This window comes from Uloborus diversus, chromosome 7 (assembly GCF_026930045.1).
Source record: "Uloborus diversus isolate 005 chromosome 7, Udiv.v.3.1, whole genome shotgun sequence".
NCBI classification, from domain to species: domain Eukaryota; kingdom Metazoa; phylum Arthropoda; class Arachnida; order Araneae; family Uloboridae; genus Uloborus; species Uloborus diversus.
The window spans coordinates 29219706-29508063 of NC_072737.1; the positions used below are offsets into that span (position 1 = coordinate 29219706).

General features: G+C 31.6%; 1 protein-coding gene across 2 annotated transcripts; it reads left to right on the forward strand.

Moving 5' to 3' along the window:
- The first annotated feature begins 85159 nt into the window (after positions 1-85159).
- LOC129226058 (toxin Tbo-IT2-like) lies at positions 85160-198166 on the forward strand. 2 transcript variants are annotated; one of them, XM_054860638.1, is made up of 4 exons: positions 85160-85262; positions 156650-156779; positions 163986-164061; positions 197883-198166. In XM_054860638.1, exons 2-4 carry the CDS (start codon positions 156698-156700, stop codon positions 198019-198021), a joined length of 297 nt encoding a protein of 98 aa, XP_054716613.1. In that variant the 5' UTR covers positions 85160-85262; positions 156650-156697; the 3' UTR covers positions 198022-198166. The 2 variants fall into 2 exon arrangements, with proteins under 2 accessions (XP_054716613.1, XP_054716614.1); XM_054860639.1 differs by having other exon boundaries at positions 163989-164061.
- Positions 198167-288358: the final 90192 nt, after the last annotated feature.

Sequence of the window (288358 nt, forward strand, 5' to 3'; positions counted from 1 at the left end):
GTTATTTTTATCATTTACTAATTGTATACTTAAATTAAAAATAAATGGTGTAAAAAAAAGAATCGTTTGGCGCAATATAACCCTCAAGGGCTCTTACGCCATTAAAACCAACTTAACCAACCAACCAACCTATCAATTTCGAAACCTTTTGTTTTCTTTCTTTTTTTTTCATTCTTACATGAAAGTGTTACCTACTGGAAGTAACCATAAAAAATGGCCCAGCTAAGTTCCAATTATTTTACTCATAAATAATAAAAAATAAAAAATGCCTTGTTCATGGAAATAAAAAGAGAAAAAACTTTTAACATTTAAAAATCGAGGCCAATTTAATATTAAATGAGTCATTTTGTTGATTGTGCAAACAATTAGCTATTTTAATGATTAGTGGGAATATAATAACAAGCTCTCTTAATTAAAATACGACTTAATTAGTAGTTTCAAATGTATGTTAAAAATAGTATTTAGTAAATTTGATGATATTCTGGCAATTTATAATTTTGTTAGAATGCCTATTATTGATGTATTTCTCATCCATCATTTATTTTCACCTGAGAAATAATGACATTGATAGGGTCTGCCTCGGAGGTGAGGAATTTTCTATTAATATAGGCCTAATAGATACATTTTTTTCGGGATTTTTGTTTTCTCGTTACTTTAATCTGCACATGTTAAGCAAATGAAAACATGTTCACTTCTTTTTTTTACATTAATTTACATCCCCGAAATTCAAGTTCACGGAGGTGAGAAGTCAGAATAACCACACTTAAGTTTTTAATGCAAAATCTATCTTCTTGTTCTTCGACATATATATATATATATATATATATATATATATATATGCCATTACTGCCACATGTTCATGCGGAATGACATGTTGTATTTAGATAACGGAGGTGAGAATTGTGTGACTTGACTTCTTGTCCTACTAAAACAGTTTATAACATAATATTAGGCAATTATATATGCTTAAACAATTAGTATTTGAGGCACTTGTGAAAGGACTAATAAATAAATAGGCATATACTTTTACTTAAACAAGTTATTAAACAACATTAACAGTCACACGAGGTGTGTGACATGGCACGAAGGAGATAATTCACATGTTGTGAACCAAAAATATACCAAAATGAAAATTATTATTAAAAAGACGCTGGCAGGTTTAAATACATATATTTTTGATGAAATTAAAAATCATTGTTAAGTGAATTGTTCCTTAACGTTTTTAGAGTAAAAGGCGTGTGACAGAAAAGTTACACTTTTTGCAGAATGACCCTTAAATGTTCCACTTGTACCTTAAAATTTGCGAAGAATTGGCACAATTGAATAAGGTCAAAAGCTCCATAATATGGGGGAAAATTATTAGTAGTCTGTACTGTGTAAACATTAACATTATGTAAAAAAAAAATATTCTCATAAATATAACGCATAGAATGAAACAAACGTTGTCCCAATTTAAACAGTCACAGATCTATGTCTGTAAAAAAATATTGCTCTTGGGGTTGTTATTAAAAAACTTTAGCATTTCTACTATTTTGAAAAGCTATAGTAGCTGAATTCTTCACTTCATAAAGAGGGCACATGTGCAAAAACAAATAAATAAATAAAAGCAACAAAAGTGGGATGTATTAATACTCCAAAACAGCATTCTCAGTGCCAATTGAAAGGTCAAAACACTATTAAAAAACTAACTGATTTCCAAACGAAACTAATTGGATTATTTGAGAGCCAAAACTTCTAAAACGTAAAAAATAATAATACTCAAAAAAAAAAAAAAAAAAAAAAACTTCAATAAATGTAACAATTAGGATATTTTTTACAGTAGGTAGCATTAAAAGTCGATACTAGAAGATCCTGTTGGTGGAATCAAAGATTTACCGAAATATACAGATATTTTTAAGCGAAGGATTTGTCAGTTCCAAAAAATCTGCCTGGGGACATTTCAACAAGATTTTACACCCTGCTACAATGTTAAATTTATCAAAGTTTATCTAGTATACCTGAAATTAAAAGGATTACCCCAGGGAACTCTTGAGATTTAAATTCAATCAAAAACATGAGCCATTTTAAGACACTGTTTAGTAAAATGAACTGCACGATAAAAAAAAAAAAAAAAAAAAAAAAAAAAAAAAAAAAAAACGCAATAGAAAAGTGATCAGTTAAGAAAATACGTAATAGTTGTAGTAGATCATTTTAACAAAAAAATTACGAATTTAGATGAATACTTTTGAGCTTTAAAAGTAAAATTATTTATACGAGTAACAAAATAGAAAATTTTTAGATCGCTGCAAATCATTCCTGGCTCTTTGGGTTTTTTGAAAATCAAGTTTAATTACCCCCGCCGCCTAGTCGTTTCTTTTATTGATCCGCTGTTAAATTTTGTTTCATTAAGTATCAATGAAGTGTACATAAGTATTTTATATAGGTTTCAAAAATATGTTGCTTTGGGAAAGGTGAATATTAAGATTCTTTTCTTTAAATCGTTAGTAGTTGAAATGTGAATTGAAATCGCTTTGCAATGAACATGAAGATATAATGTTATTTAATTTATCTCCTACATTACAATACATTTAACAGTACAGCATGGGAGAAAAAAAAATTAAAGTTGATTTTCAAAGAAGTTTACATGGTATATATTTCGTCTACTCTATTACAGTTATTTCAAAAATAACTTAAAAATTGCATTGAAACGGGTAGTATTTTGAGAAAGTCTAAGTTTTAATTAAATCATTAGCAACAAGAGTGTTATTTTGACTTTCTTTTTAATAGTTAATTTTAATTATTGCATATCTACTATGCTGTGTTTGTACATGATAGTTTTTTTTCTTGAAATTCAAACATAAAATATTTTTGAATGATTAAGTATTTTTATGCTTATTCAGACCCCCACTAATAACTTCTCTTCACGATTATAACAATTTTTGTAATATTTTTTTTTCTCAACGTTATTCGTCTTCTATATCCGTGTTCAACAGAGGGACCGAAATATTTTAAAATTCTTCATAAATATCTCATTTACAGAATATTAGTACGGGAATGTGAGACAAAGTGAAACGGTAAAGATAACTTACTTTTTTTTAAATGAGCCAGTGGAAAATTTGTTCTGAAAATTACGATACATAAAGAAAGAACAATATATTTTACAATATAACTTGCATTGAAACATTATTTTTCATTTCTGGCAGCAAGTTTGCACCGCAAAACAAAATTGGAAATTTTTCACTTCTTTTTTTTCATGGGGGGAAGGAAAATATAAAATAATTTATTATTGAAATTTTTTCTACTCGATCATTAAAGATATTTTTGATCAAATAAATGAATAAAAACAAGAATGAATGAATGTAAAAGGAAAGAAAACCATGAACGAATAAATAATTAAATAAATGAGAAAAATAAATCAGTTAAACAAATAGTGAAGGAAAAAGAAAATAAGCAGATAAATGAATAAATAAATGAAATATTAAATAAAGGAATGTAAATGAAGTAGTTAATAAATGATAACGTAAGTGATAAAAGATTGTAGAAGCAAATGAAATGAACTATTTAACTTTGTTCCATCCACTTTGCCCCGCATGCACTTGACTAACTAATACAAATAAGCTTAATATTTAAAACAAATAAATAGTCCACTGACTATTAGTAGATATCAATTAATATTTAAAATGTTAAGAACAATATTTTTATCATTTAATAATAACAAAAATAATTTTTGACTAATTACAAAATATTACAATATGAATATCTGTTTTTGAAAATTTCTTGTTTACCATATTCTTTGATTTTCAGAGGTAATTTATTCTTGTCTGGAATGGACTACATATGTTACTACATAGCTAAAATATTACTTGATTGGTGGTACTAAAAGCAGAGTAAATATTTCACCATTTCACTATGCCACGCTATTTAACTTTGCCCCATCTTCTCCTACTTTATTATTCATAAATGAATGGAGAATCAAAGAGTTATTGGTGGTAACTATCAAAACTACTAGTAAAAATTGAAAAAAACATCGAACACATTAAATATTTGATAAAGATCCTTATTAGTTTCAGCTAATTAGCACATTATAATACAAACACCTTAACGTTTTTTTAGTAATTAAGATTGAGCCCAAAGTTGTTTTTTTATGATCAAATAACTAAAATATTCAAAATAAATTTTGATAGACTCAAAACCCTTCCCAAAAAATCATTCTTGCTATTTTAAAGCAAATAACATTATGATCTTTCGTTTTTCTTTCCTTTGACATCATTGGTACTTTACCGAATTTTATGACTCAAATCACTTTATACTCAAAATCCAAAATTATAAAATTCTCGAAAAAGGAGTACTATAAAATATGGATACCAATCCCACTCGCTTCCGAAGTGCAATGAAAAGCAACACAAGCGCAGATCTCGTTGCACTGCGCTGAACATTATTTGTTTTTCGGATGATTTTGCTTTGATTTATTGCTCCAGAATCTAGAGAGTAATGCAAACCTTTCCTCAGCTCGAGCATAAAAAGAATTCATCCGATTATTTCCATCTACGCATAGAATGTTTTAAGAATAATGCGAGAGCGTCTCCGGAGTGTAGTTGCCCCATTCCTGCAACAGGTATTACTTTTGATGTACACAAAAGCAAATGGGATCCTGGCATACATGAGTCTCTATCGATCTGTTTACTTATAACCCCGACCTAAGCCATTTCCATCCAGCGAGAGTTACCAGAATTACAGCAATGAAAACAAAAGGGAAAGCTTAAGCATATATGACCAGAGACATCCAGCACCAATTTCTGTTAGTAAAAGAGAGACAAATCCTGCAGATTTCTTATGCATTATGCAATATGTTTAACATTAGATTGAATCAAAAATAAAAGAGCCGATATCTCTCTTTTTTTTGGCTTGCTTGTTAAGTAAACCGATAAAATTTGTAATAAATTTGAGTAGTTGATGGCCAGTTTTTTGATTATACAGGGGGAATAGAAAGTCTTGCACTCATAAGGTAAAAGACAACTTAAGACACTAAAGCAAAGCGCGGGAAGAATTTAACTTTAAAAGGGGAGGAGGGAGGGGAGTCATTAGTTTTTATATGGATATAAACTATCTTATTACAATTGTTATCTGGCATATGCTTAAAAAACAAAGCTTTTGAGGGGGGGGGGATCTCGAAAACCGCCCGCGGCACCTATGGAAGTTTTTTCTTTCATAAACGACATTTTCAGCTTTCGATGTTAGCGCCAACTTTGTAAAACATTGGATAATATTGCTCCAATGGAGAAAACTTGATGATATACGCATCAAAATAAACAATATTGTTCCCGGAATTGTTTTCTTTTCATTAACGACCTTTTCAGTTTCCGATGTTAGTACCACCTACATGTTTTAGATGATATTGTCCCATGAGACAAGGATCAAGATAAACAAAACTGGTCTTTGTAGTGTTTTTTATAATTGACAACACTTTCAGTTTTCAAAGATAGCGCCGCCTACATGATATTAGATAATATTTTTTTAATGAGGAAAAAAATGATGAGATAAGAATCAAAATAAGCAGAACAAAATAAAATAATTATGACTGAATTTTAAATAGGTATTTTTTTGGATTTTCTTTATCAGTCCACATCAGCCTCAGATGCTATCCTCAATGAATCCCTGTATGCTGACAAAAACAAGGTTTACGGATTGTAGAATACAGAACTTTAGTGTTCACTAGTGCTCCATCATCTACTTCACGAATAAATTGCAAAATTATACAGTGCTATACATTTACTTGAATGTTCAAGCAGGTTTGCAATTACTAAATTTAGTAGAATAGTTAGCTTAAAATGTGTTTTTATTTTAAAAAGACCGATAACACCTGCTAAAACAAATTAAATGTCATAACATAATTCCTCATTGCTCTCACAAATTTCAAGCTCACGATTTTTTTACTTAGTATATTTTATTGCTTATTTAATATGTCTTGATAAAGTTTAAGTAAAATTGACTGTTTAAGTTAAATTGATTTCTTCTAGTTTATCTAACCTATTTTACATTATAGAAAAATCGTATAGACTTTGTTGTAAAGGCAAGGGTTCCTTTTTTTTGAGCTTTCGATTTTAGTACAGTTTGATTTCAGAAAGAAATAATGATGAAATTTTCTAATACGCAGTAAGTTCATAATATAAAGTTATCTTTATTTTTCTCAAACCGACTAATATGTTGAATAGGAAATCAACTTATGTAGACGGAAGGGTCGAAGGCAGATTCTATATTATTGCGTTAACACAAATTTCTCTGAAATACAGACATTTTAAATCAACGTTTTCCGGCTAAGCACGATGACCTGAGAAATGCAAATATCACTTCCTCAAAATACCCCTCTGTTCCAATATTTTCGCTTGTTGTAATTTAGAACTTAAATCAGGGCAAAAGTAAAAGGGTCAATCCATGTCAAATCATCCAGGCCACGACACCTATCTTCTTTGATTTTATTCAAATTTGATGTACTTGTAGACCTTTTGATGCTGATTACGAACATATAGATTATATTGAGAGCGATGAAAGGATTAAAAACTTCTGAGCCTTCAAGTATATGCCAAAATGATTTATCTGCCGACATTTTAAATGACACAAAGAAGGGAATACCGTAATTGGGGATTGCTGTAGCTCCCTAAAAAATTCTCACAAAGCTTTACCTTTTGTTTTTTGAAATGTTTTGAGCTTCAATATATACTACGTTAATGTAGAATAAATTCCTTTCATTTTCTCCTGCGAGGGTTTACTTCTAATTTTTAGACTCAAAAATGGAGTAACTTCCACAGAAGTTTACTCACAATTTGCCCTCTTTAAATAATTTAACCAAACTTTATGCACATGTACGTTTGAGCGGGTTGAAACACATGGTATAAAAGTTTTGGTGGTCTTATCACGGGGAATCACTAACCCCCCCTTTTTTTTTATTTTCATCAAAAAAAAAATGAAGCTGCTTTCAAAAATAATGTTTATGGTAACCAGTTTCTGTAAAAAAAAAAACACGTGTTTCCATGTTACAAGGAAATCCTTTCTCATTGCAAAGAGGTGTGACCTTTTGGATAAAAAAAGCTCACACTTCTTTGCATGTTGAATAAACATGATACATATGATTTTACAATTGATACATATGATTATTGATGCATACGAATTTGGTAAATTAGCCAAAATTATAAGTTGAAAACGAATTTGGAAACACTAAACGGAAGCGTACCTTTCAAGTTGACTAAGGGAGAACAATTATCATTTCATCCTCAGTAATATTTTCAACATCATTTGCATCAGGCTAATAAAAAAGCTCGTAATTTCTATTCTTTCTTACAAATTCAGCAGTATTTTTACTTTGCATCATCAACTTTCAGCATTCGAGCTACATAACACTTAATGGCTCTCTTTGATGCAAGTTTCATAAATACATATCCACCAGCTTTAGCAGTTTTTGTAGCTAAACTATTAGTTCTTACTAGGTTTTCATAGTTATCTTGTGTTTCATTAATAGGATTTCTTCATCAGAGTTGCTTTGAGTTATGGAGGGACCCACTTACCCCTTACAGCAAAAATGTATGGGTGAGGAAGACCCCCGCCCTCTTTAAACACTTAATAAATATTCTTTATGCAAAAATTCCTGCTGCAGGATGAATGTTACGATTTTTGACTTAAATTGACCTATCAAAAAATTCCATGAAACTAAAATATGTGCAAAACCAATCGCTGAGAAAAAAATGTGACATGATCAGTGTAAAAAAGTAGAAAGCGTTCTGCATGTTTCAGTTTAAGAGGGGTAAAACACTTACCCCAGTGACTCGCTTCCCCCAACCAACCCTTTGTAAAAAGCATAGATGTTAGCATAAATGCAGTTTCAAACTCATTACCTCATACTGTTAGGCTTAATAAATTAGTATAGAAAATGGCAATGATTTTTTAATTTAGCATTTCATATCGAATACCTTTTTACTTATTTATATAAACATCCAAATAAAAGAAAAACAAGTAGTAACACCAAAAGCCAAATCATTTATTTCGCCAAATCATTTGATTTCAACTGGAAAATACGAATTAAAATTTTAGATTTTTTCCTAGTAAAAGTTAGGGTGATCGAACTCGTAACAACAACAAAAATAAATGTATAAATAAATAAGGAAAATTAAAATAAAAAAAGGAAATTAATGCTAAATCTTAACGAGTAAAGAAGAAAAACATTCTTAGCAATAACCATTTATGTCAAAAATAAAACCATTTGCAGCTATTTCTATTGCATGAAACAGAAAAACAGTTTGAATTCCATTTACTTGTACCCATTCAATCAATCTCTTAGTTTAATCAATGTTACGACTACATAAAAGTGCATTTCAGTTCTTCTTCACATTTTTTAAAACAGAAGACTAAAATTATACCCTGAATCTTTGTATTTTCCACTGTTTTCAGTGCTAAAAATAACTTTTAGTATTGCTCGTTTTATAGATTTTATTTATAGAATTGCTCTCCTACCTTGACCATAGGTTTTTTTTCTTAAATATTTCCCCGATAATGACGAAATGGAAAAAAAAAAAACTTTTGGGAGCATGTTCACACCTAAGGCATTTTCAAATGAGTTTTATGTGAAACAAACATGTTTTTTTTTTTGTATGAATCAAATCTAAAATCGTTAAAATAAAAAACATTTGGTTCAACTTTGATAGTGACTCTAAATTCATATTAAAATAAACAAGCATAAAGTATGCACAACAATTTCCTTATTTAATAACACAATTTCAATTAATGTAATATTTCATATGCCCATAAGTAGAAACCCTTCCTGAATTTTCTTTTTTTCTCTGTCTTTCTGTTTTTCTTTTTTCTCCGATGCCATCAGTAGTTCTAGATTCAAATTGGATTTCGTGTAAATACCGGCATTTAAAAAGTAAAATTTCAGCTTTTTTTTTTTTTTTTCCAACACGTTAGTTTTTTTTCCCAAGGAATCTCAATGGTGTTTGAACAGTAAATGCTCAACTTCTACTCATTATGCAACTAATGTAAAAAACTGACAATCCTAAGACTGTAAAAATAATACAAACAAGAAAGTTACCTTGAGTGGTATTAATTTTAAAAAAATTTAGGGGAACCCGAGAAATGAGGATGACTTTCATATTTAAATTTTTACACAATAGATTATAACTCTTTTCATGAACAGGTAAGAACATAAGAGCAAGAGGTACTACTGACTAAATAAAAACGTTAGTAGAGAGGTTTATCTTCTGCTGATCAAATATTTACCGTTTGACTGACACAGTGACTCTAATTTTTGTTCACGTATAATATGATCCCATTTGTTCAAATTGAAACGCATTTATTTTCATTATTATTATGTTTTAAACAATGTTTAATATAACTTATTTATACAGTTTACCGTATTGATGACTGAAGTCAATCTAATTAGAGACAATGATAATTTGTAAATCTCTGCCACATAGGACAAGGTGATGACATCGACATCAATTGCAGAGAAAATAATACTGCATCAGTAATATTTCCAGAGCACACCACTCATCAATTGCAAGTATTGGATTTTGCATTTTTCAGAACACTAATTTTTTTTCCCGTGGTGCACCTCGAATATGAACTAGTTATTAAAAAACATATTTCACCGCTACTTATCTTAGATTACTGTTACACTTTTTATAAGGTTTATACAAAAAAATTATTTAAGAATGCAAGACGCTTCATCACATTTCCCGTCGTGCATTTTGATAATGATTCAGTTATGACAAAACATATTTCTACGCTCCTTTGGTTGCTGCTCCTTTTTTTTATTAGGTACTAAGCAAAAATTGCAGTTATGCATGCAAAATGCTCCATCATTACATTAATTTGTTAAGCACTACTTTCTTCATTAAATCTATCAATAAAAAGTGAAGGAATAGTCCTAGTTTTCTTTTTGACACCATTGGAAAAAGCGACATTTTTTACTTCAGATCTCTCTCGACCTATGGTCGAAAAAATTAGCTTCTATCTTCAAAGGAAAAAAAGTTACAAGCGTTTTTAAATCAATTTCGAAATTTGTCATTTTGATTCAGGTTGTCAACCATTTTATTTTTGCTCTTCAATGGTTACGCTTTTTGAATCTGTCGATTATTTCCTTATTTTGCATTTAATTTCTCAAACTTATTTTCTTTCACGTTTCCATGGCTACACTTTTAAAATCCATCTTTCGCATTTTAATTTTTTGAAAGTATTTTAATATCTGTCGTCATTGTTTGGACAGGTGATTTTGTATGCTGTTTTTTTTTCTTTTATTTAACCCTGATTTTTGAATATATGTCACTTGTCACAATTTTTATTCTCAAGGTAGACCGGGCAAAGCCGGGCAACGCAGCTCTTAATATATAAAGATTTGAAAGCTGCTGTTAATGTGATTTTGTACCTTTTTGTTTGTTTGGCGAAACATTTATTATTGCCAAATAAAAAAACATCCGCTTCACTCGCAAAAGGGCTGTTTCCCGGTTACAATTAAAACGTCTCCTTACTTTTTCGTCGTCTACTTGGCAACGTGGATGCACTTCACATTGTACTTGTTAGTTTTGGCCATGTATTTCAATATATAAAGTAAACAATTATCGGATTCCTGCTGTTAAATGTTCATTTCATGAGTTTTGCAGAATTTCACATACATTTATCGTTAATCGGTCGACCAAAACTTCTCACACATCCCATTGTTATGAAAATGCGAGGGTAATGCTTTTTTTTTGCCAGCACTGTGTATAGCGGATCTAAGAAATTTAATGCACACACAATTTTCAAATGTGTTTCAAAAGTAACTTAACAAAAACAATGTGCGCAATAGATCGTCCTAAATCCCAAAATTAGAAGGGAAAAAAAAGAAAAACTGATAAAACTTCGTTTTTGTATTGCATACCTTTTTAAACGCGGTTTCAGAGCAATATAAGAACGAGCACGGTATGCACAGAATATTTTATGTAACAAATACAATTTTTCGTAGTACGTACCTTATTGTACATGACCTTTTTATAACTAACTTCCGTGTGCAAGTTCTATCAGTAATTATCATTTTATCGCAAGCAAATCTTATTCCTGGGATTTGATTTACCTTAAGCGTGCTCAATAAAACCATTGCGTGGGACCATTGTAAGACATGAAGAATTAATCAAAGTTTCTGGGTAATTCGCCGTAATAATCCTTCGTGCTACTTAGAAGTATTGGCTGCTGAGAAAGGCGTGGGTTCAGAGGAAGATGCGTTCATTCACTTACGTGTTTTTCACTCTTTTGGGAAGAAATACTCTGCGTTAAGGCCTGCTTGAAATTAGTCGCAGGCAATTATATCTTACGCGGAAAGTTAATTGATGAGAAAAATAATTGCATTTGAGATTGTTCTTTATTTGGAAGAAATAGCTTTATGTATTTTCACCGCTTAAGAAAAATGAAGAAATTCAAAAAACCAGACTTCATTGAATAACCTCATTTTTTTATATCGCGCACTGAAATGTACACATATATAGATATATCTGAAGCTTTATATTTGTATATAGGTATATCTATACATAAATCTAATGGTTTTAACAAAACTAAAATCTTTGTCATATTAAGACATTAAAAAGTTAAGCAGAAACAAAAGTTCTTACATTTAATTGTTCAAAAGAGACATTTCTTCTAAAACTTAAATTATTGTTAAAACCGTAATCCAAAACGTCAAAGAAATTTTCCTATTCAGTTTAGATTTCTGTAAAATATAGACTACTGCCACTGTATGCACTGTAAAATATCATTCTGTTCTGTTTTTAACGTAAATTGAAATCTTTCTATACTAAATATATAGTGACTAAATAAATAAATCTTACAAACATAAATTAAATTTCAAACTAACAATTTAGTATTTAATTTTTTATCAGTTTACGCATATATTGCCGCTAAAAAACACGTTGCGTCAACGATTTTTTTTCACTTGGAAACTATTACCTTTCTTGAAAATATTAGGACAGGTGATACTTCGCTAGAATAAAACGTATACAGTAGAACTCGGTTAATATGAAATGTCAAAAGTCCACGAATTTGTTCGTATTAGCCGTTATTCGTAACAACCGTGAATATGAAAAATGGAGAAGAGAAAATGCATATGTATAATTTACTATGTATGTATTTGTAATGTAACGTAATGCATTGCCAGTCATTTTGTATGTCTAACGTTTCACGAGCTGATGCTTTTCTTTTTCTACCCACCATTGGTTTGAAAAGGATTTCCAGAAAAAGCAATATTTAATTTATAAGAAACATGGACTGCTAGGATAATTGCTAGGGACTTTTTTCATTCATGAACCAGAAAAGATAAGCTAAGTTGCAACATGAAATAACCTGCCTTATTGATTAATGTGGGACAGGCATTTTTATTGTGTTAAGATGTATTATCGATAACTGAAGAACCTATTCGAAAAATGGTGATAATGGAGCGGGGGAAAGGGACAGGTGACAGTACCCAAATGAAAACATAGACTGTTTATTCCTAAGTAGACCTACTTGTTCAAAGGTAAACAGCAACATTATGAATTTTCCTGGTGGATTTCAACGTTTTCATTCCCAGAATATCAAGAGTAGGGGAAATGTCTTGGCTCTAACAATAGCCCAGCCTAATGCCGTCCAGAGCACCTACCACCCCCTTGAGAGCTGACAAGCTTGTTTCGGGGATAATGAGAAAGTAATACGTAGGGTGTTGCATTGACCGCAGTCATTATTAGTTTATTTTTTCAGTGCCATGGTGGTAGAAAAGGTAGAATAGCTATCACCACTTGATATGGGTAGGTCGTTACTCAAAGGATTAGGAATGCATGGTGAGCTGTCTGCAGTGACACAAAGTATCAGAAAAGAAAAAAAAAACTAATTTGAATTCTGAAATTTTGAATTCAAATTATGTTTTTCGCTACCTCGAGTTTCGGCAGGATCCTTCTCATTGGAGTTATTGTTTCTAGAAACGGCTTCTGTCCCCTCAAACTTATCTCTCCTCAAGCGCGGTTACGTGGGTATAGTTGTGTGCGTGTGTGAGTGCAGGCGTGCGTGCGTGCATGTGTAGGCTATAGGCTTCTGTGTGCGCGTAGATCTGCGTGTATGCACAAAGGCGTGAGTGTAGGTATGTAAATGCGGATGTATGTGTGTGTCAGCGTGTATGTGTGTCAGTGTGTATGTCTGTCAGTGTGAATGTGTGTAAAGGCGCGCGCGTGTTTGCGAGAGTGTGTATGAGCGCGTGTGTGTAGGACATGGATATCGGGAGACAGCGGTCAGGAACAGAGGAGGCGCCTCTGCAGAGGCCCCGGTCTAATCTGAAAAAAGAACCAGAACGTCAAGTATGGTCAAGTGAAAACAATAAGCAATCGTGATACTGAAAAAAAAAATCAAATCAATCGGGATATTTTTTCCGTGTAGAGGTCAAAAGTTTTGCTCGTTTTAACCGAAACTTTCTTTTTATTCTTCGTAATATCCGTGAAATTTTTAATGTAGTTAAATAGTTAAATAAACCTATTTAACAAAATGTTCGTTTTAGCCGTGATTTCGTATAAACCGTATTCGTATTAACAGAGCTCGACTGTATTTGTTTTGGATTTTTTTTCTCTTTCGTTCTAAAAGAACTAAATAAAAAATTTATTGCTATTGTATGTTTCAAAAATTGTAACGAAGTCAGATTTCGAAAAATATTTCCGAACTTCCTAGTTGCACACGCGCTTCAAAAAATGTTGCTTCGTCTTCAGGGGGGGGGGATCGCTTTAAATTATCTTAAGTGTTACAGAATTTTTAAAACATTACTAACATTTACTTTAATTTGATAAAATAATGTTTTTTACTTGTAAGGGACGCAGAAAATTAATGAAACCAAAAGTAAAGCATTAACTTTAATGATGTAAATAAGTAATGTCACAAACCATCTCATGTGTAAGTAAGATACTTGTGGATAACAATCTGTACTGGGAAGAAAATACTACTTCATTTGTTCGTTTACTTATTTTTATGTATGTATTTCATCAGATAAGCGAAACATATTATGGTTCTAGAAATCAGCTTAAATTCTTAAAAAACTACGTTTGACATAATTTTCAGCCTTAGCCAATTAAGAGAATATTGACCAGTATGAGTTTGGCGTACGGGAATAGGCTCGTTTAATTCTGGTCAGAATTTCTTGTTTGAATCTCAATTGCTTATCCACTGATTTTTATAGCCTGATATCCTTATATATATTCTCCTATACATAATAGCGAATGATCGAGTAGCGCTTCTGACGTCACCAACATTGAAACTCGTGCCACGGCACAATAATTTGATAACACTGTTTTGTTAATGTTTGACATGCAGGGAAATGCTTTATTTTTATAAGGCTGAACTGGATCCGGTAAATTAACTGTTTTACTGGTAAGACCGAGTGACTTTAGGGGAATGAAGAAACGAAAAACTGCTTGACAATAAACGCCATCTACTGGAGTTAGGGTTAATTCACTGCAGTACGAGTTACAATTGCAACTATCAAAGTATCACCAAACAGGCCATTGTTTCGTTCAAGAAGTAAATGCAATTTTCTCCCGTCATATCTTGACGGGCAATTTTCTTATCTAGATTCTACTATACTATTCTTCAATAGGTTACACAGCTACGTCATTACTTATTTTTTGACATAAAAATGAAATCTTCCTTACAAAGCTAAAATAATAACTTTGCAAGCATCAAAAGTGATCACGCAAATTTCCCCTACCCTATTTTTTTCCATATTAGTATAATTGTTTTCAGAAAAAAAGTTAGTTTTTTGCTTAAGTCACTCTTACAAAAATAACGAATCGATCTTGCAGATTGTTTGAAATTAATTAGGATATCTTGATGATTGGGTTTTCCCCATTTTTTTAATAGTTTCTTTGGAATGCAATTAAATTTTTGATGATCTTGAAGCAAATTTTAAAAAGAGAAAAAAAATCAATTTACCTATTCTTGTAATCCGAAAGTAACTAGAACGTTTTTTTTTAAACATGCTTTACATTTTTCCAGTGTTTTGAATTTAAGATAATGTTGTAAAAAAATATTAATAGCCAATCGAAAAAAAAACAATAAAATAATGAAAACATAGTCATTGAATTCAACTTTCTATTTCAAAATAAATAATTACCGTGAATAAGAGATTGAAAACCAGTTCTTAAGGTAGGATTTTAAAAAAATTTCATTTCCTTATATTACCAATGCCAAAAACTAGTTTGATTTTCTTTTATGTATGCGGCCATAAAAACCTAAACATAATTGCAATTAGCAACTAAAAATGTATAGCATAAAAAGATGTTGAAAATATGCATTGGAATGTCATACCAAAATGTAAACTACGTGAAAAGTATGTAATTTCTTTGGCCCACAGCGTGTTATCTATTTTCATGGGTAAAAAGTAAAAATATAGAGTTACCAAATAAGTCAGGAAAAAATAAACATTTTTTTCTTTTCTAGATGTACGACCAGACTTTTCTCGTAAGAGTAGTGGGGGGGGGGGGGTAGTAGTAACATACCTTACAACAAGCAAGGGTTAATGAGCTCAAAACTCCGCAGTGATTCTTATTTGGGTTAGTATTTGAAGATTATGTAATATTCATGATAGAGATGCAAAAGGAGATTGTAATGCAAATTTCTTAACGTCGTATGTTGTAGAAAATGAACAAATGCTTTACAAATCTGAATATTATTAAAAACACTACAATGTGACAGGGATTATTGAAAAAAAAATTATTCATTACAGATACTTTGAAGCTTGTGTTCTATTTAATGTAAAATGCTAGCAGTCTGATTTTAAAGAAAAGGTCAACGCTTCATTGCTTTTAAATAAATTTCAAAGAAAGAGAAAATACAAAACAAAAGTATTCCTAGGCTTTTTTAAAAATCATCTTGAAATAACCAGCGTTACGACTTAAAAAAAGCTACACCACAAAATCTTAGTGCCAGGCAATAGGAGTTAAAAAGACATTTTCTTCATTTAATTTAGTTTTTATCGTAGTTTTTTCGTTCAGTTTTTGTATCACTCTGCATTTTTGCTTTTTTTGGTTTAAGTTAAAAAAGTATAGCTCTTTTTTTCACCCACTAAAAATAAAAACAGCAGAAAAAAAATAAAATACTTTTGGTGGATATTATTTGTATCATAGAAGATTAAGGTATTTTTCAGTCAAGTAATGAGTTTGATTTTTCAAATTAATTTCTAATCTAGCACGTTAGTTCGAAGCAAAAATTGTTAATGAAAAACCTTTGCACTTTCTTACGTGCTTGGTGAACTTAGCTTTGTGTTTGAGCATTTGAGCCTAGGCGTATTTGATATGTTGGTGATGACAATCAGGCAAGTCAGTGTGGCTGTCAGATTGTTAATGAAAAGTTAAAACGAAACAAAATTGTACCAACTATTGCGAAATCACCAGAAACCCAAACGAAGCATTTTTTGACCTTCCACCTAAAAAAAATCTCCCTGCGAACAACGACCTTGAGATTAGAGAAAAACGTATTGGGAATTCTAAACGATATTACGTTAAAATGTCAGTAATCCAACGTTATTAAGCACAAAACTTGCAAATGATTGCAGACACGTGTTTCGGTGTTACAAGGAACACCTTTTTCAGTGCAAAGAAGTGTGAGCTTTTGGATGAAAAGTCATCCGAGAAAAGCTTTTCTCGGATGACTTTTCATCCAAAAGCTCACACTTCTTTACACTGAAAAAGGTGTTCCTTGTAACACCGAAACACGTGTCTGCAATCATTTGCAAGTTTTGTGCTTAATAACGTTGGATTACTGACATTTTAATTTTTCAGCACAAAGGTATTTATTCTTTATATGATATTACGTTAGTTTATTTTAATCTCAAAGGAAATGGTTTTAGTTGTATTCTCATTATTGTTTTCAACTATTTCGGTATAACGTTTGAAGTATAGGGTCTGGTGGGGGAAAGTGGTCAATGGGGTAAAGTGGTCATACGTCAAATAAATGACTATAGCTTGGAAATAAATGTTTGAATGAATGTGAAAATTTTATTTTAGGTTCAGGGAGTTAGAAACTACATTTTGAATACAAAATTTCAAAACTCGCAAAAATTTATTTGGCAAAAATTTTTTTTTTCTCTAAATATGAAAATACTAAAAATCTAAACACCTCTTTTAACTTCTTTGGGAAATTTTGTTTGTTAGAATTATGAACAGATTGACGGTACAGGAAGCTTCCTACATGTCTTAAGATCGCTTACTCATTAGCAGTTAGCTGAATATATTTTAGATACTTTTTTAGAACAATTACAGTAAGATGGGGTAAAGTGGTCATAATATTAGGCTTAACGAATATTGTTCTTCTAATGTTACTTAATAGTGAGGTATAAAGCAGACATAAATTAAATATTAATTTCACTTAATATGTATTGTTTTTACAGTAAATGGGGTTAAATATACGAGTATATACGTATGCATACGCATATACTCGTGTAGGCGCGTATATAAACGTATTCACATACATGCACCAATAAATATGTATATGGGTATCTGCGATATGGGTATTTTTAATCTATGAAGATATACATTCGACTATACACGTATATACTTGCTTTTACTCGAATGTATAAGAACACTTATATACTCAGGTAGACACGTATATACACGTGCATACTCGTGTAGACACTTACATACAAGCATATGATATACAAGTATAGAGGGTGAGTTTAAACTCTTGGGAAATTTTTTAAAAGGTGTTAGAGGGGAAGATAAGAAACTAGAATTATAAGGAACATATGTTTACAGACACAATGCTGACGCACTACATGCACGCAAAGCCAAAAAGACTAATGGATATAAAACAGGTCACAAATTTGTTACACTCAGACAATTTTACACAACATTTTAGATCGTAAGAAAGTTTTACAGCGATTGAAGAAAGTTGCGGCCTACAGCTGTAATACATGCGTCGCAATCACAAAGCACTCTCTGTTTTAATAACGGGACTTTTGAAAAACTTTCATCCGTCGCTGCGCCTTTGTTGCGATGCGTGTAACTACTACGGGTCGTAACTTTTAACAAGTATTCTAAATATTTCCTAAAAACTAAAATTTTGAGTAAAATCATCTTTGTGTAAAAAATTTGTGACCTGTTTTGCATCCATCAGTTTCTGGCTTTGTGTGCATGTAGCGCGTCAGCGACCATAAGCTCCTTATTATTCTTTGCTTCTTATCCTCCCCTCTCACAACCCTTAGATTTTTGCTCAAGAGCTTGGATTCACTCTGTAGGCATACATGTATATAAGCGTATATACTCGTGTATACATATATGTACTGGTGTATACACGTCAATGTACGTATATACGTCTTTTCAGGTATAGAATTGTGTTTACACGTATACATACGTATATACTCGTGCTTCCATACATACATGTATATGTGTGAGTAAACACGTACAAAAACGCACTGGATGCAGCCACGAATTGATTCGTGTATACCCGTATATACATTTAGGTACACTTATGTATGTGCCCACATGTACACTTGTACATGTATGCGTATATACGTCTACTATTCACGTATATACTCAGGTATGCACGTGTATACTCGAGATGCAAGTGCATACATGCATATGACGTTCGTTTATACAGTATATATACGTGACACGTATATAAACATGACACATATATATTTGTGTAGATACGTCAACACTCCTTTAGGTAATCACGTATACATGCTTATATACTCGTGTATACACGTATATACTTAAGTAGGCATGTGCATGCTTGTATCTGATGTATACATGTATCTACTCATATATGAACGTATTTATTCATATTTACACGACACGTATATACTCGTATATACCCACATATATTAGTGCATATACTTGTAACCATAAACATAACTAAAGTATACAAATATTAGGGTTATTCAATATGATTTTGCATTTATTTTTAACTATGACCACTTTACCCCATGCTATGACCACTTTCCCCCATCCCATGGGGTAAAGTGGTCATAAACACAAAGGGAAAAGAAAGTGTTATAAAACTAATTAAATCAATATTTTTTTTCTAAACTTCAATGTACTGTGTTCTTTAATAATGCAATGTAAAATAACAACAAAAAAAGTTGAAGTGTTTAAATAATTTGTTGTATTTATTATCCACCAAAGTTGAAAACCTACGATTTTATGACCACTTTACCCCACCAGACCCTACTAATTATCGGTTTAGTATTATGAACAGAAAGAACATCGGGGCAAACACATCATAGTACTTGAAAATGTATATAAGGAATTAATAATTAAAAAAATAAAAAATAGAAAACCAATCAATTCCTTTTTTGTTTCGACCTCAGTAATAAATACGTTTTTTAACTTAAGGGTAAACATAAAACTCTGAAAAAAAAAAACATAAATTATTAAACTCGCTACGGATGAAGATATTCTAGCTTTTGCCCATAAAAATTGAAAAATCAAACACATATAACAGCAGTTATCCCAACAAATAAGCATGTAGGTTATAAGGAAGAGCTCCATTTGGCTCTTCCGGTCATGACACGGTATTTATGAGGAAAAATCTTCCAAAAAGATATGGCTACATATCAAAACAGAAAAGAATAACGGAAGAAAAGAATAAAGTTGTTTTAGTAAGCTGTTACTATATTTTTAAAAGTTAGCTACTTCGTACGCATTAAATATTTACACTAGTTAAAATTACGATACAACTATCTTCTTCCGTTACTATGTCGGGCTTAAGAAACACAAACATCAATAAAATTTATGTTTTTTAAGCACTTGTATTATACTTGGCATGTTTATCACGGAAAAATCCGATGCCTGCTTTTTTTTATATCTCAGCAATTAGACCACTTAGAAGCTTCGGGATAACACTGAATAATTTGCCTCATCTTAAACTTTAACATGATGCTGAAAAATTGAAGTTATAAAATAAAATGATTAATTCGGTTAGGATAGAGAACAGCAAATTTCATGTAATTTTCCCATTAAATGATTAATAATAAAGCGTATTGTTAAGAATATTCGTTGCCTTACAACAGTAATATTAATAGTAATCATAATAAAGATTTTAAATGATGACTTCTCTGGAGCAAGCATGAAATGTGTGTAATCCTCATCATTACTCCCAACAATGCCAATAATCGATAACGGGGCTCAGTAGAGTCATATTAGGATCTTTATCAGGAGTAACTTATATGTTTTAAAACATAAAGTAGTTAGGGAAATTTTTAATATTAAAATGGTTTGAATTAAATTAGCAAACAAATAAATCCTAAAGAGGAAAAAGGATTAATTTTTAGTGCCAACTGATTAAAGTTTTAGACACATATCTAGGTTTTTTTCCCTTTTAATATGGAACATTTTTATTAAAAAATATGGTGATGTTTCATGAAGGTAACATTATTCTGTTTATGAAATACATTTACAATAAAAGAATAATACAACGTATTTGTTTTAAAAATAATAATCGCTTTTCATAAAGCTCTCAAAACGACAAAATAACTTTTCTGGGTCAGAAAGGACAATTTTAGGATTCCTGTAATTTTCAAAAACTCATAGAAAATGACACTTCAAATCAGGAAAATTGCGGTTCTTGTCATTTAAACCAAACTTTCCCAATAAGAAAAATATGCGTGTTTCAACACTCCAAGTTATGTTCAGTAAGTTATAACTGAACATACCTGACTTGCCTTCAATATTCGAGTTGAACCGAACCATTGCTTCGGTCACTCGTCTGGTCAGGGCTAATTCTGTATTAGCTACCAGTTTGTTTGGCTCTCTTGGCTTCCTTAAGAGGTTTTCCACCTCCAGCTCAGTCACTCCTAAGCCGGGCTGATGAGTGCTAATAAGCTCGAAACTGCAGTCCTCGGCTGGAATTGACTTAGCTGGCGGTGTATTTCATGTTCTCTAAGTTATGATTTAAAGCTACATAATGATAAGAAATTCTCTTCATGACTAGAGCCACACTTTTCTTCGTTTGTGGTGTCATTTTCATGTAATTTTTGAAAACTACAGAAACACTTAAATTGTCCTTTCTGACCGACAAAAGTTAGTTTGTCCTTTTTAGGGCATTGTGAAAAGTGCTTAGCATATTTTTAAAAATTCTGTTATTCTAATGTCAAAGCAAATATTTATTTTTTATTTATTGCTAATAATCCAAAGTGAGTTTCCACGTACGGCAAGTCAAACTTCTCAAGAAATTACGATGTGGAAAATAAGTGTGTAAGTAAAGTGTCTCCTCTGTCAATATAACGTCTCCCACAAGAAAGATCTTAGAGGCTTTTATTTACTTCCAGACTTCAAAACCTCTCGTCAAACAATGCCCTAGTACAAATTTAGCAGGCATGATTCTGCTGAAGTTATTTTCCTTAACGTGTTTTAGTTTACTTTCCTTTTTTCAAAAGTTTTTTAGTTTTGTCTATAATACTTACCGTAGTAAGAAACGAATATAAAAATGTCTTTTTTGTTGGATAAATTTACATCAAGAAGCTCACACTTTTCTTCATTGAAACCCTGAAACACATGTTTGTAATTTATTGCAATTTGGTGCATTTATAACTTTCTATCCTTACTGTTACTATTTTTATGGTTTTTGTTATTTTTGAGATTTTTTGAAAAATATTGAAAGATAACATTAGAAATAAAGAGAATAAATATATTGGCAGCTTTTTTTACATGTTTTAAAGCATAGAAAAGATGCAAGATAAACTGTAATTAGAAAAAAAAAAGTTATTTTTTGTCACAGGAAAAGAAGAAAAATGATAAAGATGTGTTCTTTGATTAATTTTTTTTCTATATGCTTCAAAAATGTATACTACTTTAGTTTGTGTATTGATACAAAACTGGTAGACCGAAGGAGCAGTTATGAAACTGTACAACAATATGCTAACCAATGTTTCAAGTACAATTAAAATTCTTAAAATGTTGAAAGGAATACTTTTGAATTTTATAAGCAGTTTTGTTTATGTTTGTAAGAACTTCTTTGCAAAAAATGGATATTGTACGGAATTTCGATAAATTATTGAAGTTAAATGTTACCTTATTTTGCTTTTTTGCATCGTCTGTATCTTAATTTATGGAGATAAATCTTTGGAGAAAAAACACAGAACTTAATGAAAACATATTACTATTAATTTTTTTTCAATGGAAATACCTATTTACAGTTCAAACCGCTTATGACTTCGACAAGCTCTGCTCTAAATCATTTTACTTTCTGTTTATCCATTCACTTTATTTCAACTCCCAAAGGCTAAACTCATTCCATGGACCAGAGCTCAGTTGCAACAGAGATGTTTAAGAAAGTGTGTCTTCATTTGTCAAAATATCCCATATATGTATAACAAACATTTTAGGTAACTTATCTGTTATAGCGGAAGTAACGTATGCTATATGTCATTCTAGTTTTATGGCATTGTTATTTTTCTGAAAATTGATATTTTCAGTTATTTTCAGCACTTAACAGTTAGTTACTTGAGGCGTGAGCAAAAAAGCTCAACAAAGAACTGATTTTCAAAGCTTCAATGAAAATAATGAATATTTAATTTGCAAGGATATCTAAGGGTGTTGCGGTCACCAGAAATATATTGAAATATTTGAATTTTTTCCATTGCGTTTTTACCCGATAGATGAGAATCTATGAAAATGGTAAAGTAAAATTAAATATTTATAATAATTCTTTTAACATCACCAAACACATTTTTTAAAATATAGTTTTCCTCTAATACTTTTTCGGGGCATTATTTCAAAATCGCAGAAATTTGTAATTCGCCTTGAAGTACTATATGTTACAAAGAAGTTTTATGACAACAAACTTATTTTAGCATTATAAACAGTGGGAGATAGTCCTTTGCACTTTTCATAAACAAAAGCACTCTCTATAAAAAAAAAAAATATTTAGCAAACAAGCAGTGAATCAATATATTTTTCTTATCTCTTAATTCGAAAATGCTCACGCGTGTGTTGTGGCTAATGAGAAATGCAGTATCTGAAAAAAAAAAAAAAAAAAAACAGCTTTTGTGCATTAGGGAAATTAAAGATGAAATATTTTAGATTAATTTTTTCGTGTTAAAAGTAAGCTTTTTTTTTCCTACTATCATTTAATCTGCTGTTTTGCAGTTAAGTAAAAATTTTGGTTTGGGATAGTTTTAGAGAAGTTACAAGTTTTCTTTTATTTTGAAATTCTAGAATTATATAGTCCCAGTAGAAATGAAAAAACTGTTCGTTCGAAAATCATTGTTCTTTACTTACCGTAAGCCATTAGGCTAGGGATTAGATATTTTCCTATGTTTTTTTTTCATTTGATTCATTATCTCAAATAATTGTTTAATGCAAAAGTTGAACTTCAAAAAGAAGTTGTTGTTTTTTTTAATTAAAGTGCTGCAGCAAACCAAACTTTAAGCTGCTGCAATTGACCTAAATTTTTGAATATATATATACACTTTTATTATGGAATATATTTTTTAATTATTAATTTTGTCATAGATCCGTATGTATGGGACCCGTTTTTTTTTTTTTTTTTTTTTTCCTTTTTTTCCAAAAAAGCTAAGCAATAGTCAAAGAAATTGTGTCCAACGAAATTATTTCACTTAAACTTTGAAAAACGATATTTCTTTCTCCATTTTAAAATAGGTTCATTGTAACTTAGAAATAATTCCTTACATTTTTATTTTTAGATTAGACTTTAGCATCGTTGCTTTTAGGAATGGGTTTCCCAAACGAAAAGTGGACGCATGCAGTTGCGTCCAGTTGACTAGTTATAACGGTGCCATCAAACAGGGATAATAACAGAATTAGAAAGTAGTAGTGTTCCAACACCGATGTCGATGTTTTAGAAACATCGATATTAAAAAAAAAACATTAATCTTTTTACCGTCGATGGTTTTTTTTTAATTAGTAATTATAAAACATCAATATTTTTACCATCGATGTTTAAGGGGCAATTTTTTTTCTAATATCGATTATTTGCCTTCCTTGACCAGGGATCCTTGACCAACAGCCTTTTTAGTCTGTTTGGTAGCTCTGATTTATTTGTATCATACAATAGGAATAAAAATTCCATGCTCCGTTTTTTATTTGATTTATGGGTGTAACTTAAACACACACACATATGTCACACATATTTCAAGCTCAATACCTTGGAAATTTGAGCTCCTGTGCAAAAACTGATGTGATATTTGAACTCAGTGTGCCAAATAGCCAAATTCGTACTAAATCAGCTCCAAATACCCGTGCACCAAAATGATTGTTGCCCTGTGTTATTAATTAATCCTCTCGAGATCATTTACATCGGATGTTTTTTCCTATTTTCAGTTGTCTATGAAAACACTTATATTAGGGTTGGATGGGGAAAGGGGGTCATTGGGGTGAGTGGGTCACTCCCCTAAAACTGAAATATGCATGCGGTTTTTATACTGTTTAAAATTAGTCATGTCATAGTTCTTCACAGTGATTGGTTTTGCATATTTTTGGGCTTCGTGGAATTTTTTTCTAGGTCAGAGAACTTACTGGAAAAAAAATCTGAAAAATATATCTTTTTTTCTTTTTGTGAGTTCAATCAACATTTTTTAAAGAAATGTTTTCCGGTTAGTTTTTATTTATTTTTTTATGATCATTAAACGCTCATGTACAGATTAGAGGAAAGGTCCCACTTACCTCATTTTCAAGGTTGGTCTGAAAAACAAGATAAATAAATAATTAAATAAAATGAAAATAACAAATCTGTTGCTGCAAGTTTTTATCGTTTGCCAAGTTTAGCTTAAGTTTTATCATCAATTCTAAATAATAACGTTGCGTAAAAATGGGCACACAAAAAAAGTATTGTCATTTATGTCCATAACTCAAATTCTTCCATTTACTGGACAAGTTATGGGCACTAGTTGGAAATTATAGTAAATATCTTAGTTAACGGCAAAAATGTGCCCATGCGATAAAAAAAAAGCTATGGAACGAGGAAGTACCAATATAACTGCGATATGATAAAAAAATAAAAAAGTCAAGTCCTTGTCCTTACACTTCACAAACATAAAAGCAAAGAAAATTTATTACGGGTAACTCAGAAGAAGAAAAATAATGAATTATAGTGAAGATTATGCTTGGAAAGAATGCGGTGGGCGATGTTACTTTGAGAATCCGTCAATGATATTCCTGAAATATGTATGTTACAAACTTGATACTGACAATGCAATACGAAAATGACGTCCAATACGTAAATAGGATAAACTAGACGTGCCCTCAAATTCCGTATAAAAGAACATGAAAATTATGTCAAAAAAAAAAAAAGATTTTAAACGTTAATTTATCGCTCATCATTCTTGGTCCTATGACCATTACTTCGATTTTTCCTTTGCCAAAATTAACCATGGTTGTTCTTTCACTTACGATTAAGATTTTTGAGAATCTTATTGCATCTGGAACAATTCCACTTTATTAGTGAATGATTTGTCGAGCCTGCCAGCTTTCCCTACCCTGTGGAAATCTTTCCTTTAATAAAATATTTTCAGTGTATGACGTTTTTCCTAGATATAGACATCCTTGCTGTTTTCTACTGGCTTCACGTTTTCGATTCAAACCACTTTCATTTTTATTAGCCTACTTTCCCAGTAAAAGTCAGAGAAAGAAGAAAAAAGCATGAAAGAAGGCTTAATGCACCTTAAAAATACCCCGAAAAACAAAACAAAAAAAGTCAAAAGTAAATAAAATTGTTAAATAAATATTAAAAAATTAAAAATTGGAAAGTAGGGTATTGAGATGGGGGAAAATGTCTGTCGGTCGGTCTGTCTGTCTGTCCCCCCCCCCCTAATAACTTTTGAATGAATAGTCCGATTCGAAAAAACTTTTTTTTGTTCGAAAGATCTCGGCAAGGACACCTCATTCCCATATTTCACTTTCTGATTTGAACTATTTTTGTTCAATTTTGAACAGTTCAAAAAAACAGCATTAGCGCCTACGGGGAAATTCAAGGCAATTCCGAACTGTGAGGCGAATTTGCTTCAAACAAGCTTTGTAGGAAAAAGATTTTGATGAAAAACTTGTATATAAAATATCTTTTCGATTTGAACAATTTTCCGTTCAATTTTGAACAGTTGAAATCCCTTAACAATAGCGCCTACGGGGAAACTGAAAGTCAATGTAGATTCCGTACTTGAAGGCGGATTTACTTCAAACAAATTTTGTTGGAAATAACGCTTGACGCCAGACTTCCACTCCGAGAATTTAGGGGCACTTGACTCCGACTCCGACTCCTGTGTCCAACAAATTATCGGGCTCCCACCCCCCGACTTCGACTCTGACTTCGTAATTTTGGCAAAAATTTATACACGGAGGACAAATGACTGACTCCGATTCTTAAATATAAGACTCCGACTCCTTTATCCCAAAATGAGATTGACTCTGACTCCGACTCGCAGCTATGGTTTTAACTGTGAAATAATTATTGTTAATATGACTTGTTTTTATTTTCACGCTAAAGTTTTAATTTGGGTATTCAGTTTTCGGCGGATAAACTCGAAGTCAATTATGTTTATACATAAAGATATGCGCAGACGATTTTTTTTTTTTTTTTGACAAAGAAAATTATTTCTTTAAGTTGACATTTTATTGTTTTTTTAGTAAATGCATTAATTCGTTTAAAAAATGTTTTTGGCAACAGGGGAAAAAGAAACGATTTTTTTATATGATGTATTGATTTTAATGAGCTTATTAATTTTAATTATTATTTTTTCGTTTTGAAAGCTGTTAAAGATTTTTTAATGGGAAAAAAGTGTATTAGCTGATTTGTTTAAAAGTTGCTGCTATTTTTATTTGTTCGTTTTTTTTTTACGCATCTAATTTTTTTTAGATGAGTGAGGAATATTTATTCCTAGAAATCAGCTTAAAGTATTTTAAAAATATGTTTGAAAAAAAATTGCGATTTTAGCTATTTTTGAAAATATTGATCAGGTACTAGAAAGTAGTATGGGTATACGGGAAAGTAGGCTCGTCTAGTTCTGGACAGAACTTCATGTTTATACTCACCCATGTCTTTTTTTTCTCGTTCACTTGACCGTCGTCGGACTTGGTTGTTCCATCGCTCTTTTCATGAACTGAAGAAGGGGTTTTATTTTAAGACCCCGAAACAGCTGTTTGTAGACTTTTTAAAATCTTTTTAAAAGCTTTTATTTGTACATATATACACGTTGTCATATTTTTACTCATTCATTGTACGAAGTTTTCAACTGCTTCTTTTACAAATACAATACGAATTTGCCCATTACTGGTTAGTCGACCATAACTAGTCAATTACAGTATGTTGTACAAACATCTTTACTTTCTAATTTCTTAAATAAAAAGTAGGCATTTTTATGGCCATTATTCAATTCTTTGTAAAAGATCGCAAAGGAATTAAGTGACACCCCTTATGAATTTCCAGTACCTACAGAAAGAAGTAAACACTTATGAGTTTAAAATATCAACCGCTCACTACGACTAAAATAAATCTGCGTTTACTACGAACATTTTTACTTCCTTTTACAAAAAAAGGAAGTATTGTATTCGCGAAAAAATTTTCACCTAAAATATCGGCCTTAATTTCCATTTTGCTCACCCCCAAATGAATGTTGAGTTTTTTTTTTTCAACCCGATCACACGTGGATATGTGCCTAGGAACGTACATACACCAAAAATATCCATTTTGATAATCCCCGAGTAAATTACAGCGAGTTTTCTCGTGACGTCTGTATGTACGTATGTATGTGCGTATGTGTGTACGTATGTCGCATAACTCAAGAACGGAGTGTCCTAGAAAGTTGAAATTTGATACGTAGACTCTAAGTGCGGTCTAGTTGTGCACCTTCCTTTTTGGTGGCATTCGTATGCTCCAAAGGGGGTCTTTTGCCCCTTTTTGAGGGGAAATCATTGTTAATTTCGATGTAAACTCAAGTGGTGTTATAATTTGGCGGACACTTGGCGATGTATCGTCAGTCTTTTGGTCGCCAGGTTTTGTCGCCAACTTGGCGACAAATTTGGCGATTTATTTATTATTATTTTTTTAAATCTGGCTTTAATTTGGCCACTGTTGGTGATAGTTAGAGAGTAAACTATTGAATCATATAAAAACTGCTAATAATGAGAAAAGTCATGTGAGGCACACATGAGCTCGTTTTTAATGTAAGAGTTAAAATTCACTTATTGTTACATTTCAGTTTTTAGAGTAAGCATATTTTGATTTTGGTGAAAGCGAGTACAATTTTATCCATTTTTTCTGTATCATATTATTTGCTGAAATATGTTTTAACTAAACATAAAATATGTGTCACATATCGTATACATTTAGATAAAAGGATAACATAGTACGTGCAATTGTAATTTTCATGCCAGCTGAATGGACATCAAGTTAAAAATTTTAAATCACTTGACTATTTTGTAGTAAGTTACCGCCTTTAAGCCAGGGCTAAAGCAGAAATACTAAAATACACCGCCAGCTCACTTCTTGCTAAACTGTTAAAAACTTTGACATTTTGAAATCTAAAATGTCACAAATGTAAAAGATAAACTATTTTTTTATGTATTTTTATAAAGGATACTTCATGTTTTTTTTTTTTTTTTTTTTTTTTTGAGCAATCACGATTGCTTATTGTTCTCACTTGATTGTTTTTGGCGTTCCTATGATTTTATTTTCCCACTAGCACCCTCCGCAGCATCACCGTCGACCGGCCCGGCCCACAGTGGGGCGAAAACGCCAAAAAGCGCTTAAAAGTGTTTTTGAACCTCTCTCGCTTGTTTGCTTACACAGGGATGTTATAATGGAGTTTTCTCGATTTGTTTGGGTTCAGGGTCCAAAGATCGCAGGTTTACGCAGCTAATTCCTTTTCAGGGTCTTCCTACAGGCCATTAATGACTAATTAATATTAATTTCTAAGAGGACATTTTTTGTAGAGTGTTTTGAAAAAAATAACCTTGAATTCCCAAGTTTTCGGTGCTTATCAAAACCGATTTTCGGTTTGAGAATGTGATTACTCTTTTTTTTTCGTTCTATTACTATCGTTGAACACGAAAGAAATTAAATATACACGTCTTTAATAAGAAAAAAAAATATACACTGCTTAAAAGTAATTTTTGTAAATGCCACCACTCATGGTTCTTCAACTTTCTAAAGGTTCCCTTAAGATTTGTAGTGGACGAAAGGCTCTAAAACTCTAGTTCTGATTGCCTAAGAGGTAGGCCTGTGCAAATTTATTAACCCTCAATCGGCTGGTTATAGGAAAAAAATGACACTTATAAGCGCTTTTGGCGTTTTCGCCCCACTGTGCGGCCTCACGATGCTGCTCCTCTAGCGAAAGCCGTCTCCAGGTTTCGTCAATATCCTACACTTACACGCATACATACACGCACCTACACACATATACATATATACACCTACACACACATACATACCCCTACACACATACACAAACACATACACACACAAACACACACACACCTACACACTCACATACACACAACTACCCGCACACTCATGTCTGCACACAGACAAAAACACATATGCCTACATACGCATACACATACTCCCCCCCACACACAAAACACATGCCTACATATACACCACACTCGTGATTGCGAAAAACAAAATTTAAATTCAAGAAGACAAAATTCAAATTATTTTTTTTTAAATTTTATTTTTTTTAAAGATAATCCCAAAAACTATTAAAAATACAATAATCAAGAGTTTGAAATTAAACAAACAATGCAAATAGACATTAAATGCGCCATAAATTTTACATGGCTTTGTTTTCGTGTTTCAAAGAGTCACGAAACGTATAATATCATTCAAGTTTAATGTCTGCTCTGAAGAGTATTTCTCACACAATGTATAATTAATTCAGTAGAACATAATGCGCATATCATTTTGTTTAATTAGGCTGTAGTTACCGATTGGAAAAAGCCTCTATTTGCACTGTTGATGTTATGTAAGATTTAACGTTACAAACTAATATTATGCTAACAGCAATAAATAATAAAGTATTGGATTTACTCAACTAGATTATACTGCTGTGTTTCATTGACGATGGTAATTAATTATTTAAATGAAGGTTTAGACATTTAATGAGTAAACCACAAAACATAAAATATTTTGTTTTCAAAATATTACTAATTCATAACCCGACACTAATGAAATGTTAATATATAAGAACTCAAATGAATACATAAAATATTATTCTATACACTTAATGATTCAACTATGGATTTGAAAAAATGGCATTTTATTTTGTAAATAAAGAAACTATCGTAACTAAGCATTGTAAAATACTTTTTTGGTAACAATAATTTAAAATAAATCTTTGAGTTTTATACATTTAATTTAAAAACTAAACTCCCCCGAAAAGTGTTGCTTTAGATACGATTTTAGTTTTAGTAAAACGGTTCAAAAAGTCAAGTAAAAAAATGTATACTTAGTTTTGGACGCACCTCCACACCAATAGAGTAGAATCAGTGACCTAACTTAATTTAACACAGCTCAAGTCAGTTTTTCGTGCTTTAGTTTTGAAATGTCCAATACTTTTATTATTAAACAAAATGGTAATATTAACTCCTACCATTTGCTTTCCCACAATGATGCGCACTCAGCTTGTTGTGATACCAAGTAAGGGGAGGGGGAAAATTCTTTAAATTTTCTTTATTAGTTTCTTCAAGCTGCATATTTTTCCAAGTATTTAAATCCAGCCAACCATTTTTTTCCTGTACAGTCGAACCACTATGCAACTTTAATTTGGAACCTTTCATTTTTGAGCTCTTTTTTTTTAATCTAAGAGAAACAAAATGTATAAAACAAATTTTCGCCTTTTAGTTACATATCTGAGAGACATTTGGAACACTAAGTGGGGCTCACATTGAGAATTGAGACATTTCCTAAAAAAGCTGCTTAACAGCAAGCAGACGAATACAGCTTTCGGTCCTACTGTGGAGTCTTCTTTTTGTTCTTATTGTTTGTTTTCTCCTTTTTTAGTAATATTTGAATGATATATGCTTTCTTTTTGCTTTTACTTTACGATGAAACGGCTGAAACTGACAAATTAATTGCTGGCATCTTAAAATCTTTTAAAACGGTTAATGCATCAGTTTCAGGTGAACGCAATACAATAAAAACTTTCATACAAAAAAGCGTCAAGTGTCAACAATGAATGATAGATTTTTAACATTATTCTGTTTAAGTTTAAGCTGCTATAAAGCAGATTTCCAAAAATTTCTTAAAAATCTGAGGTGATCAAGTTGAGAGTTGTTTTTTTCACCTTTGGCTGACTTTACATGGAATGAAACCTTTCATATATATATCCTCTTAAGGCAATATGACTGTCAAGTTTCGTTACTTTGATTTTATACACTCTAATCTAAGACTTGTTTTTATACAAGTTATATATGTAGGCGCTATTAGGGCCGAATCTAAATACTTTCCTTCAATTTACAACAAAACAAACAAAATTCAATCATTGTTGCCATCTTACCCTTTCACCTCTTCATAATCTGCAAATCGTTACTATTAAGATAGCAAATCAAATGCGGGGTAAGCAACCCATTGATTCGCAGGAGATTTGGCAATTCACCCAAAACAATTTCCTTCGCAGCATCGTTAAACAGCTGGGTCAGTTGTTCCTTTGTAACAACACAGTTTCAGTTATTTCTAAGGATTTGTTGTTAGATCAATACAAACATTTCCCGTTGTAGATTAACCGTTTCATTCTGCTACGATTTTCACGGCGTGGGATGGACATGGGATTAAAGCCGTACTGGGAAATCTTGATAATGCCATAAGCAGAATGACGCGTCTTAATTAAGTTGCATTTGCTTTCGGATTTGACAAATTTAAAAGACGCTTTAATCCCCAAATTGAAACAATTATAATGCATCACGTCTCACATTTTGGAAAAAGTTGGTTTCATTTTAAAAAAACTGGTAGATAACAGAGTAGCAAAGCAAGAGACATTAAGTTAAAAAACCATTTATTGGTTTATGTTACATTCAAAAATAAGAATATGCTCACTGAGCTGATAAATAAATCAAACTTATACATTTTGACCCTGCGTCAAATTTGACCAACAAACCATTAAATCAATTGAGCACCTTTCCAACTCTAGAGTTCGTGCTTATATACGTAGAAAAACAACTACGCCACCTAGGTAATTTACATATTGTCGCACTTTCAGTTCGAATACTGTCATTCGGCCCCATCGGACTGAAAACTAAAAAAATAAATAACAGAACATAACACAAATTATAACTGTTCACCATACAACATGGTCAAGAATTTTTTACGCCTTTGATTTGTAAACGGCTTCGTAAAATAATCTGCACAATTTTTATCTGTTGATACAAATTTCAACTGAAAATATTTTTCCTTTAATAAATCTCTAAAGAAATGATACTTAATGTCAATATGACGAGTTCGTTTGTTTTCGATTGGAGAGTTTGCAAAATCAATCGCAGCAGTATTATCACAAAATAAAAGCGATTCATCAAATTGAATGTCCAAATTCGAAAGTTCCCTGCAAATTCTCGTAAACCACAATATTTCTTTAGCTGCTTCTACTAGAGCAATGTATTCCGACTCCATCGAGCTAGTAGCCACACATTTTTGTTTAGCAGTTCGCCAATTAACTGGTACATTGTTCAAAAATATTATGTTACCACTGATTGATTTTCTATCATTTAAACATTGTGCATGTGCTGCGTCAGAATAACAACTTAAACGAAATTTTCTAGCTCTAGCCAAATCTAATCCTAACGATTCTGTGTCTAAGACATAATTAAATAACTTAACTAAACTTTTCCAATGATCCATTAAAGGATTCTGTTGATATTGAGAAAGTACATTCACAGCATACATTATGTCCGGCCTTGTGCGAGTCGCTAAAAAAGCCAAACACCCTAACAAATTACGATAAGGCAAATTTAATGCAACTTGTTCATCCAAATTCTGATGATCCTTCGACAAAAATTCCTTTACCATAGGTAAACTTACAAAACTTCTATTAATCCAACTAAATCGTTCTTTTAAAATTTTAATATAACTTCTTTGATGTAAGATTAACTTATCATTCCGCTCGAATTCAATTCCTAACAATTTAGAAGTTTTACCTAAGTAATTTAAATCAAATTTTTGTTTCAATACATTTACAACATTGATAATATTTGATTTGCATTCACCAAATATAATTATATCGTCTACATAAACAAGTAACAATATATTTTTACTCTTCAGCATGTAAACACAATTACACCAACTTAATTTAACAAATCCAAAAGAAAGTATAACTGCATCAAATGTTTGAAACCATGCCCTTCCAGATTGATGTAACCCATAAATAGCTTTATTAAGTTTGCAAACCCAATCTGGTCGTTTTGAATTTACAAAGCCTGGGGGCTGTTTCATATAAATTTCATGCTTTAAGTCCGCATATAAGTACGCACTTTTGACATCTAGCTGGACATCTTTCCATTTTAAAATTACTACAAATATTGTGAAAAATAAACGTATAAGGGATATGTCCAGTACTGGGGAGAATACTTCTTCGTACGTTTCAGACCCCTGTGAGTACCCAAGTGCGACCAACCTACTTTTGAAAGACTTTGTTTCACCTTTACAATTAAACTTTTTAGTGTACACCCACCTACAACCAATTATTTTTACATTTTTATCTGGTGGTGGTACTAAGTCGTAAACTTTACGTTTTTCCATAATTTCAAGTTCATGCTGCATTGAACGTTCCCAATCTGCAGATTCTAGACAGTTTCTCGCTTCAATTACATTTTTAGGAATAAAAACTAAATTGACCTCTACTTCGTCTAAATTTCCAGTTATCTTAAAATTAAAAAATTCTTTATCAAATAATACGTTATTTGTTTTACAAAATTTCCTCACATTTTTGATACAATTGAACTTATGATTATCATTTTCAAGTTTGTAAAACACATCTATTCGCGAATTATCTTTTCTAGGCTGTTCGAAACGGATCCATTTCCCCTTTACTGGATTTTTCAATTTCGATCTTTTTCGATTTTCTGAATCACCTGTACTTTCACTTTCCGATTCTTCAGAAGTTTGTTCCCGACTAGATAAATCTTCTGACTTAAATTTTGATTGTGAATGTTTTAATTCAATTTTTTCACTCTCACTATCACTTGAACAATCCGATTCATAATCGTTAAGTTTTATTTTTACATTAGTAACATTCTTTAAAGGTACAGAGTTTTTTATGCCCAGTATCGCGTCCATTGCTATTTTAGTCTCATCAAAGTTAACATGAATTGTCTCGATAACTTTACCATTAGAAGGAAAATAAATTCGATACCCCCTTGTGTTTACGGCATAACCAACCATAACACCCGGTTTTCCCTTAGGTGATAATTTATCCCTTTTTTGCTTAGGAATGTGAGCGTAAGCCAAACTACCAAATACTCTAAAATGTTTGACTGAAGGTACATTTCCATACCATAATTCAATAGGACTTTTGACTCTTTTTCCTACAGGAATTCGATTTCTTACATGAACGTAATGAAAAAGCGCTTCAAGCCAAAATTTCTTTGGTAACTTAGATTCGATTAACATTGCCCGAACGGCATCCATTGCGTAACCATTAAAGCTTTCGGCAAATGGATTCATTTCTGGCGTCATGATAACAGTTCTTTCATGTCTAATCCCTCTTTCTTCAAGAAATTTCCCAAATTCAATATGACAGAATTCAAGTCCGTTATCACTACGAACGCATTTTAATTTACAGTCAGATTGTTTTTCCGCTAATGAAATAAATAACTTAAACTTAGAAAACACCTCCGATTTTGCTTTTAAAGGATAGATCCACACACGACCTGAATATTCATCAATTATCGAAAGATAGTACACATACCCATTTTCTGTTTTAACAGGCGACTTTCCCCATACATCAGTGTGAACTCTTTCTAACACCTTTTGAGCCTTCACTGTGTTTGATTTTTTAAAAGATGAACGTTTAGATTTTGCTTCCTGACATACATCACATATACTCTTATAAATTGGTATCTCTGGTAAATCCCTCACGGCCCCACTCTTTGAGATCTGGTTCAGTTTATGATAATTACAGTGTGCAAAACGTCTGTGCCAAAGTTCAATTTTCTCACTAGAAGTTACGTTTGCTGTAGGGTTTCTCAGACTATTTTCTTGCCAAATTGGTTCAATTTCATAGAATTGATCCCCTAATTTAAATTCAAACCACTTGCTACGATCCGCAGAATAAACGGTAGCTTTACCATTTCCACAAACAGTTTTATAACCATACTTATCTAGCATAAGTCCTGAAAATAAATTTCGCCTCAGATCTGGAGCATATAACACGTCTCTCAAATTAACTTCTACAAATTCCCCATCACATTTCACATGAAATTTTAACGTACCAACGCCTTTAATCGGCGCATGAGAATTTCTAGTTGCAACAGACATATTTTGTTCTTTAATTTCACGAAAGTCATTTAAATGAGTTTTATCGTTTACGAAGTGATTTGTGGCTCCAGAATCCAGGACAAAACCTGTTTTCAAGTCTTTTACAAATCCTACATTACAATCAGAATCTGAACATTTGTTATCATTTGATATTACACTCAGATTTACGTTAGATTCAGTAATGCAACCTTTAAAATTCGGTTTCAGACTTTTGTTCGATTTGTTTTTAGATTTAAATTTAAAACAATTTCGCTTTAAATGTCCATAAAGACCACATTCATGACATGGGCCTATTTTTAAAACATTATCTCGTTTTAAATTATTTTTCTCAAAAGTTAACTTTTGTGCGCTATTTTTACGGTTCTCATATTTTGTTACAAAAACAGAATTTTCATTTTTACCCTTGTCATAATCGATTAAATTTAACCTACTATTTTCTAGCAGCAAAGCTTCGGAGATTTTTTCAACAGTAAAATCTTTATCATCTACAGTATACAATTTCTGAACAATTCCATTAAATTCATCAGGCAAGTCTCTTATTAATTGAAAGCATATGTATAAATCATCTATTTTATGATTACTTTCATTACAACGAGTAGCAGATTGTTTAACCCTCCTAATAAACATTCCAATATTTTCATTTTCGGAATTAAACTTAATACGAAAAAATTCGTCTAAATTTCTCACCAATCTTGCTCGGGACTGCATGTCGAAATTGTCCTTCAGAACTTTCCACGCTTCGTGTGAGCTTTCTGTGTCATCAATAAGTTCTTGGTATCTTTCTTCCAAACAACTGTAGATCAGAGAATACGCTTTCTCGTCTAGTCGCTGAAACTTGGCCATTTCCTTCGGATCCTTTCCATCAGGTTTCACTGAATCTCCTGTAACAATTTGCCAGCTTCCAACTCCCATAAGCGCCGCCCTCATTTTAGCTGCCCAACGTCTGTATTCACATCCGTTGAATTTCTCAACCTTTATCCGGATGTCTTCCGTGTCTCCAGCGAAGTCAGCCATTTTCCTTTTTTGACAAAACGGCAATAAAAAGTTCCAAGTAGATGTTTTTACTCTCGTCAATCTACTACTTTTGTCTCTGCTTGAAGATAACTATTATTGCGTTGCAATGGCCCCATAACCATTGGTAGATAACAGAGTAGCAAAGCAAGAGACATTAAGTTAAAAAACCATTTATTGGTTTATGTTACATTCAAAAATAAGAATATGCTCACTGAGCTGATAAATAAATCAAACTTATACATTTTGACCCTACGTCAAATTTGACCAACAAACCATTAAATCAATTGAGCACCTTTCCAACTCTAGAGTTCGTGCTTATATACGTATAAAAACAACTACGCCACCTAGGTAATTTACATATTGTCGCACTTTCAGTTCGAATACTGTCAAAAACCTCCACAAAAACTTTTGCTATGAGAAAAAAGAATCTTTACGAATAATAAAGCTGAAAAAGTCTCTCTATCTGAATATCTGGATCTCTGTCTTTCTGTCTGTCTGGATCTCTATGACGCGCATAGCGCCTAGACCGTTGGGCCGATTTTCATGAAATTTGGCAAAAAGTTAACTTGTAGCATGGGGGTGTGCACCTCGAAACAATCTTTCCAAAATTCAATGTGATTCCAATTTTAAGAAACTTTTACCGATTAAATTATCACAACGTGGACGAATGGACTTATCATAATGTGGAACCGCAACATGGGCAAGAATGAATATAGCAAATTGGCGAGAAATTCATCCTCCATTGTTTGTAAATATACAGGTGAACTAAAAAACATTTAAATTTTCTTCTACGGGCAAAGCCGTGCGGGTACCACTAGTAATAGATAAAACATCATATGAGGCAGTGAGAAGTAAAAGGATGTAAGTGCCATAATTAAAAATGAGAAGATAGTTCAAGTGGTAGGAGAACGTCTTCTCTGTCTTCGGACAAGCGATAGCACAATCTGGTAGTTGCTGCTGTCCCCAGCATGATCTAGAAAAACTGTTCAATGAAGACCTACCCAGCACTGAAACTTAAAATAAAGTTTAATCAAAACGTTAAAATGTCCACTTATATCTCTTTGCTTCTCACTGAATCATTGTTTTTATTTTACACTAGTAGTACCCCCACAGATTTGTCCGTAGTAGAAATTTAAAAGGTCAGTTGGTTTGCCTGTATATTTATAATAATGCATGATGAATTTCTCGCCAATTTGCTATGCTTGCCCATGTTACGGTTCCACGTTATGATAATTTGGTAATTTACTCGCCCACGTTGCTCGGTTAAAAGTTCTTAAAATTGGAATAACAAGAGAACAAAATCGATTTTTCAAAAAATCGCTTCAAGGTGCACACTCCCATGCTATAAACTAATTCTGTGCCAACTTTCATGAAAATCTTCCGAACGGTCTAGGCGCTACGCGCGTCACAGAGATCCTGACAGAGATCCAGGAATCCAGACATCTTTGCCTTTCACTCTTACCTTGATATGCTATATATGATTTGCATTTTAAAACGCTGATGAATATACAAATACAGGATTGAGGAAATCGACCTCTTGTATTTGGAGAAGGCGAGGGTAATGAGTTGTGGAGGAAACAGAGGATGGAAAAGACTGTGCCAATAACGGTATACGTACCATTTACAGTTATAACTATACGGTGGCACGGGGAGGACTATGAATTTGTTCTGCTGGAGTATATTCGTAATGGTAGTATTGTAGCTGCTCATATAGAAAGGATAAAAGGTCAAAAGAGTACATATTTTAAATCTCGAAGCAAGAATCGGAAGTATTGAAAAAATCTGGTACCTTTCTCTTGTTTTTCACGTAAAACTTTCCTTCCATTCGTCGTAGTTGAACCACGTGACTTGGGATCTTTGCCTTACTAATTCCTGTTTGCAGTTATTACTATTTAACGAGCATTTCGCATTCAACATCAAAATGTTCGATATGATCCATGCTCTAGGCATACAAAAACTACTCACGCTTGGTACTTAACTTTGGAGCCAAGAGTCCTAAACTGGTAAAAAATCGCATGCCCCTCTTCTTAAAGTAAAAACGCAGGAAATTGTTTAACGTATGAATGCGTCCATTCAGCAATGGCCAATGCGTTCAATAAGCAGTTGTCCTGAGATTTTCTAAAGGACTAAAAAAAAAAAAAAAAAAAACCCTGCTCAAAGATGCGCATAACGTGATTTGGTTTTAAATCTGGAACAGAATTAAGTCGGCCAATTTTGTGGGGGATGCACTATGCTCCTGAGTATTTTAACCACGCTACCAACTTAACGAATATATTCCTTCACAACGCACATACGATTCTGATCGCGCCACAACATTGCGACTGCTAGTAAACTAGTTAGAATGGTCAAATTTTGAATTTAATATAAGCATCATTTGGAAAAAAAACAGAGCATTTTTATCCCATATTTAAAAAAAAAAACTATCAAGAAGAAAATGAAGGCATGACTTTAATTACATATTTACTTTGAAAAGAGGAATAGGTGCGGCTGGTAGGTTAAAAACTGTAGGGCATGACCGGAACAAAAACTATTGTTACAAATTCTGTAAATATTAATTATTTTTGTGATTAATTTGTTGTAATCTAGCTAAATTTGGCGTTTATTTCATTATCTTTCATCTAAAATAATCTTAGTAACGTAACCTGTAAATAGTTTCTTGTAATGTACATACACCCCCCAACATTCAATTGAAGTATACGGGCCCCCCCCCCCATTTCTGAACAATAAGATTTGTGAATGGAATAAAAAGAAAATACGAGAAATTTGTAGAACTTAGTAGGATTTTCTAGATATTTCTTCTCTCGGTATAAAACGACGGGCGTCTTGTGACTGGGTTAGTCAGTTTGTTTTCCAACTGAGGAGTCTCGTTTTCAGCGTTCCGCTGGAAGTGTGTATTAGCCTTTGCACTCTGTTTTTGCGTATATTGATATGAATACGTGTGCGACCGTTTAGTTTACGGTGTTAATTGATATCTGCGTAATTGCTGTGGTTGGTATAGCAGTTGCTAAGGATATTTCTTGTACATAGTTGTAATTAAATCTCTTGTGTTTTCTCAAGAACTGTGACGGCTTTTAAAGAATTTCTTCATGTGGTTGAACTTGTAACACTATCATGAAACATCCATGTCTTAGCTAAGATTCTAAAGCGGGCTTTTAGTATTAGAGCGTGTTTTAAAAGCCATCTTCTTGAAATTATAACTGATTTAACATAATTTTGTGCGTGTAATAAATAGCTTAATTATTGATTTAGAACTTGATTTTTAATGATTTTTTGGTGTCTTTCTTTGCAATAAAACACTTAAACATTTGTGAAAAGTACTTACTTTGATCTGAGAATATCTTTTTAACTTCTTCTTTTTACCTCTCAAAATTCATATCCAAATTTAAACTCGACACTGTTACTATTTTAGTGATATATATATATATATATATATATATATATATATATATATATATATATATTTATTTATTTATTTATATATATATATATATATATATATATATATATATATATATATATACATATTAACAAAATTTCAATAAGACTCCACCTGAGGACATTCATGAAAAAATTCAAATCGAGTAAACAATATGTTTTAAGTGAATGTACATGGAATTTATGTTAGAGACACTTGGTTTAATGTAATATCACATGACAGTTTTATTTTTCCTAAAGGAAGACCATCTTTTGTAAGACTTCTATTCAAATTTCAAAATGTCTGCAATCTATTTGATTTATTTTAAGAAATGCACGTGTAGACATTTCAGACAAGGTATCTCAAAGGAAGTGAACATGAAAATGAGAAAGTTTATTTAGAAACTAGACATACCGTTGCCATTGTCCGTCTACACCTGGAAAGAAACTTTGTCGTTCTCTTTTGAATAAAGTAGAAGCATCTAGGCAATGATGTAGTTGCAATAAAGTACATAATGTTATCCCTTTTTAAAATAGATATTTGTACGAAAATAGTAGAGATTAAATGTTAATATACTAACGATGCTTATAATAACAGTAACAAATTGTAACGACAGCTTCATTTATCCAGAAAAAAAATAGATTTGTATGTACTATGTCTTTTTACATTTTTCTTCGAGTGTTTTTTTTTTCCCTTAAGAAACAAAAAAGTTTTTAGTTAATAAAAAGATAGTTTGAAATTTATTGCATCAAACTATTTCATTTCAGTTTGGTTCATCTGCTTCATTAATTAAAAAAGTAAAGTACGCGTGTATTTCAATTTTTTATTTCTTAAAATTCAAGAATGTTCTACACATCAATTCCATACCCCTATTCTGGAATACTACTGAAATCTGTTTGTGTCAGCGCTTGTGTAAACATATTTCATCTGTCTGGCAATGTCTCCAAGGCCAAAATGGAGATCGTTAGATAATTTTTCCATAGCAAGTTTACCATACCATCCTGTCTTATCTTTCAAAACCTTTACGTGTCTAGGATGCAAATTGAAATATCTAACATTAAAACTCAATTGTTACCACGATAGCGCCTACTTTTGTGACATATATCTGATTTGAAAGCCAAATTTGGTTAAAAATTTCCACTCTTGATGCAAAATGTGGTGCCATTTCTCCAAGTTTTATCCGCCCCGAGCAAAGCAAACAGAGGGTGGAGCCCCTTGCTCGAGAATGCGTTTGTTACTATAAAAAGGCGCAGTATTTTTTATTGACTTTTGGGGAACTAGACACAAAATACGCAAAGTTAAAGTTAACATCAATAATGAAAAGATAACTTAGGTCCTCAAAAAAGTAACTCCTCTCAGATACAATGGGGAAATATAGTTGAAATGAGCCGATTGCTTTCTCAAAGCTCTGTTACAAAAATTTAAGCAATTCCAAGAAAAGTCCAAGAAATCCCAAAAAGTCCAAGGTAGCACCGATTGCTAATATTTTGTAAAAAATGCGACTTTAAATGACGATGTCAGTCATAAATAATAAGTTGTTATTGTTAAAGAGTGTATTTGGCAGCTTCATCACGATAGATTTATTTCCTCTCATGTCAATTGATGAGATTTTTTTTTATGAGAAGGGTCTTGCATTTAATTATTTCAGATTAATTAGTGCAGCTAATAAATATTTTCTTTTTACTTGCATTTTTATCTCAGTATATACTATATTGTAACATTTACAATTCTTTAACAAAGTATTTGATAAGGGAAATAGTTTTATACTGGCATGCAGAGTTTTATAAAGGTCCTTTTTCATCGTCACAGCTTTCAAACACACTCTTGAGTGGCAGATAAGTACCTTTTCCCTACATTTCTATGTTTTTACTACTTATTTTTTTCCTTCCCTTTTTTTGTAAATCTTTTAAAGGGATGAAATTTGAATATAACATTTACTGAACTTCATACTTGTTTAATTTTTTGCTTTTAAAAATACACATCAATAAAAAAATTTCTGTACTGCTTCTACAAGCCATGTTTTAAACAAACTAATATGCATAAAAATAGTGGAAGTAAATTATTCCAAGTAATTTCAGCAAATATCAATATTTCCCTACAAAAAGCGCTTTTAAGTAATGCTCTCACTTTTCACCTAATTAACGTTATAAACATGTTTTCTTTCTCAACCAAAAATTCCTTTTATACTGCTACGTCTGCAAATTATTTTTCAAAACAAATATTTATTTTTAGTCAATGAAACGAAATATAATACATTTTATGATTTATTTAAAAAGATACATATTATATTTTTGCGTCTTTAAACATTTTTCTTATATATTTTAACCACTATATTAACTACTAAATACTTCTAAAAATTCTAAGCAACTTTTAACTAAAGTGCGTTTACTTTATTCAGTATACTTTCATTAACTAATTGTTTTTCTATGCATATGAATATTTCATTACAATAGCACGCAACTAATGATAGATAATTACACATATATGCAGATTATACCTTTGAACTTAAAATACGTTCAAAAAGATTATATTCTTTCGAATAAATTTTCTGGTGAATTCACTGCTTGAAGCAGAAAAAGTAACATGAAACTAGTGCTTAAAAATGTAAGCATTAGAAGAAAACATTTTTCTAAGAAGTTTTTTTTTTTTTTTTAATGAATTAAAAAGATAAAACTTGCATCTTGAGGCAATGCTCGCTTATTTTTACCTTCAGAATTTTATTCTTAAGCAAATGAAATTTGCATATATGGAAATTAGTAATAGACTATTTACATTTTTTTGTAAATATGTTTTTATCCATTGCCTAAACTAAAAACGTTAAACATTACTCCAACCGGACAAATGGCAGACTGATACTGTGCTGTAAAGCTATATGAAATACTTAGAAGCAAAAAAGTGTAAGTGACAAAATTAAACTACTATGTTGCGGCCATGACGAAACTTTCTTCTATATCTTTCGTATAATTATGATCCCTCCCCATGCTTGATGAGGTAGCAATATTCCCAACAAAAACAAAATTACACACGCCAAAACTTAACTACCATCCCAATTCCCGATTTATCTCAAAAGCAAAGCAAAGAATGAAAATTGAAAATCATTTTAAAAGCCTTGTTTAAAATAATTACAAGTATTTATTTGTTAACAAACACAAAATGGCAACAGTTAAAAAGTTTAAATCATCAAGATTTTCTTGTCATTTTCCAACGATTAAAATCACGCAAATTACGCAGACGACAGTTTATAATGATTTATCTTTCTTATTTTTGCAATTATAAAGCTATTTTTATTCACTCCACAAAAATCAGCCCCCCCCCCCCTTGGAGCGACTGGCGCCGATATTGAACCAACCTTACTTTTGAAGTTGTATTTTGACTCCTTTTGTCTTCAAAATAAGTTTTGAACTTAGTGGCAGTTTATAAAATGACAATTTTCCACTTAAAATAGGCATAAAAATTTAATTGAGGAAAACCTTCGACAACTTTCAAATTTTGCAGGAACATAGAACAGTATTTCTACTATTTGCTTGAAGAAATTCAAAATTGGTTTCTGATTTCCAAGCTTAAAAAAAATTCAGAACATTAGCATTTTCTTTGTGTTTTATGTATAACTAGCTGCGTTGGCCGGCTTTGCCTGGTCTACCTTGAAAATAAAAATTGTGTCAAGTGACGTATATTCAACAATCAAGCGTACAAAATAAATAAAAAAAAACATCATGATTTCCCTTCCAAACAATGACGACAGATATTAAAATACTTTTAAGAAATTAAATCCAGAAAAGCGGATTCAAAATGCATAACCATGGAAACACAAAATAAAATAAGTTTAAGGAATTAAAATGCGAAAGAAAATGTTCACATTTCTTAAACTTAATTTTAAAGGGCTTGTAACTTTTTTTCCTTTCGAGATAAAAGCTTATTTTTTCGACCAAAGGTCGAGTTAGATCTGGAGTAAAAAATGTCGCTTTTTCCAATGGCGTCAAAAAGAAAACTGTGGGACCATTCTTTTACTTTTTAGTGATTTATTTACTGAAGAAAGTAGTGCCTAAATTTCAGCTAAGCCTAAAAAAATTCCAGCTAAAAACGAAAATAACTCCCGCCGTAATAAAGTTAGAGCATTGAAACAAATTGCGTAGAACTCGGAAAATTCTACCCTTTCTAACGATATGTAATATTAATATGTGCAAGTAATTTTTCACCCCCATATTTGAGAATTTATGTGAAAATTGGACGTGAATTGGAATAAAAAAAGAACCTTTCATCGAATTTTATTCGAACTGGTCTGCAAACCTTTTCAGAAGTTAAAGGAACAAACTGAAATTTTCAGCGCAATCGACCGGCTGGGTAGTTCTCGAGTTTTGCGCGTTCAAACAAACAGACGCTTTTTGGGGACTTCATTTTATACTATGTAGAGATAACGAAAATTCAAAGAACTAGATAAATAAATAAATGATGCAAAAGCTAGTATATCTAACATTCATTTCAATTTTTTGAAACAATGTACTAGCATAGTGTGAAATTTATAAAATAAATTATTGGATAAAATTTATATCTTATGCAATAATAAAACTTTAACAAATGCATCAAAAAAATTTTTTTTTTTGCTCTCTACAAAAGTTCTTTCGAACTGGCTAAAAATTTGTGGCGCAACTTTTGTAGAAAAATCCAGTTGAAGACATTAAAAGTACTTTCATTAATATATTTCAAGAAATTCCAGACATCATCTTTACTATGTCATGTGTACTATAGTAACGAACCGTGTGGGTTCAATAACTTAATAAATGTTCCATTTTTCGTAAACTGCCCCGAAAAAAAAACTTTTGCTATGAAAAATGTTCCTTTACTACTAATAAAGCTGAAAGGCAGTGTCTCTAAATGTCTGGATATCTGGGTGTTTGTTAAGCGCATAGCGCCTATACCATTTGGCCGATTTTCATGAAATTTGGCACAAAATTAGTTCGTAGCATAGGGGGGAGCACCTCGAAGTGATTTTTTGAAAATTCAAATTATTTCTTAATTTATGCAAATTTAAAGTCGCCATTGGTGCAATTAATTTCTCTGCAGCAATACTGAGCGAATAACCATAACATGGACGAATAAATTACCATAACATGACGAGCAAATTATCATAACATCTACGAACAAATTAACGTAGCATATTGGAGAGAAATTCATCATCCATTATTTGTAAATATACAGGCAAACCAAGTGACCTTTTAATTTTTTCACTACGGGCAAAACCGTGCAGGTACCGCTAGTTTTAAATAAATTTAATCTTACCAAGTTTTCAAGTAAACTAGAAGAAAACAAAACACTTAATCCAGCAATACCTCAAAATTTATTTCCAAGTTAGCTTCAGAATATGAAAATCAAGTATGAATACATTTACCAGCTTTTGCCTCTTTCAGCTCCTATCGATCGAAGTATTTCTGATTCACTTTCCGTGTTTCCCGCCTTAGTTTATTACCGAAAAGAACGATTTTATCTTTCCAAGAAGTAAACAAAGTCGATTCTGATAGCTATGAATTATTCTTAGAAAGGAATGAATATATCTTTCCTGCCGGAACTTTCAACAAACACAAGAGTAATATTTAAAGCGACTCCCACTCAACAATTAAGAGTTTCAATATTAATGTTGTTTCGCTGGAAGTCGAAAGGTGCTTCTGTGTACCTAATGTTTATAGTTTCTGAGCGAAAGTCTCACGCATGGCGAAAAATAATGAAAGTTCTTGAAATAGTTTACTTAAAAGAATTTATTATGCATAGTGAACGTGTTCTATGTCTTCTCTTACAGGAAAAGTTTCACAACTGATGTCATGAAAGAGCTTCTACTATTGTCTTTTGTTTGAAAATAAAACCTTCTTGAGCACTTTAGTGAACAATAGTATATATTGGCTGAATTATATGAGTTTAAGCATTAACTTTAATACATAACTTTTGTTAGCATCCTCACATATATATATATAGCGAATAATCGAGCAACGCTCCTGGCGTCATCAAAAATGAAACTCGCTTCAGGGCATGATAATTTGATTTTTTTTTTTGGTAATATTTGACATGCAGAGAAAAGCTTTACTGTGACGAGGCTGAACTGGATCCGGCAACTTAACTATTTTACTGCTAAAACATTTTAGCAGAATTTAGGAGAATGAAGAAACGAAAAACTGGTCAACAATGAACGCTATCTAAGTTTAAGGTTAATCCGCTGGGGTTAGAGTTTAAATTTAAACCATCAAAGTATCACTAAACAGGCAGTGACTTCGTTTAAATGTAGAATAGTTCTACAAGTCTTTTACACATATGCTCTGAGAAGAAAAATGGTTAAAATGACACCTTCCGACAAAGACGTATTTTATCCAAAGTCTGTTGCACTAATATTAACTGAAAATAGTCAGGAGAATTTTCGCTAAAATGTGAGAAAACGAGCTGATGTGTGCATCACATGACTTCCTTTTACTCCAATTTAATGTCATTTTCCCATTACTGGTAATTTTAATGTGATTCAATAGTTTACTCTCTAAATATTACCAACGGTGGTCAAATTGAAAAAAGAGGCTGCAATTGAGTTCTTTATCGCTGCAAGAAGTGCCCTACGCACAATCATTGGGGTCGTGAGGTAAAACTTTAGTTATGCACCTACAATTTTCGTAAAAACAAATCAATTTTTTCTCTATTGCAGCCTTAAACTAGTAATGTAATCTATAATTATAGCCTTTACCATTAAATGGTGCCATAGTAATAATTAGCATCAAAAAAGTTAAACTGATGATTTTGTGAGAGAAAGAAAATTTCATGACTCCAAAGTAAATATTTTCTTTCATTTTTATTTCATATTTTCTGTATTTGTAAAAATATTTAACTGAATTTTATTTTGCAGTAAAATATAAGTACTATAAACATTTTTATTATGAGAAAACAATAGTAGTGCATCCAGATTAACCACCATTTCTGTTTTTCTTATACCACATGGGTATTGTATCTCGTGACAGCCAAACATATTGTACCTTGGGACGCGTCCCAAGGTGCAACATATACATGGTTCTTAATAATTAAGATTTGTTTAGGAACATGGACAAATTTTATATTCTGATGTAGTCTTTGAAACATATTATATGTAGGTAATAATTCATTAATTCATTATTTATGATTCATTATTCGTTAGTCATAATTTAATTCATTACCATTAAAACCTTTTTTTTTTGGGTGCAAAGTTAGTTCATGTATATGGCTGTTTCCTAAATCACGAAGAGATTCCCATGGTGCAACAGGATGTGTCCCTAGGTACAATAGGATGTCAAACCTTGGGATAATTAGAAATTCTTACTTTAAATGACTGGCAGTACTTTTTTATTTTAATTGGCTGAATTTTAAAATACGTATTGCAGAGAAATGTGTTGGGGTATTTGAATGTGACTTCTACATTTTAAATTTGATTTAAATAACTGACGCATAAAACTAAAATACCAAAAGTGTCCCAAAGTACAACACCCTCCCCTATATGACAGTTTACATTAGCATTGTATCAGTACATTTTACAGAAAAAAACGGCCTCTTAAAGCAAAAAAATTGAAACACAAGCATTTCGCACGTAAATGTTTAAAACCTGCCATTCTAGCAATCGCACCTTAAGGGAAAATTCGAGCAGAACTAAAAGAGAAAGAAAGCAAGAAACACATTAAAGAAGAAAAAACACAATGGAAACTGTACGGAAATGCCAAAAATTGCACAAAAAACAACAGCAACGTTATTGAAAAAAATGAACATACAAGATTCGGATAGCTCTAAGGAAGATAAAAATTTGATTATGTCTAGTTTGCTTGAAGCAATACAAAGTTTCTATACCCGAAGAAGACTGGGTGCAATGCATGTCATGTAAAAGATGCTTTCATGTCAAATGTACTAAAAAAAGAAACTTTATTTTATTTCTATTGACAGCACAAGCGATGACAATGATTGATTATAAAAATAGGTAGGCCTGTAGTATATTGGCCAACTTGTTGTACTGAGTAAAGGTTAATATGGCCAAACTTAGTGTTTTCCCGGAGTTTTTTACCTGACTAACGCAGTGTTGTAATACGTCTCAAAAATAGGGTTCACAAGTATCAATAATTTAACTATTTTATTTTCATTTCGTTTACAGTGTCAGTGAAAACATAAAAGCGTTTTGATTTGTGTTCAGAAAGCTATAAATTAACATTTTTTTTTCATTATTAACGTAAAATATGTACCCATTTAATTGCTATTATTACATAGTTCGTAAATATTAACACGTTTCTGTACTCGTTTTTATGTGTCACAATGTGCCTCAATCATGTCACTACTAGCCTAATGATACGATGCACTAAATGTTTCATCACTGTGAAACCTGTAAGCAATAAAAAAATTGACCAAGTACATAGATATAAAAGTGGGCTGTTTGTATAAAACGGTTGATTTACGTATTTTAACGGTCGACGAATATTTTAGTCTCAAGTTGCAAATGTAACGCTGTTTTAGCTGTTATGTAATTCACAGTCAGTTAATAACTTCCTTTACAACAGCACACTCCGCCAAAAAAAAAAAAAAAAAAACCCTAAGTGAGAGAAACTTTATATTCTTATTAAGAGAGAAAGAGATTTGAAAGCAGGAGACTACCTGCACTCCAAAAATAGAAGACTTTTGTTTCGCACAGTTCTTTTCTTAAGCCCGGAAGCGTTAGTATTTTATTCTTTTTTTTTTTCATTTTCTTTTGTGTGAAGCAGCAGGACACAGTATCATCCAAAACATAATTTGCTTTTTACTCTAATTTTCCGATTCTTTCTTCAACAGCATGAAGAAGCTACGCCAAACAAGACCGCACGTTATGTAAAACATAATTTTCCAAGATTCATAATAAGCATCTTCCAATAAAAACTGTTCTGTTGATTTCTAAACTAATTTGCTGAGGGGCTGTTGATAAGTGATTTCACAATTTAAAAAGAATTGTGTTTAAAGTTGAACAGATAATTGCTCACATCATAAAAATAAACCAATATGTTAATAAACCTAAACAACATCCGTACATGTTTTCTTCAAAAGAAATTTTTTCATGCAAATATTTTAAGAAATTCTAGATAAGCAGAGATGGAGAAACAATTATACCATTTTATAATGTTTCTAAATTTTATTTTCAAACAGATTAACTGAATTAACTATATCTTCTTTTATTTACTTTTTTTTACCTATTTTTCGAAAAAATACTTTTCAGCTATTTTATTTTTTTGAATTTTTTTCATTGCTGGAAAATAAGCCAGAAAAATGTTGTATAGAAGATTATTAAAGGCAAACCATACGTTTTTGTAAAAAGAAAGCGATAATAAATTTATCATATATTTTTTTCTAATTTTGAATAGCCCTGAACCTTACTTTTAAGTATAAACTATCTTTAAAAATTGAGTAAAACAAAATCATTTCATATTCTTCGTAACCTTAAAATACAGTTTAAAACAATCAAGAGATTAAGCATCAGAGTTTTTTATGAGCGAAACTCTTTTTTTTTTAAACGAAAATCCGTTTCTCTAATTACTACAAATCCCAAGAGAATGTCGCTTACCCCCTACTCAAATTAGGGTATGGTTGGATTTAAAATTCTTGTTTGCACTCCAAGAAAAACATTCTCTCCTAAAAAACATAAGAACTGATTCCATAAATACCCTCTTTTAATTAATAAGCACACTAGTGTCACGCTGTTTGTTTAAACCGCAAAGCTTTTTTTTTTCTTCTTTGTCTTTACAGTGAGCTCGTTTCACTTCCGAGTGGGAACAATTCTTAAAAGCGTTGGCTAAAAAAATTCCTGTGGTTAAATTAAAAGTAAAAAAAATCGCGAATCTTCACGTACCTTTTTATTCACTAATCTTATCACTGAATATTTTAATCTTAAAATATTTCAGTTTTATTGGGCTCCATTGAATGATGTAGTAGGAGAATGTGGGGCAAAGTGAAATAGTGGAGCAAAGCAAAATGATGAAATATATACTATATTTTGAGCGCCACCTATCTGGTAATGTTTTTACTATGTCGTAACACTTGTAGTCAATGCTAGTCAAGAAAAAGTTACCTCTGAAAAACAAAGAATATGTTTATGCAAGCAATTTTCAAAAAATGATACTTATATTGTAAATATTTATTGTAAGTCAAAAACTAATTTTTGTTATTATTTAATAATAAATTTCTTGTTATTAACATTTTAAATATGAATTGAGATCTACTAATATACGGTTTTCTATTTATTTGTAGACTATTAAGCTAATTTGCATTTAAATACTTTGTACAATCAATCAAGTACATGCAGGGCAAAGTGAATAGGACAAAGTGGAATAGCATATTTCATTTATTTATTCAATCCTTCATCAAATCACCTACATATTCATTTATTATATTTTTCATTTATATTCCTTTATTAAATATTCCTCGTTTTTACTCATTCATTCACTTATTTTTTTTTTCATTCACCTATTATACTTTTCTAATACTCTAATCAATAACCTCATTCAGTTATACATCTGTTGTTTCATTTTCTTTTCATTCATTGATATTTTTTTTTTTTTGATCAAAAACGTCCTTAAAAAAATATTACTTTTTAAACATATTTTACTTTTCGCTTTGCCTCATGGAAAAAGTGAGTATTTCCCAACTTTTTTTGGATGTCTAAATTTATTCTAAAAACTAAAAAATAATGTTTCAGTGCAAACTTTATAAAAAAAATATATTGTTCTTTCTTTATGTACAATAATTTTCAGAAAGAAATCCACTTTGTTTAGTTTTGAAAAAAAGTAAGCTGTCTTAACTATTTCAATTTGCCCCACATTCCCTTACTATACATGAAATAAGGCTTCTTTTATGATAATATTACTTTGGTTCATCTTTAACGAATGAGGCAAAATTGGTTCCGTTACACCTGGTTTGGTGGTTAGTTACCAAATCCAGTGTCATCTTACTGATATTTCGGGAGTTTCTCATAGAAACTAATGTGAAATCAATGGCGAGATATATACCAATCATTACTTGCAAGCAACATACTAGGAATTCTTCAAAGTTCAAATTTTTTTTTTTTCTCGTTCTAAAATACTTTTCTATTATATTTTTGTTCTGTTTACTTGTTATTTTTAGTTATTAGTATTTATTAAAGAAATGCGAATGAATACATACATACATACATACATACATACATACATAAATTGACCGTAAAAGATAAAGCACGGGTTGATTTTTAATATTTTTTCATAGTTTTAAAACCTTGAAAGAACAGAAAGGGAAGTAAGTATTACGCACTTACGTAAGGCCATTACTAACGTAATACGTAATAAGTATTACCATAAGGCCTTACGTAATAAGTATTACGTAAGGCCATTCGTTCAGAACTCAATACATATAATATATTGTGTTTAAGGTTAAAAAATGCAAAGTTGCTCGAAGAATTTGCATACATGTATTTAAGGACACAAAAAACCTCTTTAATAACACAAAACTTGTGAGAGAGAAACAGTAAAACATAATTACACTTATATACAACTGATGAAGCAAAAGTTCAAAAAATTGTTGCCATTACATCATTGAAGTGAATAACTGTAACCTTGAAGTCTGTATCTTATATCGTCGCTTTAGAGCAACAGTAGAATCTCTTACTTTTATTCCTGGGAGTAGATGTCTTACTGTTGCTCTGAGGCGACGATATATATATATATATATATATATATATATATATATATATATATATATATATATATATATATATATATATATATATATATATATATATATATATATGTACATATATATATATATATATATATACATATATATAAATATATATGTACATATATATATATATATATATATATATATGTATATATGTATATATATGTACATATATATATATATATATATATATATATATATATATATTTTTTTTTTTTAAATCTATTGCCCCACTTGATTCTTATAGGCCGTGACAATCGCTGAAACTCATGGCAAAAAAGATGGCGCTACAGGCAATCCCTGTTTTCCATTCTTACAATCAAAATTTGATTGATGGATTCACATAATTGGGTTCAGCGCCTCTTACTGTTAAAATTGGTGACATATGAAGTTTCGCTTTTTTCGAGAATTTAAATATTGCATCGGCTCAACACAGAAAATTCATAAATAGTTGTCAAGGCCAGTAAGAATCAAGTGGGGATATGCTTTATCATTTAGACATAATATGAATACAGTGACAATCAAGTGTTAATAAACTTTAATAAAAGTAGTTACTTCTACCAAGTAGCTTGCACAACGTGCAAGTATGCAAATACATTTATTCTAACCAACCGAACAATTAGAGACTTTCCAATCTACTGCCGATTACTGAAATCAATTTATTAGCATGTCTTTACACCTTTTCTGCATTTTAAATTAAAACGTTGCGCGTGTTTAATCCAATAATTCAACTAAGGGAAGATATGCTAATCATCTGAAAATTTGCACCGATTAATGGTAATATTTAGATAATTTAATACCTATTGTGCTTCATCGGAGAAAATTAAACACTTAATTCCAATTGAAATTAAACTCAAGGCGAGAGGTGAAATAATTATCGCTCCTCCCACTAGTCTCTTCACCGTAAATTGTCTCCGTACTATTACCATGGATGTTAATCTACTGAATTATGCGCATATAACTTAAATGAGCTTCACTTTACACTTATTAATTATTTTTATTAGTATTGTTCATTCGGGTTAACGCAGTCTACTTCTACCTAACCGCAGAGAGTTCACAAGTGCTTGAAAGTTAAGTTTTCTGTATTCAGATTATCTTTAATTTAAAACAAAATGCATGAAATTAAAATAATAAATTCAAATTTTATAATTTTATAATATTTTAAGAGACATGGTTTTTAAATGCATTCTTTAAATCTACGTAGATGTCATTGAAAATGCAGCTTGAATAATACGTTTTTGAAATCAATGTGCATTAATTGTTAAATTTTAAATTCTGATGTTCTAAAACATCGTTTCCCAACCGGTGGTTCGTGAACCCCTAGGAGTTCGCGATATGTGCAAAAGGGGTTCGCTAAAATAATTTTGTAATAGCGGAAGTTTAATATGTTTGCCTGAGGAGATAAAGTCTCAAGCTAAAGCGTTTTTAGTTCATCATTTATATTTGTCTCTGGAACATTCGATTCTTTTTGGATACAAATGTTAGCACACTTGCTGACATTATATTTTGGAAATTTAAAGAATTACGTCTGCTTTACAAGGCACAAATTTTCACCGTTTTCGTTGAGCATCATATAACTAACCCGTGTTGAAAATGTTCAATTTTTGAACGCAATGTATTTAGATGACAGCATATGAATACTTCACTTTTTTCCGTTTGATTGGAAAATTTGATTAAACTTGATGGAAACGTTATATGGGGCATATGTGAGCGTTTGAAATATCTTTAGTTAATTATCTATGTTACGTTTATTTACCACTAGTGGCACAAACACGGCTTTGCCTGTAGTAGAAAATTAAAAGGTCTTTTGGTTCGCCTGTATATCTACAAGTAATGTATGATGAATTTCTTGCCAATTGGCTTGCTCATGTTACGGTTCCACGTTATGATAACTTGGTAATTTACTCCTCCATCTTATGATAATTTTTCTCGGGAAAATGTTTTTAAAATTGGAATAGAAAAAGAACAAAATCGAATTTTTGAAAAATCGCTTCGAGGTGAACACCTCATTGTACAAACAAATTCTGTGTTAAATTTCATAAAAATCAGCACAATGGTCTAGGCGCTATACTCATCACAGAGATCCGGGCAGAAATCCAGACAGAGAGACTTTCAGCTTTATAATTAGTTAAGATTTGAGTGCGAGGAAGAGCTATTGCGCTTCTCTTGTACTTCACCGAAAATGAGAGTGAACACAATAAATGCAATGACGCTGCTGTTTGTTGCTTAATTTTCTCATTACCTAAGACTACAATGTTCACGAGAGCAAAACGAGAGCAATGTACTTTGAGAATTATTTATGAAAATTTGAAGGTTCACAACCCAAAAAAATACCATTGGAAAAGTGAAAAAGAAAAAATGTTCCTGGGTGAAACTTGCGACAGTGTGGGGTACGTCGTAAAATACTTTACGAAATTAAAAATTGAACTTAATATTCGCTGTATGTAAGAAAAGGACTCATGAAATTTGCGCAGAAAACTCTTGTAATAAGTGAGCGTAAAAATATTTTTGTTGGTAAAATTGACTGTTTTGTAATAATTAGAGTTAATTGCAGACGCTTTTATTATTATTCATAAACAAAATGAGATTTAAAAAACTACTCATTTTATTCCGTACTTTTTTTGCATAAGGACAAGAAAATTCTTAAGCACTCAAGTAATTAATGTACACAGTATATCCTTATCAAACAACTAGATTCGCAGCCCATTCCGAGAAGATGTAAGTTTAGAAAATTTTCTAATTTTACTGGTAGAAAATAATTTATTTAGTTTATCTGAGACATTTTCTGTAAAAGGTATTTTTACAGATTATTTTTGAATTGATTGATTTATCGTCCCAAAAAAATGTACTGCTGGTATCAGAAAAATGCATTTTAAGTTTTATTACCCATACTGGACAAAGTTTCTATAGGAAAAATGAATTTTAACACATAAGAGATAAATACAGAAAGAAATTAAACGCTGAATCTAAAGTAAAACTGAAACTGTTAGACAAGACATTTGAGACAAACTTTGAAATTCTTTGCTACGCAACCATCCAATTAGTGGGCTGAATCTCAAAGAATTATTACTGGGTTTGTTTCGTTGAATTTGTTTTGTAATATTTTTTAGCTATAATTTTAGCTTGTAGCAATGATTGTACTTCTATATTTTGCAATTGTTATTTTTTTTCACCCCCCCCCCAAAAAAAATTATTGCGTGTGTGGGGGGGGGGGGCTTGTCACTTATTACTTAGTGCAAAAGGGGTTCGCCAAACTCGTACAGATTTGGAAGGGGTTCGCAAGGCAAAAAAGGTTTGGAACCCCTGTTCTAAAATATATTACATTGCATTAACTTACAAATGCGTTTAATTTGTAGTAGGCTATGTTGATAAAGTTACAGAATTTCAGCAATGTCTTATTCTACCCATACACACACTGTACCCTCTACACTGTATTTATGGAAAAAAAAACAAAAAACAGAAGCATTTCTCCATATAGTGGGTCAACTAACGGACCTAACTATGTCAGCAAAACAGCTGAGAAGAAACGAGAATGTTTCCTTGCTATAAGCCAGGAGGAGACCTTTCAGGAATAACCCTTGAATTGTTCTGATGAATTCAGAAATCTTCCTAATAAAAGGAAGTCGTACTTTTAGAATAAATCAGGAAAATGTATGTATGTTTATCACCATACTGATTATTCAGTATGCATCTAAACCATTTTACCAAATATGGAAAACACTTTATGCAGAATTACAAACAAAAACATATTACGTTATTTGTCTACGATTCGTTGAAAGCTACTATACAAGGATCAGCATTTTGCCCTCATTTGCAGCTCAGTCAACATGGAGAATCTGTAATCGAGCTGAATCCGAAAAACTTAATAAAAAGGCTGTGTATATTTTGACAGTGGTACCGATACAGCCCGGAAATGGTTTGCGATGTTTTGGAAATTTCTTGTTAGGCTTTCAAATCAAGTCAAAAGTTGCATAAAATTTGATAATTAGAGCATAAAATCCATGCAGTTAAGAAGTTTCAGCTTTAATTTTATTTAATGATATTAGTAATTAAAATGTTTGCTCGAAATTCAAAAAAGTGTAACGCACATGATTTTTTCAGCAGTGATAGTGTAAAATGAAAGAACTACAGATTCCTCTCACAATGAAATAAGGCAGTTGCTCGTCTCCACACTATTGCCATGGGGGTTAACTAAACTATGGACGCTTTATTTATGAATTTATTTTTTGTTTTAGAATTATCGTACTATTCACTCAGCAGTTATTGGGGGGGGAGGACACAGACAGATAGACATTCATATCTACCCATCTCAATACCTTATTTTCCATTTTTGTTTAAATTTTTTTTGATATTTAATTACTTTATTTTTTTCCCTTTTTTTGTTTTTTAAGATGCATTAAGCCCTCTTTCATGCTATTTCTTCTTTCTTCGACTTCTACTGGGAAAGTAGGCTAATAAGAAAAAAGAAACACTTTTATGAACAAAACTAAACGTTACAGAAATTTCATCTACATGTTGCATCCAATTTCCCTTGATACTTGCCTTACATTTGTCTTAAATTTTGCATAATAATGCACGACTTTATGTCAAATGTCTTAAGATCTCGCAAAATGTATTTACTGCCTTATTTCTTTTAAGAATGATTCCGGGACCTTCCTTTCTTGTGAATAATTTATCTCTTCAACACTGTTGCGTTTGTTTACGGACTTAGAAGCTCGTTCGTATCAATAATAAAAGAAGGCAGAAAACATGAAAAGTTAATCAGGGAGCTTCGCTTCAGATCGATAAAAGCAAGTCGGAACGCATAAGAGCAATAAATAATTCTTAACATTAAAACTTTGAGTTCAAGTGATTTTAAACACTATTACTACAGTTAGTTTTGAAAGTAATGTTAAAGCAAAAGTTTTGTTTTATTTATTACTAGTGGCACCCGCATGGCTTTGCCCGTAGTAGAAAAATCAAAAGGTCTTTTGGTTCGCCTGTATATTTACAAATAATGTATGATGAATTTCTCACCAATTGGCTTGCCCATGTTACGGTTCCACGTTATGATAACTTGGTAATTTATTCGTCCATCTTATGATAATTTTGCTCGAGAAAATGTTCCTAAAATTGGAATAGAAAAAGAACAAAATCGAATTTTGGAAAAATCGCTTCGAGGTGGACTCTTCCCTTCTACAAACTAATTCTGTGCCAAATTTCATGAAACTCGACCGAACGGTCTAGGCGCTATGCGCGTCACAGAGGTCCGGACAGAGAGACTTTCAGCTTTATTATTCATAAAGATTATGTTTTATATTTTACATTTATTTAAAGTGCTCGGAGATACCTGCAAGAAATCTCGTTCGCGTATATTTTTATGCAAATATATTATTTTGAAATGCATCACTTTATTTTTTTAATTCCTTACACATTTAAAGATGAAAATATTTATTTTACTCGTGAAAAACGCATATTTTGGCAGATTTTTCAATCTTTATTACTAATAATAAAGCTGAAAGTCTGTCTGGATATCCGGACTTCTGTCTGTCTGGATCTCTGTGACGTGCATCAGCCTAGACCGTTCGGCCAATTTTCATGAAATTTGGCACAAAGTTAGTTTGTAGCATGGTGGTGTGCACCTCGAAGCAATTTTCCAAAAATTCGAGTTTGTTCATTTTCTATTCCAATTTTAAGAAAATTTCACCCAGCAAATTTTCTTAACGTGGAAGAGAAAATTACGAAATTATCATAACGTGGAACCGTAACATTGGCGAGCTAATGAATATAGCAAATTGACGAGAAATTCATCATCCACTGTTTGTAAATATTAAGGCGAACCGAATGATCTTTTAATTTTACACTACGGGCAAAGCCATGCAAGTTCCACTAGATATATAATAAATCATAATGATACTATGAAATAAAAACGAGCAGTTGTTAAACGACTAGAAAATTATATTTCTCTGTTGAAAGTTGAACTATTTTTAAAGCACACGCACACACACAGATAGAAATATATGATATTTCTAAAACAGATTAAAGTTATCTTTAAAAGCATGAAAGGTTTGAACGTGTGCTAACCATTAATTTTTCAATGATTCTGTCTTCATATTTAATTCTATTTTTCGATAAAATATAAGTACACAATATTTTCGGTGCTTTTCTATAGGTTGATGCCATTAAAAATTATTACTATCTTTACGTGTGAGATGGGCCAGTAAAAAACAGAGAAAAACTAATTAAAATTGCCCTGTTTTATTGTATTTTACTTTCAACATGCCTTTAATTTTTTTGGAATAGAGACGTGTGTTATGAAATCATAAGATCGTAACTAAATTTCAGCGATACTTGCTTTAGCATATTTCATTTACAATCTATAATTTTCTTACTTTTATGTTACTGTTTATGAACATCTTCGGTTAACAAAAAAATTACCGACAACACGCAACAAAATTCTTTACTGAATCTGTCATAAAAACATGAAGAATTTTTAAATCCTAGTAGAAACTACTGTACCCAGATTATTTTTCTTCAGTATCAAGAACAATTGGAATTTGAGCGAAGAGTACAAAAGTTAGAGTTCTTTTCTTGTTTAAATCACAAAGAGAACATTTCATTTCAAAACACAATAGTATGTTTCCAAAGATAGTCTATAAATTAATTCCAAGATACCTGAAAATGCCAGTGTGTTGTACTGGTATTGCCAGTGTATGTGTCTTATCCCTTTCTTAATTAGTGCCTGAAATGCAGTCCTCCATCATGTGTTTAAAAGAGGTCCCCTCGTAACGACTTGAAAATGTGTGCATCTCACAGAAAGTGCTGAACTTTTCCTTGGAATAGGCACCCATGTTCTCTTTGGAACGTTCAAGGTTGTCACCAAAATGTAAGTAATTTGAAAGATAACCTACTGCATTTTTTATCGGAAAAGCAAATTCAACAAAACTCTCAGGTTTAGGATTTCTAAGGAAAAATTTAATTGAAAACAATTAAAATATGATTTAATGAAAAACATTTTGCATTTCTTACTATCTTTTGCTTGGAGAGATTTATTGAACTCTTGACCATCAATAATTTTCTTTTAATGCAAAACAGTACACTGTAAAAAAAAAACGGTAAAATTACTGGTATCAATGTTGCCAGTAACTTTTGCCCGTAAAATCCTATTTTACTATAAAATTTTACGGTAGAATTAATAAGAGTTCAAAAATGCGAAATGCGAGTAGCAGGTTCGATCTCGGGACCTTCGCATTGGCAGGCGGCTTTGCTGCCCACCATGCGAGTTAGGACATGCCGAGTGAGTGGAAATACGCTGTTACCTGCTTCGCACTGAAAGTCACGTGGTGCATAAAAAAATTGGCAGTGCAATCATTCATTTCCTTCGGTACAGTTTACTATCCTTTTTTCTACAATGTAAACACTCCATTTATCAGTAATATTTATCATTAAAGTTTCCTGAATTTTAAACAATATAGCTTTAACTTGTGTTTTGATTATATGCATTAATGCAAGAGATTTTTTTTGTCCTTCATTTCCACAAAACTGCTTCACAAGTCCTAATTTTACATACACTGGTAATAGTATCTTTTGAGGATGTACAAAAGTCATATATTTAATGTTTAGACTCCCTAAAGTGAACATAATACTTTTTAGCGAATATCGTTTATAGTAGTGTTATGTATTCCCCTACTATAACACGCACACTTAATTGTGGTGAAAACATTTTTAACGATTATATACCATATCATACAAGAAGAGTTTCGGTAAGAAACGTAGCAGCAAATGAATTTAAAAAAAAAAAAAAAAAAAAAAAAACAAAGTATGAGCTGATATCTATCTAATTACCATTGTCACCAGTATAGAAAGCAAAATTTCAGCGATATAACAGTAAATTTTTATGTAATTGCAGCTAAATTAAACCAAAAATAATACTACCAAACCAGAATCATATTTTTTCCGAAAACTAAATATAAATTTTAATTAAAACAACTAGTCAATGAAAAAAGTTTTCAAAACTTAAAAAAAACAAAAGAAAACACACAAAAAAAGCAAGAAGTAAATAACCTTTAAAAAAAAAACTGTAAATGTCAAATAAATTGTCAGAACCAAACAGTTTTTGTGCGAGACAAGATTTCATTAAATGTTAGGTCATGCACCTAACTAAAGTGTTTCGTATGGCAAACCTTCTAATATTTACAAGAAAGAAGTCTGATGTGAATAAGAAGGCGAATCGATTTGTATCATAAATGATACTATCATGTTTTATGTCAAAGGATAGCAGTTCTTACGAAACAATACTTTTTATGTATTCTTATGATCCAATAATGCCGTGGGCGAAAAGTAATTAAATAACTTATGTTACTTCTATTCAGAAAAATATGAATACTCCTGTACATACGGCACTTGAGAAAAGAACATCAATAGTTCGTTCAACAAAAAAGAAATGATGTTCTGAACCTTCTAGATTCTTTTTTTTTTTTTTTTTTTGCTTATTTCTGTTTTGGTTTTTTGTGTTTTTTTGATTCAATTCATTTTCTAATTAACAAAGTAATTACTAAGCAGTACACTGAAATTAAAGTTTTTGCAGTTTTTTTTTTATTTATCTCATATAACTGACATTAAAAATATAATTTGAATTCTACAAATGCAGTACTTCGTACTTGGCGGACTAGGTTTAGAAAGCAAAAATTAATTTTAAAAATGCATTTTCCAAAAATATCTAATTTCTTAGAAAATGCTAAGTAATGTTTTCGTAAAGAAACTTAGGAATTAAATGCTAAAACAAATCGGGGGAACAGATTAACTAAAACAGATCAAGCTAGGCTTACAGAAAAAACGTGTTTGGGAAGGGAGGGGACTTTTTTCTAACAAAACTGGTCTGTTAACGTTTATTCGCGTGCAAGTAGTGTAGATCTAAAAATCAGTAAGTAGTGTGGATCTAAAAATCAGTAAGTAGTGTAGATCTAAAAATCAGTAAGTAGTGTAGATCTAAAAATCAGTAAGTAGTGTAGATCTAAAAATCAGTAAGTAACATATATCTAAAAAACAGTAAGTAGCGTAGATCTAAAAATCAGTAAGTAGTGTAGATCTAAAAATCAGTTAGTAGTGTAGATCTAAATCAGCAAATAGTGTAGATATAAAAATAAGACTTGAATACAGTCGAGCCCGCTTAGTGGAATAACGCTTTTATCATGAAAAACTTTAACAATAAACGCGTTATTTCATTTTCCGGGATCAAAATGACAAATTAGAACGGTTTGGCACTTTGAAAATGTATTACATTAAGCCGAATATTCTTTTATACGGTATTCTAATAAACGGGTTCACCAGGTTTCATTGACTTTGGATGGTTTTACACCATTGGATGGGAGAGGGAAGTACAACAACTGGTCTCGAACCGTGCTATATTTCGGTGTACATGCCTTACATTTCCTTTTAGTGGGATACAGCTATTATTACAATTGAATTTTATTAACCATGTCTTATTTTACTATACTAGTGACTTTAATATTACTAGCTGTAAACTTTCTGAATATACCTGCTTTGCCTTTAATCTTTGAGTTGAACCGAACCATTGCTTCGGTCACTCGTTTGGTCAGTGCTAATTCTGTATTAACTACCAGTTTGTTTGGCACTCTTAGCTTCCTTCAGAGGTTTTCTACCTCCAGCTCAGTCATTTTCCTATGCTGTGCTGATGAGTGCTAATAAGCAAGAAACTGCAGTCCTCGGCAGGAATTGACTGAGCTGGCGGTGTATTTTATGTATTTTTGTCTTAGTCTTGACTTTAGGGCGGTAACTTACTGAATAAACATTATCAAGTTCACTCACAAAAATCGTAGAGTTTCTTTTTGTAACTTTGTAAATAGTACTTCAGATATTTAGTGTATCAGATATATCCAGGCGACATACTGTCTGCTCGTCCGTCAAGCATATCATAATTCCCGTACAAGTGCGGCGTCTTATCCTGAACACATGGGGGTCATTCCATACGAAATGAGCAAATCAGCTGTGGCTGACATATCACAGATTTCAATGAAAATTTTTATTTAGGTAAACCATACATATCTATGAGGGAATGCAAAGTATGGAAGTTTAAAAACGGTTTGTTGCTTTGTTATTGAAATTAGAAGTTGATGCTGACGCTAAGCCTAAATTTTCAGAGTCCATTGCTACCAGTTTGTGACTCAATAACTCCATAAGTTATAAACGTACACTTAAAAAATAAATATTTCCGCATTCTATAAACAATTCTCTATTAAGAAAGAGCAAAGTAAAATTTATTCGGATCTTTTTTTGAATCTGAGATATTAACAAAGATTGAAATTTTGCCAATTTACTTCAGATTTTAAATCACTCTTCTAGCTCTTTTAATGAAAAAATAACAGTAAAAATGATTCAGATTGAAAAACTATCTATAACTAACTATCTGCTCTAATTTAGTAACTGTTTATGAAGTTCTTGAGGACGAAATTGTACTTTAAAAAATCGAAAATTTCCAAAAATTTCATTTTTTCCTCTGTTTCAGGTGTTTTTTTGAAAATGAGGGAATGCTCTAAATTTACTCATTTTTTTTTACGTAACATATTGAAGTGTCTTTTAGATGCTACTAAATTTTAATCATTGGTATCAGCGTATTTTTGGTACTAGAGTAACCATTTCTTTCGTGTTTCATTTTCTCAAAAGCATGTTTATGAAGTACAGTCTGAAATGTACATTTTTTTAATTGAAATAAATGTTAGTTTTACTTGATTTTGCATCATTTAGTCGTTTATCTAATTCTTTGAATTCTCGTAATTTCACATAAGGGTCAATCCATACAGGTTCCACACAGTATAAACTACTCATTCATGTTCAAGTATTTCTAAGTTATCAAATTAAAATTATTATTTTGAAAATTACAATATGTTTTTTCAGTATAATGTATTATATAGGGCACAATATACATAATTTAAGAAGCTGCCATGACGTTTTCACACTTTTTATTTCTGTTTTAGTGTGTAAATTGACTAGCAAAATTGCTTAATTTCAAAGACCTGTATATTTTTTACAAACCAAATACTATAAGCAATATGTATAACGTGTATAGTACTTGAACGGCATATTCAATTGGCCAAGAAATTTTATTTTCAATTCCATCCCCTTTTGGTTTATAGGGGTCTAAAAATGTCATTTTCGTCATTTTTTCGATTTTTGTCGTCATTTTTCCGATTTTTGAGGGGCTGTAATCTATAAAGGGTGCACAAACACACAGCAACAGTGACATATTCTTTTTAGCATGGTGCCAGTGATTAGTTTTTGTCGTATTTCATTTTGTGTTTTCGTCCCCTACGTGAGCTATCCCCTTTGAAATGAGTAAAATTTTTACATTTGGTCTTGAACTTTAACCTGCTGCCATTATTTTAATTATTAACTTACAGCTACGTTATTCAGAATGTAAGACTATAAACTTATGCACTTTAATATCAAAGCGTTAAATTAACTGTCATAAATGTAATTCAAATAAATTTCGGCCAAAATGCAAAGGTCTAAAAGTCCCATTTTTTACTTCGAAAATCACTTTTGATGACCTCTAAAAAATCAAAGGTCAGTTGAGAGAGAAAAATAAAAGTGGTTTTAAACATCTTTCATATGCAGCTTTTAGGAATATGAATTTCAAAAAAAAAAAAAAAATTAAAAATGGTCAAGACCCATCCGTCGAACCTGTATGGATTGAATCACAAAACAAAAAAAAGCTATTTTTCTGAATTTTATCTTACGTTTGGAAATCAAAAACCAATTTCGATTTTCTTCAAGCAAATAGTAGAAACTCATCTCTATATTCTTGTAAAATTTTAAAGTTGTCTGAATTTTCCCTCATTTGAATCTTTGTGTGTATGTGAAAGGGAAAATCATCATTTTACAAAATGTCAGTAAGTTTAAAACTGATTTTGAAGACAAAGGAGTTAAAATACAACTTCAAAAGTAATGTATTTCTTTTATGATACTTAGCACATTATTGGGTATTAATTTCATCAAAGCTAATGCATTCCTTAAAGATTGAGATTAAAAAATAAAATGCTTAATTATGAGAAAATTGAAATATTTTCAGTTTTTGAAACTCGGTTAATAGTTAACTATAATAATTTTGAAAATTTTACTGACATCAGATTAAAAACCCTACTTCATAGATTGCAACAACATATAACTTTTATGTTTTCATTAAATAGTTAATAAGATACAAGCCTTCAAAAGTGCAACATTTAGCATTTATGAGAATGCTGTTCAGTTTGACCAATTTTCAATCGCATGTAACTATTCAAATAAAAAATTTTACGCAAAAATATTTTAGATATTTTCATATAGGCATAAAAGGAACCTGTATATCAAATTTCATAAAAATCTGTTACCGTGTGGCCACCATTTTTTTGCGAATTTTGCTCATTTCGTATGGAATGACCCATGGGTGACGCGCTGCAGTGTAGATTTTTTTTTTTTAAATTAAGAATCTTATTATTTTTCTTTTTGTTGTTGCTGCACACATGATAAATGAAAGTCAACCAACGATACAGCATTATTTATTTTAATTTATGTCCACCATAGAGTAGACCGGGGCACGTTTATTGGGATTTTTTTCTATGACTTTTCTAAATATTATGTTTTAACTGAGGAAATTTTAGACACTGCGGGTTCATGAAGCAGTTTATGGAGTGAAAATTTGTACGTTCAGTTGTAGCTCAGTTTGTTTTTAACTGTTAAAAGACATTATTTTTGAGTCCAAGTCGGTTGCGTAAACTTACTCCGGACAAGGGACACGCTAACGCATATTTTTTTCTGACACCTAACGTAGTTCTGATAGTGTTTTGAACATAATGTCTAAAGTTCGTTAAAATAAAGCAAATTTATTACAGACTGAATAGTGTATAAAGTAGAAGCTGAACGAGCATGAAGACAGCACTACATGATTGTAAGCTATAAGATACGAATTTATAACTCAATCAAAAATTAAATGGTGATTTTCAAAAGTAAATAGCCTGAAAATAGTGAAACATTTTGAGACAATTCAGAGCAAAAAAAGCGTCAGGGCACTTTTAGAAGTAAGATCCAGTAAAAACGTGCGTAATAGTGCTCAGACGTCAACGCGTAAACTTGCCCCACCGCCAAGTTTAGATTTAGTTTTAACGTGAAAAAAAAAATAATAAACTTTTAATTCATACAAATATAATTTCCAAAAAATGATAAAATTCTGCGATTTTTTATATATTTGTTCTTTTTTAACCTAGCATTATCTATTCACAATAAGCTTCAAAAAGTTCAACTCAAAATTTACTCCACTTGGTAGAAAACATGTTAATCTTTCTGCATGCTAGACCAAAGCTCGACAGATGCTCAAAAACTTGTGAGGATATTTGCTATGGATCGGCATTAATCTATTATGACTGTTGGCTCTGCAGTTATAATTCGTTTTGAAAAAAGGGCACTGCGTAAACGTGCCCCGGTACCCTATAAATTTTTACCTAGCAGAAAAATCAGTGCCAAAGTATACATTAGACAAATATTAAGGGAGGAAACCAGTTAGCTAGGCCGAAGCATGTATTTTGTGATTTATTTTAGGAAAGAAGGCATAATCAGAATTTTTTCAAACTTAGAGACTATTTTATTTATGCTTTAAAATACACTTTGTAATGTTTCCAAGTTATTTGCACCAGAAATAGTGGAGTTAGAAGCTGTTGTCCATGGACGGTCACTATCAGAGCTTGTTGATGGTGGGTATTAACCAAGACAATTTTTATATGTATTCATTACTTTTTTTTTCTCATTAACAACATATTTTCTAAGAATATGAGCCTAATTATGATTTAAGAGTTCAAAATTGCATGTTTTTTAGGCGTTTGATTGCAGTGTCATATTTTTCCTTTTTTTTCCACTATTTTGCATTGAAAAAAAAATGATGATAAAATCATCCCAGAGCTAGATTTATATAGATTATAACTAAACTAAGAAAACTCACACAAATTTTCAGAACGATTGGTCAAAAACTTTTTGAGCTAGGATGCCCTACATTCGGAAAAAAAATTAGTATAGAGAAAAACGCGATTGAAAAAAAAAAAAAAAAACTGCTGTAAACGTTTTAAAATTTCCCGTCACTTAAGTACTCATAGCACCGGAAGTAATCGGAATTCTGCATTAAAATGTTGGCAACATGTTCTTGAATAATTTTACTAACGTTTTTATCACATAAATAAAAGTGGATTTTTTGACCCATATAAACTGGTTTCCTCCCTTGATTAAAAAAAGGTGGTTCTTAGACTAGAAACTTAAAAATCCTTGTGACCGACATTATATACAGTTAACTCTCAATAATTTGAAAACCCTAGGGTCCGGCTAAAATTTTGAGTTATCGATAGTTTGAGTAATGGGAAGTTCGCACAATCTTTCCTAGAGTTTGGGATCACATCAAAACTTCGAGATAAAAATATATTTCAGTTATGAGGCATCGAGTTATCCAGAGTTGATACAGCACCGCACTGCGATGCAGTATGAGGACTTATTTTTAAAGATCCTCGCTGCTTTTAAAGTTTAAACAGTATCTACTATTTTAGAAACGTATACTTAATTCAGGCAAAAAAATCTTCAGACTGTTTTAAGTTTAATATCCCCTCCCCCCAAATATTAGTCGTTTCTAAAACCAAAATAATTAGGAAATTCCTTGCTAAAAATGTTATTTATATTTACTAAAAAGTGCAATATTAGAAAACACCAATCAAGAATAAAACTATTCATGTATATTTCTTTGTGAAAATAGAACGAAAATAAAATAAATAAACCTTATTTCAGTGTCATATGTTGTTGTAAAGTCGTTTTGAAGTCCTTTAGAAAAAAATGTTTCAACAAAAGTTTTATTTAGAAGTAAACTTTAAAAAATTATTTTATTGACTCGCCTATGATGTTAAGGGATTATCAACCTTTTGATGCTCAAAGAAAATCTTTGTACGCAGCAAAAAAAGAATAAACCCGATCTTTTTCTACCCCTAAACTTCTAAAACCTTCTCAAATTCTTAATCTTTAAAAGAGTTACTTTCTTTTTTTAAATAAGGAGAAAAAAATCAGGTGACATGATTTAAAGCATATCGAATTGATTTTAAATCGTGCTACCGTTCATTCTTTAGATAAATTGGTACAGTTTAATGTCGGTATGTAAATGACGCACAACTTTTCTTTTTACGCGTTCCAAAGTTTCAAGAAAAAAGGAAGTTTCTAGTCAAAAGAAAATTTTTCTAGTGAATCGAATGCAACGTTCCATTTGCAACGTTACACCTAAATTTGAATAGTTATTACACATTTAAAAAAAAACACATATGTCTTTACACGTACTAAATGTATTAATATATTGCAGAGTTTATAATTTATTTCTACAATGAATAATAGTTACTACAATACATATAGTAATATAATATTTTAATGCTGAGCCCAGCTTACATACATCCAGTACATACATTATATGTGTTTGACGAATGGAGGCACTGATAATTTAGTATTCATTTTTTTTCAAACATGCATATACACACAGTGTCTGAACAAGTTTTTTACAGTGTTGACTAGGTTGCATGTTTCTTACACTGTTAAAACAGATTTCTTAAAATTGAGACAAAATCGCTTATTTTTGAAAACATCACACACTCAAAATGACTCCGAGACAATTTTGCTTACAATTGAAAAGCAAGAGTTCTTACTTTTTCTCAAAAACGATTCACCATGTGTTCATTTTTGAAATACCGCCATACTCAGAAATAAGCACAGACGAGCATCATTTCTGAGAATAGGGCTGTTTCGAAATTGAGAACATGTCGAATTGGTTTGAGAATACGAATGTCTCAAAAATAAGCACAGGTTGCACCATTCGTGAGTATGGTATTTTGCTCGCCTGTAATGGGGTCGTTTCCAAAATTTTAAAAGTTTTTTTTTCTAAAAGAGCATGCTTAAAAACATAGGATCTGACCATTTTTAAATAATTTGTTCAAGTTTAATATTTAAAAAAAAATACTGAAATCGGAGCGCTTTCATTGTTTACGGCTTCTGCCGATGACATCATTAATGATGAAATGCCATTCAGTGTTGCCCGTCACAGTGCAAAATATTTAATTCGCATCTTTGCTCACGTGTATTGGCAACGATATGGTTGATAGCGAGCGTAGAGCGCAATATTTAATTCCCTTCTTTATTATCATAACGTGGAAACGTAGTAGAAAGATGCGGCAAAGTGCATCATTTGTCATCAAGACCACGCCTTGTTTGAAAAATCGGACATTTTAAAAAATTAATTTAAAAAAAAAAACTGTTCGGAACATGAAAGTATTTTCTGGTGAGTAAAGTATTATTGGTAGGAAAGTAAAGTATTTTCTGGGTCCATGTTTTTTTTTTTTTTTGCTCATTCTATCCATTTCAGTGACTAAATGTAGTACTTTTGACTGAAGGAAACTACCCCATTCTTGCCAAGCTAATTAGTCCATGGACTTATTCGCTCCCTTTGGAAGCATGAACAGTCTGCACGGGGAGTAATCGAACTGAAGACGATACATTTTATAATTATGACCAGTTAATCTTTAAACTGGGAACAAAAAGTATTTTTCACAACATTGTGAAGTCTGCAGTGAGAAACAGTGATAAATTCAACTCCCGCTTTCCTTTCTGCGCATGTGTTATTTTTGAGAGGGTCTGCTTACTTGAATTTAAGTTTGACATTTACTTATTTCTAAATCAAAACTGTTTGGAAAAAATGAGAACATAAATGTTTTTTTTCTAAGCAGATGATTTTTAACAGTGTATACGTTGAAATATATATCTCCATAGGGTAGTTATAACTCAAAAAAAGAAAAAGGAAACTCAGCAAGAATCACAAGGTTTTTCAAAGCAAGTTTCCTTTTTCTTCAGAAATGGCAGAATGGAGAAGTAAGAGTAAAGATAAAAATTTCAGGCGAGGCCATTGTACAGGGCAATTTACAAATGACTAGGGAGGGGGGAAGGATTCGGCGTCCAAAATCTCTTAATAATAATCTCAAGATGACTGTTTTTGATTAAAAAAGAATAACTTATAATCATTTATTTGAAGTGCAAATAAATTCGTTTGGAATTTCATATACCTTATTTTTAGCGTCATTTTTTTGTGTCACTCTATGATAGAAGTCATTCTTGTGAGCAAAATGTTTCATGGTCTTTGTAAAAAATAAAATGAAGATCTGAAATTATTTAATTGAGCTACTTAACCCGAAGATTCGAATTCAATAACCCAAAATTTTCTTTTAACTATCAATACTATATTTTAATCTAAATTACATAAGTTTTAAGTTTAAAAAACAAAAACGTAGCATACACCCTTGTGCAAATTAATTGAAACAAAGTAATTTTTTGATTAATTATTTGATTAGAAATTTTTTGATTTAATTCCACGTATTCTTCACTAGTCAACTTAAAATTTGTAAAAATAAGAATGGAATGAATAAATCCTTTACGTATCATCACTTTCCACCAATCAGAGGGTTCTGAAAGCACATGTACGGATCCTTCTATAGATTAAAGCTGCAGCTATGATCACGTCAATTGAGATTTCACTGTCGCACCGCGACAGTAAAACCGATGTGACACCGCGAAAGCATACAAAGATTGTTACTGTGTTTTCGAATACACGCTAAAGACTCTTAAGAGAGGCTTCAAAGATAGTTGGTGTTAGTATTGCAACACCTTATTACAGCTGGTAGGCTAGCCTATCGGCCAATGAAGAAACAGCTTCTGACTCAACGAATGATGTAAAAACGTTACTTGATAGCATTAAAATACGAGCTGATGTATGCATCACATGACTTCCTTTTACTCCAATTTAATGTCATTTCACCATTATTGGTAATTTTAATGTGATTCAATTGTTTACTCTCTAAATATCACCAACAATGGCCCAATTAAAACCAGATTAAGAAAAAACCCGTCAAATTTGTCGCCAAGTTGGTGACAAAACTTCGCGACCAAAATACTTGCAATGTATCGCCAAGTGTCCGCCAAATTATAACAACATTGAGTTTACATCAAAATTAACAATGATTTCCCTCCAAAAAAGGACAAAAGACCCCTTTAGAAACACCCGAATGCAGCCAAAAGGAGAGGTGCACAACTAGACCCCACTAGGAAACTACGTACCAAAATTCAACTTTTAAGGACATACCGTTCTAGAGTTATGCGACATACATACGCACATACGTACATACAAACGTCACGAGAAAACTCGTTGTAATTAACTCGGGAATCGTCAAAATGGATAGTTCGAGTCGTGTGGTCGAGTCAGAAAAAAAAAAAAAAACTCAACATTCATTTGGGGCCGAGTTAAATGGAAATTAAGGTCGATTTTTGAGTGAATTTTTTTTGTGAATACAATATTCCTCTTTTGTAAAAGAAAGTAATAAGAATTGGACTGTTGAAAATTGGAAGAAAGTACTAGTTAGCGACGAAAGTCATTTCATTGTCCAAGACCAAAGAACTTATTTCGGTAACAATGGGTCGGTTTTTTTTTTCTTTTTTTGCAGTCTGTTGATAGTATGACGCGTTCTGATCAATATATATATTCCAGATAAAACGGTTTTACCAGCGTTGAAAAAACGATACCCAGATGGAACGGGCATTTTCCAGCAGGATTTAGACCATTTCCATACGTCCTAATTGGTCAAGAAATGCATGTCTGAGGGCCAAATTGTAACATTGGAGCGGCCTGGGAACGTTCCTGATATCAATCCAATCGAGAACCTTTGAGGTATATGCAAGAATCGCTTATTGCATACGGACTGTTCAACTATGAAGAAGCTAATTACTGCTCTAATTCATGTCTGGTATAAGAACACAAATTAATAAAAAAAATATAGTAAAAAGATAGCGGATTCCATGCCGATTTGTGTCCAAATGTTAATAAAGAGTCCTAAACATTATATTATTTACTAAAAACTTTTGCTTTTATAAAAATTAATATAAAATACCATTTTTTCTTTGTTTTCTGAATTTTTCGAGTTTTTTTCAATTAATTTGCACAAAGGTGTATATTCCGTGGTTTAACCCTATTGATCTATAATTACAAAAATATATTCGATCTGTTTTGATATCTAAAGTATTTTAGTTTGAAGGAAAGCAGTTAAAATATTTCAAAAAAAATGAGCAAAGTTGTACAATTATATTTTTAATAAAAAAATTAGAAACCATCAACAACTAAAGGGGATATCTATTGTGGAAGCAACTTTTTTGACAGTGATGAATGCTGTAATTTCATCTGTAGCAGAAAAAAAATGCTGTAATCTAATCCGTAGCAAAGGGCAAAATACAAAAAAGAAATAACTAAAGCAGCAACTTCGGTCAACAGCTATTTTGAGTTTCCCCGAACCCTCTTGCGGTAAAAAAAAAATGATAACCTCTTTCCATGCCTTAGATACATTTTCTCTGAATTTATTTCACTTTTAAGAGTAAAAGATTCTGAAAAGCAAGTTTAAAAATGTTTCAGTTGTTGTGTGTAAGTATTTCGCGGAGATGATTATTCTGCTTAAACCTTTTTGCAAAGGAAAAAAAATTATGTATGCTTTGCTAATTCCCTTTGAAGATATTTACTGAGAAAAAATGCTCTTTGATCTTTTTGTAGAGCTCTTTCCGTGTTTATTCTTTAAATGGTTATCCCAGCAAGGCATATTTTCTCTAAAATAAACAAACGAAATTGAAAGAAAAGCACACACTTATACTTCAACTTTTATTTACAAAAATGATGGCACTCCTAACCTTCGTTTTGAATCTGCCTTTTCAAGCATTAAATGCAAAGCATAAAATTGGTGCGATTTTCACATACTTTTTTATTGTCTTTTAACAACTTCAAAGTTAAAAATAGGTAAATGTACTAAAGAAATTGTAACAAATAAACAATAGTTTATTATTATTATTATTATTTTATCGTCTGAGAAGATGTTTTAATTTTGGAAAATTTATATTTCTCGCAACATTGCAAAACATTACAAATTAGTTGAAAATACGAAATTTTATTGTTCTTTTGAAACGAGAAGAGTAAGTTGATGTAAAAGCTTTGAAACAGATAATACGTAATTAAAATATTCACCATTGATATGAAAACTGGCTGATTACCAATTAATCGGCGGCCGATTAACTATGATAATGCTTTTTAATGCTAAATATCTCCATCGCGGTTTTTTAACCATTAAGTTCTACTTTTCCAGATTAATAAAAACCTTGTTCATTTCTGTCACTGATGATTTTTCTCTCCATTTTCATGCTTTTAAAAAACCATTTTTTGCGGACACGATAAACAAAGATTCTAATTATTCTTCATAAAATTAAATTCCTTTGACAAGACGTGAAAACTGAATTATCAATCTATTTGCACATAATCAGTAGACAATTTTAATTTTGCATATATTTTCCCAATTGTAGCAACTTAATATGGAATTTCTTTATAACGATTACAAAAATATCTTAAGTTAAATTTTTCCAGGGGGGGGGGCGGGGATGGCAAATAATATAAATTTAATTCATATTATGGGAAAAAAAATCAAAATCCTATATACAGGTAAATAAATTCATTACCCCCGATTCCTCGGGGGGAGAGGGGGAGTCGGATGAGCAAGGATGGATCCAGAAATTTTTATAACTTAGTTTTTACTTTTTTTTTATTGATTTAAAAATATTGATCACAAAGGTTTTGGACTTGAATTCCGAAACGGTTCCGAGATAGGGTTATAAACCAAAACCTCCCTTCTCCCATTAACGATGAAACTCGTTTTTATTTGCGTTTTTTGAACTTCATTTTCGAAAAAATACCGGTGAAGAGCCCCCTCAAGGAAGGGGCGATCACCTCCACTTCCCTTGTATTCGTCCCCGCAGATGAGCAGTGTCTCTTCCTGAACTCTTAAAACGACTGATCTGTCCAAAGCACTATGCTAAACATATAGTATTAGGAGAAAGTACTGGCACATGAGCTAGGCTGTAACTGCGTATACCTGTGCGCATATAAAGTTGTAAAATTAAAATTAAAAATTAATTATTGCATAAATTACCATTTTTTGCAAACATAAAATAATTTAAAGTACACTTAGAAAAAATAAAAACATACTAAACAAAAATTTAAAATTTTTAAATAGGAAAGTTTCCACAAAACTTTGAGGGAAGGCTAAGAAACAGACAGACAGACAAACAAAATATGCAAAAAATCAGAGGGAAAACCATCTACCTTTAATTTTATTTAAAAAAACGCTTATTGTTAGTTAATTCATTAGGCTAAGTTTCTTGTTCGATGCATGCTTTAAGTAATTTTAATAAAAAATAATCTCTCCCCCCCCCTCAAATAATCGGAAAAACCGGTCGGTTTTAAAGATTTGGCAATATGGCTGATTACCGATTACTGCCGACTTATCGGTGCATTTCTACAGCAATCTTCAAAAAATTGACAGCATTATAACAAGCTCATAACAAAACTGATTCTTTAAAAATGTTTACAGAAAATCAGCTTTATCAAATACTTGGAAAATGGTTTTGAATCTGCTTTATAAAAGTCGAGCCTGGAAGCCTGTTTAAGTATTACTTTCATTCGACATTTTAATAATTCTTACTCATTATGTTTTAGTAGATGTACTTATTTTATCATTATTTTTTAGCATTTTTAATACATATGTTTAATTATAACCAGAAAGTTTTCAATTATCAAGTAAAAACTTCTGGAACTTGAAATATTAGTTTTCATAATTATCTTAGAAAATAATAAATGCATCAGCAATAGTAATATATAGTAAGAAAGTTTTTCTCCTTGTATATATAAACATTTCATCTCAATCCTTTTCATCTGCCTAACAGAAGTTATCAACGTCAATTTTCCTCTAAGGAACCGTCAACTGGGGTAACTTCGGTCTTTGTATGTATCATCTACCCAAAAAGCGAAAACGTATTTTGTGAATTGTATTTGCCATAAGAGAGTGTTAATCACTCATTCGTTTCAAAAGTTTAATATGTGAGATCTAAGGACCTTTAACCTTCAAAATTTTCGACTTTCTGAAAAAAATATATGTTACGCATAATTTAATTCTGAACTTTTTGATACCTTATTTATTACCATAAACAAACAAACTTTTCAAGTTATCGTAAAAATGGGTAAACTTTCCCCATAGAGATTTATGTTAACAGCAGCTGTTTAAGCCTCTTTTCCTAAGGTACCGGTTCCTTGTTTTTCTAGTTTCGCGTGCTTGATATCTCAGAAAGTTTCTTATATATTTCCGTAAAACTTTTCACGCATGTTTGTCTGGTTTATTTTTATGATCTAAACCTAAATTTTAACTAAAAATGAAAGTTAATATTAAAAAAAAATACTTTCGCCCAAAATTTTGAAAATTTTTTATATTAACATATAAAGTTTCAAAAAAATACATAAATAGTTTTTTTTTAATAAGTAAATTTAGGTTCAGATCATAAAATAAAACCGGAAAAACATGCATGAAAAGTTTTACGGAAATATATAACAAACTTTCTGAGATATCACGCACGTAAAACGAGAAACCCGCGAAACGGGCACCTGAGAAAAAGAGGTTTAAACAGATGCTGTTAAAATAAATCTCTGTGGAAAAGATTACGCATTTTTACCACAACTTGAAAAGTTTCTTGCGTATGGGGTAAAAATAAGGTGAGGGGTAAATAAGGTATCAAATATTTCAGAACTACATTATGCATAACATATATTTTTACCAGAAAGTAGAAAATTTTGAAAGTTAAAGGTCCTTAGACCCCTTAATATGCGGCAGCGACTTCATCATTACTACTAGTATATACTGGCTTTTCGTTTCCATGACTGATTTTACCAGCAAAGGCCAAAGTTGTCAAAGATGGATCCACAATGGTTTATGTTTCTAAACTGTTGAAAACTTATATATTTAAAATACTAATACTATTAATAATAAATCCAGGAATGTTTTCTGATGAAGATAGGAAATCGAGACGAATAATTTTGAAGCAACGTCAGTTTTATTTCAAATCAAAATTCTATGCCAAAGAAGACTATACTGATGGATTGATGATGCGATAATACAGTTGGTTTTCTATTTAACGACTGTCATAGGATCACAAAAAATCGTCCTTAAATAGAATACTGCCGTGTGCAGATAAAGGACAGTAACTGCAAATTTTTCATTTTTAATTTTTTTTTCCATTTTTGTCATCTATTGCACATTATCTTTACTGTACAAGCTCGCTTATTAGATTTCCACTGAAAAAAAAAAGTGCGAAAAAGACGTCAAATTCCGACATTTCCCCATTGTTAGTATGGAATCCGAAACGCGTTTCTTTAAATATCTCGAAAACTCATTTCTGCTGATACTGCCGTTTACCTGCACACGGCAGAATACGTCTCTAAACAGAATGATTCTAAAACTACAGTGGATAATCTGGGACCGTGAAAAGTCGTCATTAAATAGAGAAAGTCGTTAAATATTGTGTCGTTAAACATAGAACCAACTGTATGGACTAATTTTTTCTTCAGTTCAACAGTTTTTACTATTATTAGTCTTAAATTGTATTGGACGTACTGTTTTTCATTTTGGTTTACTTTTCACATTTAGTTATGTTTGTTTGGTATTATAATCAACCCAACCTTATTTTTTTTATCCATTATTTGAACTGTAGTGTATTTCATAATTAATGTCCCTAATTATTTCAAACCATAGAAATGTATTTTACTTAGATTGTTGCCAAATCAAGAACATGTGCAACAATAGTGTATACGTTGGCACCATGTTCCTAAACTACTCTTCAAAAGTAGCAACAACGCAGATAAAACTGGAAATAAGAAATATTATTTTAATGGGGCAATGTAATTAACTAACGAGCGAAGCTTGCAAAAGTTTTTTTTTCTCTACTTCTAATTCAATAACCCCGGCTAAGCCAAGATGTGTGAAAAGCTGAAACTGTTTGAATAGAAGCATAAGCCTTTCTGTAATCGTCACTGTTTGCAAAATGTTATTCTGACTTAGCCAGAATTAAACCAAAAATGAAAAAAATGTTTCTCTTTCCTTATCCTCCATCTTTTTTTTTCTCACAGATGATTTAACGTAAAAAAAGAAAATCCTGTGATATTTCGTACTTACAAGTTAAATTAGGTGAAATTCATACGAGCCGTTTAATTTTTTCATTTAGGTGTGTGTTAAAAACATAGGTAACAAAATATTCACAATTGATTTAACATAAGAATGTTTAATTTTGAAAACTATGCCCCGAAATAAATGTGTACAATCAAATAATCCCTCTCTCTCCCTTTTTTAGCCTACAAAATCATGGGACATTCAAAATCATATAGTTTTTTTTCAAAAAAAAAAAAAAAATATATATATATATATATATATATATATATATATATATATATATATATATATATATATATATATACATGTAATGTATTTTAAATACATAAGGGTTGTTCATTGTTTAATTGCAATATAATAATTCAGACAAAATGTTTCGTTCACGTATTTAGAATAAGATACTTCTTTCAAAATTAGTTAATTAAGAATTTTTTTTGTTTGATTGGGAGATTCAATTACGGAAAAAAAAACAGAAAACATTATAAAACTAGTTTTAAAAACAATAAATGCTATTTTCGTTCAGTGATTTATTACAGTAAATTGTTTTACTCGTAATTTCCTAAAGCCTATTTATAACTAGAATTGAGTCAGATTAATGCTTCAAATAGTTTACTAGAGATCGCATGTCGCTAACAAATTAACCATTATTTCACTCAATGATTAAGCACCGAGTCTATCAAACTACAATTATCGAGTAACTGCAGATATAACTACAGTTAACAGCATCTTATTTGGCTTAACAATAATTGCTGCTGCCCCTCTCATTTTCTCATGTTATACGAATTAACAAAGTTCTAGAAGTTTTTCGAAGGAGAAAATAATTTTAATTTAAAACTAAGTTATAACCGCTAAAAATGTACCCAGTTTTATATAGTTAACTAGCTGCGTCGCCCGGATTTGCAAGCTCTATCTCGAAAATAAGAGTTATGTCAAGTGACGTGGGTTCAACAATCAGGCTATAACAAAAAAAAAAAAAAAATCTGTAAAATGTCCCGTCAGAATAATAACAACAATCTTTAAAGTTTCCGATTAAAATTTTGACAATGGTGACACAAAAATAACCATTCGAATAAGAAATCTTTGAAAATAAATTTATTGCTTCTGTAAAAATTACTGTTCCCGAATAAATACGAAGATGATGACTGATAAAAGAGTCATTAAAGAATAAAGGCAACAGTACCAATATAGCACTAAAAGATTCTATAAATCATTAGAATTAAAATAATGCTCCCAGTATACTCTTGACGCCCCCCCCCCCCCGTCCCCTACTTTATTGAGGACACCATTTCTTAAAAATCCCCATCAGAGTAGAGGCACCAGTCCTCAAAAATTCGCATTAGATTGAGCACAATAATTCCCCAAACTCTCCATTCGAGAAATAAAAACACTCCCTAAAATTCATATTATGAGTGTAAAAGGACAGTTCCAAAAAACTCTTTCGGAATTAAAATAATTATTGCTTCTTTTAGTTATGAAATGTTTATCTAATTGTAGTCATACAGAAGTAGATGAAATCGCTAGAATAGAGACTACAACCTCGAACACAACTTAAACGTGGTGGTGCGAACTAAGATTACTTCATATTACCACGTTAAACTAATATTCGGGGATTCCTTCTGTCTTTGCTAGTTTAATATTTTCGTATATACAAGGCACGGTAGTTTTTTGCTATTGTGAATTCATATTGCAGCTGCCATCAAAATTTCAACTTCATTATTTGTTAAGTCTTTGCACACATATGTCATTATACTTTTACTCTTACTATCATTTTTAATTTTTAATAATTTTATTTAATAATTTAAAATTATTCCTTAAACTGAGGGAGGTAAAGGAGTACTGCACCTTACTACTGCACCTTTAGTTTTTTGCAAAAATCCGTCGACTATCTAAAATTTTCTAAACTACACAGTAAACTTTTGAATTTTTTCCCTATATCAAGGATCTACAAATTGTCTTCAGCTACAAATTCAATCCTCCTTTCTCGAAAAAAATTCTTAACTATCAAGAAGTTGGAAAAAATTTTTAAAAAATATTTGAATTTTGATTGTAATTGTGCTAATTTCTCTAATTCCATCTTCTTCAACTCTGATTTTGGTCATATTCTGACCGGTGATTTGAATTTTTTACAAAACAAAACACTCATTAAACTTTTTAGTTTGGGTACTAAATATCGGCCTAATTTTCGTATTAATTTCCTAAAAGCTTTTAATAAGCTTACATTTGAACTTGAATATTTTTTAAGAAAAATCTCCTATTGTTTTAATGTTCCACTTAATGCATTTCTTGAATATAGACACCACTTTTTAATTGAACTGAAATCACGTTTACGTGATATTGTTAACACTGATCCTTCATACTTCCATCTTTCTGCTGATGAAAATAATGATATCAATGATTTTAAAAAAGCTTTTGTCTTTACAGTTGTTGATAAAGCCAGTTCTAATTACTCTATCTGCTGCAAAAAATTAAATGCTAATATTTTGAAAAATGAACTAGAAAAAACCACCACTTATGTTTCCTCCAAACTTAATGAATCCTCCATCATCAAAAAATTTGCTGCTGCTTACAAACTTTTTAAATTGCCACGTCCCGATTCTGTTAACTTACCTTACTTATATGCAATTCCAAAATTTCATAAAACACCTGTTGGATTTCGCTTTATTTGCTCTGCCACCAACACCATTGGAAAAAATCTGAGTGTAAAGCTTGAACAGTTTCTCAAAAAAATTCTTGAACAACTTAAACTTCAACAAATGAATTGGTTCTGGATTGTTAATAATAGTGTTGAAGTCATCAATTTACTTAATATGCTTGATATAAATCACTTAGAACTTTTTGATTTTGAAAACCTCTTCACCAATATCCCACTCATTGAACTTTTTTCCTCTGTTTCAGAACTTTTTAATTCCGTCAAGGATTCCCTTAATTTTAATGAATTGTTTTTTCTTGGTCTTTTTAAATTTTGTATTTTCAAAAAATTTTTCAAAAATGGTAATTCATGTTTTCTACAAATTAATGGCATAGCAATGGGAGGTAATTTTAGCTCTACATTAGCCAACCTTTTTCTTTTATATTATGAACGAAAATATTTAATTGAAAATCCTTCCTCTACACCTCTTTGTTGCAGATACATTGATGACCTTTTGTGTATAAATTTTCCTAATTTTTCTGAACTCAGCAAAACTATTTATCATAGTTCATTAACGCTCAAAAAGACCAGTTCTAATCAAAATAGCTTTAATTTCTTGGATACCAACATACAAATTGACTCAAATTGTTCCACTACAATCTATGATAAAAGACGTGAATTCAATTTCACAGTTAACAGTTTACAAGATTTTTCCTCCTGCCTAAGTAAAAAGATTTTTATTGGCATTATTGTTTCGCAAGCTATCAGAATTAAAAGAATTTGCAATACCATTTCTGCATTTAAGCAAGAAATTTCAGTACTCAAAAACTTACTTTTTAATAATAACTTCCCTAAAAATCTAGTTGAAAACATCTGCTTAAGTATAGCCTTCGATGAACATTTCGCTTCCTTTGAAACTGTTTAACTGTGTAAATGTATGATACAACCGTGACAAACCATTTTTTTATGAATCACCGTGGTGGATGAATTTTACACGTGCGAAACAGGCGACTCGGTATGTCTATGGACCGATTTCGGGATATGTTTTTATGTTTTTAATGTTTTGTTGACAAATGGATTGGTTTTTTTATCAGGCTGAACAATGGATTGGATTTGTTTACGCGGATTTCAAGGTAAGACAATTTTGTTATTGGCAGGTACTGTCCCGTGGAAGGCTAATTATCGGAACTTGTTTTCCTAATTAGTCGAGGCGAAACCCCCTGCTTTTAGTTTTAGGTTTGAGCTCTAGTTTATTGTTTTTAGCTTAGCAAGTGGTGCGTTTGCCCATTGTTACTCTATATTACATGTACTGGAGCTTAAACATTCTCTTCTAGTTTATAGTTAAAATTTTGGTCTTTTGACCATAATTAATGAATCCTCCACGGCTGATGAGCTCTGGATTCACTCTTTATCTATTCCTACTTAATAGCTGTTTGCATTTTTCCTTTTTATCATCATTTGTTATTTATAATTTGTTTAATATTTGTAATTCTGTTTGCTTTATTTTTATATTATATATATATATATATATATATATATATATATATATATATATATATATATATATATATATATATATATATATATATATATATCTGCGTGTGTGTGTGTGTTTGTATTAAAAGATAACTTAGATCGAAAAAAATCTAAAGATTCAAGATTTCCATCACGTTTTCAATTAAGGAATGAAAAAAAAACCTAAATTGTTGAAAATGGGCTGAGAGTTTTTGATTCTTTTCCATTGCCGGAAGCATTAAGAATTCACTTTGCTGATTTTGAAATGGAAAAGAAGGTAAATATATTCAAGTCACAGAGAGAAAACTCGAACAGGTTTCCTCTATAGTGCTATACTCAGGAGGGATAAAACTTTCAGGGCATATAAAATGGAAGGTCATGTACCTGAAGTATCGATTTTGTGATCTGTTATCGATATGTTATCCTATATAAAACCAGCAAATGCACTTACGGATTCATTTATTCAAACGAGACAAAACACAAGATGCTCAAAATAACATTCATCACCCAGTTAGTATAAATAACGCATGACATTTTTAGTTCTATTGTATAAATTATCAACTCTGAGACATATTTTAGGCGAATGTATGTGTATTTTACTTAATGATTGATATGATGGATATTTTCGGAAAATATGTTCTTTTGATGGTTATGTTTCGATATTATCTTTTAGAACCTCTTTATAGTGTTCCTGTATTTTTTTCTATTGCTGAATGAATAGTTTTTAATGTCAGCAGCAATATATATATATATATATATATATATATATATATATATATATATATATATATATATATATATATATATATATATATATATATATATATATATATTCTTATTTTCAATGAATTCAAATAAATTGAGTTTTATCACAGGTCAAAGTGAGAGTAAGAATGGTTTTTAAAACGTCCTTCTGTTTTCATAAAACTATAAATAATGTAAACGACATTACCGGCGCTTTTTTTTAAGTCTATATTTTGGAAAAAATATAAATAAAAGGGATTTATAAAAGTGGATTAGTTAGAAAAAAAGGTTTAGTTAGAAAGGGTCCTTATCCGAAGACCCTTTGAGCTATAACATAAAAATCAGAGGAAAACAAATAGTTCAAATTCAAAGAAATTCGTTACTTAAAACTATTACTTCATAACTTTTTGAGCCAACACTAAGGAACAGCGATTTAGCAGTCTTCCATTTGTGACTTGTTTTCGACTAACTTATGGCTTCTGAGTCTTAATTTTTTTTTCTATCACGTCAAATGTTTATGCTTTGAAGCAATCAAAGACACTAATTCAAAAAATTTAGATTATTTTTGCAAAATATAAAACAAAAGAAAATGATTTATATAAAACCTAAAATTAGAAGAAGGTATCTAACGATGGGAGATTTAAACAAAATGATTCATAAAATAACCAAATTTTGTGATCTGACTCCTTTGCTCCGTGAAGTAACGATTAATAAATGTTACGTTAAAATAAAATTTAAAAAATGTGCACTCAAACCTGTTTTTTGTGGTAGATAGGGACCGCTTAAAAAATCGCATTAAAAAATCGTTTGAAACTTCACGAGTAACTATAAAAAAAGTTACCGCAACACAGTTATTTATTTTTCTATGCGGTTGATAGGGACTGCATAAAAAAGTCTCACGTAGAATATAATCCAATAATTTACGAATTAAATAGGAATTGCTTCTTTAAGCGAAATCAAAATAAACCAAGTGATGATAATTTTGCAAAATAGTTACACAAAATTTTCCCAATAAGGACATTTTTTGGAAGTCACAGTGACCTCCCATTGGGATCAACCTGTCATCACTTGATGATACTACCTCGCACTTGTTTTTTGAAAATATATTCACCATTTGAGTTTCAATTAGTTTGAAATTTCCACACACCGTACCAAAAAAAAAAAAAAGGCACATATAAAAAAAAAAAAAAAAAAGACCGCACAAAATCAGATGTGAGGGTATAAAAGCGTCATTGGCTCAATGAAGAAACCGTTCGTCTTTATTAGGGGAGTAAGTTTATGTACATTAGCCGGTAGCCATTTTATGTTTTGAATGAGTATTACTTTAATAAAAGTCGGTAAAAGTTTAAAGGTGTTTTGAGCATGACTCGTAAGTGTAAAATGCGCGTTACAAACAGACACGGACCACAGAAGAGACACTGAGACATTTTAGTGATAGCTTCGCTTTAGACAATATTCACTATTAAATACACATAATAATTTTCAATCAGGAATATAATTTTTATTTATACCTTTATAACCATAAAATAATCTGACAATCAATAGAATAACATTGAACTTCGATTATCAAAGACGTTAATGAAAATATAAAGTTGAGAATGATTCTGGAGTAGACTAGTACACTACCGTGTGCAGGTAAAAAGCAGTAACTGCAAATTTTTCATTTTTTTGCATTTTTGTTATCTGTTGTACGTTATCTTTATTGTACCAGCTCGGTTATTTGGTTTCCGCTCAAAAAAAGGTGCGAAAAAGACGTCCAGTTCCAACATTTCCCCATTGTTAGTATCGAGTCCAAAACGCGTTTCTTCAAATATCTCGAAAACTCATTTCTGCAGATACTGCCGTTTACCTGCACATTTCAGTACAGATGAGCCCGCTTATTGGAATATCGGATAAAAGAATATCCAGTTTAATATAACAAAATTTCAGTGTACAACACCGTTGATACGTGTTACTTTTATCCCGGACAATTGCATATCCCGCTTATTAGAATGATTTTTCACGGCAAATTGCCTATTCCATTAAGCGGCCTGACTGTATTATAAAAAACAATCGCCATGATTTGAAAACGTCCGAATTGCACAAAAGTTTCACACTTTTGAAAAAAATAGTTATTGACATTAAGATTGGCATTGAAATGATACTCAAATAAATAAAACTATTTTTATTGGAATGAAATTGAGATCGTCATAAAATTTTAGATATGATTTCTCCTGATAGGTTTTACTGAATCAGGAACGACATTTTACAGTACAGCTCTGAAAACTACGAAACATCCTTTGGTATAATTTTCAAGAATGGGGCACCGTTCTAATCTTGACAGATGAAACTTGCTCATTGAAGGCAACAGTAACGAACGTTATGCTACAGTTCCATTTTTTTCGCGCCAAACAAATCAAACAGCATTTCATAATACTGTTAACGTTTTACTGATATCTATATTATTTTAGATTACAAAATTTGAAAACAAAATTCTAAAATAGTACCTTTGAGTGCAGGAACGTTGTTTGAGCTTGGGAGAATATGGCAACTTTCAATTTTAACTTAGAACACTAGAGAAGGAACAAATAGCACTTTCTGTCCGTAACTACAGAATAATGGTGTGGCTCAATGAAATAGCTAGCCGAATGCTAGCAACTTTACCAATGCTAGCAATTGTATACAAATTACAAAAGTTACCTTTAGATATTACTGAACACGAAATTATTACTCAAAAGGTATTTTTTACTGGGAATTAAAGCAAATTTAAATTGGTCAGAAACATAATACAAACCTCTGTTTAACGATTGTCAAAGGACTGGAAAACGTTCTAGTAAAATCAAGCAAGCATATGGTTAAATCAAAGAGCATAGACATTCAATGCGGTCACCCCGGACCAGTGAAATGTATCATCAAATTGAAGAAATCGTTAAATCGGGTATCGATAAATCAAAGTTATACTATTAATATTTTAGGAAAGATCATTTTAGTTAAATTTTTAAAAGTTTATCTCAGCAAATAAAATCGTGTTAAGGTTTTCGATAAACGTGATTTCATACGGAAAGTGGAGACAGACCTATGATGTAAAGAGAGAAGAAAAATGACGTGGTATCGTAAAACTGCCATGGAAATATGAAAACTCTTTTTTAATTAATACAACAGGTAAAATTTCAACGAAAACTAGAAAATCAAAATAATACAAAGCTAGTTATATTTAAAATATAATGCAACCGAGGTCAGTATTATCTTACAGAAGTCAGACAAACTCTCAAAAAGAAATTCTTAACATAAAAAGACGATATATGCTTGCAATCAAGAGAATGGGTAGTAAAAACAAAATATTAAAGATTATATATAAGATTGTTTTATTCTGTCGAACATTTTGGTGATTTCTTCAAAAACATCATTCAAATATAATGGATCTGAATGTTTTATCATTTCTCTGTGAAAGCTCTTATTTTCGCGAAACTAAAGGTATATGTGATTTCGTGACCTGAAAATTTCACGAAGTTTGTATGACCAGAACCGAAAGTTTATTATGCACAAAAAGTTGAAGGATTTTGCAATATTTAAAATCGCGATTTCGACGGACTCACATTACGTGTTTTTTAATAAGGAATTTTCAAATGCAAAAATAGGGGAGGGTGACCCAAAGAGGGTAGGCCTTCGTATGGCCGCCCTTAGGATGGCAATTAATGTTTGTATTAATTTAATCATTTATTTCTTTATGTTTTATAAACAAATGTGCTGACTTTAAATTGGATAGGTACAACTTTTTTTACGTATATTTTTTTTCATAATGGTAGGAATCTGGTCAATTATGTTAAACGTTTATAACTTCATATTTGATCGGCAAATGTACCAGATCACAATTAGTTAAGCTTACCCGCTTTAGGCTCCCTGGTAGGGCAAAACGAGTTTTTCCAATGTTTGTACAGTTTGATAATAAATAAATATTAGGTTTGAAATAATGCAAAACTCACTGTTCGTTTCTGAAGTTCAAGAACCCTGCTATCAAATAAAACCGAAATTGTTGCGATAAAAATCCAAAAACTACAATTTTCATGGGTTCTTCGAAAAACCTACCCACTTTGGGCCAGGTCTCCGCTACATTTTGGTTAATGCACGGAGGCACTTTTGGACATTTCATGGTAAACAAATAATATATGGTCATACATGAACGCATGCATTGAAGTATAAGAAAAATATTTTCTACATCGGGCATAATGATTGTATTCTTAATGACATTTATTCCAAATATTATTAAAAAAAATTGATTGAAAATGTCATGGAACATAAATTTTTTAACAGCTTCAAAACACCTTCTGACATTACTTTTTAAACAAAACGCATTCTTATTTTAGCCCGGTTTACGTGTTAAATGTGCATTCTGACAGTCAAGTGTCCAATCCTGAAATGTCCTATCCCCTGACAGTCTGTCTGTTGCAAAAAAATACGCTTTCCAAAAAAGTGCGAAATTGAAATAAAATGCAAGAAAACGAGATGCTATCGATCCCCCCACCCCCGCCCTTCAGGCGCATGCGCACCACGCCCCCGTAAAAGTAACAGCACTCGCTGTTATAAGAGCAGGCAAACCCCACTGTCTAATCTTGTAATTCGTCGCTTACGGCGCGCCAGAAGCAATAGTAACGATTCGAACGCTCGCAACTTCAAAACTCTCGCTCATATCTACTGCAAGAGGAAAAGGCAGAAGTGCGCCTGAAAACAACAGGTAGGTCAATGCATTCGCAAAAACATGGTTTTTATTTTTTGGCAATAAAAACGGGGTCGTGTTTGGGAAACACGGTTTTATTTTCCACTGTTTTACGTTTGTGATATTATGTTTTTATTTTTAACTTTGTTTATGTTTTTCAATTTGGTGTGATTAAATAATTGCTTTGAAAAATGTTTACATACTTGTATTTAATTACATATATTTTTTTTACTAATTGTTTGTGCAATACAATATCATTTGCATGTCTTGGTATTCCGAAAAAAAAAGAGAGAGAGAGGGAGAAATTGTTTGGATTTGCGTTTGGGAACATAATGCTTTATTGTAAACAAATTTTATCACTATGTTTGACAAGATGTAATTTTTTTATTAACTTAAATGTCATCTTAGATTATAGCTAACGGAAATATGAAGAAAAAAAAACATCTGTTTGTCATAATTTTTATGATACATGTTCGTGGCATAACGTAACGCAAATTATTTGAAAATGTACGGGATAATCAACTGCATTATGTATTTAAATTTTAGTAGATTCATACGGTTTATTAACAACTATTTATGCTTTATTTTACACAAAATTAAATTATTAATTATATCGTATTGTACTTGAAACGGAACTACATTAACTTTCACAATGTGCACAAAGTATTACGTATAATAAAAATTCTCTATTATATAATTAACGATATTCGGTTTCGGCATATTTATTAATTTGTTATTTTTATTTTTATAATTAATTATGTTGTAGCGAGTGTCTTTTTTTTCTGTATCTCCCTTCCACTGGTTTAAAGTTTTTAAAAAAGTAGCACCTGTGTATTAAAAGGTTGTTGAAAAACTTCAATACATTATCAATATGGAAATAAAAAACCTTATAGTTTTTTATACAGACAGTTAAACACTTATAGCTAAATTTAGAACTTCAAATATTACTTTTAACTATTCTTTATCTAAAAGTAACGATTGTTCTAGAATTGATAGCTACTATTGCTAATAAAAAAATAATTAATTAACTTGAACTTGTTTCGGAAAAATTGAAGTTTTTGCATTGAAGAATTCACTCCGGAGGTGTTTACTCCATGCTTCTGAAATTCATAATTTTGCAAATTTCTTCAGTCTTCTGGATATTTTCTTAATTCTATAAATATTAAATTAAAAAATTGAAAAAAAAAAGCTCTCATGGATGTGGATTTAAACGCTACTACCGAGTTATTTCTGATGCGACGAGTATATTTTAAGTAAGTTAGCAGATATTTTTGTACACATATACAATTCGCATCAGCATATAAATTGACATTATGGTTTTCGAATGCTTACTTTATTGATTCATTTTATGAGTAATAAGATCAATTTGTGGTATTTTTAAATGACTTTCGTTTGTTCTGTGTTACCATATCATATATTATTTGTTGACTTTATTTTAGAAAGATATTATAAACAAAACTTTAACTTTGATATAAGAGAGCTATAGAAATCGGGTTTTTTTTTTTTTTTTTTTTGTCCTCTAAGTTTGTAAGATAGTTATTTTTTTCACAACACTTTAAGTTCTATAGTTTTAAAATTTCTATGCCGAAAATTAGATCTGAATTGTCGTTGAATTTTAAAATAAAATTCAAAGTTGTGTAACTATTTTTTATTTTATTTTATTTTTTTAATGAAACTAGATAGAAAGGTTTAAGGGACTGACATCCATTAATCACAAAGACACTAGAAATAGAGAAGCAGGTTTTAGGCAAGGAAAAATTCTCACTAAATAAACAGTCCCATTTCGGGTGGAAATACACTTCCTATTTATTTTAGTTTCAATGCTTAAGGCGTTTGTTTTCATTTTAAATATTCGAAACCATTCGTATACCACAGTCAAATTTGTATTTTAGGCTCATTTCTTGGTGATTTATTTGCGTTATGTGTATAATAGTGTTATGCTGTAATTATGTTGCAATCTCTTAATTTTGCAGTATTTCTTATGTATTTTATCAATGGTACGTGTTGCAAATTAAATAGAGAAAAACTACAAGCACATGTTTTTGGAATGAATTTATTAGATCGGGATATATCAATCGTTTTTAATATTTATAAAAGTAAATTGAAGGATTAGCATATAAATATGTGATTTAAGAGAAACGTAAATTTTAAATCAAGCTCATGTAGTAAAAGCCTAACTCCAAAATTTGATATGCAATCCTAAGAAAAGCAAAACCCAATATGTAAATTCAATGATTATTTTCAAAAAAGTACAGTTTTATAAAGTGTTAGGTATATGTTATTGATGGCCTAGAGAATTACTTAAATTAAATTTTAAACTGTAGGATTTTTAGTAGACTTGACAGTAGTTTAACCAAACTAGATAGTAGAAGAAAAACAATTGATTTTGAAAGCATTGTTAAAAAATGCCATATTTTGTTAGAACTTAAAACAAGTTTTACATCTCAGCCGATGAATCTGCTGAATATTGTCCAGAAAACTTGTTGCTTCAGAAGGGCTGTAAACACCGACGTAAAGACCTTTAACGGCCATAGAATAATTTGTTGTAGAATGTGTGTACTAAGGCGAGTCGGAAATTAAGCTTTCCTGTCGTTAGTGGACGGAGGTTTGTATGAAAGTCAAACAATATCAGGAGACATGAAAGATACGACACAAATTTAATTGTCAACATGAGTAACAAGCATGTTGAGACATATTTCATACCACTTGATAAGTTTCAAAAATCCATCCAAGGAAACACCAGGGTTTCGCATACGGACGATGTTACGCGATACTGTGTCTCCCTGTCAAAATTGAAAGACGCGATTCGGAAAAAAAACGGACTGCCCTTTCTGAGATCTGGCGTTCTGATGTGGAATGACAATGTGCGATCACACTCGACGACAGCAACGCCAAACCATTTTGCAACTCTTGATTGGGAGAGCCTGCATCATCGCCATACAATCCTGATCTCGCTGCAATTGACTTACATCTGTTTTCGGCTTTGAAGAATATCGGCAGAAGTTAAACATGCCGTTAAACGTTTCTTTCGTATGGAAAGATCTGACTTAGTGAGTGTTTTCCTGGAGGGCTTTTGAAGCTTATCAAGCGGTATCACAAATGTCTCAACGTTTTTGGGACTTATGTGGAAAAATTAAATTCTGTCTTGTATGTCACTTCTCTCGTTTTTTTTCTTTCTTTTTCTTTCTTTCTTTTTTTTTTGCTATTTAAGCTACAAAGATGAAATGAAGAGGTTTCAGACCTTGTTAGTTGAGGTTTCAACTGATGAGAACTACCTTAATGAAGATGATGAAGAAGAAGTTGACACAGAACGGAGTAGTGATCATCAGTCATGCTTAGAAGAAGATTTAGATTCATGTATCATAAAACTTTCTTAAACCTTACTTTTTAAAACATATTTTGGAGGCTGTGTATCTCTACATAGTACAAAATGAAGTCCCCAAAAAGCGTCTGTGTGTTTGAACTCGCAAAACTCGCAAACTACCCGGCCGATTGCGCTAAAATTTTCACAGTTTGTTCCTTTAATTCTTGAAAAGGTTTGCAGACCAGTTCAAATAAAATTCGATGAATAGTTCTTTTATTATTCCAATTTACGTCCAATTTTCACATAAATTCTCAAATATGGGGGTGAAATATTACGTGCACATATTAATATTACATATCGTTAGAAAGGGTAGAATTTTCCGCGTTCTAAGCAATTTGTTTCAATGCTCTAACTTTATTACGGCGGGAGTTATTTGCGTTTTTAGCTCGAATTTTTTTAGGCTTAGCTGAAATTTAGGCACTACTTTCCTCATTAAATAAATCAATAAAAAGTGAAGGAATTGTCCCACCGCTTTCTTTTTGACGCCGTTGGAAAAAAACGGCCTTTTTTACTTCAGATCTAACTCGACCTATGGTCAAAAAAATAAGCTTTTATCTCGAAAGGAAAAAAAGTTACAAGCCTTTTTAAATCAAGTTTAACAAATCTCGATTCCATTCAAATTGTGAACCATTTTCTTTCGCATTTTAATTCCTTCAACTTATTTTATTTTGTGTTTCCATGGTTACGCAGTTTAATTCCATCTTTCTGGATTTAATTTCTTAAAAGTATTTTAATATCTGTCGTCATTGTTTGGAAGGGAAATCATGATTACGTTTTTTTATTTTATTTATTTTTTACGCCTGATTGTTGAATATACATCACTTGACACAATTTTTGTTTTCAAAGTAGACCGGGCAAAGCCGGGCAACGCAGCTAGTCTATTTATAATTCAGTGTTGAAAACATAATTTTTTTCTGTTTTGCAAACTCAATTTACTGAAATAACCACTCCGGGCCTACGGAGCCCCCCGCGAGCTTTCGTGTGACGAAAAGTTCTCCCGGGTTAAGATTGTAAAGACGTATATGTAAGAAATCATACCGTCACCTCAAAGCAATAGTAGGTTATCTTACTGTTGTTTCTGGGATTAGATGTCCTTCGAATAAAATGAGGGGACGATAAGCTCAATCACAATAATCAAAATCTGCGTTTTACATAATTTAAGCTTCAACTGTTTTAATATATGCGAATTTGCACTCCCCCCCCCCCCCCAAAAAAAAATACTTGCTTGAACTTGCCTCGTTGAAATCACCGTTAGACTAGTTTAAAAACAACTTCATAAACTTCATAATAATATCATTAATATTGAGTAGCCCATATTTTGTTTTGACAAAATATGGGCTACTCAATATTAATTTGTTTTGTGGAATCACTCCACTACAATAGACTGTAGATAAAAATGAAGACGAATATGAAAATTTATACTGATACCAAGTAAAATTATTTTTCTCTCACAACCCACAGGTCTTTGTAGATCTCACTTAAGCAGAGAATTAAAGTAGAATTACTGCAAATTCATACTTACTCCTTTTGCATGCAAGTCCTGGTCTCCCTTACAGTTATGCTGCTTAAAAACACACTGGTGTACAAAATTATAGAATGAGAAAATGTTGTTATTATTTTAATCATAATAAAACTTTTTTTTTCATTAAAATAAAGCTGAATAATTGAGAAAATAGTTTTAAATTCAGCATGACTCATCAATTAAATAAACATTTAACGCAATGGAAAATTGTGGAGCTTTAATAGTTTTTGAGTATGTTAAACGTGAATAAAACTATAAAGAGAAATGTAAATGAATACATAATGAATTACTGTAAAATTTTTCTCGAGTGAATTTATTTAAAGCTGTACTATGATATTTTATGATTACGTGAAACATGAATAAAATTATAAAAACAAATGTAATAATAATGGATTATATTAAAAGTTTTTCCGCGTGATTTCATTTAAAGCTGTAATGTGAATCAGTATAGTAATTAGGGATTGCTACTTGTTGCTTTCTCACAAAAATAAAGAGAAACATTAAAATACACTGACAGAGATATTTACTCAAAATATCACTCTTTTTTTTCTTATAACTAAGCACACTTCGATGTTATTTTGTGAAAGTATGAATAACTGAGAAAATAGTCTAAAATCCAGTAGAATTCATATACTTAAAGAAAGAGTTAATGTATTTTAACAACATTAATATCTTATCAATGAGTGAAATCTGGACTTAAAAAAAAACTCAAAGGTAGTCAAATGAGTTCATTTAATGCTTTAACAAGAATCAGTGATGCAACTATTAATCGTTAGTGGCATTAGCGGAGGGTGGTCCAAAGCGGGTAGGTCACCCAAAGCGAGTAGGCTTTCTTATGCCCCCCCCCCCCCCCGTCATGGTATGTTAACGGCGATGAATACGTGTGTCGTGTCTACCAGAACACCCTCGAGTTATTATCGGTCCCAGCGAAGCAGCAGTCAAGCAGCATGGCGCAACCAGGCTAAAAATTTAAAAAATGATACATTTTTTTTTAAATGAAATTTTGTAACTTGTGATTAGTTGAAGACCAGTTGATTTTTTTTTTTTTTTTTTTTTGATGTTCAATAACATTAACTTATTCTGATACTATCCACCTATAAAGTACGATAGTCATTCCGTTTTTTTTATTTTATAAATTAATAATTTAAGGTTAAAATTATTGAAATAAAAAACGTACCTCTGGGCAAAGCGGGTCGGACAAAGCGGGTATGGTATTTAATCATATATTTATTTAAAATTTCTTGACTCGTGTGCTGTCTTAGATTTTCTCTTTCAATAGGATAAATGTAACTTTAAAAAAGATTATTTTTAGGGTGGCACAATTAATTAGTCTATTAATTAACTCAGTTATTTCTTTATGTTTTATAAACAAATGTACTGACTTGAAACTGGATCATTAGTCATTTAGAACTTCATATTTGATTGGCAAATGTACCAAACCACTTTTAGTTAAGTTAACCCGCTTTGGGTACCTGGTAGGGCAATTTATTTCCATAATTTTACTGAAATTTAGGATTGTTTTCTTCGAGTTTATATTTTTGTCTATGTTTCAGGTAATGACAAAATATTACAAAATAATTGCACTCATTTTAGTTACGCAAATGTCCTAAAATAATTGATGAGTAATACTGAATTTAGAACTTTCTTTTCATATGTTCATCTTTATTTAAGTGAAAAAAAAGTTAAATTAAGTTCAGTTACGATTAAAATAAAATTAAAAAATGAGTCTACAATTTAGTCCAACTAGGTATAAATTAAAAGGTTAAGTGTTCTTCTTTCAATCGAAAATCATAGAGAGATACCAATAATAAAATACGTCCATATTGTATTACTAACAAGTTTTTAAGTTTAAGATTAATTTTTCTTTCAAGTACTAAAAATGTAATTGAAAAAAACTGCCTTTTTTGAGATGTTTTACTAAACAATTATTAAACAGTAATTAAAAATATTAAATAAAACTGTACATTCATAGGCTGAAATAATATGGAGACAAAAAAGTTCTTCATTTGCTCAAATAATTTTTCAATAATCTTGCTGAACAAGTATATTATTAGTTTTTAAAAAAAAGCATTCAATCTAAAATAAGTTTTTTAATGATGTTTATAAAGTTATAAATAGCTTGTCTTATGCACAGCATAAACTTCCTTTTTTCTTATTTTTCTTATAATATAATCAGAAATTTTAATACTCTGTGTAACGAAGCCTCAAAGGTTTAGCAAAAAAAAAAATGTTTGGTAATATATTTCCAAATCTATTAATTTAATAAATGGAGAAAATTCTGAAAAAAAGTCATGTTATTTTAAAAAGTAAATATTTGTATATAAGGAAACTAATAATAATACATACACGAAGTTCAGTTTTTAGTTTAGAAAAAACATTCAAAAGCGTATGCTAAAACGCAGGAAGTTAACTAGTTCTTTTAGCTAAAAGATTTTAATATATATAATATTATATATATATATATATATACTAAATTTTACTAAAATTTCGTATTATTTAATACAGACTAGTTCGCACAGAATGTTTAAAAATAAGTGCGAAAAATTTGGTGCAAGCCAAATGAAAAATTATGTTTCCCTGCAGTTATTAAAATTCTAGCAAATATATACAGATGAGATGCTTAATAAATGGATTTAAGGTAGACTACAACACTACCTTTGTATATTTTAACCATTTTAGTGTGACCACTCACAATAATGTCGTAAAAATGTGGTAATTGGCCTCATACAATATTAATGTTGATTTTACGGGAATTTCGGTTCATATCACTAAACTCACACTGGATTTGGTATATAATTTTCGTCGCTAAATTTGTCACCGAACTTTGTTTAGGTTTATTTTACTTTGTAGTTTTTTTATGTGGAAAATAACTGTATGACCTCATTGAATAACTGTAAAAAGTTAAACAATTACTGTGCATTTGTCATTTGTGGGTTATTCTTCAGAAAGTAACTTTCCTGTCACACGCCATTTGCAGAAAAAACTTCAAGGAACAATTCATTTAACAATGCTGCCAACAATTTTTTTAATAATAATTTTTATTAATGTAAATTTTTCGTTCACAATATGTAAATTTTCACCTTCATGGCGTGTTACACACCATGTGTGACTGTTTATGGTACTTAATATTTTGTTTAATTAAAAGTATTTATTTATTTATTTATTATTCCTTCCACAAGTGTCTCAAATACTAATTGTTTAAGTATACTATTTTTTTTAATATTGTTTTTTAGTTCGTTTTTCTTTAGGATCATCATGTCGCATAAAAAAGTAGTCACATAAGTAGTCATGTCACATAAAAAAAATCTCACCTCCGTTACCTAAACACAAAACTCATTAACACATGGCAGCAATGACATCAAATTTTATTTTCCATGATACAAGGGAGCACCTTGTTTATTTTCTGCCATACTTGAAGTTGTAAGATTTTTTCGAAAAATAAGGAAATATATATATTGTTGTAAAAACTTAGTGTGGTTATTCTGACTTCTCACCTCCGTGAACTCGAATTTCAAGGACGTAAATTAATGTAAAAAAAGAAGTAAACATGTTTTAATTTGCTTAACAAGTGAAGATTGTAGTAAAGAAGAAAAAACTTATTTCCCTGAAAAATGTATCCATAAGACCTATATTAATGGAAAATTTCTCACCTCCGTGACAGACTATATGAATTTCATTATTTGTGAGGTGAAAATAAACGATGGAGGGGAAATACATCAGTCTTAGGCATTCTACCAAAATTGTAAATTGCCAGTATATTCTCAAATTTACTAAATATTATTCTTAAAACATGTTTGAACTAAAACGATAACTACTTATTAAGCCGTATTTTAATTAAGAGAACTTAATATTAAATTCCCACTAATCATTAAAATAACTCATTGTTTGCACAATTAACAAAATTACTACTTTGATATTAAATTGGCCGTTATTTTTAAACATTAAAAAAAAACTTTTTTTTTATTTCCGTGAAAAAGGCATTTATTTATTTATGAGTAAATTAATTGGAACTTAGCTGGACCATTGCTTATGGTTACTTCCAGTAGGTAACACTTTCATGTAAGAATTAAAAATTAAAAAAAATAAAATAACGGTTTCGAAATCGAAAAATATTTGCGTTCAAAAGTTGCGTTTTCTGCAGAATGACCCTTGTATTTTCGTGTTGATTTCACTCATAAAGCATAAACAAAAAGTGATTCAAACAATATGAATTCATAAATACACTAACATTCTATCACAAAATATATTTTTTTATTATGTGAATCTGTTATATTTATTGAAAATTTAAATATATACATTCATTAGATCGCTAAAGGGAACAAGAACCATATAATTTCCATCGCATTAAATGGTATAAAAGCACAATCATGTTCTCACAACTTTATAAAATACAATTATTAACTAAACTAAAGTAAAAATTTTCTTAATGCATCAAAAAGTAGTTTATTAATTTGCTTTTTTCTTTTTATTAGTACCTGGGATAAAAAATAAAAATATGTTTGAAACTACGGACTATACACATCCAATCAAGAGCAATCTGACACTTTTCTCAAATGTTATAGAGCAAAAACCTATGAACGCAACTGCTCTAAAAAAATAATCCTATAAACGCCCTCTGAAATTTTCAATGGCATAGTCTGCGGTGTCATTACATCTCCCCTCCTCCCTGTGGGCATGTTTGGTAGAACAGCTATATTTAGTTTACATTCAAGCGCAATTTAGAAATATTCAACAAATATTTTCACGGTAATTAGATTTTAGTAGTAACATTTGAGCGAACCTTGATGACGTAGAAAGCCCACGCAACAAGACTTTTTGATTTAATTATAATACATCTGACATAAATTTTGACATTCTGCTTGTTCTAATGTTTGTTCAAGATACAAATTCAATTCATTTTGCAGCGTATGAAGTGCAAACAACGTGTATGTATGACATGGAATGATTATTTAGTTTTAAATTATCTGTCAAAAATGTGTCAAAATAAGTTCTGCTCTGAAAATTGCATCAGTCAAAAACGTCAATTTTAGTCACCAAACGAGAAATATGTTGTAGGTTAACTTCATTTTATTATGATGGGCTTGAAAACTAAGATAACCTGTCACTTGATGAAGTAGATAAATTCTTGAAGATTTGATATACTGAGAGAATTTTGGATGAAGTGGGCATTAATCTTAGAATTTATAGATAGGGAGTATATATTAAATGAAATAATCTGAGTTATTTTATCTATGCGATATAAAATATTTAAAAAAAAATTATCACAAAGTTTTAGAAATAAGTTGTAAAATTTACATGCAGTTTTAGATGTTCACTTTTTTTCACAACGACTTTGAAAAAGAAAACTTCCTCCTTCTTCGTATCTTTCTCGGTGGAAAATTTGAAAAATAATCTTAAACGTGAATAGGAATTGCTTGTTTAACTGATAAGTAAAGGGGGCAGATGAGAATAGATTAGGAATAGCACGCCAATTCTCGACAACCGAAAGGTAATCGCTTTATCTCTTTTGAGCCACCAAAAAAAATGATATGTACAAAAATTATTTCAAGTAACATACGGATATAAAAAAGAAGCTAATATGGTAGGCAGAACGCATGACTCCATAGTTGGAGATACTATGATGCGCCTGAATATTTTCGTTCGTTTTTCCAAGCAAGGAAATATTCTTGCAAAGTTTGCTTTTTATTTTCTTATCACTACACATTTTCCCTATCTCTCTAAACGTTCTTCTATCATTCTACATTTTTGCCGACTTTTTCTACTGTTTGGCTTATCATTCCTGATTTCCATCAAACATCGACTGCTAGTCCAATCGTTTTTTCTTTTCGGGATACAATGATTTTCAATGTATTAAGGTTTTTTTTTTTGAAAAGTTTCTTGGCAATTCAACGGTAACAGAAGCGTTATTGTTTTACAAAAACCTGTTAAAGACTTCAAATATTTTAAATTCTTTTTGCGATATACCTACAGCCCAGTTATCATATCCAGAGACTGCAGATTTGACCTTGTTATGGACTCATCAGTCTGGAATAGTGAAGAACCAAACTGGATACAGACGCCATCTCTTTGAAGATGATATTACCAAAAAATTGGGAGCTAAAGTAAATTTCACTACCAGTTTATTTACTTTTCCAGTCTGATGAGTCCATAACAAGGACGAAACTGCAGTCTCTGGATGTGATTACCAGGCTGCCGGTTTATTCCATGTAGTTATGCCTTAACCCTGGCGTAAAGGGCGTTAACTTATTGCTTTATTACACGCAAGCTTTGCTTTCTATTTACAATTTGAACCGCATCATGTCTGCGGACTGTCACGGATAAGCAGATTTCTCTTTACCTACCAATTTGTTTTGTTGAAACTCACATCTTCAATGAGATTACATCTGCCTCCAGCTCAGTTATTCACATTTCCAAACTGATTAGTTTACAACAAGAATGGAGCTGCAGTCTCTTGATGCGATGACCGGGCTGTTGGTGAAGTGCATATTTTTCTGGCGTAGCCCTGTAGTAAGAGCAGTAACTAACTGCTTAAATGTTACATTCTTGTTTTGGTGCATGTATTTTATAAAGAAAATGAGTTCTACTTCTATATAATGCAAATACATTTTGATGATTTCCAAAAACAATATTTATCAAATGTATTTTATTCTGCTGTGTAACGGACTTATCTCATAAGATACTTGCTTTACTGAACCAAAACTATTTCAATGCTGCTTCTGGAAATCTTCAAAATTTAATTGCAGTACTTAGTCCTTGTTCTTCGTATTATCCATGCAATTAAACGATAATCTAACATATTTCGTGTCTTGGTACAGAGTTTTGCTCAACAAATTATAAATCTATTAAAATTGAATTGCCCTTCTGCAGTTTTCAAAATCTTGCCGAAATTCAAGAGAAGATATATTGGGTGTTCGAAAGTCCCGATTAAGATTAATGTTTATTTTCCCAGGAAACATCGATATGAACAAACTGTAAATATAATAAAATAAAAAAATGCAAATATAAAATTTACCTCACATTCGCGATAATTCCGATAGTAAGATAACACGTAATTTAAAACCTAAACATAGATTATATATATATATATATATATATATATATATATATATATATTTTATTTATTTATTTATTTAAGACAAAGAAAGAAAACGCCGTACGGTTACAACAGTTTCATAGACAGACAAAATATGCTAGAGAAAAACCAATTTTTCTTTTATGTTTTTTAATGTTCCGTTAGCTATAAAAAATGATTTACAACTTTGGTTCCATGACCTATTCCGCAGTAATAAACTAAAAGCTCTTTCTAGACGTGATGTAATAGATTTAGATGATGTACATTGGCAGTTGATAGCATGAACTAAAAAAAAAAAAAAACATTATCCCTTCTCTTCGATTTTCAGACCAAAATTCACTTTAAATCGAATTTAAATTGTACTTCTTCCTTATTTGCGGAACTTGTGTCTTTGCTTCTAACTTTGTAGGAGAATTCCCAATAGTTCATTGATTAAGGATTAAACTAGTAATGGTCTTTGAAGCACACAAGTTCGAAATGTTTAGCTACTTTTCAAACTTTCAGAATCAATATCGAAAAAGCGTTGGATCTAAGTGCTTTGATGGATAAAAATAGGCAATTTAGCTAGTGAAATATGTACTCGCTGTTAATACAATAAGAGGTAATTTTTTGATGATATAGTTTGTTTTGATTATTATTTCGGCTACTTTTTAAAAATGTTAAAGCAGACGGTTTTCAATAATTCATGAGATTCAAAAGTAATATTTACACTTCAAATCCTTAACACTAGAAAGATTGAGGAGCCTGTGGGGCCCCTCTCATAGTTTGTCGCTACAAAAATTGAATACTAGTCAGCGAAACAGAATGGAACTTTTTAACTTTTCATAATATTATCCTTTTAGATTGCTCATTTTATCATTTCGTTATAGCTATTAGAGTGTCCCTCCACATAACAGCGGACCTATACCAGCATAACATCCCGTGATTAGCAAATATTGTCATCATTGCCCATGGTACAATTTAACAACAGCGTAAACAAGACTCAATCAATCAATTAGTTTTATAGCGGTGTAAATGCTGAACCGTATACTTAGAAAAAACGGACTGACCGCAGTGACCACTGAGGTAGTAAAAATAAAAATCGAGAAGTATTGCCTTTATTTTCCTGCAGTGAGAAATGGGAATCAAATACTGCCGACTGCCCAACCAGTAAAATTATACGTGTATCTCTTTGAATTAGAAAATGAACAAGTAGAGATGACATCACTGAAATTATTATTCATTCTGGCTTTTCATTAGTCATTAGAGAATATATGTGGGCCATGTGAATTCAGTTAGGAAGAGATGTATAAATCATGGATCAAAAACCACGAAGGGACCACAGTGACTTCTTCAGCCTTTCTAGGTATACGGTAGCGTTCAGTCTTTCTAGCTTTAAAAATATATTTGAATATAAAAATATCTTCATCAGTAAACATTACGAGTATACCAGCTTTGCACATCTGTTCAATACTTTGAACTATAGCTTTTTGTTATTTATATTTGGTAATCTCACAAAGATTTCATCATAAATTATTCAATAGGACTTATGGAGATAACCGCATTGGTGGTTTCAATATAGCAAAGCTATGTACAGTATATTAGTCTTGTTGCAATATACATATCACTACCGAGTGTGCCTTGAAAATGTTCAAAGTAAGCAAACGCAAAAACGCAAAAGAAAGAATTTGTTTTAGGCTGAATAATTTATTCTTACATATTTTTTCGCTTTCATGTTTTCGAAAGCTATATGAAGTAAGTTTTGAATAAACTGTAATATCGATAAAATAAATATATCGCTCTTCTTTTCGTACTTGTAGTTTCTAGCTAAACGTTAGAATCCGAAATCTAAATCTCAAATTTTCAGTAAAGTATTTTATCTTTAGTGGAGCTATTTTTTTAGCAAATAAATAACGACTGTTTGTCATAACTAGTAATATGAGTGTGAAAATTATGGAAAATTCTCGTGGAAGAATTCCCAAGTTTGCAAATACAAATAATTTTGAGTTTCTCCTTTTCTTTTTTTCTACTTCATATTTTCCCTTTTTTTAAAACCTCACTAAACAGGTATTTTGAGAGAAATTCATTGAAAAAAAAAAACATATTTTCATTTACGTAAGCAACAACACTTTTCAACTAGCTCCCGAAAGCGTGCCAAACAGATTTCAAAAGCTTTTTAACTTTGCAGTTTTCGTTTGTCATTATTAATAAAAAATTGCAATTAAAAGCTACTTCAAAATTAGTAGTTCAAAAATATATTTGTGTACAAAGCATCATATTTTCTAGCAAGTTTTTATCTTCTGATTTGTTCTTCATATTATTTCAAATATTACTTTTATTTGACTAAAGCAATCCATCCAACACGGAACAGAATCTTCTGATGTCCATTATTTTCGTTTCTATTTGTAAGAGTTTCCGGGTAGTTTTTCAATTTACAAAACCAATTTTTTGAAATGAAAGTTACTTTACTAACTCAAAAATTCTCTTTATTTCCTTTCAGAGCATTTTCCAATGTATCAAGCTTTGAAAAACAAGTGTTTGTATATCCTACTATTTTAGTATACACAACGTGCATGTCTTTTTATTTACATTTGTCAGTCGTCATTTCAGAGAACAAAAGCAAAGTACTTGATTTTGATTGCATCGCTTTAAATACAGTCATTTCAGAGTTAACTTTAATAAAACTATATTTCGAAACTTTTACCTTGTATGCGTGCATAAAGCATTCAAACTGTTAAATAACAACGCATAAATTAATCTTGAAACACAAAGTTTCACCCAGAATCTTGCTTAGGGAAGAATAACACCGAACTAAAACTTTCACATTTCAAAAATGCGCTGTTTTTGTTTTTATTTTAATTCTTGACATTTCATATTTTCCTTCTGTATACATCGTTATATAATGTTTTAAGAATCAAGAAGCATTTATGTCCATTAAGTTCGAAATTAAACATGTAATTTGTTGTTTCGTGTGCCAGCCAGGCTGGCAATTTGGGGTGCGCTGCTTCACTTTTCCAACTGAACCGTAATTTGGTGTGAAGTCCGACTTCCACAGTACACACATGCCATAAGGACCCTTTTATAGGGTAGGCAACCATTCACATCATAACAACACATTCACACAAAGAAAGGACAAGGACAGGGGAGAGAAAGTAGGCCCATGCGCGAGCCGGGATTCGAACCCGGACCTTCCTGTCACAGTCAGTCTTCTCTGACCACTAGACAAGGCAGACGGCGAAAACATGCAATTTATTGAACAAAATTAGTTTACATATTATATAAACCCACTTTACTGAGGCATCAAATTCAAACACACTATTAGCGAAAGGTCAACAAAATTAGTCAAAGAAATTAGCAAAAGTAAAAAATAATATTTTGATTAAAATATACTTTTTTTTTTAAAATCATAACAAATGAAATACATGTACCTTTTTTTGGAAGTATCCTTCTTCAATTTAAGATTACTTTTAAATTTAAGGTAATATGTAGATAACGTCATATTTTTCAATTGTGTATAAAATAAAAAACGTTTAAATAAACTTTTACAAAATAGTTTTAGTTAAACTTCTAATCTGGACCATACATATTTTTTATAACATATGTCATACTTTGCATAAATCTACTGAACCACATTTTACAAAACTTTGCATAAATGTTATTTAAGTTACCATTCAATAGTTTTTAATTACTAAAAATATCCGTACTCAACCACACAGATTATTGTTCTTAAAAGGTTGATAGTATAATATGGATATATTCACTATTGGTTCCATAATTTTTTTAGCTTATAACTTTAACAAAATATAATTTAATCAATAGTTGTAGTTAAGCGTCTCTTAATAGACTATATATGTTATACATACCTCGTATGATATATGTCTACACGAAATCTTCTGAACCAATTTTTTACAAAACTTCATATAAATGTTATTTAAGTCACCATTTAATACTTTTAAGTATAAATAATTTTTGTATTCCACTTTACAAATTCTGATTTTTAAAAGTAGATGTTATAATATGGTTAGATTCATCTTAGGTTGTGTAATGCTATAAAACTTAAAATTTTACAAATAATAATTTAATAAACTTGTACAAAATAGTTGTAGTTACGCGTCTCTTATGAAACATACAGAATGTTCAATTTTAACCTGCAAAAAAACCTCTATTTTCGCAACTGTCAGTCCTAGATGCATACTCTACATAGCTAAAATGTTCAAAATCAGATGCGAAGTGAAAATATTGAAAGTTTGAAGCAAAGATAAAAAAAATGCGTCGAAAAGTATAAAATTTAACTCTTTATGCGGGCCCTAGGTCTCCTAAGTTTTATTTGGAGAAATAATCTAGATTAAAAACTATTACTGAAACAAAAAACTTGAAATTTGTGCAGCCAAAACTTAAGGAAATACTGTTCTAGTTAAAGTTTTAAGGTACCATACAGAAAATGAGATTGGAACCTATCACCCTTTCAGAAGAGTGACAGATGGCCAAAGTTATTGAAAACAAGGATTTTATATTCGTCATTGCTATTTAAAAATTGTTGAAAATGTTATGCCGTGATACGCAAAGACACACTGAAAAAACCTCGAACAATTTGAAAAACTACTTTATGCACATCTGTTTTTAAACACTTGTTAACCGCTATATCCCCCCTCCCCAAAAATGTTATTGACGGTGAGTGTAAAGTGGTGTGAGTCACAGAACGCTATATCTCATAACTCGGTGTATATTGGTCGTTCTAATTTTAAACTTTTTGCATTGGAATTATTTTTAGTGGAGATTATTTCCTGAAGTATAAGTTAGGGGATCTGGGGCCCGTATAAAATGTTTCTATTTTTGACGCAATTTTATTTTTACTTCAAACTTTAAATAACTAAACTCTGAATCTGATTTTGAACATTTTTGCATTTTGGAGTATGCATCTAGAACTAACCGTTGCGAAAAACAGAGATATTGTAGGTTAACACTTAACATCCTGAGTGTCCCATACGTACCCCTATGACATGTCCTATATAATTACACGAATCTATAAAACCATTTTTTACAATACTTTACACATTTGTTTTTTATGGTGCCACTTAATAGTTTTAAGTATTAAAAGTATTCATACTCTACAACAGAATTTATGGTTCGTAAAGGTAAAATATGATTATATTTTACAACCAAATTGGTACCATATTTTTTTTAACTTAAAACGTTTACAAAAACTTTCAGAAAGCTTTAAAATTCTGCATCAGTATTAAGTAAAAATGAGCTTCATTCTAGCACAAAGCAAAAATGTTTAATGCAAATACATACAGAACATATTTTTCTAACGCATAGCATCGAATTTACTTTAACGGTTCCTGTATATCGTATACTCTAACAACAAACACACCAGCTCTAAACAAGTCAAGCCTGAAATCGTCTTGTCAGATTGTCAGATATGGTTTTACGGAATTCCAATATCGTTTCATCTGTCAAAAGTCAGGAGAAACTAATTAGTGTTTTTGAAATTCCTCACCCACTTTCAGAACTTTTATCTTTCCTCCTCCGACCATTGCCACACTGACATCTGATAAATCACACACTGAATAATTGATGCTATTTCTATGAATTTCAGACAAATAATTTTTTTTATTTTGTGTTTTTAGTTTTATCTATCAGGAGCAAAACACCCTTAAGCTGACATGTCGTATACTGATGAAAATTAACAGTTTCCTTATAGCGTTCATTCATTTTATTTAATTTTTGGCTCAAACTTTTCCGGATGTAAGTCCAAAATACAAACAACTGGGTTTTATGTTATCAATTTCAGTTTTAGAAGAACAAAGGAGAGGAAGTGTAAAATGTTTTTCACAAACTAATAATTTTCCAAATTCAAGAAAAGGAAAAAAAAGACTTCAAAGATCTTGTTCAATATAAGTTCCCTAAGAGCTTTTAGAATATTCGATGTTTAACTTGTGAAATGTTTTAATAGTTAGTGAAAACTTTAAGGTGAGTGTTAGTAAAGTTAGCGGTAAAAATTTACTATTTATGCCTACGTAAAATAAGCGAAAAATAAATTTTAAACCTGATTCGTTTTTTATTCTCCGCTTTACCAAAATGTTATTACACACTGTAGAAATTCTTATTTTCAATAAGTGTGACTAAAATAAAAAACATGTTATTAAAAATGGAAATGTGTTTCAATTTACATAAATATTGCCATAACTATTGCAATCGGCTCTATAGCGCAATTTATTCAATATCACAAATTTTATTACATTTTGATTTGTTCATAAATTAGGAAATGCAAAATTATTTCCTAAACCTTCACGAGCTAAATCTTAGACTACGTAGTAAAGCAATGAATACATAAAATTCTTATGAGCAAGAAGCTATAAAACTATAAAATGAAATTGGTGTATATTAGTAAATTTTATTATGACCTTAATATGAACCCTTTTTTTATGACTTTCATTTTCAATATGAGATTATCTTCCTTACGCTAGTTTCTGCTTCAAAGCACTAAAATGAAAGTGTTTCTAATTAGGACATCCAATTATGGGCCAAAGAGAGAAAAAAAATCCAGAGTCATATTAATTGATGCAATCGATCTCTCTAAGGGCATCAAGTAATCATACACGACCGCGCACTTTGGACGTGATGTTATTAACTGCATCATCATAATAAATGGATGAAAACATGATGTTTATCGACAGGGATGTGAAACAAAAATTAAAAATATTATCGCCACTTGTTTTTCAACATGAGTGGGTAAGTTCTGAAAGGGGAAAGAAGAGGGTGGAAAATAGAGGAAAAACATTTCATTCAGAGAAATTTATAATTTCATAGGAGAGTTAAAATGGTAAAACAAAATAAGTTTGTGATATTTAATAATATGTTTCAATTGAATGAAATGAATTTACAAAATAAAAGATGAAACTTTAATAAGGTGTCATACCTCATAAACAGAAAAAAACTCAAGGCGGAATAGGATACTAGCGATCAAGAGACCTAGTAAATAAAGATAATTTATGAAGAATGGGCAATTCTCTTGTTTGAAGGAAATGTGTGTGTGTGTGTGTGTGTTTTTTTTTGACACATACAGGACAGTGGAAGTATTAATAAAAGATGTGTAGTTCATGTTTTCATAACCTGGATCGTTATTTATTTTGTGTTATTAATTTTTTTAATCATTTTCCGAAAACTACTCATATATATATATACACATATATATATATATATATATATATATATATATATATATATATATATATATATATATATATATATATATATATATATATATTGTTTTAATTTAACTTTTTTGATAACCGTCGCCGTGTCAACTTAAGACCATATCAGGTAACTGTTATGAGGGACCAACGGAGAGGGAGAGAGAGAGATGGGTAAGAATTTAAGTGGATGACAAAATATAACTCTAGATCCAATTCCGTTATCCTTGCAGATGTTTAGAAACGAGAAACTGGATGGTTCTCTGTTTCTTTTTTGCTTCCTAAATGATGTATTTCTTAAAGACTTTGCTACCATGAAAAATAATCTTGAAAAGCACACACGAGAGGTAACTCCCTAATGGAATCTTCTTCAGCCTCTTTCATCGACTTAACGTTTCACTGTGGCCTATTCATCTTTCTGGAATAATGTCCACCATATTAGTTCATAATCTACTAAAAAATGATGCAAAAAATGATATAATACCTCGTTGTTCCTGTCCTGTTATATATCTCGGTTTCACGTTAGTTTTGAAACTTTTGTGGACTAATCTGGAATCAGTTTTGTATAACATGGTACATCAGTAACACATGGGTGCCAAGGCCTACTGTGTCCATCTCAGTCTTCCTGACCAAGGGCTATGGGGTGCTAGGTAGATATTCCAGTTAGGTGGTCAGCCGAACGCAAAACCCCATGAGTCCAGTTCCCAAGCACGCTTGGAACTCATTGTAACGACCCACTGAAAGGATGAACGGCTGAGTCAACCACGTCTGACCCGGGGATAGAACCCGGACTTGCGGCATGGAAGCGCGAAGCGCCCCTATTCAGCTTCAATGCAGACTAAATCGCCACCAAAAAGACGACATAATAGTTTTTATGCTCTGCTTACTTTGAACAACTTTTTTTTTTTTTTTTTTTTTTTTTTTTTTAAGTTTCGAAAATCATTCTGAAATTGCAACAAATAGAAAATTAAATAGTGACAGATTTCCTCAATTAAGGAAATTGTTTGAATTTAGTTCTTAACGATTTTCTGTGCCGTTTGGCGCATTTTGTTTTTAAATTGGGGATATCTCGTTCTTACCCTGCTATTCCACAAACCCTCAAATTCCTTTATGTGATTGTAATGTCTTTCATATTGGAGAAGTCTTCCCTTCATGACAAATGCCATAACACAGAATCTTAAAAAGCAATTTCTTACGATCTGCTTTTTTACTGACGACGACCGTGAGATAACACCTCATACCTAAGTTCATGTTATGTCCTCCACCGCCTTTATATTATGGGTTCTAAACAGATCCATTTACTTCGGACTTCGTCCCAAATGCTTCCTTAGAAAACAAAAATCCGTTCTGTTCCAGCCTGACAAGACAACAGCATGCAGCTTTCACGTGTGAAATAAAATAAGACGCTATATACCATGTAAGAATACGATCCTAATGGCAGAAGCATCTGTTTCTATGGCAACTGGACGTCCACGTGGGAGTGTAACAGGATTCTTTCTCATTCATCATGATTAAGTAAGGTAAAAAGTGTGAACGACTCCTACTTAGAGCTACAGGAATTGAAACGGGAAACATTTGTAAATCCTTTCTTTAACTCAACATTGTAACATGTAATGTTCTCTGGGACCGAGCAAATTCCTCTTAATGTTGCTTTAACAAAAGCAAGAACTTAATCAAGCTCGTTTTTCTTTTTAATGTCATTTACCAAGAATCCATTTTCTTTCAGTGAAATATATCTTTAAATCCTATTTTAAAATGCCTTTTACTAAATGATGTGCAAGGTTTTTACTATATTATTATAATTATTCACAAGTTTGTGCAGTAAATGTTACACAGATCCGTAAATGCAATTTAAATTTAAACACGAAAACAGTTTTAAACTCTGATTTTTGTATGTTATTAATAATACATTTATTAAAATACTATAGATTAACGTTACATCGGTAAAACAAGTTTACGCTTAAATAGGTGGATAATTCAGGTTTTATTATAACTTCAGGAGTGATTGTGAGTTCAGAAAATACCTGAAAGTTTCAAAGCGAGAACGGGGGGGGGGGGTAATCTTTGGCTCCTATGACTTAAGTGCATCTTTGCCATAGTATTAAATAGTTCTGAGTTAAAATTGTGTGTGTACATTTGATTAAAATTTTAATGGGTTACAAAATTACTTTTGAGCTGGTGTTATACAAAATTATATTGACATTTGTCCATCTTAAGGGATAGGTGACCATCTTAAGGCTCTTGCAGGTATATTTGATGAATATTATATAATTTTTAAAAAAATGCGAATAAAACATAATTCCGGTATTTTCGGACATAAAAATACCGGAAATACATCCGAAAATACCGGAAATTCTGTAAAATACCGGAACACAATCACCCCTGTAATAACTTTTATGTGAAAAGCCTTAGATCATAGGATTATAATGTCTTGGTAAAGTTTTTTTTACTTTTTTATCTCGTTTTGGGGCGCCTAAGGCATAAAAACTAAACTAAAAAATAAATAAATAAATACATTGTATGTTAAATGAAATTAAAACGTGTTCACATTCTGCTACTTAACGTTAGCACAAATAAATAACATAGCAAATTAAGGTAGAAATTATTAATCACGTTTCTGCATGAAACGAATTATAAAGCAATGTTAAATGTATCAATGATTCGCAACCACCCTTGGCCATGTTGGTTTTCTTCAGATGAAAAAGGTTAACATAGACGAAAATAACAAATTATATATAGTCACTCTTTTATTCAATAACTTTCAGTAAACTGTCTTCGGCTTTCAGTAAAATAAGTTAATAAATTCAAGTTTCTGAGAATTATTTCGAAGAGCATTTTTAGAAAAAAATATCAATTTTTTAATTAAAATGTCTAGGTTACTTTTCTTTTACCTAGTATGTTTATTTGAAATGAAATTTCAAATGTGTTTTTGTAATTGGGTGATTTGTCTCTTTAATGTACGCGAAACTTTGAGCCAAACTGAACACGCCACACATTTTGATACTTTTTTAAATAAAACAATAGCTATGGAATAAACAAAACTGAAGTTGAGTTCGCTGCCTGGTTTTCTCAAATTACGTTTTTATGTTTCTGGTATACGCAAAAATAAATATTTTGTTTGGTGTTAGTAAATAGTTACGTATTCAAGAAACTTCATTTTCAATCATTTTAATTTTATCAATGTTTCGCGGGAGCGAAATATTGACTTAAAAGTTATTAGAGAAAACGAAATATGAAATAAGTACAAGACAAAAATAAACACTTATAAATCGTATTACTTTTTGAAGATTAAGAGGTTATTGAGTTCTTAATTTTTGGTCTTCAAGTATAATCGTTTTATTTTCTTATTGATTCAGTTACTTTAGAAAATATGATATCTGATGGTAAAAGTATACTTTGATTTGGAGTTTTAAAGTGTTTTTCACCTTTAAAGAAGTTTCATCCTTGATGCTATATAGTCCATTTCGTTCCCTTCTTTAATGCGTTTGCTGGGAAGCAACCCCTTTTTCGTTTAAAGAAATTAACTTTAAAATTCGGTTGCAGCTACTACCAGTGTAAATTGTAAAAAAAAAAAAAAAAAAAAGAGCCATGAAGGTTAAATTAGGTGATAATCTTCAATAAAAGGCTTTTTTTTCTGGGAATCTACTTTCATAGTTCAGCAAATATTTGTTTCAATATGATCGATCGACACTCAGGAAATGCTACGCAAATCGGATAAATTGATCAAAATAAATATGAAATATGCAAAAAAAAAAAAAACTTGCTATGTAAAAAAAATCTTACTAGAATTAAAATGTAACTGTCAAAATGATTCAATCATTCATAATTAGTATGTATAGTGAAATTTCTGAAAGTATAGCATCACTGGAAGTTTCTTCCTTGACGAGTTTAGTTCATTTTTTATCAGTTTCAATCTCCTATTCCGTATTACATTCCAAGTGAGATGTTTTTGTGTTTTTATGTATGTTTTTACATGTGTGTTTATATATGTTTTTTAATGAAGTTTATGGATTATTACTTTCGAACAAACAAAAAACATTGCAAGTAAAAAGGTTTGATTCTAGCTAGTGTTTTAGAATAATTTCCTAATTATATACTGATCAAAGTTCACTGTTAAGAGTAGCAATCTAAAAATTAATCTTAAAGTCATTTATTCGCGGTTTTTCTTTTTCAAGACTCTATTAAAACTAGAAAGTCGCTCGTCATGGTATAACGTATGAAAATTACTTCTATTTGTCTACATTCGAACGATACCATTGCCTGTTTGGTGACATTTTGATGGTTGAAATTTTAACCCAAACTCCAGAGGATGAACCCAAATAGCGCTCATTGCCGACCACGATTTTGTTTCTTTACTCTCCTAAAATGATGGTCTTACCAATAAAACAGTTAAGTGCCCGGATCTAGTTCAGTCTTTTCACAATAAAGCCTTTCCCTGCATTACCAAAATATATTATCAAATAATCATGAAGTTTCATTGTTGATGACTTAAGCGTTACTCGATCATTCCCTATTATATATATATGTACGAAGATTATGCAAACTTTATGATAACATTTTGCTATCAAGTTGTCCTACAATAATGGAAACAATAAATTAAGGCAATCTAATCGAAGCAGCATAACTCTATGTAAAAAACAACAATTGGGGTACTCACAAATGCCAATTAAAAGGTCGACGTGTAACGTCAGTTTTAGTTTCAGATTAAGACGTTTGTGTAGATCAGTGGTGCCCAACCTCCGGCGCGCGGAGCTTATCCGTGTGACCCGTTGTTTTGTTCATTGTTACAATCAAAAACCACAATCAGTGACAATGTCATAAAGCTGTAACCAGAGATTCAAAAATTGGTTTCTGCGAAGGAAGCATTTAATAGCATTTGCATGAAGTAGTTTGAAAACGTCAATCATTGTTTGCATTTGTTTTTTTTCCTTTTCCAATGTTATTTAGAAAAGATTGAAATATTTTCAAATTCTGTGTAGGTTCTGGATCAGAAAAAGTGATTTTAAAATGTGGCGCTGCCCTCGGGCAGAAAAAGATTCGACACCACTGGTATAGGTTATGTTAAAAGTAAAGTTTGGTATAATTTATGATGATCTGTCACTAAACCGCTGTCTTACAAAAATGAGTAACGATAAAGTAAGGTTATCGAAAAGTAGCATGACCGTGTGCAAAAAGGGAAATTGAATTATTCGCAAATGTCAATTGAAAACCAGCGTGTAACATCAATTAAACCAGATGTTACGGTTAATTCAAAGCATTTTTGCTTCAGTGTATGTGTATAAAAAGCAAGCGCATAACACCCATAACGGTATATATTATGAAGAAAGTTTCTTATTACAGCATGAGAGGCCATGTATTGCTCATTGACGTTACTAGATCATGTTAATAGTTTCAAAACCTGGTTTTTAAGCAACCGTTTTAAAGCTGTATTCTCATCGTTTTATTACAATGTTTTAAAATAACAAACTCAACTTCACCATACTGTTTAATAATATTATTGTTATCATCTACGCATGCAACTTTGTTAATAATCGTGACTTTACATAAAACGCAGACAAGTAAGCGAGATGAAAATTAATCGCATAATATTTTCTGCAAACATTTTGGAAATTACGAAAGTTTCTCTTTTGTCGTAGGAGTAATCTCTGCATAAATCACACTTACTGATTTAGTCCACAGAAATTAAATATGAGCAAAGGATTTTGTTTTATTTGGTTTACATATTTTGTATTCGGAAAAAAAAAAAAAAAAAAAAAAAAAAAAAAAAAAACTTGTAGCAAAATGAAGTTTTGACTATATAATTTCCATGAAGTTTGTCAATCAACTTCGTAGCTTTAAAAAATATACATGTTGTACTGAAGATTAGGAGCGGGTTTTCTGAAGTTTAAGAAGTATGTGGACACATACAGCAGGCTTGATTTCTAACATCAAAACTGCAGTTCTCCTAATACTTTCTAGAACTTCTGTTTTACGTAAATGGTTCAAAATTAGTCCAAAGAAGTGTAATAAAAAAAAGGGCAGAAATTAATAGTTCATGTTAGATTTCACCTATGAATATTAATTCATGTCTTACGACTTCCAAATATAAACTAAATGTGTCACACCCGCTTCTTTTTTCGTTCAACTAAGAAAACTTACTCTATAACAGCTCTGTGAAATATATTATGCTTTCATTTTTCTTTTTTTAAATTAAAATTTGATTTATGTTTGTCAATTTGCCTCATCGGTTTTTAAAAAAGAGTGTTTCGCTGAAGTAACTTAAATTTTATATAGATTTTTGAATAGATACACTTTTGTAATGTGATTCTTGTGCCGTGTGTTTCTTTTTTTTTTTTTTTTTTTATCTAAGATATTATAAAGTAAGAAATAACTACGTCATAAAGCACAAATTGCATATTAATGCAGTAATCTGAAATTACGCTTTTTGACGATGTTATTTCTTACTTTACTTTTCATCACAAAAGCATATGTCTTAAGATACCATAGTTTCTCATGCAGCATTACCTTAAAAGCAGAACGTAAAAACTAAAATTTGATGCATTTTAAAAAACATTTCATAGCAGCTTGTAAGTAAACCCGTTGAAAACATGATATCTTCGTATCGTTGCTGATAAGTGGGACATACAAAATGAATCTTATGATTAAAAATTTAAAGTTTTGTCTATTCAATGCGGATTATCATGATGTCTTTACATTTCAATTTAAAAAAAAATGCATCAAGAGCAAACTATGCTTATTAAGCAATTTATTATACCTGGCCCAAATGTCACGGAAAAATTTGAGCCCTGCTTTTACTTATATCTCAGCAAGTAGACCACTTAGAGACTTCGGGAGTTCAATAAATGATTTGCCTAATCTTCAGGTAAATTTTGACGCTAAAAAATTCAATTCTAAAATAAAATTATTTCGGTTAGGATAGAAAACAGCAAATATGTAATTTCTCTATTAAATGTTTAAATATAAAATCCATTGTTCTTATTTTCTTTCCTTAAAACAGCAATATTAATAGTAATCATAATTAAAATTTTGAATCAAGGCTTCTCTGGAGCAAGCATGAAACTTATCCACTTTCATTGATTTCTTGAGATTTTTATTCTCATATATGCCAATTTTTGGAAACGGGGCAAGACACAAATTAGGATCTTTATCACGAGTAACTTGTATGTTGAGAAAGATAAATAAGTTTTGGAAACCTTTATAATTTAAATGATTCTAATTAAATTAGCACATAAACAACTCCGGAGCGGGGGGGAGGGGGGCAAGGATTAATTTTAAGTGTCAATTGCTTAAACTTTTAGACACGTATATAGTTTTTTTTCCTTTTATCATAAACATTTATTTTTAAAAAAAAGGTGAAATTTTGTTATTATAACATAATTCTACTTCTAAAAGATATTTGCACTAAAAGGAATAAAATAACAGCATTAAAAAAATACTAAGCACTTTTTATAATGCACTCAAAGGGACAAAATAACTTTTTTGGGTCATAAAGGGCAATTTAAGTATTCCTGTAGTTTCCAATTATTCCAAGAAACTAACACCCCAAGCGAAGAAAAGTGCGGCTAGAGTCTGTTCAAACCAAAATTTCCCACTAGGGGAGGCTGGAATAATAGGAGAAAAAAGGAATGATAAGAGTCAAAACAAAATAATAATAAAAGTTTTACTAATATTCCAAATAACACGAAACAAATACCTCATATAAACTGAATTAATTGGACTCCTCTTGCTTTTTAGGTGATTATTTAACTTAAATATTTTGGTTAAAAATGTTTAAAAATTTAAATAAATTATTGTCCCTAATGTGGGGTAATGAGAAGCATCTGCAAATAGTTCTGAATCCGCCAATAATTTAAACTTTTGATATTTTATTCCGTTAAAAAAAAATATTTTTCTCTCAAAAAGTACTGTTTACAAATGTGTTTCTGAAAATCATTTCTTATAATACGAGGTACTAAATAATATAATCTTAGACTTAATGATAATTCCATATAATGTACATAACCTAGGAATTGACCAAAAAAATCAATATAGTTTTTAAAGTGGCCAGAAAATATTTTTAAAGTTATCTTAAGTTGGCAAAAATGCGTAAAAAACGTGCTTTAGTAAAAGGGTTATTAGGGATTTTTTTCTAGTCCCTAAGTCTAAATGAACTTAGGCTATTTATTATCTAATGAAGTAGTAGTAACATATTAGTAACTTACAGACATTCTACGAATAAATCAAATAAGGTCTACTCTGATGAGTATAGATGATTTTAGATTTTGTCTTTAAAGATTTCAAAAAATAGTACATCAATAGTCAGTCTTGGACAGAAGTTTACACATTACTAACTCTCAAACACCTCCAGCTACAAAATAAAATAAAATAAAAACGTAAAAAAAGTCACGAACTTTTAAGATAAGTTCAGAGGGAAGGTTTTTTTCATTGAATGAAAAAAAATTCAAAACATGTTTCAAACTTTTAAATAAGTGTATTGTAGTAAAGTATACATATGGTACTTTATATTACATTTTTTTAAAGTTGTTTAAGTAAATTATGTTTTGTGTTTTTTGAAATGCGTCCCCCTGTCTCTTATTACCCCGGCCTCCCCTTAGAAAAATATACATGTTTTGACACTCAAATTTATGATTTAAAGCTAGATAATGATTAGAAATTCTCTACATGTCTTGAACCGCACTTTTCTTCGTTTGTGGTGCCATTTTCTTGGAATAATTGCAAACTACAGGAATACTTAAATTGTCTTTTCTGACCCAGAAAAGTTATTTTGTCCTTTTGAGTGCATTATTAAAAGTGTTTAGTATTTTTTGAAAAATATGTTTTACTGTTCAAACCGTTTTTATTATTCACGTTCTACCGTTAAACTATTTAACACTAGAATAACGGGAGAAGTTGTTATAAACATAAGCATTGTTTTTCCGCTAACTGCTCGTTGTATTTTCGTCGTAAATAGCCTAACCCTTCCTTTTTTTTTCGAAATAATAGTGCTGTATGATAATGTAACGTTTTCAAAAAAAAAGAAAAGAAAGTATTAAACCCAAACTGAAAGATTATATCTAGATGTGTTGAAAGGTGCCATTTTGAAACGTTTGAGGAAAAAGAAATGCAAAGACATTTACTCATGCTGAAACAGTGCAAAAGTTCAAAAACGCCTCTTGAAATATATTCTTGCAAGATTTTTAAGCATCCATAATGTTTTTGTACGTAAAAGGGAACACTAGCCGCTAGTTTCTGAAACACAACTGAAATAGCGCTGGTTATTTTAAAGGTACAGTAAAACCTGTAAAGTTGACCACCCATGTAAGTTAACCACCTGTCTAAGTTGAGCGCTATTTTCAGACACAGAATTAGATCTATATCATTAATTTCAACCTCTATAAGTTGACCGACCGTTTAAGTTGACCACTAAAGTAGTGCACCGCAAGTGGTCAACTTACACAGGTTTCATTGTATTAAAAGTAATACTTTAGTATCAGTGATGTTCCCATCAATTTTTCTGAGGGTATACTCCCAATATTCCATTATGCACAGTATGTGTATGCGGTTATGAGGCGTTCAAAAGGCGTTGATTTAATAAGTGTTAAGAAATATTAAAAAACAAGGTTACTTGTGGTAAAGTGTGGTTAACGTAAGTCCATTATTTTTGCTTTTGGAAAATTTAAAAATGCGATGATATAATCTGAATATTAAATAATTTAAAGTTTTTGAAGCTTGAGAGTATACGGCGTATATGGAGTATAACCCTATGAGAACACCACTGCTTACTATATATCCTCAAAATATCTACATAATTAAAATAAACTGTATTTTTTTTTATAAATATGTTTATTTTAAACTAGTTTTTAGAAATATATAATAGTGTCTAGAGAAGATTGTGTGGAGTACTATGCATATTTCTTCTCAGTTGGTCAAACTTATCCCCGCCGTAATTCTAGTATTAAAACTGCCTCAAAAAAGGTAAGGAAAAGAAAAGAGTTCTCTTGTTCCTTCTACAGTTTGTTGAAGCTATTGACGTACTGAAAAGAACACCATCATTTTTTTTTATTTGAAATTACAAATCCAACAATTTCGAAGAGTTCTTATTTCCAATTCCTCGCATTATACGTTCGATAGGTAAAATCGAAGCAACGGTTGTGAAACACGAGCTTCAATTTTCGAATACGTATTTGAAATAAAATATTTGGTGCTTGAAAATGAATAATGCATGCCACTATAAATATTAATACTCACATATATTTTCAAACCCATGCATTTTGAATAAACTCTGTCTGGGAAAGTATTTTTCAAATGCATTTACCATTTCATGATGCAGTACTGTAGCTGTAACTATTCACAGCGAAAAGGGTACAGGGATACTGTTTCTTATGTGTCTGCTATTTTCGTCTTATTTCAGTACGCTTATTTCATAATTTATCAATTATACTAATATTAGTATTTCTACCAAAATACATTGATTCATTTATTAAAGTAAAATTATTTTTACGGAGTGTATATTTTTTAAGCTTGTTTGCATGGTCTGTAATGCATTTCATTTCGGGTTGTGAGGAAACGCAAACAAGGTCCTTAATGGGCCCTCAAAGCACTTTAAGAACAGATGAACATCCTGCATATTATGAAAAACAAACATACGCAAACAAACAAACGAAAGAAAAAAAAACGCATTTCTTTATAGTCATTTCAAAAATGCTGCATTCGTATTACCGAATCTTAATGGGTTGGTGGCTATTATCATTCATTATGTTTTGTTGAATGCGTAATACTTTTGAATATGTAGCGTTATTTGTTATTACTATGTAATTTTGACCTATCCCTGTTATTACTCCTACAGACGCAGATTGATCCAAAAGTGGATGTACACCCCTTTATTTTAAACATTATGTTAGTTACGGTACAATGTTTGTTACGCACAGTAACCGTAAAGTCTTTAGAATAATAAATATCGGTAGAGCAACATCCATGTCATAACCATAGCTCAATTCTCTGCCATATTCTGACAGATATTTAGCGACATGGTGTGCTACGACATGAATATTGGTCTACCGTTGTTAATGACTCTGATGATTTCGAGATAAATGTGTATTTTTCGCAACATCCATGTCATGACACTGCTCAATTCTATGCCATATTCTGACAAATGTTTAGCAACAATACATATCCGAATTTTCGAACTGTGCAAGACGTCTGTGAGAAAATGGCAGATAATTGAGCTGTGTTACGACATGGATGTTGGTCCACCATTATTAATCTCTCATGACCTCAAAGTAAATGTGTATATTGAGCATTATATAGTAAGTAACATGCTGTTGAAAATTAAAGGAGGAAGAGGTGGGTTACGCCGATTTTTGTACCACTCTGTATGGTAAGTAAGGTTCCCAATAAGGCCAACCTAAAGTTCAGGGATTAGCTCATTTATGGCTCAATTGCCTCCGATATTCGTACATTCATAATTGACTCGTAAAAAAATATTTCAATGAGTAAAGTTAAGTTTATATTATGTTTGTCAGCAATTTAACAAAAAATGTTAAAGTATCCTTTTTGGGACCAGGGTGCTTACTAAGACAATGGCAAATAAAATGTGCATGCTATATTTTATTTGTGTAATTTTGTACTACTATGTACCCGCAACAAATTCTTAAATTTATATCTTATGTTTCGTGGCACATTTTTTGAACCACCAGGGTTTACGTTCAAGCAGATAAATGCATCAGCTGCGATGTAATATTCCCTTCATTAAAACAGAAATTATTTTCACCTTTAACTTCTAAATAAAATTTAGTTACTTAAATCACAGGCACTACGATTATTGTTTTAAGCTCTACAGCCGCAATATTTTTTTTACTTTATATCTTATATTTCGGGGCACATATTTTTGAAACCACCGGGTTCAAGCAGGTGAAGGCATTAGCTGCAGTTTAGTCTTCTTTTCATTAAAACAGGAATTATTTTTATCTTTAACTTATAAATCAAATTAAGTTACTCAAATCACAGCCTATACCGTTATTGTTTTAAGCTCTATAAATGAAATTAATTTTTAAATGTATATCTTTATTTCGGGGCACATATTTTTTGAACCACCGGGTTCAAATTCAAGCAGGTGAAGGCATCAGCTGCAGTGTAGTCTCCTCTTCATTAATATAGGAGCAATTTTCACCTTTAACTTCCAAATAAAATTTAGTTACTCAAATCACAGGCACTACGATTATTGTTTTAAGCTCTGTACCCGCAATGAATTTTTAAATTTATATCTTATATTTCGGGGGACATATTTTTTGAACCACCGGGTTCAAGTTCAAGCAGGTGAAGGCACCAGTTGCAGTGTAGTCTTCTCTTAATTAAAACGGGAATTATTTTCACCTTTAACTTCTAAATTTAATCACGTTATTCAAATCACAGGCATTACTATTATTGTTTTAAGCACTAGTATCACAATCTCGTTGTTTGCATTTAATTTTAGAACTGACATTGAGCTTAGAAATGAGTATAATGCTTTCCAACGAAATTTGCATTTAAATGAGGATTAACGTCATAAAGTTGATGTTAACTGGAAAGCTTGTTACGGTGCCTACGCTTATTTTGTCAGGTGTTTACAAGGCTGCCTTAACTAAAATAACTGTTTACGTTTTCAAGTATGCTATCGCTTTGTTTAAATAGATTAAGATCTTTCAAATTGTAATACTTTAAGTTTTGTATTACTATATTCATGCTTTTTAGTTATAACTTGTTTTGTGTATCAGTTTTCATTATAAGAACAATCTCTGAAATTATTCTTTTCATGTTTTGAAATTGTTAATAGGTTGATCTCAATATCTCTAATTAATCATTGGTGCTGTTTTTCATTAAAATTGAAATGGCCTGATTAAATGAATGAAATGTTTAATCCTGTAAATACTCCAGGACGTATGAGTCACATAAATTCAAATTCATTTTTTTTTTCAGATAGGATGCAAGTAATGTAAAAATTATATTGTTACTGAGACATCCGAATCTTAATGTTGGCAAATATTATCTACCGAGGGAACAGAAAATACACTTGAAAAACCAACGGATATTGGAATAATGTATGTATATAAGAACTGACATACATGATTGAAATGAAATGGGGTTCTATTGTAACCACGGAAAAAAAAATCTGCATTATTTTCATCCAGGATAGTGCGACACAAATATTAACAAGATTTATAATTAACAAAACTTATTAAACAGGAAAATTTTCTTAATAAATAAATAGCTTTTCAATTACTTTAACTTTTGTTTTGCTACCATAATTGTGGCAAACCTAACCTAGCAGCATTGTGAAAGCGAAGCAGACCCTAATCACAACATCATGACGCTGCCAGGTTAGGTTTGCCCAAACTACAGTTTTTCAGACCGAGTAAAACCTATGTTTTCACTTCACTGTATGTTTGAAAACGATTCAACTTTATCTTCAGTATTTAGCATTTTACAAAGTAACAGTAATGCTGCAAATTATTTGTTGCTGACAAGAAAATACATTAGAAAAAAACTCTAATAATCCGAATGTTTACATTGTATATTGACTAATAACTGAAAATTTGAATTTATAATTATAACTTTAATTCAAATCATTAGTTTTAAAATGAGTTGTTGTCGCTTTTGGTATATACTGTTGTTGACGACAGAAATTTTTGTGAGCAGAAAAAGCATTTTTACTCAATTTTCTTCCATAACTAAATGTATCATGGTTCAAAGAAAATTATTTTTACCATCAAACTAATGACACTTAAGAGTTGATTGTCTACCTGAGGACAAGTTGATTATATTATCCAGTACCAATTGAGAGGGGAGAAAAACTCACAACTATTATTCTATTAGATATAGGATATCTAATAGATATGGTGGATAAATTGAATCTTACAGCTCAGTTGCAGAAACGCTCAAAGTAGATCTAGAGTACTAGATCTGCTACGTTTACTTGTGCGCATGAACGAGTACATTTTATGTTCCATTTTAATGTCATCCCGAACTCCATATAGCAAATTCTGCATGGAAATGTGATTAAGTATATTTATTTTTGACACTTTAATACAATTTAGGAACTAACGTACCTAGTTGAAAAAAATATCACTCTATATTACTGTAAATAATGTTAATCATATTAGCATTCCACATATGCCTGTGGTTAAAGGTACAGATAAATATGAGTTATTTACTTCCACCATAACGCGACTTCATCTAATCCCAAATGTTACTTTATTAGCTATGGACGTTGCTTGACATTTATAGCATTTGTATGCATTTGGAATTCCTTATGTGGCTTCTTGACTTTTATTTTTCCCAGCTCGATTAATATTCCACGTCTGATTTATATTACCTTATCATGGTAAAAACGTGATTTAATAAAGGACATTTCTTTCTTTACGTTATTCAAGATGATTATTTTATTCATTTGTACAATTTCTTCGAAGAATGTTAAATATATTTGATTAAATAAAAATATTGCACATGCTCAGATTTTTGTTGACAGAAGTGAGACACAATTAATAAAACATTTAATGTACATGAGAATAAATTAGTAAAAGAGTTTAGAAAGAAAAATATTTCTTTTTTATAAATGTGTATGCTATGTTCCGGAACTTTTATTAAAAAAAAAAAAAAAAAAACACGCTGTTACCAATTAGAAATTGAACTTATGTATTATTACAATATATATGTTTTCTAGAAAACATTTAATTTTTCTTTTAAAAATAATTTATTTTTAAATGTTCAACTACATTCGTATTACACTCAAGGCGATCTTTACTTTAACTAAAACTAATTGGATGGAAAGATTGTTTCCTTTCAAAAGAGGCAAGAATTCTCAAAAAGCAAAAATAAATAAATAAATAGATAAACCAAGTGATATAAAATGTTTTTTAAAGATTTTGAGACCAGAGAATGCTAGTCAATAAGTTGGCATTATCAATATTTTTAAAAAATAAATAAATAAATAAGGTATCATTCGATTTTTTTTGCACAAAACTATCATATATGAATTTGCCTTATTTTACCTAATTTAAAACATGATGTACATATATTGCTGTTAAAGATATACATTTTTAATAACTTACTAATTCAAGCAAATTAGCATTATAAGTTCAATAATAAAAAAAAAGGATGAATGTACTGATTTACACGCGTTAGAAACAATATTTAAACGGTAAAGTACGCATCAAGAAAACCAGCGTAAACTAGTATGGTGTGGCCATCACGAAACTTTCTTCTATATATATACTTTTTTTTATGATCCCTCCCCATGCTTGACGAGTAAGCAATATTCCCAACAAAAAACAAAATTACACATGCAAAAGCTTGACGACCATGCAATGGCTGAATGATTGCAAACGCAAAGCAAAGAGCGAAAATTGAAAGTTATTTTAAAAGCCTTGCTTGAATTAATTAAAAATATTTTATTTGTTAACAAACATAAGATGGCAACAGTTAAAAATTTTAAATCATTGAGATAATATTTCCGATCATTTCCATACAATTAAAATCACGAGAAATACGCAGACGACAATCTATTACGATTTATCTTTCTTATTGTTGCATTAATAAAGCTATTTTTATTCACAAAAAAAAAAAAAAAAAATCAACACCTCTTCGAGCGATTGGATTCAAAATTGAACCAAAGCCTGTTTACATATGGATTCACATATATTTCAAATTTCAACCAGAACGTAGCATTACTTCTTGAGATAGGGCACTCATAATGGAAAAAAAGAACGGGTGATTGCGCTACCCCCTTTTTAGCTGCTGAGACCAAAATAAAATCAGCTCTTATACCGACAAAGGGCTACTTGCCGATAAATTTTTCTTTCATTCCGTTCATTATTTCTTGAGATACAGCAGTCAGAATTGACGACAAAAAACGTTCTATAGCTCAACCCCCGTTTGAGTTATTGACGCCAAAATTGAATCAGCACCTGTTCCTGTTAATGGCAACATATGGACCAAATTTTGTTTGATTACGCCAGTTACTTCCTGAGGAATAGCAAGCACGCGTAACTCAAAAAAGTCCCATTGCTCCACCCCCCTTGGAGGAATACGCGCCAAAAACCAAGGGGCACATATGTGTACCAAATTTCGTTCGATCTCATGCGGTAGTTTTTGCTGTAGAGCGGCCACAAAAAACTGGTCACACACATACACACGGACGAACACACACACACACACACAGACATTTTCCAAAAATAGTCGAAATGGACTCAGCACACCTCAAAACGTTCGAATCCGTCAAAATTCGAAATTCGAAAATTTGCACGAATCCAATACTTTCTTCTATATATTAGATATAGAAGAAAGTAAAAAGATGCGATGTTTAGTTAGCGACTAAACATGTTTAGTCGTTAGCGACTGAGATCTGAGTAGGAGAAATTGTGGCTAAATGGAACATGTCTGTGGAATATTAGCACATTATAAGAGTGCCTTAGAGGCTGCAGAAGAAAGTTTAAAATACTAAACGCCTAGTTTGTCAGTATGTTACCACCCCTAAGTCAGGACTAAGGCCCAGAACTACATGCAGAACACCAGAAAGACCGGTTATCACATCCTGAGACTGCAGTTTCATTCTTATTAGAACTTCTCAGTCAGGAATAGTGAATAACTGAGCTGTAGGCAGATTTCATCTCATTAAAAATAAAAGCGCCAATTTATATCCGAATTAAGTTTGACACATTTATCAATTATTCACTTTTTGGACACGTTTTTAAAATAATATTTATTTAACACTCGCACTGCAGAATTATTATGTTTTCCACAGACATATCTTAATATAGCTCTCCCCCCATTTATTGGATATTACCGTTTTTATATTAATATAGTTGAATCAAAATCTCGCAAAAAAGCCAAAAACTTTAAAGGCCAAATAACATCTTAATCACATAAAGTAGTATGACTTTTTACTTAAAACTTTCACTCCAACTCAAGTCTTATGAAGAAATAAAAGCAAACTTTTAATACCTTACAGTTGACGAAACTCTAAGCGTTATTTTTCCTATTTGGTTTGTCAGAACAGTCAGAAATCTCAAAGTAAGATAGATTTGATGGAATTTTTATTTTCTGCAATCTAAAATGCGTATAAGTTTACGTGCTATCACCATGGTTACTCCTTAGCCAGTAATCTTTAGTCGTTTTGGCAGTTAAGCTTCCAGATGACATAAAATAAAGTTACTCATGCCAGCAAAAGTCTAACAGAAGATGCCATTTGTCGAGTAAATGGCACTATAAAATAAGGTTGAACCAATATGTATTTGCTAGGATTAATGAAACATCAAATCTAAGCGCGTAAGTGTTACTTCTTTATCCTCAACAGCAACAAACTTCATCCACTTGTTGATATCCTAACTTTTAGATCGGTTTAGTGCTTTTAGAGACACAAATCTCTATTCCAGTGCATTAGTTTTTTTAAGCATTTGGTATTATAAATCATGCTTTCTCGATCAATTAGTGGCTTAGGATGATTAAAAAAAATGTTTCATAAGCTTTGTTAGTATTTGGTTTTATAAATCATACTGATTAGTAGCTGGTATTTAGTTTTTTCAGAAAAACATGTTTTTTCGATCATATATTGATGTTAAAAGAAAAATGGAAGTATTTATTTTTGTGTAGTCTTATTTAATTTTAGTGAAAGCAGATTAGAACCATTAGCCTAATCGGTAAAATACAGTCGAGCCCGCTTATTAAAATATTGGTTTGAAGAAACTTTCGCTTAATGTAATACATTTTCAATGTACCAAACTAATGTAATATGTTATTTTGATCCCGGTTAGTGGAATGTTCCGCATATTAAGATATTTTTTCGCGGCAAAATGGCTATTCCATTAAGCGGGTTCAACTGTACTTATACATCACCCCCATTGAACAAGGACAACTTGTAATCTATTATTCCAAACACTTAGAACTTGAATTGTTTTCAGTGCTTTATCATTTTCTTATTAACTCCCAATTTAAGTATTTGATTTGTTCCAACAGTTTTAAATTTAGTAGGCATGACCATATCAACTTTCTGGTTTAAGGAGGATAATCTGGTAATTTTACCCAGTTCCCACTTCAAAATACACCCCCCCCCCCCATTGGACAAGGACAACTTGTAATCTATTATTCCAAACACTTAGAACTTTATAAATTGTTTTCAGTGCTTTATCATTTTCTTATTAACTCCCAATTTAAGTATTTGATTTGTTCCAACAGTTTGTTATTAAACAAAATAGAGTTAACAACTAATATCTCAAAACGAAGAAGACATTTTTCTACTTGAATTGGCTCATATGCTAAAGCTTTAGTGGCAGGGGTAATCGCAGTAAGCCCCACACCTATGACAATTATCGGAATACGAACTTGCAGATTTGTTATTGAATCAAATTCAACAGTGCCATTCAGTTGTAACGACATCAGAAAGTCAGATGCCGGACGCACTCCACGAGCTAGTATATTCTTTATTTTGATCATTCGTGGCTTGTCTAACTAATGTCTGCAACTAATAGAAAAAAAGTGTTTATTCGTTAGCATTTTAGTTTGTTCATTATAAAATACAAAATGTACAAAGTTTCATGTAAGGATTTTGTTTTCAAGTTAACGTTATTTGTAGGAATTAGTTTTTATCACGTAATTGTCGCATCTACTACTAATAATTGCTCACGTTGATGAAATATACATTGTTAACAAGTATACCTGTACAAAATGTATTTTTTCGCTAGTCAACAAATAATAATATTTTCTGAGGGTTCAGTTGTAGATTGGGTCTGAACCCCTTTTATTAAAATAGATCCCTGATCTTATCACTATACGGGTTAAAAATTAACGTGGCCGTATCACCATAAATAAGACCAAGTTGTAATACCAAATTAGTTTACAGTGATTTCTTAATAAATACGTGCTTCGTATTGATCAAGATTTATTTTTATACTAAACAATCAGTTTTAGTGAGTGCAATTAGTCTTAAAATATATACGTTAAAAATATTAAGCGACATGATATGATTATCTTAAATATTTTGGTATAAGCTCTGTTGTTGATGGTGTACGGATATCATTGTAGTCAAGAATGTTTTTCTGAAAATGATCGTTCTATGTTATTTGTCACTAAGGTAAGGAAAATGTGCACTTGATATCTCAAAAGCAACAGACAAACTATAGATTGTTTCAAAATTCAAAACTCTTGGAAACATCGCTAAGACGACAAAAATTAGCTACCACCGTATTTTCGTAAATAATCTTAACATACATAGAATGCAAGGTCACATTTCTCTGAGGCGCATGATGAAAGCAGTCTTCTTCAAAGAATTTGGGTATCGTTTTTAAAACGTCAGTACCATACGTACACTTTGAATCTTGCTGTCATGGAGCCACCTTACCCCTTTCTAAAATCTCTGAAGATATTCTAACAAACGCTGATAACATTTAATGTAGTAGTTTTAGTTTTGAAACCCAATGTTTCTCAAATCACCGAAGCGATGTGACTAGTTTATGACAACTCCGTTTACGAAAGCAGTTCAATCACATGCAAAGACGGATCCAGAATATTTTAAATGCGGGGGCGATATTTTTTTTTTTTTTACCTTACTTCTAACAACGTATGTGATTTATACCCGCTTGTGGTGTGTGTCGGGGGGGGGGGGTGCTTCCACATAGTTTCTAAAATATTATACAGATTTAGCTAAGGTGTTTCCCAAACTTATTTCTTTTCTTTGCCGTTGAAACTTGTGTTTTAAAATTGCGTTTTATCAATTCAATTTCGTAATAATTCCGGGGGAATGTTTTGAAATCATCTCTCCCTTACACCAACGAAGATTGTATAAAATTGCCGTTTTTGGAACTTCAGTTTCAAAAAATTACCAGTGGAAAGTCACTGAACCCATTCCTGCTCCTAAAACTACATGAGATGTCTAAAGTCGCATCTTTAGAAGTTAAATTTTGCAAAATCCCCGAGAAAAGGCCTCCAAACTTCTCCTCCTAACATCACTAACGATTGTCTAAAATTGCCTTTTTGAAACGTCTATTCCAATAAGTTTCCATGAGAGGGATTCTAAATTCATTCCTTTCCGTAACGTAGTCTACACTCTCGTTTTAGGACTTATGTTCAGGAAAATTTCTGATTCAGCGATAATTTTGATATATTTATTCTGATGAATGTAGTTTAATACTTATTTAAAAGATTCCATAAAAGTAAATAAACTATTTATGATTTTGCTTTTTACTATGGAGAAGACGACTTACCAAAGTACCATTTGTTTTGCTGTCTATCTTTTAACGTATTGCACAATTTTTTTTTTTTTTTTTTTTGCATAACAAATCGTTTACTACTGTGTGTTACAACGAATATTTTGATGAGATCAAAACATTTAGAGAAAAACAAATAAAACTTCAAGCAAGTTGCAACGTAAATATAAAATGTCTTTTTTTTTTTTTTTGCAAATGTCTTGCAACTTTTCCATTCAATTTTTACAATTTGAAAATCTTCTTCACAACTAATTCAAAGTGTCAATATTTGTAATAGAATCATACACAACGCATGCGACCATTCAAACAAACAAATTTTGTTTTCAAGAAATTTTTTTATTTAGATAGTCTAAAAACAACATTAGTTACTGCTCTCAAAAAAAAAAACAAATCACCACCACACGCACACACACCAAAACGTTTTCTCTCCTTCTATTACTTCCTAAAAAAGGCAATTTGAAATGAGAAATAGTACTTCACGTGTTCTATTTATTTTTCTGTATTTTTGTTCTATTTTACTTCATTCGAAAACCATTAAAGTTATAGCAGAGAGTGTAAAAAGCAACAGAATTTTCTTTGAATTGTGTAGTCTTTAAACATTTATGAACTTGTGAAAATAGCTTTGACGGTGCTGCAGTGTTACTTTAAATTTGCATGTTAGTATTAATTAGTTTTATTTTCCTTTATTTATTTATTTATTTATTTTTTTTTTTTTTTGTACATGTAGGAAACCCGACAATATTCTTGGTGATCTTCTACTAATAACAAAAATAATAATGATAATGCTATTCCGAATCTAAAACTTATTTTAATTCTGCTTTTCAACGGTTTCAATCCAGGAGAACTTATTTTATATTTTTTGTAGCAAGTAACCATAGCAACAAAACCAAGCAGTTAGTACTTAAAGAAAAGTAACATTTTTTACTACCATCCTTCTTTTTATCATTATTTTTTCCCCTTTTCTTTTTTTTTATTTTCTTTTATTTTATTTATTTATTTATTTTTTTTATTGATTTTTATCGTTTGGAAAGGATCTTGGTGACTCATTTAGGGTTTAGTGGGGTTAAAAGAAACATTGAGGAGGTGGATAGATGTGAAGTAGATACCTTCAGTTTTCTCTTTAGCAAGTTCACAAATGTAAAGTAACGGGTTATAGCTATTTTTGCTCGTGATGATTTGGAAGACTACAAAAAACACTTATTTATGAATTTGACCTTTTATTTTTAATCATCATTTCAATTTACGCAATAAATAATTTACTGTAGGGTAAATGTAAGCAAAGAAAAAACTTTTCATTATCGTTATTATTACTTTTTTCAGGACTAAATTTTGATCGAAATCACATTTGAGTGTGTATTTGAGGTAAATTTCCTGCATAATTTAATTTAGTTATGACTTTTCAATTTGAATTATTTTAGATTATATTTTGAAATTTCAGCGGTTGCAAGCGACCTACTGTCCGCAATTTGTTTATTGTTGGTGCAGAACTTCTAAATATCTTTAAATTGATTGTGTGTAGTGTGATTTTCTCCTGACATTAACCTCGAGGGGAAATGAATAGGGTGTTTGAATATCCCCTAATGTCTGGAGTAAAAGAAAAAATAATTTCTTTAGCTCACCAATAGTCATAAGTCATCTTTTTTACACCTAATTACTCTTAGAGAGTCTTGACCTCAACGAAATTTGTGTTTTATACACTCAAAAGGATCTAATGTTTAAACATTAAAATTATAACTGCCATTTCGCCATCTGTGCTTATGCAGTATTTTTACCATTAGTGTCCGGTTATAAACCGTTTTATAGTATTTCGTATGTTTAAAAATTTAAGTTAGCATTTTAAAAAAAAAATAAAAAATGGGGATAGTTTAAGAAACAAATTTTTAAATAAATATGATTTTTTTTTGTTTATTCATTTTTTTATTTCATGTTTCTTTATTTTATTTTATTTTTTGCTCACGATTATTTTAAACAATCTTAGAGGTATACCTGGAAGAAAGGTTTATATTTATTGAAAATTACGATTTTAGAAATTAGACGGATTTACGTGTTGTGAAATTTTATTACCGCTACATTTAAAACATTTCTGAAAACTCTATGTCCATCTGCCATCTGTGACGTTGTTTGATTTTTTTTTTTTTTTTACTGATGATGAAGCTCAAAAAGTAGTGCATATTGACGAAAGAAAATTTTCGTAGATAAGCACTATATGTAATTTCGTGATTATTAGTTGTTGGAGCCAGTCGCTTGAAAGGAGGTGAAGCAACCAAACGTTTTTCTTGCTTCTCGCTAACGCACGTGACTGATTTTTCTCTTTAAGTAACGCAAGGATTCAGCCAAAATTGGGTCTGTTGATAGATCTCAGATAAAAAGGTTGCTGATTCAATTTTGTAACAAATCTACTCAAAAGTGGGGCGCACTAGGACGCGTCGACTCTTTGGCTTTTTTTTTTTTTTTGATAAATCGTAGGAAGTTATGCACGTATTCAGACAAAATCTGCTATACAGATGAAAATTTAAAGGGACAGCTACTGATTCGTTTTTTTGAGGTAAACCTTCCAAGGAAAATTACCGCAATCGAACGTTTATTCGTTAAAAAAATCTCGAAACTTATTTTATCCTCTATACAAGTTATAATCAGCATGAAGAATAACCATTGGAATACTTTTATAAATTTGCATATTTTAATTTACAATCCCTCCGGGAATGAACTCCAAGCAAGCTAGGAGACGAATCATGTTACACGGATCCCGTTTTGCTACTTCTGATTTTAGTACGATTTTAAATAACGGACACATTAATTAAAACGTAGTTTGTTTTCTCTGCTACATTAGTAAAAGAATGCTAACTCAAAAACTTAAGTGGTAAACGTTAAAGCAGATTTTCTTCTTAAGATGGGATGAATGAATTGAAGAATATCCTCTTAATGTCTAAATGGCAATAAAGTCGCTTTTGGATACCCAAAGAAATCCTTGAGCAGATACTCAAAAAAAGTATTTCAATACCAATTTGCTCCGCTATAACCGAAAGACGAACTTAGGTGAAATAGCGGCACTGAAAATTTAAGAAACATTACACAAAAAACTAGTGGAATATGAAAATATCTGTAACAGAGGCTTCATATTTAAGAAGCTTCATGTATACTAATATATTAATCAGAAAGGGTACAGGAACGTTTCTACAATAGAGGAGGAAATTTTATGGACATTTAAAAAAATGATGTAACGTAATAGCAGTGCTTAAAAATTGACAAAGTTAAGCTTTTACTTAAAAGCTTAAATTGATTATGAAAGTATATTTTAAGAATTTCTAAAAAAAAAAACACACACACACACACACAGAGGAAATAGCTTACTTTAAAGTACTACAATATATGAAACAACTTTTTTTTAATGATGGCGAATGATTTTTGAGGATTTTATTTTAATGTAATTATTTTGTTATGCCTGCCTGCAGTTTTAGTAGTAGCAATAGCACGTATGTATTGAGCATTTAAAAGTAAACATTAATGATAGCTTTGTGATAGCTAGAGCAGACTAGTGTAATCTGTATAAGATCGATAAATTGACTCACACCCAGGAAGAATTATGTCAAGTTGAAATTTAAATAATGTTTAGTTACGACATTATAACTTACCAAAATGATCTGTAAAAAGTAATTTTGAACCTCCAGCTTAAAACAAATGATATTTGATGCTTTAATCACCTTTGGTAAAATACACTAACAGTTAAAATAATGCATTGGATTAGTTCACACCCAGGAAGAATTTGGTTTACTTTACAGTTAGCTTTATTCTAAGTAAATAAGAAAGTTTTCTATTAACGCTAAAAAAAAAATACTGAAAACGTGTACGAGTTTTTTTTTTTTTTGTAAAACGTTTGAACTAATTAATGGTCATTTAAAATGTGAATTAACCGCACTGGTTGTACAGTGGCATTTCAAAAAACAAGCGACATGTATTTTTTTTAAGTTTAATTCTTCAAATTTATTTGCCTATTTTGAAAACAAAAAAATGACTGCTTTAATATTTATTTTCTAATTTATTTTCATCCTACGGTGCAGGAATTGCCACTTTAAATACATGCTACTAGTTTCAAAATACTTAAAATTGCTATGCTCTACATTTAAACTCCGTAATTTTCCAGTTCCATTGTCTGGGGAGGGTAATTTCTCTACCATTAGAGCACAGTTCTCGGTAAATTTCAGACGCATTTAAAGTAAAGTAGCTGGGTGTTAGAGACGTTAGAAAAGTTAAAGAACTATATTTAATTGCAAATATTTTAAAGTTTATTCCAGTAGCAACAGAGCTTTGTAATTACGCTATATTACTATGAAAATTGATACAGTCATTTTGGAATGAATTTCGCTTCCCTTTTTTCTTTTTTATGGACCTACAATAAGCTTTATAGTGAACAAATAAAAAATAATTACATTAATTAATTAAACGAATAACTATTACACTGACAACTAGTTAACGTCATTGCTTATATCCAGTGTGTTTTGATTTCATCAACATTAGGATTACCCCAACATTAGGTTGTATTTTCCCCCCTTTTTCTGTAAAAAAAGAAAGTCTTACAAACGTTTAATTTCATTCCCTTGCAGCAAAAAACCTATCTAATTCTTTATTTCTCTTACGCGTGGAATAAAAAGTTTTACGTCACGATCCAAAATCTATGTAACTTTATTAATAGCTGTAAAACGGTTAAAAATCACTTTAGTTTTAGCACTACTCAGTTTAAACTCTTCTGTTTTCCGAGATTACGTAACATTTCAAATCAGGCACTTTAATTAGTTTTTAAACATATTGAATAACTTGTAAACTCCACCTTTTATTTTAAAAATAGTTTTTTTTTCTTCAAAACTATAAGTCAAGTTACAGTTTAAAAAAAAATGCTTAGCTGCGATGAATTTACCAAAATGATCTGTAAAACGTAATTATCAATTTCCTGCTTAAAGCAAATGCTATTTGATGTTTTAACCACCTTAAATAAAACAATCTAACAGTTAAAATAAATTAACTTAAAAAGGTATGCGAGAAACGTGTTAATTGACAAGGAAAACAAACATTTGTTAAAGCGTCAAATTAACATTCTTACCTCAAGAATTAACAAATATATAAAAATGAGTTTGGAAAAGCTGTGCATGGTTTCATTAATAGCACGTAACGTAATCAAAGTTGTCAAGTATGTAATTTGATCACATGAGATGAATGCCAAGCCGCCTACAGGACATTCTTTTCAATTACTGAAAATTAATTAATTTCACTAATTAAACAATTTGTGAGGCTAATATTTCAATCTATTAAATATTCTGAGGAATTTTAGAGTGGAAATGACATGAAAGAATGTATATTATCATAATTTGCATAGCTTGAGGCTGTCAAAAGAAAAGCCTGCTGGCTACATGTATCCTGTCATAAGGTTTATTTGCATCTGTTGCTTTGGGTGTCATAATAGTTGGCAATTTTTGTAAAAGTGAAACAAAAAAGGAAATTATTTTTCATTTGAAATACTTAATGCTTCGATAGATGATTTAAAAGTTAGCATAAATAGATATGGAAGCATTGGTTTTTGCAATTCTTTTTTTTTCTTGTTCCCCCCCCCCTTTTTTTATTTATTTATGCGTTATTATTCAGTTAATCAATAAAGAAATTGCAACACTAAGGAAGGTCCTAGCTGATATAAAAATCTCAAATGTGGCAGTGGTGCGGTGGATGTGCAAATAATTACAAAATAGAAAACATGTTTAAAAATTAAGCACTGTTCTTAGTATCTAATGCGGCCACCACGAACAGATATATAGGCGCCCCCCGCTGAGAAGGAATGCTATCAATAGGTTCATTCATAATTTTTAGGTAAAATCTTCACCCAGTCACATCTGCTGTGCGCAGAACAATAATGGTTTGAGCTACTGGTTCTTGGTTCATGTCACGACTAGTAATATCCCACAGGTACTCGATGGGAGTCAGATCTGGTTTGGGAAGAATGTTAATTCCGCTCAGGCTGTTACGAGTTTGTCGTGCCACATGCATTCTGGCATTGTCCTGCTATAATACTGTGTTGGGGCAGGCTTAGACAATGGCGGAACAACATGCTCAACAACTCTTGTGATGTAACGGTCCACTCAAACTTACTTCAGTGTGTACCAGGGGCGTCCTGTGATCAAACATTATGCCACCCAACACCGTGACACCTGGTGCAGTTACGAGAACAGGTACCAGTCTCAAGGGCAACATTAGCTGCTCAATACAGGCTAGTCTACTGGCGTGGTGTCAGCACCACCCTGCATTATCAAATGGTATCGATTATTCATTAGGAATGAATCTCGTGTCTTTGTGAGAAGAAATGATGTACAGTGAAACCTGTGTAAGTTGACCACTTGCGGTGCACTACTTTAGTGGTCAACTTAAACAGGTGGTCAACTTACAGAGGTTGATTTATATATAAGGACCTGAAAATGATGGTTCCGTGCCTGAAAAAAGTGGTCAACATAGACAGGTGGTCAACTTCACAAGTTTTACTGTATATAGGGGCGGCACACATTACACTATGAACCAGCCATTTTCTTCAAGCGTCACACCGGTCCTGCCCCGAGGATCAAAAACATAAACAGCAGTCTTAGACGCAGCTTCTGCTGCAGGTGACACTGAAGAATTTAGTGGAGTAATGTGGCAATTCTATTGCTTTCCACATTTTACTTGGACAAAAGCCATGAGATAACAAGAAGTATACATACAGATAGTACTAATGGTGTCGCGTATAACATCTATAAGTGGGCTTTCCTTTATATTTAAGTGGTTTGTACAAAAAGGTTTTGTTTGGATTATGGCCCAACCACAGAAACGTACAGAACGCGGAATGTTAATACATGCTAGACTGGTGTAATATTTCATTCCGGAAATTAATAGAGAATTCAGCATTCTGAGATTCTTGAGGTTTCGTTGTTTTCGACACGAAAAAAAAATATTAAAGTCGGATTTTTTAAACAAAACGAAGTTTCTTAGTGAATTTAAAAAATGTTTGTTGCACCTTTTTCAGTAAAGAAAACTCTAGGTTGATTATATAAGGGGTTCAGCGTGGAGACAGTTTTTACCTAGAATTATTTTAATTCTTTTGTTGAAAAAATATCGACATAGTGAAAAAAAATACGTTCATTTTTAAACTCATAACGTTATCAAAGTAACTAAAATATGAAAAAAAGTACGTTTTGTCGAAGTCCAATGTATTGGCACTATACTATTTAAAAATTCCGACACACATTGTTTTGCTTGACTTAAGTAAAATTAAGCTTTTCAAACGAATACAGTTAAATAAACCTCTAAAAGTCCCATATGTTATCAGTATTAAAAAGCAGTTTTTCCCAAGTAAGCAAAACGTTTTGTTTCTTATCAAAAAATGTTTCTTTTTTGTAAAAAGAGTGTAGAGAGTTTTTACACAGAAAGCAGATAATAAAAATAAAAAGAAAGAATGTTAGTTTTTAATCAAACTGCAGCAGAAAGGACATAAAACAGAAAACATTTGAAACGGGAAAAATAATCACAAGCAATAACAAGCCTGGGATGTATGCCCTACATCATTATTTTGTCGATAGAACTCTTTTCTTGTGACATTGTAAATACATCACATCTTTCATTCTTATTTATTGAAGGAAAGCAGGATGTTATCGATGCATAGTAATTTATTTGTTACTCTGTAACACATTTTGTAATACTAAGATTAGATGCTTGTTTAAAGCATTTTCACTCCAAAAACAAAATAAAGTCAGCAATGCAAATATGTATTAAAAAAGTATGCATAAGTCTTGAAAATTATTTTTGATAATTCTAATTTTACTTCGTATTGAAACAGATAAATTTCTTGGTTTTTTATAAAGTGGTAAACATTGTGTTAAGGAAACGGAAACTAATTTTCTAAAACGGTTTGTTTTAAATAATGTTAGCAAACTCAAAATAATTTGTTGTTCTGTGTATCCACGGAGAAAGATTTGACGCATATGTGTCAGTCTGTGGCCTTTTTGCTCTTAAGCGAATGAACCGATTTTTATTTGTTTTTTTTTTCTTTTTATTCTTTTTTTCTTCTCAAAAGTGATTGGATAAGAAGATGCGCTTAGCTATGTCTCATTCTTGAAGGGCTTTAACCGTCAAAAATATAAAAAACCGATTTATTGTTGTTTTGTCATTTTAATAGTAAAAACGTTTTTTACTATTAAAATGTTAAGGAACCTTTTTTTTTTTTTGCTTATAAAAGAATTCGTTAAGAGCTTCCCAGTTCAAGTAGAATTTAAATTATAACCTTATATTTTACGTTTTAAACACAATTTTATGCCTTTCATGCGATTGGAAGTTTTTTTTTTTTTTGATAAAAATTGGAGAAATCTCAGTGATATAATTTTTTATTTGCGGGTAATTTCTATTTGTTAATAAATAAAACACTTGTATTTATTTTAAGTACATAATCAAAAACTTTAAAAACTACTATCAACTTACGCTTTTAATTCTACTTTTGCGGGAAGAAAAACCTTAAATTATATATATATATATATATATATATATATATATATATATATATATATATATATATATATATATATATATATATATATATATATATATATATATCAAGATAAAATTGAACAAGAAAGAACGAAAATTTGAAAAAAATCCCAAAATACCCTGGGGCCTCATCAAGGGGTTACTCCCCAAGGATAGGGGAAAAACCAGAGATGTTTTGTGAGTGCTGCTGGCAAAATTGAATAAAAAAGCCTATATTTTGGGATTTTTTCAAATTTTCGTTCTTTTTTGTTTAATTTTATCTTGCTAATAATCGTATCGTCTACCAGTATCAAAGAGCTGCCTACGGCGCCGATTGAACTGAGTTGTGATGTTCAATTTGATTGACAAAATATATGAGAGTTTTCTTAAAAAATTTTTGTTTTACTGCTTCGGAATTCATAAAGTACCAAAAATAGTGTCTTCATATACAATATTTGAAATTAAAATATGTCTGCTCGTATGTATCTATATATCTCATAGCAAATATTTTATTCAACAAAACTATATTACTTTCTTCAATATCTAACATATGAAAGAAAGTATTGGACTTGAGAAACATTTCAATTTTTGAATTCCAACGGAGTTAAACGTTTTAGGGCGTGATTAATCCATTATGATTGTTTAAGGAAACTTTCTGTCTGTGTGTATGTGATTTTTTTTTTGTGGCCACTTCAGCTTTAAGCGAGGTGCATGGAGTTCAACGATTTTGGTGCACATAAGTACTCATCTAATTTGATTCTGATTAGATTTTGGTGTCAAGTGCTCGGGAGGTCGATTGAAAGTTTGTCTCGTCAAGCGTGACTGCTGTTTATTAAAAGGTCGTAAAGGAAGGAATTTAAGGGAAAAAAATTATTAGGTCTTAGTAGGAAGAGGTGCTGATTACGTTTTTGTCTCTATCTCTTCAAGGGAAGTGAACGAAATGTCATATATTTTTCTTTAATTGGAATTTTTATATCGCAAGAAGTATAACAAGAAAACTCATACAAAATCTAAAATACAGGTGGACCAAAAAAGGGACAGATGCTGCTTCGTTTTTGGAGACAATTAATTCAAAGAAATTACATCAATCGCAAGATTTTTCTTATTAAAGGTGACAGCTACATTTCAAAAACTAATGCTAGGTGCTAGGCATGATCTAATGGACCAACTAAAACGGGACTTATTCGTTTTGGGTACAATGGGATCGTTTCCAAAATTTTAAAAGCATTTTTTTATGAAAGAGCATGCTAAAAAAAAAAAAAAACATAGGATCTGACCATTTTTTAAATAATTTATTAATATTTTTTTAAAAATTACTTAAATCGGTGCGCTTTCATTGTTTACATTTCTGTCGTGTGACATCACAAATGATGAAATGCCATTCAATGTTGCCATTCACAGAACAAAATATTTAATTCGCATCTTTACTCACGTGCATTGGCAACGATATGGTTGATAGCAAGCGTAGAGCGCAATTTTAATTCACGGCTTGATTATAATAACGTGGAAACGCGGAAAAAAGATGCGGCAAAGTGCATCATTTGTGACGTCATCAAGACCACTCCTTGTTTGCAAAATCGGACATTTAAAAAAATTAATTAAACAATAAATGTTGGGAAAATGAAAGAATTTTCTAGGTATGGGTTGCTTATTCTATCCATTTCAGTGACTAAAAGTACTACTTTTGACTCAAGGATACAACTCTGTTGTTCCAAGAAGGCGGTCTGATTAATCGCTTTTTCCCCAAAAGTGTGACTCTCACATAGTAGTAGTAATGCTATGGTTTAAACAAAAATTGTTTCGTTCTGAAGTGGTGTAATTATACTGGTAGATATCAATAAATATAATCGGGGGTAATGAAACATTTTTCCAATTTTGAAATGAATCATTGCTAAAAATAGCAGCAATTTTTAATTGCCATAATACGTACACTTGACATTTCAATAGTTGTCACGTAGGAATTTGGTTTATTAGTGTATAGATTGTATAGGTCTACAAAGCTATATAGCCATTTCCATATCCCCTTTATAAAGAAAAAATAATAATTCCTTTCATTCTGTCTTTTAAATGCTGATTATTTGAATAAAATTATTAAAGTTAAAAACTAATTAATAAAAAATATCTGACTTAAGAAATTCAGTATTTTTTCATATAAACATTAACTGTTTTAGGCTCTATTCTACTATCAATCTCGAAAAAAAAAAGTAAATAAAAATTAAAGTATTTCCTCTTTTATTAAAAATTAAGTTTTGGAAGTTTGTTTTCTATTATTGGAAGGCGACAGAAAAACATTGGAACCAGAGTAACATATTTTACTCCTTAGAATTCCTCCAATAATTTTATATGTGATGTGGACGTCATGCTACTTCCTTTTACACCTCTTAAATAATGATTTTTTTTTTTTTTGGATAAGTAAAAAATACAAAGGAACATTTTAAATATTTTATCTCCTATTTTGCCGCAAATCGGAGCAAAAAAAAAAAGTTTTACAGAGATTAATTTTCACAGTATCGACAATTTTACCGTGTTTCCAACAGATAACCCTCTAAATACTGCCAAACTGGAATCAGAATAGAAAAATAATTTTGTTAGCCAAATTTGGAACAAAACTTGGCAACCAAAGCTTGGCGATATTTTGCCAAATATTCCCCAAAATATAACATCACTTGAATTAATTTTGAATTTAACACTGATTTTCCCCAAAAAGGTGTAAAATGCACCTTTTGGAACATTCGAATGCAACCAAAAGGGGAGGTGCACAACTAGGCCCCACTAAGAGTCTACATAATAAACTTCAGCGTTCTATGCCATACCGTTCAAGTATTGCGAGATACATATATACATTTTGCGCACAAGCAGACGTCACCGGAAAACTGGTGGTAATTAACTCGGGGATTTCTGACGTCCATACGTTCTTAGGTACATATTCACTTGCTGTAGGGTCAAAAAGCCACTCAACATTCATTCGGGGGTGATTGAAAACGAAATTTAGGCCGAAAATACAGTTTGAAAAACGTCTTGAACCCTGTACTTCCTGTACTATGTAAAAGGAAGATATCCATTGATGTGATTAAATTTGCAAGAATATGTGGCTTGAAAGTCAAAACAGAATATAATATTTGTGGGTATTGTAAGTTCAGAACCACATGCATAAGTTTCTTTAAATATGAATTTATAATTTCAGTGCAAAGTACTTATTATTAAAAGTGAAACCAACATTTAAGTGATAAACATTCTTTTTTGTGGTACGTACGCACTTGATATTAATTTTATTTTAAATTTTTATGTTTCTTTGTTGTACGGCAACAAAGTTATAAAACACTTTTATTAATGTGACATAGTTGATGAATATTTGCGCTGAAATGTTCATATTCATATTGGCACAAATTTTAGGTTGTTGGACGATATTGTTTTAAATTAATGCATGATAATAGTTGCTTAGTTAAAATTGTCAGGACTTGCACTTATTTGTGTTTTTATTTTTAGTTCACGTTTAGTTAATGCTCGAATTCCGCACTGAATAACCACATAGATACGAGTTTTTGTCAAAAATTGGCGAGAAAATAAAGAATTCATTAACTAAAAATTTTTGTGTCCCTATATTTTAAGTATTTTTATTTTTAAAAATATACCATATAACGGAAGTGTTTTAGAAGAAGAGAAGACAAACTACCTTACATCACAAAAATTTATACGCCTTAATATTGGAATTATTGTACCGTATTCAGAAGACACTACAAAATCCAATAAATGTTCAGCATTTTATACTTCCTACGTTTTAATAAAAATGCACTACAAAACTCAGGTTTTCCTTTCAAGATCTGTTTTCTTTTTAGAAATAGTTGTGAATTCACTCGTAAAAGTGGCAAATATGAGAAAGTCTGGAAAATAAAATTGATTTACTACACTCACCACGAAAAGAAGAAACGAAAACTAGAAGTTCAGTCGTGCTTTTTCATTAAAAACAAAATAATAGAGCTGTTGCCATCCAACCGGTTTGAAGTTTTTGACTCAAAAATTGCAAAAGACACGGTGGCAACTGCACCTATATCTGGAGCTTTTAAAGCAGTCTTTATGCGTATGTTCTTCGATTCAAGTGTTTTTCCACTTCTGGGAGTGACTCTTGTTTCATTTCCATGGTAATGTTGAGTGAAGAAAATGCGGAAACACTGCTTTTTTGAGATGTTTGTAAACTTTTCAAATAACAGTTTTATTTAAATAAAAGGAAAGAAACATGGATTTTGAAATGTAAGGATGCAATTCTATGAAAATAGCACAGTGACATAAAAAGTCAAAATACTGCTGGTTTTAATTTTTATTTAAGTATATTTAGAGATGTAAGTTTTCCGAAAATTCTGAAGTGATGGAAAAAAATGATTTTTTACTGGATTTTTTCGGAAAAAATGGCAAAATTGATTTTTTTATGAATAAAAATAGGGTTTCCTAATAGCTCTGTGTTTCTTGGAACTTATAAAGAGTTAAGCATTAAAAAATATATGCATCTTCTTTTTCTGCTTGACAGAAATACACATACAGGTAAGTTTAATTAGAAAAAAATCTTTTTGTTTTATAACTGAGAGCTTTCTTTGTCAAACACCAGAACTAAGTCAAGTCGTCGTTCAACCAATAATATTGGGTAAGGTGTGTCTAATCATAACAATGACAGTTTCCATTTTAGATTGCCTTGAAACTTGAAATAATAATTGTAGTTTTTGACTTTCAAACATGATTAATTTTGTTTGAAAGAAAAATAAGTACGATTTCCCTTCCTTACAATATAACTTTACTGTCTAAATAGAAAAGCTATTGAGTTTTGATTTTTTACAATCCAGTCTAAGTCCAAATCAAAACTAAATTTTGGTTTTTCTTTTTCTTTCCAACAGAAACCCCAAATCGAAACTGCGTAATGGTTGCTAAAGGTGAACCAAAATTTAAACTGGAGTTTCAATTTATTCATACGACCGTGCTAAGCACAGCAGTAAAATTAGTCATAGCTGCACTTTTGAAGAAAACTGAGTTATTATAACTAAGTTTTTCTCTAGTTCGTATTTTAATTAATAAATAAAGTGTTTTAGGGTCATTTGATCAGGAGATATATTTTTTTTAAATCTGAAAAAAAAAAAGACATCTGAATCAAATATATGGAAGAGCCAAACTTTTAAACACAATATCTCAGGTTGACCTTAACAGCAAATTTCACTTTTGTGCTTAGCACGGCAGTATGCAGGGTGAGGAAAAAAAAAAAAGAAAGAAAAAAAAAAGAAAAAAAAAACCTCGGGCAAAGATTGCATTATCGAATGGAAGTAAAGTAATTTAAATTTAATGTGTGTCTTATTCATTTTTGTCTCTCATTTTATTAGAAAATAATTTACAATTTATCTCTTAGTTTATGTATTTTTTTCGGTTTTCTTAGAATTTTAAGCAAAATACCTACTATTTTAAAGTTGTTTAACCAAGTAAAACGACAGTTCGTTTGCTTGTTGCTCCTCGGCAAACTGTATATGATGCGATATGCCGTTTCAAGTGGTTTTAGAAATAATAGAAAATGTTCGGAAAGCGTACAAAAATGAACAGTGAACATTTGAGTTAATCAGTAGGTCATCCAAAATTGAGTTCAATTAAATCATTGGTTTCCACGAGAGAAGTCGATCCTAAGATGGGAATTTGTCACCGATAAGTGCGACTAAGGAAAAAAACAGCTCAAACAAAAGTTTTACGAGTTCCAAAAGTTCAGGCATTCGTATGACTACAAAGATGCCACAAACGTTTGAGACGGGCCGCAAGTCCACGTTGGAAGAGATACTTTTCACTGATTTACCGTTCAACCAGCTCATAACCCACAGAACAATATGATTTGGTCTGTAGACACTCCAAGCACCTTAGAAAATGTTAAACATCACCAAAATCCGAAATGAGGATCTGTGATGGAATCAGCGCAGGCGACAAAAAATCTCCGGCTAGTTGTGAATGAGAGCCATAAAATGAATCAAAAAGTGTACCAGAGGAACATTTTAGTAGCTGCTGTACTTCTGTGGACCTAAGAGCACTTCAGTACAGTAATGTAGACGGGAGTTTTCAGTTTGACTTTACACCAGTTCATACGGCCAAAAAGACAAGAGTGGTGCAAGGCCCAGTGTTTTTGACATAATATCATCTCTAGAGTGGAAGCTCTACTAGCTAAATCTCAATCCCATTTATTACACTGCATGATCTGTTTTAGAGTTAAAGACCTATCCTAAATTACACATAAGTTTGGACTCCCTAAACCAATTGCAATTATATTATCATACAATGCATATTGCATTATCAAAGTTAAACAGTATTTTAACTTACAAGGAGGGGGTGGGGAGGAAACTCCATCAGAACTTAAGTATAAGAGGTTTCTAATCACTTTTTGCTGAAATTTTCAGTTAAAACTTCTTGAATAGTTTAAAAAAATTATTTTTTCAATTTTCCCGGAGGGAAAATAAACCCATTCGGAAAAAGAAGGTTTTTTTTCCGTAAATTTCCGGGGTTTTTTCCGACTGTTTTCATATCTAAGATATTGAAAGAATGGTTATCTACGTATTACAAATACTATAAGAATTTTGAATCTGTACTATTAAAACCTGCGCGTGTCGGATTGTATGTGCAGATCCCAAATAAGATATCGTTGGGGGTGGGGGGGGGATCAGGCCAAAAGCTTTTCGGACCTCCTTTTAGTCAAAACTTGCAATTTTAGTCATTAGCAAAAACAGTTTAAGGCAATAGGGGCCTTAGTTTGTCTATTCAGTAATCAAAACCTGTGTGTATGTGTGTAACCCTATTTCATCCAGACTGGCAATGTCTACCGGGTCAACTGGATTTGTTGGATACAAGACACCCAAAAGAAGCCATTCTGCCCTACCTCACCTGTTTAAACTAAGAAGGGGCGGACATCCAGTCTTGAGGACATTCTTACCCCTGGATGTCCTTATCAAATCTAGTTGTAAAAGCAATTTAATCATTAGTTGTCACCCACCGCAGGTGGCGAATGAGAGTTGTTGTACGAAACTAGCAGAAGGCAGCGCCCCTTACTATAAAATATATGTATTAATACCTTGACTCATTTAATATTTCGTCGAATTTATTTATTTTACGGTGCATGAGTTAGGATATGTTTTGAATGTGGTATAGTATACATGCATTTTACATTATATATTGTGCATGTATTTTCCATGGATGATAGCTCTTGGTTGTATTAAATATCTCAATTTCTTATATTTATTGCTCGGATGTTAGCAAAGATTCTTCAAAAGCAAGGTTTGTTGTCTTATTAGAAGTTGTATTGCATCAGACATATTGACTCTTTAAATATTCATTTTGTGTGATTTTTGCTTATAATTCTACCTTAAAAACCAAATTTAAACGCAAAACCGTAACTGAAAACTTACATTACCGTAAATGTTTTTTTATCATTTAAATGATGTTAAGCTAATTCTTGAAAATCAATGCTAAGTTATTTTAAATCAAAATGTATTTTTGTTTAAACCTTCAGCAAGAATTTGCTTCTTTCTTAATTAACTTTCACGTTAAGGGAGATTTTTTTTTTTGTCTTTTTTTGGAAACAGAAACAATTTTCTAATTAAATGCAAAAGACTTAATTGTATACGGTAAAACGAAAGCCACAAAGTCTTTTAACGCTTTATGTATAAAAAGGGAGAAAAAACGTGGTTCATTCATTAAGATGCAAATAGCATTATTTAATTACTAAGGAAGAAACGCAAACAGTACTTAATTGTTATCGATAATCAACTTTTAACATAGTACTTGCAAGTTACATTTAATCTCACAGACAAATCGTATGTTAAACGGATGCATCTGCTTATTGTATTTTGTTTAGATCTGAATTGTCCATGCTCCTTCACGATTTATACGTTTGCATGTACGTATGAATTAATGAATGAATGTACACTGCTCGACATTCAAAATGCAACACCAAGAAGGAGTGGTCAGAGAGTGATGAAATTTGGAAAAAAGACAGAGACAGCAAGGAATGGTAAATGATCTTAATTTCAAAATGAAAAGCAGAATACAGAGCGAGAACGGCGTCGGCTCAGTGGGATGTAGAACCTCCGCGGACAGCGATACACGAAGAAACACGTCTAGGCTTAGAGTCAATAAGGGTGTCCAGAGGGATGGCTCTCCATTCCCTTTTAACCATTTGCCACATTTCGCCTTCTGAACGAGGCAGGGACAGAGTCTGCAAACGGCGTCCAATCCCATCCCTCACATGTTCGATTGGTGACAGGTCAGGAGAGTACGTTGGCCAGGTAAGTATATGTGTGCCTTGGAGAGCATGTTGGCAGATGCGAGCACTGTGTGGTCGGGCGTTATCCTGCTGAAAAATTGCATTATGTAGCCCTTGAAAGTAAGGGATTGCCACCGGTTACAGAACATTATCCAAGTATCGTTGGGCCGTCATAGTGCACTGAATACGAACTAGAGGTGATATGCAATTGTACGCAATTGCGCCCCAAACCATTATGCCACGTTGTCGTGTGGTGGGACATACCACAGTTACTGCCGGATTTTATCTGTCTCCACGTCGACGCCACACACGTATGCGGCGACTATCACTGGATAAACAGAAGCGGAATTCATCTGAGAACACGACATTTCGCCATTCTGTCATCCACGTCGATCTAGTCCGGCACCATACTAAATGTTGCTGTCTATGCTGTAGGGTCAATGGCAGTCTTCTTAGCGGACGCCGTGATTGCAGACCACGTGCGACCAAACGACGGGAAATGGTTCTGGTTGACACAGGAACATTCAGGGTATCTTGCACCTGCTGCAGAATCAAGGAACAAGTGACTTGTGGGTCTGCTACAGCTTGTCGGTGGATGCGTCAATCCACGCTCTCTGACGTCACTCTGGCTGCCCCTGCACCCCTCAATCTTGCCACATTTCGTTGTCCCAACCATCTTCGGCACAGCCTGCACTGTGCGGGATGCACTGTGCTCGCATCCATGTGGGTTTCAGCTGCGATTTGACGTACGGACCAACCTCCCCTTCTCAGTCCGATCACCATACCCCTCGTAAAATCGTCTACAAGATAAAAACAAAAGTTTTTCGATAATTCTCCAGTCAGAAATAACGACACGAATATTCCCTATCTGCAAGTTCCTTCCCTTATATCTTACTTCACGTGCGTCGGAGAGCTGCGCATTTCACATCATTTACATAACTCAGTGATGTACGTCTACTCTAAAATTTGCATAAACCTCTGAACACTGTTCCTTGGTGTTGCGTTTTCAATGTCGAGCAGTGTATTGTATGACTTAAAAAAAGAAAAAAAAGACTTGACTTTTGACAATGCAACTGCTTTCTAACTGTTTTTAAACACAAAATCGCTCTATTTGGCAAGTTTGAAGAAGACATAGAAACGGATTTTTTTTTTTTCACAAAAAAAAAATTAGGCTTTAGAATATAACTTGCAATGCTCAAAGTAAAGACTATCATGTGATTGAAACTTCGCTTGAAATTCGTCTAATCAGGTAGGTATACAGTAATGTATAATGAAGAAAAATGTAAATAGGTAGCAATTAAAGATAACGACGCATAAATTGTCTGCCATCGTGACCATTTATTTAGTTAATTGACTTACGATCTATACTCCCTGCTGTGCCATTAACAAGGGATGTCTGAAGGTTTGGCAAGAAACTAATAAAATATCGCCAAAACCTCATTTTTAGCCACTTATTTTGAGTGCTAAATTTGGCGAAAAATCGACAAATGTTGCGAAGTATTTCTTATGGGATCTCGACATAATTTCCAATTTTTAAATACACAGTAATACCCCTTTTCTAAATTATACAATAGGGAAATAAATGGCATCATTTTTATTTTCCTTTGCAGCGTAGTTAGTTACTTTAATTTTATGAATACAAATATGCCGTTTAAAATTTTGTTTCAAATGTTGTCAGTGACTTCTTTTTTTCCTTAATAGTTACTTGCATTCTGTGCTAGTTTTAGTAAGATTACAAACATTGCTTTTTGCTTGTAACCACCGCAAATGAACGATAAATTAGAAAATCATTATTTGAGTGTGAGAATTTTAAAAGTGTCTAAATATATATTAAAAATCATAGTCACTATACCATTTTCTGATTTCTCCAATCTTGTGTGGGGAGTGCAATATTAAAACAAATTGTCTTATGCACCATAAGTTCTCGTGCAATAAGTTTATAATCTATATGAATATAAATGGATGTTGGTAAATGTGTGGCTATCTTTGTTCCCTACGATCTCAAAAACTACCGAGCAGATTTGCCTGAAACTTTCACCGTTTGTTCTTTGTAACAATAGGAAGGTTTATAGACCAGTTAAAAAAATCCGATTGATAGTTCCTTTTTTATTCCAATTTAAGTTCCGGTTTTCGCATAAGCGCCTCAATATGGGAGTGAAAAAATATTTGCACCCATTAACATTTTAAATCCATCGAAAGCGCTGATTTTTCTGCTGAAGATGGCATCTGTTAGAAAGTTCTAAGCTGTATAAAAAAAAACGAGTTATAAGCTTTTAAGTTCCATGTAAAAAGGCTTTCATCAACTCAATTCATTATTTAGTGTATCATCTCAACTTCCAGTTGATAGCTAGAATTGTTGTATTGTTGAATATTTTTGCGTTTCGCCTGACTGTTCGAAGCTATTCTCAAGTCAAATCTTAAAGAAACGTTTTTCCGCAAGATTGGCAAATGGATTTGGCTGATTATTTTCCATTTAAATGGAAATTTAATGTAATTAATGTTTTTTTTTTAAATTATTTGTGCTGCTTGGACACTTTCTCATTATCCAATATATCAGCAGAAACCTCGCCAAAATTTTTGCAGAAAGATTTCAGTAGCTGATGCATTTGGCAGTTTTTCCAACTGTCGCTGTTTTTGAAGTCAAAGACTTCGTAATAATGTACCTCAGCTTTCACCATGTAAATAAATCTTCGTAAACATGTGAAGTTTAATATTATATTTCGGAAATCCTTTAAATTTCTATATGCTTAAATTTTGTGCATTCGTTTCTAAATGGATACTATTTTGCTCTTTATACTTATATTGCTATTGTAGTTTTATGAGTAAAGAAGAAGCTCGATTTTTAATCACGTCAAATGGGTGTGTTTTAAATTATTTCACTTAAAACATAAAACAAGTTCAAGTAACGATTATTTCTCATAATTATTAATGACCCAGGCAATGCCGGGTATTTTTGCTAGTATTATATACAGGGTGTTCCGTTTTGACCTGCAAGACCTCTATTTTCGCAACCGTTAGTCCTAGATGCATACTTTTAATTGCAAAAATGTTCAAAATCAGATGCCGAGTTACGATGTTGAATGTTTCAAGCAAAAATTAAAATGAGTCAAAAAAAAAAAAGAATAAAAAAATACAAAATACAACTTTTTATACGGGCCCTAAGGTCCTCTTACTTACATTAAGGGAAATTTTCTCCATTGAAAAATCATTCCAACAGAAAACATTTCTACGTTAGTGCGACCAATATTCACCGAGCTATGAAACGCAGCGTTTTGAGACTTAGACCGTTTTACACTCGCCAGCAATAGCACCTTTCGGGGGAAAGTATAGCAGGTAACAAATGTCTGAAATTATATGTGCGCATATAGGGTAATTTTTCAAACTGTTCGAGGTTTTGTGGTGTGTTTTTGCTTATCGTGGCATAACATCTGTATTTATTTTGGAATAGCAATTAAAAATATTATTACTTAGTTATTTTACCTCGACGACCTGACATTCCTCTGAAAGGGCGATGAGTTCCAATCTTTTCTATTATTTCATACCTTAAAACTTTAAACTCGAATAATTCCTTGAGTTTTGGTTTCACAAGTGTCAAGTTCTTTGTGTAAGTAGTATTTTTCAAAGGAGATTATTTCCCTAAATGTAAGTTAGGGGACCTAGGGCCAGTATAAAAAGTTAAATTTTGTACTTTCTGACTCATGTCTATTTTTGCTTCAAATTTTTAATATCTTAACTCAGCATCTAATTTTGAACATTTTTGCAATTGGAAGTATGCATCTAGGACTAATCTTTGCAAAATTAAAGATCTCGCAGGTTAAAACGGAACACCCTGTATATGGAGGAGAGGGTTGCATGCGGGATCGCGAGTGGTTTGATTGACTAAAACCTGGTCGCGACGTGAGAAAAAGAATAAGCTCAACAAGATAAACTCGAAGGCAAAATATATTTTATGTATCTCAAAAGTTTTGCATGCTTTAAGCAGAATTTTCTCGTTAAAAGCGAGTTATAAGTCAAAGGATTTAACATTGTACCCATCAAATTTTTTGAATCCCTAGCTAAATGTGGGGTTCTCGTTACATTAAGGTTCGTTACAAGTGAGTTCAACTGTAATATGCTGCTCCAAACTAAGTGACAAGGAGCCATTCCACGGAAAACGGTTATTTTCTCATGCACGTGATGCTTCAGATCTATATATATAAAAATGAATGTTTGTCTGTATGTCATCCATGAACTCAAAAACTACCCAGCAGATTTGGCTGAAACTTTCACCGTTTGTTATTTTTGGTACTGGGAATGTTTATAGACCAGTTCGAAAAATATCCGATCGATAGTTCCTTTTTTATTCCAATTTAAGTCACAATCCATTGGATAAATACGAATAAAATTATCGGCTGCAGAAATTAATTCGCGTGAAAGATCTCATTGATAAGAAGTTAGCTGTTGCCATTTTTCTTGAGTTTGAACAAATAAATTCTTTCTTTATTGTTTTATGGCTTTTCATGCAACGGAGGGATTTAAAACTTTTTCTATTTGATATTTTTAGCGATTGATTGATCTTGCAAACTGCGTGAGTACAAAATTTGAATGTAGTCACGGTTTCACTTGATACCTGGACCGATTATTATGAAAATTGCTATATATATGTATTTTTCCACGGAGAAGGTGCATAATATGCTCATTGAAGCCACTCGCCACCAGATGGCACTGCAGAGTAGCAACTTCTGCCCCGTTCAACCGATTGTCATGAAAATCAGTATAATGATGTATTTTTTTGTTGCCGTAGCAACGCGCGTCGGGTACAGCTAGTATTTCATAAAAAATAATAATTTAAAAAGATGATGAACAACATTTGTTGCTTAAGAAATCACAAACGCATGTGTTACTTCTTAGGCTAAAACTTTCTTCAAAAGGTATTTCTCTTCTATGAAGTATAGGAGCCGTCACGTGAGGGACAAATGACGAATTTCAATGGAATGGGCAAATACACATTTTTTTTTAAATGGTTTAAATAATTATTTCTAAACTAATGAGGTATGTTTAATTTACGTTGAAACCATAGCTTTCAAAATCTACATTTTTTCATTGCTGTATTAATAGAGCAAAAATTATTGTTATTATTTTAAATAACAAAAATTTTTAATAAAAATATAATTGTATCAGGAGTATCTTTGTATCAAATGTAAAGATGAAAAAATGGTTTACCCCTGTTTCATTAAAATACTAAGAGATATGACGAAATGTTAATGAAATTTAAGCGTATTTTTTCATGCACGTGACGGTGGAATGGCCGTAAGGTAAAGTTTGAAATTTTATGACAAAAGAGGGATAAGGTCAAATTTGTAGCAAAAACTTCTAAGCATAGAAAGCTTACTGGTTCGTATTTACTAGTCATTATCCGGGCATTTACTCCATTTGGAGTTTCTTTTGAAGTAAAAAAAAAGGTAGACGAAAAACATTTCTCTTTCTAAAAGCAATTCCCTGTTTTTTATTACTTAATCATTTAGTTTCACCTAATTCAGTTGTTTACCGGAAGCGAGGAAACAATTCATCTTTCGTCGTTCATTAGAGAGAATGTGTGCTCTTTCAGAAATTCGATTAAGATAATGATCATGAGATAGAAAAATATGAGTAGTTTGTTTGTTTTTTACAATCAAGTGGTATCTGCATAATATGTTCTAACGTACATTCAAATGGCATGTTTCTCCACAGATGATATTTTAACTATTTTTATCGTGTAAAGTCCAATAATATTTAAATGAGTCTTTGAAAAAAAAGAAACATAAAAGCGTAGAGTTCTCGATTAAACTTCCATATTGTTGTTTAAGCTTTTAGGGGATTCTAATGTATTTTCGTAGTTATTGGGTTAATTATGTAAGTGCTTAGAGCATAAAAAATGCGGAAGACAACATGATGTAAGTACAATAATAAATAACAAATGTGTGTGTTCCAGAGATTTATTAATACATTAAATAAATAATAGACCTTTATTAGAAGAAACGTTAGTTTTTATCTTTGACAAAAATAATAAAATCAACATTTGAAATTTAAAACAATAAATATACGATAAGCTTAGACAAAATGTTTTCCACATTCATTTTTTCACGTGACGTGAGAGTTGTAGCTTATCTGCGCAATTTTAGACTCTTCCTAACGAGTCTTTTCCTGATTTGAGGCATACGAAAATGTTCTTTCAAGCCAAGGCTGTTAATCTTGAAAATTTTCGATGTTTTGACAAAAAAATATATTGTTTTCCAGTCTTTCCTGGAAAATAATTCAAAACAAACGGCTTCAAAAATTTTCCAATTATTTTATGTAGTGTACCGTAAAAAAGGCCTTACAAGCCGTTTATAACTTTATTTTTACTTCCTTTTACAAAAAAGGAAGTATTGTATTCCCGAAAAAAATTTTCACTCAAAAATCGACCTTAATTTCCATTTTACTCACCCCCGAATGTATGTTGAGTTTTTTTTTTTTCGACTCGACCACACGTATATAAGTGCCTAAGAACGTATAGACACGTGAAATATCCATTTTGAAGATTCCCGAGTTAATTACAACGAGTTTTCTCGTGACGTCTGTATGTACGTATGTATGTGCAGATATGCGTATGTAGGTATGTATGTCGCATAACTAAAGAACGGTATGTCCTAGAAAGTTGAAATTTGGTCCGTAGACTTCTAGTGGGGTCTAGTTGTGCACCTCCCCTGTTGGTTGCATTCGGGTATTTCTAAAGGGATCTTTTGCCCCTTTTTGGAGAGAAATCATTGTTAATTTCGATGTAAACTCAAGTGGTGTTATAATTTGGCAGACACTTGGCGATGTATCGCCAGTATTTTGTCGCCAAGTTTTTTCGCCAACTTGGCAAAATATTTGGCGATTTTTGTTTTTTGAGCAATCACGATTGCTTATTGCTTTCATTTGACTGTTTTTGACGTTCCTTTGATTTTTCCCACCAGCACCCTCCGCAGCATCACCGTCTCCAGGTTTCGTCAATATCCTACACTTACACGCATTAATACACGCACCTACACACATATACATATATACACCTACACACACATACATACACCTACACACATACACAAACACACACACACACCTACACACTCACATACGCACAACTACCCACACACTCATGCCTGCACACAGACACAAACACATATGCCTACACACACATACACATACCCCCTACACACACCTACACACATCTACCCACACACTCATGCCTGCACACAGACACAAACAAACATGCCTACACACACATACCCCCACACAAAAGACGCACGCTTACATATACACACACTCGTGATTGCGAAAAACATAATTTGAATTCAAGATGACAAAATTCAAATTAATTAATAATTTTTTTTAATCTGGTTTCAATTTGGCCACCGTTGGTGATATTTAGAGAGCAAACTATTGAATCACATTAAAAATGCCAATAATGGGGACATGACATTAAATTGGAGTAAAAGGAAGTCATGTGATGCACACATTAGCTCGTTTTTATACATGTTACACGGATGATATCTCAAGAATAGATAATGCCTTGTTTTTCAAAGCGAACCCTTTTGTTTTTGCAGTTTCTTTCGTGAAAAAAACATGTTGGGTATAAAAGGGATGATACTTTGACTATATTTGATACTTTAATGTAAATTGCTATATGTGATAGAAGCAACGTTTACATTATTGAAAGAAATGTGGTTCAATTCTTTTAAACTGACAGTGCGGATTATTTAGATTTTAAAAAAGTTCTTTTTTGACGCATATTTTTCTGTAATCATAGCTTAAATATATTTTTTAAAACTGTCCGGTAAAAAACTCATTTTTTAATCTAAAACGTATGCCAATATGTATTACTCTCTTTAATAAATATTTAGAAGCATTTGTGTTTGAAAAAATACTCGCAGCAAAGGAAAAGAAAGTCATCTTCCTAGAAGAAAAAAATGAGTATCTCTGATGCATTCCTTAGTGAATCGAAATAGAATGTTTTTCCCTCATTTCCTGAAGGTCCCTTAACGTGAACCCACGTTGGTGTGGTAAATTCATTTAATCATCCAATGTTACAGCTTCAATGAGCGAATACTTGCCTCCCTCTCGATTATGATTATTTCTAACTAACGATTTCTATTAAGCGTGAAACTACATCGTAATCGAGTTGTCGGAAAATTCTTGTTTTGTGAGTATGTTCATAGTAACTGAAGTACTTTTGTAGAATAAAATGTGGAAAATATTTAGTTTCAGATTATGTCATAAAAGTAGTTATTATATAATTTATACGAAGGTAATGGGCCGATCAGTAAAAATCACCATGTTGCCCCGCATGTAGCAGCTCATATTTTTTCATTAACAAGGAATATTTTTAAACGGTGATGAACAAAATCGTTTTATCAACCACAGTTGATATGGAATTAGCGAAACGTCCAGTTGAGAGGAGTCTATCTGTTTCAGGTGGAAAAGTAAAAATTTGGAGCGCTTGTTCATTAAATTCAATGTTACTCTGCTAAATTTAAAGGATAACACAGTTCTGCAACAGCTAGCATCCCTAAAAACTAATACATGCGTCCATTTTCACCAATAAACCGGATGTTTGCCTTTTATTCCATCGGTGGTCAGACTACGTTTTTGATTTCTTAAGAAATACAATCTTGGTCATTATGCTGTTAAATTATTACTTTTAATGAAAAATGTAATCACGTGTGGGACAAAATATCCTTTTTTTTCCCAGGGAATGTACCTAATGCTTAATGGTTTGAAGCATATTTTAGAGTAAATGTTATCACGAATGTAAGCGACAGATACAAAATGAAATTCATTTATTAAGGTTACTATTATCAACTTTGAAAGACTAATACGTCACATTGCGGTTAGACAACAAACATTACTTAGATATTTAAAGTAGAACAAAGTTACTAATCATAAACAAAACGCTATTTTTAACTACTCATTACTGAATATAAATCATGTCCAGAATTGATAACAAAAATTGATGACGTTTACAGCATTTTTTTTTCTGATTCAAAATATCTTTTTTTTCCTCGATTTTCTTTTACTTTTTCAGAATTAAGCTATTTTTCGCACGATAATACAGGTAATTTTTCAAGAAATCTAATATTGATCTTTAAGTTTGAAATGATGGGAAACTCGTTTTGGAAGTAATGGGGAAAATATTTTCTCGGGCTAAACGCAATCTTATTTTGTAATCATGACTTTTAAATTAGGGTAAGGATACATTTGTTGTATTTTCCGCATTATTATTCAAATTTTAAATAAACGCTGGTATTTATCAGAGCAAATAACACGCAAAGAGAAAAATGAATTTAATTTTACGTGTGTAAAGTAATGGGATAAAAATCATATTACGTGATTGTACGATATAGCTTAAAGCCTCTTCGGGAAAATATTTTGATGGCTTCTATTGCTCTTTCTTTCTTTTTTATAAATTAGTTTTATTCCGAAAAAAGAAAATTTCAAGCATGATGAATTTTGTGTTATTTCTCAAGGTAAGATAAATTTAACATACTAAATATTACAATTTTAATATAGTTCAGTTCGTTAAATATAAAATATTTAACTTTGAATATCAATAAGTTAAATACAAAATATTTAACTTATTGATAACCGTAATGATGAAAATAGTTAATTTTAAACTGTTTTGCATAGCAGCATTTAGCAATTGATACATTAAAGATGTTTCTGTGTTAGAAAAGTACTCCACGTAGATCAACGTATAACTTTAAAAATTAACGCATTTTTTTCCATATGGATATTTGAAAACATTTTTTCAAAATAAAAAAGTATTTTCTATAATGTATCTACATGTATTTACACAGTCTCAGTGTTTAACAATTTTGTCCATGAAAAAAAAAAGGCATATCTTATTTATAACTTAGTATGAGAAAAAAAAAATGTTTTGAAGAACCGAAGTTGAGCATATCAATGGGAGAAGCATGCATTTTTAAAAAAAATATTGAACATGAATAAAAAAAATTATAGGTTTTTTACTCACATTAATTGCAAAATGTGACAAAAAAAAGTTTGTTTTTTGTCCAACGAATGAGGTCAAAAAAAATGTCTACTAGCATTATGTACACTTCATGCAGTAAAAGACTAGCTATATTCGAAAGAAACATAGCTTCATTTAGTTGCGGGAAAAACACAATTTAGGTTCATTCAAAAGTATTTTGCAAATGTTTAGCTCAAGCTTACTTATTTGAAAACGACGGTAGAATTATTTCCTTTCTTTTAAAATAACAAATGTGTGTTTTTGAAGCAATTTTCGTTGAAACAAGTGAAACTATAAGTCTTTTAGAAACATTTCGGATTTTTAGGATCATTTATTTTTATGTTCAAAGTATAATGGAGTTGCACTCAGTTTCGAAATTGTAGCTTAAACTTTTGTAGGGAAAATAGTTGTAATTTTGAAAGATATTTTATTTTCCTTGTTCAATGCGATAAAATGGCTTGTACTGGAAATGTTAACAGAAAAAAATGGTGAAGAATAATATACCTGTTATTGTTGATGGACAACGGATAAATTGTTGTTTTTTTGTAATTAATTAAATATGCCATAAATATACACTGGAATAAATAACATTGTCTACATTTCAAATACAGTAGACATTCATTTTACGCGGTTTCGATTATACACAGTTTAAGATTTGACATCTTTATGATATTTTACGCAGATGAGTTTTGGTTTTACACGGATGTGGTGATGCAAACAGATAAAATTTTCCCCTCTTTCGAAATCCAAACTCCTAAATATTGCAGATTACACGTAATAAACTGCATTTTGGCGTGCTAATAACCGAGCTTGGGTTACCGGAGACATTTTATGTAATTGGTTCGAAAGCTCTTTCCAAAAGTAAAGTTATTAAACTCACGCAGTTCAGAACTCACTGGAAGAAGAGCTTTTAAGAGTGACAAAGGCGGCCAAAACCAACGAGGATACCGACATCGGTGACACACAACCAAAAACGTCAAATGAAAATTTTGAACCATTCCTAGACAATAGAAATGATTTTTCTGATTTGTAAGTGAAGGAACATTCTATCATGGAAATGACGCAAGTGGTCATGGATGCGTTAACGCTCTGCAAAGAATTGCAGAGAAACTTTCTTAATGAATGCCAAAAGACTATCATAACCAGCTCCTTTTTATAAACATCAAATTATTTAAGTTTTCTTTATACATGCTGTGTTTAAAAATCGATATAAGTACACATTAAACTTATTACACAATTAGTCATCACTAGAATGAAGTAGTTCTTTTATCTACGGAACCTAACCCCTATTTTAACACTACTTATTAAGTCTCAGTTTACGCGGTTTCGATTTACGCGGCATTTCCGTGGAACGTAATCTCCGCGTAAAACGAGGGTCTACTGCAGACGCGTTTTTTTTAACTTTTTCATTTCTGGAATCACCTGTAGAACCCACTAAAGATGTACAAAAAAAGGCAAAAAAAAAAAAATGTGTCGATGCTGCACAATAATAATCGCACCATCGAAAATAGAAGATTTTAAGTGACTGGGGTGACTAAGGACACCGCGTGAGTTCTGTTGAGTTAATGATTATATAACTATTTTCCAAGCATGTAGAGCGTGTTCAAGACGTTTCTGGCTAGAACTGCCTGGTTCAAACGTGACTTGAAAGCTCGGAAAGTAGTTCTATTCTTGACTTTGGCAGCCGTGCTTCAGTTTTATTAGAAATTTATACGATTTTGCTATGCAAAAATATTTAACTTGTTAAGTAAAAGTTAAAGAATGTTTCTTATGGTTAACGAGAGGAGTTTGGTACATTTACGTCATCAAAATCATTTACCTTTTCCTATAAGAACCTTTCCCTTTCTTTTCCTCCCTTTCAATTCAGTTTTCCAGTTGTATGAAACTGAATTAAAATTGCACTTTTTATAAATATCCGCAGAATTCAAACTATTTTTTTTTAATCTAAAACTAGTTAAGACATTTTTTTATAGTTGTTAACATTAAGTTAGATATCGCAGTAGGATAAAATCAGCGAAGCAAGTTTATTATTTTACTTGTTTTTTTTTTTTTTTTTTTTTTAAGTTACGACATTTTTCTCAAATGCAAATAAAATACTACTATCAAGTTTTCTTATAACAATGCAGACACTAGCATTGTTAAAAAAAGCAGAATTTTTTATAGAATGTAAAGATCTCTGATCCAAAAAGTAAACTCTTTTCCTTTTACTACTTTGTTATTTTTTGAATGGATCTTTTTATCCTTTTTTGCGGCTTGCTCAGAAGTTTAGAAAAAAAAGTTCTTGAACAAACCAGCCAACATATATTTTGCTATCCAAGTCACAAAATGCTAAAGTATAAAATATTTGCTTTGTTTTCACCTATGATCTAGTTTTCGTTCCTGAGATTATACTACGAATTATGTTCATTTAATCCGTACTACGATTTGACTTTGGTTTATGAATACAAATCTGAAAACTATAATTCGTGCAATCCTGAATCGTTTTATCAGTAGTATACAAAAAATAACTTTCCCAGACAGTCTTCTGATAACTTAAAGAACAATAGTTAAAACTTTCGATTTCAAAATTCCCAACATTTGAAATGTGACTTCTATTTGAATGATAATAAGCAAGGTTTAATCTTTTCTGAATTAATAATTATGTCGGAGCTATTTCGATAACAGTTAAACTCGGCTAAAGCTGTGTCATACATTTCACTGAGTTTAATGATATAGTATATTGATTTTATGTAGCATTTTATAGCATAAAACTATCTACTTATGCATCATTCATCTAATTCAAATTTTAAATCTAAGATGCGGTTTTTTAATTTGCACACATAGTACAACAGTACACATGATCATTTTCGCTAAGTATCTGAAAATACTTGATTATAACAAATAAATCGTAATAAAAATATCCGAACACACGTGTTGAGTTTTAACCAAGTATCATAACCCTTTCCTTTTTTAGAACAAAATGCTTTTGCTTTTAAAACCAAAGGTAATTCAACACTATATTAAAAATTTCGTCGCTCTCAGTGAGCATTTTACACATTTTTGACAGTTGATTAAGTAGCATCTTCGTTGAAATTTTAATAAGCGAATTTTGAGTTTTTATTTTCTAATAAGTGAAGAAAGGGAAGAGAAGTATGACAAATGATAAGAAGAGAATAATGATAGATCCTAATTTTTTGAAACAAAAGTTTTGACAAATAAGCTTGTGTTACAAAATAAAAAAAACTTAACCAATGCCTATTTTATTTGTTTACCTAAAGTATAATATCCATCCGCATTATTGTCTTTATTCAAACCGTTTCACTACTTTTAAAGTACATTTATTTTGTGAAGTTAGTTAACATTCCTCGATTTAAAAGTAACCAGTTGCAGCATCGAAATATTCTCTAACTTTTCAAGCTAAATATAAAGAATATTTAAGAAGAATTTCTGAACGTTTATTTCCAGTTCACCTTTTGCAACTTCTGTTAAGTGTAGAATTTACAGCGTCTCATAAATTTTGTGAATTAAGTACCTAGACGGCACCATCAAACCCACCTTATAAACTGCCAACCATTAAAGACTAAAATATTTAGGCTGTTTTATTATTAGAAACGTAAAAGCGAGGAATTTCTGTCCTTTTATGGCACGAGACAAGATTTTATGTGCGTTTTGTATTTAAGGAGGAACCTAAAATTTCTCCTAGCATCGTAGTTCGTTATCACTCCGGAAGTTATGAACCCTACGTAACGACCGTGGAGATTTTCAACTTGTTGCATTACGAGAAGCAAAACTTCCCAGAAGATTTGGAATTTCGATTTGAACGGGGGTAGCATAAGGTAAAATAGATACATTGAAAGCTTAGAAATGTTGAAAATGTAACTGATGTGCTGCATAAATTTCGATTGACTTCTGAAAATTTAGGAAGTATATTTTAAAATATAAATGTTATCATATATACAGAAGTTTTTTTTTTCTAGTCATATTGCTAATAATTTAACATCGTGGTTTTATTGACGGTATATCAAATTATTTTAAATTTCTTATGGTTATGGTTTTTCTAGAAAAACCATAGCTTTTTGAACTTTAAAAGAACATTATATTAATCCCACTAACAAAAAGTTGTCTTTAGGAGATTATATCACCCATCAAAATCAAAGCAAAATATAAAAATAAACAGTGCGCAAAGTGGTATACAATTTCTAAAAGTATTTTAAAAAAATAATATGGATGTATATTTTAAACGTTTTCTGTTTCTGCATTATTCGTATCAAGCTAAACATGGGTGAACATTTCTTTTAAGTCAATAAGCTAATGAAGACATTAAACCAGTTACTTTCCTCAGTTTATTAGCTAGTATTTTTCTTGTAACTGAAACACATTTTTTACGAAAATTTAAAAAAAATGAATGACTTAGAACTGGTAAAGATAATAAAGTAAGAATTAATGCAATGATTTTTTTCAGATATCCTTCTCAAAGTTTTAAACAGAAAAATGCACAGCATTAAAAAGATAAAGAAACATTCACAAAATATTCGGAAAACAGCCAAGAAGAAAAAAAAACGAAGATTAATCTTGTCTTCAGATAAAAAACCAGATTAAAATATTTTAACGTCTCAAATGATGTTGGTTTTTGTTCATGATAATTTCAAAGAGTTCCAAACAGCTAGCAAATCAAATTTTCAGTAAAGTTTTCATTCAAATTAAGTTTCTTGCACTATATTGGTTGAACCATTAAATGCAACAGAGATGAAGTTTCTATCCTTTTTTCAGAAGGTATGATGCATGTAACCTTGGAAAGAATTGCTTTGAAAAGGAAATTTGTCTGTAACATTATTTAACTAACAGAATCTTTACAGATTCAATAATAAAAAAAAAAAACTAATTTAGCAAATTTCGTTCAGATTGTTTTGCTATATTTTATCATTGAACAAATGTGTGGTACTTCTTTAATTCCGGTACCTTGTAATAGCATTTCATTACACTTGTAATTATTTCAGAATAACTTTAATAGCTTTTTATATACTAGAACCAAACCTACAGTGGGTCAAATTTCGTTACATTGAGGAGGTTAGGTATAAATCGAAAATTCTTAAAAACACTACCAGAAAAGAAGGGTTACTATATGATTTAAATAAAAAACACAATTGTGTAAAACGTTAGAGCCAAGCTATCTTAATTTCTTTTACAGAAAACGAAATTGATCTGAATTATTGCAGAAAACATTTTTTAACTCTAAATCTAACCTAACTAATGTTGATTTAATTTTCTTTTTACAGGTTCTTTTATATACGAATTCCTTAGTTGGCAACAAAGAAGCGACAAAAATGAAATATTTTCTTAAACCACTGGTTGTCACCGTGCTTCTCCTTTGCTACGTTTTCGTGGCAGACGCTTATCTAATGCATGGTAAGTAGCTGCTTAATTCGACAGTGTATATTTAGTAAACGTTTTTGAAAGTACTATCAAAACTGTAATTCATTGATCAAAAGTACATTTTCTCACATAGTAAGTCTATATTTTAATTGTAAAAATAGACAATGCGCCCTTTAATTTGCTTCCTTTAGTGCCTTTAAGGATTATGGAGGGTACCTGCTACTTGTAGTTAATTTCAAACCACTAAACATTATTGGAATATATGCCATGGCAAACACTAGCTACTATGCCATAGCTGATATTTTAGTTATGGCTGTTCAAATCCTTATGATATGTCAATATCTCACTGTGTGACTGTTAGACCTTTGAGGACTGCTATAGGATATATATGTTGCAAGAAGAAGCAGAGGGATATAAGTAGGAATTTGTAACGTTCGTGGAAACCTTATTTGAAGTTCAGATTGTAGGTAGACTTTCATTGTTTTTTTTTCTTTCTTTTTCTAAATCATACTGTATATCAGAACCTACCAGGATTACCACAACTGTATCTTGTACCAACGCAGAGAAGAGGTTCTCCATCCATTTGTGCAGGTTATCTCGAAAACTTAAATTTTGGCACTTAAATTACTATGCTTCTCACTGCCTCATTATGTCCTCTAAATTCAAGTTTGTTTTATAAATTATGAAATAAAGATAAATTATAAGCTAGATTTTTTATGCTATTAAGACATCAGAATCTTAATCTTAATGTCAAATTAACATTCTAAAACAAAGCTTATATTCTACGTCAGAGGTATACGTTTATATATTTTACTAACAAACATTTACCAAAACAAATGTTTGTTCACATAATTCTTCGCAATATTTCAGCTAAAATTAGATCATGAAATCGCTGTGGAAATCCCACATACCTGTAATCTTAAGCACGGCATTGATCCTGCTACCATAAAAACTCGAAATCTCTCCATAAGTCTCTGTTCATTAAGTCCTTAAACAACTTTAAACCTAAGAAGGAAAATTCTTACTTTAGTGAGAACTGTTTTAAATCCGCACAATCTGATGTGCTTCGGCACAAATTACAAAAAATGAAAGAACAATCATAGGGTGAACCTAATAGTGAGTAAACACTTAAGAACAATATCATTTTGAAAAATTCGTAGCACTCTCAAAAACTAACATTTCGCATAGGACAGTAAAATTTTTAATCGAAATATGAGGCATGAGAAGCAAAGGGATGTAAGCAGACATTATCAAGTTTTGAGTAAAAGGCATTTAAAGCTAAGGTCCAAGGTAGGTTTTCATTGAAAAGTTTCCCAAAATGATGCTGTATAACATCACCTACCAAGGACAATAGTATTATATATTTGCCCCAAGACAGAGGAGAGATTCACCTACAATTTGTACTGGTTATATCCAAAATGTTAATTTCGCCACTTACATTCCTTTGCTTCTCACTGCCTCAAATATGTATAATTGTCATTTCAAAATTAGGATAACTTGGGCAGTTTTAATTCAGGTCGTTTGAAGTTGCACCAACAACTGTAGGTGTGTAATGAAAAAGGAAAGTGCATTAACTTAGTGAATGGATCATCCCCAACCAGTAAAAAGACACAACATTGTCATCTATTCAATTTTTCCAAACTTTTTTTTTAATTACAAGCTGTTCATTTACTAGTGTAATTCTTCTCTTACTGGTTAGTCTACCAAACACACATTACAGGACTATAAAAAGCATTTAAATTTTTAAGAAGGATTAAACTTTTGAACGATTGGCAGCAGTGTTGATGCTGTCAACAAAGCACTATTCATAGCAAAGTTTATTGAGGTTGCTACTTAAGGTCTATAAGTTCAAAACATTGTGCTTTAAAAAAATATTCCTTGCAATTGGAAAATTATATTTTAAGCTCAAAAATCAACATACCACATTGTTTCTGAAATTATTTCCTATTTCCACCGATATACCGTAGATTGCTATCACTAAGTAATGGTTTTTAAATATTGAGCAAAAAATTCGTCTTACTTCAAAAAGTTATTTACGAACTGAAAACGGTTCTATAGAGAAGATATTTCCAGTTAAAACTGATTCAGTGAATAACTACTTTGCAAGAAAATAATATGGGTAAAGGTATTAGAGAGAGAGAGAATCCATATATAATATCTTTATGGACTAATTAAGATAATGGGAAAAAAAACTAATCGCGGCTGTCTTTGCTACGTTGAAACTCATAATTGCGTAGTTTTTAACTAGTAAGACAACTTTTAAACTAGTAGCAAGTTATTTCTCATATCAGACATTAAGTATGAACCATTTGCCTTATTAAAGAAATGGATAATGAATCTACAAACTCAAGTAGTGCTGTTTTTAGGCATGTAGTGTTCTTTTAGAAAATGCGGTTTTTGCTAGATTTATATTTTTGAAAAAATATTTGGAGAGATTAATCTTACAGATAATGCCTGCATTATTCAGTAAGGTTGATTTGTGGTACTTTATTATAAAAAAACTTTACTTTAAATTAATTAATTGCTTACCATTTCCAAAATTAATTTATTTAGGATTAGAGTATGGTTTTTAAGTTCTGCATTAATTGTCCTTATTTTTCATAATTTATTTATGTTGGACACATGGTTACAATTGTTGGACACATCAAGACATATTTCAATTTGAATCATTTATGACTAATCACACCATTTCGGAACTTTTATGAAATTGAAAACGTAAATAATCCATAAGGTGATGTGTAGAGATTTCGGTTTAGAATAGTTCCTTAATGTAAGCATACTTTGCTGTTCTCTAGCATTAAATATCGGAATCCATTAAATAGTTCAGGACTTAAGCTTTCTAAATGTATGAGAAATCTTTATGAAATTGATAGATAATGCTTGTTGACTCAAAATAAGTTTCCTTGATTAATTTTGCAACTACAATTCAAGCCTGTGAAAGTTAGTCACAGTATCTGACAGATAATAGTAGAGTTTAAATATTATATAATGATTTGTTTATAAACATGAATCCATATTTCCAGAACGTTTTTGATTCTTCACATAATGAAACACCATCTGATAGTTATTTTTTTGCATAAAAAACTTTACAATGCTACTTGGGGTTTCTTCCACTTACTAAATTTTTGTGCTATAGATCAAAAAGAAAACTATCAGGAATATTTTTTTTTTGAACTTTATTAAAGTTTCTTAGAAAAACGACTCAAACAAATGAAATTGAAACTATAAGGCAACAAAATATTGAACTTACAAATTCAACAAAAATATTTAAGTGTAACAGATTGAAAACAATAAAAAAAAATTATATGGTGTATTTTCTTATGATTTCACCACATAAGCATCGGATATATTTACACGCATTCCATTATTTAGTCAACGCATTACCTAGTGCTTACCCCTTCTTTGTGAAGATCATGTTCCTGTTTACCGAACCTATTCACAAAAGTTATTTGCGCATCGCATTACAAACGGGACAGTTCATTGTTTCAGTTAGATATTTGTTTTGATGTTCACTGGGACTCTGGTCAACTATGGACTATGAGAAGATTCTCTGTTTGCACGTGTTCTGCAACTTTTTAGTTTAGTGAAAAGTATGCCTTGTAATTTCCCTTTGTTTTTTTTTCTTGTATATCTTCGGTAAAAAAGAAAACAGATTGTTACCCTCATTTTTTGGATCTATATTCACATTTTGATACGTTTATTTAAAAAAAAAACATTTTCTAAGTTTTAATATTGTTATTTTAATAAGAGTAATAAGATGTTATCCACTATAATATTAAAATCTGTTCGCGTCCGTCTGTCTGTCTGTCTGAAGATCGATCTCCTCGAGAACCGCTGCGAATCGAGAGTCGAACGAGATACCGATCAATTCGAAATTTTCCAAAGAAAACAATAGAACCAATCTCGTAATTGTACGACTTTAATTAGCGGAGATATTAATTAAAACGTTAATTAACATAACGTTATTCAGGAATTTTTATTTCTTTCCTGTTGCCATTTTGCGTATGAGCAAATAAAATTCTAATAATTGTTTTAAAAGAGATTTTTTTGGCTGCTGTCCAAATCTTAAAACAACGTTTCCATCCAGAATTTCATTTCAAATTAGTTTAAAATTGGTTGCTCTATTCGGATATAGCCTTTATTTTATCGTCTGTCCTTTTTTTTTATTTTTTACATTCAACGTTCTTAACTCTTTTCCTCATATAAAAGTTGTTTCTTTAGCTATGTTTATTGATTGTAGTGTAAGTTTATCATTCACCGGCCTCATATTTTGATACATTTAGGATGTGCGACTAATTATGTTTATTTTGTTGAACTTTTTCCCGTTACATGGGTGAGTTTTCGAATTGCAATAACTTTCTTTTTCTTTCCTGTTTCTATTTTTGAAATACAGTTTGTATCGTTAAAAGAACATGTTAAATTAAGATTGTTTGGATTTCTTTAAGTGAAAGAGAGTTGAACAAAAAAATTGTTTTTAAGGATTTTAACTAAAGCTATCTTGGAATCTGATGACTTTGTACTTAATTAATGCTTATTGGTATTTATTTAGTCTTGGTGCTTTAGTTTCACATAATCAATCAAAATGTGTGTGTCATTTTATGTAAAAAGATGATCGTAATTGTACATAAATATTTCAGATATAGTCTATCAGATTTAATTCAGTTTAAAGTGACCAGACATTATAGTTGATAATGCATATATTTTCATCTTTTGTGCTAATTGAAAATACTCATAACTTGTATCATTGATAACTATGATTAACGTTAATGAGAATTTTGACAAAAATATGCTCTACTGGTGTTTTACAAACCTTGCATTACGCGTATTTATTTACTTCTTAGCGCATTAGAAAGTGATGTCAGAGTAATAGGGCAGTTCTCAAAAGGTGGGAACAAAAAAGTTAACTTTGAGCAATTTCAAAAATTTTCGAATTTGATATCAATTTTTCTTTTATTCTATAGTATGCATACCTAGAACACAATATATGAACATGAAAAGACAGCAGGTATTTGTAAAAATTGTTAATTAGCAAATTAAATCAGCAATCTGTAGCTAACAGATTTTGGACATTGTTGTCATGTAGGTAACGGATTTTGGACATCATCATAATGTAAGTTTCACCATTTTTGACAACTGTTAATCTGATTTTTAACTTTTCCAATGAAAATTTTATTTACTACTTTTTGAATTTTGCAATTTAATGATAAAGAGGATATTAATGAAGTACTTGAATGGCTATACATACTGCTCTTTACATATAATAAAGTTTTGGAATGATTTTGAAGAAGTTGATGAAAGGTAGAAAAAAGCTTCATGGAAATAATTATACAAACTTGTAGTTTGAATTATTGGGACAAATAAAGAATAAAAATAGAAACAAATAAATACGACATATATATTTTTAAAGGAAAAGTAAACAAAATATGCTTTAAGAAAGAATGTAAAAAATGACATCAGTTTTAATAACGAATATTTTTTCTAATGTCATAAGAATTAAAACGATGTCTAAAAAAATTATTGAAAAAAGAAATTCGTATTTCTATTTCGAGATCGTTAAATTATGTTTAAAAGAAAGAAAAAAAAAATTCTAAAATAATAAAAGCGGCGGGGAAAAAAATTGCTAGCGCAGGTGATAACGTCGCCAAAACTGGAATCCCCCTCTGGTAACCTTGAGCGTATCGTATACTGTGTTGTCGCCAATGTCGCCAGCGGAAGTTTGCTTGGCGATGTTAGCGCAAAATGGCTTTCGTTCGATCATAGAAAGCCATGTTACTACTGTAATTTATGCATTGTTCAATGTGTAACGTATTAATTATGCAAAATACCAATGGATTAAAGAAGATAACATTATAATAACCTTTTTTATTGAGGTTAGAAGACAGTGGATCATCAAAAATTATGAATAAACGGACAGAATTATCGGCATCAAGATCGTAACGCCATTTGGACATCTCACATGTATGTTTAAGAAAAATCATTTTTCTTCTAAGATACTGCATAAAAGCTTATGAAAACACTTTTAAACAATTAAAAAATGATTCTGAGGATCGATAAATACCTTTAAAACGAAAACATCATATACTTAGTTCTCAAATAATAGCATTTTAAAGATCGCAACTTTTGGACATACATCAAATTTCAAAGTTACGTTTTTTTAAAATCGTTTACAAAGTAAATAATCTATCTTTATTTTTGTTATCTGTGTAAAATATTAACAAAAAGTTATTCAGTGTAAGATTCATACCTTTAATTTTTTTTGAAACGTATGGAAATAATTAAAAAAAAAATTTTTTTAATGGTACATTTGCTCAGTTAACGTTTTGGTATGTCCAAAATTGTGCCTTTTAGCAAAGAAAATATTTTTTTAAGGGCATTTGAAGAGCTTTTTTTCCATAATTTATGTCAATTCTTGTCTCTATACAGCATTATAATTTACCTCAAAATTTTTAGAGTTAATTAAAATGAAAGTTATTTGGTGTTGAAGCTTCAAAGTTGAAGTCTGTCTTTGTTCCCACCTTTTGAGAACTGCCCAATACAAAACCATCAATTGGACATCTCTTTCATTTTTTAAGTAGCCCGTGCAACGCCGGGCACGCAGGCTAGTGATAAATAAATCTTGCTAATTTAAAATAGTTGTATTGTGGAAAATTATGTTTGAAAATAAATATTGTTAATTTTCATAAGCGTAGCAAAACAGTATCATAAATGAATATTGCTTATGTAAGAAAGTGCACCAAAATACTGTTCTGAATAAATATTTCTGTGGTAGGGAAAAACGAAAGTTTTTGACTGCTAATTGCTCTGTTAGTCGTTTTAGAGCATCTTTTCACGCTAGATATTTATTCGCAATTCCTTCGTAATACTTGTTTTTTGTATTAAAAAAAAGGAACCCTCTATTATAATTTAAAAATAACGAAAAAAAGGTATTTATTTATTTATAAAAATTACTTGGGATACAGATTTTTAAAAGTATTTTTTTCAAGTAATTTTCCATAAAACACCGCAGCCATTTTATATTTTGTAGATTATATGAATCTGTATGTCATGCATTCGCGATTGGCTTAAATTTCTGAAGCGGTCTAACTAGCTACACCGCAAACACCAATATTATTAAGTGCTAAACATTGATTCATGTTTTCACTAAATAATTCAGTTGTTACTTGTATGCAATGTGTTAGTCTTTTTGCACTAGTAGAAGTAAGGTCTAATTTGTGATTGCATATATGGGTTTCTCCTTAGCAGACAGTTCTCTGGACAGCTATCAGGAGCCAGCTTACTATGAAAATTTTGCCAGATACCTCATGTCCACAAAGAAGTAAGTGATCATTTTGCTTCAACTGCACTCTTACATATTGCATCTACATGTTTATCTATTATTGTTCTTAATTTTACTACAGTATAATTTCCCTGCATTGGTTTATTTGTAGTTATGATACTTTTACTCTGCTTGTTTTAAATTGCCGTGTTTATGTCACTAAAAATTTTTTGAAAGCATTATTTATACTTAAGATAAGAACGTCTTTATGTTTTTAACGTTTTCAGGGACTTCTTAATAAAAAGTGATAAGTTTTGATTTTTTTTATGTATCAAGAAAACTTAAGTATCATGATTCAAACTAATATTGAGAAATTTACGTTGCTATTGTATAAGGAATATTTTATCGAAGGTCTGGCGTTTCGTCAAAAAGTGAGAGTCACTTAAAACTGAAAAAAAATATATATATTTAATGTATTGAATATCTTTTACAACGAGCTGATGTGTGCATCACATGACTCTTCCTTTTGCACCTATTTAAAGTTATTTCCCCATTATTTCAATTTCAATGTGATTCAAGAGTTAACTCTCTAAATATCCACAACAATGGCCACATTGAAACCAGATTAAAAAAAATAAATAAATAAAAATCGCCAGGTTGGCGACAAAACTTGGCGATCAAATGACTGGCAATAAATCGCCAAGTGTCCTCCAAATTATAACACCACTTGAGTTTAGATCGAAATTAACAATGAATTCCCCCCTCCCCAAAAGGTGCAAAAGACCCCTTTAGAAACACCCGAATGCAACCAAAAAGGGAGGTGCACAACTAGACATCATTAGGAGTCTACGTAACAAATTTCAACTGTCTGGCACATACCGTTCTTGAGTTATGCGATATACATATGCACATACGCACCTCCGCACATACATACATACAGACGTCGCGAGAAAACTCGTTGTTATTAACTTGGGAAACGTCAAAATGGATATTTCGGGCGTCTATACGTTCTTAGGTATATATATTCGTGTGGTCAGGTCGAAAAAAACTCAACATTCATTTGGGGCTGAGCAAAATGGAAATTAAGGCCAATTTTTAAGTGAAATTTTTTTCGCGAATACACTACTTCCTTTTTTGTAAAAGGAAGTAACAAAAAGCGGCAATATATCTCGATTTGTTTTACATTTTTTCGTACGAATATTTTGATTTACTTCAGATCTCTTACTTTACAATGTTTTTTCCATGTTTTAAAATTACTATATTCATATTATAATCGTACATACATATTCCTGCTTCAAAAACTAAACAAAAATGCTAGCTTGAAACATTTCCCCTGCATCATCTAATTTATCTATAAAAACGAAACAAAGCAAGTGCATTAAACTGTTTCACAAATTTAGTGCAACGTTGTACATAATCTCCCTAAACTTAGGAAGACAACAGGAAATATATTTTTTAACTTTCTAACCGTAACCTTACAAAAGTGTTTAATGAATTATCAGAATAGGGGGAAAAAGAGTATAGATAGTTCTGCCTAAAGTGACGTTGAGATTTTTGAAGAAATATGTTTTTAAATATTTTTTTGCTTAAGATTGAAAAGCTTGCTATAGTGTAGCGAAACTAAAACTGATTATTCGACGTTAAATGGCGTGGTGCTTATGCAATGTGATACCTCGGAAATTAAGTTCGTAATGGTTGAAGAGATGAAAATTTAAATTTTCAACGGTTAGTGTCCGACATAAATTGCCAGCGGGAGAGATCATAACACTGCCCCTGGAGTAGGAAATTACTAACCAGATCGTACACTAATCACCAGACCGCGCAAGTACTTAACACATTCGGTTCTTGGCTACAAGGCGAACGAGAAGGCATGTCAGCCAGGTTGTAATATAGAGGATTTGTTTGGAATCGGAGTAGGCTACAGTAGACACTAAAAATGCTAAAAATTGACCAAAACAAGTCACTGAAAGCAGATCGCGTAGACAAATGTGACAGGAAACCCATCACTGCTCCTTGTACCAACCGTAAAATCAGGGGTGTGTGTTTATTCGGATATTTAACACTCTCTAAAAACATTCTTGATAGAATACTCCCTCAGGTGGCGTCACACGCCACCTGGGGAGCACTGGTAAAAGAAATTTTTTTCGACCAAAATGCTAAAGTGGACTCGTCGAAAAAGCGTGCCTATAAAACACTAAACTAATCAAAATAATAACATTATTTCTTAATAGCACTACTTACAAATCATACTTACACGATTCCAGTCCTCAACTTTCTTTTTTTTTTTTTTTTTTTTTGCCCACTGTATAAGCTTTTTTTCAGCTTCGGTGCGGTGTGGTTTTTTTTTACTCTTCGACTAATCACCTCTAGATAGTCCTAGTGGAAACTTCAATGCCCTGTTCCTTCATAAAGTAAGGCCGACTACACTCCTTTTGCAATTTTTAAGGGAAATATTACTATCTGTGGCCGGTACGAGCATTGATGATGTGTTTTCTACCACATTTTTCTAAGTGATCCACTTCCAGTGGAATGTTTTGGGCAATTTTACTTTTGATATGTCCAACTATTGACCTAAAACACCTGTTATACTTGCAATAACTCTTTGGGTATGTGTGGAGGGAATTAGTAATGCTTGTATTTCTTAACACTTTCTAGGAGACATGCTTGAAGCCTTGTCCATTCTTAAAAAAGTTTTGACAATATCAAACAACAATAGAAATCAAATATTGAAATTTAATCGCAAACTGTAGTAACATTGCTTTATCAATTAGTGTTAATTACGTATTAACTATAGCAGACACCTAAATTTCGAAGAAATATCTCTAGGATACTTAATATAACCTCACGACAACTCATCACGACTTTCTCATTAGAGACGGAAATAACCTCAAATATTTGCGAAATGACGGAGACTGGTAGTGTTGCCACTTCTAAAAAACAATAATAATGATACCATTAGCAATTTAGAATGAAACAAATGTGCTTAGTGGTTTATTTCTTCAAGAAATGAGCCTAAACTTGAAACTAAGAGAATTTGAGAAGTGTCCTAATAATTTGGCCACCCACCGTACTGCAGCACGGTTTTTTTTTTAAAGGTAAAACAACGCTTAAATTTTTACCTTTTCAAAAACCATTATGATAGGAGCTTTAATATATCATTATTATGTTATTAGTCATAATATGTGCACAATATGTGTACTACATAATATGTGTACTACAATGTTTCGAGGTAGATTAATTATTTTTATTTCAAAACTCACAGCAACAAATTAAAAAGTATGAATAAAATAATTAATCTCTTAAGTGGATTCAGAGTGATGAAATGCTTTTCTAACGCCAAGTTCAAAATACTATTTCTTTAACACGTTTTGTGTAAATTGACAACAAGACTGGAACTATAATGGAATACAATTGATCCTTTTACTTGTTTTTCCAAAATAACTTCTAAACTTGTATTATACAAACTGGTGTTATACGTTTTAAGGAAATGTTTAGGCGGGAATGAGGAACAGAGTTAAATTTATTGTTTGCAGCATTAATTGTTTAAAAATGATTAAAATTTTATTTCAGCTGTAATTACTTTCGTGGGAATACATGGTATTCTTTATAAGCGTTCGTAGGAAAAAAAGGTTTAAGTAACAATTTTAACTAATTAATTTTATTTTAAGTAGAATTAACGCGCGCAAAATGATGTTTACAAAATAAATTCTCAATGCGAGAAAAATAAAACGGATTTCTTCACATTTTTTTCTGAATCATTATCAATATGCTCAAGTTTGCGGCAATAATTGGTGACCCAGACGTGATTGAAGACGCAGCCTTCTTACCTGGTGTTAAAGCTTATTTTAAAGCATTATAACATTTTCAAGCTATCAAAATCGCTAAATAAGTTCTGCATTTGATTTTTTTTTTCTTTTTTGCTTTGTGGTCTAAAAAAGCGAGCCATGCTGTCCATTAGGGTGGATCGAAAAAAATTAAATTTCGAATCTTAATTTGGAATACCCACCAAAAGCTGTGCATGTGTAAGATGAATACACATGTAAAATATTATTAAGTTTGAACAACTCCATGAGGGTCCTACCAAATCTTGAATTTCTCCAAAAATAGGAAAAAAAGGTCAATTTTCCAAAATTTTTATAAAAATAATAAGGTTCAAAATTTTTGTTCTAATACCATTAAAATGTTTTCTTTTAACACGCTTTTCATGTATCTTCAAAATTATTTACATTCTTTGTAATATTAGGTTCGCACACAAGTTAGCACGCGTAAAATTTCATGAAATTTCCAAAAACTGACTTTTTTAAAGCATTTTTTGTACATCGCAATATTTTTTTCTTTTAAAGTCCTTTTTTTTTTCTTTTTGCAATGACTGTGCAAAATGCAGTTTTAAATGGAAATGAAATTATTCTTCATTACATTAACAGCTCATCACCTAGGACAAGGAGCGTAATTGCTTCAAACTAAACCAGTAGTAAATTGTCGCACCTGTCTAGCAATTTACCTATTGGTTCTGCAAAATTCACATGGACCAGAAGTTTCACCATCAAGTAAGGTGAACAGGTGACGCAAAGGCTACTCGCATGCAGTTCGCAGATTAATCATGGAACAGGGTGTCCAATTTTATTCTCTATGGCCGCAATTGCACCGTTCTTTTTTCTGGTATTCGTGGCCATGCCATCACAGCCAAAAACTAAAAGATCCTTAAGGCGTAAACAAATTTTCGGTTCAAAAATCACATTGCTGTCGCGACATGTTTCCCCGTCCCAGAAATTGGCGTCACATGACCCAAATAAAGAGAATTTGATTTTTCAACCATGGATTCCTCGCTTATGGTTCTTCTATGGTATGTGTCTCCAAGCATTTCTTTTTGTCATAGTTTTGTCTTTTCTGCTATCGAAAAATGTACTTTTCAAACCCTTTCACTTCTAGTTTGCAGATTTTGAAGAGAAGCAATTACTTCGTCTGTGATTTTGCGACACTTCTGTCGCTGTGTTAGAATTTTATTCCTATCAACGACTTTAGAGCGATAATTATTTGACACAGAACCAAAATCCTGTAATGTTTCTGAAGCAATTGCTGCAGCACATCGCATATCTGTCAGAAATGCTGTACTGGTAGTACACTGTTGATAGCGTTGGCAGAGAGAGCCTCATTTGTTCCACTTTTGAAGTGGCATCAACACCAAAAGATGTTGATGAGTCTGATGGCGGGAGTAGAGCCGTTGAAAATTTTTCTTCTTCTGAAATTGAAACAAAACTTTGCTGTTCCTCATCAGTGTTTTTACAGCATCTCGTTACGTAAGTGAAAATCTGTTAAAAATATTGATCCTGTCATTCAACGAAATGCCTATTTTTGCCATCCAGAAAAAATTCTCTCAACAGTGATCACTGATGAACGAAAGTACGTGAGAGAACTGGGTTTGCGAAGATTTTGAAGGACAGACAAGTGGCTTCTGTTCATGAAGAAATAAGAAAATTCTATAATTCAAAGATTAACTTTAATGCATCAGATTACTATGATGTTATCAACCGGCAAGAATGTGCAATAACTGCCACCCCTCTCCTATTTTAGCTGGCATATCTAATGAAAGTCTTCAACAATAGATTGAAAACACCAACGCCGATTTTGCGTTCGTTTAGTTCCCCTGTCACACGCAGGTGATGGAACGCTGTGCTAATATGGTGACAGAAGCTTCTTTGTTTGTGATTAGTCAATCGGCAAAAGATGGCTTCATATGGGCAAAAATAAAACCTCGAAATATCATGTAATCGTTTGAATCAAAAAATGATTTCAAAGAGGTTTCATGAATGGATGTGACGAACTGACTATTTTATGTGGCTTTAACTAACTGATACTTTCCAAGTCCCTCATTTTGTGAAATATTGATGTTTATCTGTCAGAGCGACTGTGTGTAAGTAAATATACATTCTTTGTAACCAATGCACTTCTCTCTATGTTTTTTTAGTTAATACAACTAAACCATTTTGATAGTTTAATTCTAATGTAAAATGAATAATACATTTATACTTAATACATGTGACTCGGCAGATGGAAAAGGTAGAATGGAACTCGAAATACAGTCATTTCGTTTTATTGGATTCTGGGCTGTTAATGTCATAAAGTTTAAATTCTCTTCCGTTTAAAATTGCATTCTGTACAGGCGTTGTAAAAAAGAAAACTTGACTTTAAAAGAAAAAATATTGCAATGTGCAAAAAAGCTTTAAAAAATCAGTTTTTGGTTAATTTCGCGAAACTTAACGGCTTATGTGCGAACGTAATGGTGCAAAGACTGTAAATAATTGGGAAGATACATGAAAAGAGTGTTCAAAGGAAGCATTTTAACCGTATTACAACAAAAATTTTAAGCACTAGTATTTTCATATAAATTTTTGGAAAATTGACCTTTTTTTCTATTTTTGGAGAAATTCAAGCCTTGGTAGGACCCTCAAAGAAGTGTTCAAACTTGATAATATTTTACATGTGTTTTGTACTTACACATGCACAGCTTTTGGCAGACATTCCAAATTAAGATTCAAAATTTCGTTTTTTTCGATCCACCCTACTGTCCATCGCCGTTGCGTAGCTCATAGAAACCACACTGTTGATGATGTAAAGACAAACTGCATCTTTGCCACTACAAATTATCATCTGCGGGTTTTTTTTTTTTTTTTTTTGAGCAATCACGATTGCTTATTGTTCTCACTTGAATATTTTTGACGTTCCTTTGATTTTTCCCACCGCCACCCTCCGCACCACCACCGTCGACGGGCTCCTCACGATGCTGCACCTCTAGCGATAGCCGTTTCCAGGTTGCATCCATGTCCTACACACACGCGCATACATACACAACTACACACACACACGCACACAAACACATACACACACAAAAACGTACACACACATACACACAACTACCCACACATTCATGCCTGCACACAGACACAAACACATATGCCTACACACACATACACATACCCCTCCCACACAGACACAAACACACATGCCTACACACACATACACATAACCCGTGCACACAAACACATACCCCCACACACAAACACACACGCCTACATACACACACTCGTGATTGCGAGAAACATAATTTGAATTCAAGATGTCAAAATTCAAATTAATTTTTTAATTTTATTTTTTTGTTCATGCAAAATAGAACTTAATTTTTATTTGTTCTTCTAATCTCTTTTTCATTAATGGTGAAGTTCTTTGCACTTGTTTTCGTTCCTGGAATATTTTAAGTAAATTATTAAACTTCAAATGATTAGATAAGGAAGATTTAATTTAGATCGATTTTTAATAAATTTTCTCTTATCAAACGTAAAGAAGAATTCATACCGAAATATTTTAATGAGTTAATTAAGAAGTTTTTCATTTTCATTTTATCTGCATTGGAAAAAAAAATAAATTAGTAAACTTTTTTGACAGCATTTTTTATTGAATAAAAGTGCAATGTTTGAGTATCTTACTAAACTGATAATTAAAATTTCTAAGTTTTCAGAATTTTTTTTATTTTGGCATAAATTTATGTTTTGAAGCTATTTTACCACTTTAAAAAATCTTTCGTGGTGCAAAAATTGCCATATTTCAATCGCAAACGAAATTTGGGAAGTAATCCAACGGTTTTCCTTTCAAAACATTCTGGTGTTTTGCTCAGTAATATTTAACTCTCATAAAACAAATTACAAGTTAATAAATGGTAACGGTGAAAGAAACATCTCCACATATTACATTTTCTTCATTTTTCACCGTTTCTTCACAGTCATAAAAGACGGGTAAAACGTACGTACAGTCGAACTCGCTTATGATAACCCAAACCCGCATTATAAAAACCCGATTTTAGCAAAAAAAGTAGACATGGTTGATACAATCTTAAGTCTATGAATGTATAACTCGTTTTTAACGAGTGGTCCGGTTATAGCGAGCACTATTTTGTAAATCACAAAATTTCTAATGACTTTCACCTTTCCGACTTATTCTATGTACCACTAGAAAATATATGTTACTAATATTCAGAAATAAGGTCAATGTTAGTGATGAGTCCTAGTTGGAAAAGTAAGATAAAGGCATTTTTTGTTTCGTGGTTTCTTTTACGAGATGCCTTTAGCTGAATTGCAAACAAAACGCAATGGAAAAATTATGAATACGATGAAAAGTAAAACACCGCAAACACCCCCAAAAATATTGCACAATATTAGTCGGCATTTGTCCCTTCAATATCATTCTACCAACGATAATCGTCAAAAAAAAAAACTCAAATCATATATGCAAATGATGATATTTTTCCGGCCGTAAGTATTTTCCGGAAAACATTAACGCAAAAAAAAATGCTTTTTAGGATAGTTCCAAAGAAATTTACTAACTTCATTCTAACTGTACAGAAATTATTTTTAAAAAATTAAAAAGAAATATAAGTTCGTGAACTTGAGTTTTTCTGATTTTTTCCCAAACCCATTCTTTTACACTCGGTTAAAACAAGCAAACCTTATTACACCTTCCTGCACCTTATAAACGTGTCTACTGCATTTATTGATCACTTAATCATGTGTTTTCAACTGTCTTATGTAAAGGTTACTAGCATAAAGTTTTTAAGCATATTTATTTTTACAAGCTTATTATTATTTGAAAACGTTTGGAAAAACAGCACAACAAACACTATTACAAAATTATCTTAACAGTTTGACTGAACGAAAATACTTAAAAGAAATAAAGCATACATAAATAGAAAAAATTTTCATTTGCAGAAATTTATCGTAAAACTGAAGTTTGTTTCATTGGCCTGCCATATTTTATATCGAATCTATTCTATCATGTTTTTTGTTCTATTATGCATAAAATAATCTTTCACGTTTTATCGTATGCTTTTTCTAAAATATATATTGTATCTATATATTTATTTTGCAAATTTCACGCACTAACAGTAGCACTTCTGCCATTAGTGCACGTACGCTCCAATACTTTTCGACAAAAAATCCAAAACCACTAAGTGCAGCGCACATATCCAAATGTTCCGCGGTCATAGCCGGGCCGGAATCACATGAGTACATTGGTGAGGGTCAGTAATTCCAATTTTGTGAAGATGTGACCGCAGATAGTCATGCCCAGTTAGCAGCCTGAAGTTATCTACAGCCGCTTCTCTGGGGGCTTCCGGGACACAAGAAGCTTTCTCGTTCACAACTGCTCAGTAGAGATCATAACATAGCGGCCATCTTATGTCCAAAGATGCTCACTCCCCGTAGACCGTAATGCATCTTCTGTCACAAATAAAAAAATGGAAGGTACATATGACATTATGAAATGAAATGTACATCAAATATCCGTGTGTTTTCTATCTTTATGAACAAATTTTTGAGACAAAAAATTTTCTTTGCAAGCGCTATGACGATACGAAATAATTGGCGTCGGGTTGCCAGACTTGATGCTCACTCCGTTTAATAAAAATACGAGGGAAAAAAATCAATCTGTTTTTTAAAGATTTCATGTCCTATATTCCCAGGGAAGGCTAGAAATTCACACAGCGCAGCATTTCGAGCTGACAACACTTGGACTAAACATGGCGCAGAGTGGCGCGCCGTTGTCCAATCTCTTCGTATCTAGGATCTCTACTGCCCAGGACTTGCCCCTTGATATCTTCAGATCACTCTGTTTAAAATTATATTTAAATGTCTTGTTGGTAAATAGCTTCAATGAAATGAAATTTTTAAATTTTATTAGACCTTCTGCGACGAGGGCTCCTTTATTAACAAGAAGGTCAGCATGTCGCAATGCACCGAAAGCCTCTGGAAGAATATCTTGTGAGAAAAATCTTGTATTAAAGATCTGCATCCCAAAACTCTTTGTGAATCTTAGTGGCAATTTTATAATAATGCTTGCAGTGCTGATTAAGAGTCTGTAAAGATTACAGATTAATCGAATTCAGATCTTCTTTGCAATAACTGTTCAACAGCTAATGATACGAATATACCGGAGCATATTATTGGTATAAGCTTTTGTTTTATTTCAAATACACAAAAAATGGAATTTCTTAAAATTTAAATTTTACTGAAAACATTAAAGCATGTTTCTTTGAACGAATTAAAAATATTCATCATTTACTTTTATTTTATTGATCTAGTTTGTATCATTAAAAGGCTCAGTAGTTTTATATTTTACAAAGACATGATTCTTTTTTCAACAGAAGGCCATCTGCATGTTATAAACAAAAGGTATTTGAACACAAAATATACGTTCCACATAGATTCCAAGCATATTTATAAGAAAAATAGAAATATTTACTCCAAAAACTAATTTATGCTAATTTCAATAATTGAACCACTTATTAAAGAAACCAGTCAAACTTCAAGTTTTCTAATTTCAGAAGTAAAATAAATAAATATCATCGTATTAAATTGTTTGATTGAGATTTTTGGGCAGAAGTATATTTGCTAAAATACATATATCTATATACAGGGTGTTCCGTTTTCACTTGTAAGACCTTTATTTCCGAAACCGTTAGTACTAGATGTATACTTCCAATTGCAAAAATGTTCAAAATCAGATGCAGAATTAAGATATTGAAAGTTTGAAGTGAATATAAAAATAAGCCAAAAAAAAAGTACAAATTTTAATTTTTATACGTGCCCCAGGTCCCCTAACTTATGTTTATGGAAATAATCTCCATTGAAAAATAATTCCAACACAAAAAGTTTGAAATTAATGCGACCAGTATTCACCTAGATATGAAACGCAGCGTTCTGTGACTTACACCCCTTTTTACTCGCCGTCAATAATGCATTTGGAGGTATATATAGCAGATAACAAGTGTTTCAAATTATATGTGCGCATAGAGTTTAGTTTTTCAAATTGTTCGAGGTTTTTTGTGTGTTTTTGCGTATCAAGGCATACCATTTGCATTTATTTTTGAATAACAATGAATAATATGAATACCTTGTTTTTCGTACTTTGACGACATGGCATTCTTCTGAAAAAGCGATAAGTTCCAATCTCATGGTCCCTTAGAATGGAATATCTAATTAAGTTTTGGTCGCACAGATGCCAACTTTCTAGTGTCATTAATAGTTTTCTATGGAGATTATTTCTCTAAATTTTAGTTTGGGGACCTGGGGCCCGTATGAAAAGTTAAATTTTGTATTTTTTGACTCATTTTTAATTTTTGCTTCAAACTTACAATATCTTAACTCTGTAACTGATATTGAACATTTTTGCAATTGGAAGTATTTATCTAGGACGAACGGTTGCGAAAATAAAGGTCTTTCAGGTTAAAATGGATTTCCCTGTATATGGCTTATTCCATGCTACGGAACGAGACATTGGAAGTAGATTTGTAGGCAGATTCTGGTTCATAATTACAAATAAAACAAGCTAGATGTTTTATTTTTGATGGTAACAGTAAAGATTTATCATAATAACTATGTAGAACATAAACAGTTAATTATTTTGAGCAGGATAATTAAACTATACGCAACAAAATGCATGGAACAGTGCTCATACGAGTCTCATTCCGTCACGGACATTTTTTTACATATTCTACAATTATTTCATAAAAAACAATAACTTTTAATGTTTTACGGAATTCTTATAGCAAATACTAACTGTTGCCATCAGAAATAAAACTTATGGCTTCTTTTATTTATATTTATGAAACAAAATCTACTGAAAAAACTACTCAAAATATCCCGTTAGTCACATGTAATGACTCATGTACGAAAACCCTCTTAGTTTAAAGTTTTGCAATAACTATCAAAAAAATTCGATATGATGCTGAAAGTTATTTTTCGAAATTTCTTAATTTGGCACTGACTGAGTTAAATCACTAGTAAAATTAATCAGGAGTAACACTAGCACCAAAGAAAAAAAAACTTATTCGTAAATATTGCCTCATATGTTTTCCTTTGCTTCTACAAGTTACCTAAATGCGATTTGAAACCCTGGGCTTTAAAGCAATTGTCTAGCTCCGAGCTAGATGTTGTAATGCATCACATTTAATTAACAAACTCGAAGATTTCCAGGAAATTACCTTTGACAGCACATTTCCAGGAACTATTTTCATTAAGTTTCTAAGCTCCGATTTAATTCCTTTTTTTAGAAATAAGCTTTTCTTTGAAACCTAAAAATATACGCTTGTATGATTTGAATTTAAGAGTACCAAAGTTTCATGGGTTCGATTTTTTTTTCTCTTTCTTCTTAATCCGAGTTTGCATCATGGGGATATTTTTAAAAAATATATAAAGAGAAATGAAAAATATATAAAAGTAGTAAATATTTAAAAACCCTATGGAGTAATTATAAAAACCTCTAAATGGTACCAACAACAACAAATCTTTTGTTATGGAGGGAACATTCCCCCCCCCCAAATTGAAGCAGTGAGAAGCAAAGGGATGTAAGTTGACATTTTCAAATTTTGAGTAAAACGCGGTTAAAGATGCTTTCTTTGATTTTTTTTTTCTAAATAGTGCTGTAAAACAGAACCTACCGGGGCAAAAATAACTTTATGTAGCCTCTAGAAAGAGGGGAGGTTCACCTATCATTTGTACTAGTTATCTCTAAATTTTTTTATTTTACCACTTACATCCCTTTGCTTCTCAGCCTCAATTATACTTTAAAATATCACGGTTATTTAGCGTTTCTATTTTTAATAAATTCCGTAATCCTTGTTAATTTTATTCTCAAATGAAAATTTATTCAAGAATTTTTTTGAAAAAAATGCAAACAAATGTGAAATAACGTTTACTAAGGGACAACTTTACAGCTCTAAAATTTCCCTCTATTGTCAATATTGCACCTCTTTGTCAGAAGTTCTTAAAACTATTTTTTTTTTTAACGATTTAAAACTTTTCTGTTTCAGCTTAGTAAAAAATGTCACCTTAATAAAAAAAAACGTGTTATTCATAAAAATAAAACTCAACACCGCGCTGGTGAAGGGACTGATTTGGAGGGATTTTTCAGCAGTTGAATATCTTTTTCCGAACTCAATTGAAGATTTAAGATGCATTTTATATTTATTAATGTTAAAGTATAGTTACGAAATAATTATGTAAGCACTGAGAATTTTTAGTTCTTACAAAGTCTTATACATTTTGACTTTAGTGATAAACTTATTTTTCCTGCCAATATATTGGCTTAGTAGACCCAAATTTGTTTTTGTGTTGTGGATAGGGACCGCGTAAAAAAATCGCTTGAAACTACACAAGTAGCTGTAAAAAATTGTTTTCGTACCACATTTAAAAACTATTTTTTCATGCAGTGGATAGGAACCGCATAAAAAAAGTCACGTAGAAAATAACCCGAAAACTTACGAAATAACTAGGAATTGCTTCTGTAAACGAAATCAAAACAAACCAAGTGATGATAATTTTGCCAAATAGTCGGAAAAAATTCCTCGAATAAGGAAATTGGGGGGGGGGGGGGCTGTGACCACACACCGGGGTGCTTCTGTCGTCACTTGAAGATACTACCTAGCACTCATTTTATAAATAATTTCGTCGATTGAGTCTCAATTTGATTAAAATGTTCATTTACCGCACAAAAAATGAAAACAAAAGGCAATAAAAAAGACTACACAAAACCGGTTTTGAGTGTATCTAGTTATTTTATCTTTATTTAAGATTGGTTCAGTCCACAGAGATTCAATCTGAAAAAATGCACCCAACTTTCTTCCTCACAGATTTCAGCAAAAAAAAAAAAAAAAAAACTTCACCGTTTGTTTTGTAAATAGAGTATATTTGAAAAAAGGACATATATCTTATGAATATGTGATATAAATTTCGGAAGTTAAAAAATTATTTTTCACTGTTCATATTTTGGATTGTTTTTTATTCGTGATGAAGAAGGTTTCTGTTTGAAATCTTATTTTTGAATATCACAACAGCTCTATTAGTAGTATTTTTTATAGCGCTAAACATGGGTTGAAATTACTTAATTTTACGAATAAAAATATTTAAAACGTATATAATGTAGGACGTAGATAATATAAAATGTTAGCTACAAAAACTATCACTTTGATTATACATCGTCATCAGATTAATAATCATTAGTTTAACTGGTTCGTTAGGTAAATCTTACTTTGCCTCAGAGCAAGGGTATTATTTACCCTTTTACGGTTCAGAGATGAATGCGTTAATGGCGTTAATGCGTTAATTATTTGCGTTAATGGTTTTCTTAAAGGAATCTCCTGGTAAAAGATTTTAAAAATATGTTGCATAAAGGCTTTATTGACTCAAATTTACATAATTAATATTGCTTCCTGAGCATCTTAATAAACTAATGCACATTTTTTTCCAAAACAAATTCCATTCATAGTAAACAAAGGGAACAATATTTCAAAATATAGAAAAATAATTTGTACATATTTAATAACTTAAAACTGTGGTATAGTTTTTTTTTTTTTTTTTTTTTGCAAAGAATTTTTACTAATGGTTAATAAGTTTCTTTTATGCACGAAATATTTATTTACATTAATTTTATATACAAATCACTTTCAAGATTTCGATGTTTTATAAAAATTAATATTTTAAGAACATTTTCAAACTTTAATTAGGCAGAACATGAAAATTTGCGGAACACATGTCCAAGTTTACGGAAAACCTAGGGTTCTTCAGGGCAAAAGTTGAAGATATCTGAACTATTGACTTTATTATGTATTTTTCATTTTTGTTTAGAGAATTACTATTTATTTATTTTTTTTATTGACATTTTGTCCTTTCATATTCTTTCTATATATTTTCTATCTTTTTCTCTTATGCTTGAGTCTTTTCTACTTTCTTCATTTTAGCTCTTATAATTACATCTTTCTGTTTCTTACTGACCACGATTTGCATGAAACGTTTCATCTTATATTGGATTATTTCTGTATTTCCTTAATTTCAGCATGTTGTTTTTGGAATATTACAAAGAAACTTAAGCAACAGTAATAAAAATGCCTACTTAATAAATCAAGTACCTGAAATACTGTCACTTTAAGCAATCAAGCTCAATAGAACCACTATTAACTAAGTATATAGTCCAAACATTGTCATATTGTAAAACAGAGACTCACAAATGAAAAATCTACTTCCAGTAACATCGCTTATAGACAACATAAACAACATCTGATACTCGTAGAAGAAATTCAAATGTAATAAAAAATAGCAGTCCTGTTTGTAATGAAAAAATCCCCACTAAAACATTTGTATCCCAAAATAGTTGATTTTTTTATTAAAATAGAATTTTTTTTGTTACTTTTTTTCTTGATAAATGTATCAAAAATTTCGTAAAATGTACTCACATTGAAAAATGCACTCACATTGAAAAATCTAAAAACGTAACTAAAATTTATCGTTCTAATTAAAAGTTTTTAAAGAAATCTGAAATTATCAAGCACTCGCAAAAAATCAATTTTACATTAATTTTACAAATTAAAAAATGGTCCATTATGCCCAAAAATGTGGCATAGTTATTTGAAAAAAAAAAACGAGCTGATGTGTGCATCACATAACTTCCTTTTACGCTAACTTAATGACAATAGTGCCTTGGACTTGGAGTGAATTAAGAAACACTTTAAATATTTTCACCCCAAGCTTGTTGCGAACCAAAGCAAAAAAAAGCGTTTTATACAGATTAAGTTTCGCAATATTGGCAATTTTATTCTCATTCAATATTCAAATCTCTAAAAATCGCCAATAGTGGCCAAACTGAAACCAGATTTAAAAATAAAAATTTAAAAACGCCAATTTTGCCATCAAGTTGGCGACAAAGCATAGGAACCAAAGGCTTGGCGATCTATCACCAAATTTGCCAAATTATAACACCACTTGAGTTTGCATTAAAATTAACAATGATTCCCCCCCCCCTTCCGAAAAAAAGGTGTAAAAGAACCCCCTTGGAACATCCGAATGCAACCGAAAAGGGAGGTGCACAACTAGATCCCAGTAGGAATCTATGTAGCAAATTTCAACTTTCTAGGGCATAACGCTCTTGTGAGTTATGCGACATACATACGCACACTCGCATATACATACATACAGACGTCACAAGAAAACTCGTTGTAATTGACACGGGAATCGTCAAAGTGGATATCTCGGGCGTCTATACGCTGTTAGGTATATATGCACGTGTGGTAGAGTCGAAAAAAAAAAATCAACATTTATTCGTGGGTGAGCAAAATGGAAATCGATGCCGATTTTTATGTGAAATTTTTTTTGCGAATACAATACTTCCTTTTTTGCAAAAGCAAGTAAAAAGCGTAAATAAATCTTTCTCCTTTAAGTAATATGTTTTTGGTTCGTACGCACCCTTGCCCCCCCCCCCCCTCGCACACACTCATCGTACTCTTTCCTAAGAAAGTAATTTTCAATCCAAATTACGTTGCATACACATTAGAAATTATTTGTTTTTTCACTTTAAAGCAAGTTTAGATAATATTTTTTTTATATTCATTATGCTTTATTAGACTAAAAGCTTTTTTTTAATGCCTTGGGACTTGCTTCTATGGTTTATCCCTTTTGCAACACATTCAGTTAGATATTCTCTTACTACTAACACAAACAAATTTATATTTCCAGTATTTTTTTTCTGATCTTCAGTTGTTGCTTTCCATTCTTTCAGTAATTCATTAACATTACATAAAAGGGAAAAAGCAATTATTTGTTATTATCTTCTATACCGTCCAAATATTATTTCAGGATTTGTTGTGTTTAGCATTTTGCAAAAATGGATATTGTAGTAACGAAATTTTAGTTTTACTAACGAGTGTTATTGGATATTTTATTTTCACTGCTTATTACACTATATTTTACTCTATGCAGATCATCTATAGCATATTTTTTAATTAACCGACGCGCCTGTGATTACATACTCAGGGTGGAATTTTAGTAGTTACTGCAGTTAAACCCACGTTAATTTTAAAAACTCCACTTAAAAGCTTTCGACATGTATTTAATACTAACGTCATCCGGCTTCGCACGGTCCACCTTGAAAATAAAAGTTCGTCAAGTTACGCATGTTCAACAATCAAGTTTAAGCCAAAAAAAAAAAAAAAAAAAATCCGTATAAGTTTGCGACAGATTGCGGAAAAATAACCAAAAAGGTGATGTTTTAAATCCCGCAATTACAGGAAAAGCCTTTAAAACAAAAAACAGAATTTTATTTGTTCACATTCAAAAAAAAAAAAAAAAATGGCAACAGATCTTTCTTCTCAATGAATTTTAATAAAAGCATCGTCACGAAAAGTTGAGATGAAGCACTGAATAATAATTTAAACGGAAGAAAACCTTCGAAAAATAGGGATTTTATATCAAATCTAAGTGTCATAAAATTAATTGTTTTTAATTGGTGTCTCCGCTAATCATTATCAGAGGATTATGTTTAACAACCAAACATGAAGACAGGAAGATTACGAATCCATTGATACCTGGTTTGATGGTCAGTTCACTGGCGTTCGGGAGAAGTAATTCGGACATACATACATACGTAGGTACATAAGCTCAGTTTTTAATTACGTAAGATGATTTTTCTTGTTTTTAATTTAATTTTGAGTATGTTTTTGTAAAGCATATGTGTTCCAACTGATTTTTTGTGTAGCAATTTTAGGATGCTAAAGGTCATTAGTAAGAACGTAGTTAACATATTTTTTTAATTTGAAATTATCTTTCAAAAGCTCGAGTATGTTTTATCAATATGTATTAGAAACTAATTATACCTTCTTTCTTTTTTGTTTTCTATCCAACCGATTTCTAATCCGAGAAAAAAAAAATCATCCGACTTACTTTTGACTTTTTGAACGACGTATAAGCTCAACCGTATCGAGCCTTTTCTAAGATTTGTTTCAATTGCCCGAAATAATAAATTACGCCAAAGGATGTTATTTAGTGAAATTTTAGCCCACATGATTAGTAAATTCTACCTTTAGTAATGAGTTTCTATTTCAGACATTGTGATTAAGGTTAGAAAAAAAATGGTTTCAATATTTATGACAGATATAATATGATGTAGTTCTAGACAAAAGATCGATTCGTAACAAAAAAAAACTTTCAAAGTTATTGTGTCAGTTGTGAAAGATAAACGTGATCTTAGTAGCCAAATATGAGTGTTGGAATTTCATGATACTTCACACACATCACACACAAAAATATGACATTTGTACGGACGCAAGCTCTTAGGGGTCCTCTACAAATGATGTCACGCTTTGAGAGGAGCGGGTTCCTGAAAATGTGACAATTTGTAACAAAAGGGAGATAAGGAGCTACAAGAAGTGTGACGTCATACAAATACATTTTTATAATTAAATTTTCATGTAAAATAGTAGAAGATTTGAAATGGTTATGACAAGGAGGAAGGGGTTGGAATATGATTTTAAAAAGTGTAACATCTACGGGCATCCTCTTATGACATTTGTTCGATTTAATGTAAGTAAGTATCACTGTCATTCATTTTCTCCAAGTACGTAAATTAAAAAAAAATCAGTTGGTTGATTTAGAGTTCTGCTGAACTAGCAAAAGAAGGTAGGTCGGGAGAGCCTTTTTTTTTTATCAGTGATTTTTTAGTAACAGTAGCACAATATAATGATTTTGTTTGTAGCCAAAAATATTCAAATGCACTTAAAAATAATTTATTTACGAACATGTTGAGAACACCTAAGGAACATTTAAAAAACCTACATCAAACATTAGGAGCAAAAATGTTTCTTTCATCATGCTCAAACGTAAAACTTTAAGCTACAAATTCCACAAAGTAGTTTTACTTAGAAAGTACAGTTATTTTATGCATTATTTAGAAAATAAAAATTATTTTATTAAAAGTATATAAGCATTTCCTGTCTTAAAATAAAATGGCAATTTTATAGAAAATAAATAATTTTTAGAAAACTAGACTGCTTGCATGAACATTATTGTGCTGAAATATGAGAAACCATATCACAAAAAACATAAAATAACAGAATGTTTTTTAAAAAATACTAAGCACTTTTCATAATGTACTCAAAAAATAACTTTTCTGGGTCAGAAAGGACAATTTAAAAATTTCTGTAGTTTACGAAAATTCCAAGAAAATGACACCACAAACGCAGAAAAGTACGGCTCAAGTCATGAAGAGAATTTCTTATCATTATCTAGCTTTATAACATAACTTGGAGTGTTGAAACACGCATATTATTCTTATTGGGAAAGTTTCATTTGAAATGAATGGAACCGCACTTTTCTTCGTTTGTGGTGTCATTTTCTTGGAATTTTCGAAAACTACAGGAATTTTTAAATTGTCCTTTCTGACCCAGAAAAGTTATTTTGTCCATATAAATGCATTATGAAAAATACTTAGTATTTAAAAAAAAAATCTTTTATTTTATCCTTTTTAGTGTAAATGTATTTCAGAAAGAGAATAATTTTACCCTCACGAAACTTCCCTTATTTTTTCATATAAATGCTCGGTACTAAAGGGGAAAAAACCTATATACGTGGCTAAAACTTGAAGCACTTGGCACTAAAATTTAATCCTTGTTCCTCTCTAGGATGTATGCTTGCTAATTTCATGGCTGCTTCAGAGAAGCCTCGATTCAAAATTTTCATTATGATTGCTTTTAACGTTACTGTTGCAAGGAAGCAAAATATTTGTAACAATGAGTTTTATATTTAAACATTTGAAAGGGAAATTACATGAAATTTGCTGTATTCCAACCTAACTGAAATAAGAATTTTATTCTAGAATTTTAATTTTTCAGCGCTCAGTTGTACTTTATGATAAGGCAAATCATATAGTAAAATCCCAAAGTCTCTAATTGGTCTAGCTGCAGAGATATAACCAAAACCAGGCCTCAGATTTCTCCGCGACAATCATGCCAAGTATAATAAAAGTACTTAAAAATATCAAGATAAACTGAAATTTGAAATAAAAATACTAAAAATTTGATAAAATGTGAGTATTTAAAGAAATTACATTTTTACTGAGCATGCACGATAGATACCAATTTATGATTCTTGTAATTTCGTAGGCTGGTGGAGTATAAACTTATAAAAACCAGTTGAATAAAATAAAAATTTCAAAATGTATTAATGGACTAATGAGTTGCATTTTATTTGCTCAATGAAAAATACTGATGTTAAAGGACTGCCTACAAATGACCAGTTTGTATTGCCAGTTGCAGCACAGCAATACTATAAGCAGTTCGTCCAAGAAACGTTTCCTAATGTTCAGAAAATTAGACATCATAAAAGAGAAACATTATGATAAAATATATAATACAAGGATTTAAAATGAGTTAAAATATAATTGTTTAAAGGAATAAGTACTACTGTACATACGTAAAAGATATAAATTTATAATCTTCATAACTTCGTTATCAGATGTATGTGGCAACTTGAAAGAAAAAAAAATCTACAGTTTTTTTAAAGATTTAAAATAATGTCGTAAAAGTCACCACATATTGGCTAAGATGGTTATGAAAATAACGAAATTTAGAAAGTATCAGAATTTGAGCCATTTTTTATTTATTCTCATACTGGCTATAAGCTTCAAAGGGCATAAGTTTAAACTCAGTATTACCTTGTTCGTAACCTTGCGGTGTCGCTATGCTGCAGTTTGTGCATTTTAGATTTGTGAGTTTGAAAACATTTTCGGTTTCACTTTTTTTTTCTTTTTTTTTTTTTTTTTTTTTTTTTTGAAACTTCAAATTGAATATTCTGTTTTATCTTTTTTTTTTAATATGCAGTTAAATTTAAACCTCTGCTCTAGTAAGTCTAAAGTAGTTTTAAAGTAGAAACACTTGAAATAATTCAGTATTGTAAGACATTCATTCATTTGGACAGTAAATAGTTATAAATAGTAAATAGTTTCAAAAGAAGAATTTTCAATTTATCTTATTAAATATCTACTAACGTTTCAAATGTACTTTTTTTTCATAATACAGAACAAAAGTCAATCTACTGATTTAAAAATTTAGATTCAAAAGCATGAACTAATAAAATATCATTAAACAAAAGTAGCGAAAATATTGCAATATGATAATGTCATTACTAAATGTTGAGGTGAATCGCATTTTCGCGCGCGTTTGTGCACTATGTTTTCATTTTCTCCATTTCCCCGACCAATCCTTTTCCCTTTTGTGAATGTTAAATTCGAGTGTAATTTTGAATGCAATTGTTTTGTCTTATGAACAACCCATTCCCACCATCAGTTGCAGTAATACTTTATTGTTTCTTTTTTAACTATTTGTTTTAACTGCTAAATTTTGACAAAAACTTTTCCTGTTAGCATAAAAATGTGTAGTTTATTTTCACCAGTATTGGTTTGTTGTCCTGTCTAGCAATTTATCTTTCTACGTGCAAAAACGAATAAGAGAAACTAACAAGATAATATTTAGGTCAGTTTATCGTAAATTTTAAGCCAAAGGGCTAATAAAAAGCAAACACAAACCTTTCTTGTATATAAAAAATTAATGTTAATATTGGAAAAGAATAGTATCTCAGAAAGAAATGACAACTAACCATGACTTTTTAAAAAATAATAATTAAATGCACACAATACAAAATAAACACACAAAAAAAAAAAACGGTTTATTCAAAAATAACACGCAAGAAAGCGTGATTATTTGTAGATGAAGGACTTCCAGACAATTAGATAAGGTTGTTAACAGTACCACCGACCTGTGTGAATTAAGAGTATTTTCAACTGCAGGAAAGTTTAACACTAAAATGAGTTCCAGGCTTAGAGACAATTCAATAGATGCATTACGTTTCTTCGTATTATTGATTTTTTCTTATGACATTTGTTACTTCATTTTATATTTGTTCACAGTACGTTTAGATAAGTAATACATTTTTTGTACAAATTTATGAAATCCGGCAGCGTTTAAAAATACCGAATACCGGTATTTGAATCCCTATACGTCATCAAGGAAACTTTAATTCCATTTGTTTTTTAAATAAAAGGTAATACTTTTTTTAACTAGCTATAAAAAAAGGCGGTTATCAGTTCATTACGTGCGGTTTTTTTTTTTTTTTTTTTTTTTTTTTTTTTTTTGTCCACTCATAACGTCTTACCTAGTGAATCGTTTTTTAAATTTTTTTTTATAAATGTACTAGCAGAGCCCGTACGGCGATGCCCGTGTTAAGAAGTTAAAGAAAGTTCGTTGAACAAAGAAAATCCACGCCCCCCTCCCCCCCCCCCCGTTTTGATGTGAAATTATCATTTTTCTTCAACTAAAATGCGTATACACCTTTTCAAAAGACCTATTAAAGTCTTTTTAAAATTTAAAACTATTCGTCAAAACACATAAAAATATTAACAGTAGCTGTAAAACTCAAAATAGTCCTTTAAGTACATAGTTCATTGCGTAACGGCCAAGTAACCACGCTACCTTAACCCTGCCCTTTAGCGAGTGAAGCGATTTTTCCCCCTGCAATTTAAAGTTTTCCGCCAAATAACAATGCTGTAACAAAAACGCTATAAAGAACAGTCACAATTGAATGATACGCAAATCAAATTACTTACTCAGATAAGTAACTATCTTCAACCATGAGAACTAAAACAAACGTTGAAGAAATAAGGAAAACAAAACCCAATAGAAAAAACTACAAAATCAAATAATGTATCTGCAAAAAAAATCGGAAAAAAAAACGCATTCAAAAATATGTTCGCTGATCACAACAGCGTAGCATAGGCATGGGTCCTTACAGCTATCGATACTGCCGGCCAGCGTCCTCTCAAAGAGTTAACTTATCCCGCCATCTATTAGGAATTCGTAGAACTAAACTTATCCCGCCATCTATTTTTAATTTATAGAACTAAACAATTAATTAAACCTTTAATTCGCAATTACAAATATTTTGGTCAATCTGGTTAAAAAAAAACCTATAACCTCCCTCCCTAAATGAACTATTCAACACAAAAAAATATTTTCAATTTAACAGTAGTTCATAAGATTACAGCGTTCAAACAAACAAACTCTACAACCTTATAATATTAGTATAGATAGGGGTTGATCTATCTTCTAGGGTCCATACCTTTTTTGACCACATTTGTTCTTTAGAAAATACGTTATGGGCAAAAAACAATTAATTTCATGTAAATTCGTTTTTAAATGATTAAATACAAAACCCATTGGTACAAAAATTCAACGTCATACAACAGCGATAATAATAGTAATCGTAACGAGAATTTTAAATCCAGGCATCTCTGGACCGAGGAAGAAATTTATTCGCATCATTGTTTTAGTAGGATGTTTAACCTCAGATATGGCAATAATAGATAACAGGTCTAAGTAAGAAGGCATAGGCACTCTATCACGAGTAACTTGTATGTTTTGAAACATAAATTAATTTCAGAAATCATTAGCATTTAAGTGGTTCTAGTTAAATTAGCACAAAATAAATCCCAGAGAGGAAAAAACGTTTCTTTTAGTGACAATTGCTTAAAATTTTAGCTATGTATATATATTTTTTGTTTAAGTACGGAGCATATATGCGAGAGCGTAGCATGAAATTTCCTGTTGGTGACTCTTCATACTTATTAAAATTTACAGCTTTCTAACCAGGTAATTATTTGTGAGTTAATGTTCTTAGATTTTAGAAATTCCAAAAAACGTCGACAAGTCCCCTTTTTTTCTCAACGAGTGTTACTTTTATAAATCTTGATTAAACTATCTTAAAAAAATAGTTTTCAGTCAAAATGGTAGTGGACATATTTATTTATTTAAGAAAATTTAAGTATTTGTAAAAAAAAAAACTTCTCATGAGTGTTACTTTGTTTCCTAAATAAAGGGCAAAGTTTAAGTTAAAAACATATGACATTAAACATTAAATGTTTTCATTGCAATTACCATGAATAGCTAAAAAATTTCAATATTGAAACCAATTTTTAAAGATTGAAGAAAAAGTTTATTAAAACAAATGCTAAATTTTAGTTATAGCAACACTCATGACAGAAGGTAACGCTCAGGAAAGATGGACTCACTAAATTATTTATTGCAGAATTTTGGCTGTAATTTCACTAAAATATGTAGTTACTTGAATACCTTATCTTGAGAATTAGTCTGTCCTAAGTTACGCACACAAAATTCATTTTTGCAAACATTAGCTTTGTGTGTCAGTGTTCATTCTTAAATTTTTAATAAAAGTGAATTTATTATACATAAAAGTGTGAAGAAATGTATCTTTTTGATAAAGGTATGAGTCAAAGGTAACACACAATTTATAATAATGTATCTACTTATTATTTGATCCTCTTTTATCATAAGTGTTACTCCCTTCTCATGAATGTTACCTGTTAGAAGTAACTCATTAGCGATTCCACCCATGAGATTTATAGAAGAATTCTTTTACTGGAATAAATTCTATCGTTGTTTTTGAATATTTAATTAGGCCTCTTGTTTCCTTAACAAAAAATATGTTACTGCCTAACTGTATATTTCTATACTCTAAAAAGTTTTACAAAAACAATGGGAAGTACTCATGAGAAATGATTACAATACGCTTCACATTGAATTGTACATTTCAATGTACAGCATATAACAAATAAATACATCCACTTTAGACTTACACATTAACAGACGATACAAAAATGGCTTCCTTAACACTATTCCTGACTACGAGAAAGAAATATTTTGCACTTTTTTTTTTTTTTTTAATTCTCTTAAGGACACAAACTGCATCGAAATTTTAATTTGTTAGATGAGTATATCAGTAAAATATATTTCAGCAATGCATAACTAACCCGGCAGAACGCGCGCTTCCTGGGCAAACGTTAGGACGCGCGGGGTCACCGAAAGACTCCAGATCAAAACCCAGTCATGCGCTAATAAACAACGATCAACTGATTTTTTTTTTCTTTTGAAATTAGAGTAGTTATAAATAATGGGCTTATAAAATATCGCAAAGGAATTTTGCAACAAAAGGTGTTTTTCTATCATTACAGTCTATTTGAATAAGCTGCCAAAAAGTCTGAAAGTATTTAAAATATTTGAATTAATTTTTTCCCACAAAAAAATACTTTCCATCTTACAATTTGAACACAGTTTTTGAACATAAGTGGGGTATACTGCTAAGGAAAAAAAACTGTTGTGGGGGAAAAAACTGCATTTTTTCGTTCTATATTTTTTTTCTCAATTTAAATAATAATAATAAAGAGATGGCTATCGATCTAAAGAGATGGCATTTTAGGTAGTTTCTTAGCGTATTTTATTGCACCCTTTAGATACATGCAATCTTGGTAATCAAATCTGAACGAATTATTTTTTAAAGTTACGGTTTTTAAAGCTAGGTTACTCAAAAAGCACTATTTAAAAAATATATGAAAAATAATTCATTTAGGCTCCATTTAATACTACCCATCATATTCCGCATGTTTACTAAGACTATATTTTATTATTTTTCGAAAATAACCTTATGGGCATGAGGAGCATCTAAAATGATTTTTTTTCCAACACTGCTAAGCAAAAAAGAAAAAGAAAAAAAAAAACTCAAAACGCTTCTGACGTAATTCTTGCTAATACTTATGTAAAATGGCCTCGTGAATACAAATAAGACCACCGCTTTCCCCCATCACGTCCATTTTTTAGAAGTAACGCCCACCTCCCCGTGTGATTTTTTTTTTTTTTTTTGGACTTTAACAGTTTCACAGCAGGTATTTTTTAGAGGGGAAAGAAACATTATATTAGACTTTAACAATGTTTTGAAGGGCTAGAGAGGTGTAAAGCTCAAAAGCACGAAAATTAGAATCAAATTGGGAGACTCATTGGATTATTTCCCCTAAAACAAGTTTAAAATCAACTAAGTATAAAACCTAATCCTATAAACCATATGAGACAGTGAGAAGCAAAGGATCTTAGTGGACATACTCAAGAACTGAGTAAAACGCGTTTAAAGATCAGATCCTAGGTAGGCTTTCATTGAATTTTTTTTCTAAATCATGCTGTACAGCCGCACCTACCAGGGCTACTAGTACAATCTCTTGCCCCAAGACAGAGGAGATGTTCACTTACCATTTGTACTGGTTATCTCCAAGTTTTTAATTTTGCCACTTGCATCCCTTTGCTTCTCACTACCTCAATTGTAAAACAAACCTATAGCGAAAAAAAAATGGTTTTGACGTTTTTTAAAAATATTCTAGAGGAAAATATCCATATCCAGAGGCATGAAATATAAGCATGAGTCTTCCAAATTGCTTCAAATGTTCGGGTTTTTGAACTTTGCTGCTTGCTAGCCCCTCAGAAGAAATTTATAGCATTTTCGTGTTAGGAGCTCATACAAGTGAGGGTGGTTCTGTGGTTATACATCGAAAAGTAAGTAAAGAGCAATGTGAAAAAAAAAACCAGACAAAAATCGTGCTGATGACTTTTGAAGTATTGGGCGGAGAGGGGTACACTCATTAGTCCCCCAACTTGAAAAAACTTGCTTTTGATTTTTTTACTTCTCTAGCTCTCCAGAAGAAAGTTAACGGTTAATGTCCCCAACTGATTGCGTAAAAATAACTATAAAGGAAAAGTTTTAAATCTCCCGATTAGAGGTAAAGTTTTAAAACAAAAGCCAGAACTTTATTCGCTTATGTTAGAGAAAAAAATGATGACAGATCTTTCTTCTCAATTAATTCCTTCATGCTTAAAATTTTGAGGAAAGCATTGTTCAACAATGACAGTAATCAACAAAGAATTTCTAATTGAATGATCACATACATTTTAGTGCGAGATTACAGTAGAGCCCGCTTATTGGAATATTGGATAAAAGAATATCCCGCTTACTATAATAAAAATACATTGTTCTATACCGTTTATGTGAGTTATTTTTGTCCCGGATAATGGAATATTCCTCGTATTAGAATAGTTTTTTGTGGCAAATTGCCTATTTCATTAAGCGGGCTCGACTGTAGTTAAAAACAGTTATAGTTCATGCTATTATTACCTTGTAACATTGAAACAAATTTTATCGAACGCAGAAAAAGAAGAGGTTTCCATACACATTTTATTCTACTTTTTGCGAGCATTTTTTTCTCTCATATTATAGAAAAACACCATACTTAGGTCCTAAAATTAAAATTCGAACGGTTCGGTATTTTTTCTTCGTTCGAAATGCCCTCCCTCCACACACGCTCCTTCTCGGGTGCCCAAGTTCATCCCAGCCAAATTTGGTCGAGATCCGAAGTAAACTGTGGATTTCAATACGATGGAATGAACACGCACAGATATTTTCTTTGTTTTATTTATATAGAAATAGTTACGTCGCTCGGCTTTGCACTGTAAAATCGAAAATATAAGTTACATCAAGTGACGCTTGTTTAATAATAGGACTTGAACAAAAAAAATATCCAAAATTCCCCAACAAATTTTTAAAAAATAACCAAAAAGGAGAATTTTTAAATCCTCCGATTAAAGGAACTTCAATGAGCTTATTTTTTTTTCATTCTTTTTTTTTTCTTTTTGAAAGCGAATTAAGATTTTTTAAGGGATAAAAATGTATTCGCTGCTTTGTTTAAAAAGTGCTAATACTTAATTTGTTCTTTTATTTTATTTATTCATTTTCTATTTTCACGCATCTTTTTCTTCAGATGTGCAAGACATATTTTATTTCTAGAAATCAGGTTAAAATGTTTAAAAATAATGTTCGAAATTATTTGCGATTTTAGCTAATTTTGAGAATATTGATCAGATACAAGAAAGTCGATATTGGTTTACGGAAAACTGCGCTCGTTTAATTCTGGACGGAACTCTTTATAACATATGCAATCCTAAAAGAAAGTAAAAACCAATGATTTGGAAGTAACTCCAAAAACTTTAATGATCGAAACAGCAACATTCTAAAAAAATTAATAATAATTCCACCTGTCACTTTAATTAAAAAAAATAGTAGTAAAACTCTCTCTCTTTTATGGGATTTAAAAACAAGTTTTAAGATTTTACTTTACGTTTAAAGACAATTCTTTAATATTTCTTTCAGCTAATAGTAATGAATATGCAAGCTGGTCATTATATTGTGTTCGCGGAAAAAAAAAGATTTTTCAAATTTTCATAAAGTGTATTGCAGAAAAGGTGTCATTGATGGAACAAAATAGGCAGAAAATAAACGAAAGTTAGTAGGACAACTTTTTGAACTGCAGCATTTGCGTTTAAGCTTTAGGTGATGCTGCAGTCTTGTTTTTAGCAAAATGTTTAAAAAATAGAAATTGTTTACCTATTTCCCATGGAAAATCGGAGTTATGCGGTAAAATACCTTTATTTGCAACGAGCACACGGAAGCTTTTACAAACTTCTGTTTTCGCCGGATTTATTTGAAATAATTATAACATTTGACAAACTATATAGTTTGTCAAATGTTTTGCATTTTTTATATTCATTGTGTATTGCAAAGCTGCTATTAATAGTAATGGTTTTAAACTACCAGATATTGTATTAGGATATCTTGTACGAATCTCAGTTTGCAATATTTTCAAAACCAACGTCAAACAATTCAGAACATATCAAAGGGGCGACTGTATCGAAAACTTCATCCGACTTCCCAACGGAGTATTTATTTTTTTTACCTTTTCTTAATCTGTAAAAGCTTCTTAGGATAGAACATAGGCGCTTTCATTTTTATTGCAGATATGCTATAGCGGAAAATACACTCACTGGACAAAGAATTAGAAACCTTTGAGAGATACAATATACAATGGGCTTGAGGGAGTATCATGACATGAAGCATGTTCTGCTGCCATGGAAGTGGTGCCCTAGTTTTCCTCGAGGGTAAACAAGCAGCCATGCAAAATCAAGATATACTGACAGATCAAGTGCACCCTGCAATGTTGCATTTTTATCCTGATGGCGACGGTTACTTCATGGATGATAATGCAAAACTATACATCGTGCCACAAATATTGAAAATCGAGTCGCTTAACACCTTCCGTAACCACCACACAACCCAGCACTTTACTCCACATAAAATGTGTGGGATATCGTGGAACGACGCATTCGACAGCACTCTCCTCTTCCTTTTAATTTACAAGATCTTAAAAACTGCACAGAGCCAAAGTATGATAGTCTCTTGTTGTAAATGAACGACAGCAGATCTTAGACTCAATGTCCAAAAGAAACAGAGCAGTTATCCGTGCAAAAGGTGGTCCAAGAAAAAACTGATCTTCCGTTTCTAATACTTTGGCCAGTGAGTGTATCTCTTCTTTCATGGTCAAATATGTTCATTCCAGCTTGCGTTATTATATCAATCTTTCTAACCTCAGCTGGCAGAGAAATTGTAAAGAAGACAGAAGATTCTAAAATGGTTTCTGCTGCTATGTTTCTTTCCGTTAATGAAAGATATTTTGTGATTATAGGTTAGCTGATATTGGTTGAGAACCAGTCGATGCAGTGCTAGTTAAATATGTCAGTTATGTGTTCGCATTAGGGTCGATTTGGATTGAAATTAATTATATCAATTTTTAAAACATTTTAAGTAAATACCATGCTTCGCAGTTCTAGTTAATTTTTAAATGAAGAAATTCCCAATCCAGACCTCTAAATAATAAATACGGGTGCTTAAAATTAAAGAAATCCGATTTTATTTTTATTACTTTGATTAAGTGTTAACATTAAAATACGGAATGTTTTACCAGAACATGGAACAATCAAATGTAAATGCTAATATTTTATTCAAGTTTGCTCGTTTTATACAAGCATATGTAATGACTAATAAATGAAGTATTACAAATCAACATTTGAAGAATACTGAACGATTTTTATTTTTATTTTATTTTTTATCTCCCTCTTTACACTAAAGCATTTAGTTTTCATCTTATCGATAATTGCAACACTACTTTTAAGCAGATGCACAATACGTTTCCATTTCTATTTTTTTCTAGATCGGCGTTTATGTTTTAGAAACTCTGCTCATGATCAAATGTGTTACAGTTGAACTCGCTTACAACGAGCACGACGGGACCGAGAAATTAGCTCGCTGTAACCAAGTCCTCGTAAAAAAACAAGTTTATGAGAAGAAAAAAACCCTTAAAATTATATATTTGCTTGTTTTAAATTCGTCTACAGTGCCAAAAAAATTGGTAAATTCCTTTGAACTGTCTTATTGTCTTTTTCTTGAGTTATTGATATCTTTCGAGGAATATTCATTAGCCATACCATTGTCATTTTGACCCCTGGCTTCGAAAAACTCGTTGAAGTTTTTCTGCATATCAAAAGACATTGTGTATATTGATGGTAGTTCAGATTCAAATTCTTCACATTTTTTACTATCATCGTCGCTTTCATTGATATTTTCATTTGGATTTGAGCTGCAATATAATCGGAAACAAGTATCTTGGAAGTGATAACATTGACATTCACAAACTATGTAATTTTTTAATGCTTCTCTAACTGCAAAATATATATATATATATATATATATATATATATATATATATATATATATATATATATATATATATATATATATATTATTTATTTATTTATTTATTTTAATGCCGTCATCACTTGTTTCAAAGATTTAAGATTTCTCATTTTGCTCGAACTCAATAAAAATTTTATATAACAGAAAAAAAATTGCTTCCTTTAAGCGAGGTTTGCTCTTTAAAAGCGAGTTTTTCCGCCATAGACTTAACATTGTATACCAACCAAGAATTTTGAATTTTCTCGTTAAAACCGAGTTCTCGTTAAATCAGGGCTCGTTATAAGTGAGTTAGACTGTATAACACATTCATAAGCGTATGTAAATATTTTTTCTTTAAGTATTCCTTCCAAGCTGCTTATCAAATTTGTACTAACATCTGTACGAAACTTTTAAGTTTTATTTTTTGCTAAGAACTGAACTTGCGTCAGAGTGGTTGTTCTCAACTAAAAAATCTCAATTGGTTTAAGGTTTTTATGGCATCCAAAGAATAAGTTTCGTAACCATCAAAAGTTAGAGCTATTCTAAGATTGAGCAATTAAAAAATAAATATCAATCATAGCAAAACACTCCTTTAAAAAAAAAAGGTTACTAAGCATTTTTATCCCCAAAGCCTTTATGGGCGTGTTACTAAAATGGCAAAGTTTTGAATCAAAAAATTAAAAAATATCTAGTGGTTTCATTGTTTTTGTTTGTCTTCTTTTTGGTCTTTGGGGTCGTAGTAGATCTTGAGTTTTCTTTCATTTTACTCCATATATCGAATGACTGACCTTTCTGTATATATTGAATTCATAGCTCAATTGACATAATTTCTACATAAACTTGAAAAAAAGGAAATAAAAGTTGAAAAGTTTCAAAAAAGTTTTCTATTTCAAAATTTACGCTGCTTTTACTCTATACAGCTTTTTTTAAAATAATCTTTTCTTATTCGTAAGATTTTTGGATTTCATTTCCGCAACTACGTTATAACAATAGTTTCAATCTATTCTAATTTTGCAACTATGTTTGAGTTGCATTCTAATTTTAGAACTTGCCATTTGAAGGTATTTTTTCGTCTTTAACTTTCGCCTCAGTTATTTCTCGTACTCATAGTTTAGTGAAAAAGAAATAGTAAGATAATATTTTGTTAGCTTTTTTAGATTAAAAAAAAAAGACTTTGCTTGCTTAGTGTTCTTTAATCAGTAAAGAATATCTTTCCAGGAATGTAAATCATAATTTTCTTTCAGCTCTTGGAGTTTTCTTTCCTTGCATGTCGCCAGGAGAGAAACCACAGAAACAAATTGTGACTTTGAACCATATAAAGATACTTTTTGTCCTTTATTTACTGGTGTTTACAGTGTAAATGTTTGTGTTTTGAATTAATAAAATTAGAATATTCAATGTAGCTATCACTACATAAAACGATTCTTTATAAGTCACTAACGGAAGAGGGTTGAAAAATTGGGGTTTTATGACAAACAAGATCTTTACAGCCTTTTTTTAATAATACTAATACCAAGAGATAACTAACGGACTAAGAAATTCCGCCCAGAAAAACATTGTTAAAAATAGTTAGATTGAGTTGTTGATAAGATGATTTGGAGAAATTTAGACTCAAAAAGACTAAGTTTATAACAACACCAAAATAATTGCTTTTTTTCAGTAGGGTAAAGTCACCCAAAGAAAGTGTATTTATTTTCTAATATGGGGCACCTATGTATTTTTTTTTCATGCATTGGCTATCTACGGAAAATGTCGAAACGAATTGTCTAAGAATTGATGATTAGTGTTATGACCAGAAATTCGCCGAAGATGCAGTATTAGAGGTTATAGGTGTGTTGGTCTCTATTAGGTTTGACATTTTTTTACAGTACTTCAGAAATCAGATTGCATCATTCATATATATTAACATTATAAATTTATAAGTTAGGATTTCTTGTGCGTTAACGTTTATTAGGACGTTGACAAGTTCTTTTAACGTAAAATAATTCGTTATTTTAGTACTTATTTAATTCTAAATACAATTAATAAATACGATTAGGTATGAAAATCAAGTTGCAGAAACGCGCGATATGGGTAGAATGGGGGGGTGTGGGTAATATGGGTTGAGAAAATTTTCAATAGGGAAGAAGCAAGTTTCTTCTACTTCAGAAAAGGAAGAATACCGAAATGAATGTGGATATCAAGATTGTGATGTGTGTGTACAATTGAGCATGCTTATCTTTAAATAAGCAAGGGGAAGAACAGTAGAAACTCAAATAACCTTACATAGACACATTAGTAGTTTTAAAAGGATATTTTTGTCCTTTCTACCTTAAACTCCCGATTATTCGCCGAGGCTTATCTGTGACCTTTCACATTTTCAAAAAAAAAAAAAAAAAACACAATGATTAACTTGAGTGTGGATAAATGTGCACATTTTAATTTGACCAGTGCAAAATGTATTTTTATACATTCCTATTGTTTTCTTTCCTGCTCCCAATCAATGACATCAAAGCTTTTAAGGTCAACGGAACCCGACTAGTTTAAACCTGATTTTTAGTTCTACACTAATTACTGCTTAAGCTTACCACTTACTGATTTTTAGACCTACCCCTACCATACTGACTGTTTTTAAATCTACACTACTTACGTGTGTAAATGAGTAACCAGACTACTCTTGGAAAAATTCCTCAGCCCTCCCCTTTGCGTTTTTTGTGTAACCTCGCTTGATCTGCTGCTGTTAATATGTTGCACAATTTGCTCGCTGTATGTGTGCAAACCGTTTGCAATAATGAGCACCCCATTTCTAGCTTCTACATGCATTTTTACATACAGTGCTGGCCAAATTATTAGATTAAGACCTTTTTAAAAGCAAATTCTTTATTGATTACGTAACTATAGACACATTAACAAATAGTGAAATAATTATTCAATATTAAGTATGCATTCCCTTCTTCTTGATGAGCATTTTAAGTCTTTTTGGCATACTTTTCACAAGGTTTACACCATTTCTTAACTTTTTAAAAAAGGAGGTAAAAAACTGTTTATACTCACTATTATATATACTCACATACACATACTCACTAATTACCTAAAACTAACTTTAAATGTAACTAATAAAAAGAACTAGTGAATTGTTTAAGCTCATTGAGGTTATGTTCCTGGTAGGTAGATAAACACAGAACATAAACAAAGCAGACAGTGTTGCCACCTGAAAACATTAAATTATGCTAAAATAACGTAATAATCAGTGTACAGTATGTACTGTACTTTAACAGTATAATAAATTGTATTTTAGTACAAATAGTGTACAAAAAACAAAAAAAAACTCTTTAGTCTAATAATTTGGCCAGCACTGTACACTATTTTCGTTTCATCAATAGTTTGAATGTATATAAGTGCTATTTATTTTTTAGGGTCTTGTCTACATTAACACCTTTTTTACGTAATTTACTGGTTGTCCGCGATTTCCCTACCCTTGCCACCCTATTCCGCGAATAATCTTAAGTTTACTGTAACTAGTTAAGCATTATTCTTCACACATTCGTATTTTATAACCATAATTATTCTGGTTTTGTTTTGCAGAAGGAGCTGCATTCGCCGGGGTAGTAGCTGCGACCACAGGCCCAGCGACTGTTGCTTCAATTCTTCGTGTCGATGCAACTTATGGGGTACAAACTGCAGATGCCAAAGGGTTGGTCTCTTCCAGAAGTGGGGAAAGTGAAGAAAATACTTCGATTGGTGTTGTGTGTGGCTCTTCCGAAATATGGACCTTCTAAAAGCATCCCTGAGTTTTGTACACTACTTATGTTCTTGGAGAATAACAGCCTTTACAATATGTTCTAGTCAAACCATCGGATGATATATGTTTTGTAAAACATATGTAAACGTATTTCGTGATTTCGTCTTGTTTATGTTCCTTTAATGTATCTATTGTTCCTAAATTAGACTCGTCATTTTGCTTACGTTGCAAATGTCTACACCAACATGCATTTAATATTTAAAATATTTCATATTACTGCAATTTAGCGTAACTGTAGTGTTTCCATCATTTGCTGAATTGAACATTGTCCTATAATTGGATATTATTTCAACTCAAATGTTCAAAATTTAAGTATTAAAAAAGAACTTTTAAGAAGACTTTTAAAAATTTATTTCATACAGAAAATGAGTTGTTATATCATTTGATTATTAATGCAAAAAAGGACAGTAATTAAATATTTTTAATAAAACGAAACAATCACCTTTAAATTTGCATTTTCAAAATTAAATGTTTTCAAGCGTTGATTAAATTAATTAGTTTGAAATTAAGATATTAATTTTATTCAGGAGAATTAATTAAAATTGCTTCTTTTTAAACTATTTTCTTCCTTACATTTCCTTCACATTACTGACCGATAAAAAAAATTCTTTGAGATAAATATATGTAGATATTTAGATGAAAAGGATAAAAGAGTAAAAACAAATCAGTGACGCAATTCCAACTTAATGAATGATAATTTATAACTCCCCAAAATATGGTAAAACACCAAATTGCAGTTTGATATGCATAGAACTTGATGTTACTTAACATCTTTAGTACGTATATGATATTTTTAAAAAATTAAAAAGTCTTTCATATTTCAAGAAAGCATTTACGAATCAAAAAGTCTTCTTTTCAAATTATAACTTTGAAAACAAATTATCTTTTTAACAAGTGCGTTTTAGGTACATAAATATCGGACTATTTTTGAGAAAGTGTACTTAAGATGTAGTGTAATATTTTGGATCTTTTATAGAAATGATTTGTTCTCAAACTATTTTTCAAAAGTTGTACTGACTATCTAATTGATGGTTAATTTGTATCGACCTTTTTTTATTTGTGACTGAGATGCTTTAGAAAATGGTACTTTTAAGCATCTGATTTACAACATTTGTAGAAAACGCTTATTTAAATGCTTACTTTTTTTTAAATTTATTTTTACTTTAGTTATGACTTCATCAAACTTTTCATAGGACAGAGGTATACAGAATAATAAATTTGACAATAATGCAACATTTTCATTTTGCCAAGCCTGTTTCTACCAGTGAAAATACATATAAAAACAAGCATTTAATAGTCTCCAAATAGCAGAGAAGTTTTTTATTTATTTTTTTTTTCTTGCACGGAAAATATTTGAAAACTATTTTTAATATACAAACGTTTGGATACAATCGTGCCGTATTTTAAACATTTACTTAAATTTTGTACGATTTTTTCAACAACAGATTCTGATTTAAAATCATAAAAACAAATCACTTGCTAAATTAGAAATAAGAGCATTTTTGCACATCAACATTATTAAGTTTCATAGTAGTAGCAAATTTTAAATTAAGCATGATAAAATGATTTTAAAATTATCAACATATAATACTATTAAAGCACACTACTGCAATGCTAAATATTTTGTTAGGCTTAAAAGAATCACAGTGCTAATTCAGTTTGCTAAGAAAAGAATTATTATGATGAAAAAAATTATTTTTTTCCGGATTGAGAGAATTAAAAGTGTACATAGTTTTAAATTAAACTCTACTAAAGTACTGGTCTTTATGGTCTTTATGTTATAAATTATGTGCTGACATTGCTTCAACGCATCTTTTTTAATAATTTTACAGATTGTTTTCAGATAATGCACTGATTGATAATTTTAAAAGTTTTCGAAAAAAAAAAGACAAAATGGAAATTGACAATTGACAATGAAACTCTTTATTCAGTGTATATGTTATGATGTTTAATATGCTTAAATATGTCCCATAAGTCCCTATTCTTTTTACGTAAGTAATAACGTAGGGACAGTTCGAGGATATTAGTTCGACTTATCAGTCTTAAAGAAAAGCTAGTTAGAAATTAATTTAACGTACTGAAGAAAAAAGAAATCTCCGAAGGAAATCCGTCGTATCATATTAGGTGTATCTATTGTTTTGAGTTTATAACTTATGTTATAAACTACAATTTTATAATTCAATTTTCACTTATAAAGGTATTTTGTTTTATGAAAAAAATACCCTGTGTTTTGTCGGGATTGTCCCTTTCCAGCATTTAGATTTACCTTATGAGTTACAATTGAAAAAAAAGGTACTGCTCATTTTTTGACAGCAATTTTTATTTTATATATGTTTTAATAAAAATAAATAAATGTTCGTATCCTTTAATTAGGTGCCCAGTTCGAAAGTAAATTAGTTTTTTTTTTTCATAGAAGGGAGGAATAATCTAGTAGGGATATCATTTAGGGTTCATTTCATGCGTCATTGGGAAATAGTTATTGGGGGAACCTCAAAACGCTTGCAAACCATTGCAATGTTGCATTACCGTTGTTTCTAGCTATGTTTGCTTCGTCTTAAAATACAACATATTATGCGTTCGTTTTCGAAACGTTTTAAATAGTAAAAATAAGGAAAAAAAGTGCATATCATTCAATTTTTAGAATAGCATTTTAACAAGTCTTTGCTAAAAGAAAAAGAAAATAGAACAGAGTTTAATTGCATAAATTTGCAGAGAACTGCCAACACGTCTATCGAAGTTCCTTGAAACCCTGAAACACGTGTCTGCAGTTATCTGCAAATTTCTGTGCTTTAACTTAGCAATATTTTCTTTTACTTTTCTGCTCAAATGTATTTATTTAGTTAATAAGCATTAGCTAGTTTAATCTAGGTTCGAAAAATAAAAGTCTTATGCGTCATAAATAACAAATTCTTTGCATACTTCTTATTTGCTATAAAACTGACTCAACTTTGTGTTAATAGTTTAAATAACAACTAATATCTTTTATTCTAATAAAAGTATTGTTAAACACCAAATTAAAAATTGCATTGACCACTTAATTTTGTGCTTCGTGCCCAGAAGCAATTCTTTTTAATAACTTTGCAAGTTAACTTTCTAACCCCTTAGATATTTTTTTCCATTAGCTCCAAAATGGATTCAACAAGACACAAAACTTACAACGTGTTTTCGGCCACATTGCCTTTCCCCAGTTAAATTAGTCTTTACGACAACCCCCCCCCCCTCACCAATTATTGCATATAGCATACGTAAAGAAAAGTCTAATTTTCTTAGTAAGTAAAATTCACAAATATATTTTCGAGTTGTTGTTTTGGCTTTACAAACTTTATTATTGAAAAAAATAATATAATATTAATGTATTAAACAAAAATAAATATTGTCTATTATTGTATTTACAGAGAATTTAATGCGTAAAGCTCTTTCAGAGTGTACCTGAAATGTATAATGAATAAATAGATGTGAAAAGTTGAAAGCATTGTTAATTTCATGTTTGTAGTGATCTTCATAGATTTTCTTTCTGTGCAATATTCTAAGTATATCAACATTCCTTTTTGTTAGGTACCATCCCATCAGTGTCAAAGTATCAAATTGTAGTATAGATATTTAAGAATAAAATTCTTAAGCGTTCCATTTCGATGAGTGATTTGGTGTCAATCAGTGTCTAAGATCAATTGTATGCATCCTTTAATTAATAAAGCTATTCTCTTATTATGGCAAGAAATAAATATTATTAATTCTCATGTCTTTTTATTTTCATTATACCAACTATCAGATTATCTGATCAAGTGTTTTCTGCTATTTTTCGGAATAATTTTATGGCCTTCTTAATTTAAGTTTTGAAAGAAAGAAGGGAAAGTTACAGCAGGAAATAAACTGCTTGCATTTTTTAGCATATAAAGCAAATGAAGTTGTGAAATTTAACAAAAAATAAACAACATTAAAAATGAATTTGGATTTTGACATCTGGAATTCAAATTATGTTATTCGCAATCTCGAGTGTGTATGTAGAAGTGCGTGTTTGCGTCTGTGTGCAGGCATGAGTGTGTGTATGTGTGTGTATGTGTGTGTAGACATGATTGTGTGTGTGTATGTAAGCGTGTGTGTAGGTGTGTGTATGTATGCGTGTGTGTGTGTAGGCTATGGACGCAACCTGGAGACTTTGCTCGCTAGAGGAGCAGCATCAGGAGGGGTCAGTCGACCTTGGTGCTGCAGAGGGAGGCGGGGGGAAAATAAAATCGTAGGAATTCAAAACAGTCAAGTGAGAACAATAAGCAATGTGATTGCTCAAAAAAACTATGGTGATAAATATAATTATGAAAGCATAAAAGAAGACAAGCAATTGTCTTATATAATAAATCGATTTTTGAGTGACGAATTAGTTATTGATGTGAAAAATATACATCACTTAATTCCACTTTGAAATGCACTTATATTTCTTGAAATTTTTTTCTTTACTTTTAAAACTTAACTTTTTACTTTAATCCGTGATTTTCCACTTTTTTTAAACAACTGGTTTAAATAAATTGATTTAAATCAAGTTGATTTAAAATTAGCAAATATTATTTCAATACAACATGCTAAGTAAGAAGAAATGAAATGGAAAGAGTAGACCAAATACTACTTTTTCCAAAGCACTTTATAATATCTTATACTACTATATAGTACTGGTTCCCTTCACCGGTTAAGATAGAACTAGCAAGTACGAAGGTATCATTGGTTTAATAAAATAAAATATCGGTAATTTAATGCCTAACATAATTGTGGCAACATGAAAATGTCTTCTGTGAAAAAAAACTGATTATCATGAATTATGACAACGTACCATCAGAATAAGTTAGTATGATACTTCAAATTTATAGTAATATTTTAAGATTATAAAAAAGGCATAAAATTGCTAAAAAATTTAAATATATTTCTGCCTGAAAAGATTGAAGACTTAGGGTGTTGAATATAGCAGGAATGCAATACTAAGGACACAACATATAAATAGTAACAGAGTTACCCGAGTAAAAAAAAAACACCAACTTAACCGTTCCAACACGCTCCGTTCTAAATATTTTATGCTTTAAACCTCTTCTTATTCTATAGTTTAATATCCTTTATTCTACAGAAGCTTAAAAAGCTGTATGTATAGCAGAGCCTCATTTTTTAGTAGACGACAACAAGGAAAATTCTAAAATGGGTCGGCGTTTTTTTAGGGGTACCAGAAAACACCGTCGTTCTTCTTTTCAAAGTTTTTTTTTTAATCAACAAGTGTATTACTCTCGGCATAAATAAGCTTTTGTGTAGTGCACATAATTTCAGATCCGTATAAATGGAAATTATTCTGGCCTTGAGCAAAAAATCTGGAGGTCAAATTTTTGATATTGGACAGTTTTTCTTTCTTTTTCTTTTTTTTTTTTTTTACACATTCAGATTAGAATAAAAGGAAATTAGGTGGTACAATGTCAAATGAGTATGATAGGTGAAGCAACTCTTCACATCTTATACATTTTTAGGAGTTCGCCTTGTCACGCATTATTATGTTTCAGGATCAAATTGTTTCTGTTGAAAATAAAATAGAAATATTCTCGCTGCGAGTTGCTGCATATGATTTCCTTTTCTTCTGATAGCTTAAACACTTTCTATGAGACAAAAACTTTAAAACATGGCTTATATCTAAGAGGCCATCACCAAATAATTTCAAGACAGCACGAGACTAGAAGTTACCTACTGAGTTTTATTTTGAATAGAGAATAATTTTGGTATCAGACGATTTCGTAATGAGATTCAATTATCTGAAGACGGACGAGCAGAGAAACTATGAGTAAATGTGTGAAAATGAAAGTTCACTCATTCTTTCTGCAAAAGCAAATGAAACTGTCCAGGTTCATCACATCAGATGTAAAGCTTCAGCTGGAAACCTAGAATGGAAAATGTACCCCCTGTACACTTGAAGCGCAATATTATCGAATGTTTACACTTATTGAAAAATCATTCAAGAAGAAGGTATGGAAAATAGGGATGCACCTAGAATCATTAACCAAAATGCTTCCATTTTTCACTAAGCAGGTATCTATTTCTGCGCAAAAAATGCTCGCCTTTATTTACATGAGATGTGAAAAATGGAATGAATTCATAGAATTTTTATGTACACTATAAAAGAAAATCCACGGTTTTACGAATCAATAAATTTTTGCTTAGTTTGTGAGCATACTTGTATGATGAACAGGTTCTAATGAAACTAAAGCAGAGCCTGAAAGAACTAATCCATAGCAGTAATATATTAAACAATTCAGTTCTGTGCTTTTTCGGCGAGTTTAATGAATTATGTTCATGTTTAACTTTATTGGAGAACTGAAATGACTGTGACGTTTTTACTGTCTTCGGATACATCAGAACGACTGCGAGCTAGCGCAATATGATTTATTTGTCTTCTCAACATGAGAGTGCTCCTTAAGAAACGCTTTTCCGAATCGTGTAATAAACGACACCTGAATGACGAGTTGCTTCCTAGGTTGGGACTTAAGGGCATTGAAGAAAAATACAACTAGAGAAACTGATTGAAACATTATCCGAACCGCAGTCGAAAAAAGTACATCTCAACATATTGTGACCGATGATGAAGAGGAAGTGGTTCTACTTTTATTTTGCTGTTTTTGTCTCAAACATTCAAAATATTTTCTTCCAGAAAAGTGCCAAAGTCCAGTTAATTTGTATTCAGTTTTATTATAATTTTGTTTTTCAACAAAGGAAAAATCAAATACCTCTTAGATTCGTACTCTTTCTTCACGCAGTTAGTGGATGTGATACCACTTCTTCCAATGTCTGACTAAGAATAACAATACTGTGCGGTGTTTTTCAAACGAACTGGTATAAGGTTGATCAGGCCATCATAGCTTAACTTCCTTAAGCGAGTCCCGAAGCTTTAGTCGTAGTTGAAGAGATGGAGCTGGTTGCTCGGTATGGAAGTGAGACATTCTCCGATATTCTGCGACAGTATTCAGTTCCACCTATTGCTCAAAGCAGCATGTAATGCAACTGTGAACCGTCTTTGGTAGTCTTCAACCAAAAAAGTAGCTTCATTTCATTCGTATCGCAAGTACTGACAAATAAACAAAAGGTTGGCACAGGAGAAGTATGCCTCAAAGCGGAGTTGGTCGAAGAACAACATAAATTTTGAGATTGGTTCGTCACCAATTACTACATACGATCCAGTTTCACCCGTCCTTTTCAGATTTCTCTCATTTTAGTGCAAGAAGGGATATATGGGACTACGCTGTATGTTGCAGTACTGATCATAGCTGCTCAGCTTTGTGAAATCTGCCATTTGAAAAGACTGATCACAACAACTTTGCCATTCTAATCGACAAAAATGAAAAAAAAAATATACAGTAAAATGGAAAAAAATCGACCTATCACTACCTTCTTTTTTCACTTCGGGAGTACGATCGTATTCATCAAATACACCATAAAAACCAAGACATTAAGTGTATTTAACTTTTAAGATAAAACTAACATACAAATACAGTTTCACCCTAATGAAATCATTTTTTTTCTTCTTCTTTTGTCCATATCTCTCTTATTCTAATGGGAAGTGTTTTGCATTGAAAGTCTTTTGTTCAAAAATATTATCTTTTCAAAATCAAACTCAGCAGATAACTTCCAGTCGAAAAATGAAATACAGCGGAAAATTCATCAATGTAAAGGGCATAGATACGTAGGGGAAGGAATGTTCGCGTTACTTGCATAGAGCTGTTAATCATTAACCTATATTTAAGTTTTCTATAACCGCCGTGTTTTGTCAGCACACCTAAATTACATAAACACACGTTAGAGTCAATTATATCATTCTATGCCCCCTTTTTTAGAATAGGATCTTCCATATATTCTTAAGAAGTGGTTTGTCTCATTTCAACAAAACTCGAATTTTCCGATTATTTGTCTGTTTTGCAATTGTAAAAGAACTATTAAATTTAATGACTTCGTTTTTGTCTTAAATGAAAGCCAATCAAATGCACTGTAACAGTACGCCCAGTTTTTTTTTTTCAATTAGGGTCGGAATTCATGTCCATATTTGGAGTGGAATGTGATCGAAACATTTTTTTTTTTTGCCAAATATGGCCAATTTTTGAAGTATCTATCTCCTAAACTATTTGTCGTACAGAACGCCACTTGAGCTTAAATAGTTTGAAATTTAATGTGCCTTTAGGAGTTTTAAAGGAAAAACTAAAAAAAGTCCGAAATTTTCGACTCTGACTCCCCGACTTCGACTCTTCGTAGATTTGACAAAAACACGGAAGAAAAATGACTGACTCCGATTCTTGAATATTCGACTCCGACTCCCGACATTTGGGATAACCCAAATTGAGATTGACTCCGAATCCGTAAACATTGGTAATGCTGCGTACTCTAAGGGAAATGACCGATTTCAACTCCGAGTTTTTGAATTAATTACCTTCACCCTCGGCGGATAAACTCGAAGTCCTTACTGTTTCAACATTAAGATATGTGCAGACGATTTTTTTTCTTTTTTTTTCTTGAGATTGAAATTTTTTTTTTTAAGTTGACATTTTATTGTTTTTATTTGTTTTGGAAAGTACATTAATTCATTTAAAAAATTATTATTTAGAAACAGAGTAAAACAAACTTTTTTTTTTTTTTTGATATGATGTATTTAGTTTAATGAACTTTTTTTTTTCTTTTTGAAAGCAATTAGAGATTTTTTTTAATGGAAAATGTATTGGCTGCTTTGTTTAAAAGGTGCTGCTATTTGATTTGTTCGTTTATTTATTTTTTACGCATCTAATTCTTTAGATGAGTAAGGCATATTTTATTCCCAAAAATCGGCTTAAAATATTTTAAAAATATGTCTGAAACAATTTGCGATTTTAGTTATTTTTGAGAATATTTATCAGATCTAGAAAGTAGGTATGGGTATACGGGAAGTAGGCTCGTTTAGTTCTAGACGTAACCTCGTTTTTCTCTCGTAAATATACATTACAGAGCGTCACATCGAAAAATATTTTGATCTCACTTCAAGTTTAAATACCCATACATTTCTGATGTCGTCCACTGCATAGCCTTCCTTTATTACTCACTAGTGGTACCCGCACGGTTTTGCTCATAGTAGAAAATTAAAAGGTCTTTTGGTTCGCCTGTACATTTACAAACTAGTGGTACCCGCACGACTTTGCCCGTAATAGAAACATTAAAAGTTTTTTTGGTTCGCCTGTAAATTTACAAATAATGTATGGTGAATTTTCTCGCCAATAGACTTGTACCCATGTTACGGTTCCACGTTATAACTTCGTATCTCGCCAATTGGCTTGTGCCCATGTTACGGTTCCACGTTATAACTTCGTATCTCGCCAATTGGCTTGTGCCCATGTTACGGTTCCACGTTATGATAATTTCGTAATTTACTCGTCCATCTTATGATATTTTTGTTCTTAAAATTGGAATAGAAAAAGAACAAAATCGAATTTTCGAAAAATCGCTTCGAGGGGCACACCCTTATGCTACAAACTAACTTTGCCAAATTTGATGAAAATCGGCCGAACGGTCTAGGCGCGATGCGCTTCACAGAGATCCGGACAGAGAAACATCTAGACAGAGAGGCATCCAGACAGAGACTTTCAGCTTTATTATTAGTAAAAATTGCAGATCTAACTCACGTACGTGTGACATATGGTCCACCATCAGCGGTAGAATACTGTTATCCAGGAGAACAAAGTATGCATTCTGATGAGTAACAGGTTCAAAGATCTTCTTCTGATTAGGGCTAAAAAAGCGTAACTTTCAAAGCAACTAGTGCAAGTGCCGAGCTCCATCTTTAATTGGCCAGGGAACTTTTATGGTAAAACACTTTGGAGATTGTGCAAAAATGATACGCTTACCGAGCACTCTCTAATTCTCTGACAGTTCCTTGTCGCTTCCGCAAAGACGGTTGACTGAATTCAATGTAGCTATCCAATAATGAATGATTCAGGCAACCAGGGTTTAACATTGCAAAGTTGATGCTTCATTCCCCTTTGTTGTCGCTATTAACCACTTCCAACAGAATAACTTTTCTGATTCACGTCTTCAGTCAGCATTCCGCAAACGTTTAGTAGCACTAATTCATATAAACTAACAAGCAAATCGCCGCACGTCATCTACAACATTTCTAGGAAATTTGCGCTGGTCTGTAATCATGCCATCCAGTGTCCGGGAAAAATGGTGTGAAGGCAGGTCGTTGGAATGGAGCAAACATACCAGCCATTGCAGATGATTAGACTAATTAAATGTTCTTCCCAGTCCAACTCTAACCAGGGACGCCACGATCGGAGGTTTCGAATGGTTACTGTGACATTACAAAAATTTCCTTATTTAGCAAAGTTCGCAGTTCTGTTCGTCAAAAATTATCATAAAAATTCGAAATTTGAAGTTCTATTTGGTAAATTAAAAAATGTCCACCCTCCCAAAAATTTCAGTGCATGGCTCCTCTGATTCTAACTTCAGCTCTATGTACATTTCTGCTGTCACAACTCTATAAAAAAATATTCCCCGATATGCTGGTTATAAAACAAATGATATTTGACTCAGCAAAGTTGGAGTTTTGTGGCGGAGTTCTGCTTCTGAAGTAGGAAGAACCCGTCTCTGCGTTCATATTTTCGATTTCTTCGTTATATGTGAGTTTTTTTTTTTTTTTTTGGTACGTGTTGTGCTTCCACAAGACTATTGTCAGAGCAAATGTAATTTTCACTACCTTCGACGAAAAAAATCATAATAAAATATTATTTGGGGGATTTAATGTTTGAGATAATTAACTGTACCGGTGAAAGGGAGCATGAAATGTTAAAATGCCATTTTTTTTAAGGTACTACCAATCAAGGAGTTGACAGGGGAGAAAAAGGACAAATGGAACAATTTCTATACGGCCAGTGAAGCCGTTGCTGTTTCGGGACCCTAGATCATGTTACAAAAAGTAGTTTCTGTGCTGTGTGTTAACTATTCAAGAATCTGGTGTTAATTTTGCTCACCTGGGAGAAGTCACCGGGGGTAGTTTTTATTCGAACCTTTAGAAATAATCCATTTTTAATACAGTGTGAAATGTTGTTTGGGGCAGGGGGAGGAATTATTACAATGCAGGACGTCTTGAGGGCCCTCAATGTTTTTTTGTCCAGGATCCACAAAATCAGAATCGGGCCGTGCTAGTAAAAACTGAAAAGATAAAGTTTCTTTTTTTCCACCTTAACCTGCTATTTATACAGTCAAAATCGTACATTGAACCTTCTTGTTTTCAATTGCAACATTTTTAATCCGTATTATTACTGTTATTGCTATTAGTTGTACCAAAAGTTTTATTGTTACGGCTGTTCCATCACTCTTTTACATCATATTTCTTGTTATGATGTAGTTGTGATCTTAATCTTACTATTAGGAGAAAAATGTTAACATAACTGAAGAGAGAAGAAAAAATATATAAAACTACACGGAACAACAAAAGAAAACTAGAACAAAATAATCCTTTTAGAAATTCCATTAATCAGCGAATCACTCTATTAGAGACATTCACATTAGCCAAAGGAAAAACGAATCAAGCATAGTTATCGAAGTTTTCCTACTCAATTGAAGAAAAAACATTTTTTCTTTTTTCACAAATAAAATCGAAACCGATAATGTACTATTGTGCACTACTTCACCTTTATTACACATCACTTGATCCTGAAATAAAGACATTGTTCCTTATGCACCTAACTGGAAATTCTTTGCACTTTCTGGAACATCTCAGACGATCGTTAACGTAGTTGCTCCGATGAACTTTGATATCAATAATGATGTACATATCATCAATCATAATCGTTTCCGTTCTTTTCGTAGAAAGGAAGTTCGTCAATTTGGTTGTACTTGGATATTTGTTATTTTCAGTATCTTGGAAGCTTAGATGGGTTCTTTTTTTTCTTGCAAAGTTTTTTAAGAGAAAGCAAATGTTATTTTGGCATTTCTTTACGAACTGTAGTAGATAGTTCAACCAGATGAAAATAAATTCATATTTAGATCCCATTCAAGTTAAACGATTAAAAAAATGTGATATTTCTGAAGAGCAATTCCTAGTCATAACATATCTGCGTATCTGTGAAAATAGCACACTCTGAAGAATTTTACCCCAATACATTGACTTGAGAAGCTCAAATATATAATAATAAGATATTATACCAGCTGAAATAGGTACTGTATTAGTTTAAAATTATCCGCATACAATATTTTTTTAATACAAAAAGTTCGTTTTTAACTAAGCACTAAGTGTATACAGTATTAAAGCATATTTTTATTATTTTGCTCTTTGTATAAAAGTTTCGGTTTCGAAAAAGCGTTCAACTTCATAACATTTTTTTAGATAATTTGCAGCCTAGTCAGCTGAGGGAAAGATTTTAAAGTATCGGAAATTATTCCTGATATTAGTATAAAACATTTGAAAAAGAAATACAAAAACGCTACTAATTAATGAAAAATGTGCTAAAAATATTCACTCACATTTGTTTACTGCTTGTTAAATTCTTTCGCATTGGCTGTTTTACTTTATTAAATTTTCTGTGTGTTTTGGCGCACACAAGAACATATCCACTTCCTTTTTGGCCTATTTTCTTGTAGTTATTTTATTAAAAAAGACAAAAAGGAGTGAAACCGTAAAAGAAACTTAATGCAGCGTAAACATTCCCTAAAAATAAAAATCTTTTATAAAGATGTACAATCAAAAGAATATTAAAAAACTGTTTGAAAGTACGTTTCCTGAGACGGGGAAATGTATGTTAATAGTTACGTTTGTGTATCAATTTGTCAATCTCATAGTAACCTTTAAGCTAATTAATTACCTATTTCTAAGAAAAAAAAATCAATATATGCCACTTAATTTTATGAATTGAGCAATTTCTCTCTCTCTCTCTCTCTCTTTTTTGAGTAATCACGATTGCTTATTGTTCTCACTTGACAGTTTTGAATTCCTATGATTTTATTTTCCCCCAACCTCCCTCTGCAGCACCATCGTCGGCCGACCGCCTCACGATTCTGCTCCTCTAGCGAAAACCGTCTCCAGGTTGCGTCATTTACTTACCTACACTTACACAAACACATACACACACTCATACATACAGACACCTACACATACACGCACACTAACAAACACATACATACAGACACCTACACATACACACACAAACACATACACGCACACCTACACACATACAAACACATATACACACACACCTACTCATACACACACACACCTACACATACACACAGCTACCCATACATACACATACCCCCCGCACAAACACACCTGCCTACACACACATACACATACCCCCCCACACACAAACAAACATATCCCCTACACATACACAAATAAACATACCCCGCACTCACAAACGCCTACATACACGCTCATGATTGCGAAAAACATAATTTGAATTCAAGATGTCAAAGTTCAAATTATTATTTTTTTTTTTTGAGTTGTTCAGAAAATTAATATTAACAACAGCAGCGAAACTTATGCCCTGCTAAAACACTTTTCTGACAAACCAGTTTGTTTCAAAAAAAAAAAAAAAAACTAATTTAAAGACTGATCCTGAAGAACAGTACATTTAACACTAGAAATTCCTAGAAATAAGGCGGGGGTCATTGTGACCCCTGAGAAAAAAATCTGCATAGTTCCCTATATAATGTTGTATACCGTTTTAACCTGCAAAGCCTCTATTTTCACAACCGTTAGTCCTAGATACATACTTCCACTTGCAAAAATGTTCAAAAACAGATGCAATGTTAAGATATTGAAAGTTTGAAGCAAAAATAAAAATGTGTCAAAAAATTAAAAAAAATAACTTTTTATATGGGCCCCAGGTCCCCTAACTTATATTTAGAGAAATGATCTCCAATAAAAACTATTACTGACAAAAAACACTTGATATTTGTGCGAACAAAATTCGAAGAGATATTCCAGTTTAAAATTTTGAGGGACCATACAGAAGATGAGATTGGAACTTATCGCTCTTTCATAAGAATTGCAGGTTGTCAAAGTAAAAAACACAGATTATTTATATTTTTCAACAATAAACGCAAATGTTATGCCGTGATACGCAAAAACACACTGAAAAACCTCGAACAATTTGATAAACCACACTCTATGCACACATATAATTTTAAACACTAGTTAACTGCGTTATTTCCCCCCAAAAGGTGTGATTGACGGCAAGTAAAAAATGGTGTAAGTCACAAAACGCTGCGTTTCATATCTCGGTGGAAATTGGTCGCACTAATTTCAAACCTTTTGTGTTGGAATTACTTTCCAACGGAGAATAATTCCCTAAATATGAGTTAGGAAACCTGGGGCACGTATAAAAAGTTAATTTTTTTGTTTCCTGACTCATTTTTATTTTGACTTCAAACTTTCAATGTCTGAACTCCACATCTGATTTTGAACGTTTTCGCAATTGGAAGTATGCATCTAGGACCAACGGTTGCGAAAATAAAGGTCTTGCAGGTTAAAACTGAACACCCTGTATATTTTTTAAGTAACTGATGGAAACTTCTCTTTGTTTTTGATAGAAAAAAGACTATTCCATATATTTAAAATATGATATTTTGCCAATAATTAAGTTTAGAGTTATGTGAGAAAACACTTTCTATTGCTCTTTACTACGACAAACGTCTAGGTGAAATGGGATATTCTATAACTGTAACTTCTCCCATAACCTGATTTACAATCAGATATCTTAATGCTAGATATATTCCACAACTATCTGTTAACAATACACTTTAGTGATGGCGGCAATTTCCTCTGCTGTCAAATTCGCTACATCATCGCTTCAACTTATTGTCATATAAGCGCACGTTGCTGTAATATATCTCTATTGAATAGATTAATTTTCATATCCTTTAGAGTTAGTCTATTTGCCGTCATTAACCATAAAGTGAGTTCTGGACTTTACGCTAGCTTAATATGCGCGCATTACTCAAACACTATACGATAAATAATCTACATGCGTACCAATCGTTCTTTATTAAAAATATCATTTTGAAAGTTTAAAAAAATCTTCTTACAATATAAACACCGTAGTATTACAAGGATTGAAACAAATGCAACATTTTTTTTAACCATTCGTCAAAATGTTCCTTCTGAATTTTAAATGAGCTTAAGGGCCGTTTACAAATGGTGCCCTGCTTTGAGCCAAGGGGGCGGGAGGGGGGAAATAAGAAGTGTGGTATCACCGCATCACCCATTTTTTTAATAACAATATGCTTGAGGAAAACACGGCGGAGACAAAGGAGGGAGGTTTAAAGCGAAGAGTGACACTTCTCCTCGTGAAAATGTGTCACACTTGACAAGGAAGGGAGGGAGTTCAATTTTTTTGGGAAAAAAAGTGTGACTTTATTTTTGGACAGATCCTTTAGTTAGGTAAACTTAAAAATCACTGATAACATAAAAGGAATGTGAATAGCTCTTTGAGTTTAATATTCTCAATGAAAAAAAGACAGATCTTGTTGTAAAAACATTGTATCAAAAGGCAAATTGTGTAATAAAACTCAGCATGCTATTCGGCTCACTTAAAAATATCTAAACAGAAAAACAGAATAAAAATGAAAACAAACAGTCAGTACCGCTGATGTAGCGAGAATCATCGAACGTTATCGGTAAGGATATCGTAATTTGTGACAAGATAGAGCTCTTGTGTCTTTATTACCATATTAGTTTGCAAAATTTCTAGTGTATAATTTTATAACATCCAACTTGAAGTTGAGTGTGCAGTGCACTCTTACATATTTGAATTTACGTGTTACGTTTAAAAAAGTTTTTTTTTTTTTTTTTTTGCTGTAACTCATTATGCAAACTATAATGTATAAAAAATCAGCATGGCAATGTAAGACAATTGAGCTTGCGTGATCTAATGAATGTATGATACTGGACACTCATCGGTGGCATATTTGTGTTGGTTATGACGCAGAAGATTTGTTGAGATGTGGTTAGGATATGGAGCATACACCTACTGTTTTTCACGTGAATTTGGGATATATTTCAAAGCAAGGTTTCGGTAAAAATGTGTGGAAACGACTACTGACGTTAATAGTTTTGTGAACAAACCACATAAATACATCTGTAAAACTTAAATGACGCATCCAAATTGAGTGCAATTTTACTACCACGTCGGGCATTACCTCTTTATTCATATCATAGTAAATTAAAACACATTGTATCATTACCAAATATTTTATGAGAATTTTTTCATTGCAAACTGTTCATCAAGCTTCGAATTTACAGGTCCTTACTGGAATTGAATATTGTTTTTTCGGTAGGCTACGTATGTGTGTTTTTTCTTAAGGGAGCATCTTGGCCCTACTTTCCCTTTTATTGAAAACGCAATTCATACTTTATACCTATTTGTATGATCTCAAACCTCTTAAATAAAATCAAGATGCCTTTTCAACTGGGATATAGATAGAGAGAGTGATACAGAAAGAGAGAGAGAGGTTTTCTTCTCCCTTTTTCATAGTTAACAAAAACACAACAAATATAATTTTGCGTAGAAAAATGATTTGAGCCATTCCAGCGTCACGTGCAGGACACAAATACGCTTAAATGTCATTAAAATTCGGTCCTATCTCTTAATATTTCAATGAAACAGGGGTAAGCAATTTTTTTAATTTTTGCATTTGATACAAAGATACTCCTGACACAATTATATTTTTATCAAACAGTTTTGTTATTTAAAATAAGATTTATTTGCATGCGTTACGTGCGGGACATCCATAGTAAGCCTCTGGTAACTTGCTTATGAATAAGCTAATATTTATGCTCTATTAATACAGTAATGACGAAACAAATTCAAGGTAAATGAAACAGATCTCATTGGTTTAGAAATAATTATTTAAACCATTTAAAAAAAAAATATGTATTTGCCCATTGCATTGAAATTGATCATTTCGTCTCGCACGTGACAGTTCCTATATTTCATAAAAAAGAAATCATTTTTGAAGAAAGCTTTTGCTTAAGCAGTCACACATACGTTTGTGATTTCTTAAGCAACAAAATTTTGTTCATCATCCTTTTAAATTATGAATTTTTTATGAAATATATGAAGCAGCTCGCGCGGGACAAAGCTACCGTTTTCCGTGGAATGGTCCTTTGCGTAAATGAAAATAGATTATGTTTTACATCTTTACTAATAATAAAGCTGAAAGTCTGTCCGGAGGATGTCTGTACGATGTCTGGATGTCTGTGACGCGCATAGTGCCTAGACCGTTCGGCCAATTTTCATGAAATTTGGCACAAAGTTAGTTTGTAGCATAGGGGTGTGCACCTCGGAGCGATTTTTCGAAAATTCGATGTGGTTCTTTTTCTATTCCAATTTTAAGAACAAAACTATCATAAGATGGACGAGTAAATTACGAAATTATCATAACGTGGAACCGTAACATGGGCACAAGCCAATTGGCGAGATACGAAATTATCATAACGTGGAACCGTAACATGGGTACAAGCCAATTGGCGAGAAAATTCACCATACATTATTTGTAAATATACAGGCGAACCAAAAGACCTTTTAATTTTTCTATTACGGGCAAAGCCGTGCGGGTGCCAGTAGTTGTGAAATATAATATTTGAAAGATGAACCTTGAGCTTCAGAACGTTAAACTAGTTAACACAGAAATTTTCTATTTACGCAAAATGTCTCACATCTGACGATATTTTTCTGTATCAGAAATCATTATCTTTTGATTACCGATTATGGCAAACGTTAGTCATATAGAAGCTGACATATTACGAGAGGTTTGACATATACTTGATCGGCTCATCAAGCTTGATTTGAAACCTATCGATGCAAAAACTAATTTATAAATTGTGATACGTAATATCTTATCGCCATCCAAAACGACATCATACTGCTACGAGAGAAAACATGGGCCTCCGTAGGATCATACTTACAGTGGGAAAGGGCGGGAGGGGGGGGGGGGGTGACCCTGCATGGAAAAACACTTATTTTTGCTAATCTTTTTATTCATTTTGTGGTTTTCATTTTCAAAAATGTTTCTATTTTTGCTTTATTTATATAGATATATATTTAAAATGTTCTTATTTAGTTAGTTATTTTGAAGCAAACTCTTAAATCCATTTTCTTTTTTGTTAAACTTATTCTATTTATAAGATGTCTTTCTCTGATCACAACTTTTGCGTAATTAATCATTTGCATAAAAAGAATGCAATTTCACGTATTTAAAATAAAAAGTAATTTTAAAAAACAGATATAAAGAAGTATTAAACTAATATTATTTTTTAAAATTAATTTTATTTTATCTTTAAAAGTCAGGGGGTGAAAGTACATACCCTTGCAGAGCGCTCGGCCGCCTTTCTCGGACATAAAGATAAATATTTTTCGAAAGAAAAATATTTTTCAGGGTGTATTTCGTGGTTTACGTTGAGTAGAAGTAGTTAGTAGAGTCGCAATAAAAAAAACTCAAACCTTGTAAATTTTTTTACTCTTTCAACGACTAAATGCAATTATTGACACAAAGTTAAACATTTCCATTATAAAAGGAGTGCATTTTTTCATATCATTCGTAAAAATTTAATTATTAGTCAACAACATTGCATACGTTATTCTTCAAAATAGCAGTATACAATTTAATAATTTTCAGCGAGCAAACAAAAATTGAAGATAAAACTCGCCAACTCAAGAATTTACATATTTTCTTCACTAGTACCTACAACCAAATGGCACTCGCAGATACTTGATTCTTGACCAAACGTAATGGTTTTACCGACCACAATGAAACTATGTACCTAAGAATGCAGATCAGAATTTTTCTATTTCTGATTCACTGCTAAAAGTTCTTAGACTTTTTGGTTGTTTTTGTTTTTTTTTTTTTTGGGGGGGGGGATAAATCGATTTTCAATTTTTTTGTCTTTCAATCAAATTGTTATTTTACAGATTAACGTAATGAGTACGAAAAGAAGTACGCAATTAAAAAAATTTTGCCTCGGAATTTTGAATGTTTTCTTAATTCTTTCATCGAAATTAACTTCAAAAATATTAAAACATAGAGAACGATTTGAACTCAAACAGTAGAAATAACACAGATTTAAACTCCAAGTGTTTAATAGGAAAATCTGTATACAAGAATACTGCCGAGGGTAGTAAAACTGCAGTATCCGCAGAAATGAGTTTTCGAGACATTTGAAGAAATGTCTATTAGAATCAATACCAACAATAGGGAAATGTTGGAATTAGGCGTTTTATTTCGCCCTTTTTACTTCCTTTTTTAAAAAAAGGAAGTATTGTATTCGCGAAAAAATTTTCACTCAAAAATCGGCCTTAATTTCCATTTTTCTCACCCCCGAATGAATGTTGAGGTTTTTTTTCGATTCCGACCACACGTGGATATATGCCTGGGAACCTACAGATACCCGAAATATCCATTTTAATCACCCCCGAGTTAATTACAACGATTTTTCTTGTGACGTCCGTATGTACGTATGTATGTGTGTATGTATCTCGCATAACTCAAAAACGGTATGTCCTAGAAAGTTGAAATTTAGTACGCGTACTCCTAGTGGGAACTAGTTGTGCACCTTCAATTTTGATTGCATTCGGATGATTCTAAGGGGGTCTTTTGCCCCTTTTTGGGGGGAAATCATTGTAAATTTCGATGTAAACTCAAGTGGTGTTATAATTTGTCGGGCACTTGGCAATATATCGCCAGTCTTTAGGTCGCCAAGTTTTGTCACCAACTTGGCGACAAATTTGGTGGTTTTTTTTAAATTTTAAATTTGATTTTAATTTGGCCACTGTTGGTGATATTTAGAGAGTAAACAATTGAATCATTAAAATTGTCAATGAAGGGGAAATGACATTAAATTGTAGTAAAAGGATGTCATGTGATGCGCACATCAGCTCGTTTTTCAACGGAAACAAAATAAGCAAGCCTTCACAATAAAGCTAATGTACAACAAATGACAAAAAGGTTAAAAAAAAATGAAAAATGAAAATTTGCAATTACTTTCCTTTATCTACCCATGTCTCTTCTAGAAGCTAAAATGATTCAAGCCTTTTTAATTGCCTTGTTCATTTTTGAAAATATGTGTTTTCTTCCTCTTAACATCAAACTTTTATTTAAAAAAAAGCCACTTTCAATCAAACAGGCAGACGAACCAAATAAATATAAACCAATCACGTTCAATGTATATGTTTCTAGTCAGGGTTAACTTATTAAAATGCATTTTTGCACCATTTTCTTAGAGATTTAAAGTTAATTGTCTTTTTGCCTAACATTTTTGTACATTCCAATTGCATTTCAAACGTTATTTCTCAGACTTCTTTAAAAAAAAAAACTCTAACCGTATTCTGGTGTATAGTTCATTTTGTGAGCATACAAACATACGGACAGACATATAGAGTCATACAAGTAAACATGAATCATATAAACATTCATTCCTACATTTATTATTATAAATATGAATAGGACACCGAGCCCAGATGAGCTTCGAGTGCGAAAAATAATCATTTATACCTTGCTTTCAAGTAGAACTCTTCCTTTAAGTAAAAAAAAATGTTTTAGAATAAGAAAAGAAAAAGACGATTTAAACGAATTGGAGCGTGTTCTTTCAAAAACAGCTGCGCATAATTTTACCGATTGTGTTTTTGTTTTCGATTCAACTAGTAGTAAGGAACTTTTCAAATTTATTAGAACATTATTCCCTACTAAAATACAGTCTTTTATATTCAATTCGAACTGGATAGTAATTGCTTCGCCTGTGTGTTTTACAAGTATTGTGTAATAATTTTCAAATAATGAATATGGAAACAATCGAGGACAACTGTGAAACGTTTTGATTGGAATTTTCTATATCTTTTGTAAATGCTAGTATCCAAAAAATGTTTTATAAGTTCATTAGTGAGCTACGAATAGCAGTGCAATGAGGTTGTTTCCTTCAGTCAAAATTACTACTTTTAGTCACTGAAATTGATGGAAAAAGCTTAAAAAATGACACGAAGCGAGAAAAAAATTTCATTTTTCCGACGTTTAGTTTTTAAGGCCTTGTTTACCATGCTTTGTTTCTAAAATCGGGCATTAAAAATATGCCTGATTTTGGAAACAAGGCATAGTCTTTATGATGTCACAAGTGATGTACTATTACGCGCTACTCCAATGGCTCACTGAATGCTTACACTCGCTGTCTACCACTTTTCCAGCGAATGATTATTCAGAAGCGAATTAAATATTGCGCTCTACGCACGCTGTCAACCATATCCTTCCCAGTACATGTGAGTAAAGAAGACAATTAAATATTGCGCTCTGCACAAATTGCATCCGTGAATGGCATTTCAACACTTGTGATGTCATGTGCAGAAGCGTGAAAAAGGAAATTAAATCTGCGAACCAATTAAAATAAAAGTCGAAAAACATTTAACTTTGTCAAAGTGTTTGAAAAATGGTTAAATTATATGTTTTTAAACATGCTCTTTCAGAAAAAAAAATGCTTTGAAAATTTCAGAAACAGCCCAATTGAGTTGTGCTTTACACAACGCAAAAGACATCGTAACTAACTCTGGAAACCATCAAACTCGGCTTTCTCTAAAGCTGAAATTATGTATTTTTCCACTGCATTTGTCGTCGCCTCGGAGTTACTGTCAGAACTCAGATCAATAACATCTAAGCGTAGATGTACCCGAGCGTTTTTTTAGGCTTAGATTTCTTACTGTTGCTTGGAGGTGACGTTATAGGCGAAGTCAAGTAAAGATGAAACAGCTGAATTCAAGTGAAGCAAATTAAAAAAAAATCAATTGAATTTTGACGTCTTGAATTAAGATTATGTTTTTGTAATCACGGATTGCGATAGGACGCTACGCGTTGAGTTTCATGTTTCTACAAATGAACTGGAAAGGAAATAGAGAAAAGATTCATACGCGTCGTATTAGGGCTTGTGATTTTCTTGACTAGGTAATACGAAGCATATCCATAAAAGAAGAAATGGCTATTTGGATGCTACAATTAAGATCTGATTATTATGTCAAATTTACACCCGTATACTCAGCATAAGGATAAAATTTGGAATGTGTATCGTAATCGCATTGTTATTTCCTATCAGTACTCATGTATATAATAGCCAATGATCAAGTAACGCTCCTGACGTCATCAGCAAAGAAACACGCGCCACGGCATGATAATTTGATACTGTGATTTGGTAATGATTAAAATGCAGGGAAAGGCTTTATTGTGACAAAACTGAAGTGGGTCCGGTAACTTAACTGTTTTACTGGTGAGCCTCGTTTCAAGGGAATGAAGACATGAAAAAGTGGTCAACAATGAACGCTATCTACTGGAGTTGAGGGTTAATCCCCTGAAGGTCAGATTTTCATTCGAAAATCAACCAAACAGGCATAACTTCGTTCAAATGTAAAAGCAATTTTGACCTGTCATACCTCGACGAGCGATTTTCTGGTTTTAAATAATAGGGATTATTAATCTTTAAATTTTGTAATTAGATGAAGTTTCGCTTTTTAAGTTCATCTATGCTGATGCTTTTACTGAAAAAAAAAAACCCTGCCCGTTTTTTAAAGTAAAATATGCATAAGTAGAGTGTTGAATGAACACAGGCTATTTTTAACCATGTCGATGAAAGTTTGTCCTCTTAATAAATATTAAAACAGCACGACCTAAACTTATTCGCATCTTCAGTGCAATCTGAAAAATCAGAAAAACATCAACTTTCTCAAGTGAGGATTTTAAGCCCAAAAATATCGCACTTCCAAAAAAGAGCCTTAATAAAGTCCAGCGTAGATAGATCTTAATTATCAAAAAATGCGAATATTTGAAGAAACAATTAATACTTTTGAACTATTCAGTTAGACAAAGTCTCGGAAACATAAATCATCATATTCGAATATAAAATGTTAATATTTTACATTTCTTGTTAAAAAAAAACAAATGGGAGTATATAAGTCAAATACATTCCTGTTTGTGAAAATTGCAACACCATGAAGGAAGCATCATAGTTGAATAAAATTTAATACACAGTTGAGTGGTAATGATATAAATAAATGATTACATTTTCAAACCAAACAAACAATAAAAAGAGATAGAAATTAGTATTTCGTGTGGCCACTACGCGCCGCAATAAGAGCTGCTACAGGACTCGGCATGGAGTGAAACAAAGTTTGGATATCTGCCTGCGGAAAAGTATTCCATATTGTTTGTATGCGCAACCAAAGTTCGTCTGTCAAAGCAACAGGAGGAGGATCACGAGCGAGACGCCGCCCAACGAAATCTCACACATGTTCAACCGGTGACATATCCGGGGAATATGCAGGCCAAAGAAGAAGCTGTACCTGCTGCGAATCAAGGTAGGATTTCTCAGACCTGGCGACATGTGGACGGACATTATCCTGCTGGAATACAGCCCTTGGCAATAGTTGCAGGATAGGAATAGCTTGGGGCTTTAAAACTTCGTTTATGTATCGGGTACTGTTCAAATTGCCCACAATTCGCACAATTGTGATCGTCCGTGATATGCTATGGCACACCAAACCATAACTCCGGATGTTCGTCCCCCTGTGACGTACGATAATGCACTCCGGAATGTGCCTTTTACCGGCATAGCGGCTGACACAAATTCAGCCATCATGGTGCCACAAATTGAAGCGGTTTTCGTCAGAAAAGACGACCTGCTGCCAATCATCACGCCTGTCCTATGCCCATTGGCCCATTGAAGCCGCAGGCGGCGATGGTTTTGCGTGAGAGGAATCCTTTAAAAAGGAATCCTTGCGCGCAGCCCACGCTGCAGCAGACGTCTCCGAATTGATGAACCACACACAATGAAACACCTGTAGCTGTTGATCACTGTGCTGCCAATTGTCTAGAAGAAGTTCTGCGGTTCGTCAGCGCCATACGCACCAGGTGTCTGTCATCGCGAGCTGACGTCACATTTCGGGGTCCACTCCCGGATTTCTGAGCCGTCCGACCCTCGTCCGTCCATTGCTTCCAAACACGCATGATTGTGCTGCTGTTACGCTGCACACGAGCGGCTAATGCACGATAAGACAATCCAGCTTCACGAAAACCGACGATTCTGCACCCGTTCAAACTCCGAAATTTGCTCAAATTTCGCTTTCTTTCGTCGAAGAGGAATAGTAAAGATTCAGTTAACGTTTACTCTAGCATATAACCACCGTTAATCATACACGCCTCGCTACAGCCGTCTATTAATATTCGGTTCGATCCGCCGTTGAGAGGGCGCTGCTCAGCATACGCACGTGCTACCGGTCTGCAATTCTAATCATTTGCATATCATGCCCTACTTTACATTTCCTGCAATTTTCAGCTCACTCGCGTAAGTCCTTCGTGGTGCTGCAATTTTCAAAAACAAGAGTGTAAATTGATTTGTAGTTTAAAAAAAAAAAAAAAAAACCTTAGCTATAAGAACTTTTATTATAAGCAATATTTTGATAAATTTACTTTTAGGTTTAAAGAAAATTCAAAAAAATAGCCAATTAATACCTTTTTTATAAATGCGAAATCACGTTTTTCAGAAATGACTCTTAGAAGCACGATCACAGCCTGAGCGTTGTATTACATGAGAAACTTATTGGACAATTTCCTGTTCTTCCTTTGAAAGGCATTAAAAGTTGTGAATCCTTCCGGATCAGAGTTATTTGGAGAAATATATTTTGGAGAACTTAATACCACGTGCACGGCAAAAATAGCTTAAAAATCAAAATTGAGGCATTGAATATAAAGCATATTTTTAAAAATAAACTTCTATTTTTTCAAAAAGAGAATTCCAAGTAACTTTTTAATTTCTAAAAGTATTAGTTAATCAAATGGGAATTGAGTTTAATCTTTTAACAGTTAAAAAAAGTAATTTATTCAGAAAAGGGTAGAAATTATCTTGAATTCTTTATTGAAATTACCGGCTTTACAGGCTTAGGTGCGAAAAGAAAACATCTCCAATTTTTGCGCAATGATATGCTTTGAAATATATGAATAAACTTAATCTATTTCGTTCTGCAGTTAAAAGAGGCAACTCGAACCAACATTCTGTAAGTAACTACTGATTGCAATGCCTGTATGCTGAAAACCGGTATTTTTGAGCTATTTCGTAAAAACGGTATCGGTTCAGGTAAAACTGGTATTTTCGGTATTTGCTGAAAATAATAACTAGTTTTAAGTTTAACCTATTAAATATGAACAGTTTTTTCCCTGATCAATTCTTTTTTAATTAGACGGTTTTAAAATCAGTCTATTAAAGTAAAAATAGTTTGTCAAAAACACGAGTTGATAAAACATCGATAAATAAAGGTAGCGGAAATAATCATATTTTCATTACTGTAGAGTGTGATAAATTGCATTCCCAGGTAACACATGCAACGTTTTATAAACGTCTTATAGTGGTTGTCGTAATGTTCACAACCATTTGGAAACGAAGTGTGCTACCTGCGTTTTCGTTCGTTTATATGCACCATGCTTTTAGTTCTTTCACATTCTTGATCAATCACTAGCATTTTGGCAGAAGTTAACTTCAAGTATGGCTACAAATGTATTCGCTATAAATAACATTCAAACCATCAGTTGCAACATTATTTTGTCATTATTTCTAAAATAATTGTCTAAACTGCACTGGACTTCGAGAAAAACCTTTTCCATTGGTATGACGAATTGCAATTTTTTGTCATCGATATTCTGCCGTGTGCACGTAAACGGCAGTATCTGAAAAAATGAGATTTGAGATATTTCAAGAAATGTGTAGTGGATTCAATACTAGCAATAAGAAATGTTGAAACTAGACTTTTTTTTGCGCCTTTTTTTCAGCGGAAACCAAATGAGCGAGCTTGTACAATAAAGGTAACGAACAATAGATGACAAAAATGCAAAAAAATAAATAAATAAATAAATAAAAATGCAGTTACTGCGCTTTACCTGCACACGGCAGCACTAGTGTGTTGTCGTGTTTGCTATTTAGCTGCACACTTGACGAGATAATATTTAGCAATTATAATGTGGCGTGGAATGTCGAGAAAAATCGGTCACGGAATTGTTTGACATGGTCCACACCGACTTCGATCCTGTTTCTTTTTTTTCTAAATGTTCGTTCTACAAAGTTCTTTTACAAAAAAAAAAAGCGCAAAACTAAAAAAACGAGCTGATCATCACATGACTTCCTTTTACTCCATGCCATTTCCCCATTATTGGCAATTTTAATGTGATTCTATAGTTTACTCTCTAAATATCACCAACAGTGGCCAATTTGAAACCAAATGTTTAACAAAATCGCCAAATATGTCGTCAAGTTGTCGACAAAAATTGGCGCCCAAAAGACTGGCGATATATCGGCAAGTGTCCGCCAAATTATAACACCACTTGAGTTTACATCGAAATTAACAATGATTCCCCCCCCCCCGAAAAGGGGCAAAAGACCCCTTCAGAAACATCCGAATAAAATCAAAAGGGGAGGAGCACAACTAAACCCTACTAGGAGTCTACAACCAAATTTCAACTTTCTAGGACATACCGTTCTTGAGTTATTTGACATACATACGCACGTACGCACATACATACAGACGTCACGAGAAAACTCGTTGTAATTAACTCGGGAATCGTCAAAACTGATAGTTCGCGTGTCTATACGTTCTTAGACACTTATCCAGGTGTGGTCGAGTCGAAAAAAAAACTCATCGTTCATTCGGGGTTGAGCAAAATGGAAATTAAGGTCGATTTTTGAGTGAAAATTTTTTCGCGAATACAATACTTCCTTTTTTGTAAAAGGAACTAAAAAAGTAAGGTTTTCCCGGTCCGCGAGTCAAAAAAATGTTTACAAAAACACTGCTCTAACCCATAAATCTTTTCACCCCATCGATTATTGCAAAATAAATTACGTCTTTTGAGCCTTGGAAAATAATCTTCATTTTCCATCACTCCACCCTGAAAGCTTACTCTGGAGTAGGTGGGAAGAGAGGGTCGTGAAGCGGTTCCATCAATTACCGACGGCTCACTGTTCACCCAGACACGCAACTATTTCATTACGCCTTAATAACTCACTACGTTAAACATTTTCATCTCCACAAAATAATGCTGACCACTTAGCAGAGCAACAAATGGTTTTCAAGATAAAACCAATGGTAAACCAGAATTCCCGCATTTAACGACATAGCTTCAATTATCTGTAGTGCAAATATTCCATAACTCGATTTTACGATGACATAAGCCCAGCACACAATTTAAGTTTTATAACACTAACAATAACAGTACCTTTCTTTGTGTGTTTTGTTTTTTGACCTTCAAAGCGTGTGTATTTGAAGATCTGTTTTTTTTTTGGGGGGGGGGATGAGTTACATGGTCGTGACATAGTTATCATCAAGGCTAAATAATAAAGATATTTTCTTGCGCGCTCATAATTAGTAACAGTGTTTTATGGTAAGGCTTGATTAGCTTTCGGTACTTTTTATGATTAAGGACTAATATGTTCTGATTACTTGACTTTTTTTATGGTATAATAGCATAATAGATCTTGTTAATGAAATAATTTTCTTGTACGAATAATTGCATCCATGTCTTTGTAAAATAAACTAATTCTCCAGCATGAAAAAGGTCAAAGGGTTTTTTTTTTATTTTGTTGTTGTTGTGTTTTCCTTTCAGTAATCTTCAAAATGTTTTTGCTGTATTTACTGTTATATTAGGCAATTTAAAAAGTTATATTTATAATTTGAACAACCATTATATAAGCACGAAAAAGTCATTTGCAAGTCACCGTAAGTAGTTTCACCTCTTCAAAATATTTTATCAAAATGACAAATTATAATTTCATTTTATTATGCTTTTAACATGTTAACCGCATGTAAGCATAAAGTTCACCATAAAAGATAATAATGAGAAACAGATAGTCAAAAAGTAACTAATTATTTTTAAAAAAACAGAATTATTCAACTTTTATTCCGGAAACGTTTTATGAGTCTAAAAAATATATAAAAAATTATATCAAGCCCTTATTTATGTTCCGTTGTATTTTTTAATAAGGAAAGAAAAAAAACAGATATTTTAATAAAATCTCTACAGGTACCGAACAAAGGTACTCTTTTCACAAGAGGTATTTAGAAGGTTAAAAAATTATATCAAATAAATTTTGTCAACGGACTTTAGTTGGGACAAGCTTAATCAGGTACCATTAAGAAGGCTACGCAGACCCTAAACACATTATTACGACTCTGTCAGATAAGATTTTTCCTCAAATATAGCGTTTTAGATTCTTGTCTAAAAATTATTACGCTTAAGAAATGAGAATAAAAATAAATGTTTCTACACTAGTTCACGACGAAATTCAACCACAATGTTAATGGGTCTACGAAGCTCTGAATTTATTATGAAACATACTTAAGTCACATTACAGGGTGCGACAAAATCACTCGGAAAAAGCATGCATCATCGAATTTAAATGAACTACTTTCTTTATAATGAGTGTCTTTATTTCGTTTTGTCTCTCACTTGAATTAGAAAAGAATTTATAATCTATCTCAAAGTTTATGTACTGATTTTCAGCTGTCTTACAATTTCCAAGAAAAAAAACCCGACATTTTGAAGTTGCTTAACTAAAGAGAACGACAATTCGCTTGCTTCGGCAAAAAAGTATTTTACGCAATATATCGTTTCAACACTGTTATAAACAAAGGTAGTAGATGGGTGTACTTTTTCCCCTTAGGTTGCAAAGACGGAGCCATAGGGTGACATGGAGGCTAGAAAGTCTTGTTCCGACATCTTTTGGTACCTCAATGGATGAAAGAACTAAATGAAGGGCCAACAGCTCACGCAGTAGCCAATAGCAGAATCTTTTCCTCCGTTAAGGGTGGACATGCGCTCGGTGAGTAAAGCGCACATGCGCTTTACTCACCGCTTTAAGTTCAGTTCAGCCACTTTAATGTTGACGACGAAGCTGGCTACGTTGTTGCTGGTACTAAATTTTCACATTAAAGATAGCAAAACTGGATTAAATTCAACATTTCCTTCCAACAAATTTTCAAAACCGTGCATAAGTACAGGCATTTAATCAGGGTGTAGCATAGAGGAATTTCCGACAGCCTTAGTGTTTTCAGAGTTGTATTTCAACTTAAACTGAGTACTACTTATTGTTTAGTTAACCGATTTAAACATAATGATGTATTGCTTCTTGTTATCAACACAGTAAGTAACACCATACATTATTGTAACAATGTATGGTGTTACTTGCTTATTGCGTCAGCGGTCTGGCGGATTTTCCCCAAAAATGTTTATTGTAAGCAGTACGAAATAATTAATAAGCGACCGGAATGAAAACGCAATGACGTAACTAACTCTTACAGCAGATACACTATATGTCTTTTTCATCTTAATAAAATAACTGCGTAAACGTAGCTAACAGAGGAGCAAAGGGGGGGGGGGAGAAAAACGGTTTAAAAAAGAAATATCTATGTGTTTGAAGAATGTCGTCCGTGACTCATGACTTTACGTGTTTACGTTTATGTCTCATTGGTAGGCTTGCCAGGTTTCTGAAATGTGCAAACGGGACACCGGATTCCCCCCCCCCCCCTCCCCCACATCGCGAGTATTCAGAAGGGAACTGGGGGGGTGATAGTGGACTCATGTAAAATGTCTGAAGACAGTGTGAAGCTTTCAAAAACTATAAGGAAGCTTCAATCCCTCCCCCCCCCCCCCCCCCCCACCGAAAAAACTTTTTTTAATATGCTAACAAACACTGTTGAAAATAAACATTTTAAAAGCTTTTTTTTAAATAATTTTTCAGCTTTAGAATGTGTTGTTATTCCAAAATTTTTGTAAACTTCGGATCACAAACACCCCTGAACGGAAACCCTTGGATGGTTTTTAGCGTGTTTTAGAGGGTAGTTCATTCTCAATGCTATGAATAAATAACAATTAAAAGCCTAAACCAGGGGTAAAAAATGACACTAGCAGATAAATTTGAACATTTTATTTATGACATTAATGTTAGTTACTCTTTTTGGCAAGAAGAAATGCCTTAAATAAGGAATAAGAACTTGAACAATATTCACATGTGTTTTTCATTGGCTAGGTCTTTTTTTAGAAACTATTTTTTGGTTTTAATGATGTTAAAATCCTCACAAGCTGATTCGATATTAATTTTCAAGTTTACGCTTCAAATGACAAAGTAAGTATTCAAAATAAACCTTCACGGTTAATTATTTTTAGACTTTTTTGGTCTTCTATTTAAATTTATGGTTTTCCGGCACCTGAAGTAAACCGGTCGGGACACCGGGATTTTGCCTGAAATCCAGGACTGTCCCGGTCATATCGGGACGTCTAGCAAGCCTACTCATTGGTGTTGTTGCAAGATACGAATGCAGTGTCTATGCGTTTATTTCTGTTTTTTTTTTCGATTTCTGTTAATGTTTTTCAGCAGGTAGAATGCTAACAATTTGTTTTGATTTTTAATGTCAAAAATGTTCATATTTAAAAAAGGAAAAAAAATGCTTTCAGATTACTTATGTTGAAAAAAGATATTCAAATGTCGAACGATATTTACGTATCAATATGTTACTCTTGATTAAAATATTTTTAACGTTTATGAAACGCTTGTGTTTTATGAAACGATTTGATTTTTCCGTGATTGTAATCTTTCTGAATATTTTTGACTGGGCCTGTAAATGATCCATAAATGCATACACTCTTAATTTTCGTATCATGCTGTAGTAAATGTCAATATCATTTAAACATACTGAACAATCCAAGCGTATATATGAGAGTTAGAGCTCAGATAGAAGAATTGAAGTCATGAACACTTCTAAATTATGTTGGAAAGTCTGAATTGTGATCAAGTGCCTTAAATGACAAGTTTTAATCCAAACTGAATTCAATGTGAAAAAACGTACCAAGACTTCGTTTATCATAATTCAAAACAATAAATATAACACAATAGTGTTCAAAAACGCACACACCACACTGGGGGGGGGGGGCAGGATACGCTATAGGAAGCAGTAAAGGTGCAATTTTTCTCTCTTAGGGTTCCATCTTACACCCACGGTGCACGCTGGGTGAAGGGTGCCCGTTTTTCACTCTAGAAAGTGGTGCCATTTCGGCCCCGTAATGGGTGCCACTGGTGAACAAGCTTTTCACCCATGGAAGGTGCCGAATGCAACTTGTAGTTTTAACAACGAAGTAGCTTGAAAATGATAATCGACATCCAGGATGCGCACGAAAACTAGCAATGAACATTTCGGTTAATCTTCAGGTCATCCAAAAGTCAGTTCAATGAAATTCTCGGGTCTCTTGAGAAAAGTCGTTCATGAGACGGGGAATATGTGACTGATCAGTGCAGCTAAGCCCAAAAGCAGAGTTCAAGCAGAAGCTTTACAAGTACCAAAAAGTTCAGCCTTTTGCTGAAAACAAATTCCTGTGACACCAAAGATGCCAGAAACGTTTGAGACTGGCCGCAAGTCCACGCTGGAAGAGATACCTTTCCCTAATGAGCAGATCCTTACCGTTCAACCAATTCTTATCTCCCAGAACGATAGGATTTGGTCTGTAGACGCTCCAAATTGTTGAATAGTGTTAAAATCTGAGCTCAGGCTTGATTTGTGATGGAATTAGCGGCAAAACATGTTTGGTTTTTGTAGATAGGGGCGGTAAAATGAATTAAAACGAGCTGATTTGTGCATCCCATGACTTCCTTTTACACCAATTTAATGTTATTTAACTATTATTGGCAATTTAAATGTGATTGAATAGTTAACTCTGTAAATATCACCAACAGTGGCCAAATTGAAACCAGATTTAAAAAAAATTAATAAATAAATCGGCAAATTTGTTGCTAAGTTGGCAAAAAAACTTGGCAACCAAAAAATGTGATATATCGTCAAGCGCCCGCCAAATTATAGCAAAACTTGTGTTTGCATTGATATTAACAATGATTTCCCCCAAAAAGGTGCAAAAGAACCCTTTAGAGACACCGAATGCAACCAAAAGTGGAGGTGCACAACTAGACCCCACTAGGAGTCTACGTACCAAATTTTACCTTTACATCACATACGTACATACAGACGTCACGAGAAAACTCGTTGTAATCAACTCGGGAATCGTCAAAATGGATATTTCGGGCGTCTATACGTTCGTATATATGCACGTGTGGTCGGGTCAAGAAAAAAAAAACTCAACATTTATTCGAGGGTGAGTAAAATGAAAATTAAGGTCGATTTTAAATATCACCGAGTCAGGAGTATTTTTGCATCAATTGTAAAGTTTATAAAATGTGCTTACCCCTGCTTAATAATAATATTTGAAATATGGCAAAATGTTAATGAAATTTAAGACTTTTTATCCCACACGTGACGGTGGAACGGCCCATAAACGAGAAGAAAAATTTATATGAATGATCATATAAGCAGTACTTGTACATTTCAAGTTTTTATGTGCTTACATAGACAGCAAGTTTAGAGAAAAAGAGAAAAAACGAAGGAAATTTTAATAAATACGTTTTTATGTGAGTGAATTATTTGCAAATACAAATTAACAAGCCTTATACTTCTGTTCTTCTATAAGAAGTAGATATATTTCTCTTCTGACCCGTTCATAAATCAGTTCTTACTCATTTTCTTGGTAATTCAACCAGTGTTACTGGATCTGCATATTAAGTATCAAAGCTAAAGGTCACCGTTTTACTCACGCAATTGAACGGCTTTTATCATTACACTAAATTTAATCACACTTTTATGCTTTTTATAAGCAACTTTATCTAAATTCTGAAGAAAAAAAACACTTTGAAAAGCAATATGAAGTTTTATGGGATAGTGTATTGTAGGGATGCACCGAATAATCGGAAATACCAATTAATCGGCCATAATTTGATACTTTGCCGATTAGTCATAATCGGCAAAATTTTGCTGATTAATCCATTGAAAAAAATATTTCTCAAAATATTTTTTCAAGCATACCTTCAGCAAGAAACAATGATGAATACATTTATGAACAATAAATAAACATAATTGTCTGCAAACATTATTTTAGAACTCCAGTATTAAAGTGTACAGAGTAAAAACACATAGTTTTGAAAGTGCGTAAAACTGAATTAAATATTAAAGAATAATTCTCACTGCTGAAATTCACATTTTCTACAAAGAATAATTAAATTACAGGGCTTTTAAATTTGAATGCGAAAATTTTTTATCCCCTCTAAGCCTCTTCCTCCTCCCCTACACTTTTCATATTACCTGCCTTGCTGCTACTTTTTATATTTATGTAATTAATGTTACTTCTATTTATCTTTTGATGGATAGAAATAAACAAAAAGGGTACATGATCCCTCTGAGACCTCCCCTTAACTCTCTCCATCAAAAAAGAAAAAAAACTTCCAAATGCTTTTGTTTTATTTCTTAAAGAAAATCAGGTTAATTTCCTAAATCTTACGATGATACCCCAACCCCAAGTTTTGGTACCACAATTTCATTATTTTTTCAGTTATTTCGTTTCTTGTAACTATACATATGATTACATATTACAACTTACTATTTGAATTATTAATTTTTGATTCAACGTTTTTTTTTTAATTTTATTTTATGTAAAAAATATGTACATACTTTACTTTTATTATTTTTTTAAAACTAATGGTTAAAGTAACATTATTTTTTGAATTTTTCATTTTATTTTTGAAAAACATGCTCATTTATACAATGTTGCATCATGTTTCTTGAGTCGATACTTTTCCTTTTTAGAATAGTAATTTTAGATAACCTTTTTTTTTTATAATGAATAAAAACTTGGATTAAATGGCTACAAATAATTTTAAAATAAATTTTAATTGAAAAGTTGTACTCAATTTGCCTGCTGACCAAAGGCAGACCCTAATATTTTTAAATTTTCATGTCTTTTTAATATTATGTGATTTCATTAACATTAATATGAAAATTGGCTGAAAGAAATCGCATGAAACTATGAAAGTATTTTTGGAAAATTAGGAAAGAGGGGAAAAATCGTTTCAGAGAAATAAACTGTTAACTATTTCCAAAGTCAAAAAAAAAAAAAAAAGAAGAAAAGAAAAAAGGAATCGGTATCATTAAAAATAATCAATATGATCATTAATCGGCCAGAGTCGATTATATGGCCGATTATCAGCAGCCGATTTATCGGTAATCGCTAAATTTACTTATCGTTGCATCCCTAGTGTACAGATTACAATATATTCATTGATTTTATAACTACATGCATTAATGTCGTTTAAAATAACTAAATTCATTGACTATAACTGTTCGTCTGCTATAAGTGTTCGTTAATTCATTGTGTAAGTTGAAATAATTTAGACAAAAGAGTATTCCAAATTTTAACTCACGCAGCAAACTGAATAATATGGAGAAATCCAAAAGAAACCATTTCCGTAATGGAAAAACTTATTTTTCAATACTCTAAAATTTTCCTGTGTGATTGAGACCCTTTTTTTAAGTTTTAAGAAATCTTAAACAAATAAATCAATAGGTAAAGGGTATCTAAAGAGTTTTTTTTTTTTTTTAACATATGTCATGTTAATCAAAGTTTTTAATATTAAGTAAAATAATTATAATAAATAGATTAATAAAGAACATCAAATTCACTGAAGTTTCATTCAGACAAGAAATGAGGTAAGTTTCGCGAAAAAAAAAAAAAATTACATGCAATAACCACGCATAACGTAAATTAACGAATTTTAATTCTCTGAAATCAAACCAAAAAGTGTACTAACTACTCTAATGAAAACACCATTACCCTCCATAAATTATTATCTTCCTTTTGGAGGGTAATGGAAATATTGTAATCTCGATTTTTTTTCACTCAAATTTCGGCCTTAATTACCATTTTATTTACACTTGAATGAATGTTGAGTAGTTTTTTTTTCTGTCAGCAGGTATTTATGTACAATAAACTCCCGATTATCGGCGGTCGAATTATCCGCGGTTCGGATTATTCGCGGTTTTTTTTTTCATATTTATTTATTTATTTATTTATTTTATTTTATTTTATTTTTTTTGCTAACTGAAAGAAAATGCACCCATTTTAACTTTGTGTGTGCAAAATCTAATTTTATACATTCTTATTAAATAGTTGGATTCTGATGTGCACACCTGCAGTCCATAAGCAGATTAGACCAATTGCTCAATAAAAATTAGATTTATTTTGGTTATCAACGGTTTTTGCTTATTCGCGGTTACCATGTCACCCTGTTCCGCGGATATTCGGGAATTTACAAACGAATAGACAGCCGGAAATACATTTTGACCATACCCGATTTTGTTTATCAGGCGTTTTATCGTGACGCCTATCTTAATTCTAAGTGGTACATAAAAATAATAAGGAATTTTAAAAAAATAAGGATGTATAATTTTATTTCAAATCACCAATTTTTCCGTTAGGTAAATGTAATTAATTTCACTCATTCTTACTTTATCCCTCAGCTGATACAATAGAAATACAATAAACTATTGCCCCTGGATTATCCGGGATACGGATTCTCTGCTGGTCTTTTCACAATTTCTTTAAAAAAACTTTTGTGATTGAGTTAGTGTTCGCTCTTAGATTTTACATATATTTTTTGTATTTAATGTTGCTAGATGCAATGTAGCAATGCTTTTAGTTATAATTTAAATGTATGCGTGAGTTTTATTAATATTTTTCAGCTATTGTATACCCTAAATATCGTTTTTTAACCTATTTTTTTGGATTATCCGCTGTTATTGTGCCACATTATTAAGCGGAGGACCGAAGGTTTAATGTTGTTCATTGTAAAAAAATGAAAAAATAAAGTATATTTATAAATAATAACGCTGTTTGACAAAACATTTTTTTAATGATCTCTGCCTAGTTATTTAATATCAAATAAGAAAAATTTCAATTGTAATATTATATTTCATATCCATTTCCTGAGTAACAAACTATCTTAAACGTCAGACACAATTTTTCGGATGTCTTTTCATCCATAAGCTCATTACTTTTTGCATTGAAAAAGGCGTTTCATGTAACACCGACACAAGTGTCTGCAGTAATCTGCGAATTTGTGCTTTTCTGACGTTGTTATTCCTTACTTTACAATACATTTTGTTAGTGAATTCAAAATGATCAATATGATTTACACTTTATAAATAGCTAACATTTGTCTCAATACGCAATTTGGAATTGTTTCAGCGACAGCAAGTTTTGTAAAGAACAAATGGGTACAATGGATAATTCCGTAAATATTCGCTTAACAATTTCCTAGATTTTACTGTTTTCTTGATCCACTGAATTATTCAATTATTCCTCTAAAATCGAAAGAATGATTCGAAGCCTAATTCCGTTGAATGATTCCTCATCTTAGATTAGTGGACACGCTAGATTTTGAATTGTTCCTTTGTCTGAAAACATTTAACAAAGGGATTAGGGCAAATATTTACACAATTGTTATTTCAATTGCAAAGGTGAAGAGAAAGCAGTCGGCTGCAATTTACGTGTATGCATTTATGAACAAGAGTTTTGATGCGTGTTTTATTGATTGACGTTTAATGCATTAAACGTGTGTATTAGTTTCAATTTCAATTCAATTAAATTTTAAGTTCAACTTTTTAAGTAAAAAAATGACACAGTTAAATGATTTAGTAACCTGTGGAATTGAACTTAAAAGATTTTGAAGCATCAAATTGTAATACCATCTAGTTTACCGGTTTGCCCAATGACTAGTAACCAAATAAGCTCAAATATGACATCAGATCAAAGCAAAAAAAAAATCTTGGTTTGCTATTGAAGAAAATAAAATACATAAAAGTTTGCTCAAAGCATTGAGATTCAAGATAAAATAGAAAACCTCATACGTTTTGAAAAAGTACGCCAACTGATATTCAAACTGATTTTCAAGAATGAAAAATATTCACCATTAAGCGGGTATGCAAGATGTTAAAAAATATTTTTTTTTTAACATTTTTATCTAAGAAAGAAAAGATATTAATTCCGAAACAAATAATATTTACTATGAAAGCTAGGAATACTTTCCGTTTTCAATAACAGAAAATATTAATCCCATCAAATATATAAAATGTACAAAAGAGCGAATCTCGCTTCTCCACTGTAAAAGGTTATGAGAACTCATGTAAAACCAATTAGGAATATTATCTTAGGAATAGCCAATTAACAATTTTGTTATAAATTGTTTGCGATTAAGTTACCTAGATACATTCATATTCAAGACACACATAAAAATATTAATTTAAAAAATTAAAAATAAAATGTTTAGCAGTGCGGCTATTTTGTTCGGCGCAAATAGTAAGTAGGCCACTCTAGGGGACAGAAGGAGGAAAACAACTCAACAGTCCTGAAGGGGCGTGGTCCTCCGCCATCTTGGATTTTTCTCGTAGTCTTCTACGAGGGTATTTTTAGGATGACGTCACTGATTTCTTGTCGTCTTTTACGAGGGTATTTTAGGATGAATTCACTGATTTCTTGTAGTCTTTTACGAGCGTATTTGTAGGATGACGTCACTGATTTCGCGTAGTCTTTTAGGAGGTATGATTACGTCATACTTTTCGCGCGACGCCATCTTGGTTCGTCCGCCATCTTTGATGATCACGTGCTCATCTTGTAATCTTTCAGGAAGAGTATTTTCGAAAGACGTAATTTTGCGACAGATAATTTCTTAATTACTCATTTCTTAATTACTTAATTTCATTTAATTTCTTGAATATTTAATTATTTAACTTCTAATTATTTACTGAACGTGATTCATGAGTGTAATCTAAAATACTACGACCGGGAATCGAACCCTCGGCCAATGGATTACGAGCTTTGTATGCTAACCACTAGACAAGACTTGTTCTTACCAGAGGAGGAAAATAATGTGTTAAACGGAAAATCATTTGTGGCGCCATCTATTGGGGACCAAGGCCATCTCTGAACGGATAGTGAGAAGTGGGCGTGGCACTCCACAGTGGGCGTGGCCCTGAAGGGGGCGTGGTCATCCGCCATCTTGGATGGTCACGTGAATGAGCCGCCATCTTGGATTTCTCATGACCTTGCACGATGGTATTTTTTGGATGACGTCACTCATTTCTTGTAGTCTTTTACGAGGGTATTTTTAGGATGACGTCACTGATTTCTTGTAGTCTTTTACGAGGGTATTTTAGGATGACGTCACTGATTTCTTGTAGTCTTTTACGAGGGTATGATGACGTCATCTCTGACGTCACACTTTTGAACGACGCCATTTGTTCTACGTCATGAAACATGTTCATTCATGTTTTAGATTTAATTACTTAATTTAAATATTTTTTTTAATTGTGTAATTAATTCGCATATTTAAATTTATTTTACTGAAATATTCACGAGGGTAATATTCTAAAATGACCTCCCTGGGAATTGAACCCGGGACATTTCGCTCCGAACGAGGATGCGCTAACCACTACATCGGACTAAGCAGTTAGTAGACGAAGATAATAAAGCTTTAAATGGATAACTTTCAGTAGTGGCGCCGTCTGTTCAAAGCTGGGAGCAATTTGGAAATGTTTTTTGAGATGTGAAGAATATTGCTTGCTAGAAAAAAAAATTAGTGACACCATCTATTGGATTATTTGTGAAGTTATGAAAATTTTTTTTAATAAAGATGGTTGGACGATGGTGGTGCTATCTATCGGAATTTTAATGACTTTTTTGTAACTTATGTTTGATTTTATTTATTTATTTATATATATTTATATTTGTTGAAATAGAATGAAAAGAGTTTTTTTTTTTTTTTTTTTTTTTTGTTGCTATTCGAACCTGGGACCTTGGGGGTCACATAAAGGAACCATAGATGATTGGCGCGCTTTACCAATCATGCTATGGCGACTTCGTGCTATGTATGTTAATTATGAAAGACTTGAATGGTTTTTCTGTAAAACACAGTTTAATGACGTCAGGGTGTAGAGTGCACGGTTGAAAAAAAAATATTCATGACTAGACGTGTATTTTTTAAGCAACAAAGTATTGTGTTTTGACAAATAATTTTATGCTTGAATTTAATTTGAAAAATCGTAATAAAGTAAAATGCACGATACTCTAATTTTAAAACACAAATATATTTAATTGCATTATTTATATGCTTTTTCCCTCTTCTCTCAAAAAAGACTTTACGAATCCCTAGGTTTTATCTGATAATCTTTGAGCATTCGCTTTTATTAGTAGCAATTATACAATTCAGACCACGAAGCTTTTATCTCGTTTCATGTTACAGTCGATCTTTGGAATCATTTTTTAAAGAAAAAGTTAAATTTATATTATCTGAGCAGAAATTAAAATTTTGTATTCGTAAAAAAAAATTCATTTTAACATTAAATCAGTATAAAGAAGTAAGCAAATGTAGAATTATTAGTAACAGTCGACTTTTCAGTAAAAAGAAAACATATTTTTTTTAACTAGGAGAAAAATGATTCGGTAATTTAGCTATGAGCATACAACTTTAAGAAATTAAGGGACATTTTCCCCCGAATGATACTATTGATGAAATAGCTTTTAAGGTATATACTCCCTAGAATTTAGGTTTCATTTTGGGGGAATATATTAAATTGATAGTATATAGGCGGTAACAAAACAAAAAAATCATGTAAATATTTAGGTGTTTTTATTGTTCTGCTACTTTTTTATTGCGTTGGACAGTCACAGAAAAAAATTAATGTATAAAATTTTAACAGGTGATCTATTTCGATTTTTTTATATACTATATATAAGTGTATAATAATATATTATACTACTAGCAAGAAGGCATATTGTTGTACTAAAACACAACACATGAAAACTTCTATGTATTTCAAGACTGTGTATCTTGCAACATTTATAAGCATAGTAGTTAAAACTGATTCTGCCCTTTCACCATACTCGGGGGCTTGCAATTGTGTTCTCATTCTTGAACCAACAATAAGTTTCAACCCATTAGTAAAAATATATCCATCATAAAATATAAATTTCTCATAATTTGTCCTTACACGCACGCACACACGAAACACAATGGCACATACAAACACACTGAACTGAGTGGCATGGAGAAAAGGATTGTACGGCTGAGCTTTTGTTTTAATCGACTTTGTTTGCTTTTGCTTGACTTAACGTTAGCACTGCCATGCTCCCTGACAAATGTATCCAATTCGACACATTAACAGCAAAAATGAAATGAAGTTATATACTTCATGAACCTGTGGTTTGGCATTCGAAGAGTAAATCTGCCGTGGACAATAACTGCAAAATTTCCTTTTTTCTTTCTTTTTTTTTTGAATTTTTGTCATCTATTGCAAGTTAGCTTTATTGTGCTAGCTTGCTTATTTGGTTTCTGCAGAAAAACAAGGGTGAAAAAACGTCATATTCTAATATTTTCCAATTTTTATTATTGAATCAAAAACACGTTCCCTCAAATATACAAATATAGAAAACTCATTCTGCAGATACTGCCGTTTACCTGTTCTCGACAAAGACTGCAAGACTGCATTTAAGGAAAGCTATGAATACTTTCTAATGGCGAATGTAGGACTGGTGCCTTCAGAGAGCATTTTGACAACAGGTACCATCGTTATTGCACCTCTTGATAAATTTCACCTTTTTCTTTTGAGTGAATCAAGGAATTCTACTAAAGGTTTTTAACGAATGCTTTAATGACTACTGTGTTAGAGAAACATGATCATGATGTGTTTTATACAATTATTTACTTATATAATTCATTACTCATATTAATTACGAATTGATTGTTTCAAATAGTGCACTCGTAAGGAGTTATTAATTACTGCATTCGTTATTTATGATCGCTTTGGTTGAATAAGTGAAACTCATTACCGATTTAAGTTGGCCCCGAAACAGTTTCAGTTTCATGTAAAAATGCTTTCTACAATGCAATGAGCAGACTAATAAACAACTCTATTTAAGAAAAAATCAAAAAATCAAATGCTCAATTTCTAAATACAGTCAACTCTCAATAATTTGAAGTCCCATGCGACCGACTAAAACTTTCGAGTAACCGGTAGTTCGCGTTATCCGCGTTCCTTTCCCAGCCTTCTCAAGAATTTTTATTTTTATTTTTTAGGAAAAGTGCATAACAGATAGACTATAACACTTATTGTTTAGACAAAATTAATTTTTATTACTACAAAAAATATCTTTACAAAGAATAAGTTTTATTAATATACTTCCAAAAAGGAAATTAGTTTTGGCTGCTTACATTTTTATCGCATCTTAAAACGTCATGTGTATGTCGTATGCTAAATGTCTTCGTGAAAATAATAGCTACTTTATTTTTCAACATTTGCCAAAATTTTAAGTCTTTCAAAGATTAGCTACCTTGAAAGATTTAGGTCTTTGTCCATGTCAAAATGTAGCCCAATCAGTTAATGCTCACTCTTGCAACACTCTTTGGATTAAAGATCACTATTATAAATAAATTATTCCCATCACAAGCTCATAAGTACAGCAATATGCAAAAGGGGGGGGGGACTCTTTTTTTTCTCGTTTGGGCAGCATTTTTATGAAGAAAATTAAATTAAAACAAAACTTTTTTTTATAATTCGACTTAAAAGGGGTAAATTCGAGATATAGAGCCAACTTTGTGTTGAAATGAATTAATTATTTTGGTACCGAATGAAAACTTCAAGATACAAGAATGTTCGAGTTAAAAGGCTTCAGGATATCGTGAATCGACTCTGATTAAATTGAATTAACAAGGAGCAGCAGAACAAAAAGTAAAAGTAATTACTAAAAATATGACCACCTCCCCTTTAAGAAAAAAGGGCTGTTAAAAAATAGAAGTTGAATTGTTCAACATATATAAAATGTTTTAATGATCCTTCATAATTAAAACATGACTTAAAAGAAAACCTTTCAGTAGTATAAACTATTTCTTATTCGACTAAGACACATTGCGTATATTTTGCTAACCGTTTGAAGTACGAAATCATGATAAGGCATTTTTTCGTCAGCTTCAATTTTACTTACTTCATAAAATTACAATGATGATTCCTCTCTATATATCCACCTGTATCTTAAAGTGATAAAATGAAAGTACTTTTCAAGATTTCTATTCAATTATTACAGCTTTATATAACAAACAATAGTTGTTTATATTAATTACAATGAAACAACAATATATTTAAAAATAGTATTAATTTGGGAAGATAAAGGCTTTTTTTTTAATCATTTGTGAATTATGGTTAAAAACTAAAGACGCAATAGTAAGGATGGTAAGCACTTTTTGCAAGGTTTTTTCCGACGAGAAGCAGTATGGTATTTTTAATTTAGAGATTACTCCCTTATTTTAGAAAAGAGTCAGCCTGGTAATCATAGATTTTTGTGAACAAAGTATTACATTACATTCTACATAATTATTTTACAGAAAAGAAATAAGTGAATAAAAAAGAATTTTTATACCTGACAACCTAAATTTCGCGGCAGAAAGAGAGTTGGTATCCAAGCATTCCCTTATTATTTGCACTTCATCCTGTTTCAAATAATTCCTCATTTACAAACTATTTCAAGTTAAATAATTATCGAAAACTATAATGCAATGGCAGTAAATATGTTTGTGGTGGCTTCTGGGAGATTGTTGGGAAATCCGTAGTTACGTTTTTAATAATATTTTCTTTGTATTACATTTTACCAAAAAAATCCTTACAGTCTGATTTGGGCAGTTTTCGAATATAAATACGATTAATTGGACAATTAGCAGGGGAAAACTCGAGACCAGAGGGATACGTGACCACTTAGGATAACGCGCTCTTAAGAGAGCTTCCCACGCGTTTCACAAAATAGAAAAATAAAATGTAAATGTCAATTTTTAAGCAACTCGACCCGTTTTTATGTAACTGGCTTTTTTTCGCAGCCGAATATGTTTAGAAAAAATGCATTTTTGCTTTGTATGAAAGTGGCAATTATAAATCCAAAGGTAACCAAGTGTTCGGTTTGAAAGACATTTAATACCATTTGGAATGCTGCAGTTTGTTATAGGGAATACATTTCATACCCCTTTAATTGGTTACTATTAAAAATATATAATACGTTTTCGACAAGAAAAACTTTTTTTTTTAATTTAATTCCAGCATTTGACGCTTTGACGTCTAGAAATGATAGCATTATTTATGTTTGGATTTACAGACGTCATGCTATAATTGCTTTAAATTGGAGAAAAGAGGAACGCAATAATTTCTAAACGTACTATTAACGTAATTTTGCGATATTTTCATTTTTAAAAAGCAATTGTTTTAAAATTTTCTATAAAAAAAACATTTTTGAAAAGAATAGTTTCAGATTACTCACTATGAAGTTTTTGGTTCAAAAGACTTCTAGCGATACTGTTTAATAAAAGAAAGAAATGTACTTCACATTTTAATTATTTTTTAATAAAATAATGCAAATTTTATTTTATTGCAGGTATGATTGTAAGAGGAACGTTTAAACAATACGTTTTCAAACATATGCGTAAAACGTCAATTTTTATTAAAACCTCGATAAAGTAAGATGTGAATAAAGTGTTATATGAGAAAACAAATAGTAAGAAAATCAATTATTCAGCATTGAAAACGTAATTCCTTGAAACCCTGAAATACATGCAAGCATGGTGAATTCATGCACTTTTTTTTTTACTCTTACTCGAAGGAACCTTGTATTTTATTTGTTTAAGGAAAACATTGACATAAAATGGAAGTAAAAATGCTTTTTTATAATGGCACTAAGAGTAGATAATCAAGGAAAGAAAAAAGTCTACCGTTAAGAAATGGGTGCATTTTAGACGAAGCGAGTACAAGCATTTCGCATAATTTTACGCATCAACGGAAGGTAATCTTTTCTACTGATGCGTAGCTTCATCATTTGAAAGGAAAAACTTCATTTAAACTCAAACTTTGAAGCAAAACAGAGATTTATCGTTATAGATGCTTGATAGAGCCATTTTAAAGAGTAACGATGAACACACGCTTAAAGCGCTCTAGTGTAAGGAAATAACGCTATTACAGAACTGTAAAAGAAGTGAAATAATTTTAGCTCTAGAACACAAGAATATAAACTGAGATTTCCTTTTATAAAGCATAATTAGTAGCAAAAACTTAAAGCATGTTCGCATTAAATCATAATACGGAAATTACCCTGGAACAAAAAGAGAAGTGTGGGGAAAAAATCTTTAAAACTGTTTTTTTTTCGTACCTGAAATGATCTATTTTGCATATATAGTTATAAAATCAACACTCTTTGGGACGACCCCCTATTACGTATTATTTTTGAGTTGCATGTGCAATTTATGGATAGTTTTTCAGCGTAAAATTTAAAACGAGAAAAAAAAACTAGCAAACCCTTTTTTTTAATGTAACTATTTTATTATTTTGTTAGTTTCTTGATTTTCTTTTGAGACGAAGCATAACTTTAAAAAACTATACCTACATTAAAAAAAAAAAAAAAAATATGACTAAATAACATGCAATACGTTATAACGACCTTTCATTGTAGCGATCGATTTCGTTTGGACGACAGGGGTCACTATAACGAGTGTCGACTATAACTTCTAAATGTTCATACAGTGCTTGCCATTCATGGTTAAAGTTTCTTGTGCATGGGTGGTCTAAGACCAAAGGCGGTTCAGACTGTCTCGGCAATCTCAATGCAGTTGTCCTCACAGAAGTCAGAGTGTGGGTTCTAATGATTTGCTGGATCTTAGTCTGGATGCCGCGGCAGGAAAAGATGTGTGCTAGATAACCGTTCGTACTCAGGACATATCCTACAGTTCCAAAATGTCCTGGATTTTTATTCTCCGGTTTGTGTTTTGTTCTAAATCTTGTTAGGGTGTTTGCAAGGGTTCTGTTGGTACCTTTTTCAAAAATTTGATTTCTGTTCTTGATTGCTCTAATTATAAGCTCAAATTTTGTGACTGGTATCATGCGAGAATGGTTATGTATTCAAATCTCTCGCCTTCTTTGCGAAGGTATCGGCGGCCTCACTTCCTGCAATGCTAGCATACGCTTGGGTCCAATGAATAAATTTATTTTTTCTTATTCTTCAAGTTGGAAATATTATCTAGCGGTAAGCGTATTTTGTGAACGAGTATAGAGAAGCCTTTCTCGATTACAGCCTTAGAGTTGCAAATGAAAAATAAATCGACAATCATCTCTGTTTCTTGAAGAATATTCATTTCGTACTTCTTGAATAGAAAATATTTCAGAGGTATAGTCTGCGGCTATTTTATTTACCTTGATTTTAAAGCGTTTTGTATCATAATGCGGAATAGTGAGATTGACTCCATCTCCTCTATTCTTCAGTCATATTCAAGGTTTCGTCAGTTATTAAACAGTTTCCAACTTAATGCGACATGTAGGATCCACAAGGACAACCGCATTGAGATATCAGAGGCAGTCTGGCCGCCATCGGTCTTAGACCACCAATAAACAAAGAACAACAACAGCAACAATAACTCTGAACATTACAGAAAACTAAATGCAAGCAGTGGTCATAAACATTTAGAAGTCATAACTATAAGAGTCAATAGATCGTTTTGCTTTAGCTTTGATGTCAGCGAATAGTTATTCCTTCTTCCCGAAAAGGTCAGATTTAATAATGGTATTTATAGACAAAGTGGAAAGCTAAACCGGTCCACCAAGACCTTGTGTGTGTGTGACGTTCAAGTCCAATTTGCCATCTCATCGTCCGGTCCTACTGTAGTGTAGAGAATATTTTTTTTCTGAGCTGCGACAACAACGTTTTGATTAAAGTTCTGCACTGTGAAACTTTGTTGTAAAGCTATCCCCAACTGTAGGGATGATTGGTGTATGGCCACTGATAGCACTCCTTAAGACTCCTCAACTGCAGCGATTAGAGATTTGACTGCTCACTGCTGCCAGATATGTGCCGATTGTCTTGAAAAGACATGTAGGCTGTTTTTCACTTTAAAGTGGCAATCAAATCTAATTAAATTGATCTTTCAATTGTTCTCTTTTTCCATCTAAAAAGTGAGATTCCCAAGTTTGTCTTTTCACGTAAAAATATGTCTTTTCACAAATATGATCCACATGAGCATGTGGACCGTCTCTGTTTGGTAAATAGAAGACTACACTAACTGCTTAAATGAACTTGATTGACGCGTTTGGATAGGATTTCTCCTTAGAAATTTAAATAGACTTCACGTTGGAGTATTACTGAATCGTTTCTAATAACTTTAAGATTTTACATGAAAATATTCCAGTTTTGCTCTATTTGCTCGTTTTGTTGATACACTTCATGCATGATCAATTCTTACAAACGGAAATCATTAAACAAAACTTAAAAGTTCTCCAAATTTATATTTTCATGCTTTTTTAGCTCAAAGTTACATTCTTGATTAAAAAAATCAAAGAATAGTGCTTAGAATGGCATTATTTTTTTATATAAAACTAGCAAAAATACCCGGCGTTGCCTGGGTCAGTGATAATTATGAGAAACAATCGTTACTTGCCCTTGTTTTCTGTTTTAAGCGAAATAATTTAAAACAAATATTTTTGACGTGATTAAAAATCGAGCTTCTTCCTTACTCATTAAACTAAAATAGCAATAAGTATAAAGAACAAAATAGTATTCAATTAGAAACGAAAGCACGACATTTAAGCATATACAAATTTGAAGAATTTCCGAAATATGAAATTAAACTGTACATGTTTAAAAAGATTTATCTGTTAGTACTTTTTTTTAACTCTAAAACCTTCTCTGTATGGCTATTGATGTACGGACTGTTTTAAAAAATGTAGCCGCCCGTGTTCCCCTTACACTTGCTTTAGTTATTTTGGGAAATTTCAATTTTTGTGGGCACTTGGTGCAGTTTAAAATCTTACCAAATTTGCGAGAGTCATTTTGCGACACTTTCGATAACACTCCCCCTCCTTACTAATTTTTATTATAGAAATATTGTTGCCAGATGCTGAGATACTTTTGGTCAAAATAAAATGGCGCTAAATGGTTTCATCCGAAATGTTTCCAAAATAAGTAGTAAAATTTGGCGATTGTTTGAAATCGTGCAAAAAGAAAAATTAATGCAAGTTTTTGTGCGGTTTATGGATTTGCCTAATTTAGTTGTTGAATTATTTTACACAGTATTTTTTTTTAAAAGTATCTTTGATTGGCGATATTTTGTTTATATGGTGAAAGCTGAGAAACATTATTACGTAGTCTTTGGGCTCAAAAACAGCGACAGTGGAAAAAACTGCCAAATGCATCAGCTACTGAAATCTTTCTGAAAAAATTCTGGCGATATTTCTGCTGATTGGTTGGATATAGTGAGCAAGTGTCCAATCAGCATAAATAATAATAATAAACCATTAATTACATAAGTTCCGTTTAAAATTAAAATGATCAGCCAAATCCATTTATTTTTAGCCAATCTTGTGGAAAAACGTTACTTTAAGATTTGACTCGAGAAAAGCCTCAAACAGTCAGACGAAACACAAAAACATTCAACAATTCTAACTATGAACTGGGAGTTGAGATGACACACTAAATAATGAACTGGGTTGAGGAAAGCCTTCGAACATGGGACAAAAAAAGCTCATAACTCGTTTTTCATACAACTTAGAACTTTCTAACAGATGCCATCTTCAGCAGAAAAATAAGCGCTTTCGATGGACACATAATTTTAATAAATGCACGTATTTTTCCACCGTCATATTGGGGCATTTATGCGAAAATTGGGACTAAAATTGTAATAAAAAGGGAACTATCAATCGGATTTTTTTCGAACTGGTCTATAAACCTTCCCAGTACCAAACTGAATAAACGGTGAAAGTTTCAACCAAATCTGCCGGGTAGTTTCTGAGATCTTAGTTAACAAATTTACCAAACTCCATTTTTATGTATATAGATTAACAAATGTAGTATAAAGGTAAATATTTCATTTTCCATGTCTTTGTACTTTTTATATGCCAACAATACTATTTTTAAACTTTTCTGTTTTTTAAAGAGGCAATTGAGCTTCTGTATGTTTCCTTTCAATCCTTTTCCGCATTTCTTTCCTAATAAAATATTTAGAAGACTTCATCACGCTGTTTCAGTTTTGGAAACAATTCTTAAAATATTTCATCCTAAATCCAGAACAATGAAAAAAGTTTCTGATTGTAGTTCAGTGTTTTCAGAAATACGAAATGAATGAATGTCTCTCAAGATGAAATTTTGAAGACTTTTATCAGAACTGAATTAATAGAAATTCATTTCTTCATGTTTGTTCTCCTTCCGTTTCCTATTTTAGCGCTTCAATTTTGATTCTTGTTCTTTGACAGTTATTAATGAAAGTGAAAAGGAAAGCCTTCAGTCGTTTTCTCAGTATCCATTCCACTTCTCTTGATACTGCAGGATTAAGAAACTAATATCGTTTGACTTTTCACAGCAATATTTTTTTGTTTACAGCCTTTTGTTTTTTCTTTTCCTTTTTTTTGTTACATAATACTTTTTTCATTAAATTTTTCTTAAGTTTTTTTGCTTATATTTGACACAATATATTTTAACACTGTTCTTCTGATGACTGGGGTTACAAATTGAAATCGAGAATAACTAGGAAACCATTATGATGCTCGAAAATATTTTGTGAAAAGGTTCTTACAACAGCGCAGTACTCATAACAGTATATAACAGTATGTAACTAAATAAAATTGTTTCGCATTGAAACAAAAAATCTTGTAAAACGAAAAAAAAAATATTTCGTGCTATTAACATAATGCTCTAAGTAGATACTTTCTTCTACTAATATAGTAGATTGAACTATAAATAAAATATACAACTTTCGACCATTACTCAGATTTTGTGAGGCCCACTTAATAGATAAGTTTTTCTCTCCCTAAAGCAGCATGCTTCCTTGAAGTTTCTAAAATTGAGAGAGAAAATCCAAGTAAGTTTTGATCATGTTTATGCAGTTAGCTATCCTAAATTGTCCAAAGCAAAAGTGAATAACTTTTCGATTGTTTCCTAATCTAGTCACATTATTTAAGAATAAATACGTAGCACTTTAATTGAATTAATAGACTAAATAACGTTTATCACCTATAATGTGGAAAAAAGAAGTAAGTTTTATCCTCTCTACTTTAAGGTTATTACTTCCACATACAAAAAACGAAGTATTGTATTCGCGAAAAAATTTCACTCAAAAATCGACCTTAATTTCCATTTTACTCACCCCCGAATGAATGTTGAGTTTTTTTTTTCGACGCGATCACACATGGATAAGTGCTTAAGAACGTATAAACACGCGAAATATCCATTTTGACGATTCCCGAGTTAATTACTACGAGTTTTCTCGCGACGTCTGTATGTATGTATGTGCCTATGTATGTCGCATAACTCAAGGACGGTACGTCCTAGAAAATTGAAATTTGGTACGTCGACTCCTAGTGGGTCTAGTTGTGCACTTCCCCTTTAAGTTGCATTCAGGTGTTTCCAAAGGGGTCTTTTTCCCCTTTTTGGGGATAAATCATTGTTAATTTCGATGTAAATTTAAGTGGTGTTATAATTTGTAGGACACTTGGCGATATATCGCCAGTATTTGTGTCGCGAAGTTTTGTTGCCAACTTAGCGACAAATTTGGTGTTTTTTTTTTTTTTTGAGCAATCACGATTGCTTATTGCTTTTATTTCACCGTTCTTGGCGTTGTGGTTCCTTTTTCAGCTTGGACCATGGACACCAGCACCACCGGCCTCTGCAGATGCGGCTTCGAACACTGCCTCCTGGAATCCGTTTCTGCTGGTCGGTAGCGTCCAAGTCCTACACATACGCGCGCTCACACACCCACACCCACACACAAGCCTTTACACACATACACACACGCCTACGTGCATACACACAGGTCTACGCACACACACAAGCCAACACATGCACGCACGCGCGCCTGCACATACACACAGGCCTGCACACACACACACACACACAACTATACACTCGTAACCACCCAGGTGAGTGTTATCATTTTCTGAATATTTTCGATGAGTTTCTTTCACTACCGAAGCTGGAATTTACATTCGGGTGTAGGTTATAGCAGTTCTTATTTGTATCTAAACTGTAACATATGCAGGATTTTTCTCAAGACAGGGGGTTTAATTTTTCACAACAATACGTAAACCCTTTTTGTCGGAACTTGAAAATATCTTTGGTGCAGCAAAGACATTTTTTGCCATTCATTACAAGTTATCGCAGTTTTAAAGTTACAAATATTCGAATAAACCTTTTCTGAATAAAATGAATTTAAAATATTTGATAAAATATTTATATCCCCTACTACAAAGACAACATGTTTCATTTCACTTTTGCATTAGTAATATGAGGCCAGTTGTAAGTGTCGGTTTCACGCAGAAATAGGTGATCAGTTTCTTCTTTTTTCAAAATTGTATTTCTAAAACGTGCAGATTCAGATTATTTTCGGCAATGCTCTAGTAAAAAGGGTTTCAGGGGGTTTGTCAACGTGTGGAAAATTTTCGTAATTTACATCTTAAAAACAGAATTATAGATCATCTTTGGTTACATGAGAGGAATGAATACGTTCTAGGAAGCCCCCCTGGCATTTTTTTTAAAATTGTATCTTTAGAATCGCACTTTTAATCTTGGATTTGGAATGTATGTTAAAACCAAGGACATGGAAGGGTTACCTATTAGAGTTATATATACCCATGGAAGGGTGAATAGGGGTTTACTACCCTTTACACCCTCCCCCCCCCCCCGTTGCGCTACTGGTTTTTATGAATTTATACATTTATTCCATGAACATACGGTTTTGATCTTAATTTTTGATTGTTAGTCAAATGCTACACGATATAGGCTGTGTACAGTTTTTCTGAGCATCTTCCTTATGTTTTTGAATCTTTTATATATTTACTGTAATAACTAGTGTGCTTACTTGCTGCAGCTATTATAACATACGATTCACATGTTAGGGGCCGTTCATAAATTATGTAACATTTTTTTCACCGTATTCTATGTCTTTGTCACCAAGTATCAAACTTCAAACTACCTCCTCCCCTAACTTTGTCATTGTACTCGTACAATTTTATAAAATGTGTGAGATCACACTTCTTGTTAAACCTGCCCTTCCCCTTGTCCCAAGCTGTAACAAGCAGCACACTTTTTTATGGCTATTTATACTATATTGCTTAGGGCAGTAACTTAGTGCAAAATACCTAGCTTTGCCTTCAATCTTTGAGTTGAACCGCACCATTGCTGCGGTCACTCGTCTGGTGTGCTAACTTTACATTAGCTACCAGTTTGTTTGGCTCTCTTGACTCAATTAAGAGGTTTTTAGTCTCCATTTCAGTTAATTCCTATTCCGGTCTGATGAGTACTAAAAAGCACGTAACTTCAGTCCTCGGATGGAATGACTGAGCTGGCGGTGTATTTTATGTATTTATACTACACTAATTTATTGATTCGTAAGATCACCTTGAAATCATGCCTACTTTATCTTTCCATTTTATGATAATTCCAGAATTGTAAGTTTTTTTTTCTTAAAGACTACTTCTTATTGAAAGTAAAACATTAAAAATAACTAAAAATGCAAATCTAGCTTATTAGGATTATTTTAATGTAATACTGAACGCTTCTAATCAACGTAACGAAAAGACCCACCTGTACGTTTAAATATTTTTTAGACTAAACAGCTTTCATAACCATTCAATCCATTCTCTAAAAAAGTAGCTAAGCGGATACTCTGACAAAATCAATTACTGTCAGCCTGCTTAATCGGATAACGGATAAACAAATACCCCGTTTATACGAATAAAACCTTTCGAAACCGAATATTTCCCTTAGACGCAATGTTAAAGATCCCCGTTTTATCGAATAATTTCCCTGGATAGTAGAATAAATCTGATCATCACTCGCAATTATTTTTGCTGATTTTTTTATAGAATAAATTAAGAAGAAACAATTACTGACGTAAAAATATAAAGCAATATTTTTCGCCAACAACGAATGAGAAAATCGACATTCATATTATATCAAAACGTTTCCACTTTTCTATAGTTTTTTATCTTTGCCGTTACAAAAAAAGGATAACGCAGTTGATAGTTGAATTAAATAACACAAAGAAATATGCCATTTTAGACGATAGTAAATTGATAAATATTAAATGTAAAACACTGCAGACAAGGGGGGGGGGAGGGAGTCAGAAATATATTCCCAAAAGACCTTGAGCAAGCAGCCCACTGTTATGGAAATTTTCAAAAAATATACTGAAAAAAATGTGCCAAAATAAAGATTTCATCTCAAGTGCTAAGTTACTTATTATAATTTTCATGCGCACTTGAAAAATATATACTAAATATTAAACTCTTTTGTTGTTAACTTAGTTTATTTCAAAAACATTTTGCCAATAACATTGATTAATTCATTTATGTAGCTATTGCTTCATTATCATTAAGTTTTAAAACCAATGTTTTCATTTTAGAAAGGTAAAGAAAATTGCCCCGCAAAATCGAATAATATTTCTTGGAACCTACAATATTCGATTAAGCTGGGCGGACAGTATTTCGCTAATTTATGTTATTCTAATCCTCCATGTCAAACAAAAATAATAAGTAATAACACAACAGAGGGAGCACTGACTCTAATTAAATAAGTCATATCATTACCGCATTCGCAGTAATTACTTTGAACTAACCGGATCAAAGATGGCCGTTTACTCAAACATGAAATCCTATTCTGGGATATAATGCTATTATGGATGTTTGATGATCAATCTTCTGTCGCTCCAAAACGTCACATTTTGAGCAGGATACTTTGTGGTTAGATACTTTGTAATTACACAACTGGGTGATTATTAATTACCTGTTAAAGCCATGAAAACATTGTATCATTGACATTGATTACCCAAATCTTGCATTCCATAGAATTAGGTAATAATAACGTCATGGTATAGGATTTTTTTTCCCCATAGTATAGCTGTACCTCTTTTAGTTTGCATGGTATGAAATTTAATACTAGGGTAGGCCGGGGCACGTTTACGAGGATCTTTTTCAATGAATTTTCTAATTTTTATGTTTGAACCTATGAATTTTTAGACATTGTGGTTATATAAAGCAATTAATGAAGTCGAAATTCGTTTATTCAGTGGTTGCTCAGCTTGTGTTTTTAATCGTAAAAAAAAAATGTTTTCTAGGTCCAAGTCGGTTGCGTAAACTTGCCCCGAACACGGGGCACGTTTACGCATAATAAAAATGATACCAAGGAGTACGTGATATAGATATTTATTCAAATGTAAATGTTTTATTTCTCTTTAAAACACTTTGAAAATAAGAAAATCAAAAATAATTAATTAATGAGCATTTTATTGGCTAAACGAACATTATAGGGCTCATTGCTAATTAAAAACAGAAACTATTTAGTCATCTTCTATATCACTGTTAGATTTTACTAGCAAAAATATTTCTTTTCGCATACTTATCATGGGACTGAGTTTTGACATCTTAGACATTGAACCCTGTCTTGTCCTTTTTTCGAATGGTTGTGTGCTTTCAAAGAATAGATGCAAGCACAATTTTCTACTTCGTAAACAGAATCGCTCATTAATTTCCTTTTTACAGAGTGTACTATCTTGTTCCCTGTCGCAGGTTTTGGTTTCATACTTTTTTTCTTTGATATCTTCTATTTCTACTTCAATAGAAACTTGTAAATTTTAAAGTAATTTTTTCTGCCCATTTTTTTTTCCTTCGTAGCTTCTAACTGCTCTTGTCTGAGGGCTTCTTTAATTGGAGTATCAGTTAGAGAAAAAAAGGAGGATGCTCACAATCCTTTCCTGGTTCCTAAGTTTTGGTCCTACTTTTTCAAATAGTCTCAGTTGGGGAAATCCATATGTGACGATGTGGAAGGCCTAGATTGAGAAATACTTGGTTCATCGATAAGCCTTTCTATTATTTTGACATCTCACGTGGTTTTGATAGTGTTTTGAACGTAATGTCTTACCAACTTTAAAATAAAGAAAATGTATTATAGACTGAATAGTGTACAAAGTTAAAACTGAACAGGAATCACTTTATGATTGTAAGCTATAAGATACGAATCTTACTTAATTAAAAATGTAGGGATTTTCAAAACTAAATAACCTGAAATAACTAAAGGTTTGAGACAGTAAAGAGCGAAAAAAGCGTTTGGAGCCCATTCAGAACTGAGACAGAGTAGTAAGACACAGTAAGAACGTGCGTAAATGTGCCCCGATAAAAATGCGTAAATGTACCCCGTCGGCAAGTTTGGATTTATTTTTGACGTGTAACAAAATTTAGTAATTTTTCTGTCCGTATAAATACAATTCTCAAAAAAAAGGATAAAATTCTGCTATTTTTTATATATTTATTTGTTTTTCACAAAGTATTATTTATTTACAATAAACTTCAAAACGTTCAACACAAAATTTACTCGGCTCGGTTGAAAGTATTTCTATCTGCATGCTAAACCGAAGCTCGACTGATGCTCAAAAACTTGTGAGAATATTTGCTAGAGAGTAGCATCAATCTGGTATGACTGTTGGTTCTCCATTTATAACTCGTTTTGAAAAAAGGGCACTGCATAAACGTACCCAATGTGTAAACGTGCCCCAGTCTACCCTATTATATTTGATGCTTAATACTTGGCGGGGAATTGATGGCAAAGAATAATTATTCATGCTTATTTTTATGAACGTATAAAAATTAAAATAGCATAGTAAAATATTGTACTTACAGTTGAATCTCGATAACTCGAAGCCTATAGCTCGAATATTTTTTTATCTCTAAGTTTTCATCGAGTCCGAAACTTTTGAAACTGCTGTGGGAAATTCCCATATTTCGAACTACCAATAACTCGAACGTTTTAGCGGTCCTTTGGGGATTTGAGTTATCAAGAATTGACTGTATTGTGGTAATACTTTTTAAAATTACAGGAATTTTATGATCTTCACTCTTTTGGGAACTTTATTTTTAATACCTTTTTTTACGATTTGACAAATGTTTAGGGCAGCAGAACCTACTAAGGCCCTTGCTCCAAAAGAACATAAGAGAACGAAGCAGCCAGTTACAGAAATTCGGTGCATTTATCTGAAAAATTTCTAATGGTGACCGATTAACCCCCCCCCCTACCCCCTCCCTAGACATCACAGAAAAAACGATAAGAAATAAATATCGTAGATCCTCTTGGTCTGCTGAAACAAGAAATGAACAACGATACTGTGATAATATAAACATATAGGTTAATTGCAAGGTATTTGTACTGTAGTTGAAGCAAATGGAAAATGCCATATTAATAGATTAAAAGAAATGCCATATTAATCAATAACATACCTGACATTACTGGGGCTCAAACCTTTGGCCCACTAAACCACTTTTTGCATTGGGCGGCTGATGTGCTTTATGCATCCATAAACGTCGAATAAATGACATTTAAGTAAATGCAATTCTCCAAATTTCTTAAATAAATATAAAAGTTTATAACTCCTATATTTTACTGGTGCTGTTAATGTTTATGGTAGCCAAGTCAAAAACATGCTTCGAATTTTTGTTTTTACTTGCAATGTAATTGTTTGCTTTACATCCTGTCGTGCACGCATTTTTAAAACATAGTTCTAAACAACACCTTAAAAAAAAAAAAAAAAAAAACTGTGACCTACTTCCCCCAATTAATTCTAATTTGAATTCCGAAACTTTGAATTCAAATTATGTTTTCCGCAATCACAAGTTGCGACAAGACCCTACTGATTAGAGTTATTGTTTCTAGAAACGGCTCCCCCCCCCCCAAGCACCACCTCCTGGGTGGTTACGTGTGTATAGTTGTGTGTGTAGGCTTACGTGTGTGCACGTAGGCGTGTGTATGTGTGTAAAGGCGTGCGCACGTAGGGGAGTGTGCATGACCATGCGTGTGTAGGACATGGACGCCAAAGCCCAGCAAAAGTGGATTCCGGGGGACAGTGCTCAGGACCAGCCGCGCCGCCGCCGGTGGACGGTGGTGCTGCAGCCCTGGTCCAAGCTGAAAAAGGAACCGTAACGTCAAGGACAGTCAAATGAAAGCAATAAGCAATCGTGATTGCTCAAAAAAAAAAAAAAGTTTTCCCCTTTTTTCTGATATCCAGATTTTACTTATGCGTCTATAAATGGAAAATGATATTAAAAAAAAAAATAGAAATCAAACTATCTAAGCCTGCATCCCAGTACCAATAAGATATAATACTTTTCTAAGTCTTAGACAAACTAAATAGGATAGAAAAAATTTTAAGACATGCAAGTTAAATAAAATTTTACTCTTCAATGCAGAAAACTGAATTTTTAAAATTCTACTTTTAGTAATGGGGTTGTTTTCTTTAGTCAAAAGTAGTACTTTTTAAAAATGAAATTGATAGAATAAGCAAAAAAAAAAATAACATGGACCCAGAAAATACTTTCATTTTCCCAACAGTTATTTTTTAATTAATATTTTTAAATGTCCTATTTTTCAAACAACGCGTGATTTTGATGGCGTCACAAATGATGCTTTTTGCCGCATCTTAGTACCGCGTTTCCACGTTATGATAATCAAGAAGCAAATTAAAATAGCGCTCTACAATTGCTATCAACCATATCGTTGCCACTACACGTGAGTAAAGATGCGAATTAAATATTTTGTTCTGTGAATGGCAACACTGAATGGCATTTCATCATTTGGGATGTCATCGGCAGAAGCATAAAGAATGAAAGCGCTTTGATTTAAGTATTTTTTTTAAACATTAAACTTAAATTATTTACAAGATGGTCAGATCCTATGTTTTTAGCATGCTCTTTCAGAAAAAAATACTATTAAAATTTTGGAAACGACCCCATTCAATTTAGAATTGAGATCACTCGCGCATGTGAAATCACATTACTAAAATGATTTTAACGCAGTTACGTAACCATGCAAACGTGAAATTAAGTACCACAATTAGTGAAGAATCCTTTGATTTTACTTTTTATCCCACTCAAAGAGCTTTATGCTTTTTAATTAATTGATAAAACTTTACTTACCAGGGCAGTAGTTATTAACACTTTTTTTTCTCGTAATTGCAGAAGATATGAATGGACATATTTCACCTCTTATTATGTTTAATATTGCATTTCTGTGGTTGCTCTCGGCAATGAATCTCTGTCGTTTTCAAACCTCTCTTGATAAAAATTTTAATGAAGGAATATTTTTAAAAATGGCGTCAATTTTTTAGTTTCCGTTAATTGATCTTTTTTTTTCTCATTTTCAATGTATCCTTTGAAGAATTTACATTAAAAAGCAAATATTAAAAGCAAAACTAAATATTTCCTAATTACTTTTAGTTTGGTTTGAAAATTAGTTTTTACTAAGAAAATTGTTGAGTACTTTTTAAGAATACCCCGAATGAGCAGTTGTTAATAGCATGGATTTTACATCTTTTCTTTGAAGTTATAGATGTGTGTATTTTTGAATCGCATGAATAATTCTCAAAAGATGTTAAAGCCATTCGAATTACAGTACACTCCAAATTATCTGCTGGCGGGAAGCTTTAACTTTGTTCCTTCGAGAGCAAAAAAATACCCGTTAAACAGGATTGAAAACAATTTAAGGATCTATCCTCACTGGTAAGGAGTTCATGATGGAGATAGGTTCTAGCGAAAATAGTTGTTATGAAAGAGGAAAACAGTGAGGATGGTAGTTTGGCAGATACTTGGTGGGAAACCTAGATATCATAACTTTTTACGGATTAGGGTTTTTGGGTTTAGTATGTAAAGGTCTTTTTTGTAGGGAAGAGTTAAAGGTTTTCTTGGTAGGGGGTAATTTTTACAACAGGGTTGTTTTTGATGATGTATACTTAACCCACAAAACTACAATTGAAACTTTCTATGCGGTACCGTTGATACAATTAAAATAGAAAAGAGAATTAATTGCTCAGAGCCCAAAATACGCAATATAAGCTAATGTTACAATTTTAACAACTGTGGAAAGTGGATCATATCTTCAGATTGAAAAAATCTATACTAAGCTTTTTAAGTTCTAAATAACAGCATCCTTAATTATAAAGTGTACCAATCAACTCAGTTTACAGCAATCAGAGTTTAATTTTCTGCAAATAAAAAATCACAAACACTTTTGAACAAACACGATTCAAATGTGTCGGAAAAATGGTATTTGCTATTGATAGAGCGTATTAACTATATGGTAAAAACCTTTCCAACATCATTTTGAATAAAACTCACGGTTATTATTTCGTCGTAGGAAATGTGTTCGGTTGTGACACGCAACGCAAAATGTTATCAAAAAAAAATCTGTTGAAGCTTAAGTGTTACCCGCAGTTCGAGGATATTTCGATAATTGGGAATCTGGCGATCTTTCTTCATTCGCGTCAATTTTTGGCTTCAGCTCCTGAGCGAGAGGTATTTTTCTTCGCAAATCAAAACAAAGAGATCAGAATATCTATTCACGTAGGGTTACTATAAATCAGCGGGGTTACCAAAATAAAATTTGTTACGCCAAAAATGAGACGACCGGTCTAGATTCCCAATTATCGAAATATCCCCCGCAATTCTTTAATTTGAATACGCCACTTGCGGTGATTTTAGAAATGCGCCAGAGAAAAAATATCTCTATTTTGCGCGTACAAGACAGTAGTCTCATTGAACCGATTATATTTTACGTAAGCGAGAGGGTCTTTGCTTTACCTCTTTTAGCAGCCATTGGCCAGAGACTGCAGCGTCTCCTACAGTTCCTTTGAATTGCAAATGTTTAACCTAACTGAATTGCTGAACTTGAATTGTTTAACCTAACTGCACATTAATACGTCTTCTCTCGGATCATACAATTTTTAATTTATGTGCAGAAATAAATTAAATAAACACACATATTTATATATATACATACATACATGAAAACATGCATACATACATACATATATATACATACATGAAGACATGCATACATACATGTAGACATATATACATGAAGACATACATACATACATGTATAAATACATACAAACATGCAAACATACATAGATACAAACATGCAGACATACATAACTACATAGAACATACATACGTATACATAAATATTAGCACTAATGGTTTTCATAAAAGTATGGTTATTAAAGAGTTTTTATCTTCACGTTAACGTGAAGATAAAAAGCCACACACTTACATTTAACGTATCTTCTTTACTGGAATCTAGTTTTTTAACTTCAAAAAGTCACGTTCCTGTCATTTGGATTTAAGTATTTTTCAGAAAATGTGAAAGTTACACAAGTGACAACGTAATGGTTGCCTTGGAAACGCCTTCATTTATGAATGAACCACTAAAACTGAAGTGAAAGATACAAATTGAGGTTTTTCTTGAACCTCCGGAAGTCGATATTGCATTTTAAATTTACTCAAGTTGTTTATGGCTTCCTCTTCAAAATATGGAGGAAAACTAATTTATGTGGATCACGTGTCAAGACAAATTTATAAAAACGTACACAAAAATATGTAGTCTATTACAAGTATATGACTTATTCTGCAGGAAGTTTGGAATTTATGGAAGCTTAGGAAAAGTAAATTATAAGCTAAAAGTAAATTATAAGTTAATGTGCCACTTTAACCAAAGGGCGATTCCATTGCAACAGACTAAATAGCACAGAGGATAAAATGATATAGCTGCTTTTAAAAAACTGGAAATATTTATTCAAAGTGTGGTTATACGTTGCATATTATGGGAGGAATGAGGTAAAGGTGAAGTGTTTCTCAGCAAAACATTTAACATGGTTAATAATAAGCAAGATAAGTTCGCAGTAACAGATTAATAATAATTTTTGTTTAGACATATCTTGAAATTTTTCTGCCTACTATTTAAAAGATAACTAATATTTTTGTATGAAAACAATATTTCTATAATATGTTGATATCTTTATTATGCATGATATTGCACAAGAGGGTTATAAGTGATTATCTTAATATCATTAATTCAGTGTCTAAATTAATTACTTGAATAACAAAAAATTAATTTCTTTGCTTCCCACACTAACATTTGATCAGAAAAATGACAGCAATGAAGCAACTGCAATGTTTAAAACATATACAGACAGACTTTGATATAAGGTCATCAAGCACATAAGGTCAATTTTTTTTAACCCGATTCATTCATTAGGAACTCGATGTTTAGAATTATCGGATATAAGGTCAGGTGTTTAATACCGTAATTGCTTATAAGATCACTTTTAACTCACTTTCTGTGGTTTATTTTAATGTCACACAGATTCAATCCCAGGAATATTTGGTGGTGCACGATCTTTTATAGATGAAACGTTATTGTTTCTACTAACATAGTATAAAGTGCAGATGATGTAGTATAAAGTGATACTGATGTGTTGAAACAAGCACAAACACTCACTCTAAGCGTAAAATTATAGGACATTTTTTAAATGATAAAAAAGAACTGATTTTTTTTCCAGAAAATATAAAACTTAAAAAATATTGTATAAAAATTAGCAACACTGCGGCGGATTAATCTGAGTAAGACAAGTTGTACATAAGTAGGAGAACATGTGGCGAAGTGAAATGGTGGAATATTTACTCTGCTCTTTAGCTCCACCTATCTGGTTTCATTTTAATTACGTAGTACCATATTTAGTCTATTACAGTCAGGAAAAAAATACCACCGAAAATTAAAGCATTTGAAAATACACGTAATTTTTAAAAATTGGTACTCGTATTGCAATATTTTGTTGTCAGTGAAAAATTCAAAAAATATTTTTGTTACCATAAAATGATGATAAAGTTCTTGTTGTTAAAATTTTAAATATTACATGAGATATCCTAATCTTCAATGTAGTACTAATTTAGTTAATATTAAGCTTATTTGCATTTTAAATAAATTGTACAATTAGTCAAGTACCTATGGGGCAAAGTTGATGGGACAAAGTGAAATAGTTTTTTTAATTTACTCACCCGATCATTTAATATAAATCACTTACGTTTTCATTTATTAATTAATTCATTTCTATTAATTCTTTCAGTAATTCACTTATTTATTCATTCATTCACTTATTTTCTGATTCATTCATACTTTTAATCGCTTATTTATTTTTCTTCATATATTATCTTATTCATTTAATTATTCGTTTATTGTTTCATTATCTTTCCATTTATTCATTCAACCTTTTATTTACTGAATATTTTGATCAAAAACATGTTTTATAATCAAAAAGAAAATATTTCATTAGAAAAATATTTTATTTTTAACTTTGCACCATGAAAAAAAAGTGAAAATTTTCCACTTTTTTTTTTTTTTTGAAGGTACAAATTCACTGCCAAAATTAAAAACTATTGTTGCAACTCATGAAATTCAGTGTTCTTTATGTACTATAATTTTCAAAACAACTATCCGATTTGTTCATTTTAAATAAACTCTGCCATCTTAACCATTTTACTTTGCCACACATTCCCCTACTTTGCTTTATCACACTTATATACAATTTTATTCCACATTAAAATATAAAAATCATTTCAAAAAAATCATTTTATGTTTAAAAAATTTAAATTTTAAATTTAAATTTTAAAAATGAAAATTTTTACAAAATTAGTTATGTTGCATATCATATTAAGCAGGAACTATTGTACTTTAAAAATGATTTTTAAAAAAATCTTTTCAATTGTATTTGGTGCTGAGTTATCGTTCATTTTATGTTCAAGCATCCAGGAAAAAAGAGGGTTTTTCTAAAGATCAAAGTCTCATAAATAAAAAATAAAAGAGGTAAAAATCTAAAAATTTCGACTTTTAGTTACCTCGAAGGGTACAATCGATGAACCAAATTTCAAAGAAATACAAAAATGTAAGGGATTTTTTTTTTTTTTAAATTTTGGATCATTTGACATGGAATGACCCTTATTCGAGATACATACGGGCGCACATATGTACATACGCACATACAGACGTCACGAGAGGACTTGTGGTAATTAACTCGGGGATCGTCAAAATGGATATTTCGGACGTTCATACGTTCTTAAGTACCTATGCACGTGCTGTCACGCCGAAAAAAAAAACTGAACACTCATTCGGGAGGGGGGGGGGGCATAATGGTAATTTAGGCCGACATTTAAGTGAAAAAAATTTCGCGAATACGATACCTCCTTAACTATGTAAAAGGAGTAAAAATACATTTTTATGAGTAAAGGTTCTCTTGGAAAAACTGAAAGGAAGCATCCTGTTTGGAAACATAAAACGAAATTCTTGACTTAAACAAAAATCGAAATTTATTTTGAAGACCATAACTAATGTAAAACGAAACAAGATTCCAATAAAATAGTTAATGGCCTTTGCACTTACATAAAATCCACCATAAATGGATTTTCTTTATTCTAAAAGAACACAATGTACTTAAAGATATAGAACAATAAAGCGAGAGATCAGATATTTCATGAAAGAATCGCATAATAGTCTTTATTCAAACAACGTTTGATTTAAACCTAAGAGAAAAATTAGTTTCCTTTGTAATCCTGTTTATTCTTGCTTGCTTTAATTAAAGATAAAATTAATTGTTTCCTCGATGAGTTATTCTGACGTCTTTCATGAGGCTGAAGCAATTTATTAATAGATAATTGAGTATACCTGTTGAACAGTAAAATGAATCTGCAACAGTGTTTAAGAAATTAATTAGGGTAAAGACACTAATTAAAACTGAAAAAAATGCCATTCATATTATTTTTGTGCTAAAATCGGATATTCTGTTAAAACTTGGAGACAATCATTTTTGTTTTCTTCAAAGAGGAATATAAATCCTATGCATTAAACTTTAAAAGTTGTGTTGTTAATTACATATTTATAAAGTGCGTAGGCGTTGTTCAAGAACGCAAATTTAAAACTTCGCAGATATAACAGTTTTGATGTAAATTTATAACAGTAATTAAATTGATCCAAGTCGCTAATCCGTGCAGCTATTTTTTAACGCAAATAAAACACTAAAAGTATACAATATAAAAATGTTTGTTTGCACTTCTTTACTAAAAATAAAGCTGAAACTCTCTCTGTCCGGATGTCGCTCTCTCTCTCTGTGTCTGTCAGTATATCTGTCACGCGCATAGCGGTTAGACCGTTCGGCTGATTTTCATGAAATTTGACACAAACTTAGTTTGTAGCATTAGAGTGTGCCCCTCGAAGCGATTTTTCAAAAATTCGATGTGGTTCTTTTCTATTCGAATTTTAAGAACAAAATTATCATAAGGTGGACGAGTAAGTTACGAAATTATCATAACGTGGAACTGTAACATGGGCACAAGCTAATTGGCGAGAAAATTCACCGTACATTATTTGTAAATATACGGCGAACCAAAAGACCTTTTAATTTTCTATTACGGGCAAAGCCGTGCGGGTACCACTAGTAATCCTTTAAAAGGCTTAAGGGGTGCTTTTTTAAATGGGTCTAACACATTGACAGTAACCTTCTAAAGGTGTATTCAAAAATGAATTTCCTCTGATAGTTCAGTGGAATTTCAATTTTGGGGGGTTCAACACACTCTTACAAGTTCTTGACGTTTTAAAGTTCTTTCAACTGCTCCACTCAATGAAGTAAAATGTCTTCCCAGACGTGCTGTAAGGAAACTAAACAAGTACGAAAACTATTAAACAATGCATGAAATGCACCGCCAGCTCAGTCATTCCAGCCGAGGACGGCAGTTTCGTGCTTATTAGCACTCATCAGCCCGGCATAGGAAGTGACTGAGCTGGAGGTAGAAAACCTCTTAAGGAACCCAAGAGTGCCAAATGAACTGGTAGCTAATATAGTCACCAACCAATATCACCAATAAATGAAACATCGCCAAGTTGGCGACAAAACTTGGCGACCAAAAGACTGGCGATATATCGAAAAGTGTTTGACAAATTATTACACCACTTGAGTTTACATCGAAATTAACAATGATTTCCCCCCAAAAAGAGGCAAAAGACCCCTCTAAGGAACATCCGAATGCACCCAAAAGGGAAAGTGCACAACTAAGCCCCACTAAAAGTCTACGTACCAAATTTCAACTTTCTAGGATATATCGTTTTTGAGTTATGCGAGGTACATACGCACATACATACGTACGTACGGACGTCACGAGAAAATTCGTTGTAATTAACTCGTGGGTTGTCGAAATGGACTTTTCAGGTGTCTGTAGGTTCCTATGCATATATCAACGTGTGGTAGGGTCGAAAAAAAACTCAACATTCATTCTTGGGTGAGAAAAATGGAAACTAAGGCCGATTTTTGAGTGAAATTTTTTTCGCTAGTACAATACTTCCTTTTTTGTAAAAGGAAGTAAAAAGTAAATAACTACATTCCTTTCAAACTAATATATCAAAGTACAGTTTCGCGCAATTTTAGAAGTTAACGTAATAAGACGAATAGAGAAATCTAACTGGCAATGCAAACTCACGATTTATTAAAAGTCACGTATTCTGGTAGAGACAACAGAAACAAATAGCAACTATATTAGCAATTTGTGAATACATTTTTTTCTAGTATGCAAGAATTGAATTTTCAAGGCATGCTAAGAAGAAAAAAAAAAGTATCAAGGAATAAAAGCCAGACTAGCAGAATGTTATGAAAAAAGTAATCGAAAACAGTTTTACGAATTTCTGATGCAGGTAATAAGGTAGACAGACGAAACATTTTACAGCAGTAGAGTTTCGGAAGTTAACTCAGTGGAAATGCTGACGCATTTTAACTAGTACTGGAAGCAAATATTATTTAAAGAAATCATTTTTTAAAGAAAAACGAAGAATTAGAAGTAACAATGGAATTGTTTCCGAAATTTAAAAAAAAAAAAAATCTGAAATAGCACGCTTAAAAGCATAGGATTTAAAAATGGTTTAAATAATTTGATAAATTTTAATATTTTTTAACAATCATCTCAATTGATGCGCAGATTAAAATTCATTTTTTACGCTTCTGCACATGACATCACAAGTGATGAAATGCCATTCGCTGATGACATTAGCGCACAGCGCAAATTGTCATTACCTGGCAACGCGGTTGACAGCAAAGTGAAAACATTTAGCGCAACAACGAAGTAGCGTGCCAAAGTACATCATTTGGGATGTCATAAAGACTACACCTTATTTCCGAAGTCGTACATTTAAAAGAAAATAAATAAAAAATGACTGTTGGGAAAATAAAAGTTTTTTCTGGCTCCATGTTTTTTGAAGTGATAACTTCTCATGGGATGGTAAACCGATTTGTGACATAACTCGTAACGGCGCACCTCTCGTTTGGCATTCCTTTCGTACGCGCATACGACAGAAGTGCGCATGCTCGGAGAAATTCTGTTTATTTACTCTTTGGGGCAGCTTTGAGCGTTAAGTGATGGTAGAAAAAGTAATGAAACTAACAGAAGATGGATAATCCGTCGCAATATAAAAAAATCTCCTAACGAAGGTGAGTTTAATAATAAAATATAATACCAATAACATTGTAAACAATGTATATTCAAAACAGCATTTAATCTTTAAATTTATTTTCAAAACAAAAGCATTTTTGGGAAAATATTTCGTTTCATTTAGGGTTTTGAACTGTGATAAGGAGTACATATTTTAAACGAACTTCATCCCCGCAGACTCCACAACGCGAAGGTTGGGAACGACCGAGAAAATTAAAAATAATAAATAAACATTTAATTTGTGCATCACAGAATAAAAGCTAATCCGACTTTAACTTTAGAACAATCACTCGTTAAAAAGTTAGTTATTTGGGGGGGGGGGGGATCCAATAAAGTGTGCGGTTAGGGTCCCTGGTGATTCTTGAGGGGGGGAGGCAAAATATAGATCCTAGCCTGGTCGTAATAATACGCCAATTTTATCGTTTCGGATTAATCTTAACCTTGTGGTTTGTTTATAGTGATACCATTTATTTACAATTAGCATTTTAAAACAGTATTAAATCTTTAAATTGATTTTCAAAACAAAAACATTTTTTGCGATTAGTTATACAAAAATATCTCGCTTCATTTAGGGTTTTGAACTGTGAAAAGGTGTTCATAATTAGAACAAACTACCGTATTACCCCGCATTTGCCGCCATGCCACAAAATATGATGGTCTCCAGATTTTCAGCAATCCTTTCCTGGTCCTTTCCGGCATGCCGAAAAGAAACAAGGTTAAAAAAAATCATATAACAATTTAATACTATAACAAATATATATTCAACTTTTTTTAAAAATAATGTAAGTTCTATACTGGTGTGCAAGCACATGAGTATAATTCGTATCTACACTTTTTATCCAAATTATTGTCACTAGGTGATTCTTTGTAACATATAATAACTAAATACATTGTGAATATTTGGGAATGGGAAATATTAAAATAAAATTCCTGAAAAAGTGGCATCTAAATAAAATACATGGAGGCATAAAAATTTAAAAAGTTATTTCTGATTTCTCATTTTGAGCTCAAATGCAGATTCCATTTTTGTGCTTAGCCCGGCAGTACAGATCAGTTTATTAGTATTAATAAACAGTTTAATTTTGTAGAAATATTAACTATAGTAAGATAACGCATCATCAAACTACCACGATTTTTTTTTCATCTCGACGACCTGAAATTTATTGGTTCGTTTTTGAAAAGGAGATTACTTTGGGAATTTATTATAATTTTTCCTTGTAGAGTTTGCTTTGCGGTTGAAACAGAGGGAAAAATTTACTTTTGTGTGGTTTTAAAATGAACCTTGAATTATCCAGCAAGCCGGAAAATTCGAATTTCCCGGTACGCTGGTCAACCTCGCTTTTTTCCGGCATGTCGGCTAGTGTGGGATAATACGGTATGTCCCCGCAGACTCCTCAACGCGAGGGTAGGAGACGGCCGAGAAAACAAAATTAATAAATAAACATTTAATTTGTTCATCACAGAGTAAAATCTAAAATGTTTCGTAAATTTGATAGTTTTTTCTGATAAATAAAACATTTATAAACGACGCGTCATTTAATCTATTGTTTTTGCGCCGGCATCAGAACTTATGTTTAAAAGTAGTCCTAATGGTGATCAAAGAATAACGTTATTTTTCATTTAGAAAAATTTTGAAGTCGGTTTCATTTTTTTTTTAAATAAAAATCTTACCCTTTCTACAATCCAATGTACAATTACAAATGATTAATAAACCAGAAGAAGCCACTACAAGTCACGGAACTGTACTTGATGCAGTCTTTGCAAGATTTTTAGATAACATACAATGCAAAAATTTCGTTGCTTATTATAGCTACCATAAGCCAATTGTTACTTTCATAGGATTAAATCATGATAATAATTTATACCTATTAAAGTTATCACTTCTGCCGAGCGTACCGTGACGCACATTTTTTATTTATTAATTTATTTATTTATTTTTGCTTATTCTATCACTTTTAGTGACTAAAAGCAGTACTTTTGACTGAAGGAAAAAACCCCATTACAACATTTTATGAAATATAATATTTTAGAGAGGATTATCATTGACGGTTCCTTGGAAGACAAGATCGTGTTAGAACAAATAACAAGCATAAAGAAAATTTAAGCCATTTGAGTGCACACTATCGAGGAATGGATTAAAAAATAAGTTTAAAACTAAGAATTAAGACTAGAATTTACCAAACTGCGCACTGTCAATAAAAGCATAAGTCATTACAATATTTAAGCTAACTTAATAACGGATAAAGAAAATCTAGTGTAAGGGAACAAAAAAAAAAGTAATATAATCATATGAAATCATTCTTACTTTTACAAAATGTACAGAGCGCCTTTCGCTTTTAAAGGATTTTAAACTCCTTGAAATAGATGATAATTTATGAGATTTTCAAAAAAAGGTTGGATTATAATCAGTCGAAAATGCTGAGCTAAAAAATTTCCAGCTGTTGCAGATATTTTTCTCATAAATTTACATTTTAGCATTTTTAAGCTTTAAATCTCAGTGAAGCTAAGCAGATTGCTACAGTCATTGCAGTAAACTCTTTCAAAAACCATTCGGAACAAAGTATAAAATCATGGGGGGGGGGGGGGACAATCGCCAGAGAAGGCTTTATTCATACGTGTTTTTATGAAGTGAATGATTAATGTAGATAAATAAAAACATATGTTGAGTTTATCGAATAATTCAAAGAAATGATTGTAGTAAAAGTGATGAATAGAACATAAAGTACAGAAAATTGGTTATAAAAAAACCTGCACTAATTATATAATATACTAGTGGTACCCGCACGGTTTTGCCCGTAGTAGAAAATTAACAGATCATTTGGTTCGTCTGAATGTTTAAAATTAATGGATGATGAATTTCTCGCCAATTTGAAATATCCATTTGTTTGCCCATGTTACGGATCCATGTTATGATAATTCCATAATTTATTCGCCCACGTTGTGATAATTTTCTGGGTAAAATTTTCTTAAAATTGGAATAGAAAAGAACAAAATCGAATTGTCGAAAAATCGCTTCGAAGTGCACACCCCATGCTACTAACTAATTTTGTACTGAATTTCATGAAAATCGGCCGAACGGTCTAGGCGCTATGCGCGTCACAGAGATTCTGACAGAGAGAGATCCAGACAGACTTTCATCTTTATTATTAGTAACTAATGGTACCGCACGGCTTTTCCCGTAGTAGAAAATTAAAAGGTATTTTGGTTCGCCTGTATTTTTTCAAATAATGTATGATGAATTTCTCGCCAATTGGCTTGCCCATGTTACGGTTCCACGTTATGATAACTTGGTAATTTACTTATCCAGCTTATGATAATTTGCTCGGTAAAATGTTTTTAAAATTGGAATAGAAAAAGAACAGAATCGAATTTTTGAAAAATCGCTTCGAGGTGCACATATCCCATGCTACAAACTAATTTTGTGCCAAATTTCATAAAATTCGGCAGAACGGTCTAGGCACTATGCGCGTCACAGAGATCCAAACATCCAGACATCCTCCGGACATCCAGACAGAGAGACTTTCAGCTTTATTATTAGTAAAGAAGATATAACTCTTACCTGTAGTTGAGGAAGATAAAAAGATACATTTTATCCATTTTGCAATGCTTAATAATAATTATTTTTCAGGTTGAAAAAATGAAAATATAAAAGTATGTTTTTAGCAGTAAGTTACCGTCCCTCAGCAAATGCTAAGGCAGAACTACGTGCAATATTCCAGACATCCCGGTTTTCACATCCTGAGACTGCTGTTTCGTTCTTACTAGAACTCCTCAGTCAGAAGTAGTGAATAGCCGAGCCGGGGGTAGATGTCATCTCATTGAAGCTGAGAGTGCCAACGAACTGGTAGATAAAGAGAATTTATCTCCTTATCTAACAGCTTTGCTTTCAATTCACGAGTCAAACCGCACCATACTGCGGACACTCGTTGTATGGTGCGGGTGTCCATCCATCCCAAGTGCTCTTTTTAATTTTAAAGCACTCTCGTACCAAATTTTTCAGGTATCTGACGTAAACTGGATTTGTATGTGAAGCACACACAAATCAATCCACGTGCATCAACTTTCATATGTATAGATAATTACTTAACGTTCTAGTACAGAAAATACACATTTGAATAAACTACTTAGAAAACATATAAAACAATTCTGAGCCAACAACAGTCTAAAAACGCTCTTGTTGTTGTTGTCTTGTCCATGACGTACAAAGAAAAGTAATAGATTACTCCGAAGCTGTCGAAAACAGCTTCGGCGACCTCCACAGCCTTTTCCGAAAAAAATCATATAATTTGGGTCATTCAGACCGATCTTGAGAAGCCTGGCTTGAATTGCTAGGCAGCCGAAGATATGCTTAGGCGACAATTGAAAGTCAGGGCACTGTGGGCAGTGAATTGAGTAATTTCTTACTCCGTCACTTGGTATTTTCATGCCCTTTACATGTTTAGTTCGAAGCCCGGTTATTATCGATGCTATTGTGCGATTGCAGTTACGGGCTGGAATAGAAGATTTAAAATTATTGCTGATAAATCTACGGTTGGCCACAGCATTGGCATCAATTAAAGTGAGGTGATAAAAACGCTCTTAATTAATAACAGTAGAGTAATACATTAAGATTTAATTCTGTACCTCAGAGCCAGAAGGACATGTCACATTATATGGTAGTTTTACAGGAGATAGAAGAAAAAATCCGGCGCATGCAAAGGATCGAACAAGCGCTCATTTAACGATGGTAAAACATTGAAAAGGATTTTTTTTATTTTTTCTTAAGAATTACGTTCACATGGCTCGATGCGGAATAGACTTATACATACAATACACTAATAAACGAAGAATCGCAATATTTTGACTTACGTCAGTCTGACTCTGGGGCACAGAATTTACTAAGCCTCGTGTATAAGTTTAACATTATATCGCTATTTTTCTTTTTTTTTTTCCCAACAAAAGCTCGGGTTGACTATCCCTTTTTAGGGGGGGGGGGCGACACCGCTCGGAGAAATTATACAACGTTCTAACCTTTTAAACAGTGTTTGATAAAATAACTGTTTCAACTGAAAAAACATTTAAAAAAAAAGTACAGAATTATTTCGCACGACAAAGTTTTTGACGACATAAAGATGATACTGTTTTGAAGATGAAAAAGGTTTTTTTTAGATAAGAATATAGAAAAAAACAAAATTATATCTCTAGCAAATGGTTTCTACTTCATTGCATAAATTGTTCTCATACAATAATATACAACAGAAATACGTTTAGAAAAATAAATTGATCGGCACTTTATCTTAAGTTCTTGAGTGTTCTAATTCTGGCGAAAAATTTACAAAGCATGTTATACTCCAAGGACATCATTAGCGAAGGACGCATTTTCTAATGCGTCAGAAATTAACCTAGCCCCGACAAGTTGAAAAATGATTATGCAGATATTAGCTCTGATGAACTGCTGCTGAGATAATTATGTCGCTGTTAATGGAAGGCAGCTCTTTGAAATAAACACCTTACAAAAGATTAATGTCTAAGATGCTCTCTAACAAAAATAGCAATATTCATCATGCAAATGTGAAATTTTTGCATTTCATAAAAGTTTGTGGTCTCTATGTCTTAGTCTGCAGCACGTTTTAAAAGGCTTACTTAAATTTCACGCTGGAATCAGAGTTTTTGTGCTTCAATTCAAATTCAGTCAGTGAAAACTTTTAGTCAGAAAGTATCTCCGTATTTTTGTTGACTAAAAGCATCTGAACTACTAACTTATGCATTCAATAGCCGGGGGTGGGGTGTATTCGTATCTTCTTTTCATTATAAATAATATAATAATATGCAAATTTTCAGTTTAAGCTCTAGAATGTGTTCTGTGTAGTAGAAACCGAACAAAAAGTTCAACAAGAAGCTCTGTCTAGAACTAAACAAACCAACTTTCCTGTGTATCAACATCGGCGGCATTCCAACAGTAGATCAATATTCCATTAATTAGTTAGATTGCAATGCATGCCAAGAATAACTTTTTAACATATAAAGGTGATTTCTAAAAGCAAACTATACTTTCCATTAAAAAAAAAGTCTCTAGATATAGAATTTTACGAGAAGAAAACAGATGAACAAACTTGTGAAAAAATATTTCTGCTAAATTACTATTCTGAATACGTAAAAAAACAGCTCCTTTTAAACAATATTAAAGCGACTAATATGTTAACTTCTCCTCGAAGCCGTCTTTATTATTTCTCAAAAATATTAATTAAAAACAAAAAGCATTTTAATGCAGTTAACTTTTATCAAAAATGATATCGTTTGCAACTCTTTTTATGGGGTAAAAATTAAGAGCAACGAGTTTCTTTTCCCACCGTCAGCAAAAATTAAAAAAAAATTTACTAAAATAAATAAATAAAAAAAATTAGTCTATTTGAATGAAGAAGTTTCATCAAAAAAAAAAAAATCCGCTTTTCTTTCGGGCAAAAAAGCCATTGTTATTCGGAACAACAAAATGACTAAAATGGATGTATTCTTTTATTTAAGAAGATGAAAGCAAATTAGAATATTCTCCTTTATTTATTTATCTTTTCTTCTTGCATACTGTTATTAATGTTCATGAGTTTTGTAAATTTTACAATAGTTTTTTTACCGTTTTTGAAACATCCTTTTTGTACATTTTACTTGTTTCAATCACTAATTGAGTCTAAAAAGGAATACACATTTTTAATCATCCAAAAGGCTTGTAATTACATTTGGAAATCAATAAAATCAACCTAACAATTAGGTTTTAAAGTTTTGTCTCTCGCAAAAAGCTACAAGTCTATAAATTGCAAAGTCTAACAAAACATGTAAAAGCTTATCCTTAAGTATTTTTATTAATAAAAACACTCACTAAACCATAAATCAATCCCAGATTTTTGAATAAAATGGTATTTTGTCAACTTCATACCACTACTTAACTTCAACATAAATTCACTAAGCAATACTACTACCCTAAAGCTGTAACAATACTACTACCCTGAACTGAAATGTGAGGATAATAAGTGAATTTTCTCTCTTTCAGAAGTGAAAAATGTGCATTTTTGAAATCGCAAGGGAGTAACTTTTCTATATTTTTTTTTTCAAATGTACTAACGATTGCTTGGAGTAAAAGCATGCATATTTTGCAATAATCAGAAATGAGAATTCAAAAACCGTAGATTTTTTTTTTCACTTGCTGAGGTATTTTATGAATGTGAAAAGAAGTCGAGTTGTTATGAGCATTTTTTGTTTTCAAAGAAAGCTGAAACGGGGTGTAACAAAAAGGACTGCGTTTCGAATTTCCCACTCCGTGTACTTAGAAAATGTCGCATGACTTCGAACAGTCTTTCCGGGGTAATATTCTATACAGATAAAAAGAACTATATGGAGTATTCTGTGTTAACAATTGAAGAAACAGGACCGTAAAACTTATCATGATTCAATCTCTGACACAAATAAAAGCAAAAAGAAAAATAGTTCCTTGAATACACATGCTGCTTCAAGTTTCAAAAACTTTTATAGTATTTTAAGACGTTTTAGTCCCTTTTCTGTATACTCCAACATTTAGTAATCTAAAACGTGAAAGAAATTCTATAGCTTTTTACATATTGCAATTCTGAAAAGCCTACCTGTAAAGATTGAAATATTTTTCAACGCAAAATATATTGCAATTTTCAAACTGGTGAGTACAAGTTATGAAAGATTGGACTCGTAACGTTAGCACCGTATGTCACACAGACAAAATGCAAGGCTACAACATAAAAAACAGCGTGTCAAAATACAAACTGCGTTGGATGTGCAGAAACATTTTTACATTCAATTGCTTTGCTTTGACATTCCTGGCAATCAAAACTGACTCTTACTTTTACTTGGCCGTTATAAATAAATATTCCTTTGAATTTCCAAATTAGATTACAACAAGAAAAGTATAGCTCCTTTTTTTTTAAAAAAATATATATATATATTCATTTATTTATTTCAAGGGACAATTTTCGTCGACAGGGTTACATGGTTTTTTCATTAAACCTTACGAAAATTTTCTATAGAATTCTATAAAACAATGTTGTATAAACCGCTCTACAGAATCCTAAGGATTTATAGCCCTTTTTCTCTATGGGATGCTTTTCTATAGAAAACTTTTTAGAATTTTCAAAAGAAAAATTCCTATAGAGTCTTATAGAAAATCGGACCATGATTCTATAGGATTGTATAGATAGCCTTATAGGATATTTTGTAGAAACATGATGAATATTCTATAGAAACTCAATAGAGTATTCTATAGTTACATCGTTTCGTTTTATGAAATACAAGTTTAAACATTACAATATAGAAATGCAAAAAAAAAAAAATTGTACCCCCAATCGAATAAAAGTTCCATACGTATTTTATTAAATATAGTTTAGTGAGATGCACACTTCCATATTATGGATAATTTGAACATCATTTAATGTTTTGAAAAACATAAAATTAGTTTTAAGAAATGCAGATTAAAAAAAATCCGAAATAACATTAATATTCGATTGAGATATGTCATGAAAGTCAGCATATTGTTGAAATAGAAAACAAATTTATATTCAATTTTTTCTAGCAATTAAAGTGTTACATCGATCGTCACATCAATGAAGAACCCATATACGTAGAAAAGCGTTAACATTTTTATATAATCAATAATATAAATAAATGTCTAAAAAATCTTATCAGTTTTAGAGGGGAAAAAATACACGATCTGTGCCATAAATAAAGCATTGAAACACCTGTTTCAAGTATTGTGTCTTAAAAAATTTCACTTGTAACAAAAAGGCGGTAACTTTACTTTAGCACGTATGTGGCGTGAAAGATGCCGGAATCGCAATAGTAGCGTAGTAGCATTCTGCCGTGCACGGCAAAGGGAAAAAAATGCTGATACATTACATTTCGATAAAAGAGGAAGAAAAGACAAGAAAAGGAAAAAAACCTTAAAATTCATATTTCGTTATGTAATGTATGCAAAAAAAGGGCTTTTCGAATTCTCTCTTAAAAAAACTAAACAATGGTTCTTAAAAGATATGCACAAAAAAACGTGAAAATTAAATTAAAACCTATATGTAAAGCAACGTAATACTTTTTTCTTCTATATTAGACATCAAAATTATCTATCATGTTTTAGGAAAAAAAACATACTTCCCATGCATTTTTTACCCGAGATTTTAGTTCTTTTTTTTCAAACTGTAAAACTTCAGCAATATTAAGCACACAAACTGTTTCTCTATAGCGGAAGAGATTTTCATGTAAAAATAAAATATTTGTTTTATTTTTACTAAAACATCATATTCTTTAAAACTGATTTTAATTGATTTCTACATAAAACTTCTAAAGAAGTGTTTCTAAAGAATTATCTATAGCTTTCAATGGAAAGCTTTTCAAAATAATTTTTTCTATAACGTTCCCTACAGATTTATATAGAGAACGTTCCTAAATAATGTTTAAAGAAATTCTATAGATTTTTATAGAACCCTATAAAGATGTATAAAACATTTTCGTAAGGGAACTGTTTTTCGAGACTTATCTCAAGTAAATTCTACATTAAAAAAAATGAGATTTTTGTGTAAAATCATGTATTTTCAAGAACGACACCTGTTTAATGTAACTTAAAGAGCAAAACTTCATCTTAATAAAACTTTTCCTGATTACTTATTCTCATCATTTGAGAATGATGAGAAATGAATAGAAATAATGTAACAGCATACGATGTTATACGATGAACTACTGTTTTTATAAGATTTAGGGTTCAAATTATCCATAGTAACCATATCTTTTATACCATTTCGTTTTTATGGATATGACTCGTATTAACTAATCTAGAAAATCAGCAATCACAATATGAAGATGCGAATTTCTTTTCCACTTGCATTCCATTTTTAGAAACAAAAAACCCAACGAACAGGGTATCACAATGCGTGATTGCGAAAAACATAATTTGAGAGATTTCAAGTCATCAGAAATCAAACAAATACTAAGGGCTAGGTGCTGGGAACTATTTTATATATTTTTTCATGCAAAATATTTGAAAAATGCAAAGTAAATCAACTGAGTCAACATTTTTACAAGAGAAAAGTGTAAAAGTTCAAAAATATATTTCTTCCATACTTGTTAAAACACACTGCTAATGTAATTTGCCCATGTCTATTTATTGTGTAACTATTGCAATAAATTGATCGCTATTCCTCCAAAGCTTCCGATTGGTACATTATAGGATTTGAGTAAACGTAATTGGGACGCTAACTTAAACCAATTTAATCTCAGATAATGCAGATCTCTATTAATCTCTACTAATAATAAAGCTGAAAGTCTCTCTGTCTGGATATCTGCCCGGATCTCTGTGACGCGCATAGCGCCAAAACTGTTCTGCCAATTTTCACGAAATTTGCACAGAACTATTTTGTAGCATGGGGGTGTGCACCTCGAAGCGATTTTTTGAAAATTCGATTTTGTTCTTTTTCCGTTCCAATTTTAAAAAGTCTTAACCCCGAAAATTATCATGACGTGGAAGAGTAAATCACGAAGTCATCATAACGTGGAACCGTAACATGGGTGAGCAAATGAACATAGCGATTTGTCGAGAAATTCATCATCCATTATTTGTAAATATTCTGGCGAACCAAATGACCTTTTAATTTTCTACTACGGGCAAAGCCGTGCGGGTACCGCTAGTAATTTAAGAAACATTGAAACATAGTACACTTAATGAAAATGTTAATAAAGTACTGACTTCAAAATAGTTATTTAGGTTTTTTTCAAACTAATATACTCGTACTCTTATTTGTTTAATTTACTGTGTTTTGTAATTTAAAGAACTTACGAAATAAAGATTGCCTGAAACTTTACTTGAATGACTTACTTGTAAAATAGCTCTATGTAGTTGCATCGATATGATTTGTTTTGAGCCTTTACATTTTTACTGACTTGTGACTATGCTTTTTGTTAAATCTTGAGCTCTTGCGCTGTTTGTAGTGGCTCAACTACTGTCCGTTCAGTACAGTTCCGTATAATAAAAATAGGGTTGGCTGAGGTTAGTCCAACCCTTTTGGTAACAGTTCGAGTTAAAAGCTTTATACAAAACTTTTGAAACGAAAAATCTAAACTTGTTTTCCCTTGAACTTAAAAAAAGAAAATCTATCGTTGTTTCCCAAAAATAATGCTTAAAATATTTTTAACGATTATTTAAAAAAAAAAAAAAATGGGTGTCAAACTTACCGCAAAAGAAAAAGTGACTTTTTTTTTTTCAAGCTTATCAAAAAAAAAAAGATGTAATGGAGTCAGCTTGATAATGTATGCAAATTTTAAGATTTTATTTTTTTTTGAAATCCTTTTTTTTTCTAATAACCATTTGAGAAATAAATATTCCATAAAATCTGAATAGCGAAAAAGCATGAAACAAAACCATCTGTAAAATTTATTGAATAGTTAGTTATAAGCATGTATTTTACTTTTAAATATAAAACTGTTGAATAGATCTAATATAGGGTAATAGCAACGGTAGTCGGTCAGTCTCTAGTAGTCAGCCACAGTAATATAAAACTGCTTACAAATAGCATATGAAGAGCTCTAAATCGGATGTAACGCATTCCCTCCGTTCATTCATTTATTCCCAATTATAATCCGATAACAATTAAGTTGTGATTGCTTTTTCCTAATTAGTTATGAGTCATTTTAGTTTAAATAATATACTCGCCATCCGAGTTTGCAATTCAGCTTGTTTTTCAGTTAAGTAGAAACACCTTTTTTAAATGGCAAGTAGAACCTTTTTTTTTTTGTTCTGCAAATTGTTATTTTTGATGTTTTGATAAAGTGCAAAACATATTGCTTCTGTGAAAAAAAAAAAAAAACTTACTTAGATTCAAATGTTTTTAAAGGGGAGGCCGATTACTGGGTATAGAATTATTTTGATTTCCAATAGTCGGTCATGACAGGCCGACCACTGGTTTTGCGATGCTTTCTTGATGTACCCAGCAGTCGGCTGCGCTCTTAATATGGATTTCTAATGTTCATCAAATAGTAATTACGATTAAGCTTTGAAATATAGGGACAATTTAGCTGTCTTGAGTAAAAAGTCCGTTTCTAACGTTATTTCTTTTAAAGAAAATATTTAAATTTAGTCATTTTTACTTCCTTTTTTAAAAAATGAAAGTATTGTATTCGCGAAAAGAATGCATTCGGGTGTTTTTAAAGGGTTCTTTTGCCCCTTTTTTTTGGGGGGGGGGTGTCATTGTTAATTTCGATGTAAACTCAAGTGGTGTTATAATTTGTCGGACACTTGGCGATATATCCTTAGTCTTTTGGTCGCCAACTTTTGTCACCAACTTGACGACAAATTTGGCGGGGTTTTTTATTTGGTTTCAATTTGGCCACTGTTGGTGATATTTAGAGAGTAAACTATTGAATCGCAAAAAAATTGTCAATAATGGGGAAATGACATTAAATTGGAGTAAAAGGAAGTCATGTGATGCACACATTAGCTCGTTTGACAAAAAGTCAACATTTTATTGCGGTGTTGATTTTAATTTAGAATAATAAAAACCGATCCGCAGTTGCGTGTGCAGTCCATGCAAGCTAGAACATGGGACAAACGTGAGTACCGTTTAGATGTGGTTTGAGCAACAAACTGTGCAAGCATTGAACTCTTGTAATGAAAGGTATTACTTTAAGTTTTAAAAAAAGATTAAACCTCCTACATTACTTAAAATACACCGTCAGCTCAGTTATTCCTTCCGAGGACTGCAGTTTCGTGCTTATTAGCACTCTAAAGCTCGGAATAGGAATTACCTGAGCTAGAGGCGAAAAATTTCTTAAGGGAGCCAAGGTAAGTAGTTTTAAGTATTTCTGCCTTAGCCCTGACTTACGGCAGTAACTTACTACAAAATCCCTTACATTACTTTTTTTTTTCGTTCTTTTTTTTTTACTTTGACGCTACAGCGCCACCTTTAAATCCAATTTGGAAGAGAGGTTTTACGATGTCATAAAATATTCACGACCTTGAGAAGATTTTTTGATTTTGCATGATTTTTTTTTTTTAAATGTATAAAAGACTTTTCAGACACTATCTATATTTTTTGCTAGTTAGAATGAACTTGATTCATTGTATCCTACAAACTTGCAGTAAAACACAAATGAGACTCGAACTACTTCAAAAAGAGCTCTTGCAAAATGATTAGATATGCGAATTTCTTCAATATTTTAGGTTTGAAAATGTTTTCAAATATTTTTACGGTTCGTAAATGTTTAAAATATAAATAAAACTGGAAAAATAAAGATATTATTCCTTTAAAAATGGGAGAAAACAAGTGTTGATGCGATTCACATCGCACTCACAGTTTGTGTTGAAGTAGAAGCCATTTTTCTGAGTTATTTCATAATATTACACATTGTATTTTATTAAGTTTTGAAATATTAGGGCAATATTTCAAAGATGAGATTTTTCCTTATAAGAATTGAAAAAATTACCTTTGTGGCAAGTTCGTACTCAATGACAGTACACCAAACAGAAAAATCATTTAAAGCACAAAACAGAAAACTAAAATTACATTGATAAACTTTTGGGCTACAATCAGTCCTTTAAAGTTACTTTAAAAGCAATGAAATTAGGTCCCTTAATATTACTATTTTGCAGGGTGAATGAAAACTTCTTGAAAAATAAAATCTTGTAGAAAGACTATATCTTACAATAATCAAAAATATTAAAGAAATATATGCTAAATATAGGATTATTTTCTAGAAATAGATTTAACTGATGAAGAGGGAAAATATTAGTTCAATTTGTATTCCTTGACTTATTAAAAATTCAATTTCATTGTGCTTAAACCTTATGTGCTGTTATCACATTTTCTACAGCTAAGAGGTCTTTCTTAAAAAATATCATAATGGTGATTTTTATTTTTCTTTCAAAATGTGTATTAAATTCCTAAATGTTAACCTTTTCCATTGAAAAAGAAAAGTCTAAAATATAAAACAGGTGCATAAAAACCTCTTATAGTCAACTATTTTGCAGAAACTTTATGTCGCATTACAATCAACAAATATTAAAGATTATTTATGAAAATTACTAACATTTCCAAAAAAACTATTTTTAACTGATTAAGACATAAAATACACAGGCATCGACAGTTTAATTTGAATTCCATGGTTTATTTTATTTTATTTTTTTATTGTGTTTAAAGTATATATCTCAAGCTTTTGCAATAAAATCAAAAGCTATTACTAAAGAAATATATGATTGCAGATAACGTTTTAAAACATCCATTAAAATCTTGAATATTACCTTTTTTTATTCTAAAACAAATTGGTGAATAACCGTTCTTGAGCTGGTTTCTACGATTTTCGAACTTATTGATCATGGCACTTTGTTTCTGAAAATAACAATGCTTTTAACGATTAAGTGCTTTTTCCATTATGTTTTTCTTACTTGCTGAAAATACTATTCCACTCACTTAATTATATGTTTAGCTTCCTCATTTCAATCAACCTTTGTCATCTTCAATTAACGAAGTTTATAGAGAAAAAAACTAAATTCGATGCGATTTTTCTCCATTTGTTACAAAATTGCAATTAATATAATCGATTTTCATGATGTTTCAAAAACGATTTATGAAATTCTAAGAAAAAAAAGCAATCTTATTGTTTAAGAGTTAAGTACTTTTTATCGTTAACGCTTTTTATATTGCTTTTCAAAAATAAATGATACGTAATTGAAGGAACAGCGAAGTGCTACCAGTAATTAAAAAAATATATATTAAGAAGTTTCTTAATGGTGTCTGATGGGATATCAAAAACTATAAGTCTGATATATCGAAGTTATTTTGTTAAAACCCAGTTAGTTGATGGCGGCCAAATATTTTTTTTTCTATTATTATTTTAGTTTAAGGAAATGAAAATTCTCAATAGTGCGAAAATTTTACTATCCATATTTGAGGATAGAAGATTTCATTGGACTTATTTCCAATATCATTTTTCAACCTAATTGTTTAAGTTCATGAGACAGCAAAAAAAAATTTTTAGCAATTATAATATTGAACATGAATGTGTTTTTTTTTTCACAATTTTATTTAAAATATTTCAACAGCTTTAAAATATTACAAAAAAATAAATAAAATGTTGTGTCATCCCCGCATGTAAGACAATCAATTCCTTACATGATCAATATTAATACCGAATTGAAAAGGAAATGTTTCTGTTAAACTATTAGTAGCTAAGAAAAGTGCAATATTATTTACTAAGACATTTTTCAAGCTTAACTTAAGGGGTTTAAAGTCTAATATGTTCGTAAGTTTGAAGCAAAATTTGTTTTAAAGCAAAACTGATACTGACAATTTAAAAGAACTTAGTTCATGTCAAAAAATTAATTTTGATTTAACTAACATTAAGTTACCATTTTTTTTTTTTTTCATTTTCTACTAATAAACTGCAGACTCGTAAAAAGTCTTTTTTTCAACAATTTGTAATATTTTTATTAAATAAAAAATACACACAAAATATATGTTAGTAGATTAATTACAATTAAAGGCTATAAAGCGCTATTAATCTGAAATTTTTTCTGAAAGATCATGTTAAGAAAGGTAGAATCTGACCATTTTTCAATATCATTTGAAAAACTTTAATATTTAAAAATATATATATTTTTATCGGAGCACAGATTCACTTTCATTTTTTACAATTCTGCACAGACATCACAAGTAATGAAATGCCCTTCATTGATGCGACTATCGCAGAGCACAAAATTTTTTTCGGATCTTGACTCATATGTACTGGCGACGATATGGTTGATAGCAAGCGTAGAGCGCAATATTTAATACGATTCTGACTTATCATAACCTGGAAACACGGTAGAGAGCAAGCGTAAACATTCAGCCCGCCCGTGGAATGCGCTCCAAAGTTCACCACTTGTGACGTCATAAAAACCACGCCTTATTTGAAAAATCGTACAATTTTAAAAATTGATAACAAATTGAACGTCCTGAAAACAAATAGCAATTCATATGAAAATATAAAAATAATGTTTTTTTATTGTTTAAAATTTTGTATGTTATAAAGCTGTCTAATTGATCTTTTTTTTTTTTTTTGAATTAATAACTCATAAAATTTCTGTTTAGTTTATAGGTTTGTTGTGTCTTTACTGTGACACACTAATCCTATTTGTTTATCGTTTTATTTTTTACAAAAATTATTACGTAGGGGTATCAAAAAGTAAGGTAACAAGAGCTCTGACGGATGTGCAAATTATCCGTATGAATAAAAAGCCCTCTGAAGTTAACGGAAACAATCACAGCATTCAAACGGTGTCGATAGATGGAGCTGGTAGGCCGGTAACATGACGAAATTTGAGTTTGAAGATGGCCGCCTTGACGGAAGCATGGTTCGCAATTGAAATGAGAAGAGTGATACGGTTTTTGCGTTTAAAGAAAAATTCTCCAGCTAAAATGCATCGCCAATTGGTGGAAATGTACGGTACCAGTGTTATATCACGAAAACAGGTGTGGTTGGTGCATAGAATTTGACAAAGGAAGGCAGAACAGATGTGCGAGATGAGGAAATATCAGGCTCCCTTACAGTCCCGACCTCGCACCAAGTGATTTCTATCTCTTCGGATCGTTAAAGAATCACTTGGGAGGTCTGCATTTCAGAACTGATGCTGAGGTTCAGCAAGCCGTCTTGATGTGGTTGCACAACCTTGACGCTGATTTCTTCTGTGCCGGTTTCGATGGTTTGGTGTACCGATGGAACAAATGCTTCGATAAGCATAGTGACTATGTAGAGAAGTAATATGTACCTGCGCCTTCCTACATTGTATATATATTTTTAATTCTAGAATAAACGTTTTCTCTGATTGGGCTTCTTACCTTACTTTTTGATACCCCCTCGTATACTCCATCGCATTTCACTCATTCAGGCATCGAACGTATGAAACAAGTTGAACAAAATAACGTTTATTTCCTTTATCAAAAACGCAACGCTCATATTTTTGTGTAGTGCTCAGTTTGTTTCAAACATTGGGTGACTATGTTTTCTCTAATTCGTGCAAGAAAAGGGTTGAAACTTCTATCACATTTGTCGAGGAACGTTTATGTTTAGAAAATTTAAAGAAACAATATTTTTTGTACATAAAAGACACCGCCAGCTCAGTTATTTCCGCCGATTACTGCAATTTCATGCTTTTTAGCACTCATCAGCCCGGAATAGAAAGTAACTGAGCTGGAGGCGGAAAACCTCAGCTACCAGTTTGTTTGGCTCTCTTGGCTCCTTCAGAAGTTTTCCGTCTCCAGCTCAGTTACCTCCTATTCCGGGTTGATGCGTAATAATAAACACGAAACTGCAGTCATCGGATGGAATAACTGAACTTGACTGTATTTTATGTATTTCTACTTTGGCTTTGGCTTAGGGCAGTAACTGACTGCTAAATATTTTTTGTATTTTAAGATGCGTAGATTTTTTTCCCTTTGCTTCAACTTATGGGGGACATCTATTTCTTTCTACAAGATGATTATAAATTCAGCCACCTCACTATAAAATAGTTTATTTTAATAATGTTTCGTAAAACACACAATCAAGTTTTTACATTACCATTTCCATCATTGGCTTTAGCGATCAACAATAAATTAATCCTTTACTTTAGTTGGGACTTTTCAACTCTTGAATTGCTCGAACTTGATCAGCTTGAAGATTAAATTTCTCTAAAACTGCGTCCCCAGTAGCCTAACATTATAAATCAAACTTGACTCTTTAAAGGGAAATTTAGCATTTTTCAAGTACCGATATATGTGTCACGATATTGATCATATCGTACATTGGCCCAGTAAAAATGGAAGCCCACTTCTCCGTACTTGACATTTAGAAGCTTATTGTTATAGATTACAACAATAGCATTAAATAAATGAATGAGCTGAAAATATTTCTCAATATTCTCTTTGATTCTAGCAAAAAATAAAAAAAAAATATTTTGACCACACTTTAAACTAATAGCTGGTGAAGGGTCAGTGTGAATGAGAAACGAAAATAGAAACGATAACCCACTTTGAGCACTATAGTGTTGCCAACAAACGTTGGTTTTTAAATAAATAGTGTTTTTAATCTAAAATATTTTTAACGGGTTGGGTAACTGTTGAATTACCCTGTGCTATAGGACAATCCATCATTTTCTGCAACTCTATAGAAACACTCGTTTTCAAAGCCATGTTTCAAATTTCTGCTAAAGAAATCTTTCCTGGTTTAATTTGATTCTTACGGTACCAGTAAGTAGTGATCACTGCTGTAATATTTTTTTTTCAGTTGTGCAAGTGAAAACGCAAGTGTGAGTTATTTGAAACTGACCCTTGCAGAAAACCGTACATAAACCCTTCCAAAAAAAAAATATACTACTGTTACAAATTTAGAAACATTTTAAGGTACATATTACTGTAAAATGGATTGCTTACAGTAGAGAAAAACTTTACAGGAAATTGAAGCGATTGCAGCGTCAACTGGCACACCACGTGAGTCATGATACGAAGCATACAATTTCCCTTTCTCAGGTCAAGCTCTATTCAGTATAGGGGTAAGCTTACCGGTTTGCGAAGAATGGGAATGCAGCCTTGAACTTCACTACATGCATCTCATTTATTTTCCTCAGTGTTTCTTTTTTTTTTTTTTTTTTTTTTTCTTTCTTAAACTGTTACAGCAAAATAACGTTTCGCAGTAAAAAGTTCTAGCAACAGAAATGTCAGTACTTTAGATCGTAAAAGTTTAGAGACATTTAACAGTGTAACATTAAACTATGGCAAAATTGTAAAATCAGGTAAATAATACATTAACAATAAATACCACAAGTACAAAAAATACAATGCAAAATTAAAAATAAATAAAAAATAAATCTTATTTATTCTTTCTTTTATTTATCAGTCAAAGCAGAAGCTGATTTTATTGTTCTTTGCATGCCTTTACAAATTTGCAAGTTCTGCGACACGTTATTGTATTTTTCAATTCTTTTACTACCTCAAAGAAATCTAAATAAATTAACGCATGGTCTTGAATTAATTTAATCGATTTTTCTTTGTGCATTAAGTTCTTCTAAAACAAGTCTGGAATTTTCTACTTATACTAAAAGTTATTCTTTTGAAATTTGGGCTAAGAAACAGTTTTCTTTAAGAAAAACAAATCCTTTGTAATACAGCTAAAAAAAGTATTGTGTAATGACGTTAGGCACATTACGAATCATAACTGCGTGTGTATTCCTTTTTTTTTTCTTTTGAGTTACATAATTGGGATTATCAAAACTTATCACTGTTTTGAAAAAAAGCATCTTTTTTTTCTGAGAATACTTTCTCCAAGACTTTTGCCATGATATTTTTGAGTGTTTGTCATCAAATTAGAAACTGATTTTACCTTTACGAGCTGTGAATGTAGTTTTTTTTTTTAATTTTCTTATTTTTTGCCACAAAACCAAAACTAGAGTTCAGGTCAATGTTGCTCTTTCAAATAAATTATGATTGTAATAAAATGCCGAAATGATTCGCTATTTTCAGTACCACTGTATTAGGTACACTTATTAACATTTAGTTACTAATTTAATTTCTCTGCCTTTTATGATGTGCAACTTTGGTGTTTATGTTTACTCCCTCAATTATATCATTCTATTTTCATAAGGCTAAATTTTGGTTTAAAGTTCACTTTCCTGAGTACTCATTTTTTCCACCAATATTTTTTCCTTTCGAATGGTTTCATTTGAAAAATTCAGCGGACCACAAGTAACCTAGTACCTTGAGTACTGTTAGTGTAGAACTTAAACTTATAAACTGATAGTGTATATTGTGACTACCTACACAGATAATTCTCCTGGGGGGGAGCAGTATCTATTAACCACCTAGCTTCTGGGGCAAACGAAAAGCATGTTGGGATAAAAGGAAACACGCTGGGGTAAAATGACATACTTTTACCTCAGTTCACTTACAGTCGGTCAAACAGTCCTTTTTCTTACATCTAGTTACTCTTAGAGAGTCTAGTCTTGTACACAGTTCACAAAATTTCATTCTCAATGCATCCGAAGGAAAAAAAAGGATCTAACATTGAAACATTGAAATTATGGTTCCTTTTACCACAAGAAAAAACATATTGGGGGAAAAGGAGATACTTTTACCCCAGTTCGCTTACAAACACTCATACAATCCTGATTTTTACACCCATTTGCTCTCAGAAAGTTTAGTCTTGTATGCAATCCACAAAACTTCATTCTCAATGCATCGGAAAGAAAGTGAAGGATCTAATACTGAAACATTAAAATTCTAGTTATTAATACCTCAGCGTAGCCTGAATCTATCGATTATTTATTTTTTATTTCTTCCATTTTTGTTTCATCAAAACATATTTTAAACTCAAGTTCGCATAAGTAGGTGTTTTGAAGAAAAATTTTAGTTTCCATGTATTAAACATCAGCTTTTCCATTTCAAAATATACAAACAGTAATTTAATTTCTGAAATAATATTAAAATAAGATGATTCCAACCTACCAAACATTAAAAAATATATTTAATCTTAATAAACCAACATTGCATATTAGTCTATTTAAAAAAAAAAAACATGCACAAATATACAAGGATGTTTTCGTAATACTGCAGTTTTGACAGAGCTTTCTATGTCGGTTCCTTAACACAGAGCTGCCAGCCCTCGGATCCCCAGCTTCTCGACAACTCCAAAACATTACATTAACATTTAACTGGACAAAGCATCAATAAAGTTTCTGATTATTTTTCAAAAGTTTTGGGTTTGCTATTGCAAATGGATTTTTAAATGAAATGAGATTTGTTTAGTTAGTTAGCAACACTGCTTGTGTTTATAGGGAAATAAACAGATTGAATAGTCTTAAAAGGATCTTAAATCATTGGTGTTATCTACGTAACATCCATTATGAACTGAGCATGAAATCCTCTTATAGCAAATAAAATAAACTAATTGTCATTTTGTTAACTATTTATATTTAAGCATATCTCAAAGAATATATCACCTCCAAGAAAAACCTTTTCATTGAATTTCTTTTGAAAACTTTTTATGAAGATATCACAGAAGGCCACAAGTGCCTGAACAACAAAATATCTTTTTAACGTTTTAAATGCCTAAAAAACACAAAAATGCAAAAAACATTCGTTGGATCCCGTTATGTCCAAGTTTGGTTGACGGGTTCCTTAAAAAAACGTTTTCTTATAAATAAAATTTTTCAAAAGTTTATTGTTTCAATTTCACAAATGCTCACAATTCCTTCTGCATAGATGGTTTATTTTTTGAAGTTTGTATCATATATTATAGTATTTCTTTCGAAAAATACCGATTTAATGCTTTGTATGAAGGAAAAATCTGAAACAATGACAAAACAAATGATGCCAAACTACTTATGAGAAATAAGGATATGTCCCCCCAACTATAAAACATAGACGTTCGAAGAAAAAAAAATACATGATGATAAAACTTGGCCGCAATCTGATTAAGAAATCCTTAAAATGAAGAGAAATTCATTTTTTAAAGATATGTATTGCTAGGAAAACACTTTTTAAAAACTTTCTACAAAAAAAAAAATAGCATTTCATTTTTATGTAAATATCTTATGCTTGATTTACACAAAGGAGGATATTGTTTTCTTCCTTTTTTCGTGTATAAATGCCTCATTTCCGAAAAGAAAGTGAAAATGTTAAAACGGAAACCAATCAACTGAAACAAAAATCAAATAAATTAAATCTAAAAAGTGCAGTACGCCATTTTTCTCTTTTCAGTATCTTTTAAAGAAAAGTAAGTTTACTTTGAAGCTAATCATTCTTATAAAGGGCTTCAATTTTTGTTCAAATAAAGGACTTAGTACGTTAGTAAAGCATTCAATTTCACAAATATTTAAGCATATTTTACTCCTGCGTATCAAGTCTAAGTATCATCATTAGGGTGGTTCAAAAAAAAAATAGATAGAGTCTAGGACATCTCCTATTTTTATTTATTTTTTACTCTTAATAATAGTATTATGCTGTAAAAGTTTTAGTTTCTTACTAAGATGGTGCTCAATGGCCCCTTAATTTAACATAAGCCGTATCATAGAAAATGCCACAAAATGAGAAAAATTTAATTTCCGCCGCTGTTTTTTAAATTATTATAAATAATTGTTTTATTGCAATGTATATGCATATTTCTAGTGTATATTATAATATGTAGCATTGTTTTTTCAGTTCGAAGTATTTTTTAACCCCCCTCCCCATACTATTGAAGTTAGGGGGAGGGGGTTAATCACCCTCATTCACTTGAAATAGGAAGCTAAAATTCTTCCAGTATATTGCTATCCACAAGTCTAAAAATATTGAGGGGTGTCCAGGGAATTTTTTTATACATATATTTTTGAACCACTCTAATCATCATACTATAAAAAAATACTAATCTATATTAATAATAGAAAGCTGAAGAGTTTGTTAGTTTGAACGTGCTAATCACAGGAACTACTGGTTCGAATTGAAAAATTCTTTTTGTGTTGAGAAATCCATTTCTTTAGGAAGACTATATAACATTACGCTATGACTAACAAAAGAGGAGAAGCAATAAATTGAAATTATATCAATAATATTAATGATACATTTTTTATTGCATCAATAGCTCGAACTTTTGTTGCCCGAATAGCTCGGTTGCTAACGCCCTGGGCCAGCAACCCTAGGGTGTCAGGTTCGAATCCAGCTGAGGGCGGGAAAATTTTCAGCAATTATTAACCCCCTCCTGATTGAAAATTAATTAATTTTTAAATCAAGGATTTTCAATTATTTTTTAATGATATTTTTTTTTCGATTTTCGTATTTAACAGAAAACATCGATATGCATAAAGGTGTGTAACTTTTTACTATATACATTTCATATATAGTATATGAAATATACTATATATATATTTTATTTATATATAGCATAGCGTGATGTACTTAAAATAGTTTAATGCATTGTGGTCTTTTTAATGCGGGTGAAACCGCGAGGCACGTATAAAAATAAATAAAGGAAAGTAAAATTGTTTCTCAATATCATAACAGACCCAAGCAACGCTGGGTATGTTTGCTAGTCATAATTTAAGTTTCACTGTAGTAACATTCTTCTAAAAGTTTTTCATTCTGAAAACTGTAAATTTTACTGGACAAATATAAAATGTGAAAAGTAAAAACTAACCGTTATTTCTTAAAAAAGAAAAAACTAAAAGACAAACATAGCTTAATAGTTAATTAAACTTTTATCAACAGAGCTTAAATGACTTTTTTTCTGTGTAGATCTAAAATTTCTTTTTCAATGTAAGTTATTTCATCTGCTGCAGCATAGTACATGTCACTTGATTTTTAAAACGTTAAATTCGACACAAATGTTTTACATTGCTATTCCGTTATAATTCACTAGATTAATTAAAAATATTTGTTTCAGAATTTTCGCTTATAAATACTGAATATTTTGTTGCTTAAAAAGTTAATACATGCACTAAAACAAACGATATTTATGAACGATAAAACAAATTTAAACATTTCATATACGAGATTTAAATTACTATAATAACCATCGTGAAGAAACAAATGATATTAATGTACATTTTTGCGCTGTAATTGAAATTTTAGTAGAGAAATGTGGGACAAATTGAAATAGTTCAGAATAGTTAGATAGAATAATAGATTAAGTCTTATCTTATTCAAAATTAACAAAATGGAAAATTTTCTCTAAAATTACATTACAGAATGACAGATTAATGTCTTTTTTTTAAGACTAGAATTGAAAGGCTATTTTTTTAATTTTCGGCAGTAAATTTGTACTTTTTTTTAAAAAAAGTAAAATTTGATTTTTTTTGCATGAGACAAAATGTTTTTCAATATAAAATATATAAAATATTTAGTTATAAAATATTTTTCAAATTATTACGATTTGCTTAATATTATTTTTCCTCAAATAAATACATTAATGAATAAGAATACATAATGAGTTAATAAAATAGTGAATGAATAAAGAAAAAGTAAATGAATTAATAAGTGAATTAATGAACAAGACAATTTAAATTTATTAAATAAATACACGGATTTGTAAGTGATTTATTAGATGAATTAGCTATTTCAGTTGGTCCGTTTTAATTTGTACGTATTTAGTTAATAAAAACCAAATAATTACTGTAGTGGACATCACTACATCTCAACTGATGCTTAAATGTCAATTGTAAACTTTTTGTCTTTTTATAATACCAAAATATATTTTTGATAAACTACAGAATATAACAACATTAGTTTTTGACTGGAATCAATTTTATGTTTAAGAAATTAGTTTAAACAATGTTAGACAGGTGGCGCAGTAAACTAAAAATATTTCACCACTTCAAAATTTCCCCTAGATTTTACTTTCCCGACTTATGCTTCAAAATGTAAGTTAAAGATTCCCGTTCTACTTCGGTTCGTCGTCTTTCACGTCACTTTCCCTTTAACTTACCTTAGTTTCTTCTGAAAGTTCTGATAAACTATTTACGCGTCTCTCAGATCGCTAAGTAAAATGAGATTCTTTATTGAAAAGACACATCTTCTTTACTTTGTCAATAAAAGATGCTTTGGAAAGCTTTACACGGACTTTTTTTTTTCAACGTTAGCTTCGATTTGCTTCAGAAATGTACGCACTATCCAATTACAGTGTGGTTGCTATAGGAACAACCAGATTTATGCAAGAAGCGAAGAAATCAGAAAAAGATCTATCGTTCCAGATTTCATTTGATGTCTTTGACGTGGATGTACATAAATCTTTATGTTTCTTGTTTTTTTTTCGGCGGCACTGAAAGCAACCAAAAAGGAGAAATGGATACAAACAAACGACAGTTGTAAAATTTTAACTGTAAAGCGCAGAACATAAGTCTCACGTTCCTTTAGAAGATTTGTTTTCAAAGCATGTATACCTGTAATAAAGTGGAGCCAAAAAAAAATCAAGTGTTCATTTTTAATTCACGATAG

What these genes read in the sequence shown, in the direction of transcription:
- LOC129226058 (XM_054860638.1), top strand. Translation starts at nt 156,698, where the DNA reads ATGAAATATTTTCTTAAACCACTGGTTGTCACCGTGCTTCTCCTTTGC. An exon ending in AGACGCTTATCTAATGCATG is followed by an intron (nt 156,780 to 163,985) that starts GTAAGTAGCTGC and finishes GTTTCTCCTTAG; the next exon opens with CAGACAGTTCTCTGGACAGC. An exon ending in TACCTCATGTCCACAAAGAA is followed by an intron (nt 164,062 to 197,882) that starts GTAAGTGATCAT and finishes TTTGTTTTGCAG; the next exon opens with AAGGAGCTGCATTCGCCGGG.